The sequence below is a fragment of the Eleutherodactylus coqui genome, chromosome 3 (assembly GCF_035609145.1).
Source record: "Eleutherodactylus coqui strain aEleCoq1 chromosome 3, aEleCoq1.hap1, whole genome shotgun sequence".
Lineage (NCBI taxonomy): Eukaryota > Metazoa > Chordata > Amphibia > Anura > Eleutherodactylidae > Eleutherodactylus > Eleutherodactylus coqui.
Window position 1 is genome coordinate 72,083,143 of NC_089839.1, and position 288,358 is coordinate 72,371,500.

The 288,358-nt window shown below is 44.2% G+C and overlaps 2 protein-coding genes across 2 annotated transcripts; one reads left to right on the forward strand and one right to left on the reverse strand.

Moving 5' to 3' along the window:
* Nucleotides 1-40,587: 40,587 nt before the first annotated feature.
* FANCL (FA complementation group L) lies at nucleotides 40,588-99,323 on the forward strand. The gene is made up of 14 exons (XM_066595743.1): nucleotides 40,588-40,760; nucleotides 46,745-46,803; nucleotides 49,363-49,423; nucleotides 53,597-53,653; nucleotides 55,372-55,469; nucleotides 59,466-59,562; nucleotides 74,319-74,387; nucleotides 88,796-88,946; nucleotides 89,774-89,857; nucleotides 90,817-90,862; nucleotides 92,063-92,144; nucleotides 94,790-94,906; nucleotides 97,259-97,330; nucleotides 99,185-99,323. Exons 1-14 carry the CDS (start codon nucleotides 40,668-40,670, stop codon nucleotides 99,218-99,220), a joined length of 1,122 nt encoding a protein of 373 aa, XP_066451840.1. The 5' UTR covers nucleotides 40,588-40,667; the 3' UTR covers nucleotides 99,221-99,323.
* Nucleotides 99,153-206,197, reverse strand: VRK2 (VRK serine/threonine kinase 2). The gene is made up of 14 exons (XM_066595742.1): nucleotides 205,992-206,197; nucleotides 201,086-201,228; nucleotides 198,557-198,612; nucleotides 195,710-195,779; nucleotides 191,736-191,820; nucleotides 181,372-181,483; nucleotides 178,931-179,023; nucleotides 171,257-171,389; nucleotides 143,579-143,699; nucleotides 135,064-135,122; nucleotides 117,831-118,012; nucleotides 101,739-101,837; nucleotides 100,675-100,845; nucleotides 99,153-99,474 (listed from the first exon to the last, which is right to left on the reverse strand). Exons 2-14 carry the CDS (start codon nucleotides 201,210-201,212, stop codon nucleotides 99,274-99,276), a joined length of 1,509 nt encoding a protein of 502 aa, XP_066451839.1. The 5' UTR covers nucleotides 201,213-201,228; nucleotides 205,992-206,197; the 3' UTR covers nucleotides 99,153-99,273.
* Between the last annotated feature and the right edge of the window lie 82,161 nt (nucleotides 206,198-288,358).

The following is a 288,358-nucleotide window of genomic DNA, read 5'->3' on the forward strand; positions in this document are numbered from 1 at the left end:
TGTCCTGTCAACTGCGTAGAATATTGGGGGTTAGTGATGGATGGAACAAATGTTGCGTAGACCCCTTCTCTTCCTCTAGACCTATATTACCCTCCTCCTCTTCTTCCTTCTCCATACTTCTTCCATGGATGGAGAAATGTATTGAAGAAGATGCCCACCTTTCTTGCCCAAAGACACCCTCTCTGTAGTGTTGAGTTATGGTAGACTGGCCAGACAGTTGGGAGACTGGTATCCCTTCCTCCTCCTGTCAAAACAACACTCCAAGCCAGAATGGCCACCTGCATTGCCCCTGTATCAAAGGCTGGTCAGTGCTACAACCCATTGTAATAACTAACCCCTTTGATGTCTTGAGGCCTATGTTATATAGTCTGTTTACCATAGTGGGCTTTAGGTTCATGTGTAATATGTGCAATGTTTAAAGTGAAAGTACCCTCCTATGGTGTGAGAAACTAAATACAGTAATGCTTCTGGTTGGGTAGTTCATTGTCACATCATTCACAACATCTCCACCTGCATCTTACAAGGGTATATTTACATCTATTTCTGTAATTCAACTGAATGAGACAGATGTTAAACTTTATGCATGAAATCTGCCGTGTGCAAGACTATATTCTTATTCCTAATGAATTAGAAGGTTAGTTAAAAAAAACTATGGAAAACCCAGTAAAATTTGATCTTTAAGTAAATTGTAAAATGTTATTTATAAACTCAAATTTTAAAACAGTTAAATTCACCCTCCAGTTTTGGGACAAAATCCAGTCCTGAGACCTAAGGTGGCAGTCATACTACCTGCTGTTGGTCTTGTGTACCAATATCCCTTTAATTTGCTGGTTATGGGTCCTGTTTTCAGCCAACCAAGATATCGAAGGCAATCTTTAAACTACCTAATCCCTACAGAGCATTGGTAGTGTTAGACTACAAATGCCTTACACCTTCTGTCGGATTTGGCAGCATTGATCACATGATCAGGGCTGGCCAATCAAAGAGTTGTGCACAGTGTGCATTAGGCAGCTAGAAAATTGCAGCAAACATTTTGGCTGGCTGAAAACAGGATCCAAAACAAGCAGACTAGAGTGACATTGGCAGAGAAGCACAGCAGCAGTTAATATACCCAAGCCTACGATCCCAGGACAGAAATGTGTCCCGAAACTGGAGGGTCGCTTTAAGTATTTAGCGGTTTAGACATACCGATGTAGCCAAATTGAACATGACTGTGATGACTTTCTATCACAAGTTTTTTTTTAGAAGCCATTGAAAAGCTATTGTTATAGTAATACAACAAAACCCATTGTAAAGCAATTGAAAGGGCACAGAAAATTATATTGCATTGAGTCATCTTAATATTGGATACATCATTATAACATTAGATAAGCTGAGCCAAATAATTCTATAGCTTTAAACATAAAGTATTAAAAGATGACAATTTGTTTTATAGTGCTGTAATACTGCAGGACTGTGATGTTCCCTTGCTGAATGACATCCGCCGTTACCCAACTACTGCATTAATTGTGCAATTTAAAACTTCAGAATTTTATCTTGATAGAAAACAAGAATAAGTCCAACCACAATTAAACAGGAAATGTTCTCATAAACCGTCTTCATTGTGTTATCCCCAAGTCCAAATGACACGTTTTTGAGATTGACAGAATGTAAACAGTAAAGAATAAGTAAATGAAATAAATAAAGAATTCTTGTGATCACATCTTATTTATCTCTTGCTAGCTGTCTGGGGAGATAATTGCTTTTATGTGGAGCTGAGAAAGAAATATTCTGGCTTCCAGAAGGCCCATATACAAATCCCCAACTAGATATACCGATATCATGAATTAGTACATTGTGTTTTATCAATTCTAACTATACATAATAAAATGTCCTTCATAAAAATATTTCTAATATTCTTACACATAAAAGGCACTTTTAACTGACAATTCTCATCCACTGCAGAAAGCATTAGTGCTATGAAATACTCCAACAAAGCATCACAATTAAAGTGAGGAATAAAGAAGTGTTTTCTGATATAACGTTCATGTATTATCTGATTATAAAAACATTTTTTAATATTTATTTAACATTTTAGTTCTGAACATGCACAAGTAGTGCGATAATCAACTTGCCATTACATTAAAGGGATTGTCTGCTAAAGACAAGTCCTACATGGTAGACAGGCCCCTGAAGAGGAGGTTGATTATAAAATATCTCCCTGCTGGGACCCTCAGTCATCAGCTGTAATGTTCGAAGAACCTGGCAGTAAGTCTTCAAGTTCCCAGTAGCACCACCACAGGAAACTAAGCATTATATAGAGTCTATTGACATTAATGGGATGTCTGGGTCATGCAGCAGAATACAGAGACAGAAACACTCTGTAAACATTCTTGACTATAGCTAAGATATGAGGGTCCTAAACAGAAAAAGATCGCATGTATGAACTCACAATTCTCTAATAGGGTGTCATGGCTCATCGGCTGTGTCAAAGGATTGGGACTGGGGTGACATCACGGCGTCAGCCTGGGGCCACATGGTCCTCAAGATGGCACATGTTCTGGGTCATTTTAGCACTGGATGCTGACAGAGACACTTCTCTTCTAGTATGTGGAGGGATTGATTGGCTGGGAGGTGTGTATCCCAGCTGCCTAATCAGTGTTATTTTGCATATGTTTATTCTGGCTCCTCCTCCAAGAGGACACTGGTTATACTCTCAGCCCAATGTGTTTTTGGTAAAGTCAGTGGTTTAGGTCTTGTGTAACATTTTAAGCTCAGATAAGTCTGGTGATTTACTAGATATGAGGTGTTGTTACATTTTATCTCATTTATGTTGATTAGTGGTTCATACTTGTGTGACATGTTATTTTCGCCATCATCTAGAGAGAACAAGGTTTCCCTAGGTTCTGACATGGGTTACCTTCATTAATTTATCCTGCACAATAAACACTGGGGGAAAAAACTTGAAAAAGCCAAAATTGCTATTGTCTACGTCTGTCTGCAAAAAAAGCATGGTACTAATGACTACAACTCGTCTTGCAAAAAAACGAATCCTTATACAAGTTGTTTAATGGAAAAATAAAAAAAAGTCTTTGAATGCAGCAATGCAAATACGATTTATTAGATTTTTTTGACATGTTTTTAATATGCAAAAGTAGTAAATGAAAAAGAAAATGATATAATTTTGTCATAGCCATAATGGTATCAAGCTAAAAAGTAAGTTTATCATATTATTTATCCCGCATGGTGAATGCTATTGCAATAAATTTCAAAAGAAAAAAACGGCAGTGTTCCGCTCATCCCGACTTCCAAAAACAGAATGAAAACTGGTCAAAATGTACATATACACCAAAATGGTAGCAATGAAAAGCATAATTTGTACTGCAAAAAATAAGCCCCTAAATAGCTCTGTTAACAGTAAAGTAAAAATGTTATGGGTTTTTGAATGTGGTCACAAGAAAAGGGCTTCTTTTTCTAAGTGTCTTTGTTGTGAAAAAGTAGTAAAACACAAAATACTACATACATTTGGTATCACCATAATCACATAATCTCAGATAAGAAATGTATCGTGTTAGGCCACATGGTGAGTGCAGTAAAGAAAGAAAAACAGGGTTAATTGAATTGTTTTAATCCATCCCCCCCTCCCCCCCCCAAAAAAAAAACTATTAATAAAATTTACACAATGCATTATCTCAAAATGGTACGATGGAAAAAATAGAACTCTTTATGCAAAAAACATACGAAATTGACTGGAGAAAAAAAACTACATGGTCCATCTCGTCTGCCCTTACATTATTTCCTTTTTTATTTTTCTCTGAGGATAGCTCTATGCTTATCCCAGGCATTCATGTACTGTTAATTTTCCAACCATATCTGCTGGAAATTTGTTTCAAGCACCTACTACTATTTTAGTAAAATTATATTTCCTGACATTGCCTCTGATTTTTCCCTCAACTAATCTCAGATTGTGCCCCCTTGTTCTAGTGTTCAGTTTCCTAATTAAACACTTCCCTTCCTGAACCTTATGTATACCTTTAACATATTTAAAAGTTTTGATCATGTCTCCCCTCTCCTTTCTCTCCTCCAAGCTATACAAGTTTAAGTGTTCCTAAATAAGTTTTGTTCTTGAGACCTTTTACCATTTTTGCAGCCCTTATTTAATTTGGTTCTATTTTATCAATGTCTATCTGCAGATGAGGTCTCCAGAACTGAATACAGTATTCCAGATGTGATCTTATCAGAGCTCTATCCAGCAGGATCATAATCTCTCTCTTTCTACTGGTAATACCTCTAGCTATGTAGCCAAGCATCCTACTTTTTTACTTTGGTGCTTGACCACACTATAGACTCATTTTTAAGCCAGACTCATATGACCAGATTTGAATCATGGCCTCAGTGATCGGTGTCCACGCAAACAATTACAGTAAGGCTCTTTCTCCGTGTTCGAAACACCATCAGGAGTATCAACCCTAATGCACACTTTAGCCTTATCAGCAAACATACAGACTTTATCTATTAAACCTTCTCCTATGTCACTTACAAACATATTAAAAAGAATAGGACCCAGAACAGACCTTTGTGGTAGCTAGTCAGTTTTCAGAAAACACTTTTGTCCAATTGAAAATCCGCTGGACTGTCAAAGGATTAAGTCCATTTTTCAATAATCTATCCATAAACTCTTCATGTAAAACTGTAGCTATGGCTTTAATGAAATCCAGATAGCAGCTAAAAATGTGCATTTATGTGGGAAAATGTAAAAAAAAATCCCCAGATGTTTTTTTGTGCGTAGGGGACACATATATTATCAAAAAATGCCTTCCTGGTTAAACATGCTAGCCACCCTAAAATATTTCAGTCCTACTTTTACCTCCAAATTGAGAGGTTTTAATTGAGATAAAAAATTATGTAGCATTTCACCTTATCCAAGAGAGAATAAATCCACAAGGGAGATATGTTATTCTAGTCTGTTCTATAAATAATACCTTGGCTTCCGTTTATGCCCTAAATAAAAAACAAAGGTGTTTTGTTCATAAAATGTTATGTACTCTATACATTCTAAATGCAAACAAGGCAAATTACTTGTCTGTTGTGACTTTAACGCTGTCTCCAACACAGGCATATACACTACCTCCAGTTTGCATAGTCATGCCAAATCCTTAAAGGGGTTGTCCCGTGGCAGAAATGAAAAATTTTTTTCTTCCCAGTCCCCCTGCTAAAGCAAACATACTACACTACCCGTGGAAAGTGTTATAAAAGAGCGTTTCTACTCACCATTACCTCGTTTCGTGAAATTTTAAAATTTCTTCTTTAAAGATGGCCGCCAGTCCTTTCCCAAGGTGCACCGCGGGTATTCTCCCACGGTGCACCACGCTTGCTGTAGCCCTGCGTGCGCGCTCCTGAGATGCCGGTCACGTGATGCAGTTGATGATGTCATCGCGGGAGGCGGGGACCTCTACTGCATGTAATGCCGATTCCAGCCACCCCATTGGCTGGACGGCACGATGTGCAGTAGGGAGGTGGAGTCAGTTGAGAGGCCGGCCAAGGGAGGAGTCAGCTACCAGCTGTGTCTCCCTGACAACCAGACGCCCCGCAGCCGCCGACCAGACGCCCCGCGGCCGCCGACCGGACCTACCGCGGCCGCCGACCGGACCCCACAGCCACCACCAGGCAGCAGGTAAGCAGCGCTAGGCCCCGGCTCCCCGGCACTAGGCCCTGGCTCTCCGGCGCTAGGCCCCGGCCCCCGACACTAACCCCAGAGCTAGGCCCCTGGCCACAGCGGTAGGCCCCCCGGAGTAAAGCAGGGTCCCCCGACCGTAAGTCCGGGGCCTAGACAGTCCCCCCAGCGCCCACAGCACCCCGACCCCTCACTTACCTGGGCGGCTGGGCTGACGGCTGCTCGGCTGGGCTGACGGCTGCTCGGCTGGGCGGCTCGGCTGCCCGGCTGGGCGGCTGCTCGAGCTCCTGCACCTTTCTCTGTGGGAGGCTGGTAGCAGAATGGCCGCTCCAGCATGCTCCCGAGAAGTGACAGCTCTTCTGCGCATGCGCAGATGAGCTGTATCGCGCGAGCACGCTGGAGCGGCCATTCTGCTACCAGCCTCCCACAGAGAAAGGTGCAGGAGCTCGAGCAGCCGCCCAGCCGGGCAGCCGAGCCGCCCAGCCGAGCAGCCGTCAGCCCAGCCGAGCAGCCGTCAGCCCAGCCGCCCAGGTAAGTGAAGTAAGGACTGTGCAAGCGCGTCTAAAGAAGGCACAAGATACTGAAATTATCGGAGCCATGGAGACGGGGACGCCAGCAACGGAGTGGGTAAGTGTATAACTTCTGTATGGCTCATATTTAATGCACGATGTATATTACAAAGTGCATTAATATGGCCATACAGAAGTGTATAACCCCACTTGCTTTCACGGGACAACCCCTTTAAGCAACATATGGTGGAAATAGGAACTTTTGATGTCTGGCAAGCAATGCATAGTTCTGAGAGGGACTATTCCTTCTATTTGTTATGTTTGTACAAGCTATGTGAACAGCAACCTACAGAAGCATAATATAAGTATTAGGCCGCCTGCACACGGGCGGAAATCCCGCGGCGGGATTTCCCGCGGGATTTCCGCCACTGAAAGTTTGCATAGGAGTGCATTACAATACGCACTTCTATGCAGACGGCCACGGTTTGGCCGCGCGAAATCTCGCGCGGCAAACAAACCATGGCACGTCCTGTTTTTGTGCGGGGCATGCACTCACCCGGCCGCCGGCTCCGGTCTGCGCATGCGTTGGCTGCGCCGCATGCGCTGGCTGCGCCGCAGCCGGCACATGAAAGAGCCGGGGCCGCCAGGCGCGGGTGAGTATGCGCTCGTCCCTGCAGGCTCTCGGGTCGGGTCCCGCGGCGAGAATTCTCGCTGCCGGATCCGACCCGCTCGTCTGCAGGCGGCTTTACTAAAGGGAAGGTAACACGTTCAAAAGTGGACACAAAGATCACCAAATAGACCAATTGTAAACAAACTAAGAGAAAGTGGAAAGTCTGACCCTACACCACAAAATGTAGGGAACCCTGCCTAAAAACGGAGTGATCATCCAGACAAGGACAGTCACACGCAGGAATGGAATCTAGAGTAAACCTGACTCACCCTACATATAAATCGTGAAAAAATGGCAGGGAACTCGAGACAGGGTCAGAGCAGCTCCAGATACAGCAAAAAACAAACAGGACATAGTTCACACAATGTGTCTGCACACTTACAGACAGAGTGGGAATTCAGAAATCAACTAAACAGAACCGCATGTATGCATACCACAAACCAGACAGGAAGAACATGGCACAAGTTAGGAGATGTAAAGGTATAACTACCAGCACCTTCTAGCAAGAGAGCTGATATTTATGTGGACAGACCCATAGTGATTGGCTGGCTGGAGCTATCCACACAATCAGCCACCCAAATCATATATGTGCAAAGCCTTTCAAGAGCCTTATCAATCATTGAAGCTTCTTTTTTGAAGGAAAATAAACAAGAATTAGTCACCGTTTCTAAACCGGGGAAATACCCAGATGTAACCCAAAATTTTTTGGCCTATATCATTATTAAATACTGACATTAAAATCTACACAAAGTTACTAGCTTCCAGATCAGCACCTATTCTACTTTCTCTGACCGGAGAAGACCAAGTGGGATTTATGAAAGGTAAACAGGGTCCAGATAACACTAGAAGGCTTAAATCTCACACATTATGTTGAATTTACAAAAACTCTAGCTATTTCCCTTGTTTTGGATGCTGAAAAAGCATTTGATCCAATAAATTGGTCATAAACTGATGCTGCCTTAGATAAAATGGGATTTAGTGGCCAATTCCTCAAAGTTGTATCTGCACTATACTCAAACCCTTTGGAGAAAGTATTTACAAATGGGATTTTATCAGATGAATTTAATATTACAAATGACACTAGTCAAGATTGCCCACTGTCCCTGTTGATATCCATTCTGTCTCTACAACCATTGGTGCAAGCCCTTAGGTAAAGTATTCTAATCAAAGGAATACAGATTGGAGATCGCTCTCATTTAATATCGCTATGTGCAGATAATATTATTTTGACACTAACAGACCCCATATCTTCTCTAGAAAATACTTTGGAAGTAATAAAAGAGTTTGGACAAATCTCTTATTACAAGATACACACACAGAACTCTCAAATCTTGCCTAATATCTCTGATGACCTATTACATTACCTACAAAACAAGCGCTCTTTCGATTTGCAGCACAAAGGTACACAATACTTGGGTAGAATTATATCTGCTTAAAACAAAAAGAACCCTCTATTAATATAATTTTGAACCTATGCTAAAAATATTGCAGGAAGAATCCCACAGATTATCTAAATTTGAGATTTTGTGGGTGTGAAGAATACCGTAGCTTCTTTTAAACTGCTTTTGTTGCCAAAATCACTATATCTATTTTGCACTCTCCCTACCAAACTGCCATAACATTTCTTTAAAGATATAATAAGATTGTGTTTTTATTTGTCTCGGTGCAACACAGACGTCACATAGCTAGTATAATACTCTCTAAAGATATATGAGTTGAAGCCTAGGCCTCCCAGACATTCAGGATTATTACCTAAAGATCCAGGTATCTCAAGTAGCTCCATGGTGGAGGTCTGATACCCATAAATACTGGGTCCATATAGAGAATTATCTAGCTTCTCCTGCCTCAACCAAGACACTGCTTGTAATCCCATTATGAAATTTGCCTCTACCCTCCAACCTTTCCCCACTGACTCAAATATCCTTAAAGGCATGGAAACATTTTATGATTGTGTAAAGCCTCAGTTTCTACTTCCAAAGAATTACATTTCTTTGGATTTGCTCCAATATGCTATCCTGTACTTGAATATATCAAAATGGAACTTGATGGGTATTTCTAACTTCGCATACCGTATATACCGGCGTATAAGACGACTTTTGAACCCCGAAAAATCGGGTCTGAAGTCGGGGGTCGTCTTATGCGCCGGTAATACAAAAAAAAAAAAAAGTGTAAAAAAAAAAAATTTATTACTCACCTCCCCCGGCGTTCTGTCACGCTCCGGCAGGATGTCGCTCGCTCCAGCAGGCTGTCGCTCGCTCCTCGTCCCCGGCGCAGCATGGCAGCATAGCTTTCTGAATGCGGGGCTTGAAATCCCCGCTTCCAGAAAGCTAATACACACGCCGGTAGCCATGACAGCATTGAATGGCTGTGATTGGCTGAAGGCGCACGTGTTAGCAATCACACCCATTCAATGATGTCATTGAATAATGTGATTGGCTGAAGCCACGTGCGCCTTAGCCAATCACAGCCATTCAATGATGTCATGGCTGCCGGCGTGTGTATTAGCTTTCTGGAAGCGGGGATCTCAAGCCCCGCATTCAGAAAGCTATGCTGCGCCGGGGACGAGGAGCGAGCGACAGCCTGCCGGAGCGAGCGACATCCTGCCGGAGCGCGACAGAACGCCGTGGGAGGTGAGTAATGAATTTATTTTTTTTTCTCCACTGAATACCGGCGTATAAGGTGACAGTTGGGGGGTCGTCTTATACGCCCCGTCGCCTTATACGCCGGTATATACGGTACTTATCACAAAAGTAATCTCTTATCCGATTCGAACAACTGATATCTCAATAGTCTTTGACTCCAGGAGACTATTAAAAATACAACATTTACTACATATGCATAAACTTCTATTATTCAGAGTTATCCATATTCAAATATCCATTTTCAAATATTTTCTTTCTGTCTCTCTCTCTCACTCTCTGCCTCTTTTTCTGTTTGTCTGTCTCTCTGTCTGTTTTTGTCTCTCTCTCTCTTTCTGTCTCAGTATTGCTCTGTCTCTCTCTCGCTCTCTCTTTCTGTCTCTATTGCTCTCTCTCTCTCTGTCTTTCTATCTCTCTCTCTGTCTGTTTCTCTCTATCACTATCTATCTCTCTATTGTTCTCCCTTTCTGTCTGTCTCTCTATTGTTCTCTCTGTTTCTCTATCACTCTCCCTCTGTCTGTTTCTCGATTGCTCTCTCTCTGTTTCTATATTGCTCTCTGTCTGTCTCTCTATTGCTCTCTCTGTCTGTCTCTCTATCACTGTCTGCCTGTCTCACTATCTGTCTATTTCTCTCTATCACTTTCTCTCTGTGTTTCTATTGCTCATTCTCTAACTGTGTCTCTCGTTATTGCTCTCTAACTCTGGCTCTCTATTGCTCTCTCTCTCTCTATCATTGTCTCTCTCTATATATATCTGTCTCTTTATTGCTCTTTCTCTCAGTCTCTATTGCTCTCTCACTCTGTCTCTCTATTGCTCTGTCTCTCTATCACTCTCTCACTGCCTCTCTATCGCTCTCTCTGTCTCTATTGCTCTGTCACTCTGTCTCTCTATTGCTCTCTCTCTGTCTCTCTATTGCTCTCTCTCTATTGCTGTCTCTCTCTCTATTGCTCTTGGTTGGGCAGCGTATGGTGCAGCTTAGCATTGTATGCTTAGCAACACTTCCCTCTCTCCAGCACATGCCTGAAGCACAGCAGTGCACGCCAATAGACTTAACATCGTAACGTTCAACCCACCTGACAGGTCCCTGAATGTACTAAACTCACATTTGATGATTTTATGACGCCGGTGAGCATGTGTGTCATCTAATGACACCAACATCATACACCAAAGTTAAAGCAAAGGGGTCAAAGTGTGGTGCAAGAAAAAGCATGTAGGCTTATTTATATTAGATTGTCATCTTTGGTTGGTTATACAGTCCAGAAATCTTTGGCTTTTACATTCGTCAACATTGGCTCACATGTAATCCTACCGAAATACTGAATTTTGGGAAGCAAAGTTCTCGCATTATCAAACTTACTGGCACATTGGAAAACTGTTGATAGTAGAAATTGATCAACCATATGTATTCATGTGAAAAAATGCTTGAGGGTAATAGCTTTACACTCTTGAAATGTCACTATGTTTGGAAAGCCGGGTCGTCCTGTAACCACTGTATAGCAGGCTGACTGTAATATCTTTCTTTTACCTGCTAATTATTTACCTATCTACCTATCTCCCCTTTTATCTTTATAATCATAAATGTTCCGCAACTAGGTGCTGCCGATGGATCACACAGTGGACTGCCATTATGCTAGGTACAGCAGATTTTAAATCAGCTATAAATGTGTGATATTGACCAATCATGGATGCAGCTCCATCAGTTGTTAAAGGGACACAATCTGTTAAAGGGATTTTTTTTTCTTGGAAAAATTCTTGGTTCATATGTAAAGATATTTAAGTTTCTCTTTATTACATAATTCAGATAATGTAGGATATCCGTCATGTGATATTTGGATTAGTATATTTGACACTTATTTTATACTTTAAAATCTGCTACTTAACCTGCTGTATTTTTCTCTGAAAAAAAAAAAAAGATTATTGAAACAAAAAAGGTGAAGATCTATTAGCAACTAATTTGGTGATTATTTTATAGTCTGTATTTAGAAGAAATATGGGTATGTATGCTTCATTAAGTGCCTCTATTAAATTTCTACTTCTGTTTGCAAATGCACTAGGGACACTCCAAATCTACATCAGGCCGTTGAAGCCCCCATTACTACAATATCTCCCTTTATTGCCATTGGAATAATTTCATCAACCAACAGGTTATTGTAATCCTCAGTTTGCCCAGAGGTCTATATCCGGCACCAATTCTAATTACAGTTCCTTTTCGAGTTTGCATGCAAACCCAGTGTGTATTATGAACCACTGACATAAAAAGCTACTCCACTGCCCCTTCTTTCTACTCTGTCTTTTTTGTACAACATGTATCCAGGCATGGCTATTTTCCAATCATTACAATCCTTAAACCTTGTCTCTGCTATGGCAACCAGGTCTAAATTATCCCTGGATATAACAACCATTAGATCAGAGAGCTTGTTTCCTAAACTACGAGCATTAGTATACATTGTGTGATGAATATTACTTTTTGTTTCATTCTGAGTAACTACATTAATTCCATCATCGAAATTAACCACCACGTTTTTGGAGTTACCAATACAGTGCAGATTTGCTGCCGATTTTGCACTATGGAAAGTAAGCAGAGAATATACCCTGTTTGAAGATACCCTTGATATATGAGCATACCATAATTTGTGTTTTCAGTCATTCTTTGATCAACAGGAAGCGAATCACTTTGAAAGCGGCAAGAAAATGATACTCTGAACTAGTGCTGCTCATATAACTGCAGTTTGTTGCAATGTATCAATATAGTCTAGAGTTCACAGCATGAAAGAGATTTGTGTTGATGCCTGTCTTAGCTCAAAGAAGATTGTCTAGAGTAGACTAAGACATGATACAACACCTTCAGATGTCAGAGCAGAACTAGTACAGGACTAGAACAGAACAGATTTGATTAATGGCAGTATTGGTTCTCTCTGCCCCACATGTTGAAAGTAGTCTAGTTGAATGAACTCTACAACCTGATGGATGTTTCAACCCTATAGAGATATATGTCAGCTTGTTGGCCCTTAGGATCCACCTGGCCATTGTTATACTAGTTAAGGCCCTTTTAAAAGGAACGATTATCGTCCGAAAAATTGTTGAAATGAGCGAAAATGTATGATAATCGTTCAGCGTAAATTCAGCCAACGATTGAATGATAAATTGTTCGCTTTTCATTCATCATTCATTTTAAGCAGGCATAAAAATCTATGTTGATTTGTTCACTAATCATCAGTTTAAATACCGATCATTCAGTAGTTCTCAATCACTTATACAGTGAATGACTGAACAATTTCTCATTTGAAAGAGCCAACGATGCATCTGCCTGTATAAACAGGCTACCCAAGCGAACTCTGACATTGTTGCTCGTTCAAAAGAGAAATCAACAGCTCTAAACAGACCCTAATGGGCCATTTACATGTAATGATTATCTCTCAAAATTCATTCAAACAAACAAATTTAAGCGATAATTGTGTTGTGTAAATGCAAACAAATCGCTCACAATTCATTCACTTGTCTTTATCGCAGTCAGTATAAAAACTATTAATGGCTTCTCATTATGTGTAAATGCTCCTAGCTCAGCACTTCACATAGAAGGTTAAGCAATGAGCGAGAAGTGATAAGTCTTTACCTGTCTAAACCCTATAAACGAGTGCTAAGAACCTTAGTAGTGACGTCACGCTCATGCAGTTGTTTAGACCAGTGGTTCTCAACCTTTTTCAACCCAGCGCCCCCCCCCAAGCCTTACTAGTTTAAACCCAGTCAAAGTTTATCTTGCTTACAAAGTTAGGGTGCGTTCACACGAACGTATATCGGCTCGGTTTTCACGCCGAGCCGATATACGTTGTCCTCATGTGCAGGGGGGGAGGCTGGAAGAGCCCAGGAGCAGAAACTGAGCTCCGGCCCCCTCTCTGCCTCCTCCCCACCCCCTCTCCGGCCCTCTGCACTATTTGCAATGAGAGGAGGCGAGACGGGGGCGGGGCTAAGTGCCGGGAATTAGTCCCGCCCCCGTCCCACCTCTCCCCATTGCAAATAGTGCAGAGGGGCGGAGAGGAGGTGGGGAGGAGGCAGAGAGGGGGCGGGAGCTCAGTTCCTGCTCCTGGGCTCTTCCAGCCTCCCCCCCTGCACACGAGGACAACGTATATCGGCTCGGCGTGAAAACCGAGCCGATATACGTTCGTGTGAATGCACCCTTAAAAGTACAAATGAAAATACCGAATACTTCTTTTAAAAAAGTTTGAAAGTGTTTAACAGATTAGCATTAATTATGCAAACATGTCTCTAAAAATTACCAAAGAAGTATTTTAGTCAGCCAAATTTTAGCTGCTAAAATGTAGGTGCTAAATATTTAAAAACAGGTTAATTGTGGATGCAATAATAAATAGGTCTTAATGCAGAAGATAAGTTTTTGGGGGAAGCAAGCAATAATAACATCTTTAATTATCATTAAATAAAAACATAAAACGTATAAAAAATTTAAGATATACCTTAATCCTTAATGGTCAGAAGACTAATTAATATGCAAAAACAATGAAATTCGACTAGTCATAATAATAATGTTTGCCACAATCAATCTGCGTCATTAATGGCTGCCTTGGGCCTGATGAGAGAGCACCAATGTTGCATTATCTGGTTCCATCTTCGGCAACCGCAGTCTCAAGTCGCCTCTTACACATATCTGAAGTTTGTTTCTTGCTTTTGTCAGGAGCTGCTGAACCATGCTGAAGCCCCTCTCCACTAAGTATGTGGATGGAAAAGCTAACACGAGCAACTTAACTTCCTGCCACAGGATAGGAATTCTTCACTTTCATCCAAAAACATTCATAGCCACATTGTTGGAAATGTGCTTGGGCTTCACTGAATTGAGTACCCAATTGAGTTGGTATTTCAAGGGTACGTAGATCATGAAACCTAGTTTGCATGTCTTCTTTGGCTTGTTTGAGGTGTGAACAAAAGTCTGCATCTTGAAGTTTGTCTCCGTCTTCACGTGCAATTTCTTGAGGACTCTAAAACTGACAGAGCTTGTGTCGACTCAGGTTATTGGTATGAAGGTCCAGTTTGGCAATGAAGGAAGAGATTATGCCTTTAGGCTGAATGAAATATATTTAGGCTCCTTGTAGCTTTGTGTTGACCTCGTTGAGTTTGTCAAATATGTCTGCAAGATATGCAACGTCAAGACGTCGTAGTTCGATTGCATCACAAAGGCTTGGGTCAATCGGCTGAAGAAACTCAACTACTGTGTCAAAAAGTATGTAAAAGCATCGTAAGCACTTTCCTCTTGACAGCCACCTCACTTTGGTGTGGAGTAGACGTTTAAATTCTTCATCATGGCCTTGACAAAGGTTGCAGAAAAGGTGTTCATTCAAAGAGTGCGCTTTTATGTTAACAGCATTAATTACATAGCGCAGAGAATCATGCAATCTCTCAAATAAATGTTCAGCAACTAGGTGCTGCCGATGGATCACACAGTGGACTGCCATTATGCCAGGTATAGCAGATTTTAAATCAGCTATACATCTGCGATATCGACCAATTATGGATGCAGCTCCATCAGTTGTTAAAGGGACACAATTTGTTAAAGGGATGCTTTTTTTCTTGGAAAAATTCTTCCACTCTTTTGTATAGAGAAGCCTTTCGTATCGGTGGTTACATTTCTAGTAAACAACAGTTCCTCCACTACCTCTTCATTATGAACTTAAGCTAGCAATGCTTCATTGTCTCTGACTGTTGACTCGTCAATTTGCATTACAAATTCTGTGTTCTTTAACACGTCCGAAAACGTTTCTTCCACATCAGCAGCTATCTCGTGAATTCCTCTTGAAATGGTGTCATTATTCAAAGGAATTGATTTCACCATGGCACACGCGGCAGGCCCCAGCATAGTACTGACAATCTCTTTAACAGTGAGTAACACAAATGCTTCCCCAATAGTATGTGATTTGCCACATTGTGATATTAATAAAGAGACTTTATAGAAAGCAAGAAGGCCTTTGTCAGCATTGAGAGTAGATTTTCCAAATAGCTTGTCTCCAGTGCTGCGGTTCTCAAACTTTGACTTTAAACCTTGGAAAAATTAAATAGGCTTACTCACTTTGTCTGAATGCATTTTTGCAAGGTGATCACTCAGTATTGAAAGCTTCACAGCTTCATTCGAAAATGCCTTTTTACAAACGAGGCACAAGGGAAGCTGTCCATTTGCAGGAGAAAGGATGAATCTATATTTCAAATATTCATTTAAATATTGACGGTATTTCTTCTTTTCAGCCATTTTTCTAATGTATGCTTCAAGAATGAACTGCTTATGTCGCTCAATCATATTATGATATATGACTTCTATAACTCTATGACTCCGCTACAAATCAATCACACTGGATAACCTAAAGCATAACCTAACCCGCTGTATTCCATAATGCCGCTGATTGGCTGGAATTTTCAATTGTGTGGGTCTCTGGGAGTTGTAGTTTATATCAGTGTTCTGGAAAAACACTTGGCGTCCACTAAGACTACAACTCCCAGAGACCCACAAAAGCGAAAGTTTGAAGCGGTTCCAGCTAATCAGAGGCATTATGGAATACAGTGGGTTAGGTTGTGCTATAGGTTATCTAGTGTTATAAAGTGTGATTGATCTGTAGCGGAATCATGGAGTTCTAAAAGTCATACATTATGTGATAGAGGCGCGAAGGCTGCATACAACTCCCATTACATGTAAGTGATTCATATGGAAATAATTGCTTTGGTTTTCATCGGTTTCAGATTTCACTGATTGTTTTCAGACGGATTATCGACGAAAACCGAGTTATCACTACTAATTTTTAGAAAAATGTAGTTACTAGCAGAAAAAAAATCAACAAAGCAAACGCAGAACGCCCCCCTATCACCACTTTTATGTCCTAACACCCCCCTGACGCTCCTTTTCGTTCTACCGCTTCCTTGAAAAGTAAATGGAACTTCTTCATCTTCTTTATCATTGCTAGAATTTTGACAAAAAGAGGGGAGAATGACTTAAAGCAAGACACACATTTACACACTATAACACCCAAGACATTGTACATGGAATTATACGTAGGACAAGCCAAAAGTTTGCAGAAGTTTTAACTTGAGCCCTACAAAAAAATAGAAGATTTGTGTAGATGGCTTGTCATGTAAAACCTGCCAACTACAGTCTCTGAGTAACAAAAACGAGTCCTAATGATCAGGAGTAAAATGGAAAATAAGGTCAAGGATTAAAAAGGAACTTGAGTGCATAAAGGACCAAATAAATGTCCCCAGAAATGACATTGGGTCAGAAAAATGGGATTGGACCTAAATGGACATGAACTTTTTACACAACGTCTGCTTATCTAACAGTTGGGACCAGGCTTGAAAAAAATTGCATGTAGGGCAGAAAGAAGTTCTAATTGTAAAGGAAGGCATCTGTCCCCTACAGGAATGTTTAAAGCATTAATCTTACAGTTTTCTTTCATTTGTAGTCAACATGGTACAATTATGGTGACTGATAGTCAACTTAATAGATTTTAGAATAGTGGGACACATCTTAACCAGACCAGCTAAATATTTACATGTATAAACTCAAAATGATAATGTCTAACTAGACAGCTAAGAGTGTAAAGGTACCCTATGACTACTTATTTACAAAGATATAGCTTCTGGGAGAAGAAATTTTTTTATACAAATTTACAATAGGAGTTTAAGGCCCCATGTCCACTTGCACGCACGGATTCCACTACTGAATCCCGCAGCAGAATCCGTGCGTGCCCGCAGACATGGACGTAAAAGAGGTTTCTCATGTATCCGGATCCAGTGCGGGTCTCCTCCATGCCGGACGGATCTTCTTTCTTCCGCACGGCAGATGTGTCTGGGAGCACCGGCCGACGTGCCTGGAGTATGCGCAGTGCTTTCTTTTTTGTTTTTAAATCTCCTGCTTTCCCGCGGAACCGCGGCACATCCACAGTGATAGCTGTGGCTGTGCCGCGGATCAGACGGTTTCCATTGACTTCAATGGAAGCCATCCCTGCAGGATACGCAGGAAGATAGCGCATGCTTTCATTTCTTCCAAAGTGCGCAATTCTCACGCCGTTAAAAAAAAAATCACATCCACATGCCTTAAATTGCCCTGCGGATGCTAATGCATCCCCATGGGCGGCTAGATGTGCGGGTCTCCCACGGATTTTATGATTAAAATCCGCCCATGGACATTGGAGCTAACGTTCACCTGATTTTATCTAAGGTAAACTCCACACTCCTAAAACTGTAGTTCGTGTTCTCCAGATCTTGTTCTTATGTAATCATCAGAACGCAGCATGTTCTATTTTACTGCAGATATCCGTAACATAGAGCCATTGTGCTCTATGGTCGTGGATATACCCGCAGCCCATACGCAACTATATTATGTACGAACTGCGGGTATCGGCGTCATCGCTAAGCGATGCCGGGGTAAATATAAACAAGAAAAGGTGTACTGCGCATGACTACCTGTGAGAGTACTCAGTTATGCACAGTACATTGCATGGCCGTGCTCACAGCTGGGATCCACTGCAGGCCTCCACGAGCGGGTCCCACATACGGCCGTGTGAGCCCGGCATTATTCAGATCACTATCTGTAATACGTAATTTACAATGAGCTCCAGGAATGCTTGCCTTCCTGCAGTTCCAGAAGCAGCTTGTTGAGTACCTTCTGTGTGAGACCACTGCAGTGCAGCGAGTTTATGAAGACTCACAGAGTGCCACTTTCTGCACCCCATTCCTGCCACTGAGGTCAAAAAATGCCCCCAAAAAAGCATGGGAGGAGGTGAGATATCTGATTTTATTGCCCCATGTGCCTTTTCCAACCAGGCCCCCGTAATTACCCCTGTCTTCGGACATACCACGCAGTTTACATTATTACTTTTATCTAATATTTTGGGAATTCCAAAAAATGGGGATGGGGGGATTACTTTTAAGAAGTCAAATTTTTTTTTGAGTGAGCAATGGGGCCTGGAATTTATTCAGTTGTGCCCTGAAATCCAATGAGTGTTCCCTCCATTTTAGGCCTAGCCATGTGTCCTATAAGTAGATTAGGGCCCCAATGGGTATGTTTCTGAACACGGGACAAACAGGGGTATCCATTTTGGGGTGCAAGTTCTCATTCATATGTGTGTTGTACAAAAAAAACCCTGTTTTTAAAATGATACAATTGCCAAAAAAATGAAAATCGTAATTTTTTTCCTTATGCTTTGCTTAGATTCATTCAAAACTGTGTGGTCAGAATACGCAGTACACCCCTAGATTCGATAAGGAGTCTAGTTTTCAGAAGTGGGTCTTTTGTGGGGTGTCTCTGTCGTTTTGGGCGCTCAAGGGCTTTACAAGTGTGCAATGGGGCCTAAATAACCTTCAAGCAAAATGTCTGTTCTGAAAGCCACCGGCTGTTCCTTTCGGTTTGGGCCCGTTGTGCATACAGAGAGATTAGGGCCACAACGGGTATGTTTCTGAACACGGGACAAATGGGGATATCCATTTTGGGGTGAATGCTTTCATTCATATGTGTGCTGTACAAAAAAAAGTTTTTCAAATGATACAATTGGCAAAAAAATGAAAATTGTAATTTTTTTCCCTTCTGCTTTGCTTAGATTCATTCAAAAACAAATTCTATTGAACTATTTTTACCACCTAAATGAAGTACAACATGCGGCGTAAAAACAATGTCAGAATCACTTGAATATGTAAAACCTTTATGTTGCTATTCTATGTTAAAGTGACACATGTCAGATTTCCAAAATTTGGCTTGGTCATTAAGGCGCAAACAGGCTTGGTGACTAAGGGGTTATGGTGCTTCAGCCATGAGTCTTAGAAGCAGAGCAAGCGTATATACATTCTCCAACTAATCAGGCGGAAAGTAATTGGAAAGATGCACAGTCTTACCTTTCAGATCATTTGAGAGGTATCGCAAAAAAAACAAGTGCCTTTTTATGAAGCAGAAGATTTTTGAGGAATGTGAAGCCGGGGGTCATTTTTTGTCTTCTATAATTAAAGCACAGGGATCATCATCTTACAAGGCAGCATTGAGAAGGTCTGATAGTTCCTTGGTTATTAAGGAGGATGACATTTTGGAGACATTTTTTTCTTTATTTTAAGGATCTGTATGCTTTTAAATTAAGTGTAGATCACGAGGATCTTTATGAGTATCTAGCTTGGGTAAATCTGCCAATTTTGTCAGATGATCAAAGAGCAATGTTAGATGATCCTTTGACACTGAATGAACTAAAAGATGCAGTAGCAACACTTTCTAATGAAAAGACATCTGGGTTGGATGGTCTTCCAAATGAATTTTTTAAACATTATAAAGATATCCTTCTGCTATATTTATTAATGTTTAAGGAATCATTGCATACAGGCATATTTCACTCAACTATGAGAAATGCTATAAATGTCTTAATGCCTAAACCAGCAGAAGATTTGGCTTTTTCCGATTCTTATTGTCCAATATCCTTATTGACTACCGATACTTTTGGTTATAGCTCATTTAACATGTGAAAATCAACCCAGCCTAACGCTGAATAAATCAACCACTATTAAATTAAGGAGACTATATTTGAATCTTTAGGCGGACAATCAGGTTCAGGGGACAGAGTTGTTTTTTTTAAAGCTTTTGACAATGTCAAGTGGAATTATCTATTGGCTGTTTTTGATAGGATGGGCTTTGGTAAGAAGTTTCTGATATAGGTTAAATTGCTTATTCAATGCTAGGGGCAAGAGTGATGGTAAATAACCGTATTTCTGGACTGATGGTTTTAGAGAGGGGAACAAGCCAGGGGCATCCCCTGTCTGCTCTTCTCTTTGCCTTCGCAATCGAGCCCCTGGCTGGTTTGATAACACAGTTACCTGATGTAATTGGACTGCATTTTAGAGAAATTGAGAAATATCTTTCACTGTATGCAGATGACCTGTTGTTCTGTAATGGGGCTGTGAGTAAATGGGCCCTGTTATGTGTATCTTTGGTATATTTGGTAGGATGTCAGAGGAAATCTGTTATTCTTCCCTTAGACCCTTTGAAGGTGGACTTTCTGTTGGAACAAATGCAATAAGTAGAACTAAGTCTAATAGTAAAGAAATTGGAAGTTTTGGGAGTTGTGGGATCTTCTAGACCTCAGGACTATATTTCTGCTAATTGGCAGGGAAAATCTTATTAAAATGGTTATGATGTCACAGCTCCTTTATATATTTCAACTCCCTGGTTTGGATTCTATCAATATATATATTATATATATATATATATATATATATATATATATATATATATATTATATGCAATATTTAGGAACTTATTGTGGAATAATAAAACTGCTAGAATTAAATTGTAGACCCTTTGAAGGGATAAACAGTCTGGATGGCTGGGAATTCCAAATGTTTGGATATATTTTCCGGTGTTGCAATTGCAACAGTTGAAGGGTTGTGGAGAAAGAAATGGGGTGGGTTTGAATGGCATAATAGTTTCTAAAGTGACAGGCTATATTCTCCCTATAACAGAATGTGAGAGGGGAAAGGAGGAAAAAGGTATAATATCCAACCATTACTTAAAGGATTAAAGTTTTTGATTTAAGCAGATTTTATAACTAAATGGATTTATTCTTTACAGCCCCCTTTGTGGCACAGAGTGGTAATGCAGTAGAAATGCAGTCATAAGCTCTCGCTCATGACCTGAAGATTGTGGGTTCAATCCCTGTGTGGTTCAGGCAGCTGGTAGAAAGGTTATTCAGGAAGTAAGGTTGACTCAGCCTTACATCCTTCCAAGGTGGGTAAAATTAGTACCCAGCTTGCTGGGGGAGGGGTAAAAGATGACTGGAGGAGGCAATGGCAAACCACTCTGCAAAAACAGTCTGCCAAAAAATATCACGATGTAACATCGCCCTAAGAGTCAGTCATAGCTTGGTGCTTGCAACAGGGGACTTTCCCTTACTGGAACCACATTTCCAGAGCTTTTTTTTTTAGGTTGGAGGGGTTTTACCGTGGGAGTTGAGAGGGATAATGTTTTTGGACCAGGTGCATTTTGAGGTTCTCTTTCATGATTTTGAACATTTTGAAGAGCTTTATGATCCCCCTATAGCTACTTATTCAGTTCCTTCAATTATGGCATACCTCTACTGCTTAGGCCGGATCAGTCTCTGTACTTAAGGTCCAACATCATTTGGGAAACTTTCTTGGGTGTTTGCGAGTTACAAAGAGTGTAATATCTTATTTATATAGACAGATGCTTTCTCATTATTTACAACAATTCCCAATAAAAGGTAAAAGAAAAATGTAAGAAAGATCTAGTCAAATTAGTAAAGATAAATGGACCACAGTGTTGCTTGTGATTCCAATGCTATTCTTACCTGAAGGTCAATGAGTATTGTAATTATATTTTGTACATTAAGTTTATCATATACTATTAAAGTTGTTTAATATGGGTATTAGATTAAACTCAGACTGTCCAATGTGTATGGATGGTGCAAATTTGATGCACATGGTCTGGGACTGTGCAAAAGTATGTACATTTTTGAGTGGTGCATTGGAGAGAATAAAAAAATTTATATTTTGTTGACATTTGTTTTAAGTACAGATTTTGCATATTGGGTATGGCTGATGGGTTTGATATATAGACTTCATTGGGAATTCAGAGCACGGTAAACAATATCAGGCACGATAAACTGATTGCTGCCAGCTGGATGCAGCCTACCCCCTAACAGTGGGAGATTCCAGTATTAGGATAAAGGAGGTTATATCTTTGGAGAGGGTGATATATAAAAAAAGAGATTACTTGACTAAGTTTAAGTAAAATTAAAGATTATGGTCCTGTACATAAAATTGGCAGGTAATATTGAGTGTTGGTGGCATTTAGTTAGTGAAGGAATGTAGGTGGGATATAGAAAAGGTATGGGGTAGAGGTGAAAAGGTGGAGAATAATTAAGTTTTATTGTTTTTTTATATGTTTAAAAGGCTTTTTGGGGGGGATTAAGGAGGATATGATTCATTTTTGTATGGTTATGTTTAAATGTATTATAAATGTATTGTTTGGCTGGGGTAATGATATGCATATTATGTTTACATATGTTAAATATATAGGAATTATGGGTGAATTCTATAAAAGTTATAATTTTATAAATTTACAAATCTCAATAAAATTGATCTGCTTGAAAAAAAAGAGAGAAAGCAGGCAGAAAAAGACAAGGAAGGTGTAAGTTTTTCATAATTCATATGTACTACTGATGTATGAAAAAGGTATGCATTAAATACAATATTAATTTCTGTCCTGCAGATAAGGAAAAAGGTTGTTCCTTATGACAATCATGTCAATGGACTCATCACTGAAACTGTCACAGTATTCTAATGTCCATTGTAATAACGCTTTTGATATGTGCAGCCTTGGAAGGTTATTATGGGATTGCTTTTCCTTGCATAGCTCTAGAGCAATTTCAGTACAATTATATTAGGGGAATGCTCATGAAAGAGTCCCCTAATATAATTTTAAAGCAGCTCCAAGTAGAACTGTACTTGAAAAGTAAACTATCCCCCATTGAAAAAAAAAAAATTAAGTGACATTTACTTTTTCTAAAAGAGAAAATAACACTAAATTAATATAAATGCACATAGTAGATGAATGAAATGTCATATAAAAGTATATGTACTATATCACACTAAATACAAGATGAAGAAGCTACAAGGCAATAGAATCCTAACATCCATAGCATAACATAACAGCAAAGTTTTGATGGACTTCTGGTTACCACCCACTCTTCTGCAACCACTTTAACGAACAGGAACACCTATAAGCCGGCCAATATTTCTGCCCTCTTTTGTGAAAAGGAAAAGAGATTTAATGAACAGGAAAACTACAGCATTTAATCTTTGTGGAGAATCCTGCAATTTGTAAGTGCTTTCTAAAGAAAACTGTGTAAATGAAGTATAATTATTTTTAGAATAGAAGGGTCTGTTATTAGTTGCATAACTGTCATACGCATACTGTAAAGCTCCCTGCAGGAAGAAATAAAAAGCTGTAAAAGTTACCTGTAGAGACTTTGCAAGTGAAAGAATAAAAATTGAGACAGTGTTGTAAACTTTTGATTTACAGACTAAAATGCCGAATGTTAAGCACAGGCTAAAGTGGAAAATATCACTCATCTTGGGCTACATAACAGGAAAGAAAATTACAGGCAATTAAGAACAATTGAAGTGAAGGCAATTAAGAAGAAATGTAATTTAATCCATTCGATGCAGGTGATTTCTTAGATAAATAAAAGATCAATAAAATAATTGACAGATCAAATATAAGAACAAAAATGCCCCAACATAAAACATTGGTTGCTAAGGGCTTGTGCCCACGACCATATTATGACTTTGTTTTGTGTAGTCACAATGGCGCTCCTGTAGCGAAGTATAAGGCGTCTATTTTAACTCCAAATGCTTGCTTATTACAAATCAATCCAGATGCCATATCTATGGATGTATTGTCCCCTAGAAGCATTGATACCAGGAAAGAATATCTTTGTGCACTGCAATGCAGGCTCCATGCCTGTGTCCAAGAGCCATAAGGAGGGCCATAGGGGTGAGACTGACAGCCACCCCAGGGCAGTCATCCAAGAGTGTGTTAACACGGTGATATTACATCATCAAACGCTCTGTCAAGTAGAACCAACCATCTTAGGAAGACTTTATTAATGTTTAAGTGATATGCTTTTGTATTGCTGGGATCACACTCTTAGACTGAGTATTAGTCGATTCCCCTTCTTCCAGCAGCATATCTCCCTGAATGGCAGTGGCTTCAGTTACCCGCTGTGTTCAGTTGCCAGGCAATTGGACATCATGTCTCCTGTTCCTGTTTTCAGCTGGCACCCTGTTAGGTGAACAGCAGGGAGATTCTATAGACACCATACTCACACAGTGACAAACTAATTACAACTTGAAGGATCTACTTCTTTGGTGAGAAATAGAAAACTGATTTCCTACAGTAAGTGCCACAATTCTAGCTTAATATGTGCAAAAAATTGGTGTACCCTTGCGTCAGATGTATTATATGTTTTGGACGCTCTTTGTACCTCATAACAGTGTTTTAAAAAGGGGAATTAGGGGAACTAGGAATGTGACCTAAAATATGTCAGACTGTGCTAAAATGCAGCAAGAACTTTGGCACAAAAATTGGGTTTAAAGTAAGCCAACCAAGGGGTGGTACTGGGAAGAAAAAGTATCTAACACATCTAGCGAGATGCAGTAAATCTATCACAAAACACAAGACACTGATAAATTTGGGGCATTTTTGGATAGCTTATGTTGTCTAAAATTTAGACAGGATTCATAAATCTATTCCCATGTGTATGTCCTCTTCAGTTAGACTGTCTGGGCATCAGCTCACATACAGTGTGATGTCCTGTAAAATTAGGCAAAGACTTAATCATCACACTTTGCTATCGCAGTAGGTATATTATGTGGAACTATGTGGGAACACATGAAATTGTATGTGCAGATGTTCTTGCACTCGCTGTTTCTTGTTGGATAATATTAGCTGTACGATATAGTACTATTATCTACTGTGATAGCAAAGTACTATAAAAGGGGTTTTCCACACAAATACTATTGATGGCCTATCCCGAGGATAGGTTATAAATAGTTGATCGCCTGGGGTCTGCCGCTTGGAACCCCGGCCAATCAGCTGATCAGGCACCCACTGTCAGTGCCACAGTGGCTGATGCTTGTAATAGCAGGCACAGCTGCCATTGATTTTAATGAGAGCTGCAATTACAAGCGTTGGCCACTACAGAGGAGTCAAAGCCAACTGCTTCTGTTCCAACCACTGTGTACTACGGTGCTGACCGAGGACGTCTGATCAGCTGGGGTCCAAAGCAGCATACCCCAGCTGATCAACTATTGATGACCCATCCTGAGGACTGGTCCATCATTAGTGTTTGCATGGAAAACCCCTTAAGGGATCATTACAAAGCCTTAGAAATCTGCTGTATGGAGCATCTAATCACAAGAGAATAGGTGTGTGTGTGTGTGTGTGTGTGTGTGTGTGTGTGTGTGTGTGTGTGGCTATTCAATGGGCCAAGCAATGGCTTTACACACAGACAATAAGAGAATGGGGAGGAAGGCGAGTATACAAATCACTGCCCCAGACTTAGTGCCTTGTGTTCTATGCATTCATAAACTTAGCTTATGGGGCCCGTAGGACCTAACAATTTCCCTTTATAGAGCTTTTATTCATTTCAGAAAGTGATGGCATATCACTGGGATAGCAATCATCTTCTATTGGTAAGGGGTTTGACTGCTAAGACCATCACTGATCCTCAAAATGATGTCGCTGTAGTGCTGGCTTAGCACTGCATCCCCTTTCTAGGCTTCCCAACACAACTGTCTTATCAGCTATAAGCAGTCTAGAGAACCGTGACACAGATCATTCAAGTAAATGGGGATGTGCTGAAGTCATCTGCGTAGCCGGGAGCACCACTGTGAAGGGAAAACTGTGAAAAAGACAATGCTAAACCAGTTCTGCTACTCCTTCATTTTCAGGATCATGAGGGTCTTGGTAATTGGACACCCACTGATAGCCTGGTGACATACCATCACTTTTTGAGATGGAAAACTTCCCTAAATCCAGACACCCATCTGACATCTGCCTAAATATTATCAGCCATGATAAAAAGGTAGATGATTTTTGGAACATGCACGGAAAGCAGCAGGAAGGGTAAACTGTAGTGGAATATATAAAATAAAGAGCCCTGAGTGGGGACACTAATTCTCGGAAATAGTTTTGATACATAAATACCTGACATTATCTGATGAATCAACCAGTCTCACAGTGGATTAATTTTTTTTCCATCAGTTTTCTGCAGTTTGTTATTTGTATAGAAGTTTTTCTACTGTCTTCTAGTGTTTTTGTTGTTAAAGAACGTCAGCTTTCTCGGATTCTGTTACTAAAGGATATTTTCAATAAAAGCCCTGCACTAGTTCAGGGTGAAGCTGGGAGGTTAAGAGTAATAAGATAAGACATATTTCTTATATCTGTTCTTCTGATAGATCAAGAAAAGCTAAGGGGTACTTTCAAAACCTATCACCAATTGAAAAAAAAAAAAAAGAGTAAAACTAGAGGATCTGTCTGGAAGACAAACATCTATCTGTACATACGTTTGATTGTCTTCCAGTGATGTGGTTCTATTAGTGTTGGCTTCCATGTTTACAATATATAGAAGTGTAGCTGAACCTTGCTTCATATTTTACACTTGTAGACTATTTTGGATAGCCGAAATCATGATTGTGAATTTTCATTAGTGCTAAAAATTTAGATCAACGAATTGCTGCGTGTAAATGCAATCAATGGTCTTGCAATTAAAAGAGTGTAGTCATGCAAAGCTGCCTAGTAGTGTGCACCATTTTAACTTTTTTCTTTGTCCTCTTTACTATGTTACTAATTTTCAACTTCATTGTTATATGTAAAGATGGAGAAAAGTTTAACATGACTTTTAATGCATTATGGTAACTTTCTGTACCATTTTGTTTACCCGTTTATTTTACAAAGTTAAGAGAGCAAAAACCTTTTTAATATCTTAAAGTGGTATTGCAGTGATTCAAAGTGAAAGTTATATGCTTCATAAGGTGAAAACGTAATTTTGCAACATAATCTTATAACTTGCTTTACAAAGCTCAAGAGATATATCTTTACTTGTGGTCTCCCCCTTGCTCAGTTCTCCATCGGTATCCAAAGGTTGTAACCTGTTTGTTCCACTGTTTTACTGGTCAGCCATGTTCAGTGTCTTCAAATTGCAATGATGACACAGTTTGTACAGTTGTAAATGCACACTCATCAGTAACTGGGAATGGGGCAATGTGGGAAATATAGTTTTTGCACTCCCTGGTGACCATTTTAAATAACAATGTGGAAACCTGAAGCTGGCTGGAAAGCAGTAGTGGTGCAGGTTGTTAGAAAAAGTTATTGAAGTTCAGTTTGATGATTTAGTTGGGCGCTTGGAATAATGGCAAGTAGTACAAATGTTATGGAAATTTTTAAAAGTTTCCTCAATCTGTGGAATTCCCCTTTTACGAATACTATAATACTTTACTATAACTTGTCACACAAAATTATTAAACTCTGCTACTTCTGTACAGTAAAACATATGTATTACAGTTTCGTCACAATCAAGAGCCATAGTTTAACAAGTCGCCAAATCCACGTATCATTCTGTATACATTTTCAATGCCCATATAATTTAAAGTGAACCTGTCACCTCCGAACAGCACCATAAACTGAGTTATAGTGCTGTTTAGAGAGGTGACGGGGAGCCGGGGATGCATTTTTCATACTCACATGCTCTCCCACTATCTGCCTTTAAAGTGGACGTGCAGTCTGAAAATCTGACTCTTTTCCGACTACTGCGCACACACTTCTGTAGATATGGACTTCACTGGCAGACAGTGCATAAGTATAAAAAACACATCCCCCGGCTCTCCATCGCCTCCTTGAACAGCACCATAACTTTGGTCCCTTTTACACTGAATGGTTTTCTTCAGATTATCGCTGGATCACAGGATTCTGAATGATCATTGTTAATTTTAAATGCCTGCAAAATCTGAACACTGTGTTACAAGGGTATATTTTCCCACATACTCAATTATATTCAGGGTGCTGAATCCAAATACGGCAACCAAAATTGTCTGTCAGGCAAGATAATGACGTTTTATCATTAGAAAGTAGGATATTCAATAGTGTACTGTTTTATTACCATATATCATTAAAAAGCACGGGCTTTGTTTATTAAAACTGTCTAACAGTACAATTGTATTTGTTACCCATAGCAACCAATCACAACTCAGTTTTCATTTCTGAAACTGCTGAGGTAAAATAAATACTGCACTTTGATTGGTTGCTATGGGCAACAAAGACAGTTTTACTGTTAGCCAGTTTTGATAAATGGGGCCCCATATTTTCCTAGTGAAACAACGTGGCACCTCGCACATGCTGAAACAAACCAGACAGCTTTTGCTATGTAAGTGGTGAGTTAACATTTGAGAAACATAAGAAGAAGAACATGTCGTCTGTAATACGGAAGGCCTACAAGCATTACTTTGGATTTGAAATCAGAGACCGGGACGAGACTTAGGCCCAGCGTTTATGTTGTGCCAACTGCTATGTGAAATTAATAAACTGATGAAAAGGTAAAGGTGCATTTAAGTTATCTATGATCTGTAGGAGACAAAAGGACCACGTGACAGACTATCAGCCGCATCTCAAGATCATCACAAGAATCTTCCTTTTTCTCATCGTGGACATGCTAAAAATGCTCACTGTTGACCTCACCCATTTTCGGCTCGATTATTGCAACTCGCTGCTGATCGGCCTTCCCATGCCACACTCTCCCCTCTCCAATCCATCTTGAATGCATCAGCCAGCTTGTCCAGTCACTAAACGGACGCCTCTGCCCTGTGCCAGTCACTGCACTGGATGCCTGTCCAATAAGGAATTCAATTCAAACTCACCAACCTCATCCACAAAGCTCTCAACAGCACCATGCTGCCCTACATTGCTTTCGTCATCTCAATCACCCACCCAGCCTGTGCCCTTCGCTCTGCTAACGAATCAAATTAAACACCCCTCTTAAATTGAATCTCTCATTCTCACCTCCAAGACTTCTCCAGAGCAGCACCAGTCCTCTGGAACACACTACCCCAAACTATCCAGGCAATCTGACACAAAACTTCAGGCGTGCTCTAAAAACGCACCTCTTCAAGAAGGCATACTATATCTCCTACACCAACCCCCCTTTACTCTGCCTGATAACATGCCCCTTGTCCTACTGATTGCAATCCCTGCTAGCAGCAATCAACCACCTCCTGCAGTTATACCGATTTGGCCACTATATGGCTTAATTTAACCATTGACTATTTGTATAGCATCCCACACTCTCCACCTTGCCATACCTTACACATCCCTACCCCCTTTACCTTCTGTATCACCCCATTATTTGTAGCATGCAAGCTTGTTGGAGCAGGACACGTTACCCCCCGTGTTTCGATCAATTGATTACTTCATGTAACCATAGTTTTGTTTCTGTTCCCCCTGTTTTGTAAATGCTGAGGAATATCTCGGATCTATATAAATAAAGATTATTATTATTACTTCTGTCTAACAAATGTCAATGGCTCTCAAACAGAAAATCTAAAAGTCACATTGTGTATCCCAACTTGAAATCTGCAATGAGGCTTGCACCTCACTAAAACTATTCCTGTCCCCTTACAACCTTTAAGTGAAAGATGACGATGATGAGACAATGCAGGAATAGGATTTAGTTCCATCAAGAAAGAAATGATCCTAGGTTTAAACCTACCGAATATTCAACTCCACATTTAAACACAGGCAGGCTTAAATGATTCATTCCGTAATTTGGGCCTAATTAAAAAAAACATGAAACTTCTGCACTCCAGATTGCAAGAATGGAATATTCTCCAACCAAAACAAGTGTAACAATTTATAAGAAAAAAAATATATAAATGTGACTTGTCGTTTGAATCCTGCTGAGCTCCAGTAATGATCCTCTCCACCTTCAATGGGTATACACCATTGTATACTTTTGTAATATATATATTATATGCATAGCTAATAGGAATACGAATTGGCTGTTTAATAGCATGATTATACATACTCTATACATTGCATTGACTCCTTAAGCATTGCAGTTTATTAATTGAGTCCAGCACTTTAGGTGTTAATGTTCAGCTGTTTTTTCTCTGATTGCAAGTATACTTCCTATAAGGGCTGTTTCAGACGACCGTATATCGGCCGGGTATTCACGCCGGCCAATATACGGCGTCTCTGTCTGCAGGGGGAGGAGGCTGCAAGAGCCGGGAGCAGTGCTCAGAGCTCCCGCCCCCTCTCTGCCTCCTCTCCGCCCCCCTGCACTATTTGCAATGAGAAGAGGCGGGATGGGGGCGGCACTGTTTCCAGGAATTAGCTCCGCCCCTGTCCAGCCTCCCCTCATTGAAAATAGTGCAGAGGGGTAGAAAGGAGGCAGAGAGGGGGCGGGAGCTCAGGGCACTGCTCCCGGCTCTTCCAGACTCCTCCCCCTGCAGACAGAGACGCCGTATATCGGCCGGCGTGAATACCCGGCCGATATACAGTCGTCTGAAACAGCCCTAAGAGTGAAGCACTTTTAGCACTCAGTTAGGTGATCAAGGCTCTGTTTAAGGGCTGAAACCGGTCCTCTGGCTGTATTTTAACCCTTTCCAGTCCAATTTGTATCCTGGTTTTCCTAGGGGGCTTACTCTTTTTCTGCCGTTATACAAAGGCGCTATATGCTGGCTGAAGCCAGTACTGCATGAGGTGACACGTTAGATAGGCTCCGACAGCAGAGAGGCTGGCAATATACAGTAAGAGAACCCCCTACGGATGTCTTCCAATATCGGAGCTGTGCAGCCTTAAATCATAATGTCTTCACAGGTCAGACAGTGGATTGGAAAGGGTTAATGTGGGCATGTAATGGCACGTATTGAATAAAGAAAAGCATGTCATTTTTATCATACATCGGCTGCGTAACAATTTATAGACAAAGAATGAAATCTTGTGCATTTCTTCACTTATGATGGGACTCTAACTTTTTGTAACAACATTTGTGGTTTGATGTTAGTTCTGGGTTGCTCTTAGGATTTAAGGGAGCGAAGGCTTTTCATAGACGCCTCTAAAATCTGTTTTAACTAGAGATGAGCAAACGTACTCGGTAAGGCCGATTTCGCAATCGAGCACTGCGATTTTTGAGTACTTCACTACTCGGGTGAAAAGTATTCGGGGGCGCTGTGGGGCGGGGCGTGGCGTGGTGGAGCGGGGGTAGCAGCGCGGAACAGGTGGGAGCTCTCTCTCTCTCCCCCCCACTCCCCTCTGCAACCCCCCGCTCACCCACAGCGCCCCCGAGTACTTTTCACCCGAGTAGTGAAGTACTCGAAAATCGCGGTGCTCGATTGCGAAATCGGCCTTACCAAGTACGTTCGCTCATCTCTAGTTTTAACCCCTTAGTGACTAAGCTTTTTTGCTTTTTTCCATTTTCGTTTTTTCCTCCCCCCTTTTAAAAAATTGTAACTCCTTTATTTATCCATCGACATCGCTGTATGAAGGCCTGTTTTTTGTGGGACGACTTGTATTTTTGAATGGTACTATTTAATGTACCATATAATGTACTGAAAAATTTAAAAAAAATTCTAAGTTGAGAGAAATTGAAAAAAAATGACATTCCGCCATCTTTCAGTGCGTCCTGTTTCTACGGTGCACAAACTGCAACAAAAATGACATGATAACTTTATTCTATGGGTCAATACAATTACTATGATACCAAACTTGTATAGTTTTTTTTTGCTGTACTACTTGTATTTTTTTTTAAAGATGTTTAATTTTTAAACATTATTTTCTGTCTCTATTTTCTGCACACAATAACTTTGTAATTTTTTTGGCGACATAGTTGTGTGAGGGCTCATTGCATCAGGACATACATCATAGGCGTACCAGCAGGGGGTGCCGGGGTCGCAACGGCGACCCGGCCCTTGCGCTTGAGGGGGCCCAGAGGCCCCCCTCCAGGATATACAGCTTTACTTTCACTTCGCACTGTCGGCGGCCACTTGCTAAGTTAGTGCCGTCCGGCTGGCCGACAGCACGAGCCAGAGAGTAGAGTAGGAGAAGGGAGGGGGAGGACTTGAAGAGAAGACAGGGGAAGAGGAGGGGGTAGGGGAAAGAGCAGAGAGGACACAGAAGCAGACTCACCGCTCACGGGCACAGCACAGCAAGGCATCGAGTGAAGCAGGGATGAGGTCATCGCCCTGCTGCTTCAGTCCTGCTGACACTGTACAGCTGCCCTCCTCAGCAGAGAAGTAGTCCAGGCCCCAGGGTATGTATCTGCTTGTCTGCCTGTCTGTATGTCTTTCTATGTGTCTGTCTATCTATCTTGCCTGGTCTCATATCTATCTATCTATCTATCTATCTTGCATTTCTGGTGTTCTTTTTTTTTTCTCCGGACGACGTTCACCGTGCGAGGTAAATAATGCATTACTTTGCTACAGATGACTTTTACGGACGCAGTGATACCAAATACATATTTTTGCCTTATTATTTAGATTCTACTATTGCAAATATGGCAAAAGGTTTTTCAAACTTTTACTAATTATTAAAAAAAAAAAAGTAATAAAACTTTGTTTTTATTTATTTATTTACACTTTCTTTCAGTCCCCAGGGGGGGGGAAAATCACAACAAGCGATGCTTTCATCGCTCCTGCAGTATGACGTAATGCAATAGCATTACGTCATACTGCTTTTTAACAGGCAGTCTATCAAGCCACCCCACGGGGATGGCTTGATAGGCAGTCTCCTAAGGCATCCCTGGGGCCTTTCAGAAGGCCCCCGGCTGCCATGATATCTGCACGGCTCCCCCGATCTCACCGCGGGGGGACCATACAAATGCTGCTGTCAGAATTGACAGCGGCATTTAAAGGGTTAATAGCTGTGATCGGCCGCGCGGCCGATTGCAGCTATTGCCCGCGGGTGTCAGCTGTAATAAACAGCTGACGCCCGTGTTGTAATAGGGAGATAGCGCCACTACATCCCTTCATACACGTCCTGCAATGGCAGGATGTAAAAACACTATTGGGCTGTCACTAAGGGGTTAAAGCAGTTTTGCCTCACAACAGCAGGGTGTTCTGTTTCAGTTAGTTATGCTAGTCTTGCAAAGGAGTCCTATAAAAAGCTGTAGCATATGCTTCATTAAATTAAATACTCTGAAGATAACTGGGAGATCTGTGGAGACCTGAAGATCATTGCTGTCATATTGGAAAAGCAGACAGGGTTCACAAAGTATTCCTGTTTTCTGTGTGAGGATTGTAGCGTTTCAGGTACTAGGTTTGAGCTTCTGGAGTTGCAACCCGGGAGACCGGGAGTGTAGTCAGATGAGAGCCAGGAGTCAGTAACAGGGGGACACAGTTCGCAGTACAAGGGAGACAGCAGGTAACGTCAGAATGAATGCCAGAGGTTGGTAACAGTGGGTCTCAGTTTGCAGTACAAGGGAGGAAGCAGGTATTATTGTTAGGAGGAATGCCAGGAGTCGGTAATAGTAGGTCTCAGTTTGGTTGCAGAAAAGCAGGCAGGCAGTGGAGCTTGACTATGGCTGTGAGGCACAATAGTCACGCACTGGAGTAGAGACAAAGCCAGGCTTTTATAGTTTGGCTAATCAGAAGCAGGGCAGGACCAGGATAGGGAACCAGACCAGGAGTACAGGATCATGGCTTAAGTTCAGCAACGAGGGAGACATCAAGCCAGGCTTACATAGAGCGTCCAATCAGGAACAGGGCGAAGCCACAACAAGGAACTGGGCCAAGAGCCAGAGACAGGATTCAGCAGAGGAGCTTATCACAGGGCTGGATAGCTCAACAGGAATAACCGCCTCTTGGAGCACAGGAGCTCCTGGGTTCGAGAAGTGACAGCAGTGTACACTTATTTTTTGCCAGATTCCTCGAGACAAGGAACTTATTTGTATCACTGCATTTGAAGTTCCTTTTGGGCTACTCCACAATCTATAGAAACATCAGGAATACCTGTGATGTGCAGCTGTAGACATTGGTGATGCTTCCACCTTCTCTGCAAGCCTGGCTGGACATCGCTGATGGTTTTCAAATTGCATTGGGGCCCTGGATGGCAAGCACATCTGTATGAAGAAGCCACAAACTCATGTTCCTAATACTACAATTATAAACAGTACTTATAGGTAGTTCTATTGACTCTTGCTGATGGTAACTATCAGTTTATAACTGTTGCTATCATGATGCTCACATGTTCAGGGCTTCCAGAATGGGTCATCAGCTTCTTTCCAACCAGCTGGCCCTGCCAAAACCATGCATACTTCCTCTGTTCTTCAGGTCCACCAGCCTCGTTTGTAATTGTGGTGGATTAGAGATTAGGCTTGACCACCCAGGTTCAGGTGAGGTTTTAATTACTTTCTCACACGGGCTTCTTATTTTATCAAATATACCACTCAGACTCATACTAGTAAGTTGCAAGTCTTCCTAGGCACTATTCAAAGGGAACCTGGGAATGTGTGTGCAGTAATTCTGCACAATTTTTGGCAGGCCAACGACGTGGGGTAGAATGTAGGGGGTCTGATCCACTGCAGCAACTTGTTGCAGTGGATCAGATGGGGCAGCATCATTTTGACTTCATGTCAGGGAGCAGTTCTGTGGAAGATGGACTTTGTTCAAGGAGCCAGATGATCTAGACCAGTGGTGGTGAACCTATGGTACACGTGCCAGAGGTGGCACACAGAGCCCTTCCTGCTGGCACGCGCCGCCATCGGCCACTCACCACTTGTGAGTACCAGCAGGGGCCGCGGCTCCCCGGTAATCTTGTATTATGTCGCCACCAGAAGTTAGTGGTGGCGACATAATACAGGGGTTTAACATGTTGTAACACCCCCAGCTTCTGATAGGCTGGGGGCGTGTGTGGTCTTACCAGCGGAAGCGACGGCGGCGGACCTAGCAGGGAGAGCAGCGGCGGCAGCAGCAGGGACGCTGGAGGGAGCGGCGTCGGCAGCAGGAGAGAATGCCGGCGGCATGAGCACAGCTACTGCCAGTGGAGGGAGCGGCGGTGGCAGCTGGAGAGCAGGACACAGAGTGGCTGCAGCACAGACTGGGGGTACGCTGTGGGGTGTCGCTATTACTCTGGCGGCCATTACTCTGGAGGCCGCTGCAGGGGGCCACTGTAGTGTGTTGCTATTATGCGGGGGGCCGCTGTGGGGTGTCGCTATTACTACTGGGGCCGCTGTGGGGTGTCGCTATTACTACTGGGGCCGCTGTGGGGTGTCGCTATTACTACTGGGGCCGCTGTGGGGTGTCGCTATTACTACTGGGGCCGCTGTGGGGTGTCGCTATTACGCGGGGGGCCGCTGCGGGGTGTCGCTATTACGCGGGGGTGCGCTGCGGGGTGTCACTATTACGCGGGGGTGCGCTGCGGGGTGTCACTATTACGCGGGGGACCGCTGCGGGGTGTCACTATTACGCGGGGGACCGCTGCGGGGTGTCACTATTACGCGGGGGACCGCTGCGGGGTGTCACTATTACGCGGGGGACCGCTGCGGGGTGTCACTATTACGCGGGGGACCGCTGCGGGGTGTCACTATTACGCGGGGGACCGCTGCGGGGTGTCACTATTACGCGGGGGACCGCTGCGGGGTGTCACTATTACGCGGGGGACCGCTGCGGGGTGTCACTATTACGCGGGGGACCGCTGCGGGGTGTCACTATTACGCGGGGGACCGCTGCGGGGTGTCACTATTACGCGGGGGACCGCTGCGGGGTGTCACTATTACGCGGGGGACCGCTGCGGGGTGTCACTATTACGCGGGGGACCGCTGCGGGGTGTCACTATTACGCGGGGGACCGCTGCGGGGTGTCACTATTACGCGGGGGACCGCTGCGGGGTGTCACTATTACGCGGGGGACCGCTGTGGGGTGTCACTATTACGCGGGGGACCGCTGTGGGGTGTCACTATTACGCGGGGGACCGCTGTGGGGTGTCACTATTACGCGGGGGACCGCTGTGGGGTGTCACTATTACGCGGGGGACCGCTGTGGGGTGTCACTATTACGCGGGGGACCGCTGTGGGGTGTCACTATTACGCGGGGGACCGCTGTGGGGTGTCACTATTACGCGGGGGACCGCTGTGGGGTGTCACTATTACGCGGGGGACCGCTGTGGGGTGTCACTATTACGCGGGGGACCGCTGTGGGGTGTCACTATTACGCGGGGGACCGCTGTGGGGTGTCACTATTACGCGGGGGACCGCTGTGGGGTGTCACTATTACGCGGGGGACCGCTGTGGGGTGTCACTATTACGCGGGGGACCGCTGTGGGGTGTCACTATTACGCGGGGGACCGCTGTGGGGTGTCACTATTACGCGGGGGACCGCTGTGGGGTGTCACTATTACGCGGGGGACCGCTGTGGGGTGTCACTATTACGCGGGGGACCGCTGTGGGGTGTCACTATTACGCGGGGGACCGCTGTGGGGTGTCACTATTACGTGGGGGACCGCTGTGGGGTGTCACTATTACGTGGGGGGGGGGCGGCTATGGGGTGTCACTAGTATCCTGGTGCAGCTGGGAGGTGGGGTCACTATTACCGCTGGGGTATGTTTACATGTGGCGGAGATGGGCAGGGCTGTTTTAAAATAGACAGCTTGCACATTTTGACTGCTTTTTGGATGCAGAAATGGTGCAGAATTTTCCACAGAAAGTTCCGCTGAGGACATTCTGCAGTATTTCTGCATCCAAAAAGCAGTCAAAATCTGCACTCTGTCTATTTTTGAAGCAGCCCTGTCCTTTTTTAGAACGAGAGGGGTAAAATCCTACGTTGTGATAAGCCCCGTCCCCTGACGTGTTGGCACTTTGCGATAAATAAGTGGGTTTTGGGTTGCAGTTTGGCACTCGGTCTCTAAAAGGTTCGCCATCACTGATCTAGACTGTCTAAACCACATTTTTTAAAATCAGCTTTCTGTTTTAGTATTTTTAGCTAGGGACTTTTTTTTCTTTTAGGTAGCAACTCGTAGATCAATGAGGATCCTTGAAAAACATTAAGGTAACATTTAATTGCAATTATATCTACACTTCTTTATTCTTCTGTCAAGGTACTCATAATTGTAAATCTGTTCCTGACAGTAAAAATCTGAGCATAAAATTTGGAATAAGCACCCAAATCTCTGTAAGGGCTGTTTCAGACGACCGTATATCGGCCGGGTATTCACGCCGGCCGATATACAGCGTCTCTGTCTGCAGGGGGAGGAGGCTGGAAGAGCCAGGAGCAGTGCTCTGAGCTCCGGGCCGCTCTCTGCCTCCTCTTCGCCCCTCTGCACTATTTGCAATGAGAGGAGGCGGGATGGGGGTGGGGCTAAGTTTCCAGGAATTAGCTCCGCCCCATCCAGCCTTCCCTCATTACAAATAGTGCAGAAGGGCAAAGAGGGGGTGGGAGTTCAGAGCACTGCTCCCGGCTCTTCCAGCCTCCTCCCCCTGCAGACAGAGACGCCGTATATTGGCCGGCGTGAATACCCGGCTGATATATGGTCGTCTGAAACAGCCCTAAGGGTGCCTGCACATGATAGAGCCGGATTCCACATGCGTGAGCCTACAGCGGAATCCAGCTCTGACCCTGGCCGCTGATCCCGTGTACTTGCCTTCTTTCCTCATTATCTGTACTGCGGATGGTCCAGATGGCGAGCCGTTGGATTTTTCCTCTGTGAGCGGAAATCGCAATTGATTTCCAGTTGTGTGCAGGAAGAAGCACTTTTCCATAGCATGTTACGAATGGCATTTTCTGTGGATCAGCGAGGCGGACACCTGCTGTAGATTCCGCAATGCAAATCCGTTTGTGTGCAGCCTGCCTTATAAACACAAACACATTTTGTCCAGAAAAAAATATACATTTTCTAATAAGCAGTTTTGTAACATAATTATAATTTGATCGGTGTTCACATCATGCAGGCGTGAAAGACGATCAGCCCGTGTAAGCAGGCAGTCGTTCATCTATGAATGTCTGTTTACTGTGTACAAATGTGGAAGGGACAGAACGATCTCCAGTCCACTCCGCTGCAATTCACTGAGCGATAATTGTTCCTGTGTGAAAATACAGCAGCAATTACCACTGGGACAACTGTTGTGCGCCCGACAGCCCTACAGTGTAAAAGCACCCTTAGGCCTCATGTCCACGGGGACAGATCCGCAGCGGGTCACCCACACGTGTGATCCGCACCCCATAGGGATGCATTGGACACCCGCAGGTAATTAAATACCTGCAGATGTCATATTCCCTTGAGGCACGGATTGCGTGTGCGGGAAAACACCCACAGCATGCTCCATTTTAGTGCGGATCTCACGCGGGGACGGCTCCCACAGGTTTCTATTGAAGCCTATCGAAGCCGTCCGGATCCGCGGCACACCCGCAGCTGAATTCCTACTCTCCGGCGCGGGAGAGCAGGAGTTCAAAAAAAGAGTAGGGTGCATGGCGCATGCGCGCGGCACGCTGCCGGCGTGTCGAGCACATCCGCCGGGCCGAAGAAAGAAGATCTGGCCGCGACGGAGGCCAGATCCGCACCATCCAGACAGGTAAGTAATGCTTACTTTTTAGCCTCATGTCCGCAGGAAAGGAGGACCAGCTGCAGGATTCTGCATGAAGAATCCACGGTGGGCCTGATTTTCCCCGTGGACATGAGCCCTTAAGCCTCACGTACATGGCCATGTAGGTAAAACGCTGCGGGTCACCTCGTAGCATTTTACCAGTATTTGTAAATATGGGTCTGCTGGCTGAGAGCCGGTAGAGACCTCTTATAGCTACGAATGTACTGTGCACGCCTGCGTATCTCACACACACACACTGTGACTTCAAAGAAAAAATCCCCACTCTGTTTCAGGGGTTGGGTATGAAAATACAGAAGACAAGAGATGACTGCTGTGAACGGACAGAAGAGCCGGATAGATCATCTAGGTGAGTTTATTATTATTTTTTTCTTTACAGCTACGGATGATTTTCAGGGAGGGGCTTATATTTCAAGCCCTTCCCCAAAATTGATCACTGCAGGGGTTGGCTGCAACTTGTTCCTTTCAATGGGGTGGCAGCAGCGCTGGCCCCATTGAAAGCAATGGAATAGCATTGCGGACCTCTGCCACAGCTGTGAAGGGGATTCCTTCATCCCCGGGGTGGAGGGAGGATAACCCTGTTATAGCTGTCACAGCTGTGTCAGGGGAGCGCAATGTACTCCCTATGCTTTCAATGGGGCCAGTGCTGCTGGTGCTGGCCCTATTGAGATTTTGCTTAGCGCTGTAAGTGTACAGTGAAGGCATCGCAAATGAGAATGAAACCATTGAAAATCATTGGTTTCATTTTCATGCGTTTTCACTCACTCTCGCACGCAAGACAGGCTATTGCCATTGTGAAGCCGGCCTTAGGGCTTATTCAGACGTGCGTATATCGGACGGGTTTTCACGCCTGGTCAATATACGCTGTCCCTCCCACTCACCGACTCTCTGCTTCTCTCCTCCTCTTCGAGCAGTTTGCAATGGGAGTGGGCGGGTTGGGGCGGAGCTAAGCTCCCCCCCTCCTCCATAGTCAGCAATAGCAGTGAGCGGGACAGAGCTGCACTTAGCTCCACCCCTCCCATTGCAAACACAGGAGTGGAGGAGAGAGTGGGAGGGAAGGGGGGATTACTTAGATGGAAGCGTATATCCACCAGCCGTTAAAAAACGCCGGTCGATATACGCCTGTGGGAATAAGCCCTTAGTAATAGGATTGCATCCTCTCAGATCAAGGCAGAAAGTTTTCCCCAAGGTTTTATTTGCTCTGCTCTTAAAGGATCCTATGCTATTCCTGTGACAAAATCTACGGCTCAGACCCCCTACACATGGGGAAGCGCGATCTCAGGCCAAGGAACTCGTCCCAATTCCACGCTCGCCATCCTGTGATATACTCACAGATGGGAGGCATTTCTCTGCCAAAAACACCCCCCATCACTTCAGGCAACGTAGCGACCCTCTGGCACGTCGGACGATCGGCAAGTGTTTCCCATTGTTTTCATGCGTTTCGAGGAATGCGCAAATATAGGACATGGCGCAATTCTTTTTTCAAAATCGGTACGTTTGTTTGTTGCACGCAAAGGAACACGCTCTGCGGGAGCAAAAAGTGCCGTGATAACAAGCCATTGTAGGGGCCAGGAAAAACATATATTGTCCATTCCACTGAGATGCAGCGCCCCGCTGCGCACGGACGCACGTACGCTCATGTGAATCCGGCGTTATTACTGCGGCGCATAAAGGGCTTTCCTGTAGGGCAGATTCACAACATGCAGGAACCGGGTTCACTCACATTTTCTTGGTTTTCGCATGCTTTTCAGTAGCATGGTTTACTGCTGTGTGCATTAGTGCACCAAAGGTCCCCCGTATTATACGTTCCTCTACACCCCTCACTCATTCACTACCTCTCCGCCCTCTCTGCGCCGCCCAGGCTCGCCCATCTCTCGCGCTCACTCCTGTCAGACAAGCGGCGGTCACATCTCTCAGTTCGGCATTTTCCCGCTCTCCTTATATAACGCTACGTGAGGAGTAGCCCCGCCCCGCCAGGTCACGTGACCAAGCCCGTCCGCTCGTGCTTCTGTTTAGGGGAAGGCGGGAGATTACAGACGGCCGTGCCGAGGGGAGCCCGGAGCGGGTCATATGGAGTCCAGTGCGGGGGGCGGCAGTCAGTGCTGGCTGCTGTTACCTCAGGATCTGCGCGGCAGAGTGTACGACGGCTTCATCAGAGCGCAGGTAGATGGCTGCCGCCGGAGGTCAGCGGGCTCCCGTGTATAAGCAGCCGCACCAGGTTCCCCCTGTGAAGTAGTGCCGAGTATACCCACCGTGGCTGGCAGCCTCTGGGGTTGTGCCAGCAGTGTTGTCAGGGCTTCCTGCGCTCGGGCGGATGTGTGCTGCGAATCCGCGGTCTGATTCCGCAATGAATATTGTGGACGGGCCGCAGTTTCTGTGTTGTTGCCTAGCGACGGCGTGTGGAAAAAAGTGCGACAGCGAACCGCATCTGCAGTACAGAAAAGATGGCGTCAGGGCAGGTACCGGATTCTACAGCCGGTCTAAGGTTACGCTCTGACATGCTGCTCTATACCGCCATCAGCACGGCGTCCTGAGCGCTAACTGCGGCACACCGCTCCCTGATCTTAATGGGGCTTCACCTCCGCTCGAACGTAGCGCTGCCTCTCCTTTCTTTCAGGGTTTTTTTTAATGTACCCTGTGAAAATGATGGGGAGCGTAAAAAAAGTCAATCTCTGACATGCGCTCAAAACCGCCGCTCAATTTCAGGTAAATGCCGCGGTTCTGAGCGACATTTAACTAAACGCATGTGTGAGTGGCCTAAGGGCAAAAACCGGTGCATCCGCTAATATGCTCGCCGCTGCGGAGTGTATTAGCGCATGTATCGGTTGTTTGGTTTTTTTTTCGGACTATTCAAACTCCGCGCAGGAAGATGGGGCCGGCCCGAACTTTCCCGAATGTAGTATTACGGCGCGAAGAGTGAAAACGAAGGGGTTTGGTTTCTCCCCATCATGCGGCCGTGTTTGAACCCATAGGCTGCCTGGCCACGGGCATTCCTGCATTGTTAACCACGGCGCTAATACGCCCACGGGGAACGCAGGCCACACTCTCCATAGCGTTGCTATAGAAAGTGCAGCCCCCTGTCCACGAGCGGTAGAATCATAGCGATTCTCCGCTCGCGGGATTCAAGTTGCGGCATGCCGCGATTCTCCACGGTGAGCCTATCTGTCGGATAGGCTCACCGCAGAGACCTGACAGGTCCCCTCCCCCCCCCCCCCCCCCCCCCGATCCACCGCTGTGGAATATCAATAGTGGTATTCCACAACGGCCGTGGACAGGAGACCAAAAGCAGACAAACGTGATTTCAGTGGTTTTGTTCAGACTAGCGGGATTCTTGTTTGTTTAATACTACCTGCAAGAGAAGATAGGGCAGGAACTAGCGGTAGTATTGTATCTTGACACCACCAGAAGTCAGGGGTTTGACACGTCTTCCATGCAGGAAAGCCCCTGTCACACCCCCTAGCTCCCAATTGGGTCAAGTCCACAAGGTCCTGGAAGGTGGACGACAACATACAATAATGGCCATACACCTCTCCGGGACTCCGCATACTGTCCTGCAATATGCTGCGTGTCTGAACAGCGTGTGCGTCTGAAATACCCATACAAGGGGAGGTACACGTGTTGCGATACAGTTGCTGGGGAGTATACAGCTGCAGCCGAGAGCCTTGGACGGGGGGCGGACATGAAAAGGAGTATTGTGACTGGGGGTGACGCAGAGTTTTACAACTGTGGAGCCGGCAGTGACCTGGCACGCTGCGCATAACAGCATATCGCATGTCTACCTGTGCTTTTTTTTGTTTTGTTTTCACCGCACATATGTGATGTAATGGCGCATACATACGTGGCAAAATAGAGCTTGGCACGTTCTTTTCTGCACTTGTGTGACATGCAATTCCGAAATGCTAATGTGTTGCTGGAACTATGTAAGGCAATGTGATAGCCTGCGAGTTATTGCATATCACATGGGCGTACAGCGCATGCATAATTGGTGGTAATGATATTCCCTTGTGAGCCTGGCCTTATAGATAGTTTGTTTCTCTTTTTTTTTCCTTGTGCAGTAAAATGGTTCTCAAAGTTTCTTTATATGACTTCTAATTCATGTGATGGGCCCTACCACAGTGCTTCTCTGCAGCAGAGATGGTACAGTCTCTAGCTGCTCATGTAATCCTGTGCAGATGCGTCATGAGATTGATTGCACAGAATGGTGAAAGTAATATCAAGATGGTGCCAGATAAGCATCAGACAGGAGGCTCCGCTGCATGGAAGTGACACCAATATACAGAGCCAACTTCCAGAATTTGACAGATCAGGTGAGGGGGGCAGGGATGGTAAACATCTTTTTGGTGCAGTTGCCCTTTTAAAAGAACTCATTACTACACAGGGAGAAAAATCAAACCGATATTGAGGGCTTATTCAGACGTGCGTATATCATCCAGGTTTTCACGCCCGGCCGATATATGCTGTCCCTCCCACTCACCGACTCTGTTTCTCTTCTCCCCTCTGAGTGATTTCCAGTGGGAGTGGACAGGGGCGGGGCTAAGCTCAGGCTCCTCCCTACCCGTAGCTAGGAAAGGGCGGGACAGAGCGGATATTACAAACACGATATCTCAAACTGATATTACGCTTGCCCTGGTAACTATAGCATTGTGAATAAGAAACCAACTTCAGCGTGGTCAGACTTCAGCCTCGTCCACAGGCGGGTCAAATTCCGCATGCGGATTGAGCACCCCTCAATCCGCATGTGGTGATTAAGGGGTGGACATCCATGCTTCCCTATGGGCAGCTTGAACTGCGGATCTTCCGCAAATCAAATTCACCCGTGGACATTGGGCCTTCCAGAGTTCTTTCTATAAACGGAGAGCTCTCTCTAGAACATTGTGTTCACATGTTCCGCTGCAGATTTGCACCAAAATTTGCTTGCCCCGTGGATTTTACCCCCTCATTGGAAAAAGAATCCACACGGAAAGACCATAGCATCAATTGACATGCTGTGGATTTAAAATCTGCATGGCAGGTTAGGGGTTTTTCAGATGGGCGCGATTTAGTCCCATTATAGATCCGTGATAATCACAGTGGCATAACGAGCTGAAATAAAACCATTGATTTCAATGGTTTCACTTTCATTAGCTGTATTCTCGTCCGTGCGGATACTGCGTGCACAAAGCGATGGGGCAAGATCTGGCTTCCCACGTGTTTTTTCAAACTTGCTCAGAGTTTGAGAAGTCCAAGAAAAAAACAAACCCTCTATTTATGTGCAACTACGCTCTGTAGCAGCAAGTGTAGGTGTGCATACGCTCGTGTGTTTCTGCCCTTAATGTGGTTTTATCAGCGCCATCACAGTATGAAAGCACCCTCATGGCAATATTCACATTGTTCAGCATGGAAAACCGCTTCTATTCCGCCACCCGCTCTGTCCACCAGGCACTCGCCAAGTAGCTCTTATAACTGATTTGAAATCTTTATTCCCTGGGTGGGGTGGGAGGGGGAGCAGCTTGTCAATCTGCAATGCGGTTTGTGTGGCATGCAAAAACCAAGCAGAACTCTGAGAGTCCCCATCAGATTTCTCCCACAAATTCCTCTAGTTCCAGCATGTATTTACTGTTATGTATGTAATTTAGCTCTGTTCACAATTATGATGTGGTTTTCATCATGAGTGGAAACTGAGCTGCACATATGCGGTGTGCAGAGGTACAATAAAGTCTTGTGTGTGTGGAGCCTTCTTAGGACTGCCATAAAAGTACATCACATAGTGGTAGCAAATCCTTGTACATGAGCCTTAAAGGGGTTTTCCAGTAAAATGATAGGTCATCAATAGTATAAGGATAGGTTATCATTAGTTGATCATCCTGGTCTGTCGCTTGAGACCTGACCGATCAGCTGAGCAGGCGCATGCTGTCAGTGCCGCAATAACACATAGGTCTGTGTAACACCATGTCCTCTCTCTTCCTAAAACTAAACCTCTCTAAAACTGACCTGCTGGTATTTCCACCCTCCACTAACCGACCTCCTCCTGACATCTCCATCTCAGTGTGTGGCGCCACCATAACTCCTAGACAACATGCCCGCTGCCTTGGAGTCATATTTGATTCTGATCTCTTTTTTACCCCCTACATCCAATCTCTGGCCCGAACATGTCAGCTGCACCTCAAGAACATCGCAAGAATCCGCTCTTTTCTCACTGGACACGCTAAAAACGCTCACTGTTGCCCTCATCCACTCCCGGCTCGATTATTGCAACTCGTTGCTGATCGGCCTCCCCTGCACCAGACTCTCCCCTCTCCAATCCATCCTGAATGTGGCAGCCAAGCTCATCTTCCTGTCCAGCCGCTACTCGGACGCCTCTGACCTGTGCCGGTCACTGCACTGGCTGCCCGTTAAATACAGAGTCCAATTTAAACTCGCTACTTTCATCCACAAAGCCCTTCACAGTGCAGCGCCCCCCTATATCGCCTCCCTCATCTCAATCCATCAACCAGCCCGGGCTCTCCGCTCTGCTAACGAAACCAGATTGAGCACCCCTTTAATTCGAACTTCTCATTCCCGCCTCCAAGACTTCTCCAGAGCAGCACCGGTCCTCTGAAACGCACTACCAAAGGCTACCCGAGCAATCCAGGACTCACAGAACTTCAGGCGTGCTCTAAAAACGCACCTCTTCAGGGAGGCATAACGAATTCCCTAAACAAACCCCTCTGTACTCCGCCTGATAACATGCTCCCTGACCTACTGACTGCAATCCCTGCTAGCCATCATAAACGGCTCCTGCAGTCATACTGTTTCTGCCGTCACACAGCTAAATGTCTGACCATTGTCTGTGTATATTACCCCTCACTCTCCACCTCGCCATACCGTGCACATCTCCAGCCCCTTTACCTTCTGTATCACCCCATTACTTGTAGTATGTAAGCTCGTTGGAGCAGGACCCGCACCCCTATTGTTTCCATCAACTGATTACTATGTAACCGTGGTTCTGTAATTTTTGTACTTTTTGTCTTTCTGTATCCCCCGTCTATGTAAGCGCTGCGGAATATGTTGGCGCTATACAAATAAAGTTGATTATTATTATTATTGGCCGGTGCTTGTAACTGCAGGTATGGCTCTCATTGAAATCAGTGGAAGCCGCACCTGCAGTTATAAGCTCCGGCCACTACATGGTGGTCGGCGTGGAGGCTTCCGCTCTGATCCCTGTGTTATTGCAGTGCTGACAGGATGCGCCCGCTCAGCTGATCAGTCGGGGTCCCAAGTGACGGACTCCAGCCAATCAACTACTGATGACCTATCCTGATGATAGGTCATCACTAGTATTTTACTGGAAAACCCCTTTAAAGGGAATCTATTTCCATCTTTTTGCGGCCCTCACTGAGAACGCCATAGTGCCTGTCACACTGATTGCATTAATATATCTGCTGTATGTATCTGAACAGTAATTTTAGAGAAACTTGCATTTTATCAGTAGTCTGCATATTCATGAGCTGCAGACTAGTCCTGTCCACCAGCCAATGATTGGCAGCTCTCTATGCACAGAACTAGGCAGACAGCAGACAGTGGCTGAAGGATGGGGTGGATATCCAGAACTACTTCTAGTAGTTCCCCTATGCATGTGCTGCCACTGATAAAATGCAAGTTTCTCCAAAACTACGGCCCAGATCCACACAGCAGACATATCGCTGTAATCGGTGTGAGCGTTGCTACCCAGTGCCCTCATATAGGGGTGCAAAAAGATGGAGACAGTCTCTTTAAGCGCTCGCTTGAGCACAGAAGCCCTTAAGAGGCTGTAGTTTTTCATCCTGTAGGGCCTAGCTAATTTACTAGTCTGGCCATTGTAGTTAGAAGTATTGCAGCAACTTTTATACAAAGGTAAGAGCCCCGTCCTTTCAGCTCAACACAAAGTAAATGAAACGCTGCATCTCTGAATAGAGCTCTTATGTATAATCTTGAACTGAAAGCCGCCCCTGACATGACACTGTTCTTTAATACATGCACATTTCTAAAACAGTATCATGTTTTGTTCACCTTTTGTACTAGCTTGTATGATTGTTTAGTTAGAAGTGATGCACGATGTATGTGAAGTGTTGATCCTCTGTTAAAAGTGGGTTTTTTTTTTCCTTTTTTTACCTATGATTTTTATTAGCTTGTTTTTTCTCTCTTAACAGGAAAAGGACTTTCGACTCAGGGTCCTCCTGCCAACAGATGTACAATTACAAAATGCCAGGTATGTCTCTTAATATTCCAGGTTTTTCTTTTATATGAAGTATTTACATTTTAGCTACTTGTGTCTAAACCTATTGATGAAAAGTTTGTAAAGAAGTGCAAAAACACTGCAGATTGATTTAGCTCTTGTAGTGAATTCCCCAAAGCTGGGTTCACACGGGGTGAACATGTCAATTGTATCGCCATTGCCGCTGCAGAACTTGCCCCCTCTCAATATTTGTATTTCCCGCACTGTTGCTAGATGGGCCACATTGACTTCAAAAATAGAACATTCTGCGATCTTATTTCCGCTCGAGAAAATCGCAATCGCTGTCCGCTCATGTGAGTGGACATGCGAATGTACTTTGTAATGTGTACGGAATGCTGCGGATCATCCGCACGGGTGACTTTTGCGGATTCAGCAATTCAAATTTGGTCGTGTGAAATACAGAAAATTTTTCCATTGTGTGAAAGTAGCCTAGTATAGATATATTTTGAATTTGGATCTTCTAAAGACAACCCCTGTTCGTTTACTCTGAGGGCGAGTTCGCGCACAGCAGACTTGTTGCGGAAGCATCTACGACCGTTCTGTTCAAATGGCTTGTAGAAATCCATGTGCTTGCCGTTGACATGACTGTATCCAGATAACTGCAACGGGTCTGACATGTTGACATCGAGTAATCTTCCCTGCCTGAGAGTGCATTGATTCCCCTTTGGCAGACCCTGCCTATCAATGCAGTGTGCGGATGGCCATACATTTGAATGATCATGGAAGCGCAGCTTTCCCCAGCAATAACAATTAGCAGGGGATAGCGAAGCCAGACCCTCAGCAATCATCTAATTGCAACACCCACAATACCTTTTTAAAAAAGGGACCATCTTCGTAAAACACAACTTCTGCGTCGATCAGACCTGACCGCTGTCAGATGATTGAATGGTTATATAAAAGTATAGCGGATGCCCTTGCACAGGTTGGGGAGCTCCAGAAGGAAATTCTAAGAGAAGATGGGAACAAAATAATCTACTACTGCGACTTGGTGTTTTAAGACTGTTAAAATATCTTCTCTGCCCAATATTCTGCTTTTGCAGTTCTAAAATGTAACATTATGTTGCAGTCCTGTGCCTGAAATATATTGTATTCTTCACTTTGTGGATTTTTGCATTCCAGATTCGCCATATGCAACACAAAGTGAAAAATGATTTAAAGTATTTGTCCTTTTATTTACAGCTCAGTAGTGATAAATGGGTCATACTCTCTGGATGGTCTCATGTCCAAATTTATGCTCCTATCAGGGCATTTTACAGGTGAAATACATAAAACTTAGAGGTGTTTTCCACCTTTTCAAATATAGCAGTAATCTTATAATGACCGATAGGTTATAGTTGACAGTCACAATAATGGTTTGCAGCAAAGAGTGACCGCCTCGGGTGACTGGTGATCTCCACAAGCATTAAGATGATGCTAGCACAGCCATATTGATGGGAAGTGATTTTATAGATTTAAGACAGCCAAGAATGCCTTGTAGGCAAGTAGAACACATCAACAGGTATCTAGTGTCTTTACTATAGAGCACAGAAAGCCGCTTTAGAGAGTGCATTTGGCCTGAATAAACAACCCACCAAATAGGTGTATATACATAGTGATATGGCACCTTATCTCTCATTGGACTCCCTCATGCTTCATTTCAGTCACTTTATTATTTGATCATCCAACAGTCCTTTTACGTGGGCCAGTTCCATCCCCACGGCAAGCGCCTATCAACGCTTATTTTAAAGAGGGTTTTCCGGGACTAAGATATTGATGACCTATCCTCAGAATGGGTCATACATATCAGATTGGGGGGGGGGGGGGGGTCTGCCTCTCTAGACCATTGCTGATCAGCTTATTGAAGAGGCTTTACGTTCATCGGTCACATGACCTGAGAGCAGTGTACTTTCATTCAAGTGAATGAGACAGCTGCAGTACCAGGCACTGCTGCGATGAAATGTATGGTGGTCTGCAGTAAAGCTACATCAGTGCTCAACCAAACGTCGTGGGTACTTGGAGTACCTGTACTTTCACGCTGGAGCGCTCGTTCTCCATTGGCTGTTTTCAGCTCCTCCTGGCAGCTGAAGACTGCCCCATATAGCTCTCTAAAAGCACTATATATGGGGCCGTCTTCAGCTGCCAGAAGGAGCTGAAAACTGCCAAAGGAGCATGAGCGTCCTAGTGTGAAAGTGCAACTGATCACCACGAATTCTGAGCAGCAGGCCACCACTTATCGGATATTAATGACTATTATAGATCAACAATAATCGGAGTGCTGGAAAACCCTTTCACATGAGGCGATGCAAACGGTATGGGGAACTAATAATCTTTAATGTGATCTTTTGCCTCCAGTTGCTGATTGTCAGTAATCAAGAATGAAGGTTCATGTGAAGGCTCGTTCAGCTGATTAACTGCTGTTGCATGAGCGCTTGCAGGTTCAGCCCAACAACTGTTGGGAAAACACAAGAGCCAGAGGCAACCTGTAGCACTCATGTAATAGCAGCCTTAGTGTATTGATTACTGTTATGTAATTAACTTACTAATTATCCACAGGCTAGAGTGCAGTTGGCAATTGAAGAAGGTTCTGCAGGGATATCTGCCCATGGTGAAGCAGGTACAGGACATTGTTTATGTATTTTCTAGAGCCGTTATAAAATAGTAGGTACATATTTACAGGTGTAATAATGGCCTGCTTGCTGTCTGGGAAAGGGATTGCTATTTCAATTCAATGGAAGTTGATGGCATTTTATGTGCAAACCATCATTTCCAGTTTTTGTGAAACTCTCTAAAAGGCACAGAACATTTACCAATATTTCAGAACATCCTGAGGGAGACACTGAAGCTAAAAACTACTATATATACAGTCACGGCCAAAAGTTTTGAGACTGACACAAATTTTGCTTTTCAGAAAGTTTGCTGCCTCAGTTTTTAGATCTTTTAGTCTGATGTTACTGCGGTATACTGAAGTTCAATGACAAGCATTTTCATAAGTTTTTAAACTTTTATTGACAAATATAGCAAGTTTAAGCTAACTTCACACGGGCGAGCGTGATGTCAGGCCGTGAAACTCAGCCCGATATGACGCTCACTAACGTGCGAGGTACCCACCGGTGCGAGGCGTCTTGTTAAACGCCACTTCAGTACAGTTGCGCCGGAGGATCAGCAACTGTTTCCGGTTTTCAATGGGAAACCTAGCGTGCACCTCACACCGTGTGATGTGTTTTCCAGCCCCATTACAAAAAAAAAAATGGGCGAGGCTTTCTGAGGGAACACCCAAAGACAGGACATGCCGCGACTTTTATCTCCCGCAACTCAATGCGGGGAAAAAAAAGTTGCTCGTGTATATGATCCCATCCAAAAGAATAGCGTTCATATCTGTATGTCTCACAACGCACAAAATCGCACAATTTTCTCCTTAAGCAAAGACTTAATATTTACAGTGCTGACTTTTTTCTTAACCAAGACTTCTGCAGTTCGCCCTGGCATGCTGGAAATCAGCTTCTGGGCCAAATCCTGACTGATGGCAACATTCTCGCCCAATCAGTGCTTTGGGTTTAGCACAATTTCTAGCATTTTGTTCCACTTTTTGAGGATTGAGCATAGATTCTCAATGGGAGAATTGAACGTGCAATACTTTAGTATTGCAATATATGGTGTTTCTGCTGGCAGTCTTATCACGGGAAAGTGGGGGGAGGGCAGGGGAATTTGGGACCGCCAAACTCCAACTGGGGCATTTAGATTAACAGCTGCAATCAGCAACAGCACTGATCGCTGCTGTTGCTGGTGAATGTCAGCTAGCACCTGCTAGGTATGTAGCGGGATCAGATCCATACAAACCCTGACACCCTACAAGTAAACCCAAAAGTATCAAGGAGTTAAGTTCATTTTAATTGCAAGAAAAGACTTTGCAGTTTATTCCAAATCGTCCGATCATTCTTCATAGCAATATAGAGTCAATGCAAATTGCTGCTATGAAAACTTTGTGGAAACCAAAATTTGTGTCAATTTCAAAACTTTTGGCCCCGACTGTACACTGGTGGAAAATGAGTGTTACACCCAGAGTTGCAAAACTTTTTTATTAAACTTGGATCAAAGTAACTCCATATGAAGGATATTGGATGGACTACTTGTATTAGTATGCTAATTAGCATGCTAAGCTTTTGTTATGCAAAATGCTACATTGTGTTTTTTTTTTTTTTGGTTTTTTTTAGAAGTTATGTAAGAGGGTCCTTTCTTATCCACAGATTGTTGGTGACCAGATATGCCAAATTGTAGAGTTCAAACTCTGTACACCCAAATGTCTGACTTTGAGAGAGGTTGCATAATTGGAATGCTCATAATGAGGTCATCATATCTTGGTATCTCCCGGAGGACTAACCATAGTGCAATGTCGGTACAGAGAGTGGTTACTTAGTGAACACAGGAAGGCTCCGGTACTCAGACCTGGCACAGGTCCACGCAGAAGAACCGTGCCAAGTTGTGCAGATGGCAGTTGCTGATAGAAGAGTGACTGTAGATCCGAGCAGTCAATTGTGAACCGATTGCTTGAAGCTTGGTTGCATTGTTCGACCTCCATGCATTGTGTTCTGTTAACCCAATTTCACCGCCAACGACTAATCTAATGTATTGCAGAATGCAACTGGCACATGAATGTAAAACAGTTGTTAAGTGATGAGCCCTGATTCTGTCTGGGGTAAAGGGATGATTGGCATTTTGGAGAAAGGGCCCAGCCTGCTGCAATTTCAGAGCACCACATTGGTCCAACCCCTGTTGTCATGGATAGGCGGCAATCCGTTATGACAGCAAGGTTGAGTTGGTGGTGGTTGAAGGCACAATGACAACCCTCCAGTATGTGAACAGTGGTCATACACTTCATGGCCACCATCAAAAATGGTATTTCCCAACAGGATAATGCCCGTCCACATACTGCAGCCATCACCAGACATGCCTTGCAAGGTGTCACGAACTTGTATTGGTCCGCACGGTCCCTAGACTTATCCCCAATAGAACATGTCAGGGGCGCCGAAGGTAGATACGTTGCATCACATGGCCATCCACCACAAACACTCCAAGCCTGCATGACTTGTGCAGTCAGCTGCTGTACAATAATACCCCAGCAAGATATTCAAACAAAGGGAAATGAATGAAAACAAGTTCCCCTGCGCTCAGAGGTGAAGCCCATAAATAGAAATCTAGCATGTAGTATCAAGACAAGAGCGCTTACCTGAAGGGGGGGGGGTTGTAAAATCCAAAAGACACCCCACTTTTTCGATCCAGGGTGACGTGGTAGTATCAATAATGGATGATAAGGATGTCTGTTCCACAGAGATTAGGGTCTGATTTTAATATCTAGACAATTATCAGTACATAGTAAAAATAAAATGCTGAACATTTAGACTTAGATAATCGTTTGAAATCCTCTCCATTTCCTTCATTGGCTAAAGTAAACACTGTATATGTTTTGTGTGTTTGGCCTGCAGGTTTTTAATTAGTGAGGAGATAAGCTATTGTCATCTGCTGACATGACTAAAGAAGTAGTTATTGTGTTTTAGCCAGGCAAACAATTGCCCCTCCCCTGGAGTTCTTTAGGCCTCCTGCACAGGTGCAGATTTTCATTGTGAAATCTGGAGCCGGATTCTGCCTCCGGGTTCTGCAGCAAATCCAGTCCATAGCATGCTATGACAATGCACGATTTCCTGCCCACAAGCGGAAATCAATTGCGAATTATTATTTATTTATTTTTTTTTGTCCTTCCTGCTCATGGGCGAGAATTCTCAGCATGCTGCAATTTTGTCTGGGCTACACACGGCCGAGTTACGTTGAAGTCAATATAAGCCGTCCGTCCCACAGCTATTCTGCAATCCTCATTGCAGAATGGTCGCGTCAGCTGCGTCATTGCCGAAGCAACGTGCAGCGTCCTCTGTACGGCGCATGTGTGCTGACACATCCGCAGCAGAGAAGAAGATGGCAGAGAGATACGCTGGGGACACCGATCGGGCATCAGGGCGAACTCTGCAGTAGGAATCCCGCATGCGGGGTCTGACCCGCCCGTGTATAGGCGGCCTTAGTTGCCATACCATTTAAATAAAACGAAAAGTGAACTACCTAACTATTTTTATGCAGGCTGAAATTCAACAATAAACGACAAGTAAACGAATAGTGCCCGCCCGTTTATACGTAGCGATTATCACTCACTTTCGCTTGTTTAAATGAATTTTGAGTGATGATCGTTGCGTGTAAAAGGTCCTTAAGGAGGTCTAGGCAGTCCAAAGCAGAACATAAGCTAGTTTAACCTCTGAGAACTTTCTGTAACAGGTGAACTTGAGACATTGTAAAGCTAATTTTGTCTTAACACGGCAAAACCCATTCATGAAATGGTAAACAAGGGTATATAAATACATTCTACGCAAAAACGCATGCACTAATACGCTTGCCACTAGGGAGCGTTTTGTTGCAGGAATGTCGGGTTTTTCTTTTTTTTTTCAACTATTCAAACTCCGCACTGTTACGCACAACTTTTGAAGAAAAAAAAAGTGGGCAGATAGGCAAGACCTATCTTTCTTGTACGTACTATTAAAGCGCGAGAATCCTGATGGTAGAAACCAAATCGATTGGTTCCGTTTCATCCTGTTATGCGGCCATGATTTTCACGATTAAAGATTAAACCACGCCCATCTGTTTTAGCCCTTGAAGCAAGTTTACAATGACTTTTTGCAAATTTTTGAAAAAAAAAAATGATTTCTAAAAATTTTTGATATCTTTCAACTTCATTTTTCCCTTTCTCCAGAGGTTACAGCACAGTCCAGATCTAAGAAGCTTTATGATAGAACTGAAGACTATATTGGTAGGTAGTAATGATGCATATGGCATGGTTATTTAATTAGTAAACGTACAATTTTGCATGACATTAAATAAATTATTAAGTTTCAGTTCTAGGCTGTGACTCAACATGGAACACTTACTGAGACGAGTATGCATGGGAATCAAGCACCATATTAATGAGGCCTCTGTGGATATATTTTTTTAAGCTTTTCTAAAAGTTAGCATAGCTTCTGAATTGGGCAAAGCTTGACTTATTACCACAACTTTCAGCTATCAGTCTGTTTAGAAGAGTGTTGGAAACCAAAACACAGAATGGGTGCTTGTACACTGAACTTTCATTCTGCAACAGCAAACTAAACTAGCCGAGTATTCATTGGTTCATTCATTCTTGACACACTTGTCAGTAAACTGTGCTCATGCAATCTGGTGAATCATTGCATTTGTGTTGCATCACATATAATAGTACATGCACCTAGTTATTTCATGGTTCTCATAGGTGGTGACAAATTCCCTTTAAATAGAAGTTGTGGCGCTTGTAGAACAGGTCATGAGGAGTCCAGGGGTATACTTTTTATACTTGCCAGTTTCCCTGTTCCTGTGCTGTCACCCATGGAAATCGGCATGGACAGTGTAGCAGACTTATCTCTGTAGGCTGTGCACATACATTGTGTTCTATGGGACTGTGCGCAAAGCAAATGAATCGCTCTGCAGCATTGTCCGCGCACGAGTTTTCACAGGTTAGAACGCATATATCTATATTACACTCAAGTTCGGCACTAACAACCAATCGGGTTGAATCGGAGAACCCAAACAACCAATAAGGTTGAATCGGACAAGCCAAACAACCAATGAGATTGCTGGAATTGCTCCATAGTGCCGAAACTGAGTGTAATATAGATATATGCGGTTAGAACTGAGTAGGGTAGGTACAAAAAGTGCATCCCTGGACTCCTAGGGCCCGGTCCGATGAGCACCATAACTTAGTTTATGGTTCTCCTAGGTCAGTGGTGGCGAGCCTATGGCACGCGTGCCAGAGACGGCACGCAGAGTCCTCCCTGCTGGTACGCAGTGCTGTCGGCCGCTCACCACGCTGTTGAATACCGCTGGGGGCCGCCGTGGGGGTGTCACGGTTACCGCTGGGGCATGTTTACATGGGGCGGAAATTACTGTGGCAAATTCTGCAGCCTTTCCGCATCCAAAAAGCAGTCAAAATCTGCACGCTGCTAATTGGTAGGTGGCCCTGTCCTTTTTATAACAGAGGTAAAAATCATTTGTGATGAGCCCCGCCCCCTGATGTGTTGGCAATTTGCGAAAAAGAAGTGTGTGTTTTTGGTTGCAGTTTAGGCACTCTGTCTCTAAAAGATTTGCCATCACTGTCCTAGGTAATGACGGGTTCCCTTTAAGATTCTGTAGGAATCCCGCTTTGTATTGCAGAGGTATTCTGTCCTAGAAGCAGTTCTTTTCGCTAGAGGGCCTACAGGACCATGTGCATGGCATTGCTGTGCACAATCACATATTGGGATCAGTACAAGATAACTTTTATTACGTATAAGCTGAATGGTGCTCACGTAAACAATGTAATATTAAGGGCTGTCTCACACGACATTTGGAAATTGCGTATTGCACAAGTGCTTTTTGTGCGTGTAGTAGAATAAGTATAATTCTAGCCTTGCAGGTATATTAGTCACTGTATTATATTGATGCCCTGCTTTCTGAACACAAGCAAATGTTATATTTCAGAACGCGGCTCTGAAGAACACACATTCCACAGAAGCATCCCCTGCTCCCCAGTACTATCCTTGCCTTGTTAAGGACATAGACAACTTGGGCTGGGATAAGTATGTTTGGGTATTTATTTATTTTTTGCCCTTTTGTGTTTTGTCTTTTAGAATGCTACATTATATTTGTGGACACATTGAGTACTTTGACCTGTTATTGTTAGGACTTCTGTCCACGGGCGGCGATAATCACAATCGCACGTGGGTAACGCATGAAACGCTTTCCATAGGATATCTCTGGAAAGTGCAGCCCAAAGTACACAAGCGGAAAACCCACCACGATTTTCCGCTTGCGTATAAAAATCGCGGAATGCTGTCATTTTCCGCAGTGAACCTATCCTAATGATGGGTTCATCGCAGTGACCTTGGTGTTCTCCCGCGGCGAAAATCTGCTATGTTAAAATGCAATGCCTGTGGACAGGCAGCCTTAAAGTTGTCAGAGATGTGTTATCCTTTTTTAAAAAAAAAAAAAAGCTAAAACAACCACCCATCTCTGCTGCCACTGCTCTGCTCTTTGCCATCAGGTTTTGTTTACATGGCTGCAGCTGAGCTTATAATGTGAAGCTCCAGGTAATATGGAAAAAAGGTGCATATGGCACTCGGATAAGATTGCAGAGGAATATTAAAAGTAAATCCAATGTTTACTGGGAGGGGGAGGGGAATTACACGACTAATAACCTACCAGAACCTCCCGATCCAAGTATGGTGACAACCAAACAAATCCTGTGACCGCTAAAGTAGAAGCCAAGATTTATTAGGACTACACAAATTATATAATGTATGACTTTCTTCAAGCAAGAAGTAGTGTATTTGTGAAAAGCACATTAAAGGTCCTTTTATACAGGACGAATATCGGGCAAACTATGCCCGACACCCATCCCTGTGTTTCCTCGCTCCTGCACGGGAGCTGGCAGAGCTGTCTCGCTCATGGAGCGGCCAGCAGGGGCGCGGGGCAGTGCAGGAGATTTCTCTCCTCTTGCTCCCCCGCCCCTCACCATTGACCTAACACAGCAGCCTTTCACTACTCGTCTCGTGTAAAAGGACCTTAAGACTGCCTCCAGGGATGTACACACTAGCTCCCAAATTGCCTCAAGTATCTCATTGGCTGAAAGTAGTATCAGAGCTTGCCGTCCTCAGGTGTTTCTTTATGGCACCCTGGCCGGGTTTTTAAATGCTGATATAATTTTCGGTAATGTGCTTCCGGTCACTGGGAACGCATTGCCGATACACTCTTACGGTCCTACGGTCCTATGGTCCTACGGCTTCTACATCTGCAGTCGCTGAATTTCTTTGGTTCTCTCCAGATCTGGATTTGGGGCCTTCAGTTATGTCATAAGTCCCCCTTCCTTTTTAAGTATTTACATTTCATGGTCCTCTGTAATCAGACCTTTCCTTTTAGTAATCTTTTATTTTTTTTAACCTCTTGGTTGATCTGTGGTATATCTTTGTATGTGTATTTGTAACGCCTATAGATCAGGGATTGACAAATTCTAGAATCCTGGTAGACGGGGCACCTAAAACTTGCTGGTGCCTAACTTTTTAGGATTTTTTTTTTTTTTTTTTTGATAATTTATGGAAGTTCAACTTCCCTGACTACTGAAGTCAGTGATTCCAGAAATCTGGTGCTTTTACATTGTGATATCAGTCACATCGTGAACGTCAATCGAGATAGGCATTTGTTTAAATGGCCTTCCCACAGGTTGATCCAGACTGTCCTAATATGATTGACTGTTCTACCCGCCCCTTCATGCAGTTTAATTATTTTGCTGCAGCACTAATGACTTGCTATAAAAGCCCCTGTTTATACAAGGTAACGATTTAGAATTGTCCCGTGCAAAATGGACTTTTAAGTCCTGATTCTTTGGACCGTGTAAAAGGGACAATGATCAGCTACTCATTTGTTCATTGCTGGACTTTGGGAATGAACGATGTAGCTGTTTGTCCCCATAGGCGATTCTTGGCCCGTTCAAATGAAAAATAAACGAGCACAGATTTCACATTCCTGCTGATCTGTTCTCATTATATTGGACTGAGAATTTGGCTGCTTTTAGATGGAACTATTATCTTTCAAATGAGCAAAAGTGAACAATAATCGTTCAGTCTAAATGCCGAAAAAGGGATATCATTCAGTTTGAACACTGATCGTTCACCGTAGCAAATCCGAAATACTAAATGATTCTCGTTGAATGAGTCGATGATGAATCTGCCTGTCTAAACGGGTTACACGAGAGCAAACTAGTTAACGGTGACGTCGCCCACTCGTGCAAGTGAGCCGTCCGGTCTAAAAGCACCCTGAGTCTCTTGATTCCTTACATCTACAGTAGTCTGCCCACCCTGCTATTGATCAGGGGCACAATAGAATCCTAATCAACAAAATATTGTCTTCGCTGTTTGTAAAAATTTGAATTTATACTTAAATGTTTATTGGAAATGGCAAACAAGCCTTCACATTTACAATGCAAATATGTCTGTCAAAGTTTAATCTCATTTAAATTACCTCATCTGAAACTTAATTACATTGTTCAGACTTGGGCAAACAGCAATGAAATCTCCAGATACAGGGCATTTAGAGCAGCTGCATCCAGACAAAAAAAAGTAGATACCAGTAGACTTAACTGTGTGCTTATTTATTTACACCTGCAACATCGCTGTACCGAATACAGCCCAAAAGCATCTGACATGTCTTCTCTGAAGAGGCACTGAAACACCATTTATAGCTGATGATACCGACAACTCTGGGTCTGAAGATAATGCCTATTGCTGTCCAGTATGGGTAACTGTGAGGCTGGATTGCCACGGAACTTTTGTGCGGCAATTCCGCCAGCAATCTTAAACTCAAGCTCAAGCAGCAAACTGGACGGGATTTGCAAAATCTCATCCCACAGTCTGTTGGGACCAAGCCGCGATGAAACTGACGTGGTGCATGGAATTCAAATCCGCAGGATGTCAATTGTATCGCCGTTTTCGCTGTGGACTGTCATCTCTGTATGGGAAAAGATGGCCACAGCAGAATACAGGTGGACAAGCCACTTCAAAACCTGCGCAGAACAGCGTGGGTTTTAAAGCTGCCTTTCTGCTGCAGAAATCTCACTGAAGTTCCGTGCGGTCCCGCTGTGGGCATTCTGTGAAATTTCCGTCCCGTGTGACCACAGCCTTAGTCAGGGCAGACCTAATGCTGGCCTAACGGAGGCTTGTGCGTTTTACATCCACAGGAAGAAATGTAATACCCTGTTTCCCTGAAAATAAGACATACCCGGAAAATAAGACATAGCATGATTTTCCAGATTTTTTGAGAATGCAAAATGATTTTTCAGGCTTTTTGAGGATGCTTGAAATATAAGCCCTACTCCAAAATTAAGCCCTGCTAGCAGTTAATTAAAAAAGTCAATTTAAATGGTGTCCAGGCAGCTATATATGTAAAAAAGTTAAACCTTTTTGAACAAAAATTAATATAAGACACTGTCTTATTTTCGGGGAAACACGGTATCATATTGGTATATGACCTTACAGTGTAATTTTAAAATTTCTTTAAGACCCCCCTGTCCACCGACATGATTTCGCCAGCGGTAAATCGCCAGCGAATCACACCGTCTGAAGCTTTCCGTAGCGTTGCTAGGGAAAGCACCAGCCCTGTGTCCACGAGCAGAGAATCGTTGCGATTCTCCGCTCATGGATGGCAATTTGCAGCAGATAGGCTGACCGGCGGAGATTCGCCTTCCGGCTCCTGCTCCTGGACGGCGGCTCCAGTGGCGGAGATCTGCCGCGGGATAATGCAACGTCCGTGGACAGGGGGCCTAAAAGTAAAAGTTTACCAAAGAAATTGAAAATAAGATTCCAGACTTTAATAGAAAATAACACAAACTGACAAATAAAGAGGCAGCCAAACACCTGGAAAGTGCATAGTTTTGTTAACTACCGTGCGCAAATGTTTTTTCATGTCTGTTTTTTCAAGATTTGATATAGCCATCATTTCTTTTTAATTATATTGTTACTTTGAATGACAGTGAAACAACGTTTGAAGATACATGATCATTATTTTTTTTGTTTGTTTTTTAGATTATTATTTGTAGATAATGAGTTCAGTACAATCAAATTAAAAATTGAAGATTCTTCAGGGCGTGATCATGTCATTATTGTGAGGCTGGGAGCAAGGGTAAGTGTCTATATTTTGTTGCTTTTCTTCACCCCCCTCCCCTGCAAAATGGCATTTATGCAGGTGCACAGCATCTATGCCCATGTGATCAGACGCAGGGGCCAGTATGACTGCAAAATATAGCAGTAGTGGCTGGAATCTGAGAAAACTGAGCCCAGCATTGTAGAGGCTATGGAGACTTTTGTGCATGAAAAATCAATACACAAATGATACCCTTAGCTGTTTGTTGCATAGTTTTCCTTTTCATACATCTACAAAGCCTCATTCTTGGTTTACATGTTCTACATTCAAGTTTCTGGCTAGAGGGCGTTCCCAGTACTGATCACCTGGTCTCATGCACAGGCTCTGCTACCCCTCCCCTTCCATAGGCTGTGTAGCATAACCAACCACCTATACTCAATGAACATGAGACAGAGGGAGAGATGGCTTTATAATACTAAGTAGCTGCTCAACACCCCCTCCCATGTCCCACCAATCGCTGATAAAAGCAGAAAATTTACACTAAGTGAATTATAGCCCTCTGTACTAGTAGCTTTCTCTGCTTTTGTTCTACTGATCTCTTCCACTATCCCCCAGCACTGTCATATTGCCCTCTGTAATGGCTCAGTGGAAAGGCAGTGTATGAATGTTCACAACAGGGAAGGAGCTGAAAAACAACCCTTCAGTTTACTCTAACAGAATTTGCAGTGTGTTTGAAAATAATGCAATCATGAAAATCAATCAGAAATGTTTTAATGAAAACCATGGGAGGACAGAAATACCTAGAGAGGCTATCTAAATCAGGATTATTCACCCTGGGAAAAGACTGTTGGGGAGCGACCAAATAACTATGTATAAATACATTAGGGGACAATACAAGGATCTGCTTATACCAAGGACTGTGACAGTAACAAGCGGGCATCCTCTAGGTCTAGAGAAAAAAAGGTTTCATCACCAACACAGGGTTCTTTACTGTAAGAGCAGTGAGATTGTGGAACTCTCTGCCTGAGGGCTTGGTGATGGCAAAATTAATTAAGGCGTTTTGGTGGATTTTCATCTCCATTTTTACAGTTTTTTACAGTGTTAATTATGCAGCATGAATGACACAATATTTTTCTCTGCGGGTCTGTACGATTACAACAATACCAAAATTCTTATATTTTCTTTAGGTTTTTCCACTTTTCTGCAATAAAAACCCTTTTTTTGGAAATCTTTTTCTTTTTTTTTTTTTTTTTTCCCTAAATCGCTGCATTCAAAGTCCTGCAACTTTTTTATTTTTTATTTTTTTTATTTTTCCATGTGCGGGGCTCTGTAAGGGCTTATTTTTTTAACGAGAAGAGCTGTAGTTTTTATTGGTACCATTTTGGGGTACATACGGCTTTTTAAATCACTCTTGGGGCTTATTTAGACAACCGTATATCGGCTGGGTTTTCATGCCCGGCCGATATACGGTGTTCTTGTCTGCAGGGGGAGGAGGATGGAAGAGCCAGGAGCAGGAACTGAGCTCCCGCCCCCTCTCCGCCCCTTGCCACTATTTGCAATAGGAGGGGGCGAGACGGGGCTGAACTAAGTAACGCCGCTTAGCTCTGCCCCTGTCCCGCCTCTCCCATTGCAAATAGGGGCGGGGATGGGGCCGGGAGCTGAGTTCCTGCTCCTGGCTATTCAACCCCCCCCCACACACACACCCTTACAGACAAGGACACGTATATCGGCTTGGCGTGAAAACCCAGTCGATATACGGTCGTCTAAATAAGCCGTTATTGCGTTTTTTGGGAGGCAAAATGCCTCAGTTTTTTAGCTTTCTGTTACGCTTTTTGCCGTGCGGGATAAAAAGCATGTGCAACTTATTGTACGCATCATTACAGACACAACGATACCAAATATGTGGGTTTTTAATTTCTTACATTTTTTTTTTTTATGCTAATATTTGAAAAAGCACCTAAAAAGGTGTTTTTGTTTTTTTTTCACATTTTTCTTTTTTGTACATTATTTTGATGCTTTTTAACACCATTTGTGTCCCTCTGGGGGACTTACAACATACCACCAATGATCGCTGTGATAAGTCATTGCAGGACTTCTCTCCTGCAATGGCTTATCGCATATTACAGTGATCATACGCAATGGCAATACAGGACGCCGGTATCTGGCGTCCTGTTGCCATGGTCACCAGCTGGGCTCTCGATTATATCGAGAGAGCCCGACAACGTCGCAGAGGGAGCACAATCCCTCTGTGAACCCTTCCCATGTTGCGATCTACATAGATCGCGGCCGGGTAAGGGGTTAACGGCGGGGGGGGGGGGGGGGGGGGGGCCGGGGCGCGCATCTCCGATGCACCCCTGCTGTTGCAGCAGGAGGCCGGCTATCAACGACAGCCGGATTCCGCTGCCAAATAAAACACGAGTGACTGAAATTCCCAGCTGCATGAAAAGATAGGACCTGACCTATCTTTTGTGCGCCATGTGCATGAGTTACCATAGACTCCTATGGGAGCTGAATAACATGCACCTCCTGATCACGTGAACGGGGTAATTTCACCACTAATTAAGCTTGGGACTTAATAGCTGAAAGTTGTCCGTTCACCCTAATTTTTGCGCAGTTATCTGCGATTTTTGTGAGCAGATAACTTCAGCATGAATTGCATGCTCTCGTGAATGAGCCCTAAGAATGGATTAGACTAAGGCCTCATGTCCACTGGCTAATTTATATTTACGAAATCCGTGAGGGTGTCTCACATGCGTGATCCGTGCCCATAGGGATGCATTGGACACCCGCAGGTAAGTATTGGACACCCGCATGCACGGACAGCTCCCACAGGCTTCCATTGAAGCCTATGGAAGCAGTTTGTATCCGTGGCACAACTGCAACTTAATTTCTGCGGGGATTCAAAAAAAAAGTGCACGGCGCCAGCGTGCCGAACACATCCACCGGGCCAAAGAAAAAAGATCCATCCACGACGGGCGGGAACCCGCAACGTCCGGACAGGTGAGTATTATCAGTTTATAGGCCTCATGTCTGCGGGAAAGGAGGGACCCGCTGCGGGATTCTGCATGGAGAATCTGCGCGGGCCCGAATTTCCTAGTGGACATGAGGCCTAAACCGAGAAATGCAAATGGTACAATCTCTTTGTTAGACTTGTGTTTGTCTATCTCTTAGTAGCCCTCGTTCTTCGTGTTTCCAGCAGCCTACATACACAGTATTGTTTTAATAGTGAATTTTGCTTTAAATCTTAAAAACTTTGTATCCAATTAATACTTTCCCCTTCCTAATAAACCGGCTTCTATTTTGCCCGTCTCAGCCCAACAAAGCAGGTCTTCTATTTGTGTATATATTCAAAACCAAATAATTAAAAATCCTCATGCCGAAAATATTAATCTCTTCTACACGATTTTCACAGAAGCATTAAGAGCCTCCATAAATGTTCTGCCTATTTTCATACATATATAAGTGGATATTTTAATGAATTTGTACTGTCGTTAGTAAGAACTACTGTTACTTCTGAGAGCTTAAGTTATTAAGTAAATTGTCTGAAGAATTGTTTTCTTTTAAAGCCATTTCACAGTTGGCGAAATTACTGTTTCACTTACTAGTCTGTTAAGCAATGCGATAAAGGTGATTACTATGTGCCTTCTTCCTCGGAAGGTATCTCTCTAATTTTACCCTACATCATTAAGTTAGTGAAACAGAGCAGCCTTCCTCCGCAGTAGACAATGCTGCCTTTTTTTTTTTTCCTTTTTTTCTTTTTTTAATCCTTTCAGTAATCTAATATTGCTTGTTTTTACTGTTAAAGGCAGCATTGCCGTCAGCGTGAAGATTCAGGTATAAAGAGAGCGGTATCTTTACTGCTTATTTTGTGTATAAAGAAGCAGCTGGTACATTAAATGAAGAAGCTAACGTGCCCGCATTAAAACCGAGGCTCTCATTATTTAAACCTAGGTTTTCTGAACTGTTTGTGACTTTTCAATAATACCCTCTCTTGCCTCTAGCCACTCAGACTTCCCTAAGCTCACAAAGCTAAGTAGTTCAATTTTTCAGCTTTTATCTTTGCCCAGGAGAAGATAAATGAAACGGGGGCAAAGAATATTTGTGATGGTGTGAGTGTAATCCTGCATTCAGTGTGAAGGGATAAGAACACACTCATTTAATGTGCAGAAACAACCATCTGTATGGGGAGATCCTGCAACAGACCTACAGATGAAACGTGTCATTTACTACAGTCCGGCATGATCAGGAAGAATGCGGAGGGGACACGAGGCATTTCTTTTCTGCAAAAAGGCTTTGTGGTTTATATACTTTTTTTTTTTTTTTGAGGGGAATTTAAGAAGATGTTAACCTTTCTTTCTTCAAGGAATCCGAGTACAGCCGTTTTCAATACCTAATGTGTATTTATGTTGCCGTTAGTCCCACGTCACCAGAATGTCTGGGATAGAAATGTTTCTTAGAGCCGTTGGCACTGTTAAGGTGATCAGTATAATTGCAAACCATGGAAAAGAATATTCTGTTAATGGCTGTCCAGCCTTGTTTCTCTAGCTAAATTGTAAGCAGAAAGAAGAAGCTGTATTTGTGATCCTTTGGTTTAGGGGCAAAAGTTTATCTTGGGACTGGAGGGGAAGGTATAGTGCCTGCAGTTCTTCGACGCCGGTTACAAGTTGCATTCCTAGCCATCCAAGATGGCTGTCTCTTAAGTTTCCAACCCCCCTACAAAAAAAAAAAGTTATAGATGATCGTTGTGTCAAGACTTCCACTAGATCTGGGTCTCCACACAGGATATCCCAGTAGCTGCTAAAAATCTGATGGATATCACTGGACTTCCCATCATATGTACCAATCGCCCTAATTACTCCATCCTTCGCAGGGTGAGCTTGGGGTACTTAAAGACTCTCTCTATTTTGGGTACATGCATAGGAGAAAGATACATCAATCACTTTCTCTGAGTAGGCTCTGTTGGCATTGTTTATCGATTTTGAGTTTTCACCTCAAGGTCAGGCCTCTGTGCAATTCCTCCTCAGGAGTAAAAGATGCCCCTTAGGGATCCTGCTTTTGAGGAGAACTACATGGAGATTACCCCAGCTAAGAAGGCTGTTGGTTACCGTAGAATTATGATCTACCATTGTTGCCAATTTGCCATTGCTATTCTTGCTAATAGATAAATGAAAGGTAATGGTGGTTTCTTGTGTTTAAGAAGCCCTTGCCTTCCCCTACCCAGCGCTGTCAGTACTAGCTAAACTGCTGACACTCCCTTTTATAGTGATCATTTTCAAATACCATGATTCAGTGTCCTTTTTGGACCATCTATCAAATAACAGAAGTGAAAAGCGGCTACAAAGATTCTCTCTGGTGAAAGCAACACATCTGCGCGTTACATAGCCCATTGATTTCACGGAAACTGCATGCTACATTTATACTATTGTAGCTGCTGCAAGATGATTGTAAATTTACTGTTAGATGCTCCTGCTAATTACAATGGCTAACCAAGGTCCAATAAATGGGAACACCATGTGATCAATGAAGGATTGTCCAATGCAGACTATTCTGTAACTTAAAGGGGTATGCCGGAGATGGGCAAATATTTTAAAACTTTGCCCCAAAGTTACAACTTGTTACCATTATTCCAAATGGCCATGTAAATCACCAACTGAACTCTAGTTCTGACCTGCGCCACCACTGCTTTCCAGTCAGCTTCAGATTTTCACATACTTATTTAATGGCTAGTGGGGGGTGCAAAAACTTAATCTCCCACAATGCCCCACTTCCAGTTACTGACAAGTGTGCATTCACAGCTGTAAAAACCATGATGCAATTACAGAATTTGAGGGCAATTTTAGATGTCTTTTCAAAATAAATTGTGTGTACATGAGGAATAGCAGTATATGTGACTTGTATCCTCGTTTTGTTTCACCAGTTTTCCCCTTTGCAGGCTCCATCTCTAATCCTCATCAGAAGAGACTTATGCTCTAATAGCTCACATACACTGCACATGAAAAAAATGGCACAATTGCTATTCCAGTAGTTGTAACACGTAAATCACTTACTATTACCCAACTTGTGTGGGAGCCAACTGGAGGGAGGGCTTTTCTGGACTTATTATTAACCAACAGACCAGGTAGAATCATGGGGGGGCAGGGACACTTGGGAAATAGTGACCACAATATAATTAGTTTCCAGTTGTCATTCAATAGGAAGACTTATCACGGAGCGACAAAAAAACTAAACTTTAACAAAGCAAATTTTGATCAGCCCAGAATTGCTCTTTGCCACACTAAATGGGACAATGTCCTCAAAAATAACAGTACAGGTGACAAATGGGAGAAGTTCAAAAACATTCTGAATACCTTTTTGCTGCGGAATCCGAATTCTGCAGCAATAACCCCCTCATAGCATGCTATGGAAAAACGATTCTTCATGCACACAATCGGAAACCAATTGCGGTTTCCATTCGCGAATGAAAAATCGGTGTGCTTATTTTTACTTTGGTTCCTGCATGGACAGCCTCCATTGAAGTCAATGGAAGCCTTACGACCCGCAGCTCATACACAATTGACATTGCGGACGGACTGCATTTCGTGGGAAGAACAGGTTATTTTGAGAAAATCTAAATACATTCAGTTTTTTTTTTCTTTTTTAGGGGTGGGGCGCGGGGCATCTGGACACATCTGTGCAGACTCAAATAAATGACACCTCTCAAATTTTACACATAGCTTGTGTGCTGACAGGACTTGTGATGTCACGGTCATGTGATCGGTCACATGATCTCAGAGCTGACTGAGGGATTATGTGTGGACTGCATCCCCCACAAACCCTGTTGCTATGGATACAGCAGTTCTCAGTCTAGCAGTTTGTAGCTGGACACCTGTGTGGAGACTCCAATAAATGACACCTCACAAATGTCCACATACATAGCTGGTGGTTCATACTGACCAACAACATTGAAGAATAGTCCTTCACCATTATCTTCATATCTCCTAAACGTGATATCATGTCATCTCAAGTGCTAATGCTGCCAACCCCAGTCCAGCCTTCATCTAATCGTAGACCAGTGTCAAAACAAATCGTCGCTTTTGTGCAGATATGTCAACACAGACGGTTCAACGCCGCCGTGAAGCTTACATGACAGCAACAAGCCACGATTTCACCTCAACCACCAGCTGAAGTTCATAAAATACATGCAGCTCATATGCGCAAGCTACGAGCGAATATTTCTCCTCAGTGAGCTGCTGAAGTTAGTAAATCACATGCAGCTCGTATGCGAAAGCAACGTAGCAGAGCTGTATGTGTGTGACATGCATGTAGCAAAGCTGTGTGGCACGTTGCGCCACCAGAAACGCTGTTACTATAATTTCCTAATAATTACTAGTGGTAGTACTAATGGACGGAAGTGGAAATATCAGGTTTAGTTCGGTTTGTTGATGATGGAAACACAAGGATTTGAATTTTTTTTTTTTTTTTTTTTTAAATTGTATTTCAGGGAGAGAGAAAATGTTACTGTGGACAGATAATCACTGGTGTTTTGTAAGTGAGAGGGGAATACCACAGGAATATATATATAATTGGATGTCTTCAGCATGGATCTGGTACTGAAAACCAAATCTGCTGATAGTTTGTCCAGTTGGGGCTGCATAGATAGAAAAGAGGACCCAACCTTGAGAAACCTCAATAGCAAGAGAGAAAGAAATAAAGTGTTCAAGTGATACAACGTGTTTAAAGAGGTTGGAATAAAACCAGAAGACGGGTATCCCGAAGGCCAACATAGTGGAGCATACTGAGGAAGACTGGGTGATCTACGGTGTTGATTGCTGCAGATGGATTCAGAAGAGTTAGTAGAGAGTAATTGCTATTTGATTTAGCCATTGGGAGATCGTTTGACGTTTCAGTAAGGGCTGTTTCTCTAGAATGTAGATTACAAAAACCAGATTGTAAGGGGTTGAGAGGTGAGGGGGAGATCAAAGCCAGGTCTGTACTTGACAGCACAGGACTGGTGGAGAGATGGGATGATTATTTTTATTTTGGTGATATGTCTGCATGTTTTAAAAGACTGAAAAATACCAGAAGTGAGAGAGGTTAACTCTTTAAGGGTGTGGCCCTTTTTTTTTTTTTTTTCCTCCTTTCATTTTAGGTATTTTTTTTCCCCACTGCTAAAAAATCATAACTTTTATTTATCGATCAACGTAGTTGTTTGAGAGCTTGTTTTTTGAAAGAGGAGTTGCATTTTGCAATGATACTATTTAATGCACCATATATTTTACTGAAACATTTAAGAAATTAAGTATAATGAAGGAAACAAACAAATTCCTCCATCTTGGGTGGGGAGGGGGACCTCTTTGTACACTCTGCAATAAGAGTGATAGAATTTTCACAGTACGATTTTCATACAATATCAAATTGATATCGTGCTTTTTTTTTTTTTTTTTTTTTTTTTTTAAAAGATCCACCTCCATACAAGCCTTGAACCTTCATGACGTAACTGTACGTCATGGAGCGTTAAGAGGTTAAATATTGTAGAGTGGTGACTGACAGCTGGGAAAAGGGTTTTGATGAGGTGTGAGGGAATACAATAGGGTCACTAATGCAGGTAGTAGAGTCAGTCTGGTGACAACTAATTCTGGGTCAAATGCTGAGAGTGAACTAGTAGAGGTGTGGGAGGGGATCAAAGCTACTTGGGGAATAGATTACCTCCTGCCACATGTTCTCAATTTTCTCTAAAATATCGTATTTTTAGGACTAAAGACTCAGCCCAAGTTTAGATAAACAATAGGAAAAATATTTGATACTAATTTAAAATTTCCCTGTGGGTTTGTAGAAGACGGGTCAATGTCTCTAAATGGGTTGCTTGATTTAAGTCTATTGATGATATGTACTTGGGGAAGATCCTCAATAGTTAATCATCGAGGCCTTACTACTTAGGAACATCGGCGTTTAGCTGATCGTCTGGCCCACTGTCATGGCAGTGGGGCAAGAAGTTGTTGTCCGTGTTGGAAGCAGAAGTGTTAGAGGACGTCACTCACATTGAAATTGGTGGGAGCACTGTCTCCTGTTACTCTTCTGCATTCAACACCACGATTGGAGGCAGGAGTGTAACAGGAGGCTTCAGCTGCCATTGAATTCAACGGTAATGAAGCACTCTATGACGCTTCAGCGCCTGGCTACACTGCACTGACAGTGAGCTGGACGATCAGCTGATTGCTGCAGATCCAGTGTTGAGTCCCCAGCAATTTTGGATTCGCTTGGATAACCCCTTTAACTTTGGTCCAGCCATAGCAGAATTTTTCCATGTGCAAATCCATGCAGGACTTCTTTTGGTGCAGATTTTCACTACGACTTTACCTTACTGCAGTCCGCTTTGAAAATCCATAGCCGCTCTTGCCCGTTTTCCGTTGTTGATTATTTTTGCATTGTGAGTAACTGGTGTTTGTTATAATCCCATTAATTTATATTGTCTCTTCTGACATCCGATATTCTCTACAGGTGTTCAGCACACCTAGAATAGCGTGGAAGGAAACGTGTACCAAGGTTGCTGCAGTCTGCATCCGGCGGGTGCTGCTTTGTCTAGAGCACTTTAGAGTTATATTGGTGTTAGGCATCCAGAACGGAACAAGAGAAGGGACAACATTGGCTGTAAGGAGTGTTAACAGCTTGAGAAAGGCAAGAATACTTGATTGTAATGGAAAAGACGACTTAGTCAGAGAGTGGGAGAGTATAGAACAAAAAAAAAGAAAAAAAGCAATCAATGTACTCTCATCTTGGTGTGTCAGAAAAGCTTTAATAGAATCATAGAATGGTAAAGTTGGAAGGGATCTCCATCGGGCCCAACCCCCTGCTCAGGGCAGGATCACTAAATCATCCCAGACAGATATTTGTCCAGCCTTTGTTTGAACATTTCCATTGAAGGAGAACCCGCCACCTCACATGGTAACCTGTTCCACTCATTGATCACCCTCACTGTCAAAGTTTTTTCAGTTGAAGAAGGAGGATTACTCCAGTCTTAAGATGAAATAGACTATGGCCTGTTGGGAGGCCGATAATGAATGTGTGATGTTTTGAGTTGAGCTATAGTAGGCCATATACATGACCATGAGGGACACCGTACTAATGCATTCAGAATGAAAAAAACATCTCCTGCTCTCTCAGGTCCAAAATGGGGCTTATGCCTCATGTCCACGGCACATGCGGACTCAGAACAGGGAATCAAGCACTGCCCCGCGGCCAGTGAGCCCTGCTTATCTGCACTTCCCCGGCAGCGGCGTCTGTGCGGATCCCTCCATTTCTGGTTCACTGTACTGCGCATTGTCCTCACGGCTCGCCATCGGACATGCGCAGTACAGTGTCTTTTTTTTCCCTAAATCTCCAGCATTCCTGCGATCCGCGGCACGTCTGCAGTGTCAGCTGCGGGTGTGCCGCGGATCAGACTGCTTCCATTGACCTTAATGGAAGCTGTCCGTGCAGGAGACGCACAAAAATGGAGCATTCTGCGACTTTGTTTTCCGGACTAAAAGGTCCACAAATCAAATCTACATGTTTTAATCCATTTGTGGACGCCCATGCATCCCTACGGGTGGCTTGATTTAGGATCTGTGCAAATCAAATTTGCCCGTGGACATTGGGCCTTATAGTTCTTTAATCCCTGAACAATTTTACCAACCTAAGCAAGTTTTATATTGGTGTGTTGTAGTAGTGTTATATGCTTTGTTAGAATAATAATGAATTAATAATCATTGCTTTAGAGTTGTTAAATAGAACTTTGTCACTTGTTCCAGTAATTTATTAATCGATTTGGTTAGGTTTAATTATATACATTTATAGGTTATATAGCTTTTCTCTTACTATGTAATTAATTCTTTAGGTCCTGTAGTATACTTTTACGTATTAATTGGTTCTGGAAAGTTTATTGTTAATTATCTTATCCAGTTAAGGTTATTGATGTTGAAGACTCAATTTAATTGTTATAACTTTATTAATTATATTCAATAGATTGCGTTAAATGCAAAGAATTGTAATTAAATGTTAATTGCTAAAGCACCATGGCAACAGTCACCTGTGACTGGTGGGCACATCGGAGCATTATGGCAACTCAGTGTTTCTCTAAGGAAAAAATAAGTTGCTGGGTTTTTTTTAACCCCTTAAGGACCAGGCTGTTTTGTACCTAAAGGACCAGGTACTTTTTAGAGATTTCACCCATGTGGTGGTTTTACTGCCCTATATTTATTCCTTCAGCTACCAAAACAATTTTTGCAAATTTTTTTTTTTCTTTTAGTTTTATTGGGGGTGAATTGTTATATTTGCGCTAAAATAGTGAAAGGAATGGGTTCCTCATTTTGTTTCAGACATTTTGATGTATAATATATATAGTTTTGGATTGTTAGCTGTTTGGTTGTTCACGACCCTATGGGCTCCCTCCCTCCCATGTTTTTTGGTTTTGCACTGCTTCTTTCAGCTGTGTGATATCCATGCCAGTATCAGCTTTGACAGTACCGGCCATCGTGTGCTTTGGCGGCTGCGTCTTCTTTTTTAGTGACAAACGATTGTTTGCCCTATCCTGCGTTTAGTTGCTATGCCGATAGCCCTACTTTTCCAGATTTTGTCCATGTGTAGCATCGCTCTTTGCCTCAGTGCTATCCTACATTTTATCACTGGCATAGATTCTCCAGCCTACTGAATTTTTGAGTTGAGGAAGATGAAGTCGCACACGCATTCTATGGCCTCGTTGTTGTTTTTTATTTGAATTTGGCCATTTTTTGCAGTCGTCATAATTTTAATCTTCCTTATATTCAGGTAAAGGCCCATTTTTTCACTTTTACTTTTAATCTTGCATATCAGCTGCTTCAGACTTGCTACTGCAAGCAGAGTTGTGTCATCCGCCTAACGGAGATTGTTGATGTTTCTGCCACCTATTTTCACCCCGGTTTTCCAATTTGTCTTGGTCCATTTTCCGCATGATCACTTCCAGGTATAGGTTAAACAAGAAGGGTGAGAGGATGCAGGCCTGTCAGACACCTTTACCGATCCCAAACCAATCTCTGTCCCCATACTGTGTTCTCACAGTGGCTTCTTGATTGGTATAAAGTGATTTTATTAGCCTAACTAAATGTGCTGATACGCCCAGCTCTTGTAGGGAGTTCCACAGCTTGTCATGGTCGACACAGTCAAAGGCCTTGATGTAGTCGATGAAGCGCATGTAGATATTCTTTGGTATTCTCAAGCTTTTTCTATGGTCCATCTCAGGTTTGCACTATGGTCGCGGATGCTGAGTCTTCATCTGAATCCTGTTTGCACATGAGGGAGTGCCGCTTCAACTACTGATCTCAGTCTTTCCTGTATAATCTTTAGAAGGATCTTGCTTGCATGCGGAATGAGGGCTATTGTTCAGTAGTTGGAGCAATTCTGGGAGTTGCCTTTCTTTGGTAGATGGATGAAGACAGATTTTTTTTTTTCCAGTCCTGTGGCCATTGTGTGGATACCCATACTTTCAGGCATGGTGCCTTAATGGTTTTCACTGGTACTGGCAGCAATAGGTCTGCTGGTATGTTATCTATGCCTGGTACTTTATTTTTGGCTAGTTGTTTAATTGCCATAACCACTTCTGACTCCATAATTAAGGGCCCCAAGTTCACAGGCTCCACCTCACGCAACGGTCCAGTTATGTGGTTGCAGGCATATAGTTCCCCTGAGTCTTCCCTCCATCTATCCTTGATACTCTGTTGGTAATTCAGTTTCTTCTCATTTTTACCTTTTTGAGTGTGCCATTGCGTGCCATGAAAGGTTTTCAGACCATCTTGACCTGTGAGAATCGGCCTCGAATATGGTCTTTCATGGCTTCTGCTTCAAGTTGTTTGCAACGCGCATTCCAGTGAATTTCCTTGCCACTTGCTCAAAATCGGCATTTAGTTGCCGAGCTTCATCTTTCTTGCCGGCCACCTTTGCTGCTCTTCTTTTATTAGCTATTCTGAGGGTTTGCTCGGACAACCAATAGCGTTTTTTCCTCCTACTTATAGGTGAGATGCTTACTGGCTGTTTCCATAACTGTGGACTGTATATTGTGCAATAGTTCCTCTAGATGCTTTTCTGATGTGTCAAGCAGTTCAAATCTGTTTGCTACCTCAATAGGTGTTGAATTTACTCAATGGAGCATAGGGTGCATACGGCGACTGTTTTGGTTGGCATCATTTTTCTTTTTCATGTATATATCTTTATTTTATACTGTGGTTTTTGTTTTTTACTCATTTTTGTAACACTTTTTTTTTTTTTTTTTTTTTTCTTTACATATATGACGTCATGCGGGTCATAATAGACCTCCTGAGGGTCATTCACATGGTCTTTTCTTTTTCTTCTTTAAATGCTGCTGGGGCCACCATAGGAGCCCCAGTGACTGAGGAAGCATCCCCCTGTAGTGAGTCACTAACAGAGCTGATCAGGGTCTGCTAGTACCCCGTAGCTCTGTTTTAACAGAGGGGAATCAGCGGTCACATATTGCATAGTAGAAGAAACTTTCGCTTTCACTTAGTACATTGTGCTTCTCCCTTCTCCCCCAGGTTCTCTGCTGTGACCAACAGCTGATAACCTGAGCTACTCCTGCTTAATTGCAGGAGCAGAGGCTTTAATCCCATGCTGTATTTCTGCAATCAGACAGAAATAAGGCCTCCCTCACACGGGCGTCACGGCATCGCTGAAATACAAGTCCTACCCTGAAAATGAGCTGTAGCTGAAGAAAAGGAAAAAAAATATATACATCACCTTTCCTGCGCTGTCCAGGGCGCCACCGCAGCTTCTCCCCGGGTCCGGACACTTTTTCCTTCATCCTCTGGCATGGGATTCAAAAATCCCGCCTCCTGGAAGCGCTGGCTGTGATTTGCTGACGCTTAGCCAATCGCAGCCAGTGATCAATGTAACTACTGCTTCTGTAACCAGAAAGGGAAGCTGTATAAGCGGCTAAGGACTGTGGGTTTCCAGAGCTCTGGAGAGCAGCGTGAGGGACCTGGACCACGCCTGCTAGGTAGGACTTATTTTAGGGGTATGGGTTATTTCAGGCTCCCACGAAAATTGTGAAAAATCAGGGTAGGGCTTTTTTTCGTGGCGGGTCCTATTTTCGAGGAAACAAGCTAATTTGAGCAGTCAGGCGGTTAATCGGGTAAGTAAGTGCCTACTGCAGCCAAAGCAAATAAATCCCTGCCTGGGAAGGCTGAACCGCCGGAGAAGTAAATGACCAGAGAAGCGAGTTTTTTGTATGCTTTCCCCTGACACTACAGTGAAGACTATCGGAAGACCCCCTATTAACGAGTCCCTTTCAGCTCTCTTGGCATGCCTTTTAAGTTATTCTCAACAAATTAATAGTGTTGGAGCATCCTTTACTAGTTCTCCGCTGTTCCTTCTAGAAATCTATGTAAGAAATGAAAGGAGGAATAACCCTAAACAGTGTCACATTCTGGGAAACATAATTACCTATTAAGACAGACGTGTCAGGAGAGAGAACTAGTTTTCTATGGTATACCCGGTTACCGTGTGGTAAGAATTAGTATGTAGTTGTATAGAAAAGGGCAATAAACTGCATTTTGAATAGTGTTGAGTTGCAGCATCATGATGGTCCAGTGTTTGCCAAAAGGACATCATTTTGGCATGTTTGCCCATTACAATCAATGAGGCATTGAAACATGTCAGAGTTTCCTAGTGTATATGCTGACATGGTGTAAATGTAACCTTTTAAAGATGATTTAATGTCTTTTGTCCATGTTACGCTAACTTGTTGCATCTTGTATTAACTTACTACATTTTTCTTTTTTTTTCTGGTTTAGTACCCATATAAAGCTCCAGATTGTTGTGTAGACTTACCAGTGGCATTTTCCATCTCGTGGACAGCGCAGGTAAGGGGATATGTAATCAGCCTGCATATAAAACATCTTTGCTTCTAGGCTGCTGTCTTGGTCAAAACACACCCTGCACGTAGTCTGAACATGCAGTCATGCTTGTTACATGCTATGTGCCTCCTTTCCTGCTGTCTTTGGGGCTAGTTAGAAAAGGGGGACAGATGAAGCTGCTGTAGTGTATATAGGATTTAAAGGGAACCTGTCATCTACCTGACTCACCATAGATTAACACAAGGTGCTGTTAGGAGAGGTGACATGGAGCTGGGTGATGCATTTTCTTTATATATTCGCATGCTCCCTGGTGGGTCCTGCGATGCCCGTCGCTGAAGTCTGCACAGCGCAAAAAAATCTGACTCTCTTCAGAGTCTCGTGCGCACGCTTTTCCATATGTCTATGGGAGTGCGCATGCACTAGACTACGAAAAGATTCAGATTTTCATGCGCCACGCAAACTTCAGTGACGGGCACTGCAGAAAGACTGCAAGGTTTAAAAAAAAAAGAAGGTCCATGTCATTTCCCCCTAATGGCATCATAAGTTAGGAACCTACCATCTACCTAAAGCACCATAAGATTTTTATGTGTACAGTACAGCTTTTTCATGTTTTCCACTTTTTGCTGCTGTGTATTTACTGGAAAAACTTAAGGAAACTGAAATAATTGGTATCCTTTCTATGATGGGATACCTACAACAGCCGGTAAATTAGAGCCATGCAGAAAGGTTTGTGTCATTCTGTTTGGTCGCTTGCTTTGTAATCTGTAGGCGGCACGCGACGTGCTCGCTCTGTCTCAGCACCATTGGTGGTTATTATTCAGAGTCCATGGGGCAGGACATCGCCAGGTTATAGAGCAATGGTGGCTGCAAAGTCACAAACAAGGAGATGGTCTCCAGATCTCCCCAATCCTCCAAAAAAAACAGAAATGACCTAATTGGCTACATACAGAATTCTGTTGGAAACAGTTGGCTCTTTTTCAAGTCGGACTTGTACGGTACCTATGCAGTATGCAGAACAGTGGAATATTAGTTTTCATACAAAGGTTATATATCCGATGAATTGGAAAATGTGTGTGTGTGTGTTTTAAATCTTGTTTCTTACATATGTTTGCAGATAACAGATTGGCATAGTCCTCCCCAAAATAATGAAATCAGTTTTTAGCACGCCCGAGACAACTCATATTTGAGGGACACATGGCCACTGAATTTTTTCTTTGTTTCCCCAGTTGAGATCACCTGCTTTCTACTATACAATATGGTTTCAAAAACATGATGGTTTCCTTTTAATCCTAGATATGTTCCATCTTTGATCAAAGTAACATTCAGATGTTTTAAGTGTTCTGCTCACTGTAGCACACAACATACGGTAGTAATTCAGATTGTGATTATATAGGATGGGTAATAAGAAAATGCAGTGTGCGTAGAGCTATAGATGTGATGCTTAGATTAGATTATACATGGGGGGGGGGGGATTTGAACTGCAGTTTTGTGATAATTTTGTACGAAGGGGTTGTTGGTCAACATACTTGCTGTACTTTTAGAGATACTACAGTGTTCCCAGAGAATAAGACACTGTCTTATATTAATTTTTTCCCCGAAAATACAGTGTTTTATTTTTGGGGGGTGTCTTTTATAATACTTAGCAGCCGACATTAGCGTCCCTCGCGCTGGTCTCCATCGCTCTGCAGGCTTCTGTGTCCTGCACGGCTACAGAGCAGTTCTTTCTGGTAGCGGGGCTTGAATACCCCGCCCTCCAGCAAGCTAATGCTCTGAATGGTTTATTGAGCACTGGCTTTCATTGGCTGACGTGGCGCTCGATTAACCAATCACAGCCATTCACTGAATGACATCATTGAATGGCTGTGATTAGCTAAGAGTGCCGGCTTTCATTGGCTGATGTGGCGCTTGATTAACCAATCAGAGCATAAGCTTGCTGGAAGGGGGGAATTCATACCAATACCAGGAAGAACTGCCCTGTCAGTGTGCCGGAGGACATGGCAGCTTGCATCTCAGTGCTAGGACGGGAGGGAGAGGGGTGTTTATGTAGTGTAGCTAGGGCTTATTTTTGGGAGGGGGGTTACATGGGCAGCCCCCTAAATCAGAGTAGGGCTTATTTACGGGGTAGGTCTTATAATCGGGGAAACTCGATAGTTATTAGTATTTATAATCCCAGTGTTTCTGGTGGCGCAATGCACCACTTATAATATAGTGAACAACATCACCTGGAACTCGCTGAAGGACCTGTGATGACAGTTGGAGTTGGTCAAAATATTGAAGGACCTGTGAACAGATTTTGGTATGTTTTTGTATCAAAACCCACACCACCAGCGCAGATTGTCCACTCTGGAGAATCCCCAGTAATTCTGCTACCTGTGAACATATCCTTAAGATCTATCAGCTTTGGTGCTGCTCTCCAGTATTTTACCTCTGAATAGGATTTCTAAAAGAAAAAAGTACATTCTTAATGGCACGCTGTCTGCGTACTGGCTGGTTTTTATGTTCTTTTGTTTCCTACCGATTGCAGTTGGGGAAGAACCGCCGTTAAGGACGCCTCATATAAAAGCTCTGCTAACATTTCTTTTCAAGGCTTTCACACAGGAAATCCACATTTAGGCTCTTACATCTTCTGTGGATTTGCATTGAAAGTTGGTGTGGATCAGCATGTGCATGGTCTCATTCAGTGTCATTTGTGTCAATCTTTTTTTTTTCTTTATAAATATATTGGAGTGCTTCATGTTGGGGCAACTAGAGCCAATCAGCAGGTGCTTTACTATTAAATGCATGCATGGATTGGCTGTCTAGCATCACCCCTCTAACCCTGGATTCACACCGGTCGCAACAAAAAAAAAAAGACATGTAGCCTGAGAATCTGTGCCGCAGTTCCGGCTTTGCCGCGACGGATTGGCCGTCCCGTGTGGACGATATATTGACAAATCTCGTCCACATGGCTGGCTAATCTCGGAATTAGCGGCCTCAGGTGGATTTGCTGCAGCGAAATTCCGCATGGAATTTCCACCGCAAATCCGCCCTGTATGAACCCAGTCTAAGGTTAAAGGTAGTTCTGTGTGTATTGTATATGCTGTCCTCAAACTGTATTAAACTTTCTCTACTGTACTGCTACCTACCTGTACTGTGTATAGTACTGTCCTCTACTTGTTCTATGTGTCCTGTACAGCTATCTACATGTACGATATGTACTTCACTTCATACCTGTACTTCCAGCAGCCTTGACTGCCTTTTATATGCAAACACTTCCCTTTATCTATACTAGCAATTGTTAGGAAATTATCGTACCAGTGTTTCTGGTGGCACACAGCTCTGCTACATGCACATCACACACAGCTCTGCTACATGCACATCACACACAGCTCTGCTACATGCACATCACACACAGCTCTGCTACATGCACATCACACACAGCTCTGCTACATGCACATCACACACAGCTCTGCTACATGCACATCACACACAGCTCTGCTACATGCACATCACACACAGCTCTGCTACATGCACATCACACACAGCTCTGCTACATGCAATTTTTTATCCCATACAACAAGGATCACATCCAGTGCAGCAGAGTCCTGCACACACTGATCACCTCCTGGTCATGTGACTGCAGACTCCTCCCACACAGGTGACTGATCACATAACTGACAACATCACAGGTCCTATAAGCAGACTGCTGCTGTCCGGCTCTGTAGGTTTTTAATAAAGTGAAGGACCTCTAATGACGTCACTGTCATGTGATCAGGGACATAGCTCAGAGCCCTGGTGACTGATCCTATGACAGTGGCATCTTCACATGTAACTCAGTCACTCACTTACAGACAGGTGGTCGTTAGTATTCAATAGCAACTGAGGCTGCCGGGGTTTGTAGGGAATGTAGTCCGCCCCTAATCTGCACAGGACGAAGGACCTGTGATGACATCGCCGTCCTGTGATAAACAAGAAAGGAAGGACCGTAGCAGCAAGCAATGATGCAGTTTAAATAAAAAGCTTCTTTATTCCTCCAAGCACCATACGACGTTTCGCTCAGAGAACTGATCTTTATCATGGAGGAATAAAGAAGCTTTTTATTTAAACTGCGTCATTGCTTGCTGCTACGGTCCTTCCTTTCTTGTTGTGCTGTTTGGTGTCAAGTGATCCGGATCCCTTCCGTGGCTTGCACATGGACAGTACCACCCTGAGGGTTTGATAGAGTAGTGCTGCCTTGCATTCTATTTCTCATGCCGTCCTGTGATCAGAGGCGAGCATGTGACTCGCTCACGGACGGACAGGTGATCATTAGTATTTTGATTAGCGGTCTGCTCATTTTAGGGGTTGCAGATCCAGTAATGTTCTCAAGTTTCGCAGTACACAGTGGTTGATACAAATTATCGATGTTACATCAATGACCATTGCACCTAGACTTTCATTACCAAAAAGTTCATAAGCAAGAGGCGCCTATAAGGAGTCACTAAACTTAAGGGCCTGTCTGGTATCCTTCTGTAGTCTGTGGGGGTCTGCCTGTAGGGGTGTTCAGTGACCTTACTGACGGCGAGTCCAGGACAATGTCCGCCCCATCCACAGTCACTGTTCCCTGTTCAGAATATTAGCAGCAGTTTTTCTATGCTGTATTTTTCTAGCCTGTGTACTTTAGTGCTGCTCTGGAATACATAATCTGCAGTAGCTGCTGCCAGTGAATGAACCTTTATGCCTTTGTGCAGATGTAGTTATGTCACCATTTGCATATACATAGAAAGCAGAAATTTAACAGACTTGTAGTTTGAGATCAAAGGCAAACGTCACATTGTCACTTCAGAATGCCGCCTACTCTCGTTTTTGAAATACCACCTTAATTAGTTTCAGGGTTTCAAGGTTTTTTTTTTCCTTCTCTTACAACGCTGCTCTTTTGGAGTCTTTCTTTAGGTCTTAAATATGTAATAGTGATATGAGAAAGTTTTCTATAAGTCACATTTTTCTAAATTCTTTTCTTTTTTTACATTGTTAGCCATCTATAGACTTCGTGTAGAAAATGCATCCAGATTGAGCAGAAGACCTGCCACTTAAAGGTGTTCTTCAGGACTTGACTGGAGATGACCTACCCTCAGGATGACTCCTCAATAGTTGATTAGCTTGTTCCGTCACTTGGGATCCCTATTGATCAGATGTTTGCCAGGTCTGCTGTCGGGCAGACAAAGCTGGAAGTAGACCGCTTTGTCCACATTGCAGCTGCACGGGTTGGTATTGCAGGTATCGCTGCAGTGTAGACAGAGCTGTCTGCTTCTCCTTGTGATCCGCTGGCAGTCTTGGGTTACATAATTTCGGCAGTGACATGCCCTACCAACATGTTACCACCACAGCCAATCATTGGCAGCAGTCATTATGCTAGTGTGCTCGGCAAATAGATTGATGCTGTTGGTAATTGGCTGCATTGCACAAGTGTTGGTAGGGCATGTCTGTACTGCAGTCATGTAAACCAACTGGCAAGGAACCGCAGGACATTTGCCACAGGGAATTGGTTATTTGGGAAATGCTTGCAGTGACCCGATAGCAGCAAGCCATGGCTTCATTTCTTGCTACTACTAGTTTTCATAAGGGACCTTTATACACAGGCCAGAATTATGCAGCCAAATCCACAGCGTTGGAATTCCATGTTAAATCAACAGGTCCAACTCTGGATTTTGATGCAGAATTGCAGGCAGATTTTAAGCAGCTTTCAATTCTGCATCAAAATCTGCAAGTAGCCTGCGGATTTGGTGAGGAATATACTGCAGCTTCCGCTGTATCCCCTGGCATAATTCTGGCCCATGTGAAAGATCCCAAAGACTTTGCTGGGTCTTCCTGCTTGCTTTGAAGCGTATATAGGAATTGGAAAGGGTGGCATGCTGCCCAGAGTCCAATACTGATCGATGCGGCCTGTATGCTTTCCAGATTTTTGTTATATAGCTGGAGGGCCTATGTATGTAGTGACAAGCTTACGGTATGTAGCTACGACCAGTACTGACCTGTACACAGATATAAAAAAAATGTGACTTAATAAACTGTATATATTCAATAAGCAAAGAAAAGCCAATCACTTTGACCGCACGTTGGGGTTTCAGTGGGATAGATGTGTAATATTGCTGTAAATGCTGCGGTTAATCACAGCCTAGTATAAGGTTGTGTTCACACAGCAGATTTGTCGCAGACATCCGTGTGATTCTTGTGAATGGGGTTGCTCTGGCAGCCATCATGTGGATTCCTGCAACCACCATTCAAATGAATTGGACAACTGCAGAAATCTCTACAGACGCTCTGCCAGTGAGTATACTCCTATGAAGGGTATGCCCATCCTATAACGTGGTAACATATGCCATCACTTAGATCCCCTTCATAAGGGCGTATTTGTGCGCACAATATGCTGAGAATGGAGCATGATTTCAATTGCCTTGGTCACCTGCGCATATTTTTCCTGTGCGTTTGCCAAGGGTCCCTATGGAAGTCAATGGACTGGGTACAATACACAAGGCGATGGTTAATACGCTGCGTAATCCTACTGGAGAAGGAATATGTCTAGAACTTTAGCCATTTTAATTGGTGCACCTTTGTTTGCCGCTCACAAATGAACATGCCCTGCGGGCGGAAAAAGTACAGTAAGAAACACAGCTAGGTGCGCAAAAAGGCCTCATTCTGTGTGCAAAAAGGTTGGGCTGAGGCACACGTACACTTGTGTGAAGGGGGACTATTGGTAGGACTCCGACCCCTGAGACCCTCACCGATCCTGAGAGAGATTCAGTGCTGCAGCCTCTTTAACCTTTCCCTGCATAGCGGCTCCCTGGAGGCTGTGCAGGGTACTGCAGACTAGCTGTATTTAAGTGAATGGGAACCAATTCCCTGCCCACCAAAGGTTGCCCAGGACCGCCATTGTGCATGGAAAAACCACTTTCATTTTAATCTGTAGGGGGTTCCAGAAATAGTACCCACAGCTATATAAAATGAGGGCAACCCTAGCACAGTCCACTAGAAGTGCTATGGTGGATCTTGTCTACACTAGACTGCATTACTTGACCAATTGCGGTAAACACTTATTAAACCTCTAATAAGATGTAAATGTTTTTGTCACTCTCCTAACTATTTAGTCACCTTTTTATTAAAAAAAAAGTGTTCCCAAAACCTCCTTTGTAAGCAGTGATGTATACCTCACATAAGCGAACACTGCGTTGCTGCCCTACCCATCACGATGTACACGGGCTACATCCGGCAGATCGTCTTTTCCAACATCGCTTATAGAAAGATACTTTCCAAAACGTAAAAAAAGAAGAAAAATGAAACAATCGATTTTTGTTCTGTTCATCCATCGCAAGATTAACGCTACCGGACTCCAAAACTTGGAAGATTCTTCTTCTTTTTTTTTTTTCTGAAGGGAAGAAGAAAAAAAAAACCTAGCTGCCGTTTCTGGCATCCATATTAAAAATGGGTAATTTTCCTTATGGCCCCTGTCTTCCTGCTGGGTTGATAATGTTTTGATGTATTTTTCTTTTGCTCTGATGAGAGGTCTGCCGCTGGTGCAGTGACATATTCATTTGGATGAATAATTATAACTTGCACAATGTCAAGCTGAAGATGGTAGGGTTTTGTGCGTCATGACAAGTCTACTAGCCAGTGCAGGTGTCTCACAGCGGGATCACAAACAGCGAGTGGATTCTGGCTCAGAGGAGACATTTAGAGTGGTAAGAAATCAGCACCAAGGGCGATGCTGCCGCTGCTTCTGTTCCCTGCAAGTCAAATAAATGCAAAGTGCTTCTCAATGACAAGTTTTTTTTGTTTTTTTTTAAAGCATTCATTTATTTGAGTTGTAGATTTTATTTTAATTAACAGGATAATTTGTTATTCATTAAATGTTTTGTAGTTTAGTTTTTTTTTGCCATGCAAAAGCCCGAGTGCAGACAATATTTAGTGGCCCCGTAAAGAATAATTGCCCAAACCTTCTGACCATGCATCACTGGGATACATATGTGGACTGAAAATGACTAATGGGGCTGTGCAACCCAAGATGCCCTAAAGTATGAAGGCCTGAAAAGAGGATTGTTGTAAATGACACTATCCCTTTGCCATCATTAATGCGACATTGTACGAGCTATGATTATTCATTGAAATGAATGTGTCAGAGGATGGCTGTGCTTAAAGGAGTGTCATTTTCAGCTTTTTACATTTTTTTTTCCACTGTGAATAAAGAGAAAGAAAGGAAAAAAGAAAATCACCTTTTGTGTGTTGGTAGTGGAATTGAAAAGGCAGCTTTTTTTTTTTAAAGACTTTTGAAATTAAGTTATAGATCTGAAATGGCACATCTGACACTCTGTCATTTATTTAACGCTGGAATTTATATATAATATATATATTATATATATATTACATTTAATATCCAAAAGTTAGTCATCATACAGGATTTCCTGATGGGAATTAAGACTATCTAACACATTTTTGTGCAAAATTTCACTTTGTGATGCCTGATAAATATAAACATAGCTGTCGATGAAATCCCCCGAATATGCACATATATAGGGTATGCCGATAGCAGACAATCATACTTTACTACCTGTTTGGCTTTAGCAATCAACTTTTACTTTGCGTCATTTTTGATACCGAATACGCACTCCGCTTTACTAAGCCTGGCATTTCCAACGACAATCTTTGTACAATATTCTTTTTCCTGGCACACGATGCAGCTAGTGCAGGCCTCTTTATTTAATAGGCACACCTTGGCACCTTCGTGCGTTTACACAAAATTGTATGCCGCGTCCAAACTGACATAGGTTTCTGGCATAATTAATGCCAGTTTCTGATGTCAGTTATACATCTGTCATTCTGGAGTGGCCACGGTCCCTCTCAAACCAAAAGACCCGCCCACTTTTTTTAACAAAGGTAGAGAGGCAGACGCAATGCTGAAAAATCACACATTTTTGCGCTATTGAACACTTTAGCAAAAATTAGCCTTTTTTTAGTCCAGAATCTGGCGTAAAAGGCTGTACAAATGTTACCCGGGTTTCACCTGGGTGCCATTCCATTCTGACTCTTTACATTACGTTTTTCCTGGTCTAAGGGTCAGTCTGCTGTTTAGAGCCAGGCTACCTACATGCGAGCAAATATGAGAAAATCTGCCCGATATTGCGCTTGCCTATATATATAATGACTGCAGTCAAAAGAATGGAGTTCATATTCGCGCAGGTTGTGCCTCTCGCAACACAACCAAACTCACGCAAGATTCTCAGCTATGTGACACCGGCCTTATGTACACGGGCAAGAAAATTCTGCGAGTTATGTGCTTTTGTGCAACACAGAACTTGCGCAAAAGTGTAACACCCCTTCTTATGGCTTTATTTACACGGGTAATTTTCCTTTTGCACAGATGGTGTGAGATGGAAAAACACGTGCGAACAGGACTTGGGTTGTGCGCAGTTTGTGTTTTTGCTTACGAACAGGCAATAGACATTCTGATATAAATAAGCCCACATCCTCACCTCTATATTTGAGGATTGGTATGATGCGTCTATGGGGAATGCTGCACTTGTCTAACTGAGGCCCAATGTCCACGGGCGGATTTGAATTGTGGTGATTCGCAGGTCAAGCCGCCGCCAGTGAAACATGGTTGTCTGCAACTGAATTAAAGCATGTAGATTTGATTTGTGGGCCTTTTGGGTGCAAAAATCAATCACAGCATGCTCCAATTCCCCCAGGAATTCCCCCAGTCCCCCGCAGGAACGGCTTCCGTTGAAGTCAAGGGAAGCCGTCCGATCCACCGCCCGTCCGCAATCAACATTCTGCAAGAAAGCAGGAGTTAAAAAATACATAAATAAATAAAACTCTACTGCGCATGTACCAGACTTCTGGCTCATACTGAATGACCAACTTTGTATCCCTTGTTAGTTAGTTTTCGCTTTCCGCCAAAAGTTAGGCACACGGTCATTTAACCCACACCCTCTTCGTGGTGCGGCAGGTTTGTCTAAATCCCGTCATAAACGTGGCGCGCAGCATGTAAGGCCGCGGTCTGGCTTGGTTTGCGTTTTGTGTTGACTGTTTGCTCTTGTGTAATATTACACTTTATTAGACCACGGACCATATATTGTGACCATACACAATATTAAATCTGCCCCAGTGGGTCCCATGCTAACCAAAGAGAACTACCAATTACGTTACCATCCCCTTTCCCTACTGATTATCTCAGACTGCGCTTGAGCTGAAGGAAAAGTTTTGGACAAGCACAGCTGTGTCGGGAGAAGTTCTCTCTGCACGCCCTCCTATCTGCGCACACTGGGGAATGTGTAACAACATAACATTAAAGTAAAGCTCATCTGTAGCAGAATAGCTTCTTGAAATAAGGCATAGATGTTGGAAAGTAACGTCTCCTACTCTTTCCTCCAGGCCCCTTGACTTGCTTTGTCCCCTTCCAATGTCTTCTGATGTCCCTTCCATGTGCCAATTGTAACCTCTGTAAGGCCGCCTGCACACGGGTGGGTCAGACCCCGCATGTGGGATTCCCACAGCGGCGTTCGACCCGCTGCCCGTCCGGTAACGCCAGCGTACCTCACCACCGTCTTTTCCTCTGCTGCTGATGTGCTGACCGGCGAACATGCCCAGTACAGAGGACACGGTAACCATTCGGCAATGATGAATGCAGAATGGCCGTGGGACGGACTGCTTTCATTGACTTCAGAAGCTGGCCGTGCGTAGCCTGCACAAAATCGCAGCTTGCCGCGATTTTTCCCCCGCAAGCAGAAAATCACACACTGCAGCAAAAATGACATAACTGTAGTCTGCGGGTTCGTACGATTACAATATCAAATTTTTTCTTTTGTTGCTGTACTACTTTTGAAAGATAGCTTTTTTTAAAAGACATTCTATTTCCTGCTGCCATTTTCTGACCATCATAACTTTTTTTTTTTTTCCTGTTTATAGCTGTGTGGGACCCGTTTTATTTTTTGCAGGACATCCTGTGGTTTCTATTGGTACCATTTGGCGTACCCACCACTTTTTGACTTTTTTTATTTATTTGCTTTGCTTGATGATTTTTTTTTTAATGGAAGTGTGGGAAAATGGGTTGTTTCCTTCCTTTTTTTTTTTTTTCCCCCAATTTTAACTTTTTTTTTTATAGTCCCCTTCATTGTTTGATCACTTATACCATACACTGCAGCACTTCTCTATTGCATTATATTGCATTGTTGTAAACCATGCACCCAGAACATGCTTTCCAGGTGTGGGAAGAAGTTAAGGAAGCCAAATAATGTGACCCACTCTATTTGTATGTGCCATAAATTCTGTTAAACATAGCCTTGTGTTTTTGTATTGCTTTTGTCTAATATTACACTTCATTAGATTACAGACCATACACTGTGACCAGTATGACATTTTAGGAGCCATCTGTAAGGGAGTTATTTTTTTAAAGCCTTTATTTGTATAGCTGTACCAAGCCTCTTGTGTGTTGGTCTGGGTTCACAGAAAACCTGCTGCAAATGGATTTTTCCTTTTTTGTTGCTTTTAATGTATTCAATAGAATAGAAATAAAAGTGATTATAAGCAAATTTATGTCGGCGGTAAAGAAAAGGTAAAGAAATGAAAAGCAACTTTTGCAGACATATGAAAATTACACTATTAATTTTAAGTGTCCTCAAGCACGTAAGATCACATTCCAGGGATGTGCGAAAAATTATAAAAAAAATGGAAATACTGGCACTTACGATGAGTGCTTTTATGGTGGTTAAGTGACTGACATTATCCTATCCTTTCAGGTATTAAGTGTAAAAAAAAAAAGTAATAACTGTTGCATGTTTTACGCAGGTACTTGTTCAGATTTTGTTACAAGTGCTCCTTATAGTAAAGCAGTTCCGTGACACCTAAAAACAATCTCGGACAATGGCCATATACTTACTGACTAAGGACTGCATATAGCTGCATCCTCTCAACATGCAGGTAGCAGACTACCAAATGAGGGAGCTAATTACACCTGTGAGGGACACCGATGAAACAGCCACTCACACTGCCTCTTAATATAGAGGGAGGTAGCTGCTTGGTGTATAATCCTACACAGGGTGGATACAAAGTGGCAGACCTACTAATACATGTAGTGCACCATGCAGACCAGCAACCTATTAATGACGCCATAATAGTTTGGCGGGTTGCCCTGCACCTTAAAAAGTGAACCACACTGGTACTGCCACCTTGGGCTCCCCCTGGCGTTTTAAAGCCACACTGCATGTGAATAATAGATAATAAATGCAAGGCATTAGTTGAATTTTGGCCAAGATACATCAGCTCACTAACAGCGTCAAGATTCCTTGCCTGTAGTGAGTCCCTATACTACTATAAGTATGTCACAGAAGGGGAAATATAAAAACAATCACAGAAAATGGCCATATACTTACTGACTAAGGAGGGCAGATGCTGGTCTGCATGGGGCACCACATGTATCAGTAGGTCTGCCACTTTGTATCCACTCTGTGTGGGAGTATACACCAAGCAGCTACCCCCCTCTATATTAAGAGGCTGTGTGAGTGGCTGTTTCATCGGTGTCCCTCACAGGCGTTATTGGCACCCTCATTTGGTAGTCTGCTACCTGCATGATGAGAGGATGCAACTATATGCCCTCCTTAGTCAGTAAGTGTATGGCCATTTTCTGTGATTGTTTTTATGTTTTTACGTTTCTCCTTCTGTGATGTATTTATAGTAGTATAGGGACTTACTACAAGCAAGGAACCTTGACGCGGTTAGTGAACTGATGTATCTTGGCCAAAATCCAACTAATGCCTTGGATTTATCTATTCACCATCAGTGTGGCTTTAAAACGGGAGGCAGTACCACATGTGGTTCACTTTTTGAGGTGCAGGGCAACCCGCCGAACTATTATGGCATCATTAATAGGTTGCTGGTTGAATGGTGCACTACATGTATCAGAAGGTCTGCCACTTTGTATCCACCCTGTGTAGGATTATACACCAAGCAGCTACCTCCCTCTATATTAAGAGGCAGTGTGAGTGGCTGTCTCATCGGTGTCCCTCACAGGTGTAATTGGCTCCCCCATTTGGTAGTCAGCTACCTGCATGATGAGAGGATGCAGCTGTATGCACTCCTTAGTCAGTAAGTATATGGCCATCTGTGATTGTTTTTAGATTTCCCCTTCTGTGACATCTAGCTCCATGACACCAAAGCAAATCTGAAGTTTCCTTTCACTTCCTTTAGTGTTTGCGCTCACTGATAAGACCTGCTTGAGCCAATGATGAACTCGCCAACAGGCCTGAAAATGTGAGGCCACAGTGATAATTGGTGCAAACAGTAGTGACTGCATTTTTACAAAATATAGGGTTTGTGTTCAACCTGTAAGCTGTAATCAATATTTACGCTAATTGTGGCAAGATATCTGCATGTAAATGGTTAAACTAATAATCCACTAATTGGAAAAACTCAATCTTAACTCTGCTGCATTATGGCGAATATAAGATGTTATATAGATTGGCCAAGCCTGTCTAATATTGGCAGGACTGGCCAATCAGCTGATGTATATTGCAGCCTACCGAGTCTCCCTTGATGATGGATGTTGAGTAGAAAAAGGATCAGACAGTTGGATTTCATCTGTCTGTGGGAAATAAGCTGCTGCCAGGGGTGTCTGGCAGCTGCTTTCTCACCTGATCACACATAAGGCATGTGCCCGCTCAGCCGAGTATGTGTGGCCAAAACCTCCCTCTTCTAACTCCCACTAACAGGAGTTTAACCTGCAGCTATCTAATGTGTCTGAGTACCTTAAAGAGGTTATCTGGATTCTGTTGGGGTGCCAGAATGTTGCCCTTTGGCCCTATTTCAGGTCACATTGTATTGTATGTGTCTCGGGGGTTGTTGACGACATCACAGGCACGCTGTTGTACATTTCAATAAATAAGCCAGTTCACCCTCCAGTGTCGAAATCTGGGTTGAAGTGGAGGTTCGGCATTGGCAGACACGCAATGAATTTGGGTAAGTATGCTTCTCTGGATACCCTCTTAACACCTAAAATTAATGATGAATAGGAGACGTTCTCCCCAGTGTTCATCAGTCCACAGGATTTTCTGCTACTCCTGAAGCAAATAGACTTACAAATGTTTACAGAGAGGTAGTGTTGACCGCGGATCCCTTCCATTTAGGGCTGGCTTACAGCGGAGGGTGGGGCTTAACATGCTTTGTTGACCATTTCATCGTAACACCAGGTTTACCTTACTTATTCTGCACAGTAAAATTGGACTACAAACATTTGACTTTTGCTACTAAAAGGTGTGACTGTCACGTTTATGACAAAGGGCGCATCTATTCTTTACAATTCTCTAATGTTTATTTCTGATCATAATTAACAATCATTCTTACTTTATAGTGTGTTTTTAAAAAAAAACTTTTTTTTTTATTTGTGTGTATTAAAATCTCGTTTGGAGCAGAGTAACATACAAGATATATACAGCCAAGTCTTGTCTACCTTGGAGTCACTAAAAAGCTTTTGGGATATGTTAGATGAAATTGACACAAAAACATGGGTACTCGAACCAGAAAAGCCAACACGTAGTGCTACCATGAGAAGAATAGCCATCGGTGAGTAATTACCATGTGTTATATTTAATCCAGAATAAAGGACCATTTACCCTGGCTGAGTGTCAGGCAAACGATGCCCGGCACTTGTCCCCGCATATACTCGCTCCCGTGCTGTTAGACAGGAGCGAGTATCGCTGGCTCGCTCAGAGTGGCCAACAGGGGGCCGGGATGGCTGGAGGAGATTTCTTCCCCCCCTTCCCTCTCTATTCACTTTAAGCAGCGGCCGTTTAGTACTGAGCGGCTGCTGTTTACACTGAACGATCAGCATTTAGGATTTTAAGCTGCTTAAAGTGAATGGGGAGGAGCGGGGAGAGAAATCTCCAGCCCCCTGGTAAGCGAGCTAGCGATACTTGCTCCTGTGTAATGAGCGAGTACATGCGGGGACGAGTGTTGGGCATCGTTTGCCTGACATTCGTTCAGGGTAAATGGCCCTTAATACACCCTCCTTTTTATTTATAAGAATTTACATACAAAAAGGATTTGTTTGTAAGGTTTTTTTTTGTGTAGAAAATTTACAAGTAAACATTCTATAGATTTGTCTGATTGTGTGCTGCCAGATGTACTGTAATTATGGTGAACTAGTAAATGTATTGAAAAACAGCCCATGGTCTGACTTTGGCGGCTTTTCTTAGACTCTGGCTGCTCGGGTCATTGTAGCATACCGATTGGCTGACAGTGAGCCCCCTACATACACTGTCAGGCTTCTACGCTGATGGCATGTATGATCACCATACATGTAAGGCATTGTGCGTCAAGGAGTGTTTATGAGATTGGTTATGTAGAGGATTACGTGTTCATGTTACATACAGTGTATTTTACTCTTGCAGGTAACAACGTGTCCATTACAATTGATGTAGATCCAAGACATCCTACAATGCTTCCAGAATCCTATTTCCTTGGAGCAGACCATGGTTTGTATGTCAGATATACAAAGAAAACCTTTTTGGGGCAGATTTCCTAGTCAAAATTTGACAGTTTTCTTGCACAAATTGTGCCAGAAAACGATCTATTTCATGTGTTTGTGCCATATTTATGGTGTGTTTTTAGACCCTTTTGGACACTTTTTTTTCCAACCTGTATGAAAAGGTGTGTGGCTTTGTGAAAATGGGGTGTAGTCTTAAATTGCAGCAAATTTTTGGTGGTTTTTAGTGTAAACTAAGCCAACTAGTAGATGTTATGAACTTTATGAAAATTCAAATCCAGCATGAGTCGCTGTGATGAAAATGGCAGATTTTAAGACTGTCAGACTGAGGCCTAATGTCCGCGGGCGGGTTTTAATTATAAAATCCGCGCGTGGCCCCCGCATGGGAGAGTCATAGCTCTAGTTGCCCCGAGGGGAGGGATGCATGCGGATGTGTTTTTTTTTGTTTGTTTTGTTTTTTTCCCCTCCTCCGGCTTGCGGGTCGCACGCACAGGAAGAAATCACAGCATGCTACATTTTCCGGCGGATCCTGCAGGCATGGCTTCCATTGAAGCTGCCCCCACCACAGCCCATCCGTAGCTGTCACTGTGGAGGTGCCACGGGAAAGCAGGGGATTCAAAAACAAAAAAAAGAGCACTGCGCATGCGCTGGACACGTCAGCCGGCGCTCCCGAACGAATCTGACGTGGCGAAGAAAGATGATCAGGCCATCTAAGTGAAGATCAGTGCTGTACCCGGAGATACAAGTCTTTCCCTCTCCATGGCTGCGGGGCACGCACGGATACCACTGCAGTGGACATGAGGCTTTAATTTGCACTGCTTTCTTTTAGATAGAATTAGTAAATGTGCCCCATTTGCGTTCTTTATTTTTTTTCTGTTTGTTTGTTTTTAAAAGTAAAGTTGTAGTTTACTAAAATGCTTCTTCAATAACTTTTCTGATACTTTTCAGTGGTACAGCCCTTGAAAGACAAGCTGAATAGTAATGCACATTTATGGTAAGTCTTTCTTTTTTTTTTTTTTTTTTACCGCCAACTTCTGTACTGTTAGCTAGAGAACTTATCAATTCATCCATTTATTACAGATTTTCATATTTGATAAGGAAAGTTTCAGAAAAGTACCAGAAAAAACTCTGTGTATATTGCAGTCACTTTCATGCAGTGCAGCCTCCTGTCTGATACATATTGGGCACCATCTTAATGTTGAGATTTATTCCTTTTTTTTTTTTTTTTTTTTTTACACTTTTCTGTGCTATCAATCCCATGATGCATTAGCACATCACATAAGTAGCTAGAGCCTGTGTCATCTCTGCCTACTGGGAGCACAATGATTATCATTACCTTCTATATTCACCTAAATAAATTACAGACCCAGGGTATATAGTCAAAAGCTGAACTATCATCTCCTTCATTATAACAGTGCGACAGGAGCTTCTAGTTTGTGTGGTAGGCTCCATCACATAGGAATTATACTGAGTGAGAAACTGACTTTGTGAGATGAACATAAAGCCCAGTAAATAATGTGATCAAAATTGAGATTACACGACCCACCTAAGGAGTAGGACTCCAGGAATCCCTAAACAAGGTAATACTGACTCAGTTTCCTGGAAGCAGGGTTCTAGGTGCGTAATAAATGATAAATGGCCACTCCGATGGGCTATTTTTTATAAATTTCATAAAGTGTATCCATCTACTGCTCGATTTAAAAACTAAGTAACAAAAAATGCCAGTATGAAGCATCTGAAGTCTTCTATAATCGGCATTATTGGTCTTTGTGTGACACCCATTGAGTTTATGGTGTGTAAACCCGTGCCCATCAGGCACTTCTCATGCACTATTCATTCATCGCTGACTTCAAACCCGCCTGAAGTCAGCGATGTGCCTTATCAGACTGCATACTGAGTTCTCTGCGGGTAGCGTTGATAGTATTCTTTCAGTTGCAGTCCCACTCGAGAACAATAGAGCTGAATGCTGATAACAGGCCTCCGAGCTGTTATCTGCATTCAGTGGTTCTTTTGCACACTAATAAGCAGATTATGCTAAATGATCGCTCACAACTGCAGTTCAAGTTATCTTTTGAACGAATTTTGAGCAATCATCTTGCTGTGTAAATGGGCCTTTGGTTTCCTCAGTAGGTTTGGCCAGTAAAGTTGTTATCTGCATTGTAGATTAGATAAAATGTTGTGTTCTCAATTTTAGGGATCCTGAGGTTGGTTTGCTGCAAAACTTGAAAGATACTTTAGAAATTGATTTCCCGTCAAAATCTGATTTTGAGAAATCCGTAAGTTATCCAGATGTAGTTTCATATAAATTATTGGTGACCCTCTTAACAAGTTTGCCTTATTTTTCTGTCTGATTGCACAGTTTTGTAGATAAAGCCATAGAAGCTATGGGACAGGCCGTTGCACTGATTTGTGCAGATTAGGTGCAACCAAACAACTCCTCGCCTCATTATAGGTTCGCTAAACTTAGGAACTTCCAAGTAAATGGAAACTTTAATTACTTTTTCAGGTTTTTCTAGTACGTAGTGATGTGACTGTGGGTATGGGCAGCTGCTTTCATTTCACATAGCACTGGAGGACTCTGTGCGGCTACAGAGGCTCCTGTTTACTTTGAGCATCTCCACAGCCTGAGATGTGCTCTTTGGGAACTCCAGGAACCGCTATAGATTGGCTTTCAGAGACTCTATTTTCCTGCCTCGGGGAGCCTTCACATGGATGCAAATTGTCCCGTAAGATGCAGCGATTTTAGTCATAATAGAAATCCGCACAGAAATCCACACATAAAATGTGAATTTTGATGTGGAATTGTCGGCAGAATTTCGCTATTTTCATGTAAGACATGGATTTTGGTGCAGTATGTTCAGCAAGATGGCAAATTCCTCTGCTTCCTGTGGAACAAGTCTCTTAACTCCTTAAAAGGGGTTTGCCAGGACATAAAAAAAATACAGGATTAAAATAAAGAGAAATTAAATATTCTCCTATCAAGGCAGCTCCCCATCCAGCGCTGCAATCTCTGTCCCTGCTGCACGGAACCCAGAAGTCGGTCACAGGCTTCAGCGGTGACTCTTCCATGGCCTCTGAAGACTGATTGGCTGAGTCGCTTCTTTGTGGGATTGCAGTGTTTTTTTCCATTTTACTCCACTAAAGGTGGGTTAAGGGGATAAGTGTCCAAAAAAAAATCTAACCTCTGGTCATCTCTCCCCCTACCTACAAAAATGTAGATCTTTTTGCCAAAACACGATGGAACCTTTTTTTTTTTTTTACCATGTAATATAAAATCCCACTACAGAGAATAATCCGGCACTACTTCAATACCACACCCGCCGCAAGGGAGCACACCTGCCTCCCAGTTATTCACATCAGCTCAGTTCTTGTCTGTACCCGGCCAGTAATATACTTGGCCACAAGCCGCAGGAAGAAAAGTACAAGAATAGTAGTAAGTACACTAATAATTACCTGGACAAAAGAAACAAGTCATTTTCTTCCACCAGTATCCATAAATGCTCAATATTTACTTAATCTATCAAACTTGAAAATCACTTCTGAAATCTGCTGGTATTTATCAGGAGTTGGGAAACCTGCAATTTCCACAGCACTCTTCATTTTAAAGCACTTAGATCCAGGATCACAAAGTGCTGGTGAAGGCGGAGGAGAAAACGGCTCTCTACCTCCAACAATAAATACCCGTAGTTTGGGTGAAAAACTATACACACATGAACATTGAAATGGCTTTAACCCACAAAATGCTGGAATTGGGTTAGAGAAGTGTCTGATCTGTTTGGATTAGAATATACAACATCCGTTTGTAGGAAGTCACCTGAAGTTTCAAGGCTTATTTAGAAGAGCAATTTTAGAAGTGAAACCAGTTGGAAGGTGTAGTGTTTCTCTATAGGGACAGCAACTAGTAGGTGTGGGGAGACTTCTAAGGCCATGTATGCTCTTCTGCGAAATGTATGCAAATGGGAAGATGGAACAGTATCTCTACAGTGCAACCTATTAGAAGGCAGCATTCCTGCAAGTCAATGTCAGATCTTTTAATCGGCCTTGTAACAATAAATGGGAATATACGGGGGGGTACTCAAAAGAAACCGCAATCTTAGTGTGAGTCGGGCGTTACTGATACAGGCTGCTGTTGCTAGGTGGATATCTATGAAACCCTTCTGAGGTGGTATGCCAGCTGTTCGCTGTTGGGGAAGGTTGCGTTCGGCCCCAGTAAAACTTTTTTTTTTCTTTCCTTTAACAAGTTTATTCAGTTTTTTGCTTATTTTGGGATAGCTGATTTATACAACTAACGTGTAACTGTGAAATTGGTGTTTGCTTTTCGACTGCTCAAAGCAATTGTAAAGAAAAGCCGCATGGAGTGTGAGGCAAGGGTCTCATGCCATTTTTTTTCCCCCACCAAAAATTGCTTTACACTGAAGTCAAACACAAACTTCCCCAACAACATGGGCTGGCATACCGCCACAGAAGGGTTCCACAGATGTTTACCTGGCCACAGACGCCTGTACTAGTAATGCCCAACCCAACAGAAGAAGATTCCTGAATCTTTTGCGTAAGCCAAAGCCGGTCTTCTCCAGAAGGAAAGGAGAACCATATACAGAAGACTGATTTGGGGTTTTTGCCTCGCATCCGTATGCAGTAGGTTGCTGGCATGACTGGGTTAGAGGCCTATGACATAGGTTGGAAGGGGTAAAGTTTCTGCTTAGGAAGAGCAGCTAGTAGACGTAAGGAGCCCTTATATTTTTACATCCGGCACCAGTTCTGTGTCTGTCTTCTATGCAAAAAAAAGAACGGAGTTCAATTTCTGAAACTGGGATGGAAATCATATGAAAAAGACTTAAAGTAGATGGAAGTCTCCGGTCCTGTTTTTTTTATTCTTCTGTTTTGTTAATATGCTACCTTGTTTGACTTTATCTACCTGCAGGATTTTGCTAGGGACTGTGGAATATGCTATGCGTACCGGCTGGATTCTGCCATTCCTGATCAAGTTTGTGACGATCCACGCTGTGCACAGCCCTTTCACCAAGCCTGTTTATATGAGGTAATTATGTCTGCTACAAGGTGCAGCGGCCTAAGAACTTGTCCCTAGAACTTGGGTGCTTTAACATGGGAAAGATAAGTGGAAAATAAATGCCATTCTTTCCCAGAGTTGTACACCATGGCTACAATTACACCAGTAGGTTTTCATGAAATGGTGCCGTATAAGTGCAGGACGCGGTAGTGTTAGTTCCTTCATTACTACGAGTTAGGCAGTTTACATAATACTTACCTCCTTTAAGTTTTTGCTGACTGCAGAATAAGGCCCTGTTCACATGGCGAAATTTGCAGCGGATTTGATCAGATATCCACATCAGTTCTGTCTGTCGTTCATTTTAATGGGAATCTGTGCCATAGGTCACATGGCACAGATTTAAAATGCACGTTGCAGAAAGACATCTCACTTTTTGGCTTCATTCACAGGAGCATATACAGGCCCCGTTTTCACGTCCGGACGATATACGCTACCCATCTGATGCATTTATTTCCAATGCCTCAGTTCAGATGGCTATTCTCGCTGTGAGTAAAAACGACCGGATGGAAAAGATACGCATATGGTGCACATTCTGTTCGGCCATTTTTACGCCGGTCCGAAAAGATAGTTCTGGAACTATCTTCCGGCTGGCATCCTATGGGAGCTGCCGAAAAAGGGAGGTGGGAGGGAGTTTAGCAGCATCTCTTGGTAAAGGGAGAGGGCAGGACGGGGCAGAAGACTAGCTCCCGCCCCGCCCACTGCAGACAGCATGCTAAACTCTTCCTTGGTCTGACGGTATTCTGGGTGCGACATATACACCTCGCACTCAGCCGTCTGAATGGGTGCATAAACGGGAGATGCAGCTGTGACTTGGTCACGGCTGCCTCTTGTTCATGCGATTTTCGGTTGCACTGTGGCCGTAACACAGCCGGCCAAAAATCGCAGCAACCGTGTGAAAAAGCACTCTGGCACCGATTCTGTGGTGGATTAGCCACATTGAATGGGACTAATGCACATGTAGATTCGTGGCAGCTGTCGATGCAAATCAGACACTGATTTCACTGTGTGCGGTCTCTAGTGAGGTATATTAATAGACTTGTCCAGGATTACAAAAACATGACTGCTGTCTTCCAAAATGTAGTGCCACCCCTGTGCATAGATTGGGTGTGGTATTGCAGTTTAGGGCAATATAGATCAACCTTGGAACATAGCGAAGTGCTGATACCAGTAGACAGCAGATGAATATCGATCCTTTCACAGTTTAAAAGAAAAAACTGGGCAACTGGTTTCACCACCACGGACTGGCGGCATCGTCAAGCCATGTCAGTACAGAGAATTCAATGAACATTTAAATTCTGGCGGGTATGTAGAGCGGGACAGTGGGTCAGTGACGCTCCCTTCGGTCTCCACTGGCTTACAGAAGTGTGGTAATTTGGTTGTTTTATCTATTAATAAATCTATAACCCACTGGAGACAGAAAGGAGTGTCACTAACCCACTGTCCGACCCCCACCTACCTGCCAGAATTTTTAAATGTCCATCACACAGTTATAATAGAGGAGATCACAGCGTATCCTTCAGACTGGATACTTGAGGTCTGCAGCTTTTTTTAGGTGAATATGGAATGTTTTCCCTGCAGCAGAGAGGGTACAGTCTCTAGCTGCTCAGGTAGTGCTGTGCTGATGCATCATGGGATTGATATGAAAGTGAAACCAAAAATCTGAGCATCAACATGCCACCTGATGAGTGTCAGACAGGAGGTTGCTCTGCATGGAAGTGATTGCAATATAGAAAGGGGGGAGGAGGAGGGCGGCGGCGGCAGTGTATGGATGGAAAACGTGTTTTTACCAGAGTAGAAACCTACACAGATTGTAATTGATCCAGACTGGAGGCAGGGACTGATGTGGGCAGATATTAATGCTCTGTGACATACACTTGGGTTATCTAGGATATGGCCAGTTATGAGTTTTGTCTTTCACTGTACACCGGCCTATTACGCAGTAATAGGTGTTTGCTATTTGGCAGTTTTACATAGGAATTCTTATACCAGCAGCACACTCAAAGAAAATTATTTAAAATGAGGATTTTAAAAATGAAAAGGAGCAGAATAAAATATTCATAAACCTCGATGTTCTGGCTCATAATACTCTGCATAATATACTGCTTACCTGAAGGAACGCATCAGGGCCAGGATGGCTCACATGGAAGCAAATCAGCTTGGTTATGTTCAAACATCCCCTACTCTGCAGCACCCGTGGCACATAGCCAGATGACAACACTCTCCATAAAGCAGTGGACAAAACTACTTAGAAGTAGAATTATTAAAATGTTAATTACATGAATTCTAATCTGCATTTTCTCTATTTTTCCCCCCACTTTTCAGTGGTTAAATGGTCTCCCCTCAAGTAGACAGAGCTTTAACATCATATATGGAGAATGCCCTTACTGCACCAAGGTAACGTTAATGAACATTTTAAAGTGTGACTACTACATGTGAATAGACTATTGGCTTTAGTACAACCTGGAGAAATGGCTACTACTCATGTCTCACCACCTATCTGTCAAATAGTTTGAGGATTAGATGCAAGAGCTCTGATGCTGTGGTGATGGGTAAGCAGAGGATAGGTTTCCTAATGTAAGGTGTTGTCAAACCAAAGTCCACATCACCACTCCGCTGGGAAAGACAGAACTACAGATCGATCTGTACTGCCCCATCTCCCCTCTGTATAGATAGGGCCGCTCTAAATTCAGTATTTCCGACGTCACTTCAAACAGCAGTAGCTCTGGGTCTATCGTGGCTACCACATGCTTTTAAAGCCAAACAAGCCTGCAGCTCTGCCAGAGCGGGAGCCACAGCTGTTTGAATTAGAACAAGCTCAGGTTGTCAACAACTGTATCGACCTTTCCCTGCTGAACTAGCTTTGAGATAAACTGTAGGGGGCTATAAAGCATATTAACATCGCTCATAAATTGGAGGATTCAGCATTCTTAGACCTCAAGCTACACAAATTAAACACAAAGGGGCTCAAGTAAAGTCTAAAAACTACATAGACTAAAGTTTAAAAGGGTTTCCAAACAGTGCATCTACTTAGTGGTTTCTGCAACACTCAACACAGAGAAACCTGTTCTCCCTTTGCAAATGGGACTAAAACCAAATGTTTTCTTCTCCAGAATGATAGGGCTCAGCACAAGCTTCTGTTCTTCAGTACACACGCCATAGCCTGGATCAAACTTTTAATATAAATTGATGCGTGATCTAGCCTAAAAGGGTTCTGTCATTAAAAAAGAAAAATTCTATACTTACCTATTTCTCCCGTTAGTCTGCTTACCATATCTTCATTCCCCCTATCTTCTCCTGTCTCCTGCAGTCCATGGGGGGGGGGGGGGGGGGGGGTCACTTCACCTCCAGCAGGCTGATTCCTCTCCTTTCTGTGAGGTTATGTACATTGGCTCGCCTTCTTGCCAGCCAATGTACGTTATGTCACAACTCACTAGGAACTGCAGGGAAGAAAAGAGCTCTGCAGCGTGAGGATTTGTATTCCTTACTGTTTGTGAAAGATGCTTTATTTGGTTTTTCTTTACAATAAAATAAGTGGAGACTTTTTTTTTTTTCAAGCTGGGTTTTCCCTCTTTCCCCCCTCCACTTTTGTCCAAAGTATAGCACTGAGTAAGGCAGTGTTTCCCAACTCCAGTCCTCAAGGCACCCCAACAGGTCAGATTTTCAGGATATCCTATAGTAAGAACACCTGTGGCAATGTCTGAGGCATTCACAAGAATTATATCACATGTGCAATAGTGAGGAAATCCTGAAAACATGACCTGTTGGGGTGCCTTGAGGACCGGAGTTGGGAAACCCTGGAGTAAGGATTATGGAATTGGTCTTGCTCTCCCTACAAGAAGCGTCTATGAGATGAGAATGGGACTAATCTCCCTTAGCTAAGTGGATCGATTCCCAACCTGCTTACTAATTTTCGAGCAGATGTCTTTTTTCCTTCAAAAAATTGCAAAAGCAGCGTACATCACTGGCAAAATGTATTTATTTTTTAAATGCCGATTTTTCATATGTGTGTGTATGTGTGTATATATATATATATATATATATATATATATATATATATATATACTGGGTAAAGTACTACGGTTTTTATTTTCACACTTTTTAAAAAACGTATTCCTCCTTCCTTGGCGGCGCACTCATTCTATTGTGTATACTTTATGCTGTAGCCAAAATGTAAATGAATGTTCTGAAAATGTATCTTTGCTTGTATATTCCAATATTGGCGAGTAACTGCATATATTTTATTTTCAGCCAATCACCCTGAAACTGCTTAACAAGCCATTTTGAATTGGTTGGAAACGGTGCATATCAAGCAACAGAGAAAGACTGAGTAGAGTTCATCACAGTACATATAGTAGAAGGTAGATCATCATCGCAAGTACTGGAACAGCTAAACCGTATTTATATATGTCTTGTCTGTGACCGTCCGGCTCAGGTGCAGACATCTGCCTTCCCTGCAAGCCGCTGTCAGGATCTTTATACCGTGGACCTTGTTCTGCTTCTACTTTGTAATCTTGAGTAGGGCGCACATTCAGTCTTCTCTGAAACAGAACAGAATCAAATATTTCTAGCATAAAATCTAAAGCAATATTGCCATTTACAACATGACTTGTTAAATAGAAAATGTAGCAACTTTGCAAATAGTTTTAAATAAAATCAGTTTGTCTATGCAGGTTTGTGTATCTCCTCCGTTGGCACGGACTACAAACCAAGCCTGTGCAGTCTGATTCTGGATCGTATACCCCTCTATTTCTTATAGAACGAAAACGGCATGGCCGCATTGGCCAGAAAAATCTGTGGTGATAAATACCTTTTTTAGGTGTTTTTTTTTTGAGTATTTAAGAGCTGATAACTTTAGTGGCCAACCATTTGTTTGGAGCAGATCACCATTTAATGGATTTAAATGTCTTTGTACTCAAAGCTCATCTCAGATGGTAACACGAGGGCTCAATTTAACATTACAGACTCTCCTTACTAGTCTACATGTGGTATCATAGGCTGTCTGCAACTGTCGCCACTAACACTTCATCCGTGAGGAGAGAACCTGACATATTACTACACTATATGTCTAGGAACTACAAGAGCTGCTCACATTGTAGCAGCCAGAAAATACTATAATCTGATTCCCATTGTCATTTTGGTTCTTTAATTAGAACCTCCCCATGGGGAAAGGAAAAATTGAATGGAACCTGATAAAACTATAGTCCTAAAACTAGAATTAAAGGCAGTCATTGAGAGGCACAGTCAGCCTGGATTAAGACGGGCGATTCTGATACTAGTTCTGTTCAATTGCGATATGGATGGAACTCGCACATAAAAAGAACCCATTGATTTCTATATGTATAATCACATCAGGGGGGTTTCTCTCATACTGACAGTCCCAAAGAGAAAAGCTTGCTGCATGGCCTATATTTAGGCGATTCCTCGCCTCCTTTACGACAGTGATATTGGACTGAGTTCATCGGACCGATATCTCTTTTGTCCGTGTGAATAAGCCTAATTTCATGGACAGGATTTCGTAGGAATGGTGCTCAACCTTCCAGTTCTGTTATAGGATCACACTGTTCTAATCACCCGTGATCCATTGAGATCAGTAACGTTTCTACATGCTACACTACTCGGACCATAAAAACATATAAACAAACTAATGCTAGAGTGAACAGAGCCGTATTGCTCTAAATTATTATACCCCATCATGCCTGTTTTGTATCGCTGTACATACTGGAGATGAGCAGCCTTACCTTAGGTTTATGAATACTTGGTATGTCTGAGGAGGAATTCCCATGGGGGATTCTCTGTAAATTGCTAGATACATGGTGCACATTATTGGTACCAAAATATGGGACGTATTCATCATCACTGTCATCGTCTTCATCCTTATACAGGTTTACTGCTGTTTTCTTTGAATAATTCTGTTTGAAAGACAATACATTGAATGAAGTTTGTTTAGTAAATTTTTTTTCAGAGTGCATTTATATGTCGGTGACTACCAGCAATGAATGAAAGCGAGTGATGCGGAATTTAGCTTATAAAGGAGATCCTAGTACGTCACAGAAGGGGAAATATAAAAACATGAAATCAATCACAGAACATGGCCATATACTGACTAAGGAGGGCAGATGGCTGCATCCTCTCACCATGCAGGTAGCAGACTACCAAATGAGGGAGCGAATTACACCTGTGAGGGACAGCAATGAGACAGCCACTCACACTGCCTCTTAATATAGAGAGGGGTAGCTGCTTGGCGTTTGATATCGCTATGGATGTGGCTCTAGCCTTTGATTGTAAGGTTCTTCTGGTATATCTCTCACAATGCTGGCAGCCCTTTTCTCTTTGCAAAGCAGGGCAAAAAAAAAATCATTTGGGGCTATTTTTACAAAACCCTCAATGTTGTTGGGGACAGTTTTTTGTATTATGCACCATCGTAAATAACAGTCTCCGTAAACCACTGGATAGAGAGGAGTCTTTTAAAAAAAAATTTATTTAAGCTTTCTTGTCCCTAAGAAAAAGGTCACTCTGGACTGATATAAAAAAAATCTAATTACTGGTACGTACTTGTCATGATTTCAGCCACGGTCGTCTCAAAGTGAGTGGTTCTGCTGTGGGTTGTATTTAAACACTTTCCCATATTGAAACCTAACTCCCTACCCGAAAGCACAACCTGAACCCAGGATGCTACAAGTCTTAATATATGGCAGGTTGGCCATTACAACTGCCGACAAATAGTTTGTGGAATTAGTCAGTGTAGCTGAAAAACCATCAACATGTGCTGGTGCTTGGAGTACTAGTAATGAAGATCACCTACCTTTGATATTTTGGGGGAAAGGCATGGCTTTCGTGGACTGCTCTTCCTAATCTGTACATTCTTCTCTTCAGTCTTCTTCACATGTTGCCGTGGGTCTGACTGGACAGAATGTAACAGAAAATGTGAAGCCAATTTTAAACTCGGAAGGCCATTTTGTAAATGGAACAAGTTGAATGTAGATCATGTGAACAGATGCCTGTACACATAATGTGCTTGAAATGTTTGTATATATTTTACAGTTTTATGAGAAAAAGGGTTTTATAGACAAGTTGAGTTGCATGAATGAAAGCTACACCGTGTAGCACTGTGACCATCTTTGAAGACAGAAGACACAGCTGCCATTTTTGATGCAATTATAAGCCAAATCCGGACATGGATTAAGCAGGAAGAAGTAATGTGTATATATACGACCTTCCTTTGTGGCGCAGTGTGTTAAGGTAGCAGAAATGCAGTCCTAAGCGCTTGCTCACGACCTGAGGTTTGTGGGTTCAATCCCCACATGGTTCAGGTAGCCGCCTCAAGGTTGACTTAGCCAGCCATCCATCCTTACAAATGAGTACCCACACTGCTGGGTTAAAGGATGACTGGGGAAGGCAATGGCAACCCCTCTTCCCCTGCAAAAATGGTGTACCAAGAAAATGTTGTCATGCGCCATCACCCTAGGAGTCAGTCATAACTCTATGCTTGTACCCGGGCACTTGACCTTCCCGTATAGTCCATATTCTTTCTGAATCTACTTCTTTAGGGGGTTTTTGTTTCTTATTTGTTCAAGCCTGGAGTGCTGCCTATAAAACAAAGATGGCTGACTACCTAATGCATACTATGTAATGCTAGTCTTTAGCCTCTACATGCTGCACCTACTAGTTAGCACTGCTCACATGGATAGCACAGTGTAGTTAGACTAATTATACATACAGAGTGCATCAGGTAGTCAGAGAACTGGTGTGGTCTTTGTCTAGGCCTGGATGGTCACTTTAACTTAAGTGAAAAAAACAAGTTAATATGTACAAATATTGGAATGACCTTTAGTGACATTTTGCTTTAAATGTTGTGTAAGAGGAACACCAAATAGAAAATATGCAAAAAAATCCCTAGTACTTTGTCACTCTTCCTTTTCATCAATTCTCTTCTCGTATTGCAACCAAGACATATGTAATGGGTTCTTCTATGTACATCCCAGGATATCTACCTCTCCTAATCCTAGGTCTGACTAAAAGGCAGTTGGTTAAAATGGATGATCCACTTTCCAACTACAAGAGGAGAGAGACCAAGAATGGAGGCGATAAGTAAGAAATAAAGTTGTGTTCTCTGACAGTCTGTAGGATTTTCTGTATGTCCCTGAAAGTCTTGTAGAAATCTAACTGTGAGAAAGTTTATCATTTATTTCTAGCCTTGGTCTTCCTTTTTTCCCTCTCTCATTGGACCACGGGTAAAAACATATAAGCTACAAATAGTATTAAAGTATAAAAAGAAACCTGTCACCAATTTTACGTAGCAATAGGCAAGCCAGCGTAGTTTTTTTAGGGACTTTCATTTTATCAATAGCAGGACACAGAGGCCTACAGGAAACGGTCATCGATATTCATGAGTTACGGGCTAGCCCAGCCCTTCAGCCACTGATTGAAAATGATCTCCCTATTATTGTGTATAGGGAGTAAGCTGTCAATCAGTGGCCTGCAGCTCATGAATATCGAGGTGCACTCTTTAGTCCTATGTGGGTTAGAAACTTACAAATGACTTCAGATACATGATAGACATATAACTGTATTCAGCGTGCTCCTCACTAAATTATGCTACCCTCAGAGATCTCAGTAGAAGTCTAGGGGCACACTAGCTGTAATGTGAGTGACAGCTGAAAAACTCAGGCACCAATCGCAGCAGACAGCACCCAGACATTCATCAGTGTGATGTCCAATAGAGACGGGCTTTGCACTCTGCCAAGTCATATTTCTCATCCGTGAGACAGATCGGAATAAAACATACAATGAGGTTTTGCTTTTCATGTGGACCATGGGTCTTTGTGCAAAAACGTCCGTGGTATAGTCTCATAGGCTATATGCTCTCCATGGATTAACATGGACAGCACACGATCCCAAATCTGCTATTGTGTCAGAGACAAATTCCGTTCAGAGAAGACCCATCAGCTCTCCTAACGTGTCTGTATTTGTAAATAATTGTATCCCCCATAACAATTCTGGAGCATTTTTTCTTATAACTATTTTGACGCTCCTCTGTTATTCCCCTTAATTTTAGGAATACATTGCACAATGGCACATCCCAAACTGATCACACCTATCTGCCAATCATGCAAATGGGAAGATCGAACAATACTTCTGCAGCGCCACCTATTGGAAGATAGCATTCCTGCCAGTCAATGTCAGACTTTTTAAACAAGCCTTGTAAAAATGACTGGGATACCTGCTGCACACTGATGAGGAGCCACCTATAGGTGGCACTGTGGAGATATTGGTCCATTTTCTATATGCATATTCCCCAGAGCAGCATACATGGGCTTTTTAAGTCTCCTCACACCTACTAGGTGCTCCCCTCAAGGAGAAAAGATACCCTTTTTGATCCATTGTCCAATCAGCGCTGTTCAAACTTACTAGACACACCCCTTTGAAAGGGAAGGGTAACACCCAATTGTCTATTTATAAATAGGAGGAATAACAGAAGAATAGCACAGTGCAGAGTTCTAAGAAAAGAGGCTCCAGCATTGTTGTTTGATGGGGAATACAAGTATTTACCAAATGAGACATGTCAGGAGAGCTGACAGATCGTGTTTAAAAGATCGAGACCGTTCGCCTGCGAAACAGTGTTTTCTGTCTGAGTAACACAAGAGACCCTGTTTAATACCTCAGTAAATAGGAGACTGGAACGTTACAGCCAAAAACACAGAATCGGTTATTTTCACCTCGAATCTTTCTCTTATACAAAGACTAATTTTAGTAAAAATAAAAGGCGGCATTATTTCACGTGTCCACATGAATTTATTATTAACCTTTGCTGGGAAAAAATCCAGAAGTCTTCAGGTTTTAAATTCATATTCATAAACCTGGGCCCATTCATAGTAAGTTTTCTTCCATATCAATGAGCCTAATTAATATGAAAAAGAATTATGAAATGTGATTTTAATCACTACATTTGCTTTTCCATGCAGGTTATCTGACCTTTTCTGAGGAAGACGGCAGTAACACTCCTTGTGACTGATTATATGTATTAAACTCTGGCATTCAGCTTAAAATAAGAATGTTCACAGTCTGTCTTGTCTTTACTGTATATGAATATATTAATGCACTGGGGGTTCGACTCTGCTTCTCATTGCAGGGACTGGGCTGACTTCATGTCCTGTTAAAGAGCACCTATCACCCACTATGATCTTATGAAATAAGCACTGGGGGTATCAGTCCTCTAAACAATGCTAGTTATTATATCTTATTTTAGACATTTCACAAGAATGTCTCAGGTTGTGCTACTTACGCCTGGCAAGAGTCCTATTCTACTTCTTAGACGCAGTTGTTTAGGCAATCAAATAAGTAGGGTTGCTTACATGTTATGTGTTAAAATGTCAATTGGGACTCCTGCAAGCATATTCAGTATATTGCAGTCAGTAAGGGAGAGCAAGAGACCTGTTTAATCATAGCGAGTTGGGCAGAGGACCTAGAAAACAGCCATCTAGTGGACACATCCCTAAATGTTTTACGACTGTGTTAAAGGGTTATTCCTACCACAAGTTATCCCCTATTCTGTGGATAAGGTATAACTTGCTGAGTGTTGGGGGTCCAATCGCTAGGACCCCCACCAATCCCAGGATTTGAGCCCCGAATGTGGGGAGTGGAGGATACACATACACACTTCTGCTCCACTCAGTGTAATGGGACCATCAGAGATAGTTGAGGCTTGAATATGGCTCCCTTGACAGTGCAGTTGAACTGAATGGAGTGGAGGCGGATGCGCACATCCTCCACTGGCCAAGTTTGGAGCTGTTTAGGTCTTGAAATCTCAGGATCAGTGAGTATTCCAGTGATTGGAACCCCAACACTCAAAGTAATCCCCTATCCTGTGGATACGGGCTAACTTGTTGTGATGGAAATAACCCTTTAACCTATGTTTCCGAAATACGGCTGCACTTTAGAGTTCGGCTAGGTGCACACTGGCGTATTCGGGACTGTTTGCTATGCATGTTAATCCACAAATAGCACATGGTCCCATTATAGGTCTATCAGGCTATACACATTGATGTTATTTCACACGGACCAACATGCAGGTTTCGAGGTGTAGGAAAAAACTCATAGCATGTCCTATTGCTGTCAGTCTCACGGACAACAAATATGCATGCCAATGTGCTTTGTCTGTGTAAATTGAACAGCACATGGACTGCTATCTATGTGCTGTCCAATGCATGTTGCAACTGTGTCTCTCAGATGCAACTCGCATCCATAGCAAGTATGCCGGAGGCTTATACATAAGATTGTGGCACGAGTCAGTAAGTCATATTCTCCAGGCTTAGGACAGTGTGATATTGCCATCAAGTCCCCTTTATAGAATATTAATTGCCATAAAACATGATAACCGGTATCAAAATTCAAAAAGACCCTCTGATAAGTTGTAGACATGTTGGAGAAAATCACATTGGTGAAGTTTGTGATCTGAAGGAAAGCGCTCTGACTAATAAAAAACCCTTTGGCATTGCTCAGATTTTTGTAACTAAAACCTACTCAACAGTCCAAATTATTTGAATGCTTCTTCTCTCTAACTAGTGCCAAAGTTGCTTTATCCTCTCTAAAGAGAAACGATCTGGCATCCAAGACTTCGCCCACTGGCGTAACTATAGGGGATGCGGTTGCACCCGGGTCCAGGAGCTTTAGGGGGCCCATAAGGCCTCTCTTCTCCATGTAGGGAGCCCAATACTACGAATAAAGTTGTGGGCCCTGTTACAATTTTTGCATTGGGGCCCAGCAGCTTCAAGTTACGCCTCTGCATTAAGAGGTTAAGAGACGTTGGGGGTCCCCAAGACAAACTTTTGCACCCGAGCCCATGAGCCTTTAGCTACGCCTTTGACTTCACCTATGTGATCCTCACACTTATCTAGGGCATAGCAAATCATCGAACTGCATTTCCCAGTAATTTCCCCAATTCATTCACTTTTCCATATAAATTTACTCAAGTGATCAAAATTAACTATGCCATATTAATTAATAATGGATTATACTATCAACATCCATCACCTACAAGACTGGCTTAGAAAAATATTCTCGCTTTCAGGTAATTGCACTAATTGAGGTTCACTACTTTAGGACCCACTGTGAAAATATAATACGACCTAATATCATGGACAATGGGGAATCAAACGCAGTACCCAAACGAAGATCTTTTCAACACAAAATATTTAATACTCACAGGGTTCAATTTTCTGTTGTACAAGTATTGGAAATTAAGTCCCTCGCTACAATAAGATGTAATTGTATCAGAAGAGAAAGGTGACAATCGGGAGATCATGCAAAAATTACATATTCTCAATGGTAGCTAATTAGCCATGCAAAACCTCCTCAAACAGATATTCATTTCTATTAGGAATGATTACTATGCAAGCCTACAGATGTCAATACCACAGTCATTCAAATTCTTCTTCCCCTACTAATTGAAGGTTGTAAAGCTCCAGTGCCAAGGTTTCTTTCCAAAGAGCTAATTTATGACTAGAAGGATATTTTATGTCTTCAGTCGAAACGGCTTAAAACACAGCAAATCAGAACCATCTGTGTACTGAGGCTTGAATCACCGTTTATCTATCAGACCATCATTCTTGTTAGTTTGCACCCTGCATTCTTGGCTGCTGTGCACGTCCCTGTGGCCAAATTTCATAAGATATATTAAAAATTTAAAGCATCTTGACCCTTCCACATTGCAAGTGCACTGGATAGAAATCGGCTTCTCTCTGCACAAGATATGTCTGAAAAAGGTCACTGGCTGATGCTTTTAATTATGCTAAGCAGGGATGACAAAAAAAGCAAGACTTTGCCGTCTTCATTTGAAATGCTGAATGTAATCACATAGTAATTTACATTAAATAGCAAATGTTTGCATTCACTTATCCCTTGGACATATCGGTTCATGATTTCGCCTAAAGTGTATTTACAAGTACAATTTGTGGATAAGTAAATATTAACACTGAACGCACGGGAGCTTAAAAAGTGTTGGTTCACTTTAAGAGTAATGTTTGGTAACTGGTTGGTAACCATTATTAGGTTTTGACGTTTAGCGCTGTTAAGAGTCTAGAAGGATTTCCATCACAGTAACTTATGCTCCATCTACAAGATAGGGGATAAGCTGCCGATCGGTGGGAAATAAACCACTGGAGCTCTTGGTGAGCTCAGAATCGCAGCCCTTCAGCATTCCGAAATGTGGACACGTTTGCGCCTCTCCTCCATTCACTTCAGGGCCCTTTCACACGTTTTTACGGTCGCCCGTATGCGTTATAAAAATGACATGAACGAAGAGTTGCCGTGATAGAGTGCTGATCTTCAGTTACATATTTTCTGCCGCTCACATGGGCGGCTGCTGTGTGTCGGCAAGAAAAAAAAAATACTCTGCAACGTGGAAAGCCATTGATCGGCAGAAATCCTCGGAATGGCTGCTAATGCTTAAATAGAGCCAGCTGTCTTCTTTTCCCAGTGTTGGACGCAGGTAAACTCCCTCCCCCTCCGTTTTTTTAGCTTCCATAGGAGTCCGTGGGAGCTTCCAGCGTATTTCAGCAAAAGATAGAGCAAGACCTATCTTTAGACGTGGCATATAGAATCGGTGACTGTTTGTGCCATTTTTCAGGCACGATTTCTTTATATAACCAAAAATCATTCATCTGAATGAATACATTGGAAGCAAATGCTTCAGATGGGGGGGAGGGGGTTGCCTGATTTTTTGACGCTGGTCATGTGAATAAGGCCTCAGTGTGACTGCTGGAGATAGTTGAGCGCTTGACTCTGTCCCATAGAAGCAATGCATGTAACAATGATTGTTTTGCTCTGAGGAAAGCTCTCTTAGACCAGCATTGCATAAGTCGATCTAAGTAAAGGCTGTGCTGGCATGAATTGCACCAAATGTAATAAGGGTAATGGGCAAGGAAAAAAAAAGGAGGCGCTCATAGTTTCTGCCTAGGTTTGGGCCCAGCTAGTTCCATCTGCTAGTCTAAGTGCAGCAGCATGAAGAAAATGTATTAAAAAGCCACAGGCAGGAATTCGGCTTCAAGATGCACTGCAACACGTAGAAAATTTCCCACCAATATTCGCATGAAAACTAGACCCCTCAAAAGGATCATCTAGGAATGTATTGTACGTTGTTTGGTCATAGTTGTCAACATTAAGCCACGAAAATTAAAAATTACAACTTTTATCAAAAACCTGCAGATTTAGCCCCAATATTTTATTTTCATAAAAGGCCATATGAGAAAAAGCACAACAAAGTTTGCTACCCGATTTCTCTAGAGTACGAATACATCCCATATGTGGACATAAACTGCTGTTTGAATACACTGAAGGGCTCAAAAGGAAAAGAGATTTTGCTGGAATAACTTTTATTGCATTTGCCGAACCATCTGAGGTGCCAGTACAGTGGGAACCCCCAAAAGTGACTCCATTTTGGAGACTCTCCCACGTCTAGCTTCTGACGACTCAAGTGGTCCGCTATTATGTTCTGGGAGGCTTTTAGGTGCAAAGCTGAAAGGATTATCACCTTTATTTCTGCCCAGGAGAAGATTCTTTCAGAAAGTTTTTACAGTCGTGGATGTCTGGTACCACCCTGCTGGCGAATAAAGGACACTGCCATTATATTATCAGAGAAGAGCTTAACATGCCTTCCCCTAAGTAACTCCTCTGCCTCCTATATCGCTTTTAATTCCCTGAAATTTGAGGACTGGGAAATGACATTAGACTCCCCAGGAGCCCTGGAAACCTGGTCCGCGAATTGCGCTACCCATCCTGTCCAGCATGCATTTGTAGTTACCAATACAAAAGGGGAAATAGACTAGTACGCTCCCTTACTGAGATTCGACATCCACCAAGTAAGGGATCTCTTAACCTGATGGGATAGCCTAATTTTACTATTTATCGAAGATGGATTTCTATCCCTTGCTGTTAGAATAAGTTTCTCCCAAGGTCCAGAATGGGACTGTTCCCAGGGAACAATGATTAATGCTGTGTATACACAATGTCATCTGTCCCAGAATTATCATTACTTCTCTCACATTTTCTCTCTCTCTGAAAGTGGTTACAGACTAGATAATGCTTTCTTCCATAATCTGAGGAAGACAAAAAACAACCAGACTCTGAATCAAGGAGGACACCTAAGAATATCTTCTGGGTTCCTTAGAGGAGGCATGTTCCAGTCCAATCTAGAGAGAAGGATCGTTGTTTGATTTAGGTGCCTGCACATGGTTTCTGGTGAATTAGCTACAACCAGGAAATCATAGAGGTATAGGATAATAGTTATCCCCATCTCTCTGAAATAATCCACCAGTTCTACTAACACCTTAGTAAATACCCTAGGAGCGGTGGAAATGCCAAAGGGTAAAGATACAAATTGAAAATGATTTTGTCCAGCTCAGGACCAAACACCCTAAAAGGGGATTAGGTAAAGTTTATTCTTAGAGGCAGACCATGACTTAAGCCATATCGATAGTCTTGACAAGTTGCCTAATACAGCATTTTTCGCCCTAAGCGGAATGGTCTTAGCAGAGTCATCTGCTAGAAACTCCATGACCATCTTTAGCAATATCCTCTCTGGGAGTTTTTTTGCCTCAAATGCTTTTGGGTGAGCCAAATATACGTAGAGCGTGCAACAAAGGTAGTGGCAATAATGGTTTCCCAGATGTAGGATTTGGTCGCCCAAGATTTCCTTAGCAGTGCATCCATCTTGCTTTCCATTGGATCTGTTAATTGTCAGGAATCCTCAAAAGCAGGGAAGTTTTCTTTACTGCTTTGCCACCTGCAGTTTGATCTTAGGGATCTCCTCCCATATCTTGACATCCTCAGGTGAGAAAAGGCATCTGTCTTTATAATTTTCTTCCAATTCTTTTTGCATTTAAGGCACATTTTTAGCCTTCTTCTTGACATTAGGCCTAGATCTGAGTTTGTCACCCTGTCATGACAAGAAACTCTTGTACTGCGTATAAACAATAATGTATTAAGAGATGTTTGCCCAGGAGGACCATACATGGTTTGCTGACTTTCCACATCTCCTTCATGGCAATCCATGGCGCTGTTGAAGTAAGTCTAGCCCTTTCTGATGATCAGTTGCAGGCTAAGAGGAGTCAACGGCCAATTTCCCCAATAGTGGAGGATTTAAATATGGCGCTATAGCCAGAACGGATGTAAAAGTCTGCATCTTCTACCTGGTGTCCCTTTATGCCCTGCAACACACATCCGCATTGAAGTGTACGCTCACACCAGAATGCACACTTGCTTGGCATTCGTGCACAGTGGCACAGTCACCACGAGTGATCCTGGGCCAGGATTGTTGCACTTCCATTCACTTCACCGCTCGTTATCCACCGGGAGCCGGAAAGGCTTAAGAGACTCACAAAGGCCTTCGTAGTGCGGGTAGGAAGGAGAGCTGCTTCACCTGACCAAGTCAGTCCACATAAAGAACTCTCCTGTCTGTGTCCACTGTAGGGAAATGAAGATCACTAGAGGTGGGTGGGGAAAGATGCTTGTAAACTCTGTCTTTTTTTTTTTTTAACATTTAGTAATCTCACAAAGGGACTTGAAGCTGTGATTGTCCGATCTCTTCTATAATACACTTTGTCACTTTTCTTACAGATAGGCCTATTAGATCCCTCCTCCAGCTGGGTCTACAAGGCACCCGTACATGGCAGATCCACAGGCCATGTACCATGGCAACCATCAGCACACCACAGTCTAATCATAGGGGTACTGATGGGGTGAAGGTTGGTGTCTGGATAACATTAGTGCCGTACAAGTACAGCGGTTTGTACCAAGGTGTTAACCTTTATACCCATTATTGGGGTACATTATTTACAGCATAACCTATGAAACTGTTTAGTTAAGTAGCCCCTATAATTTCCCACCTATCAACCTTTTGTTTATGTAATTTGCACCTTTTTTATGCGTGTCATGTCCATGTCATGCAATTCCAGGATCCTGGTTCTCCCTGGCAGAGTGTCATTCACTCAGAAATAATTAATTTCCCTTTTCAAACCTTGTATCAATGAGGCCGCAAAGTGACAGTCTGAGTGAAGAGATCCGGTTCACGATTACACTACAGCTAATACAATAGAACAAGCATAGGAAAACTCACCTCCTGCAGGGTGAGAAAAAGCAGCTTCAGCTCCAAAACTAACAGACCCCCAAAGTATCTGGAAAGTATTGGGTGATGACATGCCGAGACGATTATACAGGTGAACTCAGAGGGCTTTAAAATTATTCTTTAACTAGCTTACCTGTCGCGCGTTGCTGCGAAGACAGACAGACATACATTCGTTTTTAAATATCTAGATAACAACCAATCACAGCGCAGCTTTTTTAGGTTACCTCAGTGGTATAATATATAACAACCAATCACAGCGCAGCTTTCATGTTAAGTCAGCAGTAAGAGAAATAACCAATCACAGCCCAACTTTTATTCTGCCTCAGCAATATAAAAAATAGCAACGAATCACAGCGCTGCATTCATTTTACCTCAGCGGTATAATATATAGCAACCAATCACAGCACAGCTTTTATTTTACCTCAGCATTCTCAATATACAGGAATTGTCTTGTGATACGTTCGACGGATGCATCATTTTGTAGTTGAACACGCATCCCATTGCTCGTAATGCCTTTTGCTTTTGTGCTTGAGATGGAAATCAAACGATCTTTGTCTGGGGGGGCATAACTGTCGACGACGCTTGCACGCACCCCACCTATCGTAGGATAGATGTACTATGCCAGTAATCTTCCCAGGAGTGTACTCAACAACTTCCCATTAACTTTTCCTATTTATGACGTAATAGAAACTTGAAATTTGGCACGAGCATTGATTATATCGGGAAGCGAGAAAATTCGAATCCGTACGTAAAATTTGGACGCCAATTGTTTTGCGCTTAAAATTGAATAATCGAGTTGGGACCCATTAACTTTTCCTATTTATGACATAATCAATGCTCGTGCCAAATTTCAAGTTTCTATGACATTGGAAAGCGAGAAAATTAGATTCCGTACGTAAAATTTGGATGCCAATTCTTTTGCGCCTAGAATTGAATAATCGAGTTGGGACCCATTAACTTTTCCTATTTATGACATAATCAATGCGCGTGCCAAATTTCGAGTTTCTATTACATTGGGAAGCGAGAGAATTCGATTCCATACGTAAAATTTGGACGCTAATTCTTTTGCACATAGAATTGAATAATCGAGTTGGGACCGATTAGCTTTTCCTATTTATGACATATTCAATGCTCGTGCCAAATTTCGAGTTTCTATGACATTGGGAAGCGAGAGAATTCGATTCCGTACGTAAAATTTGGACGCTAATTCTTTTGCGCATAGAATTGAATAATCGAGTTGGGACCCATTAGCATTTCCTATTTGTGACATATTCAATGCCCGTGCCAAATTTCAAGTTTCTATGTGAGAAAATTACATTCCGTACGTAAAATTTGGACGCTAATTCTTTTGCGCATAGAATTGAATAATGGAGTTGGGACCCATTAGCTTTTCCTATTTATGACATAATCAATGCTCTTGCCAAATTTGACGTTTCTATGTCACTGGGAAGCGAGAAAATTAGATTCCGTACGTAAAATTTGGACGCTAATTCTTTGGCGCATAGAATTGAATAATGGAGTTGGGACCCATTAGCTTTTCCTATTTATGACATAATCAATGCTCCTGCCAAATTTCACGTTTCTATTACATTGGGAAGCGAGAGAATTCGATTCCGTACGTAAAATTTGGATGCTAATTCTTTGGCGCATAGAATTGAATAATCGACTTGGGACCGATTAGCGTTTCCTATTTATGACCTATTCAATGCCCGTGCCAAATTTCATGTTTCTATGACATTGGGAAGCGAGAGAATTCGATTCCGTACGTAAAATTTGGACGCTAATTCTTTTGCACATAGAATTGAATAATCGAGATGGGACCCATTAGTTTTTCCTATTTATGACATAATCAATGCTCGTGCCAAATTTCGAGTTTCTATGACATTGGGAAGCGAGAAAATTAGATTCCGTATGTAAAATTTGGACGCTAATTCTTTTGCGCATAGAATTGAATAATCAAGTTGGGACCCATTAACTTTTCCTATTTATGACATAATCAATGCTCGTGCCAAATTTCACGTTTCTATGACACCGGAAAGTGAGAAAATCACATTCTGTACGTAAAATTTGGACGCTAATTCTTTTGCGCATAGAATTGAATAATCGAGTTGGGACCCATTAACTTTTCCTATTTATGACATAATCAATGCTCGTGCCAAATTTCAAGTTTCTATGACACTGGGAAGCGAGAAAATTAGATTCCGTACGTAAAATTTGGACGCTAATTCTTTTGCGCATAGAATTGAATAATGGAGTTGGGACCCATTAGCTTTTCCTATTTATGACATAATCAATGCTCCTGCCAAATTTCACGTTTCTATTACATTGGGAAGCGAGAGAATTAGATTCTGTACGTAAAATTTGGACGCTAATTCTTTGGCGCATAGAATTGAATAATGGAGTTGGGACCCATTAGCTTTTCCTATTTATGACAATCAATGCTCGTGCCAAATTTCATGTTTCTACGACATCGGGACGTGAGAGAATTAGTGGCAGTGATGGAAATCGAACGATCTACGTGGGGGGGGTTGTAACTGTCGACGACGCTCGCACGCGCGCGCGCCATTTATCGTAGCATAAATGTACTATGCCTATAATCTTCCCAGGAGTGCACTCAACAACTTCCCAAAGTTTCATGGCGATCGGATGAATGGTGTAGTAGCGCATAAAGGACAAACAGACAGACAGACAGACGCATACATTCAATTTTATATATAGAGATGTAGAAAAGTATCATTTTTCTGGAATACCACATTGCCAGATTTCCAGTTGGATTGTAACCAGCTCAGGTGTATGTGTTCTCAAACTAGTCCGTTTCCCACGCAGGATAATTTGAGTGTGATGGACCTTACCACAGAAACTGCTTAGAGGGGGACACAGACACTCCTGTCAAAGTTACTTATGATGATGGCACAGCTTCTGTCACAGGTTATAATAGAGGAGATCACAGCTATATACTTATGGCTTGGAGCCTGTTTAGAAGAATATACAACATAATTATTAAACTGGTCTCCAGCAGGCAGAGATGGTACAGCCTGTAGCTAATGCTATCCTGATGCGTCATGGGATTGATAGCACAGAATAGTGAAAGCAACATCAAGATGGCGCATGTTAAGCATCAGACGTGCGGCTGCAGTGCATGGAAATGACTGAAATCTACAGAGCGTGACAGTTAATCAGGTGAGGGATGGAAAAAAAAAATCAGTTTTCTCCGCAAGTCTTCGGAGGAAGAGAGGGGAGCGCTGACAGCGGGAAGTCTTCGGAGGAGGAGAGGGGAGCGCTGACAGCGGGAAGTCTTCGGAGGAGGAGAGGGAGCGCTGACAGCGGGAAGTCTTCGGTGGAGGAGAGGGGAGCGCCGCACAGCATGAAATCAGCAATGGTACTCCAATGCTCTAGCTAGGAATAAAAAGACAGTCTGTTTTGAAACGGCCCTGTCCTTTTTATAACAACGGAGGTAAAATCATACGTTGTGATAAGTCTGCCCCCTTAGGTGTTGGCACTTGGTGATAAGTAAGTGGGTTGTGGGTTTTGGGTTACAGTTTGGGCACTCAGTCTCTAAAAGGTTCACCATCACTGGCATAGATACCAACACTAGAATATACCACTGCTTGCTGATCGAAAGAGTCCAAGCGCTGCGGCTCATACTGATCACTGGAATGAAAGGGCTGCCGTGCCTGGAGCCTTTTTGAATTTTTGCCAAAGAGCAGATCTGTTTAAGTGCTCCAGTACACTGCATAGTACCTGGTCAGAAGCGGTGCTGTGCAGCAAAAAGTGGGTGCTCAATCCCTATCTTCTGGGGTAACCAAGCATTAAGGTTTCCACTCTTCAGAAAGTGCTGGTAAATACTTTATATATCACTTGTTGAGTTCAGCGTAAACTCATCCATACAAAAGGGCAGTGCCAGGAACTATAACATCTGTATACTTGCAAAAGCTATATTACGCAAAGAGCAGTCAAGTAGGGCTCATAAACTTTATGGGTGCTGTAATACAGCTCCGTACGACTCAGGGGTTCTAGGGACGAGTAATCCAGCAAATCAATAAAGTCACCAGTGCTCTCAGCCATTGAAATGGCCAATAGTTTCAGGAGTTCAAAATGTTCTGTCCCCGCATAAATGCATGGGAAAATAAAACATGCTGCATATTCGTGTGACCGAATTGTGCACGCCAAATACACGCATGTCAATGAACACATTGAAATCAATGGGATCTATTTTCTGCGCATTGTGTGTGCAAATCTTTCGTGAGCAAAAGCACGCATGTGATTCCGACCTAAACAGGCTCCTTCACACGGGCAATGCATTTTTGTGCATGCCTCTCTGTAACGTATTTGAGCTATGAGCAAGGTTTTTTTTTTGCATGCCAATCGATGTATTTTATTGCAATTTTGCACCCACAGGGCATGTTTTTTTGCGCACAGGGCACAATCTCACCCCAACTTAAATGGCTATGTAGCCTACTGAGTTACACTTGTGCTTTTTTTCCTGCCGAATTTGCAGCGTATTGCGCATCCCACTGCATACTACATGTGCATTTGTGCATTCCCCATAGACTTCTACGGGGAACTCAAAAAAAGACACGCAAGTAAACCCATTGGAGTCAATGGAATCTATTCTCTGCATATTGTGCGCACAAATTAATTAAAGGTTAAGGAGGGAAGTGTTCTTATTAGAAAACTAAACACTTGAACAAGGGGGGGGACAATCTGAGATTAGTTGAAGAAAAAAAAAACCTGAAAGCATGAGCGGAAATATTTTACTGAAAGAGTAGATGTCACATTTGTCCTGGGCGCAATGCACACCTCGCGCAGAACAGAATCAAGTCTGTAAACCCTGAACAAATGGGAAACACAATGCTGTAGAACAAACCCCAAGTCAACAAAGGAAAACACAAACTAAGAGGGAAAACTGACCCTGCTCCTGACTGGGAAGGGCCCAAACCTAAAATCAGATAGACCGCTCTGATAAGTGCAAACCTGCCGAACACTTCACAGCCTGCTACCTGAACTTAACAGGGGGCAAGGGAGAAGACCGAAACCCAGTATGAACAACCAAGAGTGAGGGAAATAAACCGCAACTTAACTGAAAGATGCACAGCCAACTCCAGGACTTGGACACAGTTTCAACCACGACGATCAACTGAACTGCAATATTGAGCCTTGTGTGGCGCAGAGTGCTATGTCAACCATCAATCTGTATAGGGGCAGAGCGACAAGTCTGCTTCCATAACGTACCATCGTCACGACCGACAAGCCGTGACAGTAGGTGTGGCTGGAGAAATCAACCTTATATATATTCAAGTTGCCCGGAATAAGCATAGATCTATCCTAACAGAGGAACAAAAAGGAAATAATAAAAAGGCATCGATCTCCGCAGTAAGCAGAATGTCCATTTATCAGTATTGGCATCTCTGTAAACGTTGATACATTAACATTTGCCAATGCATGTGTGCCAATAAAATGTAATTGGCTGTGCTATCCTTATTAGAGACCAAGAACAAAAAATATCTGCCAACTCCACCAAATCTCACCCTTCTGATCCTTTGATATGTGTAGACTTCTGAGAATAAACGCCTCTACTGTCCCCAGTAAGCTTACTCTCTATGTATCCCAGCGTGTCACTATGAATACAGTGTAAAAAGCTGAGCTGTTGCAGATCGCTATTGTATTAAAAAAGGATGTTCTTAGAAGATCGGATCCTCTTCCTTCCAGATCAGCACTCCAGTTCCCCCTTTCATTACGTAGTAATACAGTAAATACGAGGATATATTTCTATACCTTCTTCCTAACTCCTGTGGACAGTTTCTCGGAGGATCGTGCATTTGAAATAATCAGTGAAGATCTAAGACTTGTCCCCATAGAATCCAGGGCCTTCAGCAGGATTCTCTTCAGGGCTGCATAATTTGGCTTTTCACTGTACACCAATAACGAAACTTCAGCCATGAACTTGGCCAGTTCTTCTGCAGATGCATAAAACAGATCTGAGATTTAGTAGGTGTACTGAAATATAGGACATGAAAAGAAACGGTTGTACATCATAAACTGGGTCATTGCCCTTTACCCTTTCCAGAGAAGAGAATAGTTGAAACAACAACAAAAAATAGCAACACTTTTTTTTTCTTGACCGAGATATTGTTTTTTAATATATGTTTTATTACTTTGGCTTAGCGATGAAAAAGAAACCAAGAAGAACAGATGCAATTTTTAATAAATCACTACCTGTAATATAAATTGAATTTGCTCTTTGGTATTTGGTTTCCATATGAGTAAGAAAAAGATTCGGTAAAGTATAGAACCAGTCAAATATCACAGTGAAGTATTTGCAGCTGCCTCTATTGGACACAGTGGTGCTTATTTACTAATAGTGTCTAAAACTTAGTGCAAACTTTGGCTGGACAGTCTTAAAATGTGTCAAATTTATCACCGAATGACTACCTATTGGTTGGGTAAGTGGATCTGAAAAGATTGTGCCACAATTTGGATGAGTGGATCTACAGTCCTTCTGACGGGCCGCTCACATGTAACGCTTTCAAGTGGAAGAAGGAAGTGGTGTGCAAGCACAAGCAGCTGATTTAGGCACTAGTCACACACTAGTATTCCAGTTGTATACCATCATGTTTCCATCGCCCCTGAAAGGCAGAAGTATTCTGACGAATTTTGGTTGGTAAGGAAAAGGGGGAACTGGACTGAACCATTAAAGGTCAATAGAATCCTTTGGGATCATTTAAAAAACGCATGGGAGTCCAGTTATGTCACATGACTGTAGAGATAGAAAAAGTTATATCTAGAGATGAGCGAGCATACTCGCTAAGGGCAATTACTTGATTGAGCATTGCCCTTAGCGAGTGCCTGCCCGCTCGGAAGAAAAGGTTCGGCTGCCGGCGGCGGACGGGGAGTGGGGGGGAGGAACGGAGGGGAGATCTCTCTCTCCCTCTCTCCCCCCCGCAACTCACCCGAACCTTTTCTTCCGAGCGGGCAGGTACTCGCTAAGGACATTGCTCGATAGAGTAATTGTCCTTAGCGAGTATGCTCGCTCATCTCTAGTTATATTTTTCCGATTACAGAATTTAGTCATGACATCCAGAAGGCCAAAACACATGACTCTACTGGCAAAAGGTACTGGAAAAATAACTACTGGGGTTATAGGGATTGATTTAGATGAACTAACGGTAGTCAAATAATGGGGATGTTTGGGTGAAGGAATCACTCTGCTAAGTAGAAGCTGGACAATGACTCCATAACTAGACATTTGATCGTGTAGTTCATAGCAAGACTCTGTTCACACTAATGTCAAGGATTCACGACAGATAAGTGATGAGGTTGGGAATGGATCCTGAGTATCTCACTGATGCAAAGTACAAAAAGTACAATATGCCATCAGCCTAGGGTTCCTTCAGACTGGTGAGAAAATCGCCGGGTTTTTTAGTGATGCAAGAGTGAGTGATAACACATGATTATGAAACTGATGTTTTTGAATGGTTTCCTTCTCATTTGTGATGTTTTTACTCATGCGATGCTGTGTGGGGGAAAAAAAATAAATAAATAAATTTTTAAAAAACCGCAGCATCTCCTTTCTTTATGTGATATCACCCATTGCCGCCCTTTGAAAACAGTGGGAGAACATCGCGATCCCCGGCTGTGACTGCTGTGGCAGAGGATTCCTTCAGCCCCACAGGGATGCGAAGCTGTCGCATAGAGGGTATTTCACATGTTTCCAACGGGGGTGGCGGCAGCAGCACCGGCCCCATTGAAAGCAATTGGAGATATTGCGATCTCCTGCGGCAGCTATGACAGCTGGGGCGGGGATGAAGGGAACCCCTACAGGGATGCAAGGCTGTTTCCAAGTGAACACCTTGCATCTAGGGTTTTTCTAAAGGATTGGGGGCGATATCGATCCGTGAATCGCGGCCAGTTATCACTCTCGCCAGTATCCAGTGGCCCTAATGTACATATCCGAACAAAAGGCGGTGTGTGAAACTGTAAACATGCCTTCATGTGGTTTCAGAAACACACAATCAAGATACTAACAATGACCTGCCCATCAGTGTGTGAGTGGGTTTGTGAGTGACTTACATGCTCCGCCCCTGATCACATGACAGTGAAGTCAAAGGTCCTTCATTCATCCCCAGTGAAGGAGTTACATGCTTCATCCCTGATCACATGACGATGACATCATCACAGGTCCTGTACGCACACGGCTGCTGTACCGTTAGGTGTTCGTTAGTGTTCCATAGCAACTGAGGCCGCAGGGGTTTTCTAGTCTGCCCGTAATCTGCACAAGAATGCAGGACCTGTGATGACGTCACAGTCATGTGATCAGGTTAGAGCATGCAAGTCATTCACTCAGGATGAGGTTCACCGTCATGTGATCAGGGGCGGAGCAAGACGGTGACGTCATCACAAGTCCTTCATCTCCAGTGCTGTGCAGCTTCTGATCCCTGTTGTGTGGAACGAACATTGTATGTAGCAGTGCTGTGTGTTTGGCGTGCATGTAGCCCAGCTGTGTGCCACTAGAAACACTGGTACTATAATTTCCTATTAATTACTAGTCTTATGTTAAAGTTGACATGGTATAAACACAAATACAGAGCACATAACTCTGAAACCAAAAATGCTTTATTTAATACATAAATCATCTCAAACATGAATCACACTATAAAAAAATGTCATCCCACGAACATTTCACAAAAGACTGATGTACTGATTTTAAACATCAACAGTCTCACAAATATATATATATTACTTATAATGTACAAAGCGTAATAAAAACACACACACATTTCATCAGCAAAAGTGTTTCAAATGGTGACACGCGGGGTATAAATAGGATTTAGAGTCAATCAAAACATAATCTAAGATCACCTGACTACCCTGTCGTTATCAGAGGAGAAACAAAAGCCCGTTCTACCTATTGTGCACACATCATATAATTGCGCATGCGCAAAGAAACACTTGCAACCATCTTTGACATTGCCAAATGCCAAGAAATTACATCACATCAATACATCTAAAAAACAAATTGTTACGGCACTCTGCCCCCCGAGCGCCAGTTGGGGTGCCCTGATCTCCTGCACCCCACTGTCCCTGCCTACTTGCCTCGGCCCTGGCTAACCCCAGGCGGACAACTGGGCGGCAGTCCCTGCACTGGCTAGGGACCTGGCGACTACCTGGATGGAACAACTAACAGGGGACAGAGTGCCGACAGAAGAGGCAGGTGAAACAGACCAACAAAACTACGAGGTGAAACAAGGCTGGAGGTGGAGCTCACAGGCAAACGAAAGGAAACTGACAAGCAACTAGGACAGACTAGAATAGACCTGACTAGAGGCTAGCAGAACCAATAACTGGCAGTGAGTTCAGGTCACTGCCAGCCTTTTAACTAAAAGCCTCCGCCCCGGGGCGGAGAGTGGGAGGAGCCGACTCTCCCCCTGTTGCATAAGGGAGGTGGATGAGAGCGGGCGGCACCCTACGGGCGGACACGCCCACGCCGCAGCACGCTGGCTGCTCCACGCTGCTGCACGCTGGCTGCTCCACGCCGCCGGGAGATCCCTGACAGCACAGCTCCGGGGCGCCGAAGCCAAGCTCGAAGCGGCGCGCGCCGGCCGCGGGACCCAGCGCCGCCCTGCATGGTAACATTACCCCCCCTCTGACGGGGGACCTCCGGGCCCCCGGAAACTCGACCAGGCTTATCTGGAAAACGACGGTGGAACCGCCGTACCAACACGGGAGCATGAACATCACATGCGGCCACCCAGGAATGATCTTCTGGTGGAAAACCCTTCCAGGCCACCAAGTATTGTAGGATTCCTCGACACCGACGAGAGTCCAGTATCTCCTGGACCTCGTATTCGACTTCATCCCGGACCAGGGTGGGCGGAGGGGGACCGGAGGTGGGTATCACCGAAGGGACAAAAGGTTTCAGCAGCGACTTATGGAATACCCTGTGAACCCTCCATGTGGTTGGCAACCCCAGCTCGTAGGCGAGTGGGTTCACCACACGTGTGATGGCAAACGGCCCCACGTAACGTGGCGCCAGCTTCAAGGACGGGACCCGCAATTTGAGATTTTTAGAAGACAGGTATACCTTCTGTCCCACCCTGTAAGGTTCAGACACAGACAGACTCTTCCCACTGCGCAACTGCATACGGGCCCCCGCTGCCTCCAAGTTTCTCTGCACCTCTTTCCATACTCCCCGAAGCGTATCTGTGGCGTCATCCGCTGCCGGACAGAGCGACGGAGTAGGGATTGCTGTAAGGAAGCGAGGATGCTGACCGTATACACTAAAAAATGGGGACACCCCAGTAGAAGAACAAAGGCGGTTGTTTAGTGCAAACTCTGCCAACGGCAGGAACTCTGCCCACTGGTAAGCCTTTTCGCTGGCAAACAACCGTAAATATTGCACTAAGTCTTGGTTCTTCCGCTCAGTCTGACCATTAGTCTGCGGGTGGAACGCTGACGAGAAGGAAAGCGACGTTCCCAGGTTTCTGCAGAAGGCACGCCAAAACTGCGACACAAACTGAACCCCGCGATCAGATACAATATTTTGGGGAACCCCATGTAGGCGAATTATTTCCTTTACAAAAATCGTGGCAAATTCTTTTGCCGAGGGTAGCTTTTTTAACGCCACAAAATGTGCCATCTTTGAGAACCGCTCGACCACCACTAAGATAGTGGTGCATTTCTGGGATTCTGGTAGGTCAGTGATGAAATCTACTGATAAGTGAGACCAGGGACTGGAAGGAACCGGTAGTGGTCTCAGAGGACCCTCCGGAGGACGCCGCCGACTCTTATTGCGAGCACAGACCGAGCAACCCCTCACAAAGTTGCGGATCTCCTGAGACATGCCTGGCCACCAGAAGTATCGGGAGCAAAGCTCCAGGGTCCCCTGGAACCCTGGATGCCCGGCGAGAGCCGACGAGTGGGACTCATCCATGACTCTAGGGCGTAGGGTCTCTGGCACAAACCATCTGCCCTCCGGCACCCCTGACGGAGCGTCCTGCTGGGCATCCTGTAGTTGAGGGACGAAGTTAGACTCTAACACTGCCACCACCACGCCGGGGGCTAAGATATTCTCGGGAGTCATGGTCCCACTGTCTGGTACCCCGAAACTCCGTGACAGAGCATCCGCCTTCACGTTCTTCTCTCCGGGGATATATGTCACGACAAAGTTAAACCTGGCGAAGAACAACGCCCACCTGGCTTGACGAGCAGTGAGTCTTTTCGCATTGGCGAGATATACCAGATTCTTGTGATCAGTATATACGGTAATTGGGTGTCTAGCACCCTCAAGATGGTGTCGCCACTCTTCCAGAGCCCATTTGATAGCCAACAATTCCCGGTTACCCACGTCGTAGTTGCGCTCTGCTGAATTGAACTTTCGCGAAAAGAACGCACATGGGCTATAGCCAGACCTCCCACTGACTTCCTGCGACAATACTGCTCCTGTCCCCACTTCCGACGCGTCTACCTCAATAAAAAAGGGTAGTAGTGCGTCCGGCTGTATTAGCACCGGGGCAGTCGTGAATGCCTTTTTTAGACGGCTAAAGGCCTCAAGGGCTGCAGGCGACCACTTACCCAAGTCAGCCCCCTTCTTAGTCAGGTCGGTCAGAGGTTGAGCAATAACTGAGTAATTTCTAATGAATTTGCGGTAGAAATTTGCAAAACCTAAGAACCGCTGGAGAGCCTTGAGGTTGTCGGGTCTGACCCATTGGGAGATTGCTGCTACTTTATCAGACTCCATCTGAATCTCTGTGGGGGAAATTACATAACCAAGGAAGGATACTTGTTTAGAGCCAAATGTACATTTCTCTAATTTGACAAAAAGTTGATACTCGCGCAAACGGGTCAGGACCAACCTCAGGTGCCGCACATGTGAATCCCAGTCAGGTGAGTACACCAGGATGTCGTCCAGATAAATGACCAGAAATACCCCCAGGAAGTCGTGGAAGACTGCGTTCATAAAACCCTGAAACACAGCGGGGGCATTACAGAGTCCAAAAGGCATGACCAGACATTCAAAATGTCCTAACGGGGTGTTGAACGCTGTCTTCCATTCATCTCCCTCTCTGATGCGAATTAAATTGTAAGCCCCCCTTAAGTCCAGTTTGGAGAACCAGTGAGCCCCTACCACCTGATTCAACAAGTCAGGAATTAGGGGCAAGGAGCACTGGTTCTTCACAGTGATTTTATTCAAGGCCCGATAATCCACACAAGGCCTTAGTGTCCCGTCCTTCTTCTCTACAAAGAAGAGACCTGCCCCGGCCGGGGACCTGGACGGCCGGATATGTCGGTTGGCCAGAGCTTCCGAGACATAGGACTTGAGGGCTTCATGCTCACGACCTGACAGATTGAATATGGCTCCCTTAGGGATGGGACCGTCGGGAATCAGGTCGATACCACAGTCCCACTCCCTATGGGGGGGCAGAGCCTTAGACAGTCGTTTGGAGAATACATCCTGAAAGTCTGACAAATACTCCGGAATGAGCACCGTATCTGCGGAGCACACAGCTATAGTAGACAGGTGATTGTGACACGATGACCCCCAATGAGTCAATTCCCGGGTGGACCAATCAAATTGGGGGTTGTGCAGTGCCAACCAGGGCATACCAAGCACCACATCAACCGACATTTTTTCCATAACCAAGAAAGACAGTTCTTCCGAGTGGAGGACCCCCACCGTGAACTGTAATCTTGGGGTCCTCCATCGTACCAAGCCTGTAGAGAGAGGGGTAGCATCAATGCTGGTAAAATGAATTGGCGTCTTCAACGCCACAAATTCCGCCATCAGAGAACGGACAAAACCCAGACTTATCAAGTTAGCGGCTGCTCCGGAATCAATAAACGCCCGCCCTGATCGGGAAAAATCCCCGAATCTAACATGACACGGTACCAAAAGTTTAGGAAGTACCTGAAGTCCTAGGCGATCCTCCCTGCAATCGCCTAGGACTCGGAGTTTTCCGCCGGTTCCGGCTGCGGGCGTTTGAGACCTCAGTGGGCAGGTTATCACCCGATGTCCAGCTTTCCCGCAGTAGAGGCAGAGACGATGCAACAAACGGATCCGGCGTCGCTCTTTGGGGTCCAGCGGGTCCACCTCCATCGGCTCGGGCGCAGAGACTGGTAAGGAGGAGGAGGGACCAGGGCCACTGACCTCCCTGACTCTACGGGTCTGCCTGTCCTGCTTCCTAGACCTGAGCCTCCTATCTGCTCTCACCGCTAGCTCCATAGCCTCCCTTAAGGACCCGGGAACGGGATGGGAAATTAACAGGTCTTTAACTGCGTCCGAGAGGCTCTGCAGAAAAATGTCCTTCAGCGCGCTATCGTTCCATGTCGTATCCCCCGCATAGCGTCTGAAGTTGGAGCAATAATCCTCCACACATGACAACCCCTGCCGCAGCGCCAACAACTGTGAAACCGCCAACCCCGCTCGGTCCGGTTCGTCGAAGATACCCCCGAGTTCCTGAAAAAAGGAGTCCACGGACTGCAGGCAGGAGGAACCCTCGGGGATGGAGAAAGCCCATGTCTGTGCCGAGCCCCGCAGCAGGGACATTATCAGCCCGACCCTCTGAGCCTCCGACCCGGAAGAACGGGGACGCATGCGAAAAAACAGGCAACACGCCTGTCGGAAAACAAAAAACTTGTTCCTCTCCCCAGAAAACACCTCGGGAAGAGGGCACTTGGGTTCGGGGCTGGTTGAGGCGTCCGGCCCCTGCGACACCCCCCGCTGCTCCTGGGCCACCATGCGGGCGGATAAATCCTGGATCACAGGCACCAGGGCCTGCAGCTGGTTCGTGAGGGAACTGATCGCCTCCATGACAAAAACGGTTTTAAAGGGCCAGTTATTATGTTACGGCACTCTGCCCCCCGAGCGCCAGTTGGGGTGCCCTGATCTCCTGCACCCCACTGTCCCTGCCTACTTGCCTCGGCCCTGGCTAACCCCAGGCGGACAACTGGGCGGCAGTCCCTGCACTGGCTAGGGACCTGGCGACTACCTGGATGGAACAACTAACAGGGGACAGAGTGCCGACAGAAGAGGCAGGTGAAACAGACCAACAAAACTACGAGGTGAAACAAGGCTGGAGGTGGAGCTCACAGGCAAACGAAAGGAAACTGACAAGCAACTAGGACAGACTAGAATAGACCTGACTAGAGGCTAGCAGAACCAATAACTGGCAGTGAGTTCAGGTCACTGCCAGCCTTTTAACTAAAAGCCTCCGCCCCGGGGCGGAGAGTGGGAGGAGCCGACTCTCCCCCTGTTGCATAAGGGAGGTGGATGAGAGCGGGCGGCACCCTACGGGCGGACACGCCCACGCCGCAGCACGCTGGCTGCTCCACGCTGCTGCACGCTGGCTGCTCCACGCCGCCGGGAGATCCCTGACAGCACAGCTCCGGGGCGCCGAAGCCAAGCTCGAAGCGGCGCGCGCCGGCCGCGGGACCCAGCGCCGCCCTGCATGGTAACACAAATACCTAAAGCTTTGTTCACATGAGCGTGTTTGTGTGCATAGATACGTCCGCACAAAACCGCACGTTTATTAGAACCATTGGTTCCTTATGGTGTGTTCACATGTCTGTGTTTTACAGGCATGCAAAAGAACGTACCTGCAAAACATAGGCCATGCATGCACCATAGGTCCGTGGTGCGTGTCAATATTACCAGCGGGGAGTCCCCTTGTCACTGAATACCGTGACAGCACTGTCACAGTGTTCCGTGACAAGGGGACTACCTGCGGGGAGTAAGGAATCCCCTGCCACAGCTGTGGCAGAGGATCGCGAAGCTCTCCCATTGATTTCAATGGGGATGCCACTGCTGGCGGCCCCATTGAAAGCAATAGGATACCGGGGCTCAGGCACATCTAGCCGCTTGGTCTCCGGCACTGTAATGAAGTTCTTTTAGCAGGCGGGGATTTAAAATCCCCGCCTGCTGAAAGGGCTGCATCCGATTGGCTGAGCGTTCAGCCAATCACAGGCAGTGCTCAGACATTCATTGAATGACAGCTGAGCGCTTCCTGTGATTGGTCACAGTGCTTCAATGAATGGCTGAGCGCTTAGCCAATCAGACGCAGCCCTTTCAGCAGGCGGGTATTTTGTCAATGCTACTCCATGTCAACTTTAATAAAAGACTAGTAATTATTAGGAAATTATAGTAGCAGTGTTTCTGGTGGCGCAAGCTTTGCTACATGCACGTCACACACAGAGCTCTGCTCCATGTACATCACATACAGCTCTGCTACATACATTCTTCATCCACAAGAGGGATCACAAGCAGTAAAAAACCTGTGATGATGTCACAGTCATGCTTCGCCCCGATCACATGATGCTGTCATCACAGATCCTTCATCCCGAGTGAGTTACATGCTCCACCCCAGTTCACATGACAGTGACATCATCACAGGTCCTGTAAACACACGGCTGCTGTCCGGCTATGTGTTCCTTAGTATTCCATAGGAACCGAGGCTGCAAGGAGTTTGTAGGGGATGCAGTCTGTCTGTAATCTGTGTAGGGATAAAGGACCTGTGCCACCGTCATGTGATCAGGGGCGGAGCATGTAACTCACTCACGGACAGGTGGTCGTTAGTATTTTTATTTGTGGGAGAATTATCTTAGACTTGCATTTTATATGCTGATCCCAAATCTAGAATATATTAGAATTAAAGACGTAAACCTCTGACCATCCTGCGTGCCAAAAGGTCAAAGCTATGTCAGCTGTGAGATAGCCAAGATTTGCAGTGTAATTTACACCAGTGGCTCCGCCTCTTCATCCCAATTACTTTCCTTTTTAAAGTGTCAAGGACCACAGAACACGGGCAAAGTCTCAATTTTTTTGTGGTTATAGCTTGTACAAATTCCCTATAATGTGCAATTATCATTACATGGATGCAGATGTTAATGCACAAAGGACCTGCAGGAAGATTGTATGGTCTGGTTGAAGCCGTGTTTACAGTTATATTTAAAGGTACACTCCAGGCAAGACGAAAGCACCTGAGGGGGTGCTGCATGACGCAGGTAGTTCTCTCCAGGGTCATTGTAAACCCATGTGTTGTGCACTAGGCAGAAATCTAACACAGTGAAGAAATGAATGTGGCTTTGGTATTTTAACCTGCACTTGTATCAAAGGGGTTCAGCACTCAGACATGTCCGATCATTAGTAAAGCTGATGTTGTGCCTATATTGAATTACTCTGATTCTCCTGGTTGGAATGCAGTTCTGAGTGAGAGGTCTTTATGCCTCTTCTCTAAGTGATGATCCGATGAGACTGCAGCACCTTTACTCCCTTTACAAGCCAATACAGGAGCATGCAAAACTGACCTAAGTCTGCAGGGAAAACAGTTTGCCCTGGCATCAGCATGGCATCATTGACATGGCCGTATAAGTATTGGTTTTTACGTAGCGAACTCTAGTTTTTCTTGGTACCATTTTAGGGTGCATATAATGTATTTTAAACATTTTTGTTTTTGAAGTGCAGGGAAAGAAAACCCATCAATTCTAAAATTTTTTTTTTTTTAATCATACAGCCTAGGCCTCCCTCACACAGACATTTTTATGCAGCGTTTAGCGCGTTTTTTTCGGCGCAGCGCTAGACACTGCACAAGGCTCCCATTCATTTCATTGGGGCTGTTCACACAAGTGTCAAAATGCAGCGTCTTCAACACTGCGCTTTGACAGCGATGCATGTTCAATCTTTGGCTGTTTTCAGCCGTGTGTCGCTAATTGAAATAAATGGGCAGCGGTTTCAGTACTGATGAAAACGCTGCACAACCCAAGGCTGCGTTTTTGTCAGCGTTAACCACACACAGATTTTTAGGGGACTTGAAATAAAATCCCTACCCCAAAAATCAGCCCTAGCTATACTAGCTCACCGCCTCTGATTGGCTGAGCCAGTCAATGAATGGTTATGATTGGTGGGTCGAGCCAGCACCGAGAACCAATCACAGCAATCCCTTGCTGGAGGTGGATTTCTAAAAGTTTGCTACCAGCAATAGACAATCTGTCAGTGCAGGGGAAGCCTGGAGCAGTGCCAGGGATCAGCGACAGGGACCCATACGGCACCTGCTAGGCGAGTACTAGCAATTATTAGGAAATTATAGTACCAGTGTTTCTGGTGGCGCAGCTTTGCTACATGCATTTCATACACATAGCTGAGGTACATGGGCGTGTGACAGACGCACACAACTTTGATACATGACATGTGCCTGACAGACATGACATGCGCATTGTACAAACACAGCTCTGCTACATTATATGCGCGTGACAGACACAGCTGTGCCACAGTACATGCAAATGTTACAAACTCAGCTCAGCTATATGACACGTGCGTCACAGACACAGCTTTGGTACATGACATGCACCTGACACACATGACATGCACATGGTACAAACACAGCTCTGCTACATTATATTTGCGTGACAGACACAGCAGTGCCACAGTACATGCGCATGTTAGAAACTCAGCTCTGCTACAGGCCATGTGCGTCACAGACACAGCTTTGGTACATGACATGCACCTGACACACATGACATGCACATGGTACAAACACAGGTCTGCTACATTATATGCATATGACAGACACAGCTGTGCCACAGTACATGCGCATGTTACAAACTCAGCTCTGCTACAGGCCATGTGCGTCACAGATACAGCTTTGGTACATGACATGCACCTGACAGACATCACATGTGCATGGTACAAACACAGGTCTGCTACATTATATGCATATGACAGACACAGCTGTGCCACAGTACACGCGCATGTTACAAACTCAGCTCTGCTACATGACATGCACATCACAAACACAGCTGTGCTACATGACATACATCCATGCTGACTATACACATTACATGCACAGCACATTAGACAAACGGCCACTTGCAGCTCTACTACATTTATGCTGACTGCACACATGACACACACAGCTATTGGATACAATGATGAGCCCCTGGTCATGTGATCCCTGTCAGCTTATCCAGAATACAGTACTACCAAACTCCAGAATGGCTCCTCCCACAGCAATGATGTCACCACAGGTCCTTTAGCCCGCCGCATCTCAGTGGTGACAGTAGGTCAGTGTGTCCTGCCAGGACCGCTGAGCTGTGTCTGGCATAACGGCTTAGTTGTATTCTCAGTGTGTTAGGATCTGCCACAACGGCGCCAGGAGGCGGAGCTACGACAGTCTGGGGACGGGGCTACGACATCGCCGGGGGGAGGGGGGGGGGGCAATGACATTGCCAGGGAGCTGCGCTATAAGACTTAATCACACACATACTTACATTCATACAAACAGACAAGTGGTAGTTAGTAGTTTGATTGATAAGCTTCCTTGTCAACACACTGGCATAACGCATGACAACACTGCCAAAACCAGGCTGAATCTGCAAACGCCTGTGTGAGGGAGGCCTTAGGGCTCCTTCACACAATCGTATGCGTTTTTACGTTCGCACGTACGTGATGTTAATTCGAATGAATGGACGATTTTCCGTTATCAAGTCCCGAGCTTAGAGTCTTTTCATCAATTCAGACGGCTGGGCGCGACGTATTAGAAAAAAATATGCTGCAGCCCGGAAATCCCTCGGTCGGCATAAATCATTGGAATGACTTCAAATGCCTAAAGAGCGGCATTTGTAATCTTTTCCCTGCGTTGGACGCTGCTAAACTGCCTCCCCCTCCCTATTTTTCCAGCTCCCATAGGAGTCTATGAGAGCTGCCAGTGTATATCAGTCGAAAGAAATCCAGAACTATCTGTTCCAACCATGAGTAAAAGCGCCCGCCGATTTCGTTCGCGTATGTTCTACTTTTTTTTTTTACGGTGCAACGTTTTTACGTGCCGCAAATTCGCCCATGTGAACGTATGCATTGGAATTCAACGGTTCAGATCGCCACATTTTTCAGCCGGGCGTGAAAACATGGCTACATAGCCGCATAAAAACGCTCATGTGAATAAAGCCTCAAAGTCAAGTTTTTTTTTCTGTGTTTTCTGTGGGTGGTACAATTACAACAATGCCAAAAATATCATTTTTTAGGTTTTTCCACTTTTGCACGATAAAAAAACCTTTTTTTAAAATGATAATCATCACTGCATGCTTTTTTATTTTTCAATGGGCAAAACTTCTTAATTTGTACCATTTTGGGGTACATACAGCTTTTTTGATCACTTTCATTCATTACGGACATAGTGTTACCAAATCTGTGGGCTTTCTCTGACATTTTTAATCAAAAAGGGTGTTTTTTTTGGTATTTTTTTTGAGGCATTGCAAGTCTTCTGTATTGCATTACCTTAGCACTCTTAATAGTTCTCATAGGCAGTGGCAACCCAGGACGCCAGTATCTGGAGTCCTTTTGCCATGACAACCCATCGGCCCTCCCTGTGAAACCTTTACATGCTGCTATCTACATAGATCGCAGTATGTAGAGGGTTAACAGCGGGGGTCACTGTTCTTATGTACCCCCGCTGAAGCAGCGCGAGGCTGGCTACCTGTGACAGCCGGCTCATGCTGCGCGATGGCGCTGGTTCAGCTTCTGATCTTATGTCATCCAGAGCGTAAGTTTACGTCCTGTTGCGTTAAGTACCGAGCAGCCAGGACATAAACCTACGCCCTGTGGCCTTAAAGGGTTAAAGCCAGCTGCCCAAAAACAATAAGGACAGCTTATGCTCCCCCATCCGGGCTCCCTGCAGCTGATTACATCAGTCTTGGCCTTGGATGCTGTGTTCACAGGCTGCAGTCAGCCTGCTGACGAGAAATCACGGGGTTGGACCGCTGAGGCCTGCAATCGGCTGCAGGAGCCCGTGTCATACCATCATCAGTCCAACTGCAGCTTATAAACACAGCATCCGAGGGAGAACCGTGGCTAGCAGCTGCAGCTGCAGGGAGCCCGAACAGCTTAAGCTGTTTATATTATTTTTGGTCACGGGCAGTTGCTTTAACCCCTTAAGGACAAGGCGGTTTTGGTCCTAAAGAACCAGGCACTTTTTAGTGATTTTAGCCATTTGGTGTTTTTACGTCCCTATTTTTTTTCCTGGCCTGCCTAAATTATTTTTTCAATCACATACAAAGCTAGATTTTAATTTTTTTCAATTTATTAGGGGGTAGTGTGTACAAAAAGCAAAAAAATGTAAAAAAAGTTTTAATATTAGGGCTGGGTTCATACACGTCGGAATCCCGGCGGAAATCTCGAGGTTTGGCTGCAGCGAAAAACTGCAAGATTTCTGCTGGGAAAAGCGCTGCTTCAAAACCCGCGGCACTTAGCCACGGGTTTTGAAGCGGCCTGGCCACTCGCTTTTCCGCTGCGGCCGACGCTCCAATAGAGGAGAGTGTGGCTGTAGTGGAATAAAAAGTAAAAACGGACATGCTGCATTCGACGAATCTGTGCCGCAATGCCGGCTTTGCCATGACGGATTCACTGTCCCATGTGGCCGAGATTTCTGAGAAATCTTATCCACATGGCTGGCCAATCCCGGTTGTGAAGGCGGTTGTGCCGCAGCGAAATTCTGGACAGAATTCCCACGGCAAATCCGCCCTGTGTGAACCCAGCCTCATGGCTCTTTATTTTTTTTCTTCTAAATACGTTAAAATAAAGTTCGGGAATGGATTTGCCATTTGGTTTTGGTCATCGTGATATATAATTTCGGATTAAAGAGCGGATAGGGGGACAGATTAGGCTGGCATCGGCTGTGGGTAGCTTTCTATTTTTTAGATATACTTTATTCTGTAATTTTTTAAACTTATTTTTGTAGCTTTTTTTTTTTCAAACATCTATGTTCCCCAGATCATCATATAAGACCCTTAGGGGTAATTCACACCATTTCTTTTTTTTTATTTCACACTTTTCCACTGTACCTGGAGCATCCATAGGAGCCCCTGTAACTGTGAGAGCTGGTCCGAGCTCTGCTAAGACCCTGCAGCTCTGATGTTCTGGGTGTCCCATTCTCAACATAGCACTCATTGAGCACTAGGTAGCCAGTAAAAGAGATAGGCAGAAGTGACATCTTAGGATCCGACCTGCTCCAATGCAAGAGCAGAAGTCTTAATCCCGCGCCGTATATTTACTATTGGCTGTGATTAATGCTCAGGACCAAGCATATTTTTTACAGTGCATGGTCCTTAATGGGTTAAAAAAAAAACTGTAAAGGCCCCAACCCCTTTAAAGCATGTGGAGAGATCCCTGATGTGGCGAGTCTAACTCACTATCACTTCCTCAGCATCTCCACTGACATCAGAGAAGATGCTGTGGCTTCAGAAGCAGATGCTCACCACACCAGGTATCCCTCCACATACCCAGTAGATTAGAGGGAGAATCAAGACTGGAGCATGTGTGATCACCTTCCAACAACTATTAGGCTGAATGTCCACTTGAGTCTTTGATTTGGGTCACCCGCGCGGGAGATCGCAAATCAAAGCCGCCCATAGGAATGCATTAGCATCCGCAAGCGATTTAAAAGCATGCGGATGACATGCGGGTCGCACGCTGCGGGAGAAAATCGCAGCATGCTCAATTTTGGCCGTGGATCCCACGGGACAGCTTCCTTTGAAGTCAATGGAAGCAGTCATATCCGCCGCACAGCCACAGCTGTCATTTTTGGCTGTGCTGCAGATTCCACTGGAGAGCAGGAGATTTATAAAAAAAAAAAAAAAAAAAAAAAAAAAGAACTGCAAAAAAAAAAAAAAATTTGCCGCGCTGAAGAAAGAAGAGCCGACGCAGAGAAGATCCGTTGAGCAGGGACGGTAAGAAAACCTATTTTTCTCCCAGTGTCCGCGGGCACACAGGGATTCTGCTGCAGGATTCAGCTGTGGAATCCGTGTGTGCAAGTGGACATTGGGTCTTAAAGTGGACACAGAATAGAAACAGCAGGTGGCGCTATTTTAAAATTGGTCATGGAATATCTGGGGATGGAAAGCTTTTTGTTTTTTTTTTACTAAGTGTAAATGCAAAAAGAGGCTTAGAATTTTGAGCTGGACTTAACTATAAAACATTACTTTTCATGGGACGATTCCCTTAATTACTCTCTGCTCTTACAGGCCATTCTAACTGTCTTAATTGAGTGTAACCCACCTCCCTTCCAATTCACATTTGCAATAATAAGAATAAATAAAATGTCTCAGGAGTGTACTTGAATATGGCATAATACTAATATATATATATATATATACATACACATACATACACACACATTCACACTCACACACACACACATATATATATATATATATATATATATATATATATATATATATATATATATATATATATAAAAAATTTTTATTTAATTTAGATTAATTTTTCCCTTACTAGTAAAATACATTATATGATAACAGCATACAAAACAACTATTCAACTATTTCTTCTACAAGTTAAAGTGGAGAAGAAATCACCAAGTTTTTTACAGCGCACTCCCGTACTGTTAGTTGTAGACTTTTTTTTTGCAGCTGTGTATAATATCATTCTACACTGTACTGTATCACTGAATCTTTGTTACTTGTCCTTAATAGTGAGGATAAGAGATTTTTAAGGTATCCCTATGTGACAAACGAGCAGCCCCTTTGGCTACAAAGATGTAAAATGACTTTGGCCCCAGAGGGCACTGTAATGTTTATTACATTACCATATGGCAGTACAAAATTCTATTTGCATATGAGTTTTTGGCACTCTCTGTGATTGGAAAACACAAATTAATTTAATACCGCATGTTTATTGTGCGTATACGCATTTGAATTGAAGAGATTAGCAAGGGGATGTGGTTGGGCTTTAACATTTCTGCACTATACGACTTGTTTAGTTTCAGAAAATCCTTTGTGTTTTATTTCCCGTTGAAGGAACCTACCATGCTTCATGTATCACCTCTGACCATGGCTGTTAAGATTGTTGCCGTATTAATAGGCCATTGTTACAGTTCATTACATATACTCCTTAGAGCTCAGGCAGATTCCCAGCATTTAAGCAGCTTTCTATTGAATTGAAACATTGGGGCTTAAACAATCTGCATCACATCTTGAAACATCAAATTAGCATTTACTCTATACTTACGGCATCCGACTTCTCGACCAGACCATTCAATAACAGACTGGGGAAGATCATCCCATAGCCTACAAAATGAGATACATGGATATTGTCATCATATTTCAATGGTGTAGTACTGATGCTCATTAATTTCTAAAGGAAGAAAATACAGGATGTGCCCTCAAAATGTGTACACACCTTCGTAGAGGTTATCTATGCCTTGAATATATGGTGGCAATATGTAATATTATCTTGACTGTAAAGATCTTAGTAGTCGCACAATTGCTAAAGCCAAGATGTGGCCATCAGAAGAGTCTAATAGAATCGGCGGCAGCATGATTGCCAATCCTTGAGGACACTATAACCAATGTTAGTGCAGAAATCAGAAGTGTCCGGATGTTAATGGTGACCACTTTGAGGACCTGACGTGATTGAAGAAGTTAAACAGGACTTATGGTCCTTTTATACGGGACGAGCTGTCGGGCAAATGATGCCCAGCAGCTCGTCCCAGTGATGATCACGCCTGAGCGGTTACACAGGAGCAAGTGTAGTTGGCATCACTCATAGCTCTGCTGGAATGGAGGCGGAGTGGGCCGGGGAGCGTTCTTTCCCGATGCGCCTCCATTCACAGTAGACAGGCAGTCGTTGAGAAATGAACGACTGCTGTTCACACTGAACTACCCAACGTTCAGTTTTGTGCATGCAGAAACTGAACGACTCAACAATTCTCGTTTAGTTGTTGCATGTGTTTACACGGGACGATTACCGCGGGAGCGCGGGAATCTGAACGATGATTGTCTAGTGAAAAAGGGACTATACAGTTATCCTATGAGGTCTATATAAATCTAGTAATTAAACTGTTATGCCGATATTTTTAATATTGAAGTGTGTATACATTTTTGGGGCGCCCTGTATAACTCTAAATATTCCCTGCTCCCCAAAATAAATAGAAGAATTTTAGATGATAAAAAAAAAAAACACACACACATTATACAAAAACTGGAAAATTACTAAAATGGCGCAAAAATGGTTGGATTCCTTAAAGCGACCCTCCAGATTTGGAATAAAATTCTGTCCCAGGATCAGCGGGAATGCATTATCTGTAGATAATCTTCTTGGCTGTTCCTCAGTGCCTGGAACAAGTTTTCAGTTGGCCAAGATGCCCACTATTTTCTAACGATACTATGCACTACGTTGTGATTGGGCAGTGCTGATCACATGAGCAGTGCTGGCCAATTACAGAGCAGGAATTGTGCAGTGGTAGTCCTAACACTACCAATGCACTGTTTGTAAGCTTAGGTAGATGGTGGCGGACATCTTGGCTGTCTGAAAACAGCACTTGGAACAGAGAGACGGCAGAGAAGATCACCCATAGGTAATATATTCCCTCCACCTTCTGGTCCTGGGAAAGAAATTTGTCCCAAAACTGGAGAATCCCTATATTTGCAGAGAATAAGTTATTACATGTGTTATGTGTATGCGGGGAATCTGCATTGAGCTGTTCCTGCTACTCCTCCTAGAGATGTATGAACACATTGCCATTTTGGTGATACCAGCTCAGGGGATGGATCCCACAGTTTGGCAGCCAAATAGTATTTTAGGGTCAGATTGCGTAGGGACACACCCTTCATAAATTGACTATGCTATACAGTAGTATGTTAAAACACTATAATTAGGCACAATCCTAGATGTACATGAATGGAAAATGTGGATTATTATTAGTTCATCACAACTCTACTTTATTTAATTATTCGCTTGAATAGGGAGGAGATGCAATACCAAACACAGCCCGTGGACAAGAGTGGCACTGTTTCTAGAAATATAGATTCTCTTTATTCTCATCATGCTCAACCATTTAAAAAAAAACTTCAAATCAAGACTACTGAGAAGGTTGCTTTTTTAATTCTTATTATTTTAGATCTACTGGAATGGGGAGAAAAAAAAAACTTTTAAAGTTCATATAGTATGCAGTGCAATCCAAAAAACGGGCGCATAGACGTACAATACACTATAAATTCTCTTTTGCTTCCCAGAATGCAAACCTATTTCTATTGATTGATTTCTAGTTTTCGAATACTGAGAGAGAAATCCACTGCCATGGGTGTGAGATAATAAAATATGAAAGCAATTATCAAATAAGACATATTAATAAGTTTGCCTTCTCATATCCGCTGTAGTATAAATGCAGACGATGCAACATCTCTCGTTTCAAGAATCTAAGAAGTCCTGCTTCAAAATTCTTCCAGCTTGTGTTGGGGATTCCGCTTTCCTGCTCCATTGGGGAGCAAGAAAAGGGAATCCCCACGGCCTAATGGCTCCGTCTCTGGACCCTATTGTCGGAGTCTGTCCATTTTAACTGCCTGGCTTTTGGATGGAAGAAGCAGCGCTGCATGACATTTTGATCCTGATCTGTGATGGAACCTCTGTAGAGAGGTTCTGATGCAGATGTGAAACGAACCTAACAGGCTGTGTGAACAGGATTACAAATGATAATCTAGCTGCTATGCTAATTAAAAAAAATGCATGAGACAGCGGCAAACAAAGATCCACGCCCACTACCTCTAATCCGTCTTACCTCCTAGTGGCCAGCACTTTGGAGTGATTTTTCAGCATAAAAACGTCATGTTAAATAAATAAAAGGTCAATAAAGTGATTTGCACTTTTGCTAGTTATCACATTAGCTATCGCTTAAAGGCGTATTCTGAGTCTTCTTTACATCTTTTTTTATTGATGACCGACAGGTCCTCAACAGATGATAGTCAGGGACCTGCTTCTTGGATCCCCACCAATCAGCTGATTCCCAGTAGAAGAAGCAGGGTGCGCTGATCATAGCACAGCGGCATCAGGTGGTATGGCAGTACTGCTCTCATTGAATTCAATAGGAGCTGTGTCTGCAGCATCAATCCGGGCCGCTGCGCTATGGTCAGCATTTCTGCTTCGTATGCTGACTACAGTGACACCGGCCCTGGGTATCAGCTGATCAATGGGCAACCAAGAAGCAGGCCCCTGATGATCATCTATTGAGGACTTATTGATCAACAACAGTAAAATTAAAAAATGTCCGGGAATACCCCTTTAAGTCCACGTTTGCTGAAAATACGGAGACATACTTAGAACAATCAGAATCAGGTGAAACAAGGGAATTTACTTCATCCACTAAACAGGCAGAATCATACACGGTCATAAAATGAAGCACTTAGAAGAAGTTGTCGCAATGGAATGAAACTTTATGTATGTGTGACTGTAATGTTGATAGAAGTAAATGAATAAAATATTGGAGCAAAAGGAGAATTTATTGTGGAAAACTGACCCCTTGAAAGGAGTTTCTAGTACCCTGTTGTACTGCCTCTAGCTTGGATACATGATGTGATATGGGCGAGTATGGAGGCTCTAGTACCCTGCTGTACTGACTCTAGCTCGGATAGAGGATGTGATACAGGCGGGCATGGAGGCTCTAGTACACTGCTATACAACCTCTAGCTTGGGTACAGTATGTGATACAGGCAGGCATGGAGGCTCTAGAACCCTGTTGTACCGCCTCTAGCTTGGATACATGATGTGATATGGGCGGGTATGGAGGCTCTAGTACGCTATTGGGTCATCTCTAGCTTGAACACAAGATGTAATACAGGCTAGCATGGAGGCTTTAGTACCCTGTTGGGCCACCTCAAGCTTGGATACAAGATGTGATACGGGTGGGCATGGAGGCTTTAGTACCCGGTTGCACTGCCTCTAACTTGGATACAAGGTGTGATACGGGCAGGGCATGGAGGCTCTAATATCCTGTAGGACCACCTCTAGTTTGGTTACAAGATATGATACAGGTGGGCATGGAGGCATACAGGTTCTGTTTGGTATCCTGTAGCATGTTGGTCCACATTAGCTGTAACTGAAAAAGATGTCCTCCAGTGCCCAAACAAAACCTGGATTTGTCACTGATGACCACCCAGTTCCACTCCGTAGCGGTCCAGTTTTGGGCATTCACGACATCACTGCAAACAGAGGTGATGGAGGGCGAGTGCCAAAGGCAATACACGTAATGAATGCCTGGAAATGGTTCAGACAGATACAGGAATCTGTAACGATGGTACCACCTGTCTCTGGATGACGGACATTGAAACAGTTGGAACTGTTCATGCTTGTCAGCCTATCAGACGATCCTCTCTACTGGTGGTCTGTCAAGGGCAACCTGAGCCCGGTCGCCTTGTGTGCGTGCATCCACTGGTACCAACACTTACTAAAAGTCTGATTGGCTAATACGACCATCTGAATCTTTCTAATAGTACGCTGCCTCTCAAACTCTGCTAATTGTGTGAAATCTCTTTGATTCTGTCGTAGAGGTCTAGTGGTCAACAAAGCTCTACAAGTGAAAAAAAAGGTCCACTAAACACTTATAGGCCGAGGAACCACTTTTAGGGCCTCATGTGGCAAGACTGTCCTGAGATGTAACTGCATGCCGAATTTTGCAGCAAAATGATAACTCCTTCCAGGGGCTTGATTTTTTTCCTTGTTTTACAAAGTGTATATTAGAACAAGAGTTTCCCAAAATATGAGAAACTTTTACAGGAATAGACTTGGTTATAGACAACAAGGATTAAGAAGCTAGAAAATAAAGATAATAGAAAGTGGAGAAATGCTTAAGTTGTCCTCCTTTGCCTAATAACATGTACATAGATATGAGACAGATCAGCATAAATTGATATGAGGCTCAGTACCGCACCGAAGACTTGTAGACATTCCTTGTAGGAGAGGAAGGTAGGGCGAACAGTAAAAATCCTAGGCCACCCAATATAATGGGCCCAGTAACATCCACAGGAGCTATCCCTATGGTTCCTATATCATAGCCTGCGACTTCTGCTCATTATCTACCTCTAGTAATTAGAATTCAACAGGAAATGTTCCCTGATTTACAGCTCCCAAAGGGACCAAAGGGCAGGCGTTTATATGAGCTGTAAAGTATCTGCCGGAGTTTTTTTTTTTTTCCTTTACAGAGGTGTAATAAAAAAAATACAACAATGCATTGTACAAAGACCAGATGAATGGGATGAGCTGAACAGAAAAGATGGCTTGTGTAAGGGCGTAAAAATTGTGAGGATATATATATATTTCCTTCATAAATAGATTTGGCAGTGGAATGCGGTCAAGAGGTCTCCTATTAGTCTTTGCCAATATTCTTCCATCTTCCACAGCTCTAGTATCCTCCTTGTACAAGAGATTAATATTGTGATTACAAAGCAAATGGAGGGTTTCTAAAACTGTCAGCCTTGGCACTGAACTGGTATATAAAATGGAGTGCTGTTTAAAGGGAATTGTTCAGTGTGTTCCGTTTTTGTGCGTTCTTTATCCTTTTCCAATGATATTCACTTTTATATTCATATATGTATTATTCATGGTAAGAGGCTTAAATTCATACATAATAAGAGCAAAGCAGAAGGAGTCGTTCTGATTCTTCTAACTCAGTGCATTTAATGTTGAGATTACCATTTTTTAAAGCCATATAAACAACAATAGGGGAAAAAAAAAAAAAGGTTAATCTTTCAAGTTTTGTTCCATCTATTAATTTTAGACATTTTCTGGATGAAGTCCTTACAAAATTAAAACTTCATATTAAACTGCGAGAATACAATCAATATTTAAAGAGCACATCCTTCCCTACCTCTATGTACTATGCGATCTGGCAGTGAACTGCTTAGAGGACAGTAACGAGACTCTTCTGAATGCCGACCTCCGTGAGTAATTTACTTACATGATGAGGATTACTATGCATATACACACAGATGAGCGGAAAGGGGATGTGTGCGCAGAATCTGCAAGCAAACGGGGCGGTTTTACAAGGCTGTAAGTTGTGACTGCCATGATGGATCAAGAACTTGTGGAGTGACTATAAGCAGTTGCTAATTAACAGATCCTTCATATCATCATTTATGTACACGTTATACTATTTCTATATATTTCCCCAGCACAAGTAAAACACTGTATCTTTCTATCATTCATCATCTCACTATATTATATACCGTTCATATACTATCTTATTTGTATAGCGCCAACTTCTTCAGCAGCGTTTTCATGTAATTTTAATTTATTAACTCCCCCCCCCCCCCACCAAGCTGGGTACTCATTTTACCAACCTCGGAAGCATGGAAGGCTGAATCAACCTTGAGCCGGCTACCTGAACCATGCAACCCTCAGGTCGTGAGCAAGAGCTTAGGACTGCACTTCTGCTGTCTTTACGCTCTGCGCCACACCATGTACTTACAATTAAAGAAGACCCCATCCTCCACCCCACATAAAACACTGATTTATAAAGATTTGGGGTAAATATTTCTGCTGTCTCAATATTCTGTAAGTAAAGTAACAAGTTTCTAGCTTTTCCTATTCCCATCACCTTAGTTTCCCCAGGCCACTTTCACGCAGCCGTCTTCTGGTCAGTTTTTAGCATCAGTATTTGTAGGCCAAAAATTAAGAGCGGGCCCAAAACTCAGAAGAGGCGCAAACTGTCCGATTCTACGTCTGCTCTGGGTAGGTTCCACTAATTTTAGCTTGCAAATACGGAGACGAAAAATTCTGGAGTGTGAAAGCGGCCTTTGTGCTTCCTTGTTAAAATGTAAATGACAATCACCGGTTAAGTTTCCATAATAATGTACCACCCTGCGACATGGTGACCTGTGACTCCTCCAGCGCTGCTAAACAGTTTAATGAAGTGGAATGTGCTAGAAGAGGATGGTCAATATAGGGTTAACTTAAAAGCATGGTGAAAAATCTCTACCTGAAAAAAAAAAAATGGAATGTCCATACATTGAATTTAATATACAATTTAATCATGTATATGGATTTCCTAATTAGCCTTTGCACTGCATAGAATATTCTGAGTACAGAACGAATAGAATGCGAGGGGAAGCTATAATTATACGGTATTAGATAGCAACGCACAACGGTATTTATGATGGGAGAATCACGGGGACGGACAAGAAATAGCAACAAAATACTGGTTCGAATGAGTGCAAGCTCTTGTGAGCACTAGCGTCTATTTAATCTGGGCCACTTTTACCATTTCTGAATTTTGGCTTGCAAGAATCAGAGCATTTTTTGTTTTGTTTTACCCTTTTGCATGGGGCGGTCCACACTGGGATTTAGGCATCCGTGCATTTTTATACAAAGACGTATAACATATAACACGTAGCTTCATGGACTCCTAGGCTAGAATGGGTCAAACATCATTCAATAATGCCTACTTTTGACTAATGTTCGACTCACATACATTGGTGAACTTTTTTGTGTGTGAGGGATCAAAAAAGCGCAGCCTACTACGCTTTACTGAGATACTAAAAAGTATGGAAACGTATACTTCTAACACAGAGTCACTGTAAAACGTATGAAACGCTGGCAGTAGGTTTCTATCATTTAATGTATACGTTTTTTGCTATCAAATGCCTTAAAAGGGATTTAAAAAAAAAAGAAAAAAAACTTTGCTAAGAAGAACAAATTAAGAAAAGAAAAAAAGTCTGCAGTGAAAAACGTACACTTTTTTTTAAAAGTAAAAATGGATACAAGCTTATGGAAACGTATGGCCGTTCAATGCATAGATTTGAAAAAAACGTACAGGTAGGTTTACAATGGCGCACGTTTGTATACGTTTTTTCATTTAATGTACTGCACGCGTTAAACGTGCATGAGAATCGTAATGTAAACAGCCCCCGATATCACCGAAAAGCTGAGTTTGAGGCCATATTTTCACGGACGTGAAACTCAGGCTGATATTGCACTTGTAGACCTGCAATTTTTACTGCGATTGTGATGTTTTTTCCTTGCAAAACACATTGCATCACTGCGTATGCAAATTTTTGCACGTGTACAAATTGCATGTTGCATCAATAGTAAAAATAATAAAAAATGTACTACGCTTGCATGTGTATGCGAGTGTGACGCTAAACAGAATCACTCAAAAATGGGACATATTTGGTTCTTGCATTACAGGTGTGTGGGGGGAGAGAAATCGCTCATGTAATTGCGTGATTTCTCGCAATGCGCAGAAATCATGCATGAACCTCGCCGGTGTAAACACACCCTGAAAGTAATGTTTCTTCCCATTCATGTGCGGATATATATTTTGGCCATATGGGATGAAATGCATTGCTGTACAACACAACATTCCATACCTTAATAGTAGAAGCCCTTTTATACTATACTGATGTACAGAACCTGAGTTCCATATATCCGGTATCAATGCTGTGTAAGGATGTGTTCACATGTGGCCTTTTCTCTGCAGTGATTTTTTCGAAAAAGTTTTTGAGTAAAAGTACCTGAAAATAATATTTTTCTGCCCAAAAAAGAGCAATGAAAAAAAAGTGGCAAACTTTGCAGTAAAAACACCACCTAAAAAAAGGTGTTTTTACTTTTTTATGCATTATTATATTCTAATGGTAACATTTAATGTCTGATTGTATCTAGATACTTTTTTTTTTACACTCCACAGATATATATATCTATATATATCTATATATAGATATATAGCTCTCTATCTTTTTTTTTTTTTTAACCATACGTTGATTTGGATGCCAGGACAGTAGACGGATCCTGTAAGTTCTGCTCCCAGGGTAACTTCCCAGATAACCAGTGGAGCATACAGTATGCAAGGATTTCCAGGTCCCCTCGTCTGGATGGGGCTAAAAGAGAAAGAAAAAAAAAAAAAAAAGAAGTAAAAGAAAAGGATGTTAAAAAAGTGATGGAATATCAGAATACATTTTTTGGGAGGAATGCACGGACTATTAGTGATGAAATCTGAAAAAAGTAAATGGGCAAAGTGTTTTGTTTGTTCAGCTGTATTAAAAGTAAAAACGCCCAGTCGTTCTGGCTTTACACCACAGACAGCCGAGTGACTTGTTGCTGCAGAAAGGCAGGGTCAGTTTTCTTACCTCCTCTAACTTCATCCTTCCTCAGTCTAGCCTGTCACATGAACTTGATCCCCATGGCCTCTGACATGATCCAGACAGCCCATAACCCAGCACCAACACTTTCTCAAAGAGCCAGGCAGTAAAAACAAAGAAAGAAATGTCTGCAGCTAAATTGCTAACACATGTTCCAGGAAGTCCATGGGGTCTACACTGGTCATACAGAGACCATTTGAGTGCAGACTAAACATTGATGGCCTTTCCTGTTCCATCGTGTTCAAAAACCCTTCGCCGTAAAAGATAAGACAAAACTGCCATCTAGTGTAGAAGAACTGAAGTCGCCGTGCTCCGTCTCCGTGCACCTAAACAATGCAAGGGCTTAATACTCGCTGGAAGACGGAATCTAAATAAGCGGCGGCTGACCTCTAATATTTCATCCTTAAAGTAGAACAAAAGAATTCTGGAAAAGGTGGAATTTTCCTATTTTCCTCACTTACATTCAAAATAAGACAATAGTTGAGACAGCGAAGTAATAGTTAAAGCCCGAATTGAAAAAAAAACAAAAAAAAAAAACACACCACGCAGTGCGCAGATCTTCATTATTCCGTGTTTAGGAAGTTCTGCTTGATATGCGAGATACAAACCGGCTGATATACACACCTATGAAAGTTACTCACAAAATATCTCAAGCCGTAATTTAAAATTTGTTTTATTGTGTTATGAATATTTGGAGTGCGGCTTCTCGGGGGGAGAACGATGTATCAATCACTAAAAGCGAGATTGGGAGATGTATATTTTATCTGCTGTTGCGATTGGAGAGAAAGATGTAATCTCTTCCTCTGCTGCTCGTGGTTGTTAAACTTGCAGCCTAGTTTATGGGCTTTCGTTAAGTGAATTCGAGAAAAGTCACTCAGCAAACTTATCTTTTAATTTAAAAAGTCACCTATTAAAAAAAAAAAAAAAAGCCGGAGTGCCGACACATCATAACTGCTTTGTGATACTATGCATAAGTTCTAATGGAATCAGGGGACAAGATTAGCTTTTACACACACAGACACACACACAGCACTCCGTCTAAACTGCTATTAGGGTATGCGATTATTAAAGGCCCTTCAACCTAACAGAATGCTCCTCGCTCCCTCGGGGGCCGTTTATTTTCTGCACTGGCTTCGACAACGTCCTAATGCAAGACTTGGCTCTCGTATTAAAATAAAAACACAATCTCCACCACTTGCTGTTCTGTACTGATTTTATCAGTCATAAATCTCCCATTAACTGTGGAATGATTCCATTCATACACATGTGTTCACAAGTTCTTTTTTCCATCATGGCAATACCAGATTACAGGCTTGTAAAACCGGACCATTTGCTTGCAGATCCTGTGCATACATCCTGTGATGTGTGTGTGTGTCTAGGGCTATAGGTGATGGATGGATGGATGGATGGATGGGCCTTAGAAAGCAGTGGGAAAAGATCTAAAAATATAAAAGCACTAAATATACATAAACACAAAAACAAATTATCAAATGCTTTATGGTCTGGTCCCACATTACTGCACAATCCAATACTTTCACTATACTCCGACTCTAAACATTAGCGCCAAGAAGCGATTCATTGTGGCCGCACCACTCATACTAATAAATGAAAGCTACTGAGTCATACATACTGTCCATACGGAGTATAAAGTCAAGCTACAAAGGGAGTAAATGCATATATATTACAGACACACATGGGGGATAGCTATCTCATCTCTCTCTCATATCTATCCATCTCTCTCATATCCATCTACCCATCTCTCTCTCTCTCTCTCTCATATCCATCCATCCATCCATCTATCTCATATCTCTTTATCACACTTGTGCCTTTGGGATGTTTATTCTTCTATTCAAAAGATGTCCCCATGGAACCAGGTTGTTCTCTGTACAGATGTAGCAATCATTAACATGACCGGTGCATCCTGAAAAGGTCTATTTGAAGGGAGTAGCCAGAGTATTAAAAAAATTTAAAACGGGCGTGCAGGATATAAAATATCAAAGGAAGCGGCACTTACCTCTCTTTTTTTTACCCCCAGAAAACAGTAGGGTAGAGCTGGTAAAGACCGCGCTGTCGGTACAGACCGGAAATCAGGTGACTGACTCCTGCAGACAATCGGAAGCTGCAGCGTCGCATTCCGAATTCCTGGCATCATGGTGCCTAGGATGTGAGCGCTGATGCCAGGAGTGTGGGTGAGGATGCGTCGATTGGCGGCAGCGGTCTCTCAATCTGTGCTGGTAGCGGGGTCTCTAGCAGCGTTGCTCTGCTGTTTCCAGGTCGCAAAGAAGAGAGGCAAGTACCGCTTTTTTGTTATTTTAATTCAGGACTGGCCACGTTTTTTTTCTTACCGCTCGGACACCCCCTCTAAAACATTCCATTGTTGTTAAAGGGGCTTTTCCATTATTTAAAATTGCTCCACAGCTGGTTGCTGCTGACCAGGACCTGTTATTGCTGCAGCCAATCACTGGCCACAGCTATGACTTTCTATAGCTAATGATTGGCCCTAGCAGTCATATGTCCTGCAACAACCAGCAAGTACAGAATGGCTGTGGAGCAATTTAAAGTAATGGGAAAATCCCTTTAAAGGGGTTGTCCCGCGCCGAAACGGGTTTTTTTTCTCTTTCAATAGCCCCCCCGTTTGGCGCGAGACAAACCCGATGCAGGGGTAAAAAAAAAAAACCGTCCGGTACTTACCCGAATCCCGGCGATGCTGCGACTTCGTACTTACCTTGCTAAGATGGCCGCCGGGATCTTCACCCTCGGTGGACCGCAGGTCTTCTGTGCGGTCCATTGCCGATTCCAGCCTCCTGATTGGCTGGAATCGGCACACGTGACGGGGCGAAGCTACGAGGAGCCGCTCTCCGGCACGAGCGGCCCCATTCAGAAGAAAGAAGACCGGACTGCGCAAGCGCGTCTAATCGGGCGATTAGACGCTGAAATTAGACGGCACCATGGAGACGGGGACGCCAGCAACGGAACAGGTAAGTGAATAACTTCTGTATGGCTCATAATTAATGCACGATGTATATTACAAAGTGCATTAATATGGCCATACAGAAGTGTATACCCCCACTTGCTTTCGCGGGATAACCCCTTTAAGTTCCCATATTTCTGATTGTTAAATTTACCGTTTGCTAAATCTGTACCCATTCAAAAACTTCTAAATGGCTATATTTCTACACACATTTAACCTTCTTCCACATGTAGCATGCGCCATTTTGCAAGTCTCACCACAGAAGGCAATGTTGGCAGAAACAGGGAGCTATAATGCTGATCCACATTTCACGTTACTATAACACATCAGTATTAGCTGTGCATCAGGGCTCGTTCACACGAACGCTGTCTTCGCACTGTTAGCAGCGCGCAGAACGCACTTCTAATAGGATCGAATAGGTTCCTATAGAAGCGTTCACATGGGAGAATATTAGGCGCTGAATTCGCACACCTAACAAAAATAGGACTTGCGACTGCAAACTTGCAGGTCGGCTCCGAGGTGCGCGCAAAGATAGGACCTGTCCTATCTGTGCTGCGTGCTTTCTATAGGTTCCTATGGGAGCCTTGAAAGCACGCAGCCTGCACCTCGGATCGTGTGAACAGGCTACTTCAGGCATCTTGAAGTAGCCTGTTCACGTGATCTTTACAGCACTATAGCCGCGATCGTTTCTTATGGCTATAGTGCGCAAAAACAAGCCCTCAGCAAGGCTAATTTAACACGGGCGAGTGCGATATTGAGCCGTGAAACCTGGCCCAATATTGGGGTCACCAACGTGCGATGTCCCTGCGGATGCGAAGGTGTTCCCTTCACATCACTTCAGGGAAATAGCGATCCTCCCGGGAGGTTTTTAGCCGCACCAGAGGATCATCAAGTGTTTCCAGTTGTTTTCAATGGGAAACCTAGCATCTATAAATGTACTTTCTGACACACCTGCTCTATGCTTGAAAAAGGCGCAAAATCTAGCAGCGAAACGCGTTGCATGTAGCATATACTATTTTATATGTCGCATTATTTTACTTTGTATGTCAAAATAAAATCGAGTTTATATAGCTCTACATAGTATTCTTCATCCCGTCAGACTGGGGGCAGAGAACTTCTTTTGCATACTTTTGCATCAACGTACTCCATTCAAGAGAACAGGGTTCATATTCATGCATCTCGCAATGCAGAAATCTGGCGCAGTCGATAAAATTAGTTTTCCAGGTATGTCAGGTATTAACCTACTTAATAACTAGATTACCCTACAGTCTATAATTTACGCATTAACTAAACTGCACAACGCAAAAAGAAAAAAAACGGAAAGAAAATGCATATAAAAAGGGAAACCCCTCACTGATCCAGTTCTAGAATCAGCCCTGTACATACACATCTATATGTCTCTGCCTAAATGAATACTTCTATACGTCATCCAAAACTCACTTGTAGAGACGTTCAGCTATTTGTGTTTAAGGTCTAAGACATCCATCACAATTACCGGAAGGAAGAAATGCTTATTTGGCTGTGTTCAAGCAGCATATCCATTCTCATCTGCTAGTTAAAACATGAGTATATGATAAAAGGGTTATACTACCAAAAGAATCCTTCTACGGATCCTCCTCCAAATTTCTTCTGCGTAGCAAGCTAAATTAACATTTTAAACAGTACCGAGGGGACAGATCTGCTGCTGCATTAATTTAGATCTGGGAGATGAGATGGCTCTCCAGCTACTGTATTTGTGCAGTGCATTATCAATGTACCAAGCAGCAGCTAAATGCATCAATAGAAACTTGACAATTTAAAGTGATTTTTTTTTTGCTGAAGGATGCACAGAGCATCCCCAGCGCTGCGACTGCCACCGCGGCTAATAAATAACATGAAAAACATAACAAGCAGACTAAGAAAAAAAAAATATATTAAAAAAGTCTAGTTGGTGTATTCCACATACGGTATCAACGCTCTGCACGCAGCTTGTGCCGTGTGTATGCAAATAAAAAACTGCAGGCTGCACTTTCTATACACAAAACATTTTGTAGACACTTTTATATTATATGTGGTATGCCTACAAAGAAATTATATTATATGTGGTATGCCTACAAAGAAATTAGGTATTGACTGCTCGGCTTGCAAAGGAGAAAAAAAAAAAAATTCTACAAAAATCTATAGCATGCATTGATCCAGATCTTACTTTTAGCACAAGCAAAAAAAATGTAACAAATTAAAAAAATGGTACTTGTGACGCAGAAATTATTCTCTTTTATTATCGAGCAAGCTGACAAATAAAATGCAGTGTATGTAAAGTAAGCTTTTAAATGGAGTTGTGCCCATTAAAGGAGGATGAAGAAAAAACTGCACACCTGCATATATATATATATATTTCTCTCACTGCATTGCACATGAAGAAAACTATTTCTACACCTTGGACAGTGAGACAACTAATTGGCTTATATAGGCTTTTTCTTTTCTAAGTCGTCCATATGGTGCTGTTCAGGTGGACTATTAAATGGAAGAAAAGCATTGCTCCAGGCAGCGTTCTCATGTTCACGTAGGCCAGGTCAGATGTGGTCGACAACAAAGCATGGCAGAATCCTACATAAGCAACTTCTATTGCACCCTGCGTGGAAGGGTTTGGATCAGTGATCCCAATATGTTCTCTCAGTACGTTACAAAATGCATACTAAAGACTACGTAAATGCCAAATACCGTAGACTGCTCTACAATTATTCTCTCCGACCGGCAGAGGGAGCCGTCCAAGCCAGGCCAGGGCTGCCCGGAGGAGGGCAAATCCTACAGCCATGGGATGATGTAGGCCAGTCTACAGAAGACAGCCGATGTCGACTACAGCCTGATGTAGAGGGCTGTCCAAAAATGTGATTTTAAAGGTCTCATTCACACGGGTGAGTGAGCTTGAGATCGATCCGCAAGTCCTCAAACTCCCACCAGTCCAGCCTTGTTTTCAGGTTCCACTGGAAGCAGGAGACATTTCATTAACCCTTTCCCGCTGCAGCCCTTTTTTGGTTATTTTTTTCCTCTCAGCTTTCAGAAAATCATAACTTTCTTCTTCCAGTTGCATAGCTAAACGAGGGCTGTTTTTTTTGCGGGACGAGTTGTATTTTGCAGTGGTACTATTTAATAGACCATATAATGTACTGGAAGACTTGTGGGGAGAAAGGGGAAAAAAGGGGATTTCACCATTTTTGGGGAAAGTTTGCCTTTATGATGCTCACAGTAGTAAGAATGACTTTGTATCTTTTTCTTGTCGGTTGAAATGATTATGGCGATGCCAGATTTACACAGTGTAATGCACTACTACTTCATAACATACCTTTCATTTTTTTTTAAATTGCTCTCTGCCGCCATCTTTTGGCCGAGATAGCTTTTTTATTTTCCATCGATTGGGTTGTGCGAGGCTCATATTTCGCAATCTGACCTGTAGCCTTTATTAACATAACTTTGGGATACATATGAGTTTTTGACCACTTATTATTTTTTCTCAGAGTTGGGAGACCGAAAAAGTGCAGTCCTGGCACGGTGTATTGTGCGGGATTAATAATGTAATAATTTACTAAATTGGACTTTTACTAAGCAGCAATACCATTTTTCTTTTCTTATTCTTTGGATGATGACTGGGAAAAGGTGGTTTAAACGTTCACTTTTTTTTTTTTTTTTTTTAACTCCCTTTTTTTTCTGGTTCTCATAGGGGACTTAACTTTGCGATAGTCTGATCGCCTATACAGTATAATGCAATACTATAGTATACTGGGTACTGACAGGCATTGTATTAAGATGAGCCATGTTTCTCTTAATAGGCGGTTATGCAAGGAAGCCCTGGGGGTCTTCAGATTGTCCCAAGCTGCAGGACACCCAGACAGAACCTCACAATCTTATCACTGGGGGACCGTTGGGGACTAGTGAATGCCGATCAGGGCATTTAAATGGCCCTATCAGAATTTAAAGAGTTAACAGCCGCTATCCGAGTTATACAGTGTATTTAACAGGCTTAACTCCTGAGCATGCTCCATACACGTACAGCGAACATTGAGTGTCTATGTACAGCGCACATCAGGATGGGGTTAGAGGTCTATTGGCACCTCCGACATGTTCATTTTAGTGAATAATTGTGTTCCCCATTAGATTACAATACTGGAGCCGCTTTTCTTAGACCTCCTGAATGGTGCCATTCCTTGGTTATTCCTCCTTGAAATATATAACTAAATTGACAACTTGGTGTTACCAGCTGAGGGATGTGTCACTCTACTCTCGGACATTGTCCAATCGGTATTAACAGTAGCAGACTGTGTATGGACACTCCCCTTTGACAACGGGAATGGTAACATCCAGTTTTCAATTTAGTTATATTTCAAAAGATGAATAGCAGAGGAACGGCACAGAGTTATGAGCAACGGGGGCCCAGAATAATTATTTCAATGGTGATATAAGTATTTACTAAACAGGCACGTCAAGAGTGGTGAAGATTCTCTTTAATACGATGTACAGTATTAGGAAATTACTGGCCATTCTCTATAAAAGTCCATGCATACTGGAGCTACAGTGAATGTACAGAGAAGTTACAGGCAATTCAATTTTAAATATACTCGGTATCTTGCCAAAGGTAGAATGTATTTCCCTGAATCCATTATCTATTATGCATGATGTACTGCATCTACTGAAGAGTTGATGAACGATGCAGTCACATGGCTGACACACAACGACATGTCACCAATGCAGCCACAACCTTGGGACAATGGTCAGTAACATTTCTATTTTATGCATATTCTGCCATTTTATATTCAGACCAACAGAAGAATTATTAGAACTATTACGCCTTATTCACACGGGCAAGTGTGATTTTGGGCAGTGAGAAACTGACCGAGTATCCATTCACTTTACATCCGTTTTTGCCTTTTTAATGCACGCTATCCAGGTGCAATCCATTTTCACACGTGTAAGGAAGGAGGCTCAACTGATGCAATTTTAAAAACTCCCACTGAAATCAATGTGTTTGTAAAAAAAAAAAAAAAAAAAAAAAAGAAACATTCGCATGCCATGCAATCGCATCAGAATAGGAAATGCTGCAATTAAGTTTTGTACATGGACTAAGAAAATGAGGTTCAAGTTCTGTCAGCTTCAATCCCGTTAAAACCGTCCATATGAATAAGCCATTATTGGAGGTCCACAAATTTGCAACACTTTGTAAGACAACATAAGCAATGTTAAATGGATTTTCAACTTCATATTGCCCCAAGCTGAGGGTGAGGTAGGAACTTTCAAACATTGATCAAGGGGGTACTGTTGTATCTTGTGGACACTGGAAGTGATGGGTGTACACCAGGGTTAGGCTGCTTGACAGCCAGGTGGCGCCCCCAGTTTCTGATTGGCTGCTTGACAGCCAGGTGACGCTCCCAGTTCAGAAGATGTTAGCACCGGTGCCAGGGAGATTCACAGCGGGGGGCGGAGAGCGGCGGACCAGCAAGGCAGAAGGCCTAGCAGCGGGCAAAGTAACAGGTGCCAGCCACCAACACTGCAGGACACAGGGAAGACGTACAGAGCCGGACAGAGGAGGACGCAGAGCGGCGGAGCAGCATGGGAAACAGCTAATAATGTAAGCCTAACCCTACATCCCAGACAAAACTCAACCCCCACAGTGCTAGGACCTTGCTCCAGGCAGCCAATCCACAGCTTGTGAGTGTACACTGGGCGTATACAGCTCATCAGTAGGTCTCCACCCATACTTGTGGTGGAGACAAGATACACCAGTACCGATCAAGGGATTATTGTAACAGCCATTTTGGAGTCGGAAATACATATTTTCCCGCAAATGGGCTAAACTGGCTTCTGCCTCATTGTCGTTTTTTGCTTTTCTCTGGATCAACGGGGGGGGGGGGGGGGGGGGGGGACAGGCTGAACTAGATGGACATTGTCTCCTTTCAGTCTAACATACTGGCACCCATTGTCCATATGCCCTCTACATATGGAGGGGGTCACTTAATCAGGACTCCACTTTATTATCTAGAGCAAAGTCACTGCAAAGAATGAAGAACTCCGTAAGTAGTACGGCAGATTTCCGGAAATCTTCTCACCATCTTGGTAGCTACCTGAGCAATGGGGAATCTCTTTGGTGGATAGATGTTTAAAAGAGGTTCTATACTGTTACTACATTTCTATGAAGCCAGAGAACTGAGCATATGTAGTATTCCAAATTCCTAATCTGCACTGCTTGTGCACTTTGGCTATCATTGAGGCAATTCTTCAAATATATTTGGCCACAGAGATGCTTCGGGTCCATAGAGGTTCACATTAGTTTACATTATTAACATCTGTATGGGCAGTGTTTCACTCGTGGTCACTAAGATCAGTGTTCAGAGAGACGTTTTGGAATATGCCCTCTTTTTTTAGCAATATTTGTATAAATCTATAGAAGTCCTTTAATTATGTGCTCTCTGAACGATTCCAGATTCCTGGATACAAAAGCAGCTAAAATGTCTGTAACATCTGTGACACATATATTCAGACCTACATGCAGAAATATATTCACTCCAAATCACAGCACAAGAGACACAGAATACCGGAGCCTGGAAAATGTTTCTACAGTGCCATCTTCACCTGTGAATTTATAGTTCTACCTGTATAAATGGAAGCAGCTCCAGAGCCACTCTAAAATGATTCACTGGTACTTGAAAGACATGAGGCTGCAGATAATGTGTAATTTATTTCTCCATTCTTCTCCGGTCTCCTAAGTGACAATGTTTCCCTGCTGATAGAGATCCTCAACATACCCATGCTCCGGTTTTATCATTACCGACAACATGGCACTTGATTCTGCATATACCACACTGGGCATTCAGGGCACAATGCCTAGAATATGGAGATCTTACATATTGGTATATTTTTGCCAGTAAACTGCATCTGATTTATTGTTTTACTTATGTTGTAATTTGTTATCTAAGTAAATTGATTTAACGTAATAATTAGCATTTGCAAATTTACACTACATCCCCTTTCCTTTTCATTCATGGATCTTACAAACAGCCCTATGTATACAAGCATTGATAGCACATAGGGATATCATGAGAAGCTGCTCTGTTACATCAATGTATATTGCAATATAAAATTCCAAACTGAAGTGAAGTTTTACTTAAGAAATCTGAGAAAAATTAAATTGCTAACATTTCCTTAAAAGCTATAGAAACCTTTGCACATGAAAAATCAATACACATCTTACTATGTCCCTGCAGAAAAAAAAAGTTATTCTGTAGGGACAGATGTACTTATCTGGTTTTTGCATTGAGTTTTTCTTCCCATGCATTTAGAACGCCTCATACTTTGTTTGCAGTCTGGATGTGGGGAGTACCCAGCACTGATCAGCTGGTCAACTCTTATGAATATGCACAAGCTCAGCTCCCCCTCCCCCCTCCTCTTTCAGAAGCTGTGTAGCATAACCACGCCCACTTAATACTACACAGTTATCTCTTCATCTATCTCATCCTCTGATTAGCTTCTGTTTCCATTCCCACTCACTACTTATAGGCCCCCCTGCACACGGGTAGAAATTCTGCGGCGAGATTTCTCGCAGAATTTCCGCCCGGGCCCGCTTGCATAGGATTGTATTAGATAATGCAATCCTATGCACACAACTGCGATTTGTCCGTGTGAAAACATGCACAGAAAACAAATCACGGCATGTTCTATTTCTGTGTGGGTCTCGCAGAGGCCTGCACAGAAATGTCACTGGTGACGCACTGGCTCTGCTCTGCGCATGCGCCGGCTGAGCGGCAGTCGATGCATCACAGAGCAGAAAAGACGCGGGGTGAGCCGCAGGGCTGTGCAGGGGCACGGGTCCACATCCCGCTGCGAGAATTCTCGCAGCAGGATCCGACCTGGCCATCTGCAGGCAGCCAAAGGAGCATAAAATTAACCCCAAAGCGAATTACATCCCAAACACTGATGGTACTCCTGTATCTCCTGCAGGAAATGTCTAATGCAGGTATAGATGTACGTGCGTCTAGACATAGGGAGGCTTCACATGGGCGTGTTTGTGAATGCACAATACACAGAGAATAGAACCTATTAATTTCAATGGGGTCACTCAAATTTTACTTTTTTTGTGCCGGTGGGGGGGGGGGGGGGAATGCAGCATGCTCTACTTTTGAGCACATTTGAGCACTAAAAAGGTCCCCATATAAGTATATGGGAGGTGCGCATATGCTAACGCAATGTGCAAGGAGATGTGCAGTACACTGAGCAATTTCACGGTAAAAAAAAAAAAAAAATCATCATCTGGAAGTCATTAGGCTAAATAGTCATTTAAATCAGGGTAAGATTGTGTTCCGTGTGCAAAAAAAAAAAATGCCCTACAAGCACAAAGAGTTCAGTAAAATACGCTGATACACACGCAAAAAAAAACTTGTTCATATCGCAAATAAGTTGCGCCAAGTCACATGCTATTGCGCATACGCCACCCTTACACAGGGGCCCCAGGTAGTTTAGTGAGGAGCCACAGATGGAATACAGGAATAATAATATCAATGCTTTGATGTCTGAAAAAGGGTTGGAAAAAGGTGGGCTTGGCATCAATTTAGAAAGGCGTCAGAAAACAACCACTACCAACAAGCTCTAGTATTGTTTAAACCTCCTGTACCATACATTTCAACAGCGGGTATACTCAGTTATTGAATATGGCACATGCTGTACTGGGAGAGGTAACGCAGTAGGGGCTCTTCACAACGTGTTTCAGCCATCTGTCAAGCATATAGGTTTTTATTAAAAATAAAAAAACGAAACCATTAGAATGTATTGCTTGATGTACCTGTAACTATAATTGGTCGAATGTGGCTCACAAGTACATACTTTTACCTCCCCTAAGTTTCTGTACTTTTATTTTGGGATACTAGAGCGTGGCATACCGCGCCTTTTTTTGTGGGATAGAAACAAAATGAAGAGACATATACTTTACATTTTTTATATTACAAATCAATGTTAAATATATGAAAGCGTACAGCCATACTTTTCCATATGTTTTCTATCTACTGTTTCTGTCATCAAATGCCTTAGACCGGGCTCACATGGGCGGTTTTGGATTGCAGATACCTCCATCGCCGTCCGTGAAGGTAATTTGCGGTAAAATGAAGGCTTTGAAAGGCATGTATTTTCACTTTTTCATTCACACTCGCGAATATGAAATGCGTATTCTGCGAGCGGAAGAAAAATCGCGGCACGCTATATTTTGCAGTGGAATCTGCTTGGACAGCCTTGGGGTCAATGGAGGCAGTCTAACCCACAGCCCATGCACTATTAACATTGCATAAGGGCTGCAGGTACCCGCGTCATTGCTAAGCGACGGCATGGGAAATACAAACAATAAAAGCCCCCTCTGTACTGTGCATGATTGCCGGCAAGCCTCCACGGTCATTCGCAATGCAGTGAAAAAAAAAAAAAAGGGTACGCACGGTGACTGGCCAGACTCACAGCCAGAATGCACTGCGGGTCTCCCGCATGCAGAAATGTGAGCCCGGCCTTAAAGAAAAAAAAAAAAAAAAGTGTTCAACTAAGAGTCTTTATTTAGAAAAGTTTACGGTGAGCGTATTTTTTTTTTTTTAAATGTAAAACACACAACAACATATAGAAATGGATGGCTGTTTAAAGAGAACCGGTCACCTCTGAACAGCCCCATAAATAAATAATGAAGTTATGGCACTTTTCGGGGAGGGGACGTGAAACCGAGAGATGTAGCTTTATACTCACTCGTCTCCCTGAAAGTGACCACAAGTGAAGTCTGTGCACTGAGTCTCTTTTTAGACAGCTGTGCATGCACACTCCCATAGAAGTTTATAGGAGATCATGCGCAGAGCGGCCTGAAAAGTGTTACGGTTTTTAAACCATGCACAGACTTCTTCGGCAGACACGTACTATACTGAGATGACAGCTTCCCTTTAATGTAGAAGTTTTAACAATGTACAGGTATGCTTAAAATGACAATCGTTTACATTTTTTTAAAACATACATTAAAAATGTGATGTGAACAGCCCCTTTACCAAATTTACCAAAACTGTCTAACAGAAAAACGAACCTTGCTAATTTTTTTTCTTACAATTTTGATATTGTTTTATCTAAATCTATATATTTTTATATATAGATCAGTCCATTTCTAATGGCTCTTTCACATGGGCGTATGCATTTTTACAATCGCCTGCCGGCGACGTAGAGACGCGTGAACAGGCGCACAAATCTAACATTTGTGTGCCCTGTCAGACGTCGCGGGCCCGTTGCATACACGCCGAGCCCGCAATGCCGCCAGGCGGGGGTAGGCAGTTTAGCTCTGCTAAGCTGTCTTTCCCTTCCCTCCCTGGCTCTCGGCAAGGGGAAGAGGTAGGAGCTAGTGTGCTAAGCCTCCGCCCCCTTCCCTTATCCGCAGCCAGCAATGGGAAGGGGTGGGGCTTTGCAACTCCCCCCTCCCTCTCCCATTGCAAACAGCGAGCAAGGGGCGGAGAGGAGGAGAGTAGAGGGAGGGAATTTAGCAATCACGCTGCTGTACTCCCTCCCACCTCCTTTCTCCGGCAGCTAGCATAGGCTCTCACAGAAGTCTATGGCAGCGGCTGTATTCCGGCCGGGATAGGTAGTTCAGGACTAGCTTTCCTGCCCGATGTAAAAGCGCCTGACACTATATTCGCCGGCCAGGCGCTTTTACACCGCAGCAATACACCTATGTGATGTGATGCATTGGAATCCAATGCATCAGATGGTAGCGTATATCGTCCGGCCGTGAAAATTGCGGCCGATATAGGCTGATGTGGCTACCTTATTATGTAAAGTGAAGATCCTGAAATCATTTTATTCGATCCTCATGCATGCATTTACAGACTTCATCAAGCTTCAGTTGGGATTTATTTTAGAGCCGTTGTGCTGCAATATACAAAATAAAAAAATTAAAAATTCACAATTTTTTTTTTAACAATATGAAATGTAATTCTGTCTAAATATTGCACTTTATTAAATACAAGAGCTGGTTGAGCTGTGCAATTATCTCACAAGGTATTTTTTTTTCTTCTTAATATGTGATATTAAAACTACTCCAGTTTTCTACACTGCTGGCAAATTACTAGGACCTTGTTCATTACATGGTCAATGGCCCTTTTAATAGAAAAAGCAATAATATGTAGCCGTTTACACCAACTAGGACACGAAGGAACAAAGCAACAGGCTATAAAGCAATTGAAACGGCCAAGGTGAAAAGCCTGCAGTGCCAAATTCCAATATACTTCATATAAAATATGATTTCTGAGGTTTAAAACATGTCTGCAGTCTGAACAAAAAAAATACAGTTTTGCAAGTCCAGTCATTAAAAAAGTAAGAAAAAAAAAAAAAACCCTCTGTTATTTCCCTTCACATATAATATTTCAATTGACTTTTTGTCTTGCTGACAGAGCAACTGAGAAAACGTTGCTGCATTGACCACATTGATTCGCAGCTATTCTGTCAACAGTAAAACTTGATACAATATATTGTGAGCATTGACCTTCCGTGCCATCGCAGTCCACAGACTCCTCTTCCTCGGTTCCTGTGGCTGTCTGTTGGATTGAGACCGCAATGTAATAAACAACTAAGGTTTAATTAATGGTAAATGAATACAAGACATAGGTTATGACTTTAACTAATTAGGGAATTGTTGAATTAAGTCTGCCTGGGAATGCAAGGCAGTACAATCAATATCCAATAAAAAGGACTATGTATGTAATTTAGCTGGAAATGTGTTTCCAATACCGTCAAAGTGAGTTTAAAGGAGATGTCTCGAGGAAGCAGTTAATTTTTTTTTTTGCCCAGTCCCCCTTATTCAGCATACAAAACTAAGCACCCGTTTAAATGACTTTTAAAGCCGGTTTCTACTCACTGTTCCAGCGTTTCAGCAACTTTTAAAAACTTTTCCAAAGATGGCCGCCGGTTCTTCTCCCAAAGTGTACAGCCCTTGCTTCAGCCCGACGTGCGCGCTCCCGAGACGCCGCCAGCTGTGTCTCCATGGCAACCGGACGCATCGCAGCCGCCGACCAGACGCCCACCGCCAGGCAGCAGGTAAGCGGCGCTAGCCCCCGGCTCCCCAGCGCTAGTTCCCCCGGCGCAGCGGCAGCCCCCCCGGCCTAGCGACAGCCCCCCCGGCCTAGCGACAGCCCCCCCCATCGCAGCGACAGCCCCCCCCATCGCAGCGACAGCCCCCCCGGCCTAGCGCTAGCTCCCCCGGCGCAGCGGCAGCCCCCCCGGCCTAGCGACAGCCCCCCCCGGCCTAGCGCTAGCTCCCCCGGCCTAGCGACAGCCCCCCCGGCCTAGCGCTAGCTCCCCCGGCGCAGCGGCAGCCCCCCCGGCCTAGCGACAGCCCCCCCCCCCCGGCGCAGCGGCAGCCCCCCCCGGCGCAGCCCGGCGCAGCGGCAGCCCCCCCCCGACCCATCACTTACCTGGGAGGCTTCTCGGGGCGGCTGGGCTGGGCTGGTCTTCTCCGCTGGGCAGCTCCAGTTTCTGCACCTTCCTCTAACAGAGGATGGTGCAGAATGGCCGCTTCAGCGCGCTCCCGAGCAGTGACAGCTCGTCTGCGCATGCGCAGAAGAGCTGTAGCGGGGAGCACACTGAAGCGGCTCGTGCTGAATGGAGAAGACCGGACTGCGCAAGCGCGTCTAAAAAAGCAAGCTGCCAGCGAATTTAGACGGAACCATGGAGACGAGGACGCTAGCAACGGAACAGGTAAGTGGAATAACTTCTGTATGGCTCATATTTAATGCACAATGTACATTACAAAGTGCATTAATATGGCCATACGGAAGTGTATAACCCCACTTGGTTTCGCGAGACCACCCCTTTAAGTAAGTAGAATATATGAAAGGCTAGGAGAACAGTTTAAAAATGCAATACTTTAAAGATTTATAGAGGGTCTCGCAGGAGGGCGGTCGAGAAATAAAATGCAAGTTTAATCCTTGTTTGTCAGATTTTTGTTTTATACCTTTTTCTAAACGCATTTTACTTTTGTACATAAGCAGAATCTTGGGCAAAGCATCGAGCCGTTTCCTCGCATGTTCCTAAGGGCTCCATCCCTTTCTACAATAATTCAGGTTGTGACCTTGGAAATGGTTAACAATGAATATCAGGTCAAGTGGATAAAACTTCCGGCATCTGTAGATCATTAGTCAGTTTTCAATAGCATCCTTCGCCCGAGACAAGTATTTAGTTTACTGCACTGGCCTTGCACCTAAATATCCTGGCCAACACAGGGCAGCTTGCTGGCAATTCCTTGTGTCCCACCCTGCCAAGCCCCCAGCTACATCCCAATTGGAGAAGTTAAAAGGGGCATTTTTATCTCAGACATTATGGAATATACACAAGAAAGTCCGATAGATGGGGGTCTCTGAGGTGGTACCTGCACCTAAGATCTGTACCCCCCCTTCCCCCACATGGTCCGACTGAATGCGGCCAGTTGGGACTGAATGAGGTAGTTGGGAAATACGGATACAGTAAGGTGCTTTCCATACCTCTCATAGAAGTGAATAGATGTTATGGAAATAGTGTAATATAGGTAGCTCTCCCAAGTTTCGGAAACAACATAGTTCACAGCCTGCTATGCAGTTTCTGCAACTCCCATTCACTTCAATGGGAGTTACAGAAACGGTGTAACTCAACCGTGCTTGGTTGTTTGTCCTCACAGGCACCTTGTATAGAGAGGTATTCTCATCGCGGTCCTGTTTGACCAAGATGCCAAATGCAATTTACAGTACTTTTCCAACTTCCTGAGAAAGCAGTGATAGTAGAGTGGAATACAGCATAAGATGAAGCATGCCACAACCACTGTGTGTCTGTGGATAAATCAGCATAGTGGGTTATGGGCTCTATACTACAGATTTGTACAACATGGATGTAGCATACAGTTGAATGCTTCAAGCTCTTTTGAAATTTTTCTTATATATGCAGTAAACTTCAAACATGCAAGACAGCATATCCGTTTATTAGCATATCTAGTATACAGTGTTTCCCTGAAAATAAGACCCTGTCTTATATTAATTTGGGGAAGTCTTGTCATATTTACCTAGCAGGCGTCATCCGGGTCCCTCCCTCTGGTCTTCACAGTTGCGGCATGCTTCCTTGCAGTTTTAAGCCTCACACAGAAGATTGCTTGCTGGTAACAGGGTTTGTAAACCCTGCCTCCAGCAAGCGACTGCTCTGATTGGTTCATCGAGCGCTGCAGTGATTGGCTGTGCCAATCAGAGAACCAATTACAGCCATTCAATGTGATGGTAGAACCGTGTTTCCCAAAAAATAAGACCCTGCCTTACATTAATTTTTGCCTCAAAAGAGGCACAGTGTCTTATTTTCAGGGGGTGTCTTATACTTACCCAGCTGGCAGCGTCTGTGTCTCTCGCGCTGGTCTCCACGCTGCTGCAGTTCTCAGCACTGATAGGATTCTCTGGTAAGTGCTGTGATTGGATCGAGGGCCAGCCAATCAGAGCCGACACTCGATGAACCAATTACAGCCACTCAGTGATGTCATACACTGAAAGGCTGTGAATGATGGAGTGCCGGCTTTGATTGGCTGGCGCTCGATCCAATCACAGCGCTCTCTTACTGGAGGCACCAGAAGAGAATCCCATCAGCGCCGAGTACTCCTGCCTGCCACAGCGCCAGAGACCAGCGCAAGGGACACAGATACCGGTAGCTAGGTGAGTATTGCTTTTTTTTTTTTTTTAAACCTAGTGTAGCTAGGACTTATTTTCCAGAGAGGGCTAATATTTCAAGGCCCCCCACCACCCCCAAAAATAGGGGTAAGGCTTATTATTGGGGTGGAGTTTATTTTCGGCTTGAAAAGGTAATAGAAGGAAAAGTACAAATGTACACTTTTTCATGGTTATACAGAACTGTAAAACAGAAGCCTATTAAAAATGTAGCCCCACTTTAGGACCTACTTTACAAGGCCTGTTCACATCACAGCAAGACTCTTCATTTGACATATTTGCCAGAAAAGCTCCTGACCCACACCTCTCTGATGGAGGACTGAGACATATCCAACTGTATAGGCATGCAGTGTATTACATCGACCATAAAGGGTCCCATATGGCACACTCTTCACTGATTACACAGTAGCAGCATGTGGAGGGACACGTTCTAAAATGTTAACACCTGCTTTTTAATTTGCCACTTAGGCCCCCTGCACACGGGCGGAAATTCTGCGGCGGGATTTCCCACAGAATTTCCGCCCGTGGCCGCTGCCATAGGATTGCATTAGAAAACGAAATCCCAGGCAGACTGCTGCGATTTGTCCGCGTGAAATCACACACGGAAAACAAATCACGGCATGTTCTATTTTTGTGCGGGTCTAGCACATGCTCGCACAGAAATGTCAGTAGTGCCGGGCTGGCTCCACTCTGCACATGCACTGACTGGCCGGCACATCACAGAGCCGGAACCGTGGGAGCAGGTGAGACCCGCACTGGTCCCAGCAGGGGCGCAGGTAGGATCCCGCTGTGAGAATTCTCGCATCAGGATCTGACCCGGCCATCTGCAGGCGGCCATAGTATAGGTATTCTTTTACACTTTGCATTTCTATGGAATAGTGTAGTTTACTATGCTGTTCCATACCTTTCTTTAAAGTATATTCACATATACAAGGTGGTGACGTATCTGAAGTATGTCTGCCAGGAGTGGTATGAAAATTCACTACTGATTCTCATCCTAGTCACAGAGTAAAATTAAATATATTTTACACAGGAGATCTGTGTGAATGTGAAACGTACAGAACTTGCACATTGCAATAACCCATTATTTTCAATTGGTTAATTTACGCAAGTGAATTTTCATTTACACAGATAGTGCGAGATTGAAAAATATCAGCATGTCCTATTTTTTGGGTTATTCTGCTGTTCCCATGGGAACATAAGAAAAAATAAAATACAAATTCCATCACACACGCATGCCATGCATTTCTGCGCTTCTTCCCATTTCAGCCATTGGAATATTTGATTTTTCTCACGCGTGTGAAAAATGAATAGTTCAGCAATGCTAATCGCTCGTCTTTAAAGCGGAAACACATAGAAGAAGCCTAAAACAGTTCTTTAGGTCCTATATAGGAAAAGTAAAGGGGTCATAACTTGATTATTCAATTTGAAGTGAGAAAAACCATGATGCACGAGATAGTTGTTTTCTCAGAAACCATGCAGCCTAGGGAAATAATTTTTTTCTATACATTCTACCTTCAGGTCGTGGAGACGAAGTAAGCAGGCCTTTTTGAAAAATTAATTTGTCAAAACGCGATAATTCACAATTAAAATGCAAATCTCAGAAATTTGGTATGTAAATAAGGTAAGAAAGAGGGTCACAAATTTAATATCTACCCCACCTCTATGTCTATATACTAAGGAGAATCTACCTCACCTCTATGTCTATATACTGAGGAGAATCTACTTCACCTCTATGTACATATGCTGAGGAGAATCTACCTCACCTCTATGTGTATATACTGAGGAGAATCTACCTCACCTCTATGTGTATATACTGAGGAGAATCAACCTCACCTCTATGTGCATATACTGAGGAGAATCTACCTCACCTCTATGTGTATATACTGAGGAGACTCTACCTCACCTCTATGTGCATATACTGAGGAGACTCTACCTCACCTCTATGTGCATTATACTGAGGAGAATCTACCTCATCTCCATGTGTATATACTGAGAACAATATACCTCACCTCTATGTCTATATACTGAGGAGAATCTACCTCACCTCCATGTGTATATACTGAGAACAATATACCTCACCTCTATGTGCATATACTGAGGAGAATCTACCTCACCTCTATGTGCATTATACTGAGGAGAATCTACCTCACCTCTATGTGTATATACTGAGGAGAATTTATCTCGCCTCCCTCACCTCTTTGTGTATATACTGAGAAGAATATACCTCACCTCTATGTGCATATACTGAGGAGAATCTACTTCACCTCTACATGTATATACTGAGGAGACTCTACCTCACCTCTATGTGCATATACTGAGGAGAATCTATCTCACCTCTATGTGCATATACGAAGGAGAATCTATCTCACCACTATGTGCATATACTGAAGAGACTCTACCTCACCTCTATGCCTATATACTGAGGAGAATCTACCTCATCTCCATGTGTATATACTGAGAAGAATATACCTCACCTCTTTGTGCATATACTGAGGAGAATCTACCTCACCTCTATGTGCATATACCTATGAGAATCTACCTCATCTCCATGTGTATATACTGAGAACAATATACCTCACCTCTATGTGCATATACTGAGGAGAATCTGCGTCACCTCTACATGTATATATTGAGGAGACTCTACCTCACCTCTATGTGCATATACAGAGGAGACTCTACCTCACCTCCATGTGTATATACTGAGAAGAATATACCTCACCTCTTTGTGCATATACTGAGGAGAATCTACCTCACCACTATGTCCATATACTGAGGAGACTCTACCTCACCTCCATGTGTATATACTGAGGAGAATCTACCTCACCTCCATGTGTATATACTGAGGAGAATCTACCTCACCTCTATGTGCATATATCTATGAGAATCTACCTCAGCTCTATGTGTATATACTGAGAAGAATCTAGCTCACAACTCTGTTTATTTCGTTAGGACAGTTTTAGTTGGCCGTCTGCTGTCTGTTCAAACTCTGAGCCACAAAGCAGGAGTTTGAAAAAAAAAAAATATAGCAGGAAGATACACCCTGCCCTATCTTTCCCGCAAGCAGTTAATACTATTGTTTCTCGCCCGTACACGAGTGAAAATCCCAATCGTGAACACTAAACCATTGAAATGAAGGGTTTCGTTTTGTCCCGTTACGCAGCCGTGATTATCAGAGTCACATAACGGGACAAAAACACGCCCCTGTGTATAATCCCTGAGGAGAACATCTGCTTAAGGGCTTAGTCACACGGGCGCTGTTGCCTTACTGCACGAAGAAGACGGGTGCACTTCGGGACGGATGACTCCCCGGCGCCGAAGAAAGAACACATGACTGGCAATGGAGCTGATCACATGTTCTTTCTTCCGGCGGTGCGGAGATTCGTCCGCATCTGCAGTGCGGCCGTCTTTTAGTGTAGTAACACGGGTGCCGATGCGCCCGTGTGACTAAGCCCTAAAGGGGTTGTCCGGGGAAATTTTTTATTTTTATACAAAACGGGTCTCCCATGGCACAACATAGCAAAGGAGCTAATAATTCTCCCAGTGTGCCCTCCACTGTCCGCTCCAGGACTCTGCTGTGCATTTAGCTTACAGGCTGGAGTCAGCCCGTGACGCCCTGTAAGCCCGCTGAGCCCTGTCATTGGCGGCAAGGTTGGAGCCACCGGTGGAGGACACATGAGGAGCAGGAGAGAGGTAAGGATGAGCTCCTTAGTTGTGTTGTGCCATAGGGGTCCCGCTTGTAAAAAAAATATTTTTTCTCCGACAATCCTAAGATATTTTATCTTTGAGAGTACTTTGTTAAATTCTGTTTGCCTAGGGGGTACTACGCTTAGAAAGTCTGAAAAACACTGTTCCAGAGCAAGAGATGCTCTCTGCTCTGGCTAATAGATGAGGGCTCTGAAAAAATACCCCCTATGGGGAAGGGACTTGTTATTTGTATAGCACCAACTTATTCCACAGAGCTTTCAGGTAATTTGTTTATTACCCCTCGCAAGCTGGATACTCATTTTACCGACCTCGGAAGGATGGAAAGCTGAGTCAACCTTGAGCCCGCAACCTTCAGGTCCTGAGTGAGAGCTTAGGACCACATTCTGTTGCCTTAACACTCTGCGCCACACGAGGCCCATTCCTATTAAAGCATATTTCCCATGTACGGTTCAAAATCAGCTTTATAAACTAGACAACCCCTTGAAGAGCTATAGACTGTCTAGAATGACATGTTGCTCAAACGGTGGTCTAGCACCCAAATTAAGCCAATATAATGAGAGACACTCAAGTTACTAAAGTTTTCTTTGAACTAACTTCTTCGTGCTTATAGAAAATTTCTCTGAGAAAATTTCAAGCTTGTGTAATTTCTCTGCATTTCTTCTACACGAATATTTCTCAGAAATCTCAAGGTATACGATTTAACCATGTACCTTCATCAAAATTATTTAATGCTTCAGGGCCACGTTAAGTGTTTTCATTATTTTGAAGAAAGAACACTGTGGGTGGACAGAAAGAAAAGGAAAGAAAAAAAAAAAGGAAGGACAAAGAAATAAAAGGAGAAAATAGTGAAGTCTGCCTAAGTTAAAATACAAAACAAGCTGCACAGAATATTTGATCCAGACTGAACTAGACTGTTAGGGTCAGTTCATTGTTAGTGGTCAAACAAAGGCGGAGGTAACACTTGGTAAAAGCTCAGGTTTGATGCTCTGCTACCATCAAGAACACAATAAACAGCAGGAGGGCCTGAGGAAAGAGGAGACTGGATATTACCTGCGATTCTGTGTGCGAATCCTCACAAGGTTATTATATACATTATGTACGTAAATGAATAAGCTAGAGAGTCTTTGGAAACGCACTTAAAGTGACATTTTCAGATACAATATACACAAATACCATATACAGATGCAGCAGAGCTGAAGCTGCTGTTGTTCTGTTTCTTTTCTGCGAATTAAAATAACTCAAGAGGCTTACAGAGGTTTCGTCATATAAAAAAAATTTTTTTAAAAATCAATACTTACCTATTCCTCACCAGTTAAGTCTTCTTACTGCATCTTCTCTTCGCTGATCTTCTCCAGTCCCCCGGGTCACCTCACCTCCAACTGGCTGTATCCTCTTCATCCTGTTATGGAGCGTCCATTCTTGGCAGTCTTCTTCCAGCAGGTCAGTGTGGTTGACTGCCTAGGAAGGAATGCTGAATCCTATGTCAGGCTATTGCAAAGACTGCGCATGCCGCTGACTTACCGTGAGTGTTCATATACTATTGCCGCGAGACAGCACGCATGCGCAGTCTTGATAATAGCCCGATATAGGAGTCTGCATTCTCTGCTAGGCAGTGAACATTACGTCACTAGTGACCGGGTCTACTGATCTGCAGGAAGGAGAATGCCTGTGAATGGACGTAAAGTCACAGGAAGAAGAATCGCCCGGCTGGACGTGAGGGGACCCAGGGGACTGTAGGAGCCAGGAGAAGATCGGCGAGGAGAAGATGTGGTAAGAAGACTGACGCGAAGGGAATAGGCAAGTATTGATTTTTTTTTTTTTTAATGATAGAACCCCTTTAACCCCTTGAGTGGCGGGTTTCCTACCACCCTGTCGTGCCCACCAGGGCAGGTTTTTTAAAATGGTCTAATCATTAAATTTCAACTAATTTTGCAGTTGCCTCTCAAGAGCCATAACTTTTTCATTTTTCCATTGACATGGCCATATAAGGGCTTGTTTTTTGCGGGACAAGTTGTGATTTTTGTTAAACAGGGGGAAGGAAAAAAAGAAATGGGGAAAAAAGAAAAAAAGGGGCCATGTCATTAAGGGGTTAAATAATGTATTAACTTCCTTCTCTGGGTCATTACGACGCATGGATACCACATGTGTGATTGTATTTTTGATTTTTTACAAAGTAAAGGGAGACAAGTGTTTTTATTATTTTTTTAATAATTTTTTTCCTTTTTTTGTCACTTTAGGGGACTTTCACAGGGACCCATCAGGACCCCTGATCACATTCCGGGGGTCCGATGGTGACAGCCCTTTACATGCTGCAGTGACAGCCCTTTACATGCTGCAGTCACATAGACTGCAGCATGTAAAGGGTTAACACAGCACAGATCGGAGGTTTTCTCTGATCTCTGCTGTGAGAGCTGGTACCTAGCTGTCCTCTGACAGCCAAGCACCAGCTCTCCCTGCCACAGAGACCATTGGTTTGCTTCTGACAAGCCGATGGTCTCTATGGCAACCTGTAAACAAAGCAGGAGATTGCCGGCATATCGGCAATATCTTCTGCTGTTTTTTCAAAGCCCTTGCTTTGTTCTCTGTGGGTCTGTGCAGGCAGAGCACACTGTCACAGCTTGTGGCATTGTGCTCTGCAGCTCCCATAGTGATACGTCACTATGAGCAGTGGAGCTCGTCCCAGAAAATTTCCGGGCGTGCCACTCAAGGGGTTAAATAAAAGTTATCAAATGACAAACGTAACAGAATTTGCCAGTGCAGTAGAGTTACATCTCCATATTTTGCACTGAAAAAAAAACAATAAATGTCAACTCTAAGGCCGCCTGCAGACGAGCGGGTCGGATCCGGCAGCGAGAATTCTCGCCGCGGGACCCGACCCGAGAGCCTGCAGAGACGAGCGCGTACTCACCCGCGCCTGGCGGCCCCGGCTCTTTCATGTGCCGGCTGCGGCGCAGCCGGCGCATGCGCAGACCGGAGCCGGCGGCCGGGTGAGTGCGAGCCCCGCACAAAAATAGGACATGCCGCGGTTTGTTTGCCGCGCAAGATTTCGCGCGGCCAAACCGCGGCCGTCTGCATAGGAGTGCGTATTGTAATGCACTCCTATGCAAACTTTCAGTGGCGGAAATCCCGCGGGAAATACCGCCGCGGGATTTCCGCCCGTGTGCAGGCGGCCTAATGCCTCAAGCAAAGTTTTTTTTTGGTGCTGCTTTAACCCTTTAATGTCATAGTACGCATGTTAACGTTCTGAAATAGCAGTAGTTAAGCAATAGGACGTAGACTCAGAATGTGGGAACTGGCTGTAACTGATAGCCAGCCTCCTGTTGCCACAATGTAAATCACAGCACATATAGGGTTCAAAGAGGGCTCCTTCTGTGACATCATATGCCCTCCGCTATGTGAACATTTTCATAATGATCAGATCTTTTTTGGTTCAAGTCCCCTACAGGGACTTGTATAAAATACTATAAAAACAAACAAACAAAAAAAAGAAAACGCATAAAACAAGAACAATAAAATAAACCACCCTTTTTTTGCGCTCCCTCCTCTCTTGTATAGAAAATAGAATAAAAAAAAAAAGAAAAAAATCCCTCCACACATTTGGCATAATCAGATCCATAACGGCGTGTACCATAAATTTACCACACTATCCTGCAAAGCAAAAAACGTTAAAATAAAGCAAAAACAAAAAAAAGACAAGTCCTCACAGAGCTCCATGCATGGAAAAAAAAAAAAAAAAAAGAAGTTATAAAGACTTTGAATGCAACAATGTCAAAATAAAAATTCCAAAAAGGATTTTTATTCTGCGAAAGGGAAAAAAACTAAAACTTTATCATTTGTAATTGTACCAAACTGCAGAAGAAAAAAAAACATGGTGCATCTAGCCGCTTTATCTTACAGCAGTGTAGTGACATTCTTTCAGCAGGCGGGGATTTAAATCCCCACCTGCTGAGAGAGCTGTATCTGATTGGCTGAGCGCACAACCAATCACAGGCAGCGCTCAGCCATTCATTGAATGACAGCTCAGAGCTGTCTGTGATTGGTCACAGCACTCAGCCAATCACAGGCATTGAATTCAATGAATGGCCAGGCGCTGCCTGTGATTGGCTGAAAAGCAGTGGCGGCCCCATTGAAAGCAATGGGAGAATATCGCGATCCTCTGCCACAGCAGTGACATCTGTGGCAGGGGATTCTTTACTCCCCGTGGAGAGTGCCATTATCACTAAACACTGTGACCGTGCTTTCACAGTTTTCAGTGATAAGAGGACTCTCCGCTGGGAATACTGACGCGCAGTATGGACCTATGCGTGCATGCATGTCCTATGCTTTGCAGGTACATGCGTTTGCACGTCTGTAAAACACGGACATGTGAACACACCAGCCAATGGTTCTAATGGACACATGGTTATGTTCGCACAATTGTACGCACATAAACACGCTTGTCTGAATGAGCCCTTATGCTATATGATTAACGCTGTAAAAAAAGAAAAAAGCAAATAACAGAATTGGTGTTCTCTCCTTTCCTTCCTCCAAAAATTAATAAAAGTTTTGCAATACATTATATGTGCCCAAAAATGGTACCAAAAAAAAAACAAAACTACAGTTTACCACGCAAAAAAGACCTCATACAGCCATGTCAACGGAAAAAAAAGTTTTGAAAAGTGGAAATGAAAATCCCCCCAAAAAGCGTAGCATTCATATGGCCAAAATAGGCTGTGTCCTTGAGGAGTTGAAGAGGACCAGTTTCTCCTGACATGTCTGTTTTAGTAAGCCTGCCTGCCCACGGGCGATTGTTCACTAGGTTATCCGCTGCGATAATCCGGCCACAGGTAATGCAGTGAACGCTTTCCATTGTGTTGCTACTGAAAGTGCAGCCCACCTGTCCACGAGCGGAGAATCATAACGATTCTCCATGGTGAGCCTATCTGTCAGACAGGCTCAGCACGGAGAGCTGTCAGCGCTCCCCGATGGCGGCTCCCGCGGCAGAGATCTGCAGCGGGATATTGCTACGCTTGTAGACAGGAGGCCTTAATACTTGTGTTCTTTATGATATAACAGTTCTGCAACAGATTTTCCTTCATCTCTGTGTTGTACCGTTGCTCGGTTATTCGGTAGTGTGAACTACTACCAAGGCTAAAGCAGATATCCAATGTGTCCTCCACACCCAGATAGAGTCATGCAGCTGGTGCACACATCGTCCTATGTAGGGGAGCTGGCTTATACACACAAATCCGCTATTGAATTTTCTACAACAGATTTGCACCTGTATTTATTTTGCTTACTTAAGTAGTACTGACCAACCTTTATATCACAAGTATGGCTAGTTGAACACTAGCCGTAACTGTGAGTTACGCCAAACTCGCATCAGACCGCACATTGACATGAGTGTGTACTGTCCAATGCAAACAAGGAAGATGGAAAAAATACCTCTGCAGCGCCACCTATTGGATGTCAGCATTTCTTCCAATCAATGTGACTTTCTAACAAGTCTTAACAATAATTGGGAATAGGAAACCAAGCCAGAAAACCATACACAGACAGTGTTTCAGGGTGTTTGCCCCTCATCCGTGTACATGGACACAGCACATTCACATATTCTATCTGTCGTCCATGGAAAAGACAGTAGTAGGGCATGCCGGGAGTACTTTCCTGCATGCTTCATAGGCTAAAATGGGTCCGTATGATGGAATTATATAGACAGCACATGGCTCCTAAACCCATTTGTGTGCATTTAGCTCATACATGTATATGTGTGTGCATGTATATATACACACACACAAACACACAAACACAAGTGAAGTACTGCAGTCACGTCCAATTACGTGTGACAGAATGCAACTGTAAAAGATCCCTGTTCACTTTACACATTATATATTCTTTTAATTAAACTACTCATACAGTAATAACTATAAAAAGGAACATACCAACCCCCTTGTGAGCATCTCTGCTGGTAAACTCAATTGTCCCATTGTGACATTTTCTTGGGTCTTCTTTATATTCTTTGTGTTTCCCATTGGGGCAGTATCTGTAAGAAAGTCCATAATCTGCAAGATAAACCTGGAAGACGAGAAGAGATAAATGAATAATGCTTTTGTCCTTTGAAAGTATAACCTTTATAATTAAGCCTTAAGAAACTTACAGGTTAAGGACAAGCTTTGATCTACATTTTATTAAACCAAATGGTGCCTCAAGATAAAATATGCACATCTGGGGGCTATAACAGTTACCCTTCCACTTTAAATCCTTCCCATCATAGTCATATCTTGTTTCTGAATTTAGCCATTTTTCAGTTTTTTTCCCTCTTCTTTATCTCCCAAGTTTTCATCTCTCCAGGTGGGTATCTACACATCATAAACTGCAATGTGTCTTTTATGTGTCCTCTCAGTTTATATCTTAGAAGTTCTCGCGTTTCACGAAGATACTTTATCAGATTAGAAGGTTTGCTTTAATTGTGTAAAGGTTTGTAAAGTTTGTCATTTTCGACACACAAAGAAGAATAGTAATACAGAGTGTATGTGCTAATAAAAATAATAGAAAAAGACAGACAAAACAGAATAAATTATCATTTAAGGGATTCACGTCCTGAAGACCTTTCTTAGTTAAAGACATCTTTTCAACTTTCTCTTTATTAGTAGGCTGGAAGGCATAAGAAAAAAACCACCACATAACCTCCTTTTGATGTTCCACTTTCTAAAGGCACCCTTACGTGTTACAGGGGTCTTTCACAGCAGGGCAGTCCCTTTCCATAAGTTCGTTTAGAGTACATGGATGTTATAGAGGTGGATACTCTACTTAGGGGAATATATGGCTGTAACGGTCAGCTTGAAATACTCAAGTTCATCTGTAGGGACGGTCAGCAGCCTCCGCACAGTATTAACGGCTTTGGACACCTTTGGGTGACAATTTCGCTTAAATGTATGTATTTTGGTCTGACAATTTTCGCAATAGAATTACAAATTTTGCACCATTTGTCTTCTGCAGTTTCTACATACTACTGTATATTGACACTGCAGTCTGAAGGCTGCTTTACATAGGACAACTGTTGGGCGTTTAAGTGCCCCACAGTCTTCCCAACAACCAACGCTCCTGTGCTTTCACACAGGAGCAAGCGTTATTCAGTGAATGGAGGAGGAGATGCCGGAGATCTCTACTGCCACCCGTCCTCCAATCACATTAAACAGGCATGCCATGGCCTGTGATTGCTACTGTGAGTGATAATGCATTGATAGATTGGACAACTCCTGTTTACACCGAAGTCACTCGCTGGTTGCTTTGTTTCAGTCAGCTGAAATAAATCGACTAGCGAGCACCGAGCGCTCAGTGCTCTGTCGATGGAAGTGTGTACACGGTATGACGATCGCCGATTCAAAAGATTATTCAGAAGATAATCACCCAGAGTAAAAGTACCTTAGTCTCAAACTGTCAATAGAGGTCCTTTTACACGGGACGATTATCGTTCTGGTCGATCAAAACAAGTCCTGTGTAAAAGCATGAAGAAACTGAATGACTGAAAGAGAATAGTCCAATCCTGAACGACCATCGTTCGGTGTAAACAGCAGTTGTTCAGTACTGAGCAGCCACTGCTTACAGTGAATTGAGAGTGGGGAGAGAACTCTACTCCAGCAGCCCCGCCTCCCTGCTGGCTGCGCTGTGAGCGATCCAGCAATGCTCACTGCTGTGTAACAGCACAGGAGCGAGTGTACACCGGGATGGGTGTCGGGCATCATTTGTCCGACACTCGTGCTGTGTAAAAGGACCTTAAGACTGGACTGATGACTTAAGGCCCATTTACACCAAAGATAATCTTTCAAATGATTGACAGTTTTAGTGATCGTTTTGCATAAAGTGTTAATCGACACTACTGTCCAGTGACACACTATATCAGCTTCATTTGCGTGTAAAAGGGCCTATGGGAGCTGTCTGAAGAGCACAGCATGTGGTCTGAGCTCTGCAAACAGCTCCATTGTTCTCGCATGGGCTGTTGGCAGAATACAATGTAATTTCCGTCTCCCGTGCAGAACACAGCGTGTGGTCCCTATTATCTCTCTCCGGCTGAATGATGGATTTTAAACTCACCTTAAAATCATCGTTCAGCGAAGAGTAAAATGGTGGCAGCATTTTCACGTAACGATTATCGCTCATATGCCACTGTTTGAATGAATTTTAAGCAACAATCGTTGGGTGTAAATGGGCCTTTAGATTTCCTCTTATCAGCTAACGTTTACGTTAAATTAGTTGATAAAAAGTGCAGGAGAGGAGAGATAAGGGATGAAAAACAAGCTGTCAATCTAGTTTCATTGACAGATCTATTGATACTAAAGGTCTATTTACATGCAAAGATAAACTTTCAAACGATTGAAAGTTTTAGCAATCTTTTTGCATAAAATGTTAATGACCATTAACCGTTTATCATCTTCATTTGCATGTAAACAGGCCTCCAGAATCCGTTTGCAGAGCCCAGTGCGTGATTTATCCCACGCCCAGCTGTGCACACAGCTGCATTATTCTCCTTGGGGCTTCCAGCAGAATACAATGTAATCTGCTGGCTCCCCATGGAGAGAACAGCGAGTGGTCACTGGAGATAAATGCAAACTGCTTTACCTCCAGTAGCTGAATGATGGATTTTAAGTTCACCTTAAAATCATAGTTCAAAAAAAAAAAAAAGTACAATGCCCGCATTTACATGTAACGATTATTGCTCAAATTCGGTCATTTGATCACATTTTGAGCAGTAACCATTACGTGTAAATGGGTCTTATGGCTCTTCCAGACAACCGGATGTAGCCTGCATATTATATGCGTATTTCTTTATGCAGGTAATATGTTGTGCGCAGCAAGTATGCATGAAAGATATGTATCTATGCACCAGACTACGATAATGGCACGTAATATGCACCAAAAATAGGACATGTTGCGTTTTTTTTATGCACGAGTACGCTCACGTGAGAAACATGGGTTTGATTGGCCTAATGTAAATCAACAGGCTTTTAGCACTGCGTATTACGCAGGCAAAAAATACCTGCATAATACACAGGCAACATATAGTTGTGTGAGTGAGCCCTTAGAATGCAGTGTCTACATACAGCGATATGTAGAAGCCGCAGAATACAAACATGTTGTATTAGGTGATATATCCGTGCGTGTCACAGCGATTTTATGAATTGCAGTCCTGGAAAATACAAAGTGGGACACAAAAATGAGCCGAACACCACAATGTTATAGAAGCTGTCCAAAAGAAAATCTGTGTTGCCCATAGCAAGCAATCACAGCGCAACTTTCATCTTACCTCAGCAGTAGAAGAAATAGCAACCAATCACAGCGCAGCTTTCATTTTACCTCAGCAGTATATGAAATGGCACCAATCACTGCTCAGTTTTCATTTTACCTCAGCAGTAGAAAAAATAGCGACCAATCACAGCGCAGCTTTCATATTACCTCAGCAGTATAAGGAATAGCAACCAATCACAGTGCAGCTTTTTATTTTACCTCAGCAGTATAAGAAAAAGCAACCAATTACAGCGCAGCTTTCATTTCCTATACAGCTGAGGTAAAATAAAAAACTGTGCTGTGATTGGTCGCTATTTCTTCAACTGCTGAGGCAAAATGAAAGCTGCGCTGTGATTGGTTGCTATTCCTTACACTGCTGAGGTAAAATGAAAGCTGCGCTGTGATTGGTTGCTATTCCTTACACTGCTGAGGTAAAATGAAAGCTGCACTGTGATTGGTTGCTATTCCTTATACTGCTGAGGTAATATGAAAGCTGCGCTGTGATTGGTCGCTATTTTTTCTACTGCTGAGGTTAAATGAAAACTGAGCAGTGATTGGTGCCATTTCATATACTGCTGAGGTAAAATGAAAGCTGCGCTGTGATTGGTTGCTATTTCTTCTACTGCTGAGGTAAGATGAAAGTTGCGCTGTGATTGCTTGCTATGGGCAACACAGATTTTCTTTTGGACAGCTTCCATAACATTGTGGTGTTCGGCCCATTTTTGTGTCCCACTTTGCATTTTCCAGGACTGCAATTCATAAAATCGCTGTGAAACGCACATATATATCACCTAGTTCTTTAAAACAAGCAAAACGTCTTGGTAGTTGAATCCGCGCTCCACCTTCAATGCGGTATTCCTTGTGAACCCCTGTGCGCACGCCGTACACCGCCGCAGACTATGTTGGCATTTCTGTAACGTTGCTATAAAACGATACATGTAAAATTGCTGCGCTGGTAGGAGAGCGCGGCGGCTGATGAGGTTAATCAGTGTTTACCACATACAATGTCCCTAAATTATTCCTACCTGTTCTTAAATATAACCCTCTTTACTGCTGGGTGTGCTGCTGGCTGCACAATGCGAAAAAAATGTGAAAAGGAGTCAAAAAAAAATAAAGCCAATCTAAAAAGCCAATGTTTTCATTCCAATTCAAATCTCCATAGCAGCTGCATATTCAAAGCAGCTCATTTTATTTGCTAAAATATGTTAAAACATGTTAAAATAGCAATGCATGGTTTTCCTGCTTGAAAATAAATCATCCCCCATTGTAAGCAAACCAATGGCATTATACGCCGCAACATGTTTTATGGAGAGTCATATTTGTTAATCTATGCTAATCTGCATAACACTTCCAACCGCCGAAAGAATACAGGAATGAAGCTAGCGCCTGCAAACTTGGGAACTAACACTTCAGCTAAAAATAGAGCCGTGTATCACACCGCATAAAGCCCGAGCAGTGGATGACACACGGAAGACGCAGAAATACCTAGAGACACTTAAATGGCAAAACAGGCTTTTTTTTTTTCTTCTTTATTTCTCTCTTTCTCAACTAAAACCGAATAGCAGTCATTGGGTTTACAAGATTATTAGCAGGATTGCTGAACCGATCCTACGACCAGGCGTTCGAAGCAAAAATCCATATGGCAAGTCAAAACTAGGAAAGCAGGAAACGGCTGCTAGCCTTGTACACGTATAAGTCTTCAATAATAAGGAGGTTTTAGTTTTTCGAGGAAAAAAAATAAAAAATACCGTATATATTCGAGCATAAGCCGACCCAAGGCACCTAATTTTACCATAAAAAAAACTGGGAAAATTAGGTGCCTCAAGTATAAGACTAGCTAGACTAGGTTAAAAAAAAACTGCAATACTAACCTCACAGCCAGCGTCTGTGTCCCCCGTGCGATGGTCTTCCCAGTGGTGTGGCAGGCTGCTCTGTAATCCTCCCCACTGTCATCTCTCTCTTAAATGGGGCTTTGAATTCCCCCACTGTCTGCAAGTAAGCGCTGTGATTGGATCGAGTGAAAGCCAATCACAGCCGGTGCTCAATGAACCAATCACAACCATTCAATGAGGTCATTCAGTGAATGATCGAGTTCCGGCTGTGATTGGCTGGCACTCGATCCAATCACAGCGCTTACATGCTGACGGCGGGAGAATGCAAAGCCCCATTTAGCAGAGAGAGATGACAGCGGGGAGGATTACAGAGCAGCTTGCCGCATCGCCGAGGAAACGATCACAGCTGCTGGCTGAGCATTGCATTTTTTTTTACCTAGCCTAGCTCACTTGAGTATAAGCCGAGGGGGAACTTTTTCAGCATGAAAAAAAATGTGCTGAAAAAGTCGGCTTATACTCAAATATATATGATAATTGACAAAACCAGGCCAATGACAAGGCCCAGAAAGAAAAGCAGATTATAGCATCAATTATGCTAGATGAAGACTCTTCGAGTTGAAATGTTGGTGTATGTTTGTCATGGAGGAATAAAGAGGATATCTTGTTTTTCGCACCATCGATGCGGTCATATTCTTCTATTACTGATAGCGTCAATTAGGACGGCCCATCAGAAGTAGCAAGCAGCTTCCAAAGTGCGTCGTCAAAAAGGGATCTTTTCATTCCATAAAAGCAGGAGCGCCGTAGCGGCTGCAAAGGCAATGCTCACCCGAAACATCGCACCTGCTTTCATGGAATAAAAAGATCGTTTTTTTGATGTTTTACTTTCGAAGCCGCCTGCTACTTCTTCTGATGATCTATACGGTTGGGTAATCAGGATTATTCCTACAGACAAGGCTCAGCATCCATTGCTGTTCATACATTTGGAGTGCTGTTCAACTTTTTTTTATGAATTAGGATGGCTCAGAAATGGAGAACGTCACCAAACATGAGCAGAGACGTCTTAAAGTATCCACGCATTACACACAATATGGCAGGCTGATCAATGTAGGAGAGCACCGGTATGAATAAAGAAATCTCCCCCAGTATTCTTTTCATAAAAGAGCTACCGTGTTTCCCCGAAAATAAGACACCCCCTGAAAATAAGGCACCCCCTGAAATTTGCAGAAGTCCCAAATATAAGGCACCCCCCGATAGTAAGGCATAGTAAAGTGTGCAGGCAAGTCAAGAGGCCTGTCCCCTGCTGCCATCCCCGTTGTCTCCTACCTCCAGATGTACAGGTAGATCTGCAGACAGTCTGCTGTTATCCTGTCCCTGCTGTGCTGTACGAGTGTGCTGTTGTGAGCTCCCCTTGCTGGCTGGAAAAGTCCATACTGTACGTTCTGTTCCTGCTGTACATGTCTGCTGTGATGAGCTCCCCCTGGTGGCCAGAAGCTGCAATACCATCCCTGCTTACAAGTGGTCCAGGAACTTCTGTCTGCAGACAGGTGCGTTACTTTACAGCCCTTATTTTTTTATGGCTCTGTGTGTGAGTCAGGCACCCTGTGTGATTCTTAAGGCTGGGTTCTCACAGAGCGTATTTCCAGCAGAAATGTTGCGGTTTGGCCACAGCGATAAACAGCGAGATTTCTGCCAGGAAAGCGCTGCTTCAAAACCCACGGCACTCAGCCGCTTGTTTTGAAGTGACCTGGCTGCACGATTTTCCGTTTCTGTGGCCGGTGAATCCGCACCACAACACTGGCTTCTCCCAGCTTTGCCGTGACAGATTTGCTGTCCCATGTGGACGAGATTTCTGAGAAATTACGTCCACAAAGCTGGCCAATTGAGGGATTAGCAGCCACAGACGGATTTGCCGCGGCGAAATAAGACACCCCCTGAAAATAAGACGTAGCGCATATTTGGGAGCAAAAATTAATATAAGACGCGTCTTATTTTCGGGGAAACAGGGTACTACAAGGATCTCTCCCACAATCTATTTACACCAAGGACTGCAACGGTAACGAGAGGGCATCCGCTACGTCTAGAAGATAGCAGGTTTCATCACCAACACAGAAAAGGGTTCTTTACTGTAAGAGCAGTTAGACTGTGGAACTCCCTGCCTGAGGATGTGGTGATGGCAAAATCCATAGAGGAGTTTAAAAGGGGACTTGATGTCTTTCTAGAGCGGAAGGATATTACAGGATATAAATCTTAGGTTAATTGTTAATCCAGGTATACGGGTAGGTAGGAACTATTACAGGTTGATCCAGGGAACAGTCTGATTGCCATTAAGGAGTCGGGAAGGAATTTTTCCCCCAAAAGGGCTAATTGGCTCCTGCCTCTTGGAGTTTTTGCCTTCCTCTGGATCAACAACATAGGAGGATTAACAGGCTGAACTAGATGGACACCGTCTTCATTTGGCCTTACATACCATGTTACTTCTTACAAACTAAACACAGTTACCTTGTGGGTATCCGAAGTGTGAAGTAAAATATTTCCTGCTTTAATATCGCCATGTACATACTCGTGTTCATGTATGTATTCCAATACATCCAGCTGTAATGCAAGTAACAGAGAAAAAGTTAAAATAAGAGAAGGCCACTGTAAGGCCTTAGTCAGACGGGCGTTTTTTCGCGCGATTTGCGGATCGCATGACGGATGCGTTAATCGCGTGACCGGGGGCGAAAAATTGCGGGAAAAATCTGCACCTAGCCGCGTTAATCGTCGCAGCAAAACGCCCGTCTGACCGGAGTAAAATCGCCATGTGCATCAAAATGCGCATGAAACTTAGACTGGCCGTCAAAAAAAAAAACGCAGCTAGCTGCAGTAAATGATTTTGGTGCGCACATAAAACGCCGAACGCAGATAGGCGCGATCTGCGAATCGTCGTGTCCTATAATTTATCGCATATCCGCATAAAAAGCGGCCATGTGACCGATACCATAGCGAACCATTGGTTCTATATATGCGCGAATCGCGCGAAAAATCGCCCGTCTGACTAAGGCCTCAGGGTGCGTTCACACATGTGGGTCTGCACCAAAATTTTCACCAGTTATTGCAGATTTTGATGTAGATCCACAGCAAACTTCCTCCCTTGAGGGGTTGCAATCTGCTGCAGATCCGCAGCAAAATCCCCACCAAATAGTGCAGCTTTTAACACAAATTCTTCAGCTGGGAAAAAGCAACATCAAATCTGCTGCATGTGAATGCACTCCAGTGCAGGGTGTCACATTGGATTGTGTAGGACTGCTCAGATGTTGATTTTTTTTTCCTGCCCAAATTCATTAAAGGGTCATACCCTCCTGTGGATATATCATAAATGTCTGAGGAGTCCAAAACGGGGGTCCCCTGAATGGATGACTGAGTGGATAAATGGCTGGGATTACGGAAACAGTCCAACTAGATGTGCTACATTGTTTCCGATCTCCCATTCACTTTTGTGTTAAGGGGTTGAGCCGCTACCAGACATTGCCCCTATAGCTGAACTGTCTTAAAACAACAAGCAGTACTTACCCATCTGTTGCCCCGACGTCCTCCTGGTGATCGTTGTGAACAATGACATCAGCCGAAGATACACGAGTCCTGCAGACAGGGGCTACAGCGTCACAGTTTTGAACTTCTGGAATCATGTTACCCAGGTTGTGAGCGCTGATATCAGGAGAATGGGGCACTGCAGCTTCCAATTGGCTGCCACAGTTAGGTGTCTTCGACTTACGTCATCTTCCACAACAATCTCCGGGAGACAGCAGGGCAAGAGTACTGGATCCCTGCGGTAGAGTACAGGCAATTGTTGCTCTTTTTGATATTTCAAGAAAGTTGATGCTGTAGCAACAATTTTGTCTGGTGACTGGACGACCCCTTTAAAGAAAAGCAGCAAGTTCATCTGTTACGGTAAGTCTGACCACCTCTCCATTCAATGGATGCAGTGGCTGATACGATACCAGATAGGGTCAGGTACACCTCTGGGATGGGTACATGGGTGGTTCCCTGACCCTAACATTTATGGCATATTGGGTGGATATGACAAATGTCTAAGATTGGAATAACCCTTTAAATACAAGTTACAGTTCACTATGCATTATGCTTGTTGTACTCACTAAACAGTCTTTAAAAGTGATGGTACTGTAAAAAAAACATTTAGCCTTCTATGTTCCATTCTGCAAATACCAACTATTCAACAGCCCCGATTTCCAAGACCAGGAAAAGCCCCGTTTATGCCTTGCCCCTTATTGCAATTTCAGTAAACATAGAATTCAATTGAGCCCATTGGTTCAGCTTAGAAAGGGCATTTTTTTAAAAGTTAGCCCTCCTCCTCAACTGCAGGTTTTTCTGAGAAAAAGCTAGTTAATTATTTTATCCCATTTTGCTTGGTTTCAAGTCTTGCGTAACAAAACATCTGTATGGGGCACCGTTCTACTAAAGGATTTTTACGGTAAACCACGATGGGACTGCAGAATCTGCAGGATTCATTTCCCAGAATAGAGAATTATACAATTTGGAGAAGACTAATGCACGAACACAACCGTGAAGTTTAACCATAAGGCTTGGGACTGGTTTGTGAGTGGTGGTAAAATTATAAGATTACTGCAATCACAATGTTTTCTTATGGGAAACCGAGTCGCTTGCGAGCGATAGCCGGAGCTGAGAGATGCTAAACAGAGGATCCTTTTTAATCATGGATTACATGGACAGCCCGTTGAGTCCAACTGGGTCCAGAAAGCTTTGAGACTAGCACAAAGGGTGTTTGGGGGCTTTTCCTTTTATGCTGAGCCAACTGTAATGAAAACTCGTAGCAGTTTATTAACCCTCGGTGATGTTATCTTCTGACATGTCTCTATGGTATGCAAGAAGAGAACTAAGTGGTGAAATTCCCATTAAAAGCCATTGAGATATTTTTTACTTACCATACGAATGCCAATTTGCATTACTGCCTTTGCAGGCAGTTTGCCACCGTTGTTCTTTTGCAGCTTCTGCAGATCCGTACCGAGCCGGTCTACCACCATAAACCTGTAACTACTGCGAGTGATAAAAAGAATAAGGTGATGAAAAAGAAAAATCTCTGCATGTAAAGCAATAATTGTAGCACAGATGTAGCAAAGTATAACTTTACAGTGACAGCCTTCCGGGACAAGTTATCTCATCTTAAAAAAAAGTGTTGTACCAAGATTACAAGTTATACCCTATTCACAATATGGGCATAAGGTGCTGATCAATGGGGATCTCACCACGAAGCCCCTGCCAATTATGAGAACAGGGGTCCCATGTCCACCACTGCCTGTCACTGCATGAGTCGCTTCTCTCCCCACAAAGACGTACGAATGAAAGAGGGCGCTGGCTAATCATGCGTGGTCAGCACTCCATTCATTTCAGTAGGATTGACAGAAATCCCCCAGTGCTTGCCACTTGGCTATCTCAGCGGTCCCATTGATAGTGAATGGAGTGCTGCTTTTGCAAACGAACTCACGCTCCATTCAGTCTCCTCCTAATTGCAGAACGTGCATTAACCCTGCAGTGAAGAAGATGAGGGACATGAGACCCCCATTCTCGGGAGCAGTAAAGATCTTAGAGGTAAGACCCCAACCGATTAGCAAGTTATCCCCTATACTATAGGGAATAACGTATAATCTTGGATCCACCACTTTCTGCCATTATTGAAAAGCTATTGTTATCTTCACATAACAGAAGCTATTGAAAAGCCATGGAAAGAGCAAACAAGTTGTAGCACAGAAACTTGTCTTACTGCAGTAAAAACCAAGTTAAACTTTGCTACATCTTTAAGCCGCGATATCGGATGGCCTCAATATGTTATAATGCCAGTACGACACATACTCGTCTCTTATAAAAACTCCCTTATGACAAATACGATAGCAGATGGGCATGCAGCGACTACAAAAGGAAACGCAAGAACAATAATTCAAGCTAAAATCTCAAGGGATCTTAGGCTGGACACAGTATCATCACCAGCTGCATGCATGATTATTATACAGCCATAATGATCCGTGCTTACCAAGGTGATCAGGAGAAAGCGGGAACAAGCACAATATGTAGGATCATCAAAGCCCTGATACACGATGGTACTGCACCAGCGTTGTATCATAAAGATAGATTAACTGCAAGACTGATATTTGTAAGAAATCTGGTTGAAATTCTTTCTAGAAAGTAGCCCCCTCAGCAATCAGCTGATTGTCACAGGTCGGACTACTAACACCCCCAGTACTCAGTTGATACATCACATCACTTCCTGCAACAGCAACCAAATTAATGGGTTTTCATGTCACAAATTACTAAGCCAAATCCTTTAGAACAGAAGCCGTTCTCCTGAGCTGTTCCCTACAACAGCTACCAGAGAGGTCCTTAAGGCCTCGTTCACACAAGCGCTGTTTTCACGAACCAATGGTTTCCAATAGAAGCGTTCACATGAAAGAATGTTAGGCACGCTAAATTTGTGCACCTAACAAATATAGGATATAAGATTTCAAGGTCGCATCTGAGCTCCGTGGTGCAAGAAACGATAGGACCTGACCTATCTGTGGTGTGCGCTTTGTATAGACTTCTACGGGAGCTGGAAAACACACACCACGACCCTCCCATCATGTGAACGGGCTAATTAAAATAGCTGGAAATCACCAGTTCACGCGATCATTAGTGCAGTATAGCCGCAATCTTTTCACGGGCCTATACTGCGCTAAAACAGCGCTCGTGTGAATGAGGCCTAATAGGGAACATGGACAGGGGTTCTTCAGTTGGGGGAATTCCTTAAAAACTTGTCACAAGTGTATTTAAGGAAGCCCCATTACCATCACTGACATGTCTGTCATAGTACAGGTTTGTATTCCCCATGGCGTATACATTTTGGAGAATCTTAAAACTCGGCACTATGTTGTTCCTGTTATTCCTCCTACAAATTTATGAATAAATTGGCAACTGGTTATCATCATTCCCCCGTTTAACTACAAAGTCTGGCAATTTCAGCCTTGTGTTAGCCTGGGTTCACACAGGGCGGATTTGGTGCTTATTTGCCGCGGTTTGCCGTTGCATATCCGCATTGCAGCCATTCCGTCGCGGTTGCAGTGCAATGCAGTGCCAATGTGTTTGGCCAAAATCTCGTTCTCACAGGGCGTAAAATTTACCGCAGAGCCGCAGTGCGGATAAGCAACTGCGTCGCGGTTTTGAAAGATGCAGCATGTCCAATCTTTCGACGTTTCCACAGTGGATTTTTTTCCATAGGGCCCCATGAACGCAGCTAAAACCGCAATGAAAACCGCTATTGCTTGTTTTGTAGCGGTTTTTCCAAGCGGTTCCGCAGCAGATTGTTCGCATGAGAAAGAGGGGCAATAAAGTTTGTTCACAGGAAGTGGTCCAGCGGCCATTTTAGCCGCTTGGCGCCATTTCAGCCTGGACTTCATGGAGAGTGGAAGCAGCGAGCAGGAGCTCTGCCGGCAGCACCAGACCTCTCCACAGCGGCACCACAGCGATTGGCAGCAGCACCAGCCCAGGGGAAAATACTGGGCCACAGGCGGGAAACTCCACCACGTGAGTGGCGGGAAAAGCGCTGACATCAGCGGAGGCACCACCACTACAACCCCCCGCGGAGGCACCACCACTACCCCCAGCGGGGCAAGCAACCCAGCGACACGAGCAGCGGGAAAATCCTCAACCTCGGATAAAGAAGGTAATGCACTACTTCACCAATCATTGCAGGCAAGACGCGTCCAGCTCCACCGCACCATATTTTGCTCTCGCCTGCCCGCTTCGCGCTCTTTTGCGTCCTTTTTCTTTTGCATTGCAACGCATGTTATCCGCTTTTTTCCTCCCTTGCTTTGCTCAACAATTTATGGCCTTTTTCTTTTGCATTGCAACGCATGTTATCCGCTTTTTTCCTCCCTTGCTTTGCTCCACAATTTATGGTCTTTTTCTTTTGCATTGCAACGCACGTTATCCGCTTTTTTTCCTCCCTTGCTTTGCTCCACAATTATGGCGTAACTGTTCGTGGGGCACGGTTGGCGTTAAGTCGGTCCTTTCCACCATTATATGGCCCCCCCACCCGGTTGCATGGCATTCCTTTGCATGGGCGAGGCCACGCGTTTCGTCCCTTTTTGCATTGCCTACCCTAACTTACACATAGGAAGCTGAAATTTTTTTTTTTATCACTTTTTATCCTTTTATTGCTCACCCTTCGGCATCTCACGTGTAGATGTGAGCCTCGTTGTTATTTTTGGCGACTTGCAATTGTGCGCTAGTGGGCAATAATGTTGTGTATCTAATGAAATGTAACCATTTTCTGATTACTCACAGGACGAAAACCATTTTCTGTTGTCGCCAAGCACATTTCCGGACAATGGCGTGGTATCAGCGAATGGGGATCAACGTTGCCAGGATGATAACATTGGTGAGTGTAGTGTGCGCTGACACAACCATATCCACCCCCCTCGGAATGCTATTCAACTTGTTTTCTTCTTTCCTCCCCCCTGCAGGTTGAAAGTAGGCCTGAGATTTGGGACCCAGCCGAGCCGGGCTACTGTGACCGAGATTTAAAGGCGGACGCCTGGCTTGCGGTCTGCACAGGGATGTATCCCGATTGGGACTCCGCCACTACTGCCGTCCACAGTGAAATCCGTAAGTTTACACTATTGGTAACGCTTTGTTGTTTCTTTCTTGGATGTACTCAGAACTGTACTGCATCTAACCACACTGTTTATTGCAGCTGTCGGTGGATTGCATCCTTTTGCAGACTGCTTGTACCATGTTTAATTGCCATCTGTAATTTTGCAGTTAAAGACGTCAAGAATCGTTGGCGGTCTGTTCGGGACCGCTACAAGAAGCACGAAAAGGATTGTGAAAAAAGCGGCATGTCCCCGTCACAAAAAAAGTGTCCATACCAGGAGGTACTGCGCTTCCTCAGAACAAGTCGAGCATTGCGTGCGTAAGTGCAAATATCTAAGCTAGCTCGGCTTCCATGGCGTCGCATTTTGAGGTTCTATGTCTCTAAACGGTATTCGTTTCGTCCACAGATCCAGCGGGAACATCACGGCCGCGCCTCCCTCGGTCACAACCCCTTCACCTGACAAAGATGGGCCGGGACAGGAGTCGCGGGATGATGAGCCCAGAGAAGGTACCCCAGCCTTGGAAGACAGCCAGCGTAGCACGCCCGATTTGAACCCCACTTCAGTTACTCCGGAAGTGGGGGAACAAAATGCGTCGTGTGGCAATACTACTGCCCCTGCCAGCAGAGCATGTCGTAGCAGGGAGGTGAGTTCCGAGCGGACGAGCCGCAGCGTTGCAGCTCGCCCGCGTTGGAAGAATAACAAGCCAGATGCCACCCAAGAGGCGCTGTCTTTATTGCAGCGGTCTGAGACGGAGGATCAGTGGGACACAATGGGTACCACCATTGCGTCACGCATTCGTGAACTGAGCTCTGAGCATCAGTGGACTATTCCGCCAGTTCTTTACACTGTGTTAGAGATTTTTGGTTCTCAAAGACCCATTGCCGATAGCACTGCTATTATTGTGGCAATGAAAAATGCAGCCTTTCCAGTACCACCCTCAAACCGCATGTTGCCTGCACCCCAATCTTTCCCGGATCAACCTGCCAGGGTTTCTAGGACAACGGTATACCCCATGCACCATGGCTCTCCTGACACTGGCTACAGCGACACGGTCTCTGGCGGTTCCCCGTCACAATCGTCGTTTCTCTCACTGATGAACAGCCCTCTGCAACAGACATCGCAACACTCAACCGCGCGACTGTGCTCGCCACCAAATGCATCTCAATGCAGTATAGGAGAAAGCTCTTTTAGTTATACGACATTGCAGTGATCACAAACGTTTACTTTGGGATAACTGCAATGTCTTAGACGCTACCATTGGAAAGTGCAGGTTCCGTTGTGCTGTTGCCTTGTCTCACACTGCATGGAGTTGGCTGGTGTCCCAGAAATCCTACGGATGGTCATGGGACAGATTGGGGTTGCAATTTCTTAACATCACTCACTGCCAGCTACTATGTGCTCTGCTGCAAAAAAGGCTAGGCGCACTCATTCCTTCCCGTCAGTGGCATGACCGTGAAGTTCTTCGATGGCTGTGCCACTGTACGAGAAGGACTGTGTTTGCGCGTGTTTTTTTGTTTTTTTCCGCTGCCTTGCTGTCCTCCAAGGTTGGGGCAAATCACTTCTCGGACTCATTGTCCTTTGTTTTCCTTTATTTATTTTCCTGTCTATCTTCATGCTCGCTCTAGTGTAATGTATGTTAGCGGAGTTCGAGCATGAAAAAAAAAAAAAAAATGGTGATGAGAACAGGGGCAGTCTGCGTGCCTGTTCCCATCATCATTTTCGCTTGCGGCATGTCCGTCAAGTGTGGCCAAAGCTAAACTGGTTGTGGATTGGCCAGTGACGGAGAAAAACTTTACACCACATTGTACCGTTACCACGTGCGAAATGTGTGCAACTACAGGCCGTCCTTATTTGTTGCTAGAAGCAAACACACAATACCGCTATCCGACATTGATGTAAAATTGTGTCTGGATGAACGTGTTTTAAAAAACGTAGCAAGGAAAAAAAAAATAAGTGGTTTGATGCACTCCCGGTGCGTGGCTAATGTAACGCTACATTATGGTGTGTCGTCAAGCTTGCGAAACTGGTTCCATTGCTTGTGCAAAATTTGTTCTATTCATGTAGTGGTAATCGTTAACTACGCTGAAAAGAAGGATACGGTTCTACTCATGCAATGTTCATTTAGCTATTAATAAAAATACATCATAGCCTAACAATTTTCGTGAATTTTACAATAAAGTTTATGTATTTTGTGCGGCGAAAAAAAATGGAAGAACAAATTTTTTCTTGAAATATAAACACATTTTATTCTGCAAACGGTTGAACAATTTCTGAAAATTTGAAATTAAAGGTGGAGGAGTGACCTTTTGTGCCTTTAATAAAATACGTTTTTCTCCACGTACTTTGTTTTCCACGTCCTTCTGGGGCTGGGCGCCGGGGGAGGGTCACACTGCAGTTAGGGCTGCACACCACCGACACAGGAGAACTGCCATGGCACGGTGCCTTCGTGACTAAGGAAATAGTCAGTGAAGAGTTCGCGTACCTGCACTGCAGTAGCAGGCATCCTACCTCCCCCCCAGTTGATGACAGTGTCAAAGGCAGGATCGAGTTCTTCCACATCTACCTCGGGGCGATAGTCCCGGAGGTAGTTGTGAAGAACACAACATGCCTTGACAAGGTCATCAAACTGTGGTAGGGTCTACCATTAGGGTAGTCCCTAGAACTCTCCACTGACTTACCATAATCCCGAAGGCACACTCAACCACACGACGTGCCCGGCTCATCCGATAATTAAAAATCCTTTTCCGGGCATTCAGTCCTCTTCACGGGTATGGGCGCAACAGGTTTGGCATCAACGGGAAAGCCTCATCCGATACCATCACAAAGGGGACTGGATGTGTGGTTCCCGGGAAAGGTTGTGGGGCTGGGAGCGTGACGCCATCTCGGAGAATTTGCATCCCAATCTGTGATGTTCGCAGCACCCGAGAATCTCCAGTGCTGCCATAGGCGCCGACGTCGATGCAAACAAATTTGCTATGTGCATCAGCCACGGCCATCAGGACAATTGAAAAAATTTTTGTAATTGAAAAATTTGGAGCCTGAGTGGGCTGGCTGAAGCACACGCACATGTTTGCCGTCGACAGCGCCTATGTAGTTAGGAAATTTGGCAACATCTTGAAAGCCTGCTGCAACACGTTGCCAAGTATCCTCGGTAGGTGAAGGCATCACGATGGGCTGCAACTTCTGCCAGATGGCGCTGCATGTGCACCTCACAATTTCGGTGATGGTAGATTTACCAACACGAAATTGGAGATGCAGGGATGCATAGCTCTCTCCCGTGGCCAAGAAGCTGAAAAGAAGCAGAGAAGAGAAACAAAAGTTAGTACACAATGAAGACTTGCATTACATCCACACTTCTATGTATACAGTATTCAGATATTGTTCTCAACACGAAATTGATTGGAGAACGCAGTAGAATTCGTGTGAAGGAAATAAGATTTGCAATTGAAAGGTATATATGGGGGGGTGAAATTCTCACTTTCCACGCCACACATGGTTCAGATTTCCATTCTCCCCATCCACAACAAAAGGGGAGAGAGAATGAGAAAATGCAAACATGTTCCTGCTACACTCAGGAAGTTAACTTGGTCCCGTTCACTGCCGGTGCACAACAAAGGTTGCCCAAGTTTGCTGGTATGGTAAGTTCAACAATCTTGCTGCTGACACTGTATCTGAAGTCAACCAGCCACAAGATGATGCTGTTCTGGTGCCACGCACGGGCAACCAAACACCCGCCCGCCCGGTGAGATAAGGGTAGCCGTGCAGGTGTCATGATGGGCGTGGCGCTAATAAAAGGGGTGCTCGATAGCCTAGCTGTCAAAAAGCAGTGTGACGTAATGCTATAGCATTACGTCCTATAGCCGGAGCAATCAGAGCATAAAAACTGGTACTGCGCAAAATATCACGGAAACAATAAAATTAAAAAAAACAATTGGCTGCACACTCGCAAATTACATTACAGATAGAACAACAGTGACAGGATAAGAAAGGTTACTTACCGAAGGGTGATGAGCAGCCTTTCTTCTGCAGTGATCGCCTTCCTCATCTGCGTATCCTGGTAGGTCAGATCCCGGCGCACCAGCTCCAGAAGGCGCTCAAAGGCCTCCATAGGCAGGCGACAAAAAGAAACAAACTTCTCAGGATGGCTGCAGAGAGAGAGAAAGGGAGAGCGGGCTAAAATAATAAAAATTCTTAGCGCAACATCAAACCTATTCCCATGCTACACGTCACTTACTTTTTAAGATCTTGGTAGAGGCTTGCAAAATGGCCCTTCGTCCCCCTCTGTGTCAGTAGGGGATGAACCCAATAGCGTCTCTGACGCCGGGAAGCACGATCAGTCTGAAAAAGAATAAGCACGTGAATTAAAGCACATGAATTAAAGCACATGGCCGCAATCGCACTCTAGTCCACAATGCATCAACAAACAACAAGGAAACTAAGCACACAATGACCATAAAAACAAATCGCTCACCTTTTCAGATTGTTCTCTATCCATCAGAAGCACAAAGGCAGTCAGTCTGCGTCGGTAGGCGCGCCTGAGACGGACAGTTCCTCGCTCCATGTCTGCTGACAAAATGGCCACAAATACAAAGCTCTGCCTACCCTATGCAGAAATGGGTGGGAACGATGACCTCACAGGAAACAGCTTTTTTTAGAATCTGCACCTAGTAAAATACGCAAGCAAATCAGCAACAAAAACCACGCCTCTCCCAAAATAACCGCAGCGGTTTTTTCCGCAGCAAAGGGCCTGCGGATTTACCAGCGGTAGAACCGCTGAGAAATACGCGGTGAAAACTGCGTCTAAATTTGGCCATAGCATGCGGATTTGCCGCAGAAACGGAAAGGTTGCGGCAAAACCGCAACATTTCCGCGACAAATCCGCCCTGTGTGAACCCAGGCTTACAGTGTGCAGGGATATTGACAAGAGGAATGGTACCACCCAGTTGTCAATTTATTCATCAATTTCCAATAGGCATAACAAAGGAACCGCACATTGTAGAGTCCAAAGAAAAGATGCAAAAGATTTACCAATTCCTAAAAATTCAAATAAGTGGAAAAAGGTCCTCTTTAATAACAGGCAATTTTTGCGCAACCCATTTATCATCTATTCATAGGACCCCCACTGATCCTGAGAAAGGGGGTCCTGTATCCCCCTCTTGTCACTGCAGCTTTGAGTGAGGAGGAAACTGAATAGAGTGTTGGTCAAGCATGCACAGTTCAATGACGTTTATGGAAATAGCCAAGTGCTTGTACTCAGCCATCTCTAGCAGTCCTATTGAAGATGAATGGAGCAGAACCACACATGCTCAACTGCCACTCCATCCAATATCCTCTTGCAGTGTAGAGGAGACGGGACCCCTGTTCTCTGGACCAGTGTGGGGGGTGAAATGTCTCAGCGGTGAGACCCTAGCTGAGCAGAATTTTATCTCCTATTCAGTGGATAGGGAATAGGAGTCAATTTTGATACAAGCCCTTTAAAAACACCACAGAGAAAAGAGTTGATTGAACATCGGATTTAGGCCAGTTATAGATGGCGGAGATTTCTCATTCGAGATTTGTGCGTTGAGAAACACACAAATATGAACCCCATTTTTTTTAAGTGGGGTTGCAATATGGAGGAAAATAAATTGCGGCATGCCCTATCTTTGGGCGTGCCCTTGCATCGTCCATTGCTTTTAATGGGTCCGGCAGCAGCATTGCACCATGTGCTAGGTGCGCGTCAGTGCGATGCAAAGTTTCTCACTGAATAGAAAACACTCCGCAATCTTTATACAAAAACGCCACGCATCAGCTGCGAAATTGCGTGTTAGCAAACGTGATATCGGCCGAGTTTCATGGCCTGATATTGCACTTGCCTGTTTGAAATTAGCCTTAAGTGGACAATGCTCTTCCCTCAATAAGCCACCTAGGCCAGTAAGAGCTGGTTTCCATGTGTTAATATAGGTGAATGCACACGGGCGGAAATTGCGCAGCAGGATTTCCCACCTGGGCACGCTGCCGTAGGATTGCATTGGTTTATGCAATCCTATGCAGACGGACACGATTTGACCGCGTGAAAACAAATCGCGGCATGTCCTACTTCTGTGCCGCGTCGTCGCTGATGCGCCGGCTCTGCTCTGCGCACGTGCCGGTTGGGCGGCAGCCGGCACATAGCAGAGCGGAGGAGGAGACTCCGCAGCAGGTGAGCCGCGGGTCCCTGCTGGGGCACGGGTCGCATCCCGCTGTGAGGATTCTTGCAGCGAGATCCGACCCAGCCGTCTGCTTGAGCCCTACCCCAGTCTTTTTCTTGTGGTGTAGCACAAAAATTCTAGAGGTAGACGGATATAAAACAAAACAAAAAACTTATAGTTCCAATTGGAACAATTTTGTGTCCAGTGGCATTCAACATTTATCTGTCTGGCTAGCGAACACCAGAAAGGTGCACAACTTGTCCTGACTTGTGACGAGCCCAGGCAAAAATACAATTAGCCGCACAGAGCTGATATATGTGAGCAGCCCTAAGAAGCACTTGGAGGTTCATGTGATACAAAGGCTTGCTTTATGCAGTGATTAGTTGCAGCTTAACCCATTAATTCTTCCTTTAAATGGACTGACCCCCATCATTATTATTAATCACAGATCCATTAGAGAAATAACACTCATATCCTCAGCGATATTCTCACCTTGAATTATAATTTGTTTCTCCAGTTCCCCAGTATCTAGGAATCCCTAAGTATTCCAGGTTATGACTATGAATCCATTTGTTAACTGTGAAATGAAACATTATAGAATAATGAAATACAATACTATGCTTAGATAGCAGAAGCAATTTATATGCACCTTCCTCTCCAAGCTGATGTATGCTGCAAGTCAAATATGTTGGACAACAGTAGAATGTTCAGAAACTGTAGACATTTATTAGGAGACTTTTGTGACATTTCAGGAGTCGGACATTATTACAATTTATTTATTTTTTTTGTGTTTAACTTCACATTTAGTGCGTAATTTCCTCTATTAGGTCATACTGAATATTGCATTTTGTATATGTTCTGCCATTTCCAAAATGAGAAATGCATGCAGTTGCAACAAAAAGAAAATGAACCATTTAGCATTACCTGAATTTCCACATCAATTGCTCATAAACTGTGCAGGTCTATAATTGTGACTTAGATAGCCATCTAACTGAACTAATAACACACACACATAGTTGTACCATTCATGTCCCTTATTGGGGTCAGAAACGCTCTTTTCTCCTTAGGGAGAGCAACTATATACTATAAATAAGTGAGGAGACTCAAATGGCCACGCACGCTCCTCTGGGTAATATGCAAATAAGGGAGATGGAATAAATCCTCCACAGTGCCACCTACTGAAAGGCAGCATTCCTTCGAGTCAAAGTGGGACTTTTTATACAAGTCTTGCTACAATGACTGGGAATCAAAAGCAAAGCCAGACCCCATGTACATACAGCTGTTTCCGGGTTATTGCCCATCATCAGTGTACAGTAGGAGTCTGGCTTTTGCTAGTGAGAGGCCAGGGACAGGGGTCAGAAACGCTCTTTTCTCCTTAGGGAGAGCAACTATATACTATAAATAAGTGAGGAGACTCAAATGGCCACGCACGCTCCTCTGGGTAATATGCAAATAAGGGAGATGGAATAAATCCTCCACAGTGCCACCTACTGAAAGGCAGCATTCCTTCGAGTCAAAGTGGGACTTTTTATACAAGTCTTGCTACAATGACTGGGAATCAAAAGCAAAGCCAGACCCCATGTACATACAGCTGTTTCCGGGTTATTGCCCATCATCAGTGTACAGTAGGAGTCTGGCTTTTGCTAGTGAGAGGCCAGGGACAGGGGTCAGAAACGCTCTTTTCTCCTTAGGGAGAGCAACTATATACTATAAATAAGTGAGGAGACTCAAATGGCCACGCACGCTCCTCTGGGTAATATGCAAATAAGGGAGATGGAATAAATCCTCCACAGTGCCACCTACTGAAAGGCAGCATTCCTTCGAGTCAAAGTGGGACTTTTTATACAAGTCTTGCTACAATGACTGGGAATCAAAAGCAAAGCCAGACCCCATGTACATACAGCTGTTTCCGGGTTATTGCCCATCATCAGTGTACAGTAGGAGTCTGGCTTTTGCTAGTGAGAGGCCAGGGACAGGGGTCAGAAACGCTCTTTTCTCCTTAGGGAGAGCAACTATATACTATAAATAAGTGAGGAGACTCAAATGGCCACGCACGCTCCTCTGGGTAATATGCAAATAAGGGAGATGGAATAAATCCTCCACAGTGCCACCTACTGAAAGGCAGCATTCCTTCGAGTCAAAGTGGGACTTTTTATACAAGTCTTGCTACAATGACTGGGAATCAAAAGCAAAGCCAGACCCCATGTACATACAGCTGTTTCCGGGTTATTGCCCATCATCAGTGTACAGTAGGAGTCTGGCTTTTGCTAGTGAGAGGCCAGGGACAGGGGTCAGAAACGCTCTTTTCTCCTTAGGGAGAGCAACTATATACTATAAATAAGTGAGGAGACTCAAATGGCCACGCACGCTCCTCTGGGTAATATGCAAATAAGGGAGATGGAATAAATCCTCCACAGTGCCACCTACTGAAAGGCAGCATTCCTTCGAGTCAAAGTGGGACTTTTTATACAAGTCTTGCTACAATGACTGGGAATCAAAAGCAAAGCCAGACCCCATGTACATACAGCTGTTTCCGGGTTATTGCCCATCATCAGTGTACAGTAGGAGTCTGGCTTTTGCTAGTGAGAGGCCAGGGACAGGGGTCAGAAACGCTCTTTTCTCCTTAGGGAGAGCAACTATATACTATAAATAAGTGAGGAGACTCAAATGGCCACGCACGCTCCTCTGGGTAATATGCAAATAAGGGAGATGGAATAAATCCTCCACAGTGCCACCTACTGAAAGGCAGCATTCCTTCGAGTCAAAGTGGGACTTTTTATACAAGTCTTGCTACAATGACTGGGAATCAAAAGCAAAGCCAGACCCCATGTACATACAGCTGTTTCCGGGTTATTGCCCATCATCAGTGTACAGTAGGAGTCTGGCTTTTGCTAGTGAGAGGCCAGGGACAGGGGTCAGAAACGCTCTTTTCTCCTTAGGGAGAGCAACTATATACTATAAATAAGTGAGGAGACTCAAATGGCCACGCACGCTCCTCTGGGTAATATGCAAATAAGGGAGATGGAATAAATCCTCCACAGTGCCACCTACTGAAAGGCAGCATTCCTTCGAGTCAAAGTGGGACTTTTTATACAAGTCTTGCTACAATGACTGGGAATCAAAAGCAAAGCCAGACCCCATGTACATACAGCTGTTTCCGGGTTATTGCCCATCATCAGTGTACAGTAGGAGTCTGGCTTTTGCTAGTGAGAGGCCAGGGACATTAACATTCAGGGTGCAGAGAGACAACATAAATGAGTCCTTGAATTCAATAGCCTGTAGATCCCCAGTTAGAAGCAATCACCTGCACTAAACATTTCTTGCAACCGAAAATAAGATTTGCATATAATGAGGAGGAATTCTGCATAATTCCTCCCTGCAAGCATGTTTGTGTTCATTAATATTTCTGGGATGTCTTGTGTGCATAGCCCTCTTCAAGTCATGCCACAACATCTTGATTTTATCTATTGTTACTTAGATAACAGTCAAACCACATTTTATTAGTAATCAATGGAGAAATCCAGTTAAGTCCAAAGGGTTCACTTATTTTTTTCCTTGCAACTATATAGTAAAATAATTATAGGCTTTAATGCCAGCTACTTTTAGAAGCCGTGTAGTGGGAACTGAATGGAATGGAGAATTAAATAGCGAAATAAGGAAATGATGCTCAGCAATTACACATATGGATGGCAACGACATTGATGACATGTTGGAAGTACAATGAGTTAGGTCTTTTTGTGCACCCCTTGTATGATGATAATAATCTTTATATAGCGCCAGCATATTCTGCAGCGCTTACAAGACGGGAGGAACAGAAACAAACCACGGTTACATTTAGTAATCAATTGATGGAGACATTAGGGGTGAGGGTCCTGCTCCAACAAGCTTACATACTACAAATGATGGGGTGATACAGAAGGTAAAGGGGCTGGAGATGTGCACAGTATGGTGAGGTGGAGAGTGAGGGATGCTATACACATAGACAATGGTCAGGTCGTATAGTGGCTGAATCGGTATGACTGCAGGGGGCGGTTGATGGCGGCTAGCAGGGATTGCAGTCAGTAGGACAGGGAGCACGTTATCATTGGGGTACAGAGGGGTTTGGTTGAGGAGATGTGGTATGCCTCCCTGAAGAGGTGCGTTTTTAGAGCACGCTTGAAGTTTTGTGTGTTAGTGATTGCCCAGATAGTTTGGGGTAGTGCGTTCCAGAGGACTGGTGCTGCTCTGGAGAAGTCTTGGAGGCGGGAATGGGAGGTTCGGGTTAAAGGGGCACTTCATCTGATTTTGTTAGTGGAGCATGTCTGTAGCACTTTATTATTCGGTTTCAACAGTAAGCGTTTATTCACGCATCACAGTCCTTTTGTGTCTTATGGCTTGTTTCGATAACTAGTATGGCAACAACAACACCATGTTACACCCTTACCCTATTAGTAATGCCATTAATTAAAAACTGAAGGTCTGCCTACCCTCATCTTGTTTTGCTGCTCTTTGGTAAAATTTCAGTTCACAAAACAATGGTCCATTTTGATAGTTCTCCTAGAATGAGATGTAAAAAATGAAACATTAAAATAGTTTAACACATGAGCTTTTATGGGATGTTCATAAGAAACATTAAACAGCCATTTCATTTGGCGTTAGCCAAGTGCAAACAGCAGTAGCTTGATTTCAATCAAACATTATCTAACATAAATGAAAATTTGCAAAGCTTTGAATTGCCACTTTTATACAGTATATGCGTATTAGTCTTGTGAGCATCATTAAAAAGCTCTTCTTAAAGGGGTTATCTGGAACTTAGAAGCTGACGAGGTATCCTTAGAATAGATCATTTTAATAGGCAGGGGTCTAATATAGAGCACCTCTGCTGATCCGTTGTCTCTTCATTGTATACTAAGCACAGCACTGTACATTTCATAGTGGCGGTACCTAGTATTGCAGCTCAATCTCATTCACTTGAATGGGGCGCAGCAGCAGAAAAGGACAAGTGATGGATGAATGTGATGTCAAAGGCCAAAGTACTGACTCGAGCGTTGCAACTACTTCAAAACAGCTGAGCAGCTGGGGTTCCGGAAGCAAGACCTTCACTAATCTGATATTGATGGCCTATCCCAATATGCAATCGTCTTTCCCATAACAATGCATGGTTGCGAAAATTGGATGCTCAGGAAAACATACAGAAGAAAAATTGATGCGTTTGAACTATGGCGCTGGAGGAGAATGCTACGGATACCTTGGACTGCCATGACAACGAACAGGGTAGTGTTAGATCACGTCAAACCAAAAAAATCACTAGAGGCAAAATCATTAAACAGCGGCTTTCTTTTTTTGGCCACATGATGCACGCTAACTCACTGGAAACATTACTGATGCTTGGCAAGGTCAGTGGAAACAGAAGATCAGGACGACAAAGAACAAGATGGCTAGATACAGTCAAGGCTACCAAGAAGATGTCAATCGCGGGATTGAAAGAAGCCTTGAAAGACAGGAATGCGTGGAGAACATCTATATATATATATATATATAAAAATAAATAAATAAATAAGTAAAGACAAAAGCCCTCACTGACTCGCCAAAAGTTCTCCAACTTCCCGATGTCGTAGAAACATGAATTTTGACACAAGCATAGATTATCTCCAAAATAGGAAAAGTAATTGGGTCCCAACTCGATTATTCAATTCTAGCGCAAAAGAATTAGCGTTGAAATTTAACTTACATAATCTAAATCTCTCGCTTCCCAATATCATAGAAACTTAAAATTTGGCACAGGCATTGATTATAACATAAATAGGAAAAGCTAATGGGTCCCAACTCGATTATTCAATTCTATGCGCAAAGGAATTAGCGTCCAAATTTTATGTACGGAATGTAATTTTCTCACTTTCCGCTGTCATAAAAAACGTGAAATTTGGCACGAGCATTGATTATGTCATAAATAGGAAAAGCTAATGGGTCCCAACTCGATTATTCAATTCTATGCGCAAAAGAATTAGCGTCCAAATTTTATGTACGGAATGTAATTTTCTCGCTTCCCAATGTCATAGAAACAGGAAATTTGGCACGAGCATTGATTATGTCATAAATAGGAAAAGCTAATGGGTCCCAACTCGATTATTCTACTCTGAGCGCAAAAGAATTAGCATCCAAATTTTACGTACGTAATCTAATTGTCTCACTTCCCGTTGTCGCAGAAACATGAAATTTGCCATGAGCATTGATTATGTCATAAAAAGGGAAAGTTAATGGGTCCCAACTCGATTATTCAATTCTAAGTGCAAAAGAATTAGCGTCCAAATTTTACGTATGGAATCTAATTCTCTCACTTCCTGATGTCATTTTGTATAAAGGAAACGTCGCATGGTTACCTCCCGTGGTGTTTTCTGGGTTACGCAAAGAACCATGCAAAATGGTGAACATATTTTTTCCTCGGTATCTCTAAAGTAACCACGACTTCATAAGATTTTCCGTGTGAACACCAGATAAACACAAGTACCAAATTAACTCGGGCGAAGCCGGGTATATCAGCTAGTTGATCCATAAAAGTTACCAAAAGCCGGATGCGACTGAACGGATAATCGCGATCATAATAGTAACACAGATTGTCTCAAAGTGCAGTCACCATTTAAATCTGGCTGAACAAAACCATGTCAAATAAGTAACCACCTTGATCTACAAAGTCTTGCCTACCCTGTATGTATGTACTGTAGTACAGAGCCAAGTGCTTTCACCCCTTGAGAAATACATGGCCACAGGCTGCAATTTATAACACAGGGAAAGGAGGGAGACACTAGTGAAACAAGTAGTAGGAACGAGTCCTACTTTGGCTGTTGAGCAAAGTTCTAAAGTCTGTGTATGCATTCTGGCTTGGCTTACAATTCACAGTCATTATTACAAGGCTTTTAAAAAGAGTCTAACATTGACTTGCAGGAATGCTGCCTTCCAATAGGTGGCACTGCAGAGGTATTGTTCCATTTCCCTTATTAACAAATTTCCATAGAGGCCCAATTACGAAATACCTAAAACATTCTTTATAATGCAGAGCATACAGCTTCACAAAGAGTAGCATTTGGATTAAAGTCCTATTAGTGGTTTGAGGGATTTTTACCTCCCATTATCGTTCCGCAGTGGGCCCCTCTACATTTAGCTTGCTGATTAGGGACCTCTAACATGGAGACAAAATTGTCCAAGGTGGACAACCGTTTGACACGACCTTTCATTCGTAAGGCAAAGTAAAGTAGTAGCCAATAGAACACACCAAGGAAAAAAACAAACAAACAAAAAAAAACAAAACAAAACAGTAAACTGATATGCCAAATTACCACTTTGATGACATAAGCAGCCTCCTCGGAGACGGTCACATCACAATCCGGATAAGCTGAAAGAACAAGAATTGTTTTTGGGATAAACTCTTTCATTCTGTTCTGCAGAAAATAAAGCAACCTCGATTTCATAAAAAAGACTGGATTATTGTAAGTCCATACGACAGCAGGGCACACCTTCTTAAACATTAATAGACTAGCACCATCCACACTCAGCGTTTGGTATTGTAGCTCACTCGTGCTTATACAAACAAAGGGTCATGGCTTGGTGATCCGTGAGCATCCGAGGGGTTACAGTCAGTTGCCAGGACTCGGATCCACGAAACAAGTGTACAGATTCAAGAAGTAACCAATGATGAAACGCCATCTTTAAAGGGGCTCCTTGGACCTTCCAGCTAAATACTTACATCAGTTCTATAGTCACATGGAATACAGAAGTTGAAAATCAAACGGGATGAGACATTTTTTTTTTATATATAGAACAACCTGTCCCAATTCAACAGATTGCTCCACTTGGGATGTATGGGATGTGCAATAATGACAGGGTGCTCTACACTGCCCAAAAGCCCTCAGCTCCATTGGACACGAGATGATAGACACTATACAGTAGCGACTTCAGTGTTCACTGTAGTAGAGGACCATTGCAGGATGGAACACAGAGACAGAATCCGGACCGGTGTAGATTAGTTACACCATGTCCCAATTCCATTCTCTGTAGCAGCATCTTATAGTAGTAGAGGACCCAGTACAATAAATCATCTTGTGGGGATGCAAACATTACCAAATGTCGTACCCATTTTCTTCCTAGCTTTTCAATCCCCATCTAATCATAGGCAGGGACTACATTGAGATCAGTAACATACAAGGAGCGGCCACAAAAAGAGAAGGAAGGAGACAGAAGGAGGCCTCATAGATATGAGTGGTTATGTGACGATAGTGAGTAAATAGTAGTTCCCCAGCTATAAGAGGAAGACGAGGCCACATGCAGAACTGGCAACTAAGCAGGAAGAAAACAAACCACATAGTTGTGCCGAAAACCTTTTTTTAAATTATTTTGCTTTTTTTTCCCCTTTTAGAAGAGATGTGGATTCCGAGGGCTCCTAACCCTGAATAGAGATCACTCTTCATCCAGCCCACCCAGATCAGCTTTGTTGATGAACAATTCTGACAGCTTAGCATTTAGGTAAGTGAACATATAGAAACTACATGACGGTCTGTTCTTAAGGGGTATGCACACAGGCAGATGATCGGGAACAAACATCTGTTCAGCCAATCATTGTGCCACGTGAACGTGCTTGTGATCTGCCAAGAAAACAAACCTTCTGCCGGCAGCATATTGCCCAGTGTAAACAATGGAACTGTATACGCCTGGATGATCATACTAACCCCAACCAATATATTAACTCCTTAGTGACTGCCCATACGCCTTTTCACTGCGGTCACTAGTGGTCTTTATTCTGATGCGGCGCCTTTTTACAACACTGCATTAGAATAACAGCACGGAGCTCCCTTGCCGGTAGGAGAGGGAACAAGGCTGTCTGGTGGCGGTTCAGCACCTGCTCTAACAACAGGGACCAGAGAATTCTCCGATCTCCACTATTTAACCCTTTCGGAACACTTGGCCTCATTATGTGTACTGCATTGACATCCAACCGCCATTGCCTCTGTTTGCAGTGGTGTCGTTAATGACGAAACTGGACTGCTATGGAGTGGAGTCGGGTTGTCTTCAGCGATTAATCCAGGTTTAGTTTGAACAACGACGACGGCCATGTTGTATCTGGATACCTAGGGGTGAGCAACTCAATCCTGCCTTTGCTGTAGAGCGGCACACTACCCCCTGCTGGTGTGATGGTCTGGGAGGCCATCACATATGACAGTCAGTCACCCCTAGTAGTGGTATAAGGGACAATGACAGCTCAGTGATATGTTGAGGACATCCTGCAGCCACATGTGTTCCTCTTATGGCGGCTTCCAAGAGGCATTTTCCAGCAGAAATGTGAAAAACTAGCAAGTGCGTAGTGCTGAGAGTCGTGCCAGTAATGAAGCAGATCCACTGCGACTCAACGCGGGGCAGATCGCTTCCACTGACTGTAATGAAAGCCATTCCTGCGAGGTTCGCACTAGAATAGGTGCGATTCCCCCCCCCCCCCCGATTGGGGGAGGGGGGGGGGAATAAATAAATAAAAATCGCGCTCGTAAGCATGGAAAAGAGTTTTCCATTGCATGTGCTATGGGCAGTATTTGCTGAGGGATATGGAGGCTAACGCCCGCTATGGATCCCGCAGTGCATATACGGCCATGGGCATTGGGCCTTATACCAAGCCACAAAGTAAAGTCATTGCATATGTTATGTGACGCTAGGGGGGCCTGCTACAGATTATGCATTGGAACCATGGGGCATTACAGACATGAAGGAGACAGTTTGTAGCAATTTGAATATTCCCTTCCTGCTGTATTTCCGGACATCTTGTGTTGTTGGTAATATTGACAAGTTACCTTTAGAAACACACAAATAAAACACACGATTACCCAAGTATATCAAGCCGAATCCTCCTTGGCCGAGCTTCTTGCCCAGTCTCCAGGATCTCTTGTTAGTGTCCGTTACGATCAAACCTTCGGGCAGAGGAGCCGGCAGTTTGTTTCTTCTTGGGGGCATCTTCTTCCTTGAAAATCTTAAAGAACATGAAAGATTAATAGATGTCAATACAAACTGATTCCGTTCGCAGCCGACTATAGAAAGGGCCTTTATTACTTTTCTTCTCTCTCATTAATTACCTAATTACTTTGCTAAAACAATATTGTAATCTGTAGCGAGCTGAACCCTTACACCAGGGCTAAAGAGGGGCTTCAATGCTAGCGCTGCTGTATGTTCTTCTCTTCTTGAGTCAGGACCTTTTATGCAGAACGGTTATTCTCCAAAAAAATCGTTGAAACAAGCGAAAGTGAACGGAAAATATATTGCGCTTCGGCAGGGAACTCCCTTCATCCCCTTCCCCTATGACAGACTATGCGAGCCGGCCCGCAAAGGGAGATGTAAGGAGTCCCCCAACACAGGGGCTCCTTTCATCCACACAAGGAACTCCCTTCCTTGTTCTGGCGGCCGAGGGATTTCAGGGCTGCGGCGTCAGCCCACTGCAAGATGCTGCAGCCAGCCAGGTAACATCATAGACATGGTCGCGGCTATTCTTCGTTCACGCAATTTACCGCTCTGTTAGCTGTGCTGTTTTAGCATGGCTATCGGAGAGTTAAACTGATGCCCATGTGAAAGAGGCCTAAGCGCTGCTTCACACTGGCCTATTTGCGTGCGTATTTGCTTGACGCACACAATCCACAGAAAATAAACTTCGAGTTTGTTCGCATTTCCGTAGTTTGCACACGCATTTTAGTCACTCAAAAAAAACAAAAACCTGCAGCATTCTCTACTTTTCCGCACATTTGCGCAAGGAGATGCGTGATGCGCTGCATAAATCCGTTAGAAAAAGAACACACCTGGAACTCAGACTAAATTAGCGGTTCCAGTAGTGCGTCTTGTTTGCGGTACGCAAGTGAATACCTAAAGTACAATATTCCCATCTGTTTGCAAAAAGTTGAGCTGAGGCAAGCGCAGATGTGCATACGATTGTGTGAAGGAGTCCTAACCCCGGCAGTAGCAGCAGGGCCTCTGGTGATCCACTGCTGGCATCAGATATAGCAGCACTGTATCCTCTTACCCCAATATTAACAGCACACCCGCATTTACCCCCAGTAGTCATAACAGGGTCCCTAAATAACACCAAAGAGGCATCCCCCACTGCCGATAATCACAGCAGGGTCCCTCACATTCCTCCAACAGCCAGAAACGTTTCTTATGCCCCTCAGATGTCAGCACAGAGCCCCCCATCACCAGCAGTCACATCTGAGCCTCTGCCCATCACAAGCTCTCCCCAACAGTTACAGCAAGCCCCCGCTTTACACAAGTGCCCCCTCTACAAGCTGACAAACTACGCAGTCTCCTAAGGCCATGTTCACATGGCGGAGTTTAAATGGGAATCTGTATGGAAAAAGAAAATGTGTCATGTGACTTCTTAACACGGAATCCACGCGGGGTTCGCCACATGTCGTTTAGCCCCATTGAATGGGATTAATTCGAGTGCGGATCTGTGGCAGAAATATGAGGCTTAGGGCCCACTCAGACTAATGAGTATCCCACCCACGCGCCTACCCTGCGATCCCACTCACGCGCCTACCCTGCGATCCCACTCACGCGCCTACCCTGCGATCCCACTCAGGCGCCTACCCTGCGATCCCACTCAGGCGCCTACCCTGCGATCCCACTCAGGCGCCTACCCTGCGATCCCACTCAGGCGCCTACCCTGCGATCCCACTCAGGCGCCTACCCTGCGATCCCACTCAGGCGCCTACCCTGCGATCCCACTCAGGCGCCTACCCTGCGATCCCACTCAGGCGCCTACCCTGCGATCCCACTCAGGCGCCTACCCTGCGATCCCACTCAGGCGCCTACCCTGCGATCCCACTCAGGCGCCTACCCTGCGATCCCACTCAGGCGCCTACCCTGCGATCCCACTCAGGCGCCTACCCTGCAATCCCACTCAGGCGCCTACCCTGCAATCCCACTCAGGCGCCTACCCTGCAATCCCACTCAGGCGCCTACCCTGCAATCCCACTCAGGCGCCTACCCTGCAATCCCACTCAGGCGCCTACCCTGCAATCCCACTCAGGCGCCTACCCTGCAATCCCACTCAGGCGCCTACCCTGCAATCCCACTCAGGCGCCTACCCTGCAATCCCACTCAGGCGCCTACCCTGCAATCCCACTCAGGCGCCTACCCTGCAATCCCACTCAGGCGCCTACCCTGCAATCCCACTCAGGCGCCTACCCTGCAATCCCACTCAGGCGCCTACCCTGCAATCCCACTCAGGCGCCTACCCTGCAATCCCGCTCAGGCGCCTACCCTGCAATCCCGCTCAGGCGCCTACCCTGCAATCCCGCTCAGGCGCCTACCCTGCAATCACGCTCACGCGCTTACCCTGCAATCACGCTCACGCGCTTACCCTGCAATCACGCTCACGCGCTTACCCTGCAATCACGCTCACGCGCTTACCCTGCAATCACGCTCACGCGCTTACCCTGCAATCACGCTCACGCGCTTACCCTGCAATCACGCTCACGCGCCTACCCTGCAATCACGCTCACGCGCCTACCCTGCAATCACACTCGCCCAATCATGGCCAGATATCGTACTCGCCAACATGTGATTTCCCCGCAGATCGAGGAGTTTTTATATCAGAACTGCCTCACATCACTTCAGGGAAGCAGTGATGCTCTGCGGAGTTTCTCCCATTGTTTTCAATGTGGACGGCTCGCATCGCACTCATACGCACCTCGCCTTGAAAACAATGGACGATGCGAGGGCTCGCACAAATATAGGATGCACCGCAATTTTTTTCACGCATGCGGGTGGAAATGTAAAAAAAAAAGAAAATTGCTCAAGCGTACGACCCCACTCAAAAGAATGGGGTTGATATTTGTGCGAGATCTCTGCAACACAGACGTATCTGAGCACACTGCGCAGTGACTACAATCCAGTGATTTCCAAGGGATTCGTTCGCAGGCGCGTGTTTTTGCATGTACTTTTCGGATGCGAAAAAAAAAGATGGACCGTGCTCAATCTTCCTGTGTATTTGCACACTAAATGGTCCCCATAGACGTCAACGGGGATGCGCACATGTAGGGTGCAATACGCAAGGGGATGTGTAACTGCACTGGAAGAAGAACGCATCTGGAGCCAGATCAGCTCAATCCGTGCGTTTCTTTGAGCGCACAAATCAACACGCCCCACGAGCGGAAAACGTTTAGGAAAATACACCAACATGCGCGCAAATGAGTGATTTCATTCAAACCAACCAATAGTGAATGTGCCTTGGAATCAGGATGGATTCCACAGCAGATCTGCAGCAAAATCTAGGGTGTGATCAGACTACAGCGAGGGCGCAGACACAGGAGCAGACGGTATACACCTCGTAAATACGTACTGGGGTGTACAAGCAGGCGCACTTTATACCTGTCAGAAATATAGCATCATGTCCTATGCTTCAGCGGGGAAAAAAAAGAAAAACCGCCCACACTTTGGGAGTGTTAGGGTGAATACACACGGGCGGATTAGAATTGCGGGATGTGGAGCGGGCGTCCGCCTATGGATTTCACAGCAAATACCATCCATAGCATGCTATGCAAAAGTGACTCTTCATGCGCACGAGCGAAAACCAATTGCGGTTTCCGTGAGCTGATGAGGGGAAAAAAAAACGCACCATGCTCCATTTTCCTGGAAGCCGTCCGATCCACGGCCCAATCAACATCGCGGACGGGATGTGGATCCCTCAGGCATTTAATTTTTAATTAAAGAAATCTTTCCTGCGCATGTCCGACAGCGAGCCGTGCGGACCATCCGCAGTTCACAAGAGAAGACAGGTCCGTGCAACTGCCAGCTGGGCACAGGGCCAGCCTCCACTGCGAGCTCCCGCATGCGCAACATGATCGCCCGTGTGCAGGCGCCTCAGGCCTCATGTCCACAGGGGAAATTCGGGCCCACGTGGATTCCCCATGCAGAATCCCGCTGCGGATCCCTCCTTTCCCGCAGACACGAGGCCAGAAAAACCTTATACTCACCTGTCCAGACGCTGCGGATCTCCCCTCCGTCGCAGACAGACCTTTTTTCTTCGGCCCGGCGGATGTGCTCGGCATGCCCGCAGCGTGCTGCGCGCATGCACCGTGCACATTTTTATTTTTTTTTTAATTCCTGCTTTCCTGCGACTCCACGGCTGAGCAGAAATTCAGCTGCGGGTGTGCCGCGGATACGGACGGCTTCCATAGGCTTCAATAGAAGCTGCAGGAGCCGTCCATGCAGCAGACCCGCAGGAAAATGGAGCATGTTGCGATTTCTTCCCGTGCATGCGACCCGCACGTCAGGAAGAAATCCCATCCGCATGCTTTTAGCTGCCCTACGGATGCTAATGCATCCCTATGGGCAGCAAGACACTCGGGTTCACCGATCTGAATTCTGCGCCACAAGGGAGTTTCCACGCAGGTTTTTCCGCAGTTAGTGGACGAAGTTTCCAAACTGTCATCCACTGTGCTGCTACTGTAATGCTTCCGTGCGGGGGGGCCCGGATAGAAGCCCAACGCAAACCCCTCATCTGGACCCCCTTCTAGTTACAGTCAGCAGGACTGCTGACAACAAGCCCCCCTTCCCTCACTCCCTCCCTGCCCCCTTCTGCCGCACGCCCTCTGCTGGCTGCTACTTAGAACATCCCTGTCCCCATGTGAGCCGCACCAAGCGGCTGTCCCATGTGCTCACCCGGCGCCGGTACCGGCCCCCTAGTCCCCCCTCCCCGGGGACGGGTGTGCCCAGCCCAGATGAGGGCGGGAAGTACAATACCGGCAGTGTCCTCCGCCTCGGGTCAGGCGCTTGTCCCCAGCCGTCCGTCAGTCCGGCACACTGCCGTGTAAGAAGGCCGCCTGGACACTTCTGTCCTAGTTAGCAACTTCGGGAACTTGTCAGCCATCTGACTGCCGAGAGGGACCGTCAGCAAATAGACGCATCCATGCAGGCAGGGCTCAGGGAGTGTCTGCGAACACCCTGCTGCAGGGTCACCACACCAGGCAGTACCGGCAGTCACCACACGGGGCAGGGACTTGTACCGGCAGTCACCACACAGACATTAACCCCTTACAGACCAGGCTTCTCGCCTCTATATTTTTCCTCCCCATTTTAACCCCTTAATGACACTGCCTATTTTTTTCCCCCCATTTTAGTCTTTTCCTTCCCCCCTTTTAAAAAATTGTAACTCTTTAATTTATCCATCGGCATCGCTGTTTGAGGGCGTGTTTTTTGCGGGACGAGTTGTATTTTTCAATAGCGCTAATTAATGTACCATATAATGTACTGAAAAACTTAACTTTTTGTAAATAATTTTCTGCCGCCATCATCTGGCAGCCATAACTTGTTTATTCTTTCCTTCGACACAGTTGTGCGAGGGCTGATTTGTGCGGGATGTCCTGTAGATTGCGTTGGTACCATTTTGGAGTACATACTTCTTTATGATCACTTTTTGTTACATTTTTTTCTTGGAGTAACCCAAAAAGTGCATTTCTAACATTGTTTATTTTTTGTTTCTGACGACGTTCACCGTGTGGGGTTACTAAGGCGTAACTTTGATAGATCGGACTTTTACGGGTGCGGTGATACAAAATATGTTTTGTGGTTTTATTATTTAGATTTTTTATTGTGAATATGGCAAAAGGTTTTTTTTTTAAAACTTTTATTACCTTTTATTTTTCTTTAATAATTAATTAAAACTTTTTTAAAATAATAGTTGCATTTTTTTTTAGTCCTTAGAGGAGACAGGAACTCGCGATGGATTGATCGCTTCTGCAATATGATGTAATGCCACACTTAAATCATACCGCCATCTCACAGGCAGTCAAAAGGCCCCCGTCTGCCATCCCAACTGCACAGCACCCCGCTATACAAGGGGGCAGTGCGAGACCCCCGAATACCGATCTGGGCGTTTAAATGCCACTGGCAGAATTGACATAGACATTTAAAAGTTAACAGCTGCCATCAGTGGCGCTGTTTATCCAAGTTGTTAGGGGTGGGACCCTTAATCCACCTCCATGCAAACCCGAACCTCCAGAGCGTAAATGTACGTCCTGTAGCGTTAAGGGGTTAAAAAAATCCCAATTCTTTTATCTATCTATCAATATAGGGCTTGTTTTTTGCGTATGGCAGCAAAATTGCACTGCAGATGACCGTAATTCACGCACGCAGTCTTCCTGTTCTTTGTTGGTTTTTTGCTTACGTTTCCCACGCTGCTCACACGCAAATGTAAGTGAACCAGCGTAAGGCAATGTATTTGATTTCTAGTGAATTAATACATATCACATGAGCATAATACGCGTTAAGCTTACGCCACATGTGAGTGCGGCCGCAGGCTAACTTCACATGGGTGAACGTGATTTTGCGCTCCTCACCACGTGACTTTTCCAGGGTTGCAAGGCATTTTTACGACAAAACCACCTCGCATCACTTCATTGTTCTTGATGCTGCCACTAGTTCTATTGAAAATACAGGGCCGCGATGCGAGAGCACATACAAACATAGAACATGCCGTGATTTGTTTCCCGCATCGCGGTGCCATGCGGGGAAATATTGCTCATGTGTATGACCCCATTCAATAGAATGGGGTTTATATTTGTGTCAGATTTGTAGGTTTCGCAAACGCACAAATCTCACGTGATTTTCTCGCTCGTGTGAAGGCAACCCCAAGGTGTATTAACTCTATTCCCATGTGAGTTCCGTCTAATTGGAATATTAACACAGCTCATATAAGAAAAGTTCCCATTCCTTTGAATGGGTTCATACACACCAGCGATGTTTCTTTCATGCCTTATTTTCGGGGTAGGGCTTATATTTCAAGCTCCCCTGTCCCTGAAAATCCTCGCATGTGGTGCTACAAAGTTATACAACTCTGTAGCACCACATGCAACTTCGTAGCACTACAAAGTCATGGTATCACCGCAAGAAACCGCAGCGATATCGCACGGATCAGTGATGTGATATCGCTGCGAGTTTCTCACAGCGATGCCATGTCGCTCATGTGAGAGAGACCTAAATAGCAGTTGTTCAGTACTGAACCACCGCTATGTTAAGTCAATGGAGAGAGGCAGGGGAGAGCGAGGAGGAAAATCCCCAGCCGCCCCGCTGTAAGCCAGCAAAACTCGCTCCTGTGTAACAGCACGGGAGGAGCGAGTGTGTGCGGATAGGAGTGTCCTGGGTAAATGGGGCTTAAGGCAGATACTGAGAACGTCACCTGTGAGTCATTCAGTGACATTGTGTATTCTGTCACATCACGTGTCACTAGCATTCTAGTTTGCTATACTACACAGCTCAGCATCTCCTTACCATGTTATGGTCATACTAGGAGTTGTAATTTTACATAGTAAAAACTTCTAGAACACACAATGGGTTACTAATAATACTTTGGTGTACTAAGTATATCAAAACATTATTTGTAACCCAAGTAGGCAATACAACTATCTTTCATTCGCTCATTCTCTGCCCCTCTCTTGTTCTCACCCCCTCTCTGCTGCTTAAAGCGGTTTGTCATTTAAAAAAATAAATAAATCAATACTTACCTATTCCTCCCCAGGAAGTCTTATTACCGCATCTTCTACTCGCTGAACTTCTCCAGTCCCCCTGGTCAACTCACCTCCAGCCGGCCGGATCCTCCTCTTCTTCTTGGCAATAGGTCGGCATTCCCTGCTATGCTGTGAACACTACGTCACTAGTGATATAGCGTACACTGCTCTGCAGGAAGGAGAATGTCGGCAATGGACGCTTCATTACAGGAGGAAGAAGAATCTATCGGCTGGAGGTGAGGTGACCCGGGGGGACTGCAGAAGACAGGAGAAGATCCAGTAAGAAAGCTGCCTGGGGAGGAATAGGTAAGTATAGAATTCTTGTTTTCTAATGACAGAACCCCTTTAAGGTTAGCTAAGTCCAGTAGACAAGCCACACCCTTTGGCTTAGCCACGCCTTCAAAGGCTACATGCATTACCCTCTGAAAACCTCTGCCAGGTTGACTTCTTTGCCGAGGGAGGCTACTACACCCGTTGATAAGGGGGGCCCAGGATGCTATGTCACTAGACACGGCAGTCAGGTGCCCATGATTTCAATTTGAGGCATGTTAGATTTAAAATTAGTGGGCATGCTGTCTCCCACTGACTTCCACATTGTGCGCTCATGACTGCACAATGTGGAAGTCAGCAGGAACTGATTTCTGTATGGGGCCAAACAAGCATTATTACTAGAAGGGTGCATATCTTCTAAAAAAGGACATTATTATTAAAAATGAGCATTATTTCTGAAAAGTGGGCAGTACTTCTAAAAGAGGGCAAACAGGGGCATTATTTCTAAAGTGTGGGAATAATTTTTGAAAGCGTGGCAAAAGGTGGCATTATTAGTGAATGGGAACAAAAGGGGGAGTATTACTGAGTGGAGGGAAAAAGGGGGTATTAATGACTGGCTACCTAAGGCATTTGTGTGTCAAATTCCACATAGACAAGTTGTGGTTGGGAGAAGTTAGCATGGTGGTCTGGATCGAAGAAAAGGGAAACTGAATGACTACACTCAGAGAGGACATCACCTGTGATCACTGGATATGATGATACTTTAATCACTTATAGGGTATGCAAATCACCCGTGTAGAGCTAGTATCTACCATTATATGTTCACTGTATGCACTGCTGCAGATTTACTGCTGCATGTGTCATAACACTCTGCAAGTAAGACTCTAATGCCCAAGGGCCCGCACAAACCTGGAGCTGGCTTTGGCTCCATTTCACAAAAAAAAAAGGGTTATCTTAATGGGGTTGTCCGACTATAAACTAAAGTTTTTAAATAGCTGGGCATTAAAATAAGAAACGAAGCAGTACTTACCTCTCTCCTCCTCTTGAGAAACAGCAGAGCAGCTCCGGAGAAGGTCCTACTGTCAGTACAGACCAGAAGTCAGGTGACCGCTGCAGCTAATCAGAAGACACAGCTTCACCACCTGTTTTCCTGACATCAGCATTCATATATTGGGTTCTATGATGCCAGGAGTTTAAAGCGGTGATTCTGCGGCCTCTGATTAGCTGCAGTGGTCACCTGACTTACAGTCTATGCTGACAACGGGATCTTCACTGGAGCTGACCCACTGTTTCCTGGGAGGAGGTGAGAGGTAAGTTCTTTTTTGCTACTTTTTTAATTTTATTTCATGCCCAGCCATACAAATTTTTATTTTAGACTTAGACAACCCCTTTAAGTTATGTAGGGACTCTTGGTCACAGAGTAATCCCACTTCCTGTCTACACTGCACTCTACTTAAGTTTAAAGAATGTTTATTCAAAGTGCTATTGGTTTCCCTTGCCTGGTGGGCTGTGGCAGCTATGCAGGCTTTTTGTGTGTTGATGCCAACCCTACTGCCCTGCATTCTTGCAACAAAAACTAGGTGGCAGTATACAGGTTTATTACAAATGATCTTCCCTATTTGAAACACTTAATGACACTCCTATATATTAATTTGATATCAATGGAAGCAGAAACTAAAAATTTATTTGTTGTACAACATCAAAAATACTTCAAAAGGGGGTGTTCAATGTGAGCTCCTTTGTCATTCGACACACATCAAGCCTGCAGTCAAGTTCTTGCCATACACATTGTAGCGTATCACAATTGACTGATGCAATGGCTTCTGTGATGTGCACTTGCAGATCACGAATGGTGGGTGGTAAGGGTGACAATGTAGACTCTAATGCCCCCTGAGAGGGAAAAAAATCACAGGATGTAAGGTTTTGGGAACGTGAAGGCTAAGAAAGAAGTTCACTATCATCACAACCTACACGGCCAATCCATTTATTTGGTAGTCCCTTATTGAAATCTATTCTGACTTCATTGGGATGTCCAATTCTCTTCTTCCTCTGATAGTGGATTTCTGAAGACTTGCATGGACGTGCTCCACTGTTTCCATGCTTACTGACAGCCGGATAATTTTAGCTTACAGATGCAACCTTTTTTCTTAAAATTGGAATACCACTTACGAATTGAACACCCGCTAGGTGGAGCTTAACCAAACTTTGTTCAAAAGTGACGTTTAACACTAATGACAACAGACTGGTAGACGTGAAAATCAAGGACACAAAACACTCTCCTGTCTTCCTTTGCTGCCATTTTGTCTCATATCCCACTAGCGACGACTACGGCAGAATAAAACCTTTTGCGCCTCATGGTAAAACAGTCTAACAGTAAGACCATCCTTATTATCCATAGCAACCAATCACGGCGCAGCTTTCATTTTACCACAGCAGCTTGAGAAAAGAAACCTGGTCTATGATCGGTCATAATGGGCAACAAGGACATTGTTATGTTGGATAGTGTTGCGAAATGAAAATTTTTGAGTTTTTTTATTCCATTGATATCAAGTATATGTATCCGAGTGTTCTCTGTAGGAGAAACCAAGTAATCTTGTAGATATGATACCTTTTAATGGCTAACAAAAATACATGATGTTACAGCAAGCTTTCAGGATATTCCCCCTTTGTCAGGCTAATGAGTGAAACTAGTTTGGATGGCACATAATTAAAACATACAGATGGAGAGGGGAGGGGGGACACCCCTCTTGATCTAAATAAACCTTTTTTTCATATTATCTGAGTGTCATTAAATGGGAGTTATGAGGGTTCAAATCGAGAAGATCATTTGTTATAACCCTGTACATTTAAAAAAAAAAACAAAAAACTAATAAACCGATCAACAGCAAGCCTAGCGGGAGAATCGAATTCATAAGCTGCTAAACTTTAAGATCTCCATGTTTGAAGCAAAGCCTTCATCTGAAATAATTAAAAGGATTTTCTGATTATGTCACCTCACCCTACAGGGATGTTACATTTTCTGCAGCATATGAGCGACTTGTTCTCCCCAACACTGTAGCATTGTAGCATTCTCATGGTATTTAATACTGACATTTTAGCACATCCCCTATTAACATGTTTTCCAGTCTGGCACATATCTTTAAATATCATTGCTAAATTTACACAGCTGACATACCTCCGCCGCATAAACAAAATCAGCAGCAAGTTGTCACATTCCAAATCCGAAAAATCTGTTGGCTTTTCTTTTTTTTTTTTTAACAAATGACCAGAGAATTCTATCTGCTTCATCAATCCACTAAACTTTTTTGCATAATTACCTTATTACTGATGGCTTCACAACAAACAAGGGGTCATGCCTCTCATCTCTGTCATCATCTTGGTGCACTGGCGCTCTTTCCAAAGGCCGTGACACGGTTTAGTGTGACTGGCCCAATGATTGAGCTCACATCATTGCAATAATTAGCCAGATCACCTTAGCATATTATCAAAGCGACCCACCCAAGCCCAAGTCCATATGGTTTGAAATACCTAATGAGTCAGTTAATGTGCTATGTCCAGGAGTAATGGATACTTGTTATGGATGATCTGAGGCATCATTTGCCAACTTTCTGACTGATTAAGGTGTTCACGCTGACTTTTTCTCCTTTGTGTTTTGTTAATTGAACACTTCAAAAAATGATTTGATCACCGGCTTTTGAAGCAATTTTTTTCTATACATAGATGGCAATTATGGAGGTGATACAAATTGTGTATATTGCTGTATTCTAGGATATGAAAAATGGGACTTTGAATTACCATCATGATATTAATTGCAACCATTGTATTTTTATTGGTATTATCACAATTAATAAAATTAAATAAATATTGGTATTTGTATAGCGCCAACGTATTCCGCAGCGCATTCAGGTAATATATTTATTACCCCCCCACCAAGCTGAGTACTCATTTTACCGACCTCAGAATGATGGAAGGCTGCATCAACCTTGAGCCGGCTACCTGAACCAGCAAGGGATTGAACTCGCAACCTTCAGGTTGTGAGCAAGAGCTTAGGACTGCATTTCTGCTGCCTTAGCACTCTGCACAACACAGGGCTCAACAGAATTATTATTCTAACTGTCACAGCCAGTTTTAAAGAAAGCATGGTCCTGGGCAGATATTCTGGAGGCGTCATGCAAGTGCAGCGCTGAACTCTAGTATTTCCAGGGGTACTGCTAGGGTTTTACCAAAATGATTTTTCGTGTACATTGCTAGTTATTAAATAAATAATATAAATATTACCACCGTGCAGTGATTAAATATTACCACCATACAGCAAATAAATATTACCACCATACAGTGAATAAATATTACAACCATACAGCGATTACGTATTACCATCATACTGTTTTTGAACAAAAAGTACAATATAGGGAGTAATACCACCAATAATACCACCACAGCATGGTCACTACTAGAGATGAGCGAACCTACTCGTTTCGAGTAATTACTCGATCGAGCACCGCGATTTCCGAGTACGGTGAAAAGATTCAGGGGGCGCCGGGGGGAGGCGTGGCGGAGCGGGGGGTAGCAGCGGGGAACAGGGGGGAGCCCTCTCTCTCCCTCCCCCCCCCACTCCCCGCTGCAACCCCCCACTCACCCACAGTGCCCCCGAATCTTTTCGCCCGAGTACGGAAGTACTCGAAAATCGTGGCGCTCGGGCGAAAAAGGGGCGTGGACGAGTAGGTTCGCTCATCTCTAGTCACTACCAATACCACTATATAGTGAGTGTCATTATGACAACATAGGGTGACAGGGGTATGAAAGAGAGGAAAAAGCAGCTTGATAAACTGAAATGAAAACTAAAGAGTTGCTATATCAGACAGAGCCCCTTTAAAAATATGTTGCCCCGCACACCTGACACAACTGGCAAACAGCTGATTTTGAATGAGGGAACTATGGCCAGCCAGATATTTCATCTGAAATATACTGGAATATAAGAAACTCAATTCCCAAAAAGTTGGGACACTGTAAGACGTAAATAAGTAAAAAGAATGCCATGATTTGGAAATCTCACCCGACTATCTTTTATTCAAAATAGAACACAAATCAGAAGGGGAAAGGGAGACATTTTTTCATTTCATTAAAAAAAAATTAACTAATTTAGAAATTGATGGCAGGAGCACATGTCACAAAAGTTAGGCCAGGGTCGTGTCTACCATTGTGTAGCATCTAGAGATGAGCGAGCATACTCGTGAAGGCGATTTACTTGAGAGACCATCGCCTTTTTCGAGTACCTGCTGGCTCGCCCCTGAAGATTCGGGGGGGCCGCGGGGTGAGCGGGGGGTTGCGGAGAGGATCGGTAGGGAGAGAGAGTTCTCTCTCACTCTCCACCCCGCTCCCCTTTGCCGCCCCGCGTAAATCGCCTTAACGAGTATGCTCGCTCATCTCTAGTAGCATCACCTCTTCTTTTTACAACAGTCTGTAAATGTTTGGGAAGTGAGGAGATCAATTGCTGGATGTTGTCCCAGTCTTGTCTCATGTAGGATTCTAGCTGCACAACAGTCCTGGGTTATCTTTGCTGTTTTCTGTTGGTGAAAGGCCTGGACTGCAGGCGGCCAGTTCAGCAGCCGGACTCTTTTTCTATGAAGGCATACTGTTGTGATGGATGCAGTATGTGGTTTAGCATTGTCTTGCTGACATCTGCAAGAGTGCCCTGAAAGAGATGTTGCTCAGCATGCTGTATACTGCTCAGCATTGATAGTGCTTTTAAAGATGTGTAAGCTGCTCATGCTATAGGCGCTAATGTACCCACATACTGTCAAAGATGCAGGCTTTTTAACTGTGCGCTGATAACAAGCTGGGTGGAGCCTCTCCTCTTGAGTACGCAGTTTTTCAAGACGTAGTTTCCAAAAATAATTTCACATTTTGATTCATCTGACTACAGAACAATTTTCTATTTTGCCGCAGTCCATTTTAAATGAGTTTTGGCCCAAAGAAGATGCCGACGTTTCTGGATTGTGTTGACATATGGCTTCTTTCTTGCATTGTATAACTTTATATAGCTTGCATTTGTGGATTGCACGGTGAACTGTGTTCACAGACAATGAAACTAATTCACAGGGGCAGTAGTCTAACAGTAATCTTGGAGCCCTTCACAGTTTAGACTGATTAAAATAAATAATTTTATTATAGAATGCTAAAAAACATATACCACTCTAGGGCACACCTGACATAGAACAAAAAACAAAACCAACAACAGGTAGCATGCTAGATGGGTTGGTGGCCGGTGGGTTCCAGGGAGCCACCCATGCTGTGGGTCCAAAGGGAGTTGTAACTGCATCTGTCCACTTCTAAAGAACCCCAGTCTGACTGGGGCATGCAGTGTGGGCCGAAGCCCACCTGCATTAAACATGACATTATTACCTCAGCTGTGATGGGCAATGCAATGGGATATATTTATGTACCGCCGGTGGCTTCCTGGCACCCACCCATGCTGTGGGTCCACAGGGAGTTGTAACTGCATCTGTCCACTTCTAAAGAACCCCAGTCTGACTGGGGCATGCAGTATGGGCCGAAGCCCACCTGCATTAAACATGACATTATTACCTCAGCTGTGATGGGCAATGCAATGGGGTATATTTATGTACCGCCGGTGGGTTCCAGGGAGCCACCCATGCTGTGGGTCCAAAGGGAGTTGTAACTGCATGTGTCCACTTCTAAAGAACCCCCGTCTGACTGGGGCATGCAGTGTGGGCCGAAGCCCACCTGCATTAAACATGACATTATTACCTCAGCTGTGATGGGCACTGCAATGGGATACATTTATGTATAGCCGGTGGGTTCCAGGGAGCCACCCATGCTGTGGGTGCACACAGAATTCCCATTGCGGAGTTGTACCTGCCTGTGACTATTTATAAAAAACCGCGGTCTGACTGGGGCATGCAGACACCTTGACAGTATGAATCGTGTGTGGCACATAGGTTCCCCATTGCTATGCCCACGTGTGCAGCTCCAGATGGAGGTGGCACAGGATTGGATTTCTCATTGCTTCTGTACAGCATTGTGGACTATCGCCCCGCCCCTTTTAAAGAGGGTCGCTGCCTAGCCGTGCCAACCCTCTGCAGTGTGTGCCTGCGGTTCCTCTGGCAGACGCACTTATAAATAGACATGAGGGTGGCGTGGCAGGAGGGCAGCTGAAGGCTGGGCAGGGACACTTTGATGTGTGCTGTGGACACTGGGTCGTGGGGGGGGGGGGGGTTGGGCAGCATGTAACCCAGGAGAAGTGGCAGCGGAGTGTCATGCAGGCAGTGATTGTGCTTTGTTGGAGGTAGTGTGGTGCTTAGCTAAGGTATGCATTGCTAATGAGGGCTTTTCAGAAGTAAAAGTTGTTAAGAGGGGGGAGGGCCCACTCTTGCCGCTATTGTGGCTTAATAGTGGGACCTGGGAACTTGAGATGCAGCCCAACATGTAGCCCCTCGCCTGCCGTATCCGTTGCTGTGTCGTTCCCATCACTTTCTTGAATTGCCCAGATTTTCACAAACGAAAACCTTAGCGAGCATCGGTGATATACAAAAATGCTCAGGTCGCCCATTGACTTCAATGGGGTTCGTTATTCGAAACGAACCCTCGAGCATCGCGAAAAGTTCGTCTCGAGTAACGAGCACCCGAGCATTTTGGTGCTCGCTCATCTCTACACCTGACACAACTGGCAAACAGCTGATTTTGAATGAGGGAACTATGGCCAGCCAGATATTTCATCTGAAATATACTGGAATATAAGAAACTCAATTCCCAAAAAGTTGGGACACTGTAAGACGTAAATAAGTAAAAAGAATGCCATGATTTGGAAATCTCACCCGACCATCTTTTATTCAAAATAGAACACATATCAGAAGGGGAAAGGGAGACATTTTTTCATTTCATTTAAAAAAAATTAACTAATTTAGAAATTGATGGCAGGAGCACATGTCACAAAAGTTAGGCCAGGGTTGTGTCTACCATTGTGTAGCATCTAGAGATGAGCGAGCATACTTGTGAAGGCGATTTACTCGAGAAAGCATCGCCTTTTTCGAGTACCTGCTGGCTCGCCCCTGAAGATTCGGGGGGGCCGCGGGGTGAGCGGGGGGTTGCGGAGAGGATCGGTAGGGAGAGAGAGATCTCTCTCTCCACCCTGCTCCCCTTTGCCGCCCCGCGTAAATCGCCTTAACGAGTATGCTCGCTCATCTCTAGTAGCATCACCTCTTCTTTTTACAACAGTCTGTAAATGTCTGGGAAGTGAGGAGATCAATTGCTGGATGTTGTCCCAGTCTTGTCTCATGTAGGATTCTAGCTGCACAACAGTCCTGGGTTATCTTTGCTGGATTTTTAGTTTTATAATGCACCAAATGTTTTCTGTTGGTGAAAGGCCTGGACTGCCGTGGGCCAGTTCAGCAGCCGGACTCTTTTTCTATGAAGGCATACTGTTGTGATGGATGCAGTATGTGGTTTAGCATTGTCTTGCTGACATCTGCAAGAGTGCCCTGAAAGAGATGTTGCTCAGCATGCTGTATACTGCTCAGCATTGATAGTGCTTTTAAAGATGTGTAAGCTGCTCATGCTATAGGCGCTAATGTACCCACATACTGTCAAAGATGCAGGCTTTTTAACTGTGCGCTGATAACAAGCTGGGTGGAGCCTCTCCTCTTGAGTCCGCAGTTTTTCAAGACGTAGTTTCCAAAAATAATTTCACATTTTGATTCATCTGACTACAGAACAATTTTCGATTTTGTCGCAGTCCATTTTAAATGAGTTTTGGCCCAAAGAAGATGCCGACGTTTCTGGATTGTGTTGACATATGGCTTCTTCCTTGCATTGTATAACTTTATATAGCTTGCATTTGTGGATTGCACGGTGAACTGTGTTCACAGACAATGAAACTAATTCACAGGGGCAGTAGTCTAACAGTAATCTTGGAGCCCTTCACAGTTTAGACTGATTAAAATAAATAATTTTATTATAGAATGCTAAAAAACATACCACTCTAGGGCACAACTGACATAGAACAAAAAACAAAACCAACAACGGGTAGCATGCTAGATGGGTTGGTGGCCAAATTAGATTGTAATATTGGCGACCAACTCACATATACTCCAAACAAGGTTACTGTGGGGCCGTGCACTAATGCCCCCAGTGGCCAAATAGTGTAAATAGCTCTCCCTAAATTAAAGGGGTTGTCCCGCGAAAGCAAGTGGGGGTATACACTTCTGTATGGCCATATTAATGCACTTTGTAATGTACATTGTGCATTAATTATGAGCCATACAGAAGTTATTCACTTACCTGTTCCGTTGCTAGCGTCCTCGTCTCCATGGTGCCGTCTAATTTTCAGCGTCTAATCGCTGGATTAGACGCGCTTGCGCAGTCCGGTCTTCTTCTTTTCTGAATGGGGCCGCTCGTGCCGGAGAGCGGCTTCTCGTAGCTCCGCCCCGTCACGTGCCGATTCCAGCCAATCAGGAGGCTGGAATCGGCAATGGACCGCACAGAAGCCCTGCGGTCCACCGAGGGTGAAGATCCCGGCGGCCATCTTCACCAGGTAAGTAAGAAGTCACCGGAGCGCGGGGATTCAGGTAAGCACTATCCGGTTTTCTTTTTTAACCCCTGCATCGGGTTTGTCTCGCGCCGAACGGGGGGGCTATTGAAAAAAAAAAAACCCGTTTCGGCGCAGGACAACCCCTTTAATAGGCTCAATATGGATGTTAGTAGCCTATTATGTACCAGGAATATTTGTCAAGGTGACAGTGGGGAATTCACAAAGCCACCTCGTAATAGTGTGGTACTGGAATTAGCGGGAGCATGTAAGACCTAGTAAATAAAGATGTACAAGGGTCCTATTTGTTATTACACTAAATGTAAGTTTGGGTTTGGTTCCCTTTATAGGATTGATTCTCCTATTTACTTTAGATGTGAATTAGGGTTTCATTCCCTTTTATAGAATAAATTCTTTGACGCGTTTCCCCATGAATGCCACGGATCATCAGGAAGTGAGTATTTCAGGAATGCACCAAAAGAAGCATAAAATGCTACCCACGAGAGGCAGATCGTGTGGTCAGTGATATAAGCATGCAGACTAGCGAGGATAAACTGACCATACAATAGGGAAGCATATAGGGTAGAGGGTTAATATATACCATAGAGGGAGTATACTATGTCAGCCCAGTATTGTATAACACAAGCACATGGGTGCATAAGTGTCAGGCTGTGCATAGTATTATGGAGGGCTATTGGGTGGATTCACCAGGGTTTTGTATCCCCTGCTCATTTAGAAAAAATGTATGTGTCTCTGGGCTTCTTAAGCGTCACAAAAAATTGGAGCTATGTCGCTCGTCGTAGATCTTTTTGACAGGGCAGTAGCCCCTAGATATCCTCACAAATGATGCGGGAAAGTGACGCCTTAATGTCCCACAAACAGTTGGAGCAATAACCCACAGAGAGATTCATAGGGGGTGTAGTCATCAGGAGCCTAATTGCATATAGCATAGATATGCTGCTCGCAAGAGTGCTGGCACCCACTCTAGAGGTAAAGCGTTCTATAGCTACTATTTGAGTTAAGCCATTGCTATAAGACCCCCCATACCCTCTTTTGCCCAGCTCAAGAGGAAAATAGCAAAGTGCTCATAGCCATGATGGTGGACATAGAGCATTCACTCTGTCAGTGTTCACAGACAATGATTTCTAGAAGTATTCCTGCGCCCATGCAGTGATTTACATTACAGAATCATGCCTGTTTTTAATGCAGTGACACCTGAGGGCTCGTAGATTTCAAGCATCCAGTATTGACTGATGGCCTTGTCCCTTGTTCGCATGAATTTCTCCAGATTCTCTGAATCTCTAGATAATATTATGTACTGTAGATAGGGGGATGTAAAAAGTCTTCGCAATTTTATAATTGTTCTACAATTTTTAAACACAATTTTTCACTGGTGAACCTCTGATCATTTTTGCTTCCGAGAAACTCTGACTCACTAACCTGTTCTTTGTATACACAGTCATGTGCCTTAGTAGAAGATTGACCCATGAGGTGTTTTTCACTGTCACTTACTTTTCCAACCTTTTATTACCTCTGTCCTAATTTTTTGAGATGTGTTGCTGCCATCAATTTCTAAAGGAGTTAAATTTTTTGACGAAAAAGGAAATGTCTCCCTTTCACCTTCTGATATGTGTTCTGTTGTGAATAAAATATGGTTATATGAGATTTCCTTTTTTTTTTTCTTTACATTTAGGCCTCTTTCACACAATCGTTTCCGTTTTTACATTTGGCCGTATGCGCTGAAAAATTGCATGAATAAAGAATAGCCGCTATCAACTCCCAAACTTGAGCCGCGTATTTTCTGTTGTTCACGCAGGCGGCTGCAGCATATCGGCAGAAATCCCTCGATCGGCAAAAATCCTTGGAATGACTGCTAATGCTTAAATAGAGCCAGATGTCTTCTTTTTACAGCGTTCGATGCAGCTATCTCCCTCCCCCTTTTTGGATGCAGCTAAATAGCTGTCTATATACGGTTGTGTGAATAAGACCTTATTTACATTTTATACAGTGTTCCAACTTTTTTGGAATTGGGGTTGTTTATGCATATACGTTTTCACACCCATTCATATCTCGTGAAAAAATGCATTGGAATGAAACCCCACGTTGTAGCTCTCTTACTGCTAGAAAGCTGAAGTGGTCCTCACATAGCAGTGAAGATGTTTCTGAGTTTAAGGCCTCTTATACAGGGGACGATTTTTGTTTGCCTGAGCGAATGAGCTGGTGACATCATCAGACTGCACAGTTCTCATTGAGAATTGTTCAGTTCTCACTCACTTGTCGTTCCATGCTTAAACTACCGTGTTTAAACTACCCAACAAGTGAATAAGCCGGCGCTGATTTTTATGCTGACTGAAAGTGAATGACGAATGAGAAACTCACGATTCTTATTCATCATTCAGTCGTTGGCTGCATTTAAACTGAATGATTACCATTCAGTTTCGCTCGATTGAACAATCTTCTGAACGACAGCTTATTGGCGTCACAATTGTGACGCCACTGCTAAGGAAGGGTGCCGCAACTTGTCTGTATATTTTCATATTGGAAAATCCAATCAGTGCCTAGATTTCCTATAAAAGACTGGCCCTTCCCACAGCTCCTTGCAAGATTATTGTGCTCCATTGCCTTGATTAAGTATCATCTCCTAAACCTGCTCCTCTCCTGAAAACTGTGATTACTTGTTGTTGACCTCTGGCTTTCCATCTGACTATGCTTTCCACGTCATCCATTTGTACTGCAACCGAGACTTCCCAATAATGACTCCTGGTTATCCTGACTACTCTCTAGTGACCTGCATGCCTACTACACCTGCTGATCCTATTCAGCATTGGTAAGATGTTACAATAGGTCAATAGTGTTCACCTGGAAAACCCATTTCAATTTGCCAATGTGTGCCAAAATTTTGTGCAATATTTTTCTGAAAAGTAAGCCAACCAGAAAAATTGTAGAAAGGTAAACAAAACTGTCTAAAGATGTGCCACATTTATTATCCAGCATACTAGGAACTTTTCTAGAGGCTCCTAAAAAATAAATGATAAATCTTGTTATTTGTATAGCACAAACTTAATTTGCAGCACTTTCAGGTAATTTATTTATTACCCCCCACCAAGCTGGGTGCTCATTTTACCAACCTCGGAAGGATGGAAGGCTGAGTCAACCTTGAGCCGGCTACCTGAACCAATGCGAGGATTGAACTCCCAACCTGCATGTCATGAGCGAGAGCTTAGGACTGCATTTCTGCTGCCTTAACACTCTGCGCCACACGAGGTCCATCATTTCTAATTTTAGTGGGATTGGATGACTACTGTATGTGAATGGGGTCCTCACAACTCTCAACTGACAGAAGATGTTGGAAAAAAGAAAGATCAGCATGTTGGATTCAATGACCGATCTTTATGTTCACCCTAAAGATAAGCCTGGACCAGAGGTGCCTGTCCATTGAAAACACATGAATGGTCAGCCCAACCAGACATGCACATCTACAGAGGAAGTAGGAGAAATAGCTGTTGACTTAACCAGCTTTCAGACGACACTTATTGAGGCCTCAGTCAGACCAGCGTTTTTTCGCGCGATTTGCGCATGCGCATGCGTCCGACGATCTTTTAAAAACCATTGCTTTGCAATGGTATCGGACACATGAGCGCTTTTTATGCGCTCGTCCGATAAATTATAGAACAGAAATCGCAGATCGCACCTATCTGCGATTCCTGTTCTCTTCTCTATATGCACTCAATGGGGCCGGCGGCAGCAGCGCCGACCCCATTGAGAACATATAGAAGACAAATCATTCTTCTCTGCCACAGCTGTTACAGCTGTGGCAGAGAAGAACGATGTTTGCCCATTGAATTCAATGGAGCCGGCAATACAGCCGGCGCCATTGAAAGCAATGGGCTGCCGGCGATCGCGGGATGAATTGTCGGGAAGGGCTTAAATATATAAGCCCTTCCCTGCAATTCATCCAGAAATGTGTAAAAAAAAAATATATATATATATACTCACCTTGTCCCGGCAGACAGAGTTCAGCGCGGCCGGCCTGCAGTGGGTGTGAAGGGGGTGTGAGTCAGACCTGATTGGCTCAGTGCAGAATTCATGAATGGGTGTGAGTGAGACCTGCCTCTGATTGGCTCAGCGCTGAGCCAATCAGGGGCAGGTCTGACTCACACCCCTTTTACACCCACTGCAGGCCAGCCGCGCTGAACTCCGTCTGCCGGGACAAGGTGAGTATATATATATATATATATATATTTTTTTTACACATTTGTGGATGAATTGCAGGGAAGGGCTTATATATTAAAGCCCTTCCCGACAATTCATCCCGCGATTGCCCGCAGCGCATTGCTGTCAATGGAGCCGGCTGTATTGCCGGCTCCATTGAATGCAATGCGCTAGACAGCTCCGGCCTGTTTCTAATGAAACGCGGCTAGGAGCAGATTTTCGGGCGATTTTTTTTGGGCCCCGGTCACGCGATTTGCGGATGCGCATCCGTCATGTTATCCGCAAATCGCGCGAAAAAACGCCCGTGTGACTAAGGCCTGAAAGTGAATAAACAGTTTAGTAAATCTTCCCCATCGTATTTTGTGATAAAATATGCAAACCTCTTCCATTGTGCTTTGGGCAGTTTCTTGAGAACACCCCTAGTTTTTTCTGGCAGTTTTATGGTACTAATAGGATACCATAAACATAAATTAATGCATACATCTGTTCTCCCATCTATCAATTTAGATTGTACAGTATAAAATTTCTCCGAAAAGCAGAATTATTTCAACATTTGGCAGGTAAAAAAAAAATATAAAAAAAATAATTTTGGGGGTCTTTTTGTAAGTTGTTGGCAAGTAGGTGTCCTAGAAATTAATGTTAAAACCTCTTAGCAAACACAGTTTCACCATTGATTTGACTGGATAACTAGTTTGTTAGCTGCTGTAATGTGATGCCATTTCCTATGGACATAAGTGAGTCACAATGGACTAAATGTAGTTAAAGAGAGCACATTACAAGCATTACACCTTAGCAATAATAACATAATTACTTTAGTCCTATATCTTGTTTTTTACCAAGTGAACATATGCCCTTTGGATTTTATATACCTCATCCGCAATAATGTTCATTATTCGCATGTTAGTGCTACATTTCAGGATAAACCTAATTATCATGATGGGATATATTAAATGTGACTCATTTTATGGCACAATCAATATGTCTGACCTCAGAATAAAAATTGATCATGATGATCTTTAAATGTAGTACAAGGGTCATTACATTAATGGCATACTAATGGGAGACAGTCCTGACCATGCACTATTAATAGATTAGTATTGCTTCCCAGATTTACTTTGGTTCGAGGAAGTATCCTGGCCTCCAGTCCATTCTTTCCCCAGGAGAATATACTAGAAGACATCACCTGTAGTCTCTAGTTCTTATCTAATTAAAACACTTTGCTACATAGAATAGAAACAACGCTTGTCTTCATATTACGGATGCTATAGAACAGACAAAAGCAAATATTACACAATGTAGCTTTATAGTAAATGTATTGCATTATAATACTATAGCTTCATGTTTCATGTAATTCGATATTAGTTGTTATTCATAAGGGGTTGTAGTGAAAAATTCCTATTACCAAAAAAATATTACTTATTTTCTATGAGGTTTATAGGCATTTATTTCACATTTTTACTCTTATATTGTTTTATTTGTTTTTAGTATTTTTATATATTTATTTTTAAATTCTTTATTTAAAGGAGATGTCCCGCGCCGAAACGGTTTTTTTTTTTTTTTAAACCCCCCCCCCGTTCGGCGCGAGACAACCCCGATGCAGGGGTTAAAAAAACCACCCGCACAGCGCTTACCTGAATCCCGGCGGTCCGGCGTCTTCATACTCACCTGCTGAAGATGGCCGCCGGGATCGTCTATCTTCATGGACCGCAGGGCTTCTGTGCGGTCCATTGCCGATTCCAGCCTCCTGATTGGCTGGAATCGGCACGTGACGGGGCGGAGCTACACGGAGCTACACAGAGCCCCATAGAGAAGAGGAGAAGACCCGGACTGCGCAAGCGCGGCTAATTTGGCCATCGGAGGGCGAAAATTAGTCGGCACCATGGAGACGAGGACGCTAGCAACGGAGCAGGTAAGTATAAAACTTTTTATAACTTCTGTATGGCTCATAATTAATGCACAATGTACATTACAAAGTGCATTATTATGGCCATGCAGAAGTGTACAGACCCACTTGCTGCCTCGGGACAACCCCTTTAAGAAGCGAGGTCATACAGGAGCCCCGAAGGAGAGAAAAAAAATGCAACACAAAATATGTCATGGACCCACCAAGAACATTTATACTCAAGGAGGAATTTGGGTCGGAAACAAAATGACAGAGAGGGAAAAATCACATATTTATAGAATATGTACACTTAGCAACTTATTTTTCCTTGCTCCAAAGTATCCAGAAAAGATCAAACAATCTTGCAAAAACATCCTACCATTTTGGTTCTACAGTTTCTATGCAAATATATAGCACTGTATGAGAGACCAAAACGCAAATTCCTCACAATTGGGCTGGTCTCACATGAGCGGATAGTAATTTGCTGGATTCTGCAAGTGATTAATCAATCAAATGCATTAGATGACGCAGTTCTGCTCACATTAGCGGGTTGTAATTGTGCAATCCAATTGAGGAATGCACGACATAGAGCCCATTGTGCCCAGGATCAGCTAAGCGTGCATGTGTTCTGAAGTAAGAAAGCGGAGAAAGCCACTGTGAGAACTAGAAAGAAGGGATCAGTCAGTTTAAATCCAAAAGTTCGATCCTTATCTCCCCCAACACCTGACATTGGGGTAGCATCGGAAGGCCACCATACACATTAGATGATCAGCTGAATCCACTGAAATCATCGAGCTTGGTGGATCGAAATCGAATGTTTCTGGCCAGCCTTAGGGCACAGGCACAGTCATATTATAGCGCAGTACCATTTCTGTGTCATACAGATCCATAATATGGTGCCAGTGTTCTCCTTTTGATGTTTCCATTCATCCACATGGCATATCTTTAAGCAGCCTTTTTCGAATATGCAGTCTGGGATCTTATATATAACAAAACTTGTGACATGCTTCATCAGATGCTGTGTAGATGTTGATTTTCTACCACAGAAGTCAATGACCATGGCAAACCTTAACCTGTATATACAGATCTCCATTTTCTGTCACTAAACTACAGCTGCTTAAAAAACATATTGTGCTCATACGGAACAGGGTGCCATATGGTGCCATTTATTGAATATTGCATTCTGTTTAAGGCCTTATAATTTGAGTCACTTTTCAGGTCTATTATAATGTATTGTATTATTTAGTCGTAATCCCTCACAATCTATTTTTCACCAGATTAGGTAAAACCGCCAGTAAAGCACATATATCTAGATTTCTACCTTCCAGAAAAAATATCCCGGGCTGCAGAGTGTAATTAATATCTAATATCTATCCATCTTAGGCTGCTTTCACACAGGTGCTTTTTACCATGATTACCGCAGTGTTTCGTATGCCGCTGTATAACGCTACCATTGATTTGAATGGAGCCTCACAGACACGGTTCCGATCACGATGCTGGATGGCACTTTTTAGCTCTATTTTTCGGCGTTTAGTGCACCTCATCGCCCATCACAATGATGGGGTGCGCTAAAACACGTCCGAAAACGAAAGTAAAATTGCGGCACTTTGTCACCTCCATGTGTGAGAGTGACCTTAGCCTAATGTAGTGTGGTTTGTTATCAAAACAACTCGGCCCTCACATGTACGTATTATGTACCACTACATGCTATGCCTCACACTCACTCATCATCACCATAGCATCTACAACAATCCTCCTGCCTCACATCATCTACAGCCTAGATCTTAAAACATACACTTTTCCATGAATCATCTGCAGATGTTTCACAACGAAGGTTTCATAAAGGAGCTAAATCTTGATTTAGCAATTTGCAAACTTCAGTCCTGTGAAATCATGGTACGTCCTCAAATATATAATAGTGAAGAGGAATGCCGAGTTGTGCAAGCAGAGAGAATGAGACAATGAAGGGACCTACACATTGGGTATTTTATGCATTCAAAATAGCTGCCGCCTATGCATTATAACTATGATTCATAATTCCACTAAATAATTTTCCTGATCACGGATATATATATGGCCACTGCTTCTTGTTATACACTTATTTTATCTCTTATTTTGAGCCATCAGCATGGGCTGCAGCGCCGGCCCCATTGAAAACAATAGGAGAACTCCGCAATCCTCTGCCACGGCTGTCACAGGGGACTCCTTCAGCTCCATAGGTATGCAAGGCTGTTTCCTTGTGAAAATGCCTTGCATCCAGGGGTTTCCACATGCATTGCGAGGGCGATATCAGGCTGTGACTCACGGCCAGATATTGCCCTCACCAGTGTGAAGGAGCCCTGACTCTCCCTAACGGCGCTGTTGGCTGAAGCACAAGAGGCTCCGCTAGGCTTAAAGGGGTTGTCACGCAAAAGCAAGTGAAGTTATACACTTCTGTATGGCCATATCAATGCACTTTGTAATATACATCGTGCATTAAATATTGGCCATACAGAAATTATTTACTTACCTACAGGGGTCCCCCCCCCTTTGCTGGCGTCCCCGTTTCCATGGCACCGACCAAAGTTCTCCTCTGGTTGCTGGATATGTCGCGCTTGCACAGAGACGATTCCTCTTCTGGATGGTCCGTGCTCACGAGCTGCATCCTGGCTCCTCCCTCGGCCGTCCTCTTCTCCGCATCATCGCGTTGCTCCGCCTCCGTCACGTGGTACCGATCAGCCAATGAGGTGGCTGGAATCGGCAGTGGAACGCAGACTGCAGAAGAACATCCATGGTGCACTATAGGAGAAGACCCGAGGTGCACCGTGGGAGAAGACCAGCGGCGCCATCTTGGACAGAAGATTTTTCAAATTTGCAGAACGGGGATCCAGGTAAGAGAATTTTTTTTTTAAATAACACATGGATGCGGTATTACTGGGGAGTAACTGGGGGACTGTGCAAAAAAAAAAATTTATGTTTTGGCGCGGGACAACCCCTTTAACATCGGAACTTTGACCTGGCCTGACAGGTCACTCAATATATCAAACTTTTATAATTTTACGGCAGCGGTGAGGATGCCACAAATCTAATGACATCAAAATCATCCACCAAAGGTCACGCAAAGGGGTCAAAGTGTGACACAAGAAAAAGCCTGCAGGCTTTTTTATATTAGATGTAGTCAGTTCATAATCTGCTACAAATGCTCTAGTGGGTCCACATAGTTTTCCAACCATAACATTTATCACCTATCAATATATTTCCCATTATTCTTAATGGGACCAGCTCATTTGAGAAGGAATAATAAGCTGTGTTCACACAGCAGCAGCAGAAAAAAAAGGAAAAATATGCGGCATAACGTAGGCCAAAATTAATTGCGTGCTTAAGGGGTTAATATATAATGTTTAATATATTATTAATAATATACATTATTATTATAATGTTTAATATATTATTTTAATGACTTTTTAGCCTAGAGTCCTGGTATAGTCTCCATTATGCCAAAAAAAAATAGATAAAAAAAACCCAAAACACACAAACACATACTAGTACATCCCAATAGTAAGAATGCTCATTTTTATTTTTGCATGAGCTCAGTGTTTATATGTTTTATACATTTTTTATTATACAATTATAAAAATGCGCAATACTATTTCAGACATTTAAATTTGTGCAAAACCAGTTTGAGCAACAACACAACAGATTATTGGGCATGACAGATGTCATGTGGATATGTATAATTGATATACATTTTACATCAGTGAGCATGATTGAGCTTGAGTCTTACTGCGGTAGTTATACATTATAAATTGAGCTGGCAGTGGATGGAATCAAGAAAAAAATTATTATTATTATTGGTAAATTCACTATACAGTCTGCAAAATGTTAGAAAATCCTAACTTATGATTCCGATATTGTTTTTTGTTTTTTTTAAGTCCTGTCTTCATTTCATTACCAATTTAATGGCAATCAAGGGTAATGAAGTTAGTGTAATATAAGATAACATAATTCTGTTTTTGTTTTTTTTTCCAACGATGAACATGGATCTGTAAATACTACGTTAATTTCCCTGATGTGTTATGAATGCAATTGTGCCACGGTTACAACAATTCTTTCTTGATTAAAATGTATATTTTTTTTTTCGGCGCGTGTTCTAAAAGTGTATTTCTCACTGTGTTGTAATGAAAAATGAGCACAAACAACCCGAACTGAAAGAGAGCATTTTACAACCATGTACCTTGCATGAGAGTATGAAGTCCTTTTGGTATTATTAACATCTAATGAATACTAAAATATCGCAGGTGTCATATCATATCAGTTATGTTGCAGTGGAGAATGGATACAGGATGTATTGCTATGGCAAATGAATCTAATATGAATCTAATGAGCAATAATGAGCAACTGTTTTGTCGTTATTTGAAACAACCGCTGAGATGCTAATAAAGTCTCGTTTCTATGGTTTATACGCTACACTGGCTGGGATTCATAACACGGCCATAATGTGCAGAAAACCATATGCAAGATTGGGAAGTTAAACCTCTGTAATGAGCATAATTTGGTTAGCTTGCAAATTAAAAAAAAAATCTGTGTCCTCTTATTAAGAAAAAAATATTTGTGCACATAACCTACAAAGTATTTATTTTACAAGCTTAGAAGCAAGAAGGGGGTAACGCTTAGAGCAAATGAGAGATATTTACTAGCCTTTACTAAAAGATACAGGTACAGTTCAGAACAAAATGGCAGCTCTTATATAATTGCTAGCCTGATGATCTCATTATATTGCCAACCAAAGAAATGTAAAAAAAAAACCTTGTGATGTCACTAGGGAAATTTCCATGTCAAGTGGATTGTGTAGGAATTTCAGATTTGGATAGTTGTAAAAAATTGTAAATAGACTCAGAATTAAAGGGGTTTTATACATTTGTTTATGTAAATAGTGTCTTTTTAAGAAGACCACCCCTTTAGTCTGACTAGATTTCATGTAACCGATGTTCAGTACCATCATATACTAAAAATATACTATTCGTATTATACACTGAATGATCACTGCATTAGGAACACCTACTCAATAATGGGTAGGTCCACTTTTTTGGGCAATCATGGCTTCCATAATCAACTTGACCCATGTCCTTTGCAGTAGTTCCATCGGTTACTGCACATTTTGGAGATAAGTGAGAGCACACAGCCCTTTATGGCGTATCCAAAACATGTTCAATGGGGTTACATTCCAGGGAATATGGGGCCAAGCCAGTGTGGAGAATTCATTTTTATGTTTCTCCAACTACTCTCTAGTGATCGGATTTTGATGATATGGAGCATTGTCCTGTTTAAAGATAACACTCTGGTTGGGCAAGATTTCCTGAAGATATGGGGGTAAATGGGCAGCTAACATGTCTCTGTAGTATTCACCATTCAAGGCCTGGGGTACTGTATGATGGACAATGGTTCTAGGCCCACACCATGACACCATCCACCAGCTTTTTGAACACCAGCGATGCAGCCATGAGATACATCTTGATACTGTTTACACCACATGTGGATCTGACTATCCATATGGTTCAGCAGAAAACGAGACTCACCACTCATCAGGATGGCCTTCTGGCATGTATCCAGAGTTCATTGATGTCTTTCCTGGGCCCATGCAGGGAAGGGGGTTGTCGGAGATGACGCTGAGTCCTTGGGCACCCTTGTTGGTATTCCGCAAGGTAAACCGTCGCTATTTTGGAAACTTGTCTAACTTCCCTATATTGTACTGATGAGTCAGTTAGTCCACTGTAGCATATTGTTGAGATACCACCAGATGCTCACCTCTAGGATCAACTACACATGACCTACCAGTGTGTGATCTTCCGTCAGATATCTATTCATGATTCAAGCACTCTTGGTACACTCTTGATACCATGGTTTGGGAACAGCCAACAACTGCTACTATCACCACAGCTTTGGGCACCAACAATCTGCTTGCAGTCAAAGTTAATCAAAGCAGCACATTTACCCATGGCTACCAAATGTTACACAAATGTGATATCAGTACATTTTCTGAAAGCATATCTTGATGTAGCCATAACATGACCATGCTATTGACCATAAGATGTCATGCTCCAGCTGTTCAAAATGCAGTGATTTTTCATTGTTCACTATGATGATATGTTTACTGACATTCTTCTTTGGGAGAACCACCCATTGAGAAGGCAATTTTCAATATAATTTTTGGTGGTCATGTCAAAGACGTTTCACTATAAAGTTAAGATAACAGAGCACTAGCACATACTGTACTATAGTTAAAAGAGCACCTGCTATACGACTATATGATAACCCTATATAGTAAATTCTCACTTGGCACTATTCTTACAACTCTATACAGCAGAGGAATTGCTATAGGAGGAGAAGACAGTATCTGCTTAATATAGCATTCAATGGAATATGACTCAATTGTTTTTTTTTCCAAATTCTGTCTGAAGAATCAGAGGTACTGTACAGTAAACAAACACAATATATTGTCATGGGTGCAATATTATGGCTTTCTTTAACTTGGAAATAGTTCAGAAAATTATCGCACCACACACTGTACTGCCACACTGAATATTGGGGTCCATGTTATCATGCATCCTGTTCTTGTTTCAAGAGCTAATATGTAATTTCAATATATTAAATATGCACCCCCTTGTAGGTAACCCTATATATAAGGAATCCTCACCACTATCTAAAAATGTAAATAACTTTTTCCACTGTCTATTACATTGCATGCGGAGGGCTATGTTAGTTAACCATGCCTACCATGGCTTCACATGGCTCCATTTGTGATCTAACATAATTAGTGAAACTGGTGCACTGGCAAGGTTCAAGTCACCTACCAGAGGAGGCTCTGTTGGGCTTTGACACAACAATGGGCCCCAATGGTCTAGCAGAAGACAACCCCATTTGAAGCTGACTTTAGAAACAATTACTTGTCTCTAGGGTTTATTTCTTAGGGCTCAGTCACACGGGTGTTTTGACGCACAAATTTCTGAATGCATAACTGATGCGTTCAAAAATTTGTATGACCTAAGCGGGTGTCACAGTAGAAAAAACGCTGCTAGCAGCGTTTATCCGCTCGATAGGGCTCAGTCAGACGGGCGTTTTGCCACTCAAAAACAGCGCTGCCCGCTATTTCCTGCTGCAGCCCTGACAGCTGCAGCAGGGGATTCCTTGGATGTAAAACACCTGAATGCTGTCACATCCAGGGGCTTCACCTGTGGTCAGTGGGGCCGGCGGCAGCAGTGCTGACCCCATTGAGAACATATACTGAAGATCGCTCACCTCTGCCACAGCTGTGTCAGCTGTGCCACAGCTGTCACAGCTGTGGCAGAGGAAAGTGATGTTCTCCCATTGAATTCAATGGAGCCGGCAATACAGCCGGCTCCATTGAAAGCAATGGGCTGCCGGCAAGCGCTGCAGTGATTTTCGGGTAAGTGCTTAAAATATAAGCCCTTCCCTGAAAATCAATCCAATAATGTGTAAAAAAAAATAAAAATTTATACTCCCCTCTTTGCAGCTGCCGGGGCTCAGCTGCATTCAGCCGGCTCTTCTCCTGCACTGCTTTAAGGAGTATTCGGCACTCAGGGATTTAAAATCCTCGCCTGCTGAATGGGCTTCCTCTGATTGGTCCCTGCGCTCAGCCAATCAGAGGCACCACTCACCCATTCATGAATTCGCATCCAGGGGTTTCACAAACACAGAACACTGGTTTGCTGCAGTCACATGCGTTCTACGAACCGGTGTCCTATAATTTTCGACGCAGGCGTTTTTCTGCATGTAAAATTCACACATGTGACTGCTGCCATTGAAAAGTGTTAGTTCTATCTAGTGCAAATTTTTTGGCTTGCGGAAAAACGCACGTTAAAACGCCTGTGTAACTGAGCCCTTCATGGATGATTCACCAGTAACCTATTAGACAATATGGATGTTATGTTCGATATGTCCAATGCAATTAAAATGGACAAAAAAATTTTCTCAATAGATGGAGAATGGAGTCCAAAAGAATTTTCTTTAGTGCATGCAAAGTACCCCAGTTTGACATAGTAGGGATCAGGGAAGTTTTTTGGCAGCCATGAAGAAGCTTCACTATGATGTTTATTAGTTGTCGGAGAGCATCGGGACTATACACATATTTGGTACTTCTTTCAGTATAATAAAAGGTTATTTAGAGGTTTCCATTAAATTGGACTAAAATGTATTCTGACCATATTGTAACAATAGTGATAAAGTAATTATTAGCCACATTATATAGATATAACACATCTTTGTATTTTGCTTTCCCTTGTTTGTGTGTTGTCCAATATCATTAATTGTCTTTATTTGAGTGTTTTACACAGCAGATTTAAAATCCCCATATATCTATCAAAGATTTCAAATCCACAAATTTATTCTAACCTAAATCTTTGAAAATAGCTTCAACCTTCGTAATAAATTATTCAGATCTCTGCAGTCAGGTTTTTAGTTCTTTTCCTCAGTGAGAGCATTTTGTTTATACAACATGATTGAGTCATGACCCTGTGGTCATTTGTGACTTTGTCTTTATATCTAATGTTTTTTTTTTTCTTTATGGAAGTTTGTTTTCTGTTTTTGACAGCATTTAAGATGTTATACTGCACTGCCATCTGGCTTAACCACAAGCACTGACATTTGTATGGTAATACATAAATGATGTCATCACATTGTTTAGTCTAGATATTGATTATTTAAGTAATTGAACGTATAATTCTAATTTTATTTTCAGATACATTGGGCTTATGTTTGTATATAATAGTATAACTAACACATTACTGACCACTACTTATCTAGAACTGTCAGATGTCTTTTAGTGGAGTTGCCCTTTAAGATGCTTTCTGGTTAAACATGTATATATGGGCTAAAAATGGTAAATGTGCAATATACTTCCCTTATCTAGTCCAATCCCTTTGCACTAGTCTTAAAGTCTTGGCTATCTCCCATAGAGTTAATTGAAGTGGTGGTTACAAATACGCACTATAGCTCCATTCTCCTGGGGGACTTGGGATGCACCCCTCTAATGATCCGTGAGGGTTCCAGTGGTGGGAACCCAGCAATCAAAGATATATCACCTATCCTGTAGAAAGGGTGATAAATGTTTTTTATCATGCAACCTTTTTAAACTCTCAGATTTCTCTTTGATTCGCACTGAGGTTCTCTCCATAGTGACATCACTACAGGTTCAGCCATCGCAAGGTTAAGTTGATGTGTTATCCCTATGTATGTTGAGGAACAATAGACACTTTGGGAGACACTGAAGACCAGTTCAGGCGGAAAATTTTGGAATTGGAAAGTATATTGCACAGGGCTACAATTTGAAGCCACTTCCGCCATCTTGCCTCACCTGTCCATATTAATGGCCCTAGCACGTGCTCTCCTCCTGTCCTCAGCAGACAATGTGCATTGGCCTCCTGTCAGTCTCTTTCCTGTGCCTGAAGGGCACACACTCACATACCCACAATCTTAAATGGCCAGTGCCCATCCTGTAATTTGGTTCCCCACCAATCCCAGAGTATATCAGAAACCTTCCCCCTCAGATAGGTACCTAAGCTTTTTGTCTCTTTGTCCAGCTGAAAGTGTTACTCATTAGTGCTGATTTCCTGGTTACTGACTCTGGTTATACCTGGACTACTCTCCATTTTCCACTCCTCACCTTGGCTTGCTTTATTGACCATGTATCTTGCTGAACCTACTCTGTGTGTCCTGACCTCTGGACTGTCTGTAATATTGAAGTACATATTGTCTGCTTTGATCCCTGACTCCTCAGCCACATAATGAGGACTACATCTTAAGTAATAGCCTGGGGAACCTGTAGCAAAGCCCAGTCTCTGACTGTTGAGGTTGCAGGGTTAAAACCAAGGATCCTCAGGTGGCCCAAAGTTAAACCAATGTGTAGCACAGTAAATTCAAGGCTGCTGGTTCTGATACACATTTATATTTTAGAATTTTGAGCCCATACAAACATTTTAAATCCATAAAAAACTTTCTAACTACTGTATAGATTTTCAAAAATCAGAACTTCAAAGGGAACATATAATCTCCCTACAGCACCATAAACTAAGTTGTGGTGCTGTTACGGAAGGTGACAAGGAGCTGAGATATATATTTTTTATACTTACATCCTGGTTCCCGCAGTGCCCACGGCTGAAGTCCACACTGCACACAAATATCTGACACTTTTTGGAGTCTGGTGTATGCGCCCTCCTATACAAATCTTTCTGCAGCAGATTCTGCCATGTGTACATACCTTAAAGGGGTTGTTCCGTGGCAGCAAGTGGGGTTATGCACTTCTGTATGGCCATATTAATGCACTTTGTAATATACATCGTGCATTAAATATGAGCCATACAGAAGTTATTCACTTACCTGCTCCGTTGCTAGCGTCCACGTCGCCATGGTGCCGTCTAACTTCAGCGTCTAATCGCCCGATTAGACGCGCTTGCGCAGATGGGTCTTTTCCCTTCGGCTCGGTCCGGCAGCAGCGGTGTTCTGGCTCCGCCCCCTGTACGCGTCATCGTGTAGCTCCGCCCCATCACATGTGCCGATTCCAGCCAATCAGGAGGCAGGTCTGACTCACACCCCCTTCACACCCACTGCAGGCCAGCTGCTCTGAACTCCGTCTGCCGGGACAAGGTGAGTATATAGATTTTTTTTATTTTTACACTTTTCTGGATGAATTGCAGGGAAGGGCTTATATATTTAAGCCCTTCCCGACAATTCATCCTGCGCTCGCCCGCAGCGCATTGCTTTCAATAGAGCCGGCTGTATTGCTGGCTCCATTGAATTCAATGCGCTGGACAGCTCCAGCCCGTTTCTAATGAAAAGCGGCTAGGAGCAGATTTTTCGGGCGATTTTTTTGGCCCCGGTCACGCGATTTGCGGATGCGCATCCGTCATGCGATCCGCAAATCGCGCGAAAAAACGCCCGTGTGACTAAGGCCTTAGTCAGACGGGCGTTTTTTCGCGCGATTTGCGCATGTGCATGCGATTCGCGCATATATAGAACCAATGGTTCGCTATGGTATCGGTCACATGTCTGCTTTTTATGCGGATATGCGATAAATTATAGGACACGACAATTTGCAGATCGCGCCTATCTGCGTTCGGCGTTTTATGTGCGCACCAAAATCATTTACTGCAGCTAGCTGTGTTTTTTTCGCCGTCCAGTCTAAGTTTCATGAGCATTTTGATGCGCACGGCGATTTTTCTCCGGTCAGACGGGCGTTTTGCTGCGACGATTAACGCAGCTAGGTGTAGATTTTTCCCGCGATTTTTCGCCCCCGGTCACGCGATTTGCGCATGTGCATCCGTCATGCGATCCGCAAATCGCGCGAAAAAACGCCCGTCTGACTAAGGCCTAGGGCCTCAAAGCTGCCTATGAATCCATAGCAAAATATGTGGCAGAAAAATGCAGCTTAGCGCAGGTTTCTGCTGCAGTTTTAGATGTGGAATTTATACGGAAAATTCTGTGTGGGATTCCACCATGGGAATATACCATTACTGAGTGTATAATGATTGCACGTACCTATCTCCCTGCACAGTAGAGGAGCTCTAAGGGTATTCTCTGCAGGGGCAATTTAAAATGAGAGATGAATAAGGACTGCCTGGACATTAATAGTCAATAGGAAGTCCTGAAGTGGTTTAAAAGTGAACTTCTAACCAGACAACCACTTTAGGTAGATGGAGTAATCACCCAAGCTAACAGTATTTGTGCTGTGACATCACTAAGAGTATATGTAACAATTATTATTTAATATCAGATATATCAGTAAGGGTGGCCCTACATATTGGATACATCTGAGCCAAATCTTATTATTTTGACATAACCAGACAACCATCTAATGGTGGTCCCCCGATTCTTAATCTGTTGGCAGATGTCAAGGGAGATAAAGATTGGGTTAATAAATTTCAACTGCCTGATCCTTTTGCACTCCGAAGATAAGCCGCTGCCAGAGGTGTTTGGCAGTGGCTTACTTCGCTCTCCGCATTCAGAGTGCATGCACATTTGAAATAAGCTGCATTCCGCTGACAGCTATCTAAGGTGTATGGTTACCCTAAACATTACATCAATGTGCAATAATCACTATTTTATCTCTTAGCTCTGATGTATGGCAGAGACCTTAGTGTGGTCTCCTCAGTATCAATCGCTTTCACAAATATTTTCCTCATGATGTCACAATGACCTCATTAGATTTTTTTAACAATCCGATGCAGAACTATACGAGTTTGTCAAAATACTGGCATCCACTAGATGAACATTATCAATCATAGGTGTTTCTATTATTTTTGATAAATCACTGTAGACATCATGTCATGGTTTAGGCATTAGGAATAAGCCATATTTTAAATGAAAGTCATAAGTAGAACAACTCCTAAAATATAGAGAAATAGTTATAATCTGCTTAAAAACTAAAGTCTTTAATAATAAAACATGAAGGTCAGCCTATCTATTTCAACGTGATAAGGTTATGGAACATTCCAAAATCTAAACTCCAAGGAGATATTCAGTAAACCCTGCCAACAGGAACATATCCGGATCCATCTGTGTTTTCCCAGTTGGTCTTAATAAGGAGCTAGAATTATGTAATTAGCCTTCTCTCCATTATTGCTTCCATTTTCAGTAATTCCCTAGATACAGATTAGGTATCCCACTATTTATGATCATTTTCCATTTTCAATATATTGGCTGAGAAAAATGACTAAATGTAATTAGCATGTAACTACTTTGATAAATATGTTTTCTTCACTCTCCATTTGTTACCCCAATTTTAATGTTTTGCATAGTTCTGCATTTTATTTTAGAAAATCAAATCTACTCCTTTCAATTGTTTGTCACTCTTTCTCTCAACTCTTTATCCCTCCCCCCATCACCATTATTCACTACTGCATTATGATTTTCCTTGCCCCGCCATAAAAACAATGTAGTAGAATTATGGTGTCCTAAATTACTATAGTGCAAATAAAGATTCTGATCTATCTAGATTGCCCATATTCATGTACCATATATACATATATATATTTTTTTTTCTTGCAGGCAAAGTGTATAAAACAGTATATAGCATTCATTTCAAAGCTGAACATTGTTGCCAATGACAGTGGATGATGGGGTGTTTTGGGGATCCCTATAATGTAATACATATAAGAGAGTCCTCCATTACAGCTATTGTCATTCTCTTTGTTCCTATTTATACTTAGTGTGGCACGCTAACACTTTGCAGTGTAGTTGAGATCTAAGGGGTATGCTGTGTAGATGTGTTGGTAAGTAATAGGCACACAGTATTTTTCACAGTGTTATATCCAATGCATGTTATGTTCTTTCAATATTTCTGTTTACAATTGTATTTCTGCTATTTGTTGTATAAGTGTGACCTCTAGTGTAGTGTAACACTTTTAAGGCTTCCAATAGAAAGTATGTGATTGGTTGCAGTGAGTCACATGGTGTGTGAGGATGCCTGAAACATACAGGCACGATAGCGAGGTGCACTAGCTCTGTGTGGGGTGTACGTCACACCAGAAGTCATTGCAGAGAGAATGTGGATGCCAGTTGAGCGCTGTGACAGAACTTCTGACATGGCCTACAGCCACTTGGCCTACATTCTGTAAGAAGAGTAGCTAGTTCTGAGGTATCTCCAAACAGTCAGGATTGATAGAGATTCAATTTTCGATGTCTGTGTCTACCCTCATGGTCTGCCGTCACTATTGTCAGCACATGTCTCCTAACTGTGATACGAAGGAATTGATACAAGGACGCTGTTCAATTGCTCACGTAAGTGGAGAGTTAAGAATTGTACACACCGTTTCAACAAAATGGCAACCTTGACTCTGAAAACTTGCTATGCAGGTTCTGACTACTAGCATTGCTCATCTTGATTGGCCGGATGATAAAATCAACCTGATTTGTACCAAATCGAATCAGGTAAGTCCAACCTGATTGTTGGCGAAAATTGAATTCCTCCAAATGCCTGCTACAGATATCAGAGTGTAGCTAATTAGAAGCCAGGGTACCTTGAGTATGTCACCAAATGTGCCCTCCATCTTGCATATGTACAGCAGTTTTATTGGATGCTTGTATCACATGACCTAGCTATATATAACATAGGCAGAGTGTAACTAGCAGCCATTTTATAGCTGAGCACAGGAAAGGGAAGCTGCATCATGTTCATATGCCTATACTAGTTGATATACCCAGCTTTGCCTGAGTTAATTTTGATACAGGTATTTACGTCTTGTTTGCACGTAAAATTTTATGAAGTTGTGGTTACTTTAAAGGAACCAAGGAATAAAATATGTATACACATAGAAGAGCGTTAGAGTCTCCTCAGGTTGCATATACTCATTTACCTCTGCAGAATGTGCCACCCATCTCACTCTCCTTACTTAGGATCTCAAGAATGCTCGTGCCAAATTTTGTCTTTGTATGACACCGGGAAGTTAGAGAATTAGATTAGGTACAATACATAGGGGTGCCAATACTTTTGCATTTAGCATTGAATAATCGAGTGGTGACCCCTTTACTTTTCCTATTTAGGACCTAAAGAATGGCTGTGCAAAATGTCATGTTTGTATGATACCAGGAAGTTAATTAGATTAGGTACATTACATAGGGGTGCCAATACTTTTGCACTTATCATTGAATAATCAAGTGGTGACCCCTTTACTTTTCCTATTTAGGACCTAAAGAACGGTCGTGCCAATTTTCATGTTTGTACGACACCGGGAAGTTAGAGAATTAGTGGCGAGTCAGTGAGTCAGTCAAGTGAGTCAGTCAGTCAGTCAGTGAGTTAGTCAGTGAGGGCTTTAACCTTTATATATATAGATAACACGTGGTCTTTTGTTAGGGAAAGGTATTTTACAGAGGATATATTGCTGCTGGTGTGAAAGCTTGTAACCTGGGGTGATTTTGGAGGGAACAGAGAAAGAAGCTTCATCATGTTTATATGCCTATACAAAATGTCGCCTGTACATTGGGAGAGGGCATGTGATGTAGAGACTGGTGGGGTGCCCGCTATTTTGGCTGCATGTGTCATCCACTTTTGTATCACTGTGATATCCCATTCAGGCCTTGAGTAGTTAGAATGCAGTTATAAGTTTCTCAGTCCCCCTGCCTTTTGAATATTCGCATGTAGAAAGGCAATTGTCTGACATTCCCCTCAACAAGAGTGAATAAGCCCCTTCTATTCTTCTGGCTCTCCTGGCTCTACTTGTCTGTTTCGTTTAGAATTAGCATGAGGAACCCAAATTGTGTGACCATTTTCTTGTTAATAAAGTCTAAGGAAATTATCCTACTAGAAGCTGGATTCTCACAGACGCTCTGGCTTCAAGATTCAAATTAGGTAAAAATCTTTTAATAAGGATTATTGGTCATGTGAAGGTCCTAGCCCGATATGAGTTATATTTTCAGAATTGGGTGGGCCAGCTGTATAAAACGCATTTAAACTCATTGAGGTGTGAGCCCCAGAACACCCCAAATGGTGTTTCTGCATACCTGGTAATATAATTGACGTGTCATGTTTGATATCACTGAGTAGATATAATCATGACCAGAAATATTGCAGATCAGAGGATCTCCTGTAGAGATATGGCCAAAATGGGGATTTATGGTTTTTGACAGGTTCATACGCATTTATCCACCCTTCTCTGAATATCCTCAGAGGGGGTGGGGGGAGGTGTGGTGTGGGTAAACATTAAAAACAGGGGAATCAGAGAGACCGAGTGTTAGACCTTTGGAGGTGCACTACTACCATATTGACTCTCCTGTTTGTTTCCAGTGACTTCGCACAATCAGAACATTGAGCCAAACAACCCAAATCTAGTATCTTTCCTTATTTCTTCCTTGTTTTATTTTAAGTAATGTCTGTTGTGTATACCTTTAAACATTATTTCCACTGTGACATCTTTTTCTGTATGTTTTTAAAATGAATCTGCAAATTATTAGTCAAACCTTGTCCATTTTGAAACGAGCCATAACTCAGGAGATTAAAAACAATCACAGAAAATGTCCGTTACTTACTGACTGAGGAGTGCATATAGATGCATCCTCCTCTCACCATGCATGTAGCTGACTACCAAATGGAGGAGCAAATAACACCTGTGCAGGACACCGATAAGACACCCACTCACACTGCCTCTTGATAATGAGGGGGGTGGATATTTCGCGTACACTCCCACACATAGTGGATACAGGGTGCCAGACCATTCTGATATATGTAGTTCACCATGCAGACCAGCAACCTATTAATGACGCCATGATAATTCGGCGGGTTCCCCTGCATTTCCATCAGTAAACCACATTGGTACTGCCACCCTGGGCTCCCCCTGGAGTCTTAATGCCATGCTGCATGTGAATGATAGATAATAAATGCAAGGCATGGGTTGAATGTTGGCCAAGATACATGAGCCCTCTAACCACTTCACGGTTCCTTGCGTTGTAGTGGGTCGCTACACTAGTATAAATGCATCACAGAAGGGGAAATCAAGAATTAAAAACAATCACAGAAAATGGCTGATACTTACTGACTGAGGAGTGCATATAGATGCATCCTCCTCTCACCATGCAGGTAGCTGACTACCAAATGGAGGAGCAAATAACACCTGTGCAGGACACCGATAAAACAACCACTCACACTGCCTCTTGATAATGAGGGGGGTGGATGCTTGGCGTACACTCCTACATATAGTGGATACAGGGTGCCAGACCATTCTGATATATGTAGTTCATCATGCAGACCAGCAACCTATTAATGACGCCATGATAATTCGGCGGGTTGCCCTGCATTTCCATCAGTGAACCACATTGGTACTGCCACCCTGGGCTCCCCCTGGGGTCTTAATGCCACGCTGCATGTGAATGATAGATAATAAATGCAAGGTATTGGTTGAATGTTGGCCAAGATACATGAGCCCTCTAACCACTTCACGGTTCCTTGCGTTGTAGTGGGTCCCTACACTAATATAAATGCATCACAGAAGGGGAAATAAAAAATTCAAAACAATCACAGAAAATGGCCGTTACTTACTGACTGAGGAGTGCATATAGATGCATCCTCCTCTCATTTGGTAGTCAGCTACCAAATGAGGCTGACGGTGACCCAGTGCATTTCCCTGCGTGGCCTGTGGGACTTCACGTCCATCCAAACTGCATAGTGCACAGCAAGGCCTGCGTGCAGCCTTCATTTAAATATTTTTTTGTCCACACTTAGCGTAACGTCAGTGCTGTCTGCCTCCAATTGTACGCCAAGAAACCACAAATTTTTTACACCGCTCTGTGTTACTAGTCAGCTGCCGGCGCAGTGCACTGTGCCAGACAGCCATAGAGGGAGAGTCCAATAGCCGCTCCATTGTCTGCATTGCATTGGAGAAAAACTAATTTTAAAAAAGGAATCCTTTTTTATGTCTGCTTGTAATCCAGTGCACATTACTGCGTGGCCTGTGGGACTTGAGGTGAATCTCAACTGCATAGTGCACAGCTAGTCCTGCTTGCATCCTTCCTTATAATTTAGCTCAGGCTTCTTTTTGCATTGTATAACCGTTGGCAGGCACCAACTGCGCGGCAATAATTCAAAAAAATTTTCAAACCACTCAGTGTCTGCTCGATTCTTAATCCACCATGCTGAAGGGTAGGGGTAGGGGTAGAGGACGTGGACGCGGGCGAGGATGCGGAGTTCCAAGTGAGGGTGTGGGTATAGGCCGAGTTCCTGGTCCAGGCGAATCACAGCCAGCTGCTGCGGGAGTAGGAGAGAGGACAGTTTCTGGGGTCCCCAGCTTCATATCACAATTTTTGGGTCCACGTCGTAGACCTTTATTAAAAACCGAGCAGTGTGAGCAGGTCCTGTTGTGGATAGCAGAAAGTGCATCCAGCAATCTATCAACCACCCAGTCTTCTACGCCGTCCACTGCTGCAACTCTGAATCCTCTGGCTGCTGCTCCTCCTTCCTCCAAGCCTCCTCACTCCATGAAAATGACACATTCTGAGGATCAGGCAGACTCACAGGAACTGTTCTCGGGCCCCTGCCCAGATTGGGCAACAATGGTTCCTCTCCCACCGGAGGAGTTTGTCGTGACCGATGCCCAAAGTTCCCGGGGTCCAGGGGGATGAGGCTGTCTCAAGAGCTTTCAGTGGGTGAGGAGGACGATGACGATGAGACACAGTTGTCTATCACTGAGGTAGTAGTAAGGGCAGTAAGTCCGAGGGAGGAGCACACAGAGGATTCGGAGGAAGGGCCGCTGGACGATGAGGTGACTGACCCCACCTGGTGTGATAAGCTAACTGAGGACAGGTCTTCAGAGGGGAAGGCAATTGCAGCCGCAGGACAGGTTGGAAGAGGCAGTGGCGTGGCCAGGGGTAGAGGAAGGGCCAGAGCGAATAATCCAGTGTACGCCAATAATTCACTCATAAAGATGAACAAAGCCTGGATTTCCCCAGACTTCTCTTCTCCAACAGCTGACAGCAGCGCTACCTAAAGACCTTTGTCAATCTGTGTATGATATTCGTCCTCCTCCTCTGGCTCCTCCTCCTGAAACCTCACGTAATCACCGCGAACGGGCAATTTTTCTGTGGGCCAAAAGGCTCATGTAACTTTTCTAAATAATATTTATCTGTTTCAATTCTCATTAAAGCATTGAAACTTCCACCTAAACCAATTGTTATTTTGACTGGGCTGCCTCCAGGCCTAGTTAAAAATTAAGCCACAGTACGCTAAGCGATTAATGGGTTTCACCTGCCCTCTGGGTTGGGCATGGGCAATTTTTTGTGGGGTACATTTGTACTGTCGGTACACCAATTTTTCGGGCCCTCGCCTACAATGTAATCAAAGTAATTTTTATAGGCTTCGCCTGCACTCATGGTACCCCACTGTGTCTGGGGTTGGCCTACACTTTTGCTACAGAAATGTAACTCTGTTCTGCCTACCTATACTTCTGCCACAGTAATACTACAGGGGTCTGACTATACTTCAGCAACAGAAATGTAACTTCGGTCTGCCGATACTTCTGCTCCTGAAATGTTACCTTGGTTGGTGTATACTGTTACTACTGTAATTTTACTTATACTGGGCTCTGCCCATACTGCTTCAACGGAAATGTTAGTGGGGCATGTCTATACTGCTATAATAAAAATGTAACTTATACTGGGCTCTGCCCATACTGCTTCTACGTAAATATTACTGGGGCCTGTCTATACTGCTACTACTGAAATGTTACAAATACTAAGCTCTCCCTACACTGCTGCCAGGGAAATGTTTTTTTGCTGCTTTGCCCATACTGCTTCTACGTAAATGTTACTGGGGCCTGTCTATACTGCTACTACTGAAATGTTACAAATACTAAGCTCTCCCTACACTGCTGCCAGGGAAATGTTTTTCTGCTGCTTTGCCCATACTGCTTCTACGTAAATGTTACTGGGGCCTGTCTATACTGCTACTACTGAAATGTTACAAATACTATGCTCTCCCTACACTGCTCCCAGGGAAATTTTTTTTCTGCTGCTTTGCCCATACTGCTTCTACGTAAATGTTACTGGGGCCTGTCTATACTGCTACTACTGAAATGTTACAAATGCTGTACTCTCCCTACACTGCTGCCAGGAAAATGTTTTTCTGCTGCTTTGCCCATACTGCTTCTACGTAAATGTTACTGGGGCCTGTCTATACTGCTACTACTGAAATGTTACAAATGCTGTATTCTCCCTACACTGCTGCCAGGAAAATGTTTTTCTGCTGCTTTGCCCATACTGCTTCTACGTTAATGTTACTGGGGTCTGACTATACTGCTACTACTGAAATGTAATAAATGCTGTACTCTCCCTACACTGCTGCAAAGGAATTGTGAATTTGCTGCTTTGTCCATACTGCTTCTACGTTAATGTTGCTGGCGTCTGACTATACTGCTACTACTGAAATGCTACAAATGCTGTACTCTCCCTACACTGCTGCAAGGGAATTGTGAATCTGCTGCTTTGTCCATACGGCTTCTACGTTAATGTTACTGGGGTCTGACTATACTGCTACTACTGAAATGTAAAAAAAAAAAAAATGCTCTCCCTACACTGCTGCCAGGGAAATATGAATCTGCAGCTTTGCCCATACTGTTTCAACGTAAATGTTAATGGGGTCTGTCTATACTGTTACTACAACTGAAAAGTTACTGCACTCTGTCAATACTGCTGCAAATAAAATGTTACTGGGCTCAGACTACACTGCTGCAATGGAAATGTTAAAGGGGTGTGTCTATACTGTTACTACTACTGAAATGTTATTGGGGTCTGTCAATACTGCTGTAAATGAAATGTTACTGGGGTCTGTCTATACTGTTGCTACTGAAATGATACTGGGGCCTGTCCCTAATGATACTACTGAAATGTTACTGGGGTCTGTCTGCACTGCTGGAACTGAAATGTTACTGGGGTCTGTCAATACTGCTGTAAATGAAATAGACAACGGAAACCATAGGAATGTAGCATTTCCATTTTCCAGCTTGAGATGAGAAGGAGTGCAGACTTTCAGTACTTTGAGTATCCTTTTCATTGCAATCAAATGCCCCTCTCTTGTCTTAGAAAATACTAGCTTTTCCACATAGGTGTTGTCATTCTGTCTATACTGTTACTACTGAAGTCCCACTAATACTGGGCTATGCCTATCCTGCTGTTACGGAAATGTTACAGGGGTCTGTCGATACCGTTACAACTGAAATGTAACTGATACTGTGCTCTGCCTATACTGCAGCTACTGAAATGTAACTGGGGTCCGTCTATACTGTAACTACAGAAGTGTTAATAGGGTCTCTCTAGACCTCTGCAACATAACTGTTAGTGGGGTGTGCGTATACCTTAGCTACAGGAGTATTACAGGGGTCGGTGCATACTATGGGTGCACTAAGTGTTCCCATTGCGGTGTTCCACGTACATGGCCCCAAAAAAATTTACCCCGTCTGACTAGGGCATGCAGTGTGGGCCGAAGCCCACCTGTATTTAATCTGACGTTAGCTCTGCTGTCCAGGGCACTGCAATTGGATATATTTATGTACCACCGGTGGGTTCCAGGGAGCCACCCATGCTGTGGGTCCACATGGACTTCACATTAGGGAGTTGTACCTGCCTGTGTATACTTATAAAGAACCCCAGTCTGACTGGGGCATGCAGTGTGGGCCGAAGCCCACCTGTATTTAATCTGACGTTACCTCAGCTGTGCAGGGCAATGCAATGGGATTTATTTATGTACCGCCGGTGGCTTCCTGGGACCCACCCATGCTGTCGGTCCACACGGACTTCACATTAGGGAGTGGTACCTGCCTGTGTCAACTTATAAAAAAACCCAGTCTGACTGGGGCATGCAGTGTGGGCCGAAGCCCACCTGTATTTAATCTGATATTAGCTCTGCTGTCCAGGGCACTGCAATGGGATGTATTTTTGTACCACCGGTGGGTTCCAGGGAGCCACCCATGCTGTGGGTGCACATGGAATTCCCATTGCAGAGTTGTACCTGCCTGTGACTATTTATAAAAACCCCGGTCTGACTGGGGCATGCAGTGTGGGCCAAAGCCCACCTGTATTTCATCTGACGTTAGCTCTACTATCCGGGGCACTGCATTGGGACAAACTACAGGAGCAATACAGCACTAATGAGACGTGCACAGCTACGCTAGCATTGGAGTCCGCTGTAGGCACGCGATTGCTGAGGGTTTGTGCAGAGGCCTATGTCCTGGGTGTAGTGAAAGTCCGCTTCCTGCCTAGGATTGCTGAAGCTGTGGGCCGAGGCCTATGTCGTGGGCGTGGTGCAAGTCTGCCATGTTTGGCAGCTCAGATCAATTTTTTGTTCATGTCTTGGGTTTCCTAGGACCCACCTATGCTGTTGGTGCAAACTTAGTTCCCATTGCGGTGTTTGACCTGTCTGGCACTAAGACACTGACTGACTTGGGTAGGGGGCAGAGCACAGATGGCTTTCACCTTGCATTGTCGATTGAGCTATGCGACACCTTGACAGAATGAATACTGTGTGGCACATGGATTCCCCATTGCTATGCCCACGTTTGCAGCTCCTGACGGAGGTGGCACAGGATTGGATTTCTCATTGCTTCTGTACAGCATTGTGGGCTATCGCCCCGTCCCTTTTAAAGAGGGTCGCTGCCTGGCCCTGCCAACCCTCTGCAGTGTGTGCCTCCGGTTCCTCCTCATGGCAGATGCACTTATAAATAGACATGAGGGTGGTATGGCTATGAGGCCAGCGTGTGGCATGAGGGCAGCTGAAGGCTGCGCAGGGACACTTTGGTGTGCGCTGCGGACACAGGGTCGTGCTGGGGGGGGGGGGGGTTGGGCAGCATGTAACCCAGGAGAAGAGGCACCGGTAGTGTGGTGCTTAGCTAAGGTATGCATTGCTAATGAGGGCTTTTCAGAAGTAAAAGTTGTTAGGGGGGGGCCCACTCTTGCCGCTATTGTGGCTTAATAGTGGGACCTGGGAACCTGAAAGGCAGCCCAGCATGTTGCCCCTCACCTGCCCTATCCGTTTCTGTGTCGTTCCCATCACTTTCTTGAATTGCCCAGATTTTCACAAATGAAAACCTTAGTGAGCATCGTCGATATACAAAAATGCTCGAGTCGCCCATTGACTTCAATGGCGTTCGTTACTCCAAATGAACCCTCGAGCATTGCGAAAAGTTCGACTCGAGCAACGAGCACCCGAGCATTTTGGTGCTCGCTCATCTCTAGTTATTAAGTGTGCATGAGTGCTGAAACATGTTTTGCTTACTGTATTTTGTAGCAGCCAAAGCTTATTGTGCCCATTTGCACTTGATTAGTTGGCTGTGTAGACTTTTGTTTTTTATAAGCATTGCTTTTCAAAAACAATCAGCATACCTGCTGCGTAGCGTCATTTTTGGTATCTTTATAGCTGTTCTTTGGAGAAGGCCCATGCTAAAGTTTTGTGTTCAACTGGAAGAATTTGTTGTAAAATGCTGTGACATTACTTTTAAAATAAGCAGCACACTTGCTGTCTTGCGTAGCAAAATCTCTGGTAGCTCTACAGCTGTTCCTTGGAGCAGCGAAGAAAGTAAAATAGAAAAAGCTCCGCGCTCTGGGACTAGGAGTAATCTTAAGAACTACTGGTCTAATGGTTGTAGAACCGGTAGGTATTAAGATTACTCCTAGTACCAGAGCGCAGAGCTTTTTCTATTTTACTTCTTTGGCTTGAATGTAAGCCCCTGGTTACCAGGGGGCTTGAAACTTCTGAGACGTCTCTGCAGAGCCCTGGATTAGAGGACGAAGAGTCATATTGATATGCAGACTTGGACACTAGGTGCCGGTGGGATCCCTATCCAGGAGTCCCACTGTGTACCAGGTGAGTGGATTCCCATTTAATATCTTAACAATACTACAGGGCACTGATACATGTCTACCCATGTTCCTTGGAGCAGGACAATGCTTAAGTATTGTCTTCACTTGGCAGAATTTCTCCTTGTAAAATTTATGACATTGCTTTTTAACAAGCAGCACACAAGAATTGTGCAGTCTAAACAAGCGGTATGAGAATTGTGCAATCTAAGCAGGCGTCGGGCAAACGAGAATCTTGATATTCTTGGTCCATATAAAAGGGCCATAAGTGGATAACACATGGACTCTGTGGCACTGTTTGTTTATGCTCAAATGCCTCTGAGTCCTTGGATGATATTGCAAATTTAGGCCTTGAATGTATCGGTAAAACGCTGCAGGTCTCCCCGCAGCGTTTGGCAGATTTTGTAAACACCGGTTCCGCTGGCAGAGAGCCAGCAGAGACCGCATATGGGTGAGTGTACTGTGCATGCCCATGTATCACATGCGCAGTGTGACTTTTTTCTTTTATTAATTCCCCTCTCTATTTGGGAGCAGGGCTGCGTATGAAAACCTCACCCAGCGTTTCATATGCTGCCTATACCAATGTTTAGGGCTCACACTGTGTCGTACGCAGAGAAATAGTGCATGCTGCAATCTATTTCTCATGCGCATCGATACGCAGTGTCCACACGCACATCTGCATGGATCAATGAAAGTCCATTGACCTTCATTAACTCCATTCACCACGTATCACATGTCCATACAACGCACATGTAATATGCAGTGAGTACACTGTTGTGGACATGAGACTGTTCTCGTGATCAACCCGTACTTGTTGTAGCCTAAAGCACTTTGTATTATATGTTTGCAGCATTTAAGATAGCCTCGAAAGCTGTTTACCTTTTTCATTGGAATAAATCATTTTGCAGCATCATGGCTGGTTCATTTGCTGTGTCTAGCCATAAGCCACTTCCCATTATGATGTAGGAGTGCGACCAGACAAACTTCAAGATATACGGACTCATGGCAGAGTTTCAGATCCTTGTACCAGAACCAATGCCCCAGCAGATGAGAAGTCCCTCTGAACCACTAGCATAAAGGCCCATTTAGACACAATGATTATATCTCAAAATTCGCTCAAAAGCCGTCTTTTGAGCGATAATCATTGTGTATAACTGCACTGACATTGTTCAGTTTTCATTAAGCCGTCACTCATTGTCGTCTTTCAGCATGCTTATCAGGGATTCACAGCGGGATACAGCTGATACTATTGTTTCAGCTAGATCCCGCTCCCTGATGACAGGCTGGGTATGAAGAACACAGTGGTCTAGCATTGTTCTCCATACCCAGCTCGGAGCGCTCAGCTGTATAACAGCCGGGCGCTCCGAGCAGGGAACAGCTGGATGCAGAAGACAAGCCACCCCGCTTGTCGACTGCATCCTCCACTCGGAGCGCCCTGCTGTATAACAGCAAGGCGCTCTGAGCAGGGAACAGCTGGATGTCTAAGACAAGCAGTCCCGCTCAACATTTGAGCAATCTTCTTGGTTGTAAATGACACAATTATCACTCAAAAGACATATTTTAAGCGATAATTGTTGTGTGTAAATGGGCCTTTACACGTCAGGAACTCAGAGTTTGTCCAGGAACTAGGTGAGCCCCTCTCCTTGAACCTTCTGGAGGGCCCCCACAACACCCTGGATCTCCTCTTTTCAGAGACATAATCATATCTCCGGTATGTATACTCATTGTTGGGTGTGTTGCCATCTTCACATCAGTGAAACATAATTTTCCCGGCTGGGTGTGCCAGTTACAATACTTCAGCTATGCCATTCATGGCTGTAAATTTATACTGTGTAATTGGAATATGAGAAGGTTTGAAGTGCATTAAATCTGGCCAGAAAGGGCTAGATAGTTGGCTCAAAGATATCCAATTCAGTCCTAAATTAGGTCATTCACATTGTGATAAAGCTAATGTTACTGTTTGTCTTAATGAGTCTGCAGATCCTGTTGCTTTTGATGTACAGTACATGTACATAGTTCAGTCTCATATTTATTCAAACCGAAAGGAACATATTGATCAATGTCAATTTAACTTCAGCGGAGAACTTCAATCTTTCTCATTTGCAAATAAATATACTTAAAAGTGTTTCTCAGAATGAGAAAAACATGACTGCTTTCTTCCAGAAACAACATCACACAAGTCCCTTGGTTTTATCTGCAGCTCAGCTCCGTTGAAGCGAATGCAGCTGACGTGCAATACCGCAGAAAACCTGTGGGCAAGTATGGCAGTGTTTCTGGAGGTAAGCAGCCATGTTTTTCTAATGCTGGACAGAACCTTACGGCCATCTTCACACGAGCGTAAGCATATTTGCGCAACTGAGATTTTTCGTGTACCTTTTGCACACGCAAGTCATGCGTGCATGCAAAAATATACACACTGATGCTCCTAGCTATTGAAATGGCCAAATTCTTTAATTAGTGCCACATGTATTCTTTTCTTGTTCAAATGTGCACGAAAATACAGCATGAGGGCTCAGTCACACGGGCGCATCGGCACCCGTGTGACTGAGCCCTTCCTGCAGGAAGAAGACGACCGTACTTCAAAACAGTCAACTCCCCGCAGCGCTGAAGAAAGAACACATGACAGGCAATGAAGCCAGTCACATGTTCTTTCTCCCGGCGCTGCAGAGAGATGTCCGTCTTGAGGTGCGTCCGTCTTCCTCCTGCAGTAACACGGGCGCCCGTGTGACTGAGCCCTGATGCAGGGTTTTTTTTTTTGCGTGACGCAACTGTGCATGCGGAATACGCGATTGTGCACAAACCCACTGAAATCAATGGGTTCTATTTTATGTGTGTTGCATGCGCCCAAAAGTTTAATGCACACTTATGTCTATGTAAATCCGGCCTAAAACTGGAAATGGAACTAGCAAAAACTGGTACATTACCAACTTTAGCAAGTGGATATTATATCATATGTAGTAGTACCATAATATATTCTTGGGTTTCTCTTAAAGCTACCTGGGTCTGTTGGCCCACGTTACTCTTCTTGGCTCAAAATGCTGACAATGATTTGAACCCTGCTGAAGCGGTGAGCTATTAGTCTCCTTTTCAGCAATAGAGGTGAATGGTTCTGTCTGGGTTCGGTCCAAGAGTACTGTCTGAATCCCTATTTTCCTGATTGAAAACCTAGATGCAAAGAAAAACGAAGTGTGAATGCCCCCTATTGATATCAGTGACAAATGTTTTCTACATTTCTATGTTGAGTTCAATCTAATTGTTTTCAGTAAGAAAAAACAAGGAATCTTGTAGTTAGGATACCTTTAAAGGGCTAACAAAAATACATGATGTCATAGCAAGCTTTAGAACCTCTCAGCATTCTTCCTCAGACATAATGAAACAGAGGCTTCTTTCACACAAGCGCATAAACGGCGATGTTTTTATGGTCGACCGATATTCGTGACCATCTGAGCCATTGGTTTCCAATGGATGCGTTCACATGGACGAATATACTTGCATAAAAATGTTGAACCATGAAAAATGGAACATACCGACCGAAATACGTGCCGATGCATATACGCTGGGCAAAAAGATAGTTCTGGAACTATCTTTTGTCCAATATACGTCGGTGGCTCCCATAGACGCCTTTGGGAGCTGGAAAAAGAAAGGGAGGGGGAGGCATTGTAGCAGCGTCCAATGCTGCGAAAAGCTTACAGGTGCCTCTATATAGGCATTAGAAGGCATCCCGAAGATTTTTACAGAGCAAAGGTTTTTTCGGGGTGCAACGTATTTTTTTGGCTAAAACGACGCTCCCGGTCATGTAAATGGGCGAGAAAACGCTGGATGTGACCACAGAAAACAGTCCATTCATCAAAATAAACAGCGTGGACAAAAAAATGTAAAAATGCCTATCCTCGTGTGGAAGAGCCCAGATTTGTACAAATGTACACACATGAAAAGGCACAGACCTAGCAAGACTAATTTGCACTTAAAACAATACCAGACAAAGATGAGCACAGAAGTAAATACTTAATTAGTTCACTGATAAGGAATGTGACAGTTTTATGATCTCTAAATTGGTGTTAGGGGGTCGCAGGCCTGTGTGTTATCTCATAGTTCAATACATCCAATGGGAAGCACAATTTTTCATATTGGAGGTACCCTAGTTCTCTCCTGAGCTTTTTATTAATACCGTAGATCATTCTTTATACTGATCTGTTTTAGTTGTGTGTATGGTTAGATTCGATTGCTAACTGAAAAGGAGTTATTCAAGTGCATGCTGTTATGCATCACATGTCAAAGTATAAAAAAAAAGTCTGAAGTAAACAAGGAGGACCTAAGGTAATGTATACTTTTAGCAAATTTGTTGATTCATCTGAAATACAAAATGAATCGAATTGTCTTAGGGTCTGAGATTCTGTTGCAAATTTGGCCAGCTGAGCGGAAACTGAACGGACCCTATCATAGCCAATAGGGTTCGTTCGGCACTGTTCAGTTCCATCCTAAGACTGAGCCAATTGGCCATGGAGATTTTGCTGCCGTATGATCAGTGAATTATACTTCCTGCACTGACAAAAGCCCTGAGAATCAGTTGATTGGTGGAGATCCAGGCATCCCCACCCAACATCTATTGATGAGACTTCGGTCATCAATAGCAAAAATAACAAAAGTTCCAGAATACCCGTTTAACCCTTTAAGGACCAAGAGACATATTTGTCTCATAATTTTAAACTAACCCCCAATTCGATTTAATCGGTTACAATCCTGAATGGGTTAAATTAATTCCATTAAAGAGGATATCTGCGATAATGTTTTTTTCTTATAAACAGACTATAAAATAAAAGAGCCTTGCGTGGCACAGAGTCCTAAGGTAGCAGAAATGCAGTCCTAAGCTCTCGCTCACGACCTGAAGGTTGCGAGTTGCATTGTTCAGGTAGCCAGCTCAAAGTTAATTCAGCCTTCCATTCTTCATAGGTCGATAAAATGAGTACCCAGCTTGGTTGGGGGTAATAAATAAAGTACTTGAAAGCATTGCAGAATAAGTTAGCACTATACAAAAACAAGATTTCTTTATTTTATTTAATAAACAGTTGTATACTGACTTCTCCCGACTCCCTGCATTTGCCGCGCCGCGAGGGATGTCACAAGCCGCTACAGCCAATGACAGACCTCAGCGCTCAGGTGACACCCTGTACGCAGACTGGGTGCAGAGAACAGGGCTGCAGTGCAGGAGATACAGGGAACCTGAAGAGGTGATTATACAGCTTTATTATTTTATGGCATGGAGGACTTGTTTTTAAGAAAAAAAAAAACTATGTCGGACAATTTTTTTAACATAAGAAACCTGGATATATTCTCGTAAAACGTGCATTTTACACAATTAAACTATACAGTGAGTGGAAGAATATGTCTCCCGGGAAAGGTCAGCATGTGACGTTTAATGTACACGCACACAGAAAATCAGGCCAGTTGAGTTTGTATGCTGCGCTGTGCTATTGCCCTCAGACATGGAGTGCTCTGTGTAAGAGATCAGCGTTCTTGCTGGGCCAAGCTCCTGCTGAAATCACATGTGAGTTCTAACATCTTGCTCAGGTGCTTTCTGTCACATGCACTCTGTACTTCTAAACACATCCACCTTTAATATCGCTTCTTTCTTTTGTACGGGAGCAATAATGGGAAGATGGGAATTTGGAGCTGCCAACTATCTCTGCTATCGGTTCACCAGTAAGGCCTAAAACAGACCCTGCAAGCCTTTAGATAAATTGTATTTTCCAAGGGTTAATTAAGCTGTCTTCAATGGCTGTATGAAGGGGAACAAACCTGCACTCACAGTGTTATTTTTTTTTTTCCAAACCTGCTGTCGACATTACAGTCCCTGCTGCTTTTAGCTGTATCGATCCAATGACTGACCTGTGAAATCCTTGATGGCTGCTAACACTGGGAGCTTACTGGAGCTTTCCAAGGGAGCTTCAGGACAGCTTATGTAGGCTAGTACAATTACCTGTCCCTCCAGGAGAGCCAATTAGTTCACAAAGAGCTGGAGCAGAACAAATGTTTTGTGTGTGATTTAGAATCTTTAAAAACCTTTGTTCTGTCTCTTTCTTTTGTCTCTATCCACTATAATTTTTCAACTATTCAATTTCACAAGGCTTTTCTTTGCATGTTACATACATTTGTGCATTGCATGGGGTACAAAAAAATCCAGGATAAGAAAATGCATTTAAATCGACATTTCTTCAGGGAAACTTGTAATGTGCGAACGGATCATTTATTTTAGAAAGGCAAATGTGTATATATGTTTAACAGTGTATGGCGTAATCTAAGCACAGAAAAGAAAGGGGGAAAACAAGTTTAAGTGTGCATATAAATTAAAGTAAGGGGCATATAAAACACTAGCTACATATACTTCTATAGGTTGTACAAGGTCAGAGGATAAAAAGATGCTAAAGGGGGGGAAAAGGGGGATTTTCTGCACAGACATTATTGAGGGAAAAAGCTATTCATGCAAAAAATACAAAAAAAAAACCCGTTATTTGTATAGCACCAACTTATTCTGCAGTGCTTTCAGGTGATTTATTTATTTATTACCCCCCGATCAAGTTGGGTACTCATTTTGGGGGGAAGGCTGAGTCAATCTTTAGCCAGCTCCCTGAATCAAGTGGGTATTGAACTTGTAACCTTCAGGTTGTGAGCGAGAGCTTAGGACTGCATATCTGCTGCCTTAACACTCTGCGCCAAATGAGACTCTATGCAAAAACTCTTTTATGTTCAATCATTGTATTAGCATTTTCAAATAATAACCAACAGTGTTACAATGTAATAAATCAAGCTGGGGAAATTTTACATTCAGAGCTTAGGTTAAAATTAGAGATGAGCGAGCACCAAAATGCTCGGGTGCTCGTTACTCGGGACGAAATTATCGCGATGCTCGGGGGTTCGTTTCGAGTAACGAACCCCATTGAAGTCAATGGGCGACCCGAGCATTTTTGTATTTCGCCGATGCTCGCTAAGGTTTTCATGTGTGAAAATCTGGGCAATTCAAGAAAGTGATGGAAACGACACAGCAACGGATAGGGCAGGCGAGGGGCTACATGTTGGGCTGCATCTCAAGTTCACAGGTCCCACTATTAAGCCACAATAGCGGCAAGAGTGGGCCCCCCCCTCCCAACAATTTTTACTTCTGAAAAGCCCTCATTAGCATGGCATACCTTAGCTAAGCACCACACTACCTACAACAAAGCACAATCACTGCCTGCATGACACTCTGCTGCCACTTCTCCTGGGTTACATGCTGCCCAACCCCCCCCCCCCTGCACGACGCAGTGTCCACAGCGCACACCAAACTGTCCCTGCGCAGCCTTCAGCTGCCCTCATGCCACGCCACCCTCATGTCTATTTATAAGTGCGTCTGCCACAGGAAAAGCAGGCACACACTGCAGAGGGTTGGCACGGCTGGGCAGCGACCCTCTTTAAAAGGGGTGGGGCGATAGCCCACAATGCTGTACAGAAGCAATGAGAAATATAATCCTGTGCCACCGCCATCAGGAGCTGCACACGTGGGCATAGCAATGGGGAACCTATGTGCCACACACAATTCATTCGGTCAAGGTGTCTGCATGCCCCAGTCAGACCTGGCTTTTTAATTCATAGACACAGGCAGGTACAACTCCCTATTGTGAAGTCCCTGTGGACCCATAGCATGGGTGGGTGCCAGGAAGCCACCAGCGGTACATAAAAATATCCCATTGCATTGCCCAACACAGCTGAGGTAGTAATGTTGTGCTTAATGCAGGTGGGCTTCGGCCCACACTGCATGCCCCAGTCAGACTGGGGTTCTTTACAAGTGGACACATGTAGGTTAAACTCCGTGTGCACCTACAGCATGGGTGGCTCCCTGGAACCCACCGGCGGTACATAAAAATATCCCATTGCATTGCCCAACACAGCTGAGGTAGTAATGTTGTGCTTAATGCAGGTGGGCTTCGGCCAACACTGCATGCCCCAGTCTGACTGGGGTTCTTTAGAAGTGGAAACAGATGCATTTATAATTCTCTGTGGACCCACAGCATGGGTGGGTGCCAGGAAGCCACCGGCGGTATATAAAAATATCCCATTGCATTGCCCAACACAGCTGAGGTAGTAATGTCGTGCTTAATGCAGGTGGGCTTCGGCCCACACTGCATGCCCCAGTCAGACTGGTAATATGTACCTTAACAGTAACCGCGTTGGTGGTAATGTGGTGGTGACTGCGGACCTAGTAGCGCGGTTTTATTTTGTTGGTTTTCGGAATGTGGCCAGGATTAAGTGGGCTGTGGCGGGGGATGTTTTTGAGGCACTACGTGTCCTCTCCACGTGTCCGTGGTTATATGCACCTTAACAGTAACAGCGTTGGTGGGAAATGGCCTCGCCGCCATCATGTCTTTGGGAAGCCTCTGTTTCCACACCCCAGAGACATACCATTAGCAGCGGTATAGGCAGAGCCCATAATTAGTAACATTTCAGCCGTAGCATTAGGACAGGCCCCACTAACATATCACTAGCAGCATTATAGGGGGAGCACAGTATTAGTTCCATTTCAGTAATAGTAGCACTCAAGACAGGCCCCAGTAACAATTCCGAAGCAGCAGTATAGTGGGAGCGCAGTCTTCGTTCCATTTCAGTAGCTGCAGTATAGACAAGGCCCAAGTTACATTTATGTAGCTAAAGTGTAGGCCAACCCCACACACCTTTCTATACCATGAGTGCAGGCGAAGAACATAGAAATTGCTATGATTACACTGTAGGTGAGTGCCCAAAAAAATTGGTGTACCAACAGTACTAATGTACCTCAGTAAAAATTGGCCATGCCCAGCCAAGATGGCAGGTGAAACCCATTAATCGCTTTGGTTAATGTGGCTTAAGTGGTAACTAGGCCTGGAGGCAGCCCAGTTTAACGAAAGATTGTTTCAAGTTAAAGTTCCAACGCTTTTAAGAGCATTGAAACGTATAAAAAATTTTTAGAAAAATTATATCAGTGAGCCTTGTGGCCCTAAGAAAAATTGCACGTTCAGCGTGATTACGTGAGGTTTCAGGAGGAGGAGGAGGAATATTATACACAGATTGATGAAGCAGAAATGTCCCCGTTTTGGATGGTGAGAGAGAACGATGCTTCTATCCGCGGGTGCAGCCTACGTATTGCTTAGGTATCGCTGCTGTCCGCTGGTGGAGAAGAGAAGTCTGGGGAAATCCAGGCTTTGTTCATCTTGATGAGTGTTAGCCTGTCGGCACTGTCGGTTGACAGGCGGGTATGCTTATCTGTGATGATTCCCCCAGCCGCACTAAACACCCTCTCTGACAAGACACTAGCCGCAGGACAAGCAAGCACCTCCAGGGCATACAGCGCTAGTTCAGGCCACGTGTCCAGCTTCGACACCCAGTAGTTGTAGGTGGCAGAGGCGTCATGGAGGACGGTCGTGCGATCAGCTACGTACTCCCTCACCATCCTTTTACAGTGCTCCCGCCGACTCAGCCTTGACTGGGGAGCGGTGACACAGTCTTGGTGGGGAGCCATAAAGCTGTACAGGCCCTTAAAGACTGTTGCACTGCCTGTGCTGTACATGCTGCTCGATCTCCGCACCTCCCCTGCTACCTGGCCCTCGGAACTGCGCCTTCTGCCACTAGCGCTGTCGGGTGGGAATTTTACCATCAGCTTGTCTGCAAGGGTCCTGTGGTATAGCAACACTCTCGAACCCCTTTCCTCTTCGGGAATGAGAGTGGGAAGGTTCTCCTTATAGCGTGGGTCGAGCAGTGTGTACACCCAGTAATCCGTAGTGGCAAGAATGCGTGTAACGCGAGGGTCACGAGAAAGGCATCCTAACATGAAGTCAGCCATGTGTGCCAGGGTACCTGTACGCAACACATGGCTGTCCGCACTAGGAAGATCACTTTCAGGATCCTCCTCCTCCTCCTCCTCCTCCTCCTCAGGCCATACACGCTGAAATGATGACAGGCAAGCAGCATGGGTACCGTCAGCAGTGGGCCAAGCTGTCTCTTCCCCCTCCTCCTCATCCTCCTCATGCTCCTCCTCCTCCTCCTGAACGCGCTGAGATATAGACAGGAGGGTGCTCTGACTATCCAGCGACATACTGTCTTCCCCCGGCTCTGTTTCCGAGCGCAAAGCGGCTGCCTTTATGGTTTGCAGGGAACTTCTCAAGATGCATAGCAGAGGAATGGTGACGCTAATGATTGCAGCATCGCCGCTCACCACCTGGGTAGACTGCTCAAAGTTTCGAAGGACCTGGCAGATGTCTGCCAACCAGGCCCACTCTTCTGAAAATAATTGAGGAGGCTGACTCCCACTGCGCCGCCCATGTTGGAGTTGGTATTCCACTATAGCTCTACGCTGCTCATAGAGCCTGGCCAACATGTGGAGCGTAGAGTTCCACCGTGTGGGCACGTCGCACAACAGTCGGTGCACTGGCAGATTAAACCGATGTTGCAGTGTCCGCAGGGTGGCAGCGTCCGTGTGGGACTTGCGGAAATGTGCGCAGAGCCGGCGCACCTTTACGAGCAGGTCTGACAAGCGTGGGTAGCTTTTCAGAAAGCGCTGAACCACCAAATTAAAGACGTGGGCCAGGCATGGCACGTGCGTGAGGCTGCCGAGCTGCAGAGCCGCCACCAGGTTACGGCCGTTGTCACACACGACCATGCCCGGTTGGAGGCTCAGCGGCGCAAGCCAGCGGTCGGTCTGCTCTGTCAGACCCTGCAGCAGTTCGTGGGCTGTGTGCCTCTTCTCTCCTAAGCTGAGTAGTTTCAGCACGGCCTGCTGACGCTTGCCCACCGCTGTGCGGCCACGACGCGCGACACCGACTGCTGGCGACGCGCTGCTGCTGCTGACACATCTTGATTGCGAGACAGAGGTTGCGTTGGAGGAGGAGGAGGAGGAGGGTGCTTTAGTGGAGGAAGCATACACCGCCACAGATACCACCACCGAGCTGGGGCCCGCAATTCTGGGGGTGGGTAGGACGTGAGCGGTCCCAGGCTCTGACTCTGTCCCAGCCTCCACTAAATTCACCCAATGTGCCGTCAGGGAGATGTAGTGGCCCTGCCCGCCTGTGCTTGTCCACGTGTCCGTTGTTAAGTGGACCTTGGCAGTAACCGCGTTGGTGAGGGCGCGTACAATGTTGCGGGAGACGTGGTCATGCAGGGCTGGGACGGCACATCGGGAAAAGTAGTGGCGACTGGGAACTGAGTAGCGTGGGGCCGCCGCCGCCATCATACTTTTGAAGGACTCCGTTTCCACAACCCTATACGGCAGCATCTCAAGGCTGATAAATTTGGCTATCTGGACGGTTAACACTTGAGCGTGCGGGTGCGTGGCGGCATACTTGCGCTTGCGCTCAAACACTTGCGCTAGCGACGGCTGGACGGTGCGGTGCGAGATATTGCTGGATTGGGCCGAGGACAGCGGAGGTGAGGGTGTGGGTGCAGGCCAGGAGACGGTAGTGCCTGTGTCGTCAGAGCGGGGTTGGATCTCAGTGGCAGGTTGGGGCACAGGGGGAGAGGCAGCGGTGCAAACCGGAGGCGGTGAACGGCCTTCGTCCCACCTTGTGGGGTGCTTGGCCATCATATGTCTGCGCATGCTGGTGGTGGTGAGGCTGTTGGTGGTGGCTCCCCGGCTGATCTTGGCGCGACAAAGGTTGCACACCACTGTTCGTCGGTCGTCAGGCGTCTCTGTGAAAAACTGCCAGACCTTAGAGCACCTTGGCCTCTGCAGGGTGGCATGGCGCGAGGGTGCGCTTTGGGAAACAGTTGGTGGATTATTCGGTCTGGCCCTGCCTCTACCCCTGGCCACCGCACTGCCTCTTGCAACCTGCCCTGCTGCTGCCCTTGCTTTGATTACATTGTAGGCGAGGGCCCGAAAAATTGGTGTACCGACAGTACAAATGTACCCCACAAAAAATTGCCCATGCCTAACCAAGAGGGCAGGTGAAACCCATTAATCGCTTAGCGTACTGTGGCTTAATTTTTAACTAGGCCTGGAGGCAGCCCAGTCAAGATAACAATTGGTTCAGGTGGAAGTTTCAATGCTTTAATGAGAATTGAAACAGATAAATATTATTTAGAAAAGTTACATGAGCCTTTTGGCCCACAGAAAAATTGCCCGTTCGCGGTGATTACGTGAGGTTTCAGGAGGAGGAGCCAGAGGAGGAGGGCGAATATCATACACAGATTGACAAAGGTCTTTAGGTAGCGCTGCTGTCAGCTGTTGGAGAAGAGAAGTCTGGGGAAATCCAGGCTTTGTTCATCTTTATGAGTGAATTATTGGCGTACACTGGATTATTCGCTCTGGCCCTTCCTCTACCCCTGGCCATGCCACTGCCTCTTCCAACCTGTCCTGCGGCTGCAATTGCCTCCCCCTCTGAAGACCTGTCCTGAGTAGGCGTTGCAAACCAGGTGGGGTCAGTCACCTCATCGTCCTGCTGCTCTTCCTCCGAATCCTCTGTGCGCTCCTCCCTCGGACTTACTGCCCTTGCTACTACCTCACCGATAGACAACTGTGTCTCATCGTCATCGTCCTCCTCACCCACTGAAAGGTCTTGAGACACTTGCCGGAAGTCCCCAGCCTCATCCCTCGGACCCCGGGAACTTTCCAATGGTTGTGCATCAGTGACGATAAACTCCTCTGGTGGGAGAGGAACCACTGCTGCCCAATCTGAGCAGGGGCCCGAGAACAGTTCCTGGGAGTCTTCCCGCTCCTGAGCATGTGTCATTGTAGTGGAGTGAGGAGGCTGGGAGGAAGGAGGAGCAGCAGACAGAGGATTCGGATTTGCAGCAGTGGACGGCGCAGAACTGTGGGTGGACGATAGGTTGCTCGAAGCACTTTCTGCCATCCACGACAGGACCTGCTCACACTGCTCATTTTCTAATAACGGTCTCCCGCGTGGACCCATTAATTGGGCGATGAATGTGGGGACGCCAGAAACGTGCCTCTCTCCTAATCGCGCAGCAGTTGGCTGCGATACACCTGGATCAGGAGTTCGGCCTGTGCCCACACCCTCACTTGGCCCTCCGCGTCCTCGGCCGCGTCCACGTCCTCTAGGCCTACCCCTACCCCTCAGCATGCTGTATTACCAGTGATTTGATTTCCCTGGCAGGAAATAAATTGGCGCAAGCCTGCAGGCCAAATATACTTTTTCCCCTTTTTTTTTAAAAGGAAAGGCCCACTGCGTCTATTCAATGAATAATAAGTTTAATAACAGTGTTGTGCCCCTGCAAATGTGTCACAGAACTTTAGTGTTGCAGAGTTATTAACTACAGCTGAGCAAGGAATTTCACAGGCAGGAAAGAAAGTGGCGCAAGCCTGCTGTAAAACGTAGCTGGTTGCGTCTGATTTTTTTACGTTCTCCACGCAGCACACACGTACCCAGAGCCCCGAGGACTGTCAGAGGCAGGCCAAATATACTTTTTTCCCTTTTTTTTAAAAGGAAAGGCCCACTGCGTCTATTCAATGAATAATAAGTTTAATAACTGTGTTGTGCCCCTGCAAATGTGTCACAGAACTTTAGTGTTGCAGAGTTATTAACTACAGCTGAGCAAGGAATTTCACAGGCAGGAAAGAAAGTGGCGCAAGCCTGCTGTAAAACGTAGCTGGTTGCGTCTGATTTTTTTACGTTCTCCACGCAGCACACACGTACCCAGAGCCCCGAGGACTGTCAGAGGCAGGCCAAATATACTTTTTTCCCTTTTTTTTAAAAGGAAAGGCCCACTGCGTCTATTCAATGAATAATAAGTTTAATAACTGTGTTGTGCCCCTGCAAATGTGTCACAGAACTTTAGTGTTGCAGAGTTATTAACTACAGCTGAGCAAGGAATTTCACAGGCAGGAAAGAAAGTGGCGCAAGCCTGCTGTAAAACGTAGCTGGTTGCGTCTGATTTTTTTACGTTCTCCACGCAGCACACACGTACCCAGAGCCCGAGGACTGTCAGAGGCAGGCCAAATATACTTTTTTCCCTTTTTTTTTAAAAGGAAAGGCCCACTGCGTCTATTCAATGAATAATAAGTTTAATAACTGTGTTGTGCCCCTGCAAATGTGTCACAGAACTTTAGTGTTGCAGAGTTATTAACTACAGCTGAGCAAGGAATTTCACAGGCAGGAAAGAAAGTGGCGCAAGCCTGCTGTAAAACGTAGCTGGTTGCGTCTGATTTTTTTACGTTCTCCACGCAGCACACACGTACCCAGAGCCCCGAGGACTGTCAGAGGCAGGCCAAATATACTTTTTTCCCTTTTTTTAAAAAGGAAAGGCCCACTGCGTCTATTCAATGAATAATAAGTTTAATAACTGTGTTGTGCCCCTGCAAATGTGTCACAGAACTTTAGTGTTGCAGAGTTATTAACTACAGCTGAGCAAGGAATTTCACAGGCAGGAAAGAAAGTGGCGCAAGCCTGCTGTTAAAAGTAGCTGGCTGCGTATGAATTTTTTACTATCTCCACCCACCACACATGTACACAGAACCCTGAGGACTGACAGAGGCAGGGCACATAGAATTTTTCCCTTTTTTTAAAAAGAAAAGGCCCACTGACTATATTCAATCAGATAAGAAATCTGTTCCACAGAAATGCAGTTATATGAAGTGCAGCAGAGCGGTGATTTTTCCCAGGTAGGCAGGAAATAAATTGGCGCAAGCCTGCTGTTAAACGTAGCTGGCTGCGTATGATTTGTTTACTATCTCCACCCACCACACACGTACACAGAACGCTGAGGACTGACAGAGGCAGGGCACATAGAATTTTTCCCTTTTTTTTACAAGAAAAGGCCCACTGACTATATTCAATCAATAATATATGTCTTCTGGCCCTGCCTACACAATTCTGTCCCTGTAGTATTACTGCAGGGCGCAATGCTCTGCACAGCCGATTTTGAAAAAAAAAATGCAACACTGCTAACAGCAGCCTGCACAGTACTGCACACGGTTAAATGTGGCCCTAAGAAGGACCGTTGGGGTTCTTGAAGCCTACACTCACTCCTAACACTCTCCCTGCCTAACCACCACTTCTGTCCCTGGACTATTACTGCAGGGCGCAATGCTCTGCAGACAGCCTATTTTGAAAAAAAAAAATTGTGCAACACTGCTAACAGCACCCTCCACAGTACTGCACACGGATAGATGTGGCCCTGAGAAGGACCGTTGGGGTTCTTGAAGCCTACACTCACTCCTAACACTCCCTACAGCAGCACCAGCAGCAGCACTTTACCTCAGCTAACTCAGTCACAAGGCATCTGTGGCGAGCCACGGGAGGGGCCGACTTTTATACTCGGGTGACATCTGATCTCCCCAGCCACTCACAGCAGGGGGGTGGTATAGGGCTTGAACGTCACAGGGGGAAGTTGTAATGCCTTCCCTGTCTTTCAATTGGCCAGAAAAGCGTGCTAACGTCTCAGAGAGGAAACTGAAAGTAACCGGAACATCGCGTGGTACTCGTTATGAGTAACGAGCATCCCGAACACGCTAATATTCGCCCGAGCATCAAGCTCGGACGAGTAAGTTCGCTCATCTCTAGTTAAAATCCTTGCTGACGGTCAAACCTAAACTGACTTTCCCCAGATTTCCCATTCAGTTTATCCGAAATCAAACGCAACTAGATAACAAAAAAAAACATAGCAAACCCTGCACAAAAAAGGGAGGGGGGAAGAGGGAAGAGCAGGAAAGAGAGGGACAGGGGAAAAAAAGGGGGGTGGGGGGATAGGAAATACGACCTTACTTGCATGTTACAATGGACCTGAGTGTCATTACAATGGACACGAGTGTCTTTTGCATGAGCGAACGAACTTCCTAGGCAGGAAGATTCATCGTTGACTTGTTCAACTGGAATCGCTCAGTATTATTCAGTGTTTCACATAATTAATGATAAACACTGAAAAAATCAGTTTTTAAATAGAACGAGAAGGAAACGAGCTAACGCTGATTTTTATGCCTCCATAAAATGAATGATGAGCGAGAGGCGCACCATTCTTGCTCATCAGTTGTTGGCTCACATTTAGACCAAACGATTCATTCGCTTTTGCTTGTTAAGAGTTCAATCAACCAGATTCCAGCCATAACTTAAAGGGATACTGAAGCTGCCACAATAACATCTCCCCGAGTTCAACATCTAGGTTGACCTCTCCAATGTGGGGTGCAAAATGTCATAGACAATCCCCTCTAGACATCCCATACTGGAAACACATGTGTAAGGCTCCTTTTAGATGGCACAAGTGTCATTTGCATGAGTGAACGAGCTGACGACGTCATCACCAGCTCATTTGCTCTTGTGTAACCTGCTTAGGCAGGAAGATTCATCGTTGACTTGTTCAACTGGAATCGTTCAGTGTCATTCAGCGTTTCACATAATTAATATGAAACACTGAAAGATCAGTTTTTAAATAGAATGAGAAGTAAACGAGCTAACGCTGATTTTTATGCCTCCATAAAATGAATGATGAGCGAGGGGCGCACCATTTTCGCTCATCGTTCATTTGTTGGCTCTGTTTAGACCAAACGATTCATTCGCTTTCGCTTGTCTAAACGACATTTAGTACAGTAATCGTTCCGTCTAAAGGCACCCTAAAGCGAGATGCACAGTTAAAAAGAAAAAATGAACAATAAAATGCTGTGCTAAGCTAATGGCTAGGGATATAAAACTTCCTCTTACTGAGGCTCAGCCAGAAGACCAGGCTAAAATAGAGGTTTGTGCTCAAATAGTGGAACGTAAAAGTGCATGTCTACCATGTTCATCCAGTGGGTTCTCCATACCTAAGTGATTAATTGGTGCCTCTAGGTATCCACAGTCCTAACCAAGGCCTTTAAACTAGCTGGTCTAATGGCATCAATCAACGGGCTCTAAATTGCCTGCAGTTACGAATTAAGGTATTTTCCTACTAAATGCATTTATCGCCTATCCACAGGATAGGTAAAAAATGTATGATTACTGGGGTTTCAATCACTGGGACACCCAGTAATCACAAGTGTGGCAGTTCCCAAGACTGCGGAGTAAATAGAGCAGTTGTGCACGTGTGACCACCACTCTATTCGCTGTTTATAGAGATATCCAACCACAGAATTCTGCTATTTGCATCAGTTCCATAGACGTGGATGGAGAGATATGCACAATTGGATGACTCGGGGACTGCTGTTCTTGTGATCACGGGGTATCCCAGCAGTCAGCCCCTCAGTGGACATACATTTATCACCTATACTTTAGATACGTGATACGTGTATTTGATGGGAAAACCCCTTTAAAAGGGTTTTCCAATATTGAAATCATTGGAGGCGGTAGGGGGTATGAACTATGTACTTAAAAAAAACAGTCATACTTAACTTTTTACGGTACGTTGTTTCCCCACCACAGCCCCAGTTTTCTGTTTACTTAGGCTGCAGTGTTCACATGGGTTGTTTACTAGAGATGAGCGAACGTACTCGTCCGAGCTTGATACTCGTTTGAGTATTAGCGTGTTCGAGATGCTCGTTACTCGAGACGAGTACCACGCGATGTTCGGGTTACTTTCACTTTCCTCTCTGAGACGTTAGCGCGCTTTTCTGGCCAATTGAAAGACAGGGATGGCATTACAACTTCCCCCTGCGACGTTCAAGCCCTATACCACCCCCCTGCAGTGAGTGGCTGGGGAGATCAGGTGTCACCCGAGTATAAAAATCGGCCCCTCCCGCGGCTCGCCTCAGATGCGTTGTGAGATAGCTGAGGGACAGTGGTATCGTGTTGGAGCTGCTGTAGGGAGAGTGTTAGGAGTTAGTGTAGGCTTCAAGAACCCCAACGGTCCTTCTTAGGGCCATATCTAACCGTGTGCAGTACTGTGGAGGCTGCTTTTAGCAGTGTTGCACATTTTTTTTTTTTTGGTATATCGGCAGTGCAGAGCATTGCGCCCTGCAGTAATAGTCCAGGGACAGAAGTGTGGAGGCAGGGAGAGCGTTAGGAGTTATTGTAGGCTTCAAGAACCCCAACGGTCCTTCTTTGGGCCACATCTAACCGTGTGCAGTACTGTGGAGGCTGCTTTTAGCAGTGTTGCACATTTTTTTTTTTTTGGTATATCGGCCGTGCAGAGCATTGCGCCCTGCAGTAATACTCCAGGGATAGAATTGTGCAGGCAGGGCCAGAAGACATATATTATAGATTGAATATACGCAGTGGTCCTTTTGAAAAAAATATTTGAAAAAAATCTATTTGGCCTGCCTGTCACTCTGCTCAGTGTTCTGGGTCCGTGTCTGCTGGGGGTAGTAGTTCTCCAAATAAATACGCAGCCAGCTAAGTGTTACAGCAGCCTTGCGCCAAATTATTTCTTGGCTCTGAAATCACCGGTCTGTTGCAGTTAATAACAGTGCAACACTGCAGTTCCGTGACACACACATGAGGGACAGAATTGTGTAGGCAGGGCCAGAAGACATATATTATAGATTGAATATACGCAGTGGTCCTTTTGAAAAAAATATTTGTAAAAAATCTATTTGGCCTGCCTGTCACTCTGCTCAGTGTTCTGGGTCCGTGTCTGCTGGGGGTAGTAGTTCTCCAAATAAATACGCAGCCAGCTAAGTGTTACAGCAGGCTTGCGCCAAATTATTTCCTGGGGTTCCGTAAACGAAGTCAGCCTCCAACCACAGGCCAATAAGTGGCACATTTAATTACAGCGTTCTGTTTCTGCACTACTGCTAATACACCATGCTGAGGGGTAGGGGTAGGCCTATAGGATGTGGACGCGGGCGAGGACGCGGAGGCCCAAGTCAGGGTGTGGGCACAGGCCGAGCCACTGCGGTGGCCAGGGGTAGTGGCAGGGCCAGACCGAATAATCCACCAACTGGTTCCCAAAGCGCCCCCTCGCGCCATGCCACCCTGCAGAGGTCAAGGTGCTTTACGGTGTGGCAGTTTTTCACAGAGACGCCTGACGACCGACGAACAGTGGTGTGCAACCTTTGTCGCGCCAAGATCAGCTGGGGAGGCACCACCACCAGCATGCGCAGGCATATGATGGCCAAGCACCCCACAAGGTGGGACGATGCCCGTTCACCGCCTCCGGTTTGCACCACTGCCTCTCCCCCTGTGCCCCAACCTGCCACTGAGATCCAACCCCCCTCTGAGGACACAGGCAGTACCGTCTCCTGGCCTGCACCCACACCCTCACCTCCGCTGTCCTTGGTCCCATCCAGCAATGTCTCTCAGCGTAGCGTCCAGACGTCGCTAGCGCCACAGTTTGAGCGCAAGCGCAAGTACGACGCCACGCACCTGCACGCTCAAGCGTTAAACGTGCACATTGCAAAATTGATCAGCCTAGAGATGCTGCCGTATAGGCTTGTGGAAACGGAGGCTTTCAAAAGCATGATGGCGGCGGCGGCCCCGCGCTACTCGGTTCCCAGTCGCCACTACTTTTCCCAATGTGCCGTCCCAGGCCTGCACAACCACGTCTCCTGCAACATTGTACGCGCCCTCACCAACGCGGTTACTGCCAAGGTCCACTTAACAACAGACACGTGGACAAGCACAGGCGGGCAGGGCCACTATATCTCCCTGACGGCACATTGGGTGAATTTCGTGGAGGCTGGGACAGAGTCAGAGCCTGGGACCGCTCACGTCCTACCCACCCCCCGAATTGCGTGCCCCAGCTCGGTGGTGGTATCTGCGGGGGTGTATGCTTCCTCCACTAAACCACCCTCCTCCTCCTCCTACGCAACCTCTGTCTCGCAATCAAGATGTGTCAGCAGCAGCAGCACGTCGCCAGCAGTCGGTGTCACGCGGCGTGGCAGCACAGCGGTGGGCAAGCGTCAGCAGGCCGTGCTGAAACTACTCAGCTTAGGAGAGAAGAGGCACACGGCCCACGAACTGCTGCAGGGTCTGACAGAGCAGACCGACCGCTGGCTTGCGCCGCTGAGCCTCCAACCGGGCATGGTCGTGTGTGACAACGGCCGTAACCTGGTGGCGGCTCTGCAGCTCGGCAGCCTCACGCACGTGCCATGCCTGGCCCATGTCTTTAATTTGGTGGTTCAGCGCTTTCTGAAAAGCTACCCCCACTTGTCATACCTGCTCGGAAAGGTGCGCCAGCTCTGCGCACATTTCCGCAAATCCCACACGGACGCTGCCACCCTGCGGACCCTGCAACATCGTTTTAATCTGCCAGTGCACCGACTGCTGTGCGACGTGCCCACACAGTGGAACTCTATGCTCCACATGTTGGCCAGACTCTATGAGCAGCTTAGAGCTATAGTGGAATACCAACTCCAACTTGCGCGGCGCAGTGGGAGTCAGCCTCCTCAATTATTTACAGAAAAGTGGGCCTGGTTGGCAGCCATCTGCCAGGTCCTTGGAAAATTTGAGGAGTCTACCCAGATGGTGAGCGGGGATGCTGCAATCATTAGCGTCACCATTCCTCTGCTATGCCTCTTGAGAAGTTCCCTGCAAAGCATAAAGGCAGACGCTTTGGAATCAGAAACGGGGGCGGGGGAAGACAGTATGTCGCTGGATAGTCAGAGCAACCTCATGTCTATATCTCAGCGCGTTGAGGAGGAGGGGGAGGAGCATGAGGAGGAGGGGGAAGAGACAGCTTGGCCCACTGCTGAGGGTACCCATGCTGCTTGCCTGTCATCCTTTCAGCGTGTATGGCCAGAGGAGGAGGAGGAGGGGGAGGAGCATGAGGAGGAGGGGAAGAGACAGCTTGGCCCACTGCTGAGGGTACAGATGCAGCTTGCCTGTCATCCTTTCAGCGTGTATGGCCAGAGGAGGAGGAGGATCCTGAAAGTGATCTTCCGAGTGAGGACAGCCATGTGTTGCGTACAGGTACCCTGGCACACATGGCTGACTTCATGTTAGGATGCCTTTCTCGTGACCCTCGCGTTACACGCATTCTGGCCACTACGGATTACTGGGTGTACACACTGCTCGATCCACGCTATAAGGAGAGCCTTTGCACTCTCATTCCCGAAGAGGAAAGGGGTTCGAGAATGATGCTATACCACAGGGCGCTGGTGGACAAACTGATGGTAAACTTCCCATCCGACAGCGCTAGTGGCCGAAGGCGCATTTCCGCGGCCCAGGTAGCAGGGGAGGCGCAGAGATCAGGCAGCATGTACAGCGCAGGCAGGGGAACACTCTCTAAGGCCTGTGACAGCTTTATGGCTCCCCAGCAAGACTGTGTCACCGGTCCCCAGTCAAGGCTGAGTTGGCGGGAGCACTGTAAAAGGATGGTGAGGGAGTACGTAGCCGATTGCAGCACCGTCCTCGGTGACGCCTCTGCCCCCTACAACTACTGGGTGTTGAAGCTGGACACGTGGCCTGAACTCGCGCTGTATGCCCTGGAGGTGCTTGCTTGTCCTGCGGCTAGCGTCTTGTCAGAGAGGGTGTTTAGTGCGGCTGGAGGAATCATCACAGATAAGCGTACCCGCCTGTCAACTGACAGTGCTGACAGGCTTACACTCATCAAGATGAACAAAGCCTGGATTTCCCCAGACTTCTCTTCTCCACCAGCGGACAGCAGCGATACCTAAGCAATACGTAGGCTGCACCCGCGGATGGAAGCATTGTTCTCTATCACCATCCAAAACGTGGACCTTTTTGCTTCATCTATCTGTGTATAATATTCCTCCTCCTCCTCCTGCTCCTCCTCCTGAAACCTCACATAATCACGCCGAACGGGCAATTTTTCTTAGGCCCACAAGGCTCAGTCATATAATTTTTCTAAACAATTTTTATACGTTTCAATGCTCATTAAAGCGTTGAAACTTTCACCTGAACCAATTTTTATTTTAACTGGGCTTCCTCCAGGCTTAGTTACAAATTAAGCCACATTAACCAAAGCGATTAATGGGTTTCACCTGCCCTCTTGGTTAGGCATGGGCAATTTTTCAGAGGTACATTAGTACTGTTGATACAGCAATTTTTGTGGGCCCTCGCCTACAGTGTAATCAAATTAATTTTTAGCCCACCTGCATTACAGCTGACGTTACATCAGCTGTGTTGGGCACTGCAATGGGATATATTTATGTACCGCCGGTGGGTTCCAGGGAGCCACCCATGCTGTGGGTCCACAGGGAGTTGTAAATGCATCTGTTTCCACTTCTAAAGAACCCCAGTCTGACTGGGGCATGCAGTGTGGGCCGAAGCCCACCTGCATTAAACATGACAATACTACCTCAGCTGTGATGGGCAATGCAATGGGATATTTTTATGTACCGCCGGTGGGTTCCAGGGAGCCACCCATGCTGTGGGTCCACAGGGAGTTGTAAATGCATCTGTGTCCACTTCTAAAGAACCCCAGTCTGACTGGGGCATGCAGTGTGGGCCGAAGCCCACCTGCATTAAACATGACATTACTACCTCAGCTGTGTTGGGCAATGCAATGGGATATATTTATGTACCGCCGGTGGGTTCCAGGGAGCTACCCATGCTGTGGGTCGACAGGGAGTTGTAAATGCATCTGTTTCCACTTCTAAAGAACCCCAGTCTGACTGGGGCATGCAGTGTGGGCCGAAGCCCACCTGCATTAAGCACGACATTACTACCTCAGCTGTGTTGGGCAATGCAATGGGATATATTTATGTACCGCCGGTGGCTTCCTGGCGCGCACCCATGCTGTGGGTCCACAGGGAGTTGTAAATGCATCTGTTTCCACTTCTAAAGAACCCCAGTCTGACTGGGGCATGCAGTGTGGGCTGAAGCCCACCTGCATTAAGCACGACATTACATCAGCTGTGATGGGCACTGCAATGGGATATATTTATGTACCGCCGGTGGCTTCCTGGCACCCACCCATGCTGTGGGTCCACAGGGAGTTGTAAATGCATCTGTTTCCACTTCTAAAGAACCCCAGTCTGACTGGGGCATGCAGTGTGGGCCGAAGCCCACCTGCATTAAACATGACAATACTACCTCAGCTGTGATGGGCAATGCAATGTGATATATTTATGTACCGCCGGTGGGTTCCAGGGAGCCACCCATGCTGTGGGTCCACAGGGAGTTGTAAATGCATCTGTTTCCACTTCTAAAGAACCCCAGTCTGACTGGGGCATGCAGTGTGGGCCGAAGCCCACCTGCATTAAACATGACAATACTACCTCAGCTGTGATGGGCAATGCAATGGGATATTTTTATGTACCGCCGGTGGGTTCCAGGGAGCCACCCATGCTGTGGGTGCACACGGAATTCCCATTGCGGAGTTGTACCTGCCTGTGACTATATATAAAAAAAAGCGGTCTGACTGGGGCATGCAGACACCTTGACAGAATGAATAGTGTGTGGCACATAGGTTCCCCATTGCTATGCCCACGTGTGCAGCTCCAGATGGAGGTGGCACAGGATTGGATTTCTCATTGCTTCTGTACAGCATTGTGGGCTATCGCCCCGCCACTTTTAAAGAGGGTCACTGCCTAGCCGTGCCAACCCTCTGCAGTGTGTGCCTGCTTTTCCTGTGGCAGACACACTTATAAATAGACATGAGGGTGGCGTGGCATGAGGGCAGCTGAAGGCTGGGCAGGGACAGTTTGGTGTGCGCTTTGGACACTGGGTCGTGGGGGGGGGGGGATTTGGCAGTATGTAACCCAGGAGAAGTGGCAGCGGAGTGTCATGCAGGCAGTGATTGTGCTTTGTTGTAGGTAGTGTGGTGCTTAGCTAAGGTATGCATTGCTAATGAGGGCTTTTCAGATGTAAAAGTTGTTGGGGGGGCACTCTTGCTGCTATTGTGGCTTAATAGTGGGACCTGTGAACTTGAGATGCAGCCCAACATGTAGCCCCTCGCCTGCCCTATCCGTTGCTGTGTCGTTCCCATCACTTTCTTGAATTGCCCCGATTTTCACAAATGAAAACCTTAGCGAGCATCTGCGATATACAAAAATGCTCGGGTCGCCCATTGAGTTCAATGGGGTTCGTTACTCGAAACGAACCCTCGAGCATCGCGAAAAATTCGTCTCGAGTAACGAGCACCCGAGCATTTTGGTGCTCGCTCATCTCTATTGTTTACCTATTTGACCACTGCAGCCAATACAAGGCTCAAAAGGGACGTCATCAGTGACGTTCCATAACCTGCCAGGGGCTTCTACCTGACAGGCTTACTGGACAACAGAAGACCCGGTAACGGTACCTGTCAAATGTCATGACACCAGAGTGCCAAAACGGTACTCCGGCACCACAGTAAGTATATTGCTATATGTTTAAATAGGTTTGGACACAGGTGACTCAAAACTGTATTAAAAAAATGAGTTGTGTATGCCCAAGTTTAAACGACCTTATACATAATATGTGCATAAACAACTCATCCATTACCAACCATTGATAACAAAAGATACTAGATCTTACCTAAAAGACCAAGATGCTTTACTTGGAACATGTAGGATGTAAGAGTTCAAACTTTATGAATGGAAAGGGAACACTGGAAACATACAGCAAAGAAATCTATTGTGGCAACTCAAAGCCATTCACAGGTTCCAAAGTTTTTCATTATATACCACAATATCATAGTATTGCTACGATCATCTTTGAAACATTTTTATTACATACAGTATGGAGGAATTTAGTGATATCAATACCTGGCCCCTTTATTGACCTGAAGACTAAGGTCTCATTCACATGGGCGTATTTGTGCACCGTAGTCACGTATTTCTTTACACACGTGATACACAGAGCTGAAACACCATTTATTTGCATTGTGGCATTCAGGCATGTGTTTTTCAGGCTCATATTTATACGTGTGAAAAAAAATCGCAGCTTGTCTTGTTTTGGTTCGTTATACTGACGAAATGGCCAATTGAAGTCAATGGGATTGCGTGAAGATGTAGTGAATGCGCATAATACATGCATATTCACTACTTATTTATGCATAAAATCAACTGGGACTTTTTGCATTTATTCTGCCCACGTGAATACGCATGCAAAAAACCCCGCAATATGCAAGGGATATGCACCGTTTCATTCCATGAATATGCTGCGTATTTCGCGTGGAAGAGTCCTTAAAGTGATGCAGCATGAAATCTTGCAAATTGGTACTGTGGGGTGAAGAAAGGAACCATATTGATTCAACAAAAATTAAAACAGTTCCCCCCCTTTCATTAAACTATACTTCCTTGTTTGGTGATAAAGGGGTATTACAGTTTTAGCAAACCAAATTTATTTAATAGCATAGAACCGTGTTAGACAAAAAATCTGCATGATGTTCAGTTACTGTTGTAGTTTAGTTGACTACACTATTCTATTCTCCAAATATAGAGGAAACTAACAGAATTCTTGTTAAATAGACAGCAAAGTCATGTCTGTTTGACTAATCATAGTTAATGGTTTGTCGGGTTTCATGTCAATGCTTTTTTGAGTAGCTGTGATAGAACCGTGACATTGACTCCAACAGCATGGCCAAAAACTAAGCCTTAGTTTATCAAACTGTTATTCAGGCTACTCCAATATATTCGGGGCACTGCAATGGGATTTATTTATGTACCATCGGTGGGTTTCAGGGAGCCACCCATGCTGTGGGTCCACACAGACTTCCCATTGCGGAGTTGTACCTGCCTGTGACTATGAACAAAAACCCAGCCTGACTAGGGCATGCAGTGTGGGCCGAAGCCAACCTGTATTTTATCTCACGTTACCTCAGCTATCCGGGGTACTGCATTGGGACAAACAAGAGGAGCGATACAGCGCTAATGAGACATTCACAGCTACGCTAGCATTGGAGTCCGCTCTAGGCCCACGATTGCTGAGGGTTTGTGCAGAGGCCTATGTCCTGGGTGCAGTGAAAATCCGCTTCCTGCCTACGATTGCTGAAACTGTTGGCCGAGGCCTATGTCCCGGGGAAACTGCGACTGCGCCAGGTTGGGGCTGTGCAACTTTTTCCTGGCTAATCCAGTCATTGGAGTGGGGAAAGAAAACGTAACTGATTTACTGAGCCCGTCACAGATGAACTAGCATCGAAGTCCGCTTCATGCCCGCGTTTGCTGAGGGTCTGGGCTGAGGCCTATGTCCCGGGGGAAGTGCAAGTACGCCAGGTTGGGGCTGTGGAGCTTTTTCCTGCTAATCCAGTCATTGGAGCGGAGAAAGGAAAGGCAACTGATTTACTGAGCCCGTCGCAGATGAACTAGCATCGAAGTCCGCTTCATGCCTGCGTTTGCTGAGGGTGTGGGCTGAGGCCTATGTCCCGGGGGAAGTGCAAGTACGTCAGGTTGGGGCTGTGGAGCTTTTTACTGCTAATCCATTCATTGGAGCGGTGAAAGAAAACATAACTGATTTACTGAGCCTGTCGCAGATGAACTAACATCGAAGTCCGCTTCATGCCCGCGTTTGCTGAGGGTCTGGGCTGAGGCCTATGTCCCGGGGGAAGTGCAAGTACGCCAGGTTGGAGCTGTGGAGCTTTTTACTGCTAATCCATTCATTGGAGCGGTGAAAGAAAACATAACTGATTTACTGAGCCTGTCGCAGGTGAACTAACATCGAAGTCCGCTTCATGCCCGCGTTTGCTGAGGGTGTGGGCTGAGGCCTATGTCCCGGGGGAAGTGCAAGTACGCCAGGTTGGGGCTGTGGAGCTTTTTCCTGCTAATCCAGTCATTGGAGCGGAGAAAGGAAAGGCAACTGATTTACTGAGCCCGTCGCAGATGAACTAGAATCAAAGTCCGCTTCATGCCCGCGTTTGCTGAGGGTGTGGGCTGAGGCCTATGTCCCGGGGGAAGTGCAAGTACGCCGCTACCTGGTCGCTACCTGGCCCTGCCAACCCTCTGCAGTGTGTGCCTCCGGTTCCTCCTCATGGCAGACGCACTTATAAATAGACATGAGGGTGGTGTGGCTATGCAGCCAGCGTGTGGCATGAGGGCAGCTGAAGGCTGCGCAGGGACACTTTTGTGTGCGCTGCGGACGCAGGGTCGTGCTGGGGGGGAGGGGGTGGTTGGGCAGCATGGTGTGTCCCGCAGGCAGTGCTTGTGCTTGGTTGGAGGTAGTGTGGTGCTTAGCTAAGGTGTGCCTTGCTAATGAGCGTTTGTCCGAAGTAAAAATTGTTGGGGGGGGGGCTCACTCTTGCCGCTATTGTGGCTTAATAGTGGGACCTGGGAGCCTGAGATGCAGCCCAGCATGTTGCCCCTCACCTGCCCTATCCGTATCTGTGTCGATTCCATCACTTTTGTAGGTTTTGAAGATTTGCACAAACGAAAACCTTAGCGAGCATCGGCGATATACAAAAATGCTCCAGTCGCCCATTGACTTCAATGGGGTTCGTTACTCGAAACGAACCCTCGAGCATCGCGGAAAGCTCGACTCGAGCAACGAGCACCCGAGCATTTTGGTGCTCGCTCATCTCTAATAAATACATCTTGTTATTTGTATAGCACCAACTTATTCCGCAGCGCTTTCAAGTAATTTATTTATTACCCCCCACCAAGCTGGGTACTCAATTTACTGACCTCAAAAGGATGGAAGGCTGAGTCGACCTTGAGCCGGCTATGTGAAGCATGCGGGGATTGAACTCGCAACCTTCGGATCGTGAGCGAGAGCTTAGGACTGCATTTCTGCACCACACAAGGCTGGATGATATCTACCATCTACTAACTGCTTTCTTCTTACTGCTGCATCAAACTCTTCCACTTTTGAAGATATTCTGTTTTTACAGCTGTAGGCCCTGTGGATGTCAGTGGTATTGAGAGTCTCTGGTTGTCAATATTATTGGGTGTCTTTGGCTGTCAACATGTTTTTTGGGAATTCTTTTGTTGTTACTGTTATATGGAATCATTGGCTATTGTCATTCTGAGGGTCCAGTGGTTGGCAGTTTTATAGGGGTCCTGTGGTTGTCACTGTTATGAGGATTCTGTGGATGTCATTATTATAGTGGGTCAAGTGGCTGTCACTGTTCAGAGGATTTTGTGGTAGTCATTACAAATTATTTCGTTTTCAGATTTGTTTGTGCTTTAGCACTCTTGAAGATTTTGCAGTAAGTGTGAATTTTGGCACAGTAGCCAAAAAGGCTTATCACTACTAATATAGACCTATGGATTGGTAGTATCAAACCTAGATTTGTTCATTAGCCTACTATTGTAAGACTATATCAAAATATAGCAAATCATGTGCAACCAACCCATCTCAACCACCAAATTCCTTTACAAAGCGATGTTGGGAAGGGAAGCTAAAGTTTCATCTGCAGGTCATTTGGTGTTGGGCTGCAACTCTCCAGTTTTAGCCAAGTTGCCTTGAATAAACTTATTTTTTTCTTTAACCCCTTATTAACCAAGCCTGTTTGCGCCTTAATGACCAGGCCAAATTTTGGAAATCTGACATGTGTCACTTTAACATGGAATAACACCATAAAGGTTTTGCATATCCAAGTGATTCTGAAATTGTTTTTTCGCCACATGTTATACTACATTTAGGTGGTGAAAATAGACCGATAGAATTTGTGTATATTTTTAAAAAGCGTCAAAATTGGGAAAATTTTGAAAAAAATCGTCATTTTTTTCACATTTCCAACTGCAATATCTCAAATATGTGCAAACATAATATAGAAATTTTTGATAAGATAAATATTTCCATCTCTTTACTTTATTCTGGTCGCGCAGTTGAAAAACTTTTGTTTTTTTAACCATTCAGGAGATATCCAATTTTAACATTGATTATCATTTTGAGGAACACTTTGTTTTCCTACACCAAGCCAAGATTGCAAAGGCTCATAGGAGTCAGAATGATAGATATCCCCAGAAATTACACCATTTTGAAAACGACTCCTCTTAATCTATTTACTCAGGGGTGTCAGGAGTATTTTGACCCCACAGTTTCTTTTCAGGAATAAATGGAATTTAGAGGAGAAAAAATAAAATTTCATATTTTTGCTAATAGGTCATTTTAAAGACAGGATTTTTTTCTATAATGCACATGAAAATGAGGATTTACACCCCAAAATGGATACCCCTGTTCATCCTGTGTTCAGAAACATACCCATTGTAGCCCTAATCTTCTGTCCGTATGTACAACGGGGCCCAAAGCGAAAGCCGGTGGCTTTCAGAACAGACATTTTGCTTGAAGGCTTTTTAGGCCCCATTGCCCACCTGTAGAGCTTTTAAGGGGCCAAAACGATGGAGAACCCCCACAAATGACCCCATTTTGAAAACTAGACCCCTTAACGAATTCATTTAGGGGTATACTGTGTATTTTGACACGAAAAAGTGGAAACCCTGTTTGTCCCATGCTCAGAGACATACCCATTGTGGCCCTAATTTTCTGTCTTGATGCACAACAGGGCCCAAACTGAACTGAGCATAAAACTTTAACTGCCTTTTAACATTTACAGGATCACCATTATCCATTGAATAACCGCGATCACGTGACCGAAAACAGTTCACCGCTGCTCTCTGTTACTGCTCCAAGCTCTCGGCTACCTTTAGTAGCCAGGAGCAAGGAGATTTTAAATTTCCTGTGCCCTCCCTAGCTTCTGCACTTGCGTCTGCCATTTTGGCAACGGGCACATACATCAAAGCTTGGGAAAGGTCCACGGATAAGGATCCTGTCGGGGGACATGGCCGCGGGCCTTAGGTAAGTAATTTCACCTCCCCTCACAGTTTGGATTTGTGATGGGAGGTGAAACTTTAGTTGTTTTTTTTACTTATACGTGACACCATTATCCATTGGATAACATGGATCATGTGACCAAGAACCGTGTATTCTGGCCCCCCCATGAAATCTCCAGGCTCTCGGCTACATTCAGTAGCCAGGTGTGGGGAGATTTTAAATTACCTTGGAAATCTGTGGCTTTTGTGCATGCGTCCGCCATTTTGGTGATGGGTGCGTGCGCAGAAGCCGGGATAAGGTCCGCAGAAAAATCTGGGGGCCTTGGGTACCTACTTTCATCCTCCCTCATGGATATGATCCACGAGGGGAGATCTAACAAACTTTCTTTCTTTTCTTTTTACATTTTTTAAAACTTTTTTTAACTTCTAAATGATCGCTGTTATCCATTGGATAACAACGATCATGTGACCAGGAACCACATACAGCAGCTCCCAGTGACAGCTCCCTGCTCTTGGCTACCCATACTAGCCGGGAGCTTTTAAATTTCCCGGGCCTCCCGGCCATCTGCGCATTTGTGTGACGTTAATCAGCCACGCATGCGCAGACGCTGGCGTCAGGTCCTGCAGGACTAGAACCCCGGGGGACATCGCAGAAGATGAGGGTAAGAATCCTCAGCTACCCTTACGGATCTGATCCATAAGGGGAGCTGAAACTTTAACTTTTATTTATTCTACATTGAGTTTAATGCGACCAGATACCGGCGATCGCGTGACTGGGGGAGGGGTCCAGTGGCCCAGGATGACAGCTCCAGCATATCGGCTACCTCCGGTAACCAACAGCATTGAGCTGTCATGTCCAGAGACTGCAGGGTTTTCATTCCCAGAGGATGCATGTTTTTAAGTCCTCTGGGAATAAAGCCCAGCAGGCTAGGACATAAAAAGGCAATGGACTGGTCACTAAGGGGTTAATGCACACATGGTGACTCTTTTAAACCCTTAAGGACCAGTCTGTTTTGTACCTTAAGGACCAGACACTTTTTAGGGATTTTACCCATGTGGTGGTTTAACTGTCGTATTTCTTTTCTTTCAGCTACCAAAATTATTTTTGCTGTGTTTTTTTTTCCTGTGACATATAGGGCTATTTTTAATATATTTTTCACTGACTTTTTTTTTGTTTTTAGTTTTATTGGGGGTGAAAAGCTAAATAAAAAAAAAAGATTTTTTAAAATGTTTATACTTTTTTTTATTAAATCAGTGTATTTACGTTAAAATAAAGTATGGGAATCGGTTTCTCATTTTGTTTCAGCTGTTTTGATATGTAATACGTAGGGTTTTGGATTACCGGGCGCACACAGCAACGGTTTTGGTTGGCGTCGGCTTTGGGTTATTTTCTTATTTATGTATGAATTTTTATTTTATTCTCTAATTTTATTTGACACTTTTCCATTTTAGCTGAGGCATCCATAGGAGCCCCAGTTACAGGGGAAAACATTACCCTGTAGTGACAATAGTCACTGGCAGAGCTGATCAGGGTCTTCTGAAAAGCTGTAGCTCTGCTGTGCCAGGGGATTCAGGTTGTCACGTTACTGCTGGCTTCACTTTTTAGTACTTAGCGCTCATTGAGCACTTTTTACTAGGAAAAGAAGAAGGCAGAAGGGGTTAAAAACCACTACTGCTTTCTCCTTTGGGTTCCCAGCTGTGATTAACAGCTAACAACCCAACCTTCTTCTGATTGATTGCCGAAGCAGGGGCTTTAATCCCCCGCCGTAATACTATCGTCTGGAATTAAAGCCCAGGACCAACTTTAACCTTAATGGTTTAAGAAAGTTTGCGTACGCTCTTTCCCACAGAGATGAATGGGAGAGCACATGCACTGTCAAACTGTGTGTGTGCGCCAACTTCATGAGGATACAGTAACAAAATGGGACACCCAGTGAGTATCAAACACAGCTCCACCGACTTCCCATTCCCTCACCTTTGGGCCTCATAATGTAATGATGGCAGTTTCTCTTTAAATGCACCTTTTTATAATGAAGATGTAAAAATCTAATTATTGTAGCTTGGGTAGTAAGCCATATTAAAGTAATTATAAGGAAAATGAACATAAAGTAATGAAAATGGGTCTGGTAGTAAAAATGATAGCCGCCATTAATCTCAAATGGGTTGCGGTGGAAACCAACATGCGTAGGAAGCTTTCCAATTGTGGATACATGCTGTAGCAAAATGATATCTATGGCAGAAAAGGACAATTCAGGTTAATTACAGTTGAAACAACCTGAACCTTGTTTTAAAACAGAAAACTGCAAGTACTGCTAGATTGTCCTACTTAAACAGGGCAATCATAAAGTCTAACAATCTTCAGCTATATAATGCATTTAATTGCTGCAATGTAGCATGATGCTTTATCCACAAATCCCGTTTTTTATGCTTTGCTTTACATGGATTATTTATCAGAATTTGGTTATTTTAAGAGGGCATAACAATAATATACTCACTGAACAGCAAGAATAACTCTGTTTTTGAGATCAATAAGGGTATACATATTAAATGTACATTATCGTTGTTGTAAAACTGCCCTGTAGCTGGTTATAGCCTACTTTTCGCATTGTTAGAGATTGAAAGAATTTCATTAGCAACATTTAGAGAGAACACACTGAGTATCCCCATGAGTTAAATAAATGATAATTCACTAGCGATTATCCCTCAAGTGAGTTATTAAGAATCTGCTCAGTGCTAGGTTAAATGCGTATTCCCAGTAGGTTTTATTGCATTTCCATTTTGTGTTCCACAAACTATACAGTTAAATATGCTATGTCCACTTAAAAACAGTTTTGTTGGAGAATCATGTATTAATTGTTCCCCAGACATTGGGTAATACACTTTTCTGATGGGTCTTACTCTTTTTTTCTAATAGGCAAAGATGCTGCAGCCTAGTTTTAGCAGATTTAAAGGACTAATGAAGCAAAATGTACTGAGCTAAAAGTTGTCAAGATGAAAAGAATAAGATTAATTAGGCAAGAAGCTGTAAAATTGATTTACTATATAGATATACTGTATTTATAGAGAGAACGAGGTAGAAGAGACAGAAGCAAGAGAGACAGATTGACAGATTAAGGCTGAAATTATTTACTTGCCTATTAGGGCAATCCTTGTCCATATACCCTGTCAAGGCATATGGGAATCATTGGACTTCCCTCTTAGAACCAGAGTAGAGCAGTCACTCTTGCTCTGGCAAACTAAAGCCATCAAAGTTATACATTAATGGCCATTCATCTGAGTGGCCACTATGTAAGACTGAATTTGCCCAGCAGTGGCCCTGGCAGGAAAATTAAATATGTGGCCACATTTTCCCTCCACAAAATCGACTATTTCCGTAAATCTCAAGAGCTGTCTCATTATATTAAAGCGGATGTCTGTGGTGAGACAACCATTCTAAGAATTTACCCGAGGACATGTGATTGTCAATAGCTCTCATCAGTTAGCTTCAAGTTATGAATTTCCTGTTTTTGGAGTTTCCCCATGAACTTTCTCTGTTTCCAACTAAAATATTCAAGAAGAGTGGAATCAAGGTGGTCAATTTGAACTTGCCATGTCATGAGTACTGTAGATCTGCATAAGTACTCGGGCACATGTCCATATGTTAGATCGGTCTCTACACTGCATGTGGGAAAATGGTACCTTGAACACAGCTTTAAAAACTTTTTTTTTTTTTTGCTTTTACATAGTACACATAAAAAAGTAGTATGGTACTCCTTTGGAACAAATACATAAATTGCTGTATACCGTAGTACCAAATTTTACATACAGTATTGTGCATGAGGCCATTGTCACAAGAACATCTTCTTCCATCATGCTGTTCTGTAACCCATTACTTCTACTAATGATATCTACTCAAAAGTTGAGAATGATGAGTAAAATAGATGATTAAGAGCTATACTTAGCTTGAAATGACATAAGCAATTGTTTAGAACTTGGACTTCTATCATGTATCCTTGAAATAAAGATTTAACTTTATATACATCTGATGCTCGATACACATTTCCTTTAGATTATTTAGTCACCCAAAAGTTACTCAAAGATGAGGCTTTGTTTTTGTTCACTTGATCCATGTTGGATCATATAATTGTTAAATAAAAAAAATAATCTATATATATAAAATTGAATGTATGTCTGTCTGCGTGCGTGCGTGCGTGTCTGCGTGTGTGTTTGTCCTTTATGCGCTACTACACCATTCATCCGATCGCCATGAAACTTTGGGAAGTTGTTAAGTACACTCCTGGGAAGATTATAGGCATAGTACAAATATCCTACGATAAATGGCGCGCGAGCGTCGTCGAAAGTTACGCCCCCCCCCCACGTAGATCGAGTAAGTAAGCCACCTGCTATTGTGATGTCATCACTGATGTCATCAACATCGGACGCCCTTGAACATGCCCCAACATGTTCTATAAAGCTGCATTGTGATGTCATTAAGGCTGTATTATGACACGTACAGCTTGGAACCACTAGAGCACGCCAGCCAATTACCATTGGAGTTGGAAGTGGGTAAACAAGTACTAGGCTATCTTCCCAAGAAGCCACAGCAGCCGGATAAATTGTATGTTCCACCCAACGGCTATTTTATTCAGCCCGCAAGGGGGAAGCAGCGGCCTACAAAATCTAATTCTCTCATTTCCTGATGTCATAGATAGATAGATAGATAGATAGATAGATAGATAGATAGACTGTATGCAATGACACGTACAGCTTGAAACCATAAATACTAGAGCATGCCAGCCATTTACAGTCAGTCTCCATTGGAGTTGGAAGTGGGCAAACATGTACTAGGCCAGTGATGGCGAACCTTTTAGGGACCGAGTGCCCAAACTACAACCCAAAACCCACTTATGTATCGCAAAGTGCCAACACGTCAGGGGGCAGGGCTTATCACAACGTATGATTTTACCCCCGTCGTTCTAAAAAGGACAAGGCTGTTTCAGAATAGACCGGGTGCAGATTCTGACTGCTTTTTGGACGCGGAAATACTGCAGAATGTCCTCAGCGGAGATTTCTGTGGAAAATTCTGCAGCATTTCCGCATCTAAAAAGCAGTCAAAATCTGCACCCGGTCTATTCTGAAAGAGCCCTGCCCATTTCTGCCACATGTACACATACCCCAGCGGTAATAGTGACACCTTCACCCCAGCGATAATAGTGACATCCCACAGCAGTAATAATAGTGACACTCCCCCCATTAGTAATAAGAGTGACATACCCCAGCGGTCCCCCAGCAGTAATAATGCCCGCTCCCCCCCCCAGCGGTTCCCCCAGCAGTCATAATACCCCCCCCCCAGTGGTCCACCAGCAGTCACAATGCCACCCCCAGCTGTCCGCCAGCAATAATAATGCCCCCCTCCCCCCAAGCGGTTCCCCCAGCAGACATAATGGCTCCCCCCCAGCGGTTCTCCTGGCAGTCATCATGCCCCCCTTCCCCCACAGAGATTTTCTTGGCAGTCACCATGCCCCCCCTCCCCCCAACGATTCTCCCAGCAGTCATGCCTCTGCTCCCCCGCCAGCGATTCTCCCAGCAGTCAGAATGTCTCCCACCACCCCCCCAGCGATTCTCCCAGCAGTCAGAATGTCTCCCATCCCCCCCCCAGCGATTCTCCCAGCAGTCAGAATGTCTCCGATCCCCCCCCCAGCGATTCTCCCAGCAGTCAGAATGTCTCCCATCCCCCCCAGCAATTCTCCCAGCAGTAAGAATGTCTCCCCCTCCCCCCCCAGCAATTCTCCCAGCAGTAAGAATGTCTCCCCCCCCCCCAGCGATTCTCACACAACGGCTATTTTATTCAGCCTGCAAGGGGGAAGCAGCGGCCTACAAAACCTCAGTGGTCCCCCCCCCCAGCGGTTCCCCCAGCAGTCATAATACCCCCCCCCCAGTGGTCCACCAGCAGTCACAATGCCACCCCCAGCTGTCCGCCAGCAATAATAATGCCCCCCTCCCCCCAAGCGGTTCCCCCAGCAGTCATAATGGCTCCCCCCCAGCGGTTCTCCTGGCAGTCATCATGCCCCCCTTCCCCCACAGAGATTTTCTTGGCAGTCACCATGCCCCCCCTCCCCCCAACGATTCTCCCAGCATTCATGCCTCCGCTCCCCCGCCAGCGATTCTCCCAGCAGTCAGAATGTCTCCCAACCCCCCCCCCAGCGATTCTCCCAGCAGTCAGAATGTCTCCCATCCCCCCCCCCCCAGCGATTCTCCCAGCAGTCAGAATGTCTCCGATCCCCCCCCAGCGATTCTCCAAGCAGTCAGAATGTCTCCCATCCCCCCCAGCAATTCTCCCAGCAGTAAGAATGTCTCCCCCTCCCCCCCCAGCAATTCTCCCAGCAGTAAGAATGCCCCCCCCCCCCCAGCGATTCTCACACAATGGCTATTTTATTCAGCCTGCAAGGGGGAAGCAGCGGCCTACAAAACCTCAGTGGTCGCTGCTGCCGTCATCTATATATATAAAAACGAATGTATGTATGTATGTCTGTCTTCGCAGCAACCCGCGACGGTTACGCTAGTCTATATATATAAAATTGAATGTATGTCTGTCTGCGTGCGTGCGTGCGTGTCTGCGTGTGTGTTTGTCCTTTATGCGCTACTACACCATTCATCCGATCGCCATGAAACTTTGGGAAGTTGTTAAGTACACTCCTGGGAAGATTATAGGCATAGTACAAATATCCTACGATAAATGGCGCGCGAGCGTCGTCGAAAGTTACGCCCCCCCCCCACGTAGATCGAGTAAGTAAGCCACCTGCTATTGTGATGTCATCACTGATGTCATCAACATCGGACGCCCTTGAACATGCCCCAACATGTTCTATAAAGCTGCATTGTGATGTCATTAAGGCTGTATTATGACACGTACAGCTTGGAACCACTAGAGCACGCCAGCCAATTACCATTGGAGTTGGAAGTGGGTAAACAAGTACTAGGCTATCTTCCCAAGAAGCCACAGCAGCCGGATAAATTGTATGTTCCACCCAACGGCTATTTTATTCAGCCCGCAAGGGGGAAGCAGCGGCCTACAAAATCTAATTCTCTCATTTCCTGATGTCATAGATAGATAGATAGATAGATAGATAGATAGATAGATAGACTGTATGCAATGACACGTACAGCTTGAAACCATAAATACTAGAGCATGCCAGCCATTTACAGTCAGTCTCCATTGGAGTTGGAAGTGGGCAAACATGTACTAGGCCAGTGATGGCGAACCTTTTAGGGACCGAGTGCCCAAACTACAACCCAAAACCCACTTATGTATCGCAAAGTGCCAACACGTCAGGGGGCAGGGCTTATCACAACGTATGATTTTACCCCCGTCGTTCTAAAAAGGACAAGGCTGTTTCAGAATAGACCGGGTGCAGATTCTGACTGCTTTTTGGACGCGGAAATACTGCAGAATGTCCTCAGCGGAGATTTCTGTGGAAAATTCTGCAGCATTTCCGCATCTAAAAAGCAGTCAAAATCTGCACCCGGTCTATTCTGAAAGAGCCCTGCCCATTTCTGCCACATGTACACATACCCCAGCGGTAATAGTGACACCTTCACCCCAGCGATAATAGTGACATCCCACAGCAGTAATAATAGTGACACTCCCCCCATTAGTAATAAGAGTGACATACCCCAGCGGTCCCCCAGCAGTAATAATGCCCGCTCCCCCCCCCCAGCGGTTCCCCCAGCAGTCATAATACCCCCCCCCCAGTGGTCCACCAGCAGTCACAATGCCACCCCCAGCTGTCCGCCAGCAATAATAATGCCCCCCTCCCCCCAAGCGGTTCCCCCAGCAGACATAATGGCTCCCCCCCAGCGGTTCTCCTGGCAGTCATCATGCCCCCCTTCCCCCACAGAGATTTTCTTGGCAGTCACCATGCCCCCCCTCCCCCCAACGATTCTCCCAGCAGTCATGCCTCTGCTCCCCCGCCAGCGATTCTCCCAGCAGTCAGAATGTCTCCCACCACCCCCCCAGCGATTCTCCCAGCAGTCAGAATGTCTCCCATCCCCCCCCCAGCGATTCTCCCAGCAGTCAGAATGTCTCCGATCCCCCCCCAGCGATTCTCCCAGCAGTCAGAATGTCTCCCATCCCCCCCAGCAATTCTCCCAGCAGTAAGAATGTCTCCCCCTCCCCCCCCCAGCAATTCTCCCAGCAGTAAGAATGTCTCCCCCCCCCCCAGCGATTCTCACACAACGGCTATTTTATTCAGCCTGCAAGGGGGAAGCAGCGGCCTACAAAACCTCAGTGGTCCCCCCCCCCAGCGGTTCCCCCAGCAGTCATAATACCCCCCCCCCCCCCCAGTGGTCCACCAGCAGTCACAATGCCACCCCCAGCTGTCCGCCAGCAATAATAATGCCCCCCTCCCCCCAAGCGGTTCCCCCAGCAGTCATAATGGCTCCCCCCCAGCGGTTCTCCTGGCAGTCATCATGCCCCCCTTCCCCCACAGAGATTTTCTTGGCAGTCACCATGCCCCCCCTCCCCCCAACGATTCTCCCAGCAGTCATGCCTCCGCTCCCCCGCCAGCGATTCTCCCAGCAGTCAGAATGTCTCCCCCCCCCCAGCGATTCTCCCAGCAGTCAGAATGTCTCCCATCCCCCCCCCAGCGATTCTCCCAGCAGTCAGAATGTCTCCGATCCCCCCCCAGCGATTCTCCAAGCAGTCAGAATGTCTCCCATCCCCCCCAGCAATTCTCCCAGCAGTAAGAATGCCCCCCCCCCCCCCAGCGATTCTCACACAATGGCTATTTTATTCAGCCTGCAAGGGGGAAGCAGCGGCCTACAAAACCTCAGTGGTCGCTGCTGCCGTCATCTATATATATAAAAACGAATGTATGTATGTATGTCTGTCTTCGCAGCAACGCGCGACGGGTACGCTAGTATTTTATCTATATATATAAAATTGAATGTATGTCTGTCTGCGTGCGTGCGTGCGTGTCTGCGTGTGTGTTTGTCCTTTATGCGCTACTACACCATTCATCCGATCGCCATGAAACTTTGGGAAGTTGTTAAGTACACTCCTGGGAAGATTATAGGCATAGTACAAATATCCTACGATAAATGGCGCGCGAGCGTCGTCGAAAGTTACGCCCCCCCCCACGTAGATCGAGTAAGTAAGCCACCTGCTATTGTGATGTCATCACTGATGTCATCAACATCGGACGCCCTTGAACATGCCCCAACATGTTCTATAAAGCTGCATTGTGATGTCATTAAGGCTGTATTATGACACGTACAGCTTGGAACCACTAGAGCACGCCAGCCAATTACCATTGGAGTTGGAAGTGGGTAAACAAGTACTAGGCTATCTTCCCAAGAAGCCACAGCAGCCGGATAAATTGTATGTTCCACCCAACGGCTATTTTATTCAGCCCGCAAGGGGGAAGCAGCGGCCTACAAAATCTAATTCTCTCATTTCCTGATGTCATAGATAGATAGATAGATAGATAGATAGATAGACTGTATGCAATGACACGTACAGCTTGAAACCATAAATACTAGAGCATGCCAGCCATTTACAGTCAGTCTCCATTGGAGTTGGAAGTGGGCAAACATGTACTAGGCCAGTGATGGCGAACCTTTTAGGGACCGAGTGCCCAAACTACAACCCAAAACCCACTTATGTATCGCAAAGTGCCAACACGTCAGGGGGCAGGGCTTATCACAACGTATGATTTTACCCCCGTCGTTCTAAAAAGGACAAGGCTGTTTCAGAATAGACCGGGTGCAGATTCTGACTGCTTTTTGGACGCGGAAATACTGCAGAATGTCCTCAGCGGAGATTTCTGTGGAAAATTCTGCAGCATTTCCGCATCTAAAAAGCAGTCAAAATCTGCACCCGGTCTATTCTGAAAGAGCCCTGCCCATTTCTGCCACATGTACACATACCCCAGCGGTAATAGTGACACCTTCACCCCAGCGATAATAGTGACATCCCACAGCAGTAATAATAGTGACACTCCCCCCATTAGTAATAAGAGTGACATACCCCAGCGGTCCCCCAGCAGTAATAATGCCCGCTCCCCCCCCCCCAGCGGTTCCCCCAGCAGTCATAATACCCCCCCCCCAGTGGTCCACCAGCAGTCACAATGCCACCCCCAGCTGTCCGCCAGCAATAATAATGCCCCCCTCCCCCCAAGCGGTTCCCCCAGCAGACATAATGGCTCCCCCCCAGCGGTTCTCCTGGCAGTCATCATGCCCCCCTTCCCCCACAGAGATTTTCTTGGCAGTCACCATGCCCCCCCTCCCCCCAACGATTCTCCCAGCAGTCATGCCTCTGCTCCCCCGCCAGTGATTCTCCCAGCAGTCAGAATGTCTCCCACCCCCCCCCCAGCGATTCTCCCAGCAGTCAGAATGTCTCCCATCCCCCCCCAGCGATTCTCCCAGCAGTCAGAATGTCTCCGATCCCCCCCCCAGCGATTCTCCCAGCAGTCAGAATGTCTCCCATCCCCCCCAGCAATTCTCCCAGCAGTAAGAATGTCTCCCCCTCCCCCCCCAGCAATTCTCCCAGCAGTAAGAATGTCTCCCCCCCCCCCCCAGCGATTCTCACACAACGGCTATTTTATTCAGCCTGCAAGGGGGAAGCAGCGGCCTACAAAACCTCAGTGGTCCCCCCCCCAGCGGTTCCCCCAGCAGTCATAATACCCCCCCCCCCAGTGGTCCACCAGCAGTCACAATGCCACCCCCAGCTGTCCGCCAGCAATAATAATGCCCCCCTCCCCCCAGTCAGAATGTCTCCGATCCCCACCCAGCGATTCTCCAAGCAGTCAGAATGTCTCCCATCCCCCCCAGCAATTCTCCCAGCAGTAAGAATGTCTCCCCCTCCCCCCCAGGCAATTCTCCCAGCAGTAAGAATGCCCCCCCCCAGCGATTCTCACACAATGGCTAATTTATTCAGCCTGCAAG

Excerpts from the sequence above, each read along its gene's own strand:
- FANCL (XM_066595743.1), top strand. The coding sequence starts at position 40,668 with ATGGAGTCCAGTGCGGGGGGCGGCAGTCAGTGCTGGCTGCTGTTACCT. Across the intron at positions 74,388-88,795 it reads CCATCTCGTGGACAGCGCAG|AGTAACATACAAGATATATA; the intron begins GTAAGGGGATAT and ends CGTTTGGAGCAG. Across the intron at positions 89,858-90,816 it reads TTTCCTTGGAGCAGACCATG|TGGTACAGCCCTTGAAAGAC; the intron begins GTTTGTATGTCA and ends GATACTTTTCAG.
- VRK2 (XM_066595742.1), bottom strand. The coding sequence starts at position 201,212 with ATGCCCCCAAGAAGAAACAAACTGCCGGCTCCTCTGCCCGAAGGTTTG. Across the intron at positions 171,390-178,930 it reads ACACTTCGGATACCCACAAG|GTTTATCTTGCAGATTATGG; the intron begins GTAACTGTGTTT and ends CTCGTCTTCCAG. Across the intron at positions 118,013-135,063 it reads TGGTCGAGAAGTCGGATGCC|AAGAACTGGCCAAGTTCATG; the intron begins GTAAGTATAGAG and ends ATGCATCTGCAG.